The 283,167-nt window shown below is 37.4% G+C and overlaps 19 protein-coding genes, 2 long non-coding RNA genes and 1 pseudogene across 32 annotated transcripts; 9 read left to right on the top strand and 13 right to left on the bottom strand.

The window, feature by feature from the left end:
- Positions 1-7,061: 7,061 nt before the first annotated feature.
- On the bottom strand, positions 7,062-11,690 carry LOC136259481 (uncharacterized). Its single transcript, XR_010703255.1, has 4 exons — positions 11,573-11,690; positions 7,964-8,085; positions 7,222-7,269; positions 7,062-7,167 (listed from the first exon to the last, which is right to left on the bottom strand). It is a non-coding gene; the product is annotated as an uncharacterized lncRNA (long non-coding RNA).
- A 5,813-nt stretch (positions 11,691-17,503) lies between these two features.
- LOC136258689 (leucine-rich repeat-containing protein 34-like) lies at positions 17,504-18,732 on the bottom strand. The gene is made up of 2 exons (XM_066052035.1): positions 17,793-18,732; positions 17,504-17,734 (listed from the first exon to the last, which is right to left on the bottom strand). The coding sequence occupies exons 1-2, from the start codon at positions 18,626-18,628 to the stop codon at positions 17,677-17,679; spliced, it is 894 nt and encodes a 297-aa protein (XP_065908107.1). The 5' UTR covers positions 18,629-18,732; the 3' UTR covers positions 17,504-17,676.
- LOC136258685 (NACHT, LRR and PYD domains-containing protein 14-like) lies at positions 18,732-42,849 on the bottom strand. The gene is made up of 4 exons (XM_066052028.1): positions 42,826-42,849; positions 25,138-25,423; positions 22,063-22,128; positions 18,732-20,441 (listed from the first exon to the last, which is right to left on the bottom strand). The coding sequence occupies exons 1-4, from the start codon at positions 42,832-42,834 to the stop codon at positions 18,733-18,735; spliced, it is 2,070 nt and encodes a 689-aa protein (XP_065908100.1). The 5' UTR covers positions 42,835-42,849; the 3' UTR covers position 18,732.
- A 2,625-nt stretch (positions 42,850-45,474) lies between these two features.
- LOC136257689 (NACHT, LRR and PYD domains-containing protein 12-like) lies at positions 45,475-74,686 on the bottom strand. 3 transcript variants are annotated; one of them, XM_066050979.1, is made up of 11 exons: positions 74,016-74,673; positions 66,180-66,446; positions 57,863-58,186; positions 56,346-57,809; positions 56,153-56,290; positions 48,957-49,124; positions 48,473-48,640; positions 47,984-48,148; positions 45,755-45,882; positions 45,659-45,699; positions 45,475-45,598 (listed from the first exon to the last, which is right to left on the bottom strand). In XM_066050979.1, exons 1-10 carry the CDS (start codon positions 74,302-74,304, stop codon positions 45,679-45,681), a joined length of 3,132 nt encoding a protein of 1,043 aa, XP_065907051.1. In that variant the 5' UTR covers positions 74,305-74,673; the 3' UTR covers positions 45,475-45,598; positions 45,659-45,678. The 3 variants fall into 3 exon arrangements, with proteins under 3 accessions (XP_065907051.1, XP_065907053.1, XP_065907052.1); XM_066050981.1 differs by lacking the exons at positions 45,475-45,598; positions 45,659-45,699; positions 45,755-45,882; ... (1 more) ...; positions 48,473-48,640; positions 48,957-49,124 and adding exons at positions 50,177-50,459; positions 51,011-51,045 and having other exon boundaries at positions 74,016-74,686; XM_066050980.1 differs by lacking the exons at positions 45,475-45,598; positions 45,659-45,699; positions 45,755-45,882; ... (1 more) ...; positions 48,473-48,640; positions 48,957-49,124 and adding an exon at positions 50,177-51,045 and having other exon boundaries at positions 74,016-74,686.
- Positions 74,687-76,241: 1,555 nt separating this feature from the next.
- On the top strand, positions 76,242-83,008 carry LOC136258691 (uncharacterized). Of its 3 annotated transcripts, XR_010702923.1 has the most exons (5): positions 76,263-76,517; positions 79,973-80,122; positions 80,169-80,230; positions 80,293-80,353; positions 82,494-82,733. It is a non-coding gene; the product is annotated as an uncharacterized lncRNA (long non-coding RNA). The 3 variants fall into 3 exon arrangements; XR_010702922.1 differs by having other exon boundaries at positions 76,242-76,517; positions 79,973-80,230; positions 80,293-81,643; positions 82,494-83,008; XR_010702921.1 differs by having other exon boundaries at positions 76,260-76,517; positions 79,973-80,230; positions 82,494-82,734.
- An 8,786-nt stretch (positions 83,009-91,794) lies between these two features.
- Positions 91,795-118,421, bottom strand: LOC136258683 (NLR family CARD domain-containing protein 3-like). Of its 2 annotated transcripts, XM_066052025.1 has the most exons (6): positions 118,393-118,421; positions 117,842-117,887; positions 104,907-105,192; positions 102,349-102,414; positions 92,163-94,767; positions 91,795-92,111 (listed from the first exon to the last, which is right to left on the bottom strand). In XM_066052025.1, exons 3-6 carry the CDS (start codon positions 105,190-105,192, stop codon positions 92,081-92,083), a joined length of 2,988 nt encoding a protein of 995 aa, XP_065908097.1. In that variant the 5' UTR covers positions 117,842-117,887; positions 118,393-118,421; the 3' UTR covers positions 91,795-92,080. The 2 variants fall into 2 exon arrangements, with proteins under 2 accessions (XP_065908097.1, XP_065908096.1); XM_066052024.1 differs by lacking the exon at positions 118,393-118,421 and having other exon boundaries at positions 117,842-118,212.
- LOC136258687 (actin, cytoplasmic-like) lies at positions 118,416-120,617 on the bottom strand (annotated as a pseudogene).
- Positions 120,618-120,630: 13 nt separating this feature from the next.
- On the top strand, positions 120,631-121,237 carry LOC136258690 (actin, cytoskeletal 3-like). Its single transcript, XM_066052036.1, has one exon. It carries the CDS (start codon positions 120,634-120,636, stop codon positions 121,132-121,134), a length of 501 nt encoding a protein of 166 aa, XP_065908108.1. The 5' UTR covers positions 120,631-120,633; the 3' UTR covers positions 121,135-121,237.
- A 2,205-nt stretch (positions 121,238-123,442) lies between these two features.
- LOC136258211 (actin, cytoplasmic 2-like) lies at positions 123,443-124,866 on the bottom strand. The gene is made up of 2 exons (XM_066051538.1): positions 124,483-124,866; positions 123,443-124,433 (listed from the first exon to the last, which is right to left on the bottom strand). Exons 1-2 carry the CDS (start codon positions 124,738-124,740, stop codon positions 123,546-123,548), a joined length of 1,146 nt encoding a protein of 381 aa, XP_065907610.1. The 5' UTR covers positions 124,741-124,866; the 3' UTR covers positions 123,443-123,545.
- Positions 124,867-127,170: 2,304 nt separating this feature from the next.
- Positions 127,171-128,699, bottom strand: LOC136258069 (actin, cytoplasmic-like). Its single transcript, XM_066051375.1, has 2 exons — positions 128,226-128,699; positions 127,171-128,179 (listed from the first exon to the last, which is right to left on the bottom strand). The coding sequence occupies exons 1-2, from the start codon at positions 128,493-128,495 to the stop codon at positions 127,310-127,312; spliced, it is 1,140 nt and encodes a 379-aa protein (XP_065907447.1). The 5' UTR covers positions 128,496-128,699; the 3' UTR covers positions 127,171-127,309.
- Positions 128,700-130,610: 1,911 nt separating this feature from the next.
- LOC136258214 (E3 ubiquitin-protein ligase TRIM71-like) lies at positions 130,611-133,336 on the top strand. Its single transcript, XM_066051541.1, has 2 exons — positions 130,611-130,725; positions 130,840-133,336. Exon 2 carries the CDS (start codon positions 130,916-130,918, stop codon positions 133,118-133,120), a length of 2,205 nt encoding a protein of 734 aa, XP_065907613.1. The 5' UTR covers positions 130,611-130,725; positions 130,840-130,915; the 3' UTR covers positions 133,121-133,336.
- LOC136258213 (cyclic nucleotide-gated channel alpha-3-like) lies at positions 133,220-156,460 on the bottom strand. The gene is made up of 14 exons (XM_066051540.1): positions 155,776-156,460; positions 152,268-152,482; positions 151,933-151,983; positions 151,781-151,873; positions 150,900-150,964; positions 150,061-150,183; positions 147,449-147,605; positions 146,805-146,906; positions 144,792-144,849; positions 144,193-144,290; positions 144,053-144,136; positions 143,889-144,001; positions 134,882-135,028; positions 133,220-133,866 (listed from the first exon to the last, which is right to left on the bottom strand). Exons 1-14 carry the CDS (start codon positions 156,434-156,436, stop codon positions 133,317-133,319), a joined length of 2,517 nt encoding a protein of 838 aa, XP_065907612.1. The 5' UTR covers positions 156,437-156,460; the 3' UTR covers positions 133,220-133,316.
- Positions 156,461-156,591: 131 nt separating this feature from the next.
- Positions 156,592-163,207, bottom strand: LOC136258217 (sorting nexin-12-like). The gene is made up of 5 exons (XM_066051544.1): positions 162,980-163,207; positions 157,345-157,440; positions 157,227-157,290; positions 156,910-156,970; positions 156,592-156,841 (listed from the first exon to the last, which is right to left on the bottom strand). Exons 1-5 carry the CDS (start codon positions 163,157-163,159, stop codon positions 156,736-156,738), a joined length of 507 nt encoding a protein of 168 aa, XP_065907616.1. The 5' UTR covers positions 163,160-163,207; the 3' UTR covers positions 156,592-156,735.
- LOC136258216 (coiled-coil domain-containing protein 83-like) lies at positions 163,186-167,154 on the top strand. Its single transcript, XM_066051543.1, has 11 exons — positions 163,186-163,360; positions 163,414-163,570; positions 163,897-163,981; positions 164,826-164,994; positions 165,434-165,513; positions 165,834-165,921; positions 166,105-166,196; positions 166,252-166,320; positions 166,375-166,496; positions 166,543-166,651; positions 166,870-167,154. Exons 2-11 carry the CDS (start codon positions 163,464-163,466, stop codon positions 167,095-167,097), a joined length of 1,149 nt encoding a protein of 382 aa, XP_065907615.1. The 5' UTR covers positions 163,186-163,360; positions 163,414-163,463; the 3' UTR covers positions 167,098-167,154.
- A 77-nt stretch (positions 167,155-167,231) lies between these two features.
- Positions 167,232-183,634, top strand: LOC136258212 (cation-independent mannose-6-phosphate receptor-like). The gene is made up of 25 exons (XM_066051539.1): positions 167,232-167,434; positions 167,713-168,025; positions 169,853-172,225; positions 172,388-173,266; positions 173,536-174,266; positions 174,431-174,590; positions 174,791-175,420; positions 175,480-175,551; positions 175,726-175,890; positions 176,752-176,898; positions 176,996-177,169; positions 177,328-177,493; positions 177,761-177,840; positions 177,981-178,129; positions 178,605-178,669; positions 178,823-178,927; positions 179,092-179,227; positions 179,932-180,000; positions 180,056-180,169; positions 180,267-180,445; positions 180,620-180,735; positions 181,017-181,096; positions 181,151-181,351; positions 181,410-181,485; positions 183,444-183,634. Exons 1-25 carry the CDS (start codon positions 167,304-167,306, stop codon positions 183,567-183,569), a joined length of 7,437 nt encoding a protein of 2,478 aa, XP_065907611.1. The 5' UTR covers positions 167,232-167,303; the 3' UTR covers positions 183,570-183,634.
- A 2,359-nt stretch (positions 183,635-185,993) lies between these two features.
- Positions 185,994-187,612, top strand: LOC136258215 (arrestin domain-containing protein 3-like). Its single transcript, XM_066051542.1, has 2 exons — positions 185,994-187,218; positions 187,280-187,612. The coding sequence occupies exons 1-2, from the start codon at positions 186,228-186,230 to the stop codon at positions 187,465-187,467; spliced, it is 1,179 nt and encodes a 392-aa protein (XP_065907614.1). The 5' UTR covers positions 185,994-186,227; the 3' UTR covers positions 187,468-187,612.
- A 22,244-nt stretch (positions 187,613-209,856) lies between these two features.
- LOC136258417 (arrestin domain-containing protein 3-like) lies at positions 209,857-211,340 on the top strand. The gene is made up of 2 exons (XM_066051731.1): positions 209,857-210,970; positions 211,032-211,340. Exons 1-2 carry the CDS (start codon positions 209,995-209,997, stop codon positions 211,220-211,222), a joined length of 1,167 nt encoding a protein of 388 aa, XP_065907803.1. The 5' UTR covers positions 209,857-209,994; the 3' UTR covers positions 211,223-211,340.
- A 15,891-nt stretch (positions 211,341-227,231) lies between these two features.
- LOC136258222 (tartrate-resistant acid phosphatase type 5-like) lies at positions 227,232-239,249 on the top strand. Of its 3 annotated transcripts, none has more exons than XM_066051554.1 (9): positions 227,232-227,337; positions 230,403-230,470; positions 231,201-231,310; positions 234,982-235,229; positions 236,017-236,130; positions 236,190-236,379; positions 238,594-238,787; positions 238,845-238,971; positions 239,028-239,249. In XM_066051554.1, the coding sequence occupies exons 2-9, from the start codon at positions 230,409-230,411 to the stop codon at positions 239,090-239,092; spliced, it is 1,110 nt and encodes a 369-aa protein (XP_065907626.1). In that variant the 5' UTR covers positions 227,232-227,337; positions 230,403-230,408; the 3' UTR covers positions 239,093-239,249. The 3 variants fall into 3 exon arrangements, with proteins under 3 accessions (XP_065907626.1, XP_065907624.1, XP_065907625.1); XM_066051552.1 differs by having other exon boundaries at positions 227,233-227,337; positions 235,990-236,130; XM_066051553.1 differs by lacking the exon at positions 227,232-227,337 and adding an exon at positions 227,384-227,701 and having other exon boundaries at positions 235,990-236,130.
- Positions 239,250-241,261: 2,012 nt separating this feature from the next.
- LOC136257429 (large ribosomal subunit protein bL19m-like) lies at positions 241,262-242,134 on the bottom strand. The gene is made up of 2 exons (XM_066050630.1): positions 241,985-242,134; positions 241,262-241,927 (listed from the first exon to the last, which is right to left on the bottom strand). Exons 1-2 carry the CDS (start codon positions 242,103-242,105, stop codon positions 241,323-241,325), a joined length of 726 nt encoding a protein of 241 aa, XP_065906702.1. The 5' UTR covers positions 242,106-242,134; the 3' UTR covers positions 241,262-241,322.
- Positions 242,135-242,150: 16 nt separating this feature from the next.
- LOC136257430 (interaptin-like) lies at positions 242,151-248,057 on the top strand. 5 transcript variants are annotated; one of them, XM_066050631.1, is made up of 2 exons: positions 242,151-242,226; positions 245,777-248,057. In XM_066050631.1, exon 2 carries the CDS (start codon positions 245,840-245,842, stop codon positions 247,973-247,975), a length of 2,136 nt encoding a protein of 711 aa, XP_065906703.1. In that variant the 5' UTR covers positions 242,151-242,226; positions 245,777-245,839; the 3' UTR covers positions 247,976-248,057. The 5 variants fall into 5 exon arrangements, with proteins under 5 accessions (XP_065906703.1, XP_065906704.1, XP_065906705.1 ...); XM_066050632.1 differs by having other exon boundaries at positions 242,168-242,218; XM_066050633.1 differs by having other exon boundaries at positions 242,168-242,218; positions 245,833-248,057.
- A 15,440-nt stretch (positions 248,058-263,497) lies between these two features.
- On the bottom strand, positions 263,498-264,157 carry LOC136259243 (stAR-related lipid transfer protein 3-like). Its single transcript, XM_066052732.1, has one exon. The coding sequence runs from the start codon at positions 264,155-264,157 to the stop codon at positions 263,498-263,500; it is 660 nt and encodes a 219-aa protein (XP_065908804.1).
- Positions 264,158-276,993: 12,836 nt separating this feature from the next.
- On the bottom strand, positions 276,994-278,571 carry LOC136259244 (NACHT, LRR and PYD domains-containing protein 14-like). Its single transcript, XM_066052733.1, has one exon. It carries the CDS (start codon positions 278,569-278,571, stop codon positions 276,994-276,996), a length of 1,578 nt encoding a protein of 525 aa, XP_065908805.1.
- Between the last annotated feature and the right edge of the window lie 4,596 nt (positions 278,572-283,167).

Here is a 283,167-nt window from a genome sequence, read left to right on the forward strand (position 1 = left end):
GCTTGTGACATATAAATATGGCAAAATAAGTAGAGCTGGTAGCTAGCACCGGTGGTAGCTACAGTGGTTGGGCCGGACTTATGCATAAAGGTCTGGTGTCTCTTGTTCAATTCCCAGTTCTGACTGGATTTTGTTTTCATTTTTATACCTTTTTTTTATGTCATACAAAAGTTAAAGACAAAGTGGGCCCAAAAAAAAATTCGCCCGCCTGACGTCTTCAAGAGTCAAGTCTGACAGAGCACTGACAGGTGACTGAATAATGAGCAATATATGAGACTGATCATCGAGTCAAGTTGTGATTCTGATATATGGAGTAAAACTCTGAATTAACATCCGCCCCCTTAATACTGCGGCAGTCTAACAATCTCAAGGGGGTTGAGGGGGGAGGGGGGGGCTGCTGATGCTGAAAAATAATCTTTTCTTATATCTTGGGGGAAAATTGTAAAATAGATTGGCATTGTTATATCCCATAGATATAGTCCATTGTTGGTCAAACATGCGGTCGCATGTTGTCCGAGGACACATTTTCTTGTATTATATCATTTGTTTGTAACCAGTCATGCGTGTTTACTCATCAATTATTAATGATGGTTTCTTCAAACACTGCCAGTTGCATGTAGCAGGCCCTACTTCACAATTGAGCAAGAATGGAAGTACGCTTATAGGGAAGAAGGCTATATTACCTACGAGATAAATACTATGAAGATAGTCTGAAAATAAACCATCCTGAGCACTTTGAAGCAGGAAATGGTAATGTCCAAAGATAATGCATTCAACTGTGCATATATTTCAGGGGACAATGGAGGTATTTAGGGCTGCCCAGGCAGCCCAAGCAAGAACCTGACCAATATTTTACTGTAACAGTAAGCTATCCATGAAAATTTACCATCACCAAGTTATTTTGATGCTTTGCCTGACCAATCTTTTGATGCTTACCCCAGCCCTATGAATCCTCCCTATGACATTGACAGTTCAGCCTCCCTGGAATGTGGTGACTTCTATTTAACAATTCATGATTTTAATCAGAGGTAGCTATATGAGGTTTACAGTCTTCCAGATGAATGCTACAAAGTGAAATTGGTTGAAGATCAAGCATCCTGAGCACTTCAGAATAGATAACAATGACAGCTAGCAAGTTTAAGTACTGTGTGCATTCTTTTTAAGGAGATGGTAGTTATGGTGAATCTGCTAATCAGTCAGGCAGCATGACTTGTGATGAGCAGCCAATTATTAACCAGTGATCCTCCGTGGATTGTCACAGGCCCACCTTCAGCAAGAGCAAATGTATGCTCGCAGATGTGAGGAAAGCTATAATCTACCAGATGAACATTATGAAGTTTGGATTAAGATCAACCATCACAAATTTTCCATATCATGCCGGCAGTACTCCGCAAGACAATAGTGGTGATTGATTACTCCCTCATGAACAGCTAGTCCCATAGGACATCTACATAGTGCTGTGCAAATCAGCTCTTCCCAGGTAACAGCTTTAGGTGTTTCTCCATCCCCTGTTTCTTCAACAGACAATGCATGGAGCGGCTGTTAGAGATCACCTTTATCAGGATTGCTTCATGTGCCTGTAGCTGAAAAACCCATAAGAGTAAACACTGGAAAAGCATGTATGTTAACAAGTACTGAGTGTTTCAAAAGCTCTACAAGAGAAAGAGAATGAGAACAGCTAAAAGACTGCAGAAAAAAAGCAGCGAAAACTAGATATATTATGAAAAAGCAAGAGGAACTTATAATTAAACATAAACAGGAGGAGAAGACATGAAAAGCAGCACAGAGAGAAAAAAGGCGTCTTGAAATCTAAACAAACACGTCAGAGAAAGCAGGGGTATGCAGACTACAGAAAATCTGATCCAGAATGTACATAGAAAGACAGTCATGCATTTTAGGAGACAGCCAAGCAGCTAATATGACATTATAGCATCTACCCAGTAGGCAGAGGTGGGGTAGTTACTTCAGAAAAGCAACTAGTTACTACTAGTTACTTTCATGTGCTTGTTTGTTTGTTAATTTTTATGATATGTTCACTCAAATATGTCCTATACAGCCATTTTAGAATAGATCTATATGTTTGTGTATGTTCTTCCTCAAATAATACCTACTTACAAACAATTTCAGCTCCGCTTCAACTAAAATTCTGCCAGTTGCACAGTCTGAATCATGTAGTATATACTCAGAATGTGTCTACTTATTTGGCTGTAGCATTTATAGTGCAAAAATTGCAGAACATATTGGTATTTTAAAGCATGATTACTAGTAACTATGTAACTATTGTAGCTTAGTTACTTTTCAGACAGCTATTCCTAGTTACAAGTTACTAGTTACAAGGAAAGTAACTAGCTATATTACTAGTTACTTTAAAAGTAATATATTACGTAACTACGTTACAAAGTAACTAGTTACCCCCAACTTTGCCAGTAAGTGATACACAGGAAGACAGTACTAGCAGAGATTCTTTAAAGTGGCTTGATCTCTTTGGAAAGCTTTGTAAAGTAACTAATGATTTTGGTATTATGTATGGTTTTTACTTCAAAATTTTGCTGCCTACTAGGGGAACAATGTTAAAGCAGTGGTAGTCATCGATAAAGTATGAGTGCAGATGAAGAAATTGATCCTGACAGGTGTTATGTATGTTTTCACTCATTTTCAGATGATACCAGCAAGCACAGGGAGGGAGCGGCTGCTCAAGGTGGATACACAAGCACTGTATTGACAATGGAGATGTTGACATTGAGAAGTGTGTATTTTGTCCATTATGCTAAAAAGTTTGTGCATTGCATATGTTGAAGTTATTATTTTATTAAAACTTTTTTTAGTGTAGCAACAACAAAAAAATAAAAATCGCACGTAAGAATTGCATGAAATTTTGATTGAGAATGTCTTAAATACTGTAATAGTGCCGGTGAAACCCCTAAATATTTTTGCATCCACAATCTAATAGACTAGAAGTTGCCGATAATTAATGTGTGTCTGGCATCAGTTGTGATAGCTATGTACATACTTCCTCCTGGGATGCCAACATCCTGCATTAATTTTATTGGTCGCCCATTTGTTTTGCGAGCAGCTTCTGATAGCGACCCTCCTGCAGGATGGTATATTCATTTTGATGTGAAGTGCTCATTCTGTGGTTCAGTAGTGCATGGCTCAATGCGTAGTCTATGGTTGTATGGATGTTTTCCACCACAGCTCGCATGACATGATGTTCTGGGGGTTGGTCCTGTTTCTTGTATCACAAGGCTATTTTACTTACCAGCATGCCGGATCAAAGTTTGTGTTGCTCTGATAGTTTTGATGAGCTGGGAATACCTGGAATGTATCCTATAAAAGTAATGTGTCACCACAAGGTAGCACCTTACCACTTTACACTGATATTCATAATCAATCATTTAATGTGGTGGTTTCTGTTAGAGCAAGCAGACCTGTCCTTTTAACTCAATCCAGCAATTGGAGTCTACAAGAGAACCAAAAGCAAACAAAGGAAAAATATCTGCAAATTTTTAAAGATTAAGAAGTTCCCATTACTATATGACACCACCAAACTAACCACTATGTGTTCTTGTTCTTGCATGGCAAGGAGATAAATGCTACTTAAAGAAAATAATAATCTTACTTTTTTCGACCAACCACTCAACACTGTTTCTTGCAAAAAATAATCTTCTGGAATAGATAACCCAGCAGCTTGATCAAGTAGTTAGCTTCCTGCACCAAGGTTTGGAGATTGCCATCACCAGTTGAATATTACTCTGGAGTGCATTGCATATAGTGAGGACAAACATTAAACATGCCCACCTTATAGTATTCATGTTGTGGTTGAGTGTACCTGAGAACACACCACATTTTCAGTTACTGTAGTCATGATGCAAAATAGCCTGGATCATGCAAAATTAATTGATTTTCTGCTTCTCTGATACCTAACGCACAAATATTGTGCCTATTATGTTTGCATTATGCTCACCCACCTAATATGTCCAAAATTATCCAGCATGAAGACTCCCAGGACAAGTTTACTTAATTTGTTTAGCTATACAATGCATATGTAACTCATTCACAGCGAGAGGGGTGGACTTGCAGGGTGAGTAGAAATGAAAAGACAATTAATACATACAAGTGGTAACTATACAGGGGACTGGGCTAAATTGGAGACACTTTGTGATGCCAAGGGGTATTAGCTATGAATGCAGAAGAGATGCAGAAGAAATAAGATGATTCATCTGTGGTCAAGAAACAAAGGATAACAGGATGCCTTATAGTGTGTGAAGCACACTAGTATGCAAAGTAATGTCTGGGGGCAAAAAAAAATTAATTCTACATTAAATATGAGGGCAGGATTTTTCTATAGTACTTATGATTGATTCCAAACGCAGACCACCATCTGGAAATGGGAGAATTTGTTTGCATTTGTCATAGTATTTAGCTCATGTTTCTGATTCTCCGCTTCACATGCTGAGTGAACCATCCTTGCAGGTACTTAGTAGAGTAATAATTAAATAAACTTAATATTCAATCAGCTCAGCTTGCTTAATCGTCTTCTGAAATATATAGCAAAACATATATATATATATATATATATATAGCATGGTGGAGTCAAAAATTTAAAGCTTATGGTTAGTACACATGATAAGCTTGTTATAGCCAGAATGATAATAAAATTATGTAGCTATCGCTGCATCTTGCTACCAGGCAACTTATTGGACTAGTACATTAGGTTTATGCTTCACTACATTCATCTGTTTCTTAAGCATTTTATGCACTTTCTGAAATTGCAGTGGCGAGTTGCATGGCCAGTACGTAGCTTATATAGCTGGCTATCTTCTAAACATTTTGAAATCTCTCTTAAAACAATCAGCAATCTTTCTATACTACTGCATTCTATGCTATTTTAAAGGTGGTAACTGACGATTCTCTAACAAAAGGTTCATACTACTTCAGTAAAGCTATCCAGAGTGTCATTATTAAGAAGTACTGCAAGAAAAATGAATGATCTATGTAATATATACATATTATATATAATCGCACTCAAACCCTTGCATTGTCCACGAATTTGTAAATACAGTGGGTTCTCTATTATTCAAACACCTGTGCACCAGTTCAATCACAAGTGTTGAAATAGTCTGGATAAGTGAATCTTATTCAGAGCTTCGTTCAACTACTCTAATAGAACATATAGTAGTTGTCAAAATACTCTAACAGAACAGCAATTTGTATTGTTCGGATAATCAAAGTATGGATGATTGAGGACCTACTGTAACTGCAACAAACTTTTCTACTGTTTGGCTTGTCAAATGGCTTAACCAGTGCAGCTCACTATTGGACAGACCTTCACAATATAGTAGCACAGGCGATAATTATTTTTATTGCAGCATATGAAAATGTTCTACACATTAAATGTAACCTATGAAGTATTACAAATGCAGCTCACTTGCAGATAGAATGCAATTGTGGTGGCAGCTACATAAGATGAGCATGCAACCGTTGTAACAAGCAGTGGGAGTCTACATGAAACAAACATAGTAAAAAAAGTGGTATTACAAACAAGGCTTGTGTGATTTTATTATACGTTTTTGTTGTAAAATCACATGCAATTTCTATGGAAAGTTTGTGCACCCTTAATGTTCTATCCGAAAAACACTGAATAAAATCACAAACATCAATGAAATACTTTTCAAATTTAATGTTGTAATTCCTTTTACCACATGCAATAGTGTTGGAAACAAATGTTTCAAATTTTGTTGCATTGGGAACTTGTTTGATGTTGCAAATGAAAAATTGTAAGGTTCAAGTGTACAGTGCTCCCTTGATCATCTAAACTCATTTGGCCCTGGAGCAACACAAATAATCAAAAAGTTCACATAACGATGCCCATTCATTTATATCCAGAACCCTGTTCAATTACTCTAATAGAACGCACTACACAAAATACTCTAATAGAACAATCATTTCTACTGTTCTAATAACCAAAATTTTTGGGCCGAATAATTGAGGGAGCACAGTAATAATATGGTTAACCAATATGCAATACATAAGAAGCCAATGGTTATGGATACTGTGGCATGTACACATGTGCAGATGTTCAAGTACTTGTGAAACTATTCATGTTGCATTGTGTTCCTATCTGGGCTGTGTGTACTTGATTACTTACACAAACGCATCTTGCTAAGCCAATGCACGTACAATCAGAATGTGCATTTGTCTCTATAATTATTTCACATAGCACTTTGCTGATCAGTTGGACACATGAGTATAGCGGCACAACCCAAAAATCGTGCACTTTTTCATAAAACCATGAAACTTTCCACACATACAGTACACCTTGTGACAAGTGTTTTCTGATATAGTGCCATCGCTGATTTGACCTTTGGTGACCTTTTATGAGTGTTTTTGTACAGACAATTGATCATTTTTGTCTTTACCTCCCTGAGACATTAATTAACTTGTTAAAACATGGTACCAAAGTAAAGGTCTTGTCGAAAGAAATGACTTGGTTTTTATTTGAAGTCAATAGGTGATTTCGTTCCAAAGTTATCATCATTTTTATTAGGTACAAAATTGTCTATAATTTGCCTACCCTTGGGGCGCGAATTACCTCTGGGCAGATAATTGTGCATAAATTTATCAAAATATGCAGCTAATAAAAATAATCATAACTTTAAAACCAAATCACGTATTGACTTCAAATAAAAACTAAGTTGTTCTTTCAGCAAGATCTTCATGTTGGTACCATGTTTTAACAGATTAATAAATGCCTCAGGGAGTTAAAGACAGAAACAATCAATTTCTATACAAAAATGGCCATAAAGGTCACCAAAGGTCAAATCAGCAATGGCACTATATCAGAAAATACTTGTCATGAGGACTACTAGTAATGTGGTTTTATGAAAAAGTGCACAATACTGCCAATTTTGGGAGCTACACCGCTGCTATGCCACAACTTCTAGATCACTTGGTACCGTGTGTCATAAGTTATCAGCTTTCATAAATTAAGAAGGGACATTTAACCTATTCACGTACAACATGGATGCTTTCCCTAAAATTGAACTGTCAAAATTCAATTACAGCTCTTTTTTAATCAAATGTTATTAAAGTACATAAGGTATACACATGACAGTAAACAAAAAAGTAACTGCTGAGCATTGTTTCCTGTTCACTTCTTTCAACATCCTGGCAGTACGGTAAATTAGCAAACTGAGTTCATAAACTAAAGTGCAATCTTACCCAAAATAAGGAAGCCCTCAATGAGTTTTGCAAATTGTTCAAGATGACCTGTAGAAAAATACACCACTACTGTAAAAGTTTGAAAAGAAATATAGCACTTGTGCAAGTGCAGGGGATTACAGCTTCCAAATGGCAGATGACTACTGCACTCATGTAATGAGTAGCACAATGCCATGTCATGGGGCAGTATAAGCAACCGAGCTCTGCTGTCCCTCACAAACAAAGTTGTGTATAAGTATTACAAATGTGTCTATCAAGCCAAGGACTGGCTGCAGACGAATGCTGAATATCCAATTTTTTTTTCACTTTGCAACAACTGGTTTTCACACCACTACTACAAACATTGCTTAACAAAGGTGGGGGCCATGCTTCCCTGTTCTCTCGTCCTTCTTAACATTGCTTCCACCACCTACGTATCAGACAATGATGACTGCCTTACTTGTCTGTTTTAGCAAAATGTGTGACTGCTCTAATAGACTAAATCTGGGCCTATATACCTACATACATATTATTATGCTGTGATAGTAAAAATAGATCTCCACACGAAACTCAGCATACCCATTTCTATTACCACTGTTCAATTGCAAGCAGATGTGGTTGTGTGTACATTCTACTCTTACGAAAAGTTTGTCTTTGGTATTTTTGAATACCATGCATAATTTTCAAAGTTTATCTTACAAGATGCCTTGTACTTAAGTATCACACAATATACAGGGGCATAACTGCTTCAACATCAACACACCCTTGTGATAGTGCGCATCTCGCAGTTTCCGTCTGTAGAGCTGTCTGCCTGGCCCTGCATGGTGTACACTTTTTGCTACACTTGGTCCGTTTCCATTCTGCCTGCCTACACACTTGGCGAACCTGCATTGAGTACAAATATAGTAGAGAATATTTAGATAATGACACGGACAGTGCATGCATACATAGGCACACTTGCTTCATTCACGTAAGTCCACCATGTTTGCACGCAGTCCATTAAATACCATTACTCAGTAACAACAACAGGGGGAAAGTAGGGATTATTACTGCTAAAAGTGTGGAAGCAAGCTAGAACGTCTGACTCCAAACGTACAAATTAAAATACAAAGAGTTAGCAATATATAGCTTGGCATAAAATTATACTTACATTTGTTTCCAAACCTATTGAAACACAACAATTTGTGCTTTTTCCTAATGGAAGTTCTTAAGGAGCAGCATGAAATGAACCTCTGCATCAACCCATTTGCTTTACATGTTGGCAAAGTGGTCCAAAATTATGGATGATTCTAAAGCAGCAAGAAACATGCTACCAACAAATCAATACCTTCAGGCTAGAGGAGAACCCATTGTGGTGGGCAAAATTGCATGTCTCTGCCTCAAAGGAATCAGGCCTGTAGCAATGGAAGGTATGCTTGTCTGCAGGAAGCTAATAATCACTTTGTTAGCCAAAAAAATCCAATAAACAACTTCCACAAATAGACACTTGAGTATTAAAAATATTTGGATTGTTCTAAAGAAATTGACGTGCACAAAATTTATGGTGTGTTCTAAACTGGGAGTGTGTGTACGTTGGAAACTTGGTTGGAAATAAAATGAATGGTGACTAAGTGTACCAGTAAGGAGATGGTGATTTGGCAATATGTCAAATAGACCACCATGGTACGGCAAATAATTGTTTCACTAATGTAAACAACAGCAACAAAATTCCATTACGAAAGGCATGTACAGAGCTCCGACTGTCTCATTGCGAAGCCATGATGCAAGTGAATGCCTCAGCTTTAAGTTAAACAGCACAAAAGTTCGAAATTCATTGTGGTATTTCGGTATTCCTCATGCTAGCTTTATATTAATTTTAGTCTTGCATGGCCACCCATGCTTATAATCTCGATAAGCCCGGGTCCCCTGCACTGAAAAAGTGGCCTGGTTACATGAGACTACTTTATATCTGAAGAGAAAAAAATTTTTTGTAGAAGCAGTGCTCTTCAAATAGTTCGAAAATTAAACTCCTTCAAAGATGACCTGTTATACGGTAACTATCTTGTCTTGTGGACTTTACTAGGATGGGCTAAAATCTAGATGGTCGAATCCGGCCATTAGTTCTGGGCGATACAACTAAATTTAATTTTAATAAGGCCATAATAATATTAACCAGGTACCTAAGCATCCGTTATCAAGAGATTCTAGCTGCTATAACTAATTTAACAGAACAGTCGAAATGTCATGACATTACACAAGAATGGACTCCTCATCTCTCAGCTTATCAACTGCGCTCCATGCCACCAAATTGTACATTAAAAACGTATCATGATTACGGTACTGTTTGAGACAGATTAGCAACACGACGGTACAAATATAATGATACATTCATATTAGCACTTAAATTCACACATACATATACATGCCAGACGGAGAACTATTAGGAAACACAGCATGCGATGGCTTCACATTTAAATAAAGCATTTATTTTGTACCACCAACCATATTGTCATTTTAACGAAAACAAAACATAAACGTATCACAACCCGTCGTTGTTGACAGAAAAGAGTGAACTCATCCTCTGCTTGACACCTTCAATTCAAGTTCCAAGTCTATGCCAGAACTACTGTATGTATGAACTACCAGTTTTAGGCCACAAAATTTTCTAGGGGGTATCTAGTTTATCATGGTAGATCAAACAATTGCCAGATCACTCAAAGTAGTAATAAATCCTTTCCTTGGATTATTTTGTCACATAATTTTCATCAGTAACATCCATAAACAGCAAATCCTATAATATATCGCCCACATGTTGGTGTCTTGTGTTTACGCATTGTAAGGTTGTGTGACACTACTTTACTACACTACATTAATAATGTAACAATTGTATATTAAAAAGGAAGAATGATTCCAGACATATCATCTATGATAATTCACACCCACTACAGTCTACCATAGGGCTAGAATGCAAAACTACACAGTATGATTTGCAGACCCCACTCTTTGCCATAAGCCAACTCTCATTTTTGATGAAGTGGCTTCAGGTAGGGAGGCTAGACATATAGTACTACACAATGTAAATACGCAGTCAGTCCAGACAAAAAAAAAACAAAAAAAACCTAGAAATTAATCCAAGACAACAAATGTGCATTATATAAATAAGTGACCTTACCAAATACCAATCCCACCCCCGGGTAACCAAGGGCACAGTGAGAAAAAATTTTAAATCCTGACTGTTGTATTAGAGTTGATAGTGCTCCATGAATCTTTTGTAGCACAAATAATATTGATTGTCCACACACAAATTTAATAAGTTTTTAATGAGGAAGCTGCCTTGGTGGCCTACAGTGTAACCTCTCTATAACAGACACTTTGGGACCAGATTTGCAACATAGAGCTTTTAGAGCTTTTCCTCTCTTAGAGGTAAAAATGTATGGAGTTGGACCTGTTGGGACCACAATCCTTTGTCCTTACTACAGAGGTTTCCTTTATTCGGGGAGTCCTTTAAGAGAGTAGCTAAACCACTGCTAACAACTGCTAACAATCTGCATAATAACTGGGGTTTAGAAATTTGTGGCTTGCCACATTTGCAAAGATGGAGGCAGCCAGGGATAACAGGCACATCCTTCTCTCTGTAGGATTGTGACGCAAAAATGATATTTATTTCACTATGAGGTAGGCGTGGCACGATACCCGATAAGTGAATAAGTGCACAATGCAAACCATCCTGTCTATCTATCTATCTGCCTGCCTACCTACCTATCACACACACACACACCTATCACACACACACACACACACACACCTATCACACACACACACACATCACACACATCACACACACATACAAATTTGTAATTGTGTAAAGTGTATGTCAACTACAACCATCATTCGGAGCGTCACAAGTAGCCATATAGTTGTCTCCGGGAGCTGAAGAATTGATCATATAGCTATTACGATCATCACCACTACCCAACCGGATTGAGAGGAGCATTATAATTAGCATGCAGATGAGTACAATCGGTGGAGTATAAAATACAATTGCAAAAGTTGATGCTAGCTGGTACCACACAAAACTCAGCTCATGTCGATTAATACCCAGTGGTTCAACTAAACCCCAGGGTGTCAGCAATTAATCAGCCCACACTATAATTATAACAAGTCCAATGTTACAATTTAATATACTAGAACCACACTACACTTCCCGCTGTGCTTTTTTTTCCTCCGCATGTCATTCAAGCTAGACCACTGACCTAAGCCCACTGATGAAAACGCCAAGTAAACCCTCGAGTTAACCCAGGAAATCGCCGGTGTGCATTATTTAGAGCACCCTCCGTTACATTCGCAAACATTAAAACTGACACACAATTAACTCACTACTATAACCTCTTACCTAGTGAGCAATGTTTTTTCAGTCTTCGCCATCAGGCCTTAGTATCACCATCCAAAACATTTGAACACTGGGGCTAAGATATTTAGAATTCGCGAATTCCAATTGCTAAAGACCTTATAACCAAAAGTGAAAGGTAATAGGCGCTTCGCGCGCTGCGCGCGCGAAGCGCCTATTACCTTTCACTTTTGGTTATGAGTATTGGAGATGGCGGGAAACTACACGGACCAATAAGGACGCCATTAGCTCAATGACCTTTCATTTAAATATCTGTTCTACCAGAGAAGCTATTAGCATTTTGCACAAATCCGTAGTAAAGTACAAAACAAGGGCGCTGTCATCATTTGCGTCTGGGCTATGGGTTAGCTAAGCAGTGTCATGCAAACTAGAGTTTAATGCGCCTATCAATGTATTGCCCGACTACCACTGATACAGGCTGAGGGTGGGGAAAGGTCGGGAATGGTGGGGGATTGATCACTAAATTTCCCCGACATAGTGGGGATTTGTCTTCGCTAAAGAAATTTACTCAGACAGCGAAGATGTGTGCTTTCAGTTTAGGAAAGAGAGTTGGGTGCTAGCTAGTACGTTTATACTAGAATCCACTCGAACTAACTCATCACTAGACCAACGCCACACGACCGCACAAATCCCCGCCTAGCCCCAGTATTCCTGGGGTCTGCAGGTCGAGACTTGGTCGGGGTTTGTATCACCAGTACTCCCCCAGTAGGTGGGGAATTGTAATTTTCAGAAATGCAAATCCCCACCTTCCCCCACCTCAGCCCGTATTAGTGGTAGTCGGGGATTACATTGATAGGTGCGTAATCTAACACAGAGGTATATGAAGTATCTGTGCACTGCTTAATTAAACATAATGATTAAACTGCTTAATCAGTTTAAAATCTGCTGCAGTTGGTGCATAGCTATGCTACATTAAAATTCAGAACAGGGTAGCTACACTGTATGTACAAAAAAAAGGTGCTAAAAATTGGTTCTGATTAGAGATGTACTGATATACTGATACATAATTATCATATCTGTGGCAGATAAAATCCGTACAATACACTGATATACAACTGAACTATCTTGAGGACACTGTCCAATGATCAAGCCGCATTATAAACAACATTACTTAGCTAACAAGGGTGGGAAACAGTATTTATCTTCCTTGTCTAAAAGCAGTACGCTACTCAAAGCCATCTAAGTGTGCATGTAATTACCGTTTTGTTGTCACAAAGCTTACCAATCATATAACAAATACTGATAGTGGTGAGCCTGGGGAAACAGCAATAAGATGAACCAAGAGCTCAACATAAAACAACTAGCCATCTCTACAAGCCATTAAAATACTGATTACTGCACTTGGCAGGGGCATGTATTAAAATATTTGTGGGTGCCTTATAGTCTGAACAGCCACACCACCATAGGTAACCAAACATGGCCAGTGATCCTAAAACTGTCTTCAGTGGTTAAAATAAAGGTGAACATGGCATATCTGGCCCCTCAAATAGAAATAGCTACACTTACGGTATATAAATCGGTATCACATCGGTTTCCAAATGATTAACCTCACAGAATTGGATTCCTTATATCTAGTTGCAATAATCGAACCTAAGTGTCAGATCATCTCCACCAAACATGCCAAATAATTTGCAGAAGTCAGGTAGCTTGGCAATCATTCAAAACATGAAGAACAAAGTGGTCAAGGTTTAGCCTGACCACTGTGCTCTTGTTTTTTCTTCAAAAGCATTGTGTAAATTTACAAAGCCATATACATGCATGCAGTGGGTAAAAGGTGCAGATTGCTTATAGTAATAATATAGGCATAAAAATAAATAAAAGTAAATACAAAAATGGCTTGGACAAAGCAAAGTGTGAATACTTTTCAACCCAGAGGAAGTTGGACATGATACAAGCCCTTCTGAATTTTATTACTGTTAATTGCATATTTCATTTCTAATATATATGTGACAAGGAGTAAGTGATAGAAGAAATGTTTAGCAATATCCACACCACGTTACCTTGTGCTTCTTAAGATGAACAACAAATTCTTATTGTAAGGCGGGTGTGCGAATTTCTAATTCTCTTTTCGTTCTCTGTGATGCCAAACTAGTGGCGTCCGCTCTTCTTTTTCAATACCCTAAGAGGCTTTGTTAGCATGCACATTGCTTTCTTTGACAATTATTGTACATACATAAGGCGTCCCTATAGTATAACACATGGATTCCACCCAGCAAACGCTCACACACGTGATCCCTGTACATTTCAAGAGCGATTTACGTTCCTGGAGTAGTGGGGTTGACCGGCTGAATAGACTAAGCTTGCACTCTTGAATGGTATTTGTGTTTCGTGAGCGCTTGGTTAAACATTCAATACAAAATGTATGCACTCACGTGTGCGTGTCCAACCTCCTCTGTTTTCAACCCATGGCTGGGCCTTGCTTAACAGCAACTGTACCTTTACTTTGTTAAAGCAATAAAGGTATGGTTACAAAAGGCATTGAAAGAAAGAGGCAGTAACTTGGACTAGTTTTTAACTGAATCTCCATGATGTGTATACAGTAAAAAAAAAGAAAAAAAAAATCAATAAACCAATAAAGAAAATCACTGCACTATTTGACCCCTTATCCCCTGCACAAGTTACAAGATATTGCTCAAGTGGTGGATATATACCTCACCCAGCTAGGCAATAACCTTTCCTGGCTGGGTCAAAAAAAAGAAAAAAAGAAATGGAACTAATCGTTCTTGCCACAGCCAGAGAATAGCTTGTCGATTAACAGAAATCTCAGTCAGTATGCCTGAAGGAGATTGGAGAACAACTCAAAACACTTCATAAGCAGTTGTAACACTTAACAATATTTAAACACTGTACTCTGGGCTTACTGCACAGCCATGTCAGAACAGTAGTACATCCCACCCCCTATTATAACAACTTGGAAAAAAAAATTTGGGTACATAGCTATCCCCCTAAAGTTTCTGAAGTGCCTACTAAACTCCTTAAAGGCACAGAGTGCAATGCTTAATGCAAAAAACACTCCTGTTCTTTCAAGGACGTGAACACATAGTATGGCAATTCAAGCCAATTAAGAACACTGATAGACAAACTATCTACTAAGCTCGGGCCACTTGACCCCATTTGCTGTTCAAATACAAGCTAGAGATGTGTTCCATCAATATATAAGCTGCCAGGTCTCTAACCCGCTAACTACATCAAAATCTTCAGGAAGTGTCACTGTTCCCACAGTAGCTACATATATTCATATGTTCTAAGTGTAAGCATAAACAGCAAGTTTTCTCCTCTCCCAAAGGGACAATTACGCAAACATTTATGCCAAGCTACAAAATTTACTTCCTAAGTTCAAGCCAATGTCTCATGAAACCCTTGTTATGGATAGCTGCAAGGTCAATCAAATGTTTACATTGATATTGAGCAAATAAATGATTAAGATCAAGTTGATGCTCTAAACTATCCATGCTCCAAATAGCTGCATAATCTAGCAGGTGTCAAATGCAAAAGAAATGCTCAAGTGTTCCATGCAATCTAGACTTAGCATGATTAGACAAGTGTGAGATTTAAGCCCAGGCTAATCTTTTACAGAACCTATGCTCTGCAAGTTTAAGCAAGTACTTAATAAACAATTCCTAAGCTCAAGCTAACAGGGTTCTGCCCAGAAATTCCTAAGTGGTGGCCTAATGAATAGATATGCTGTGTGTTATATTAGGGTATATTGCACATGTATCAGTGATATATCTAAGAATTGTACTGGTCGGATTTTAGAGGGTACTGGTCGGTTTTTAGAGGTACTGGTTGCTTTGAACTACTGCCGACCAGTTTGGGCAGAACCCTGAGCTAATGTTCTATGCATCTACGCAACCTACATTCCACAAGTTTAAGTAAGTGCCTAATAAACAATGCCTAAGCTGAAGCTAATGTTCTATGCATCTATGCAACCTACATTTTGCAAGTTTAAGCAAGTGCTTAATAAACAATGCTTAAGCTAACGTTCTACACAACCTAAGCTGTGCAAGATTAAGTGAGCAAGTGTCAGAAACAATGCTTAAGCCCAAGTTAAGGGTCTATGCAACCTACGCTCTGCAAGTTTAAGCAAGTGCTGTAATGTTTAAGCTCAAACTTATGCTCTATGTAACATATACTCTGGAACTTTAAGCAAGTGTCAAGAAACAATGCAACTTGCACTCGGGTAGATTAAGCTGGTGTTTTGCAACCTATGTTCTGATAGATAAAGCAAGCGTTAAAATATTGATTTTAAAAAATTTAAAGGCTTAAGCTCAAGGTAATGCTCTAAGCAACCTATGTTCTGCAAAATTAACCCTTCACTCAACTTAAGGCTCGAATGACCAACCTACAAGCATCTTCACACCGGAGTTAAGCACATACATACGGGCCAATGTCAGACTGACAAATTGATCTCTCCCACTCAAGTATAACTGGAACTAGGTAATAGAATTAAATAGCATTGCAACTGTATGATTTATAAAAAGTTATAATATCAACTGCAGCAAACATTCACTTATAAATACTGCACTCTGCAACAGTATACAACAGACAATGAGCACTAATTAATTATCTTACATTTGCAATGAGGATTTCTTATATTGATATTAAAGGGCTAAAACTTTTGAAAAGTAGCTGATTTTCTCAAATGCTTTAGATAGACATACTGAGTGCACTGCTTAATCTAATGCATGCACTACTTTCGTCCACCATGGACATGATCATCCACCCCTGTGGTGCGGTTTAACAATTGTAATTAAGTATAAAATAGGCATGCGTTTTCTTGACATGTATGTCAATCACTGCCGGACGGAGCATATAGGGTTATTCATCATAAAACACCAAGAAGTCACCTTCTTTATGATAATCACCAGAGAAAGACTAGAGCATACATCTCAACAACCTTTTCAGGCTTGCTTAGTGATCCACAATCAGTAAGCTGGCTTCCACAAGACATCATGCTTCAACAGCTCTCAACTCTACTACAATCTACACCTACAGCTAGAGTATACTACAAAATTACAAATTATAACCCTTTGACTTAGACAGAATCATTTGCATAGACTCTGTACTGTGTTAGATACTATCCTCTATTATTATATTAACACTTGGCTGTAGTCTATTCATTGTGTATGCCAGTATAGAGATAGAACATGTGCACACACGTCATTGCTCAACCAACACAAAAATACAAGTCCTTACTGATCAAGGACTAACAACCTATAGACATGAAACAAATAAGTAGGAAGGAAAGTGAATGCTTACCAATGGTAAGGTTGCATACAAGCAGAACGTAAGTAGGGAATCACAGTGTTGTTGTAGAACATCTAAGAGTGTAAACTGATCATGAAGGCACGAGTAAGTGGATATTTCAAGACACCATGTACTTACTGTCATCTTGCTTTACTACGCATGCAATAATGTTGCTGAGGTTGTCAGGGAATTCTTTCATATTCTAAATCAACCATTAGATTCATGTACACACCAGAATACTCAGTATACTGGACTACAAACACGCAGTTTTGAAGCTACACATTATGTATTAGCTTCAGCCATGAATCCACTACTAATTACTGACACACATTAGGAGTATTGATAGTTAATCGAGTTTTTCTATGCATAGTACTATAATTCCTGTTACTATGTTTAACAGCCTCTTCCATGGCAGTTATCAAAGGATATAGTCCGATACCTATGCAAATTAAACAGGATTAATTATCTCAAGTGACATTAATAATTACCAGAGCACAAATGTGCAAGCATCAAATTAAATAACATTGTTTTCTAAATTTAAATATTGTATTGATATATTAAATCACATGTTAGAAATGTAGTATCGATCCGTGATGAGTATCTCTCACTGCTAACTACATTTCAAGCCAGTAGGTTTATACAACAGACATTCGATAACAGCTCTCAAGGTAGCTACTCTTATATATAGCAGCTCTCAAGGTATCTATCAACAATTTAATTTTTTTTGGCAATTATATAATCTAATTCTTGGGTGGGTAACCTATAAAACAATAAATGCAAAATTTTTAGCTTCTATACAGTGAACAATTCAATTCAACTATATAGTAATGATGGTTTAAGTTTCAATACATGTACATTTCTGACAGATGTGGTTTGTATGGATCATACTTCTTTAAATTCCTACACAAACAGAACGAACCTAATAATGATACAATATGTAAGACACAATCAGACTAACCACAGAACATCCAGCTTCTTTTTGTCTTGTCGAGACTTTTTTACCTGAGAAATAATGCGATTAATTTCTTGATTACTTGAAAATGTAAACTCTAAATCATCTATTGATTCATTCCCTTGTTTTTCTTTTGGCCATTTAACCAACGACAACACTTCCAGTGTAGTGTTAGTATTACAAGTGTCAATTATAGCAACAGCTTCTGGTTTCTCCAGGTGGACTGGATTAAGGAAGAGATGTTGTAATGATGTGTTTAGTGACAACATGACACATACAGCATCACTGGCTGTATTGTCTATCTGGCAACCAGAAATGTCCAGTGTTACCAAAGTGTTGTTGGATTTTAGGCTGGTACAGATGGAGCATACTTGTGGAGATGACCATGTAGCTTCCATATTTCTGATATCAGTAAATGGCTCCCCCCAGAAATTGATGAAGGTCAGTGATTGATTAGTAACAAGACATTTCTCAATGCTTGGCCCTAATGTGATAGAGTCAGAAACACATGATGGATGCACTATAAGCACTGCTACTGTTTTGTTTGATGATAAGCCATCAAAAAGGATAGCCAGATGATCAGCATTTGTCATACCATGTATCCGTAAAATTTCTATGCTCTCATTATGATGGAAGATGGTACTAATCATTTTACTGTCATCATTTGATTGTACTTTAAACTCTAGCTTCTTCACTGACTTCGTATTACACAATGCATCATAAAAAGTGTCTGAAGAATTTAAAGACAATCCTTCAACATATGAACATAAAAGATGTAAGCTTTCAAGAGACTTCAATGTGACAACAAGACATCCAAGACTGTCTAGATTATCTTTACTCATAGTACCATCTGACAACACAAGTTCAGTAATAGTTAGTTTGTATTTACAAATAGTATCACACACGACTTTAACACAACTTGGAGAACAAACCGTATACTTCTTGATCAATAATGAACAACTATACTTTGGTAAGCAAAAATGCTATTTAAACTTATCAACCCTTTATCTGATAACACAGCTTCATCACAGCTTAAGGACACTATTTCGGTTGAACTTTTCCTGCATAAATATTTAGCCATTATCATAACATACTTGTCTGTCACTACTTTCAGAAACATCAACGTAATACTAGACTGGAAGGAATTCTCAATCATACCTACCTTGATTTTCAAATTTTTACACCCACAAACCAAAAGAAAATAAGCAGAATAGTGATCTTCTAAATCTGACCTTAATGATGATAAGTTTACATTGTTCTCATTCCTGAAAACCTGACCAAACTCACAACAAAGCTCCTCATCTTGTGCCTCAAACAAGCAATAAAGTATAGTTGTAAATAATCTATAGTGTCTGCCTGACTTAATGAACTTTTGCCTTAGAGTTTTAGCCAACGGTTTTATTAAGCAATTTTTAGACATTAAACTAAACACAAAAGGGAACACATTTATCAAATAAGAGCCTTCATGAAAGTGTTTGTCAATTGTGTCTTCTACACTATTTGATTCCAATATTAACATGGCTGCTAAAAGTTCTTGTACTGCATGATGAATAAAACTGTAATGAATTTTCTTTTCAGCAAGTTCATTAGTAACATGTTCAACACTTAACAGTCCAAATACATCTGTGCTTGTAAAATGAAGTTGCTTCAGTTCATCTTCCAACTCCTCTCCATCAAACACTAGTGTTTTGTTTATTAACATTCTGAGAGCTATTTTGCATAGTTTACTGAACAATGGGCTCAACTCTTCAGGTATATTATGTAAACTTTTTAGCTTTTTCATCAAACTTTCTGGAATATTGGAACGGACACACAACAGTACAAACGTCTCATAAAGTTTTGATAAAGTTTCTGGTAATTGGTTACCACTTTTATCATATACAAAACACATTATGACCACAGTAATGGGAATATGAAAATGTTGACGAAGATATTCTCGAATATCTAAAATCTCAAGCAAACAAACTGATAGTGAATTATCTTTGAAATATTCTCTAATGTATGTTTCAACAGTTTGTGGAGTAAATCCCAGTATCTGGTAATAGTGATCTTGTACTGCCTCAGCTATGTGATCAGAACAAGAGTGTCGAGAGGTTACTATGATGGTAGAACAAGTAAGTGCACTCTTTTTAAAGATGATGCCATGAAAGAAAGATTGTGATTGTAAGCGGTCAGGGAGCTCATCCCATCCATCTAGTATAAACACTAATCCCTTACCACTGTTCTGTTGGGCATATTCTTTCATTTCAGGACACCCAAGTACAGTAAACAGTTCATTTAGGTTTTTCACCTTCTGGTAGTATTTGTCTCGAAGAGGAATCAAAAACACCAGCTCTTCTGTTAGTGATTTACCCTCAGCCCATTGTTTACAAATATTAAAAGTTATTGTAGTTTTACCAGCTCCAGGATCTCCCTCAATCAATACGATCTTTTGATACCCAGCAGTTAATATATCATCAACAGTGACATAATACATTTTGTCCTTAACTAGACCCATAGCATGTTCTTCACGAAATCTATCTTTCAAATATCTTGACTTTATTATAGCAACATCAAAGAATAGTGCAGGTCCTCCCAGTTTAGACCACCTGGTAGGTTCCATTGGTCGGTTAAGATAACATGATTTCAAGTGATTTTTGTACTGTTCCCAGATACCTATAGAATTTATTAATTTAGCTTGCTAACAGATACAAAGGATTGTCAATTAATACTACTTGAATTGCAGTAAGTTGTTCCTATTGGTATGACATGGTGATAATTGTGTATAAATTATTATGTTACAAATATTTTCTGATTAGTGCTTCTCATGAAATATCAAGCAATTTCAAGACTGTTGTTGCTACTATAGTATGTACAAGTTGAGCTGGCCAGATCCTAGAAACAGCTAAATATTAAAAGTGGATTATTTCTCAGGAGAACTAACATTTCAGCCAATCAAATGATCAAAGGTGACAGTAAAGGTGTTGACAACAGACATGTGTGGTTTGTTTCTATAACAAGTTCAGGATAGTTGCAATAGATATAACACTTTTATGACTTCCCCTTGATAAGTGTATGGTGAAAATTTACAATTGAGCATAAATGCTGCGTCAGGCACTTGAAAAGATTTTGAAATATTATTAGTAGGCCCAGCAGTGTTACAAATGAGCCAAATTCAAGATCATGTGTATGCATTATTAAAGGTTTTTGAGGATCCAGCTCAATACGTACATACTATAGTCAAAGCCTTACTAAATGGAGTAAGCCTCAGCAAGCTCCACTCTATATAGTGGTCTTGAAATGTTTATTAATTATTTGCATGGTCAACAGTAACACAGTAAGCATGTTACAAATGTTCACTATTCTTTTCATACAGTAGGCAGTACATATTATCAAGGTCAGACCTTCCTTTTTTAACCAGATGTACACCTGGTGTACTGAAATTATTTTTGTGAAAACATATGTATGTGCCTTTATCTACCCATCTACTGTATCTACCTGTCTAAGTTTGTTTGTATGCAACCACGTGATCCATTTAATGGTAAAAACAGCCAGCATAATGGTGTGAATTAAACACTAAATGAAGCTGTAACAACTCTCCACAAACTTTGTGAACAACCTTCCCATTGGACTCTTCCGATATTTAATGATCAAAAAACACCATAATAGCCTAATAGGTTACCAGAAAAATTGTATCTGTTTGACTTGAAAGGGGGCATGGCCCTACATATGCAAACAGAAATGAGAGTCAACCTTGAAGGATTGTAGAGAGAATCTGTGCACAACAGACAAACTATAAAATATGTGAGAAGGTACTTTCATGCGTAAAATGTGGTTTGATTAAATGCATTTCCTTAGCAGTGCATTAGCAATGAAATTAGAGAATTACTAAATATTTCACTAATTGCAAAATATGAACTGATTATTTGATAATACTGTATACATTATTACAAATACAAAAAATTATTACTACATTCCAGCTATAGCTACATGGCACCTGTTTTTTTTAGAAGTCGCACAACATCAGCTTGTTTTGTATGGTTGACAGTGCATGGGGTAAACATTTAACCTTTCTTGTTCTTCTGTCTTATTAATGTACACTTAATTTTGTTCACTGTCTTTCAGCAATAGCATAGACTGCCTCACATCACTGGCTGTCTTAGAGAAACTAATAGCACATTTGTAATCAAGCATATAGCTATCATGGGTAGTCAAATCACATACTTATATACACTTTATGAAGTATGTAACATATAAATTATGGCAAGTCCTACATGATAAGACAAGTACAACTTACCACCAACTTTCCTCTTTTTTGCTGAAGGTTCTTGTGGTGAGTTGTCAATATGTGTTGAAAAAATTTCTAAAGGAAAAGATAATTTTTTATATTATGCAGTGATCAGTTCTGAAAAATACAAAACAAGGTATGACTTTAAGCTGCTGCAGACTAAACTGCAATAAGCAGTAACTTTGCATTGAAATATACTATTATGCTAGGATAATGTAGCCAAGATATAAAGCTACTATAATTTGTTTTTTAACCAGGCACACACCCTGCAGTGGGAGTGTACCTGCAGCTGGATACTGTAATTGTAATAGGAATTGGAAATGGCATCACGTACCTAGTATACTACCTGTACATTTGACGTCAATGATTATATACAAGGTGCGTTTCACTTGCTACTGCTTTGAAGAGCATGAGAAGACTAACATTTCATCTTACTGTAGGTTTTGTATAATATGAAAGTTCTGTAAGGTTAAGTTGCTTTGGTGGAAGGCACCGAGTGGCCTTTACCACAAAAGAAACTTGTCATATCATGCTGTTTCAGTATTGCTTCTACAACAAAGGTACGTTTCCTTTCCTGTAGTCTCTGCACACACCTCAATGATACATGGCTTTTTAGAACCCCTTTGGTCATTAGAATGGAACAGAACTGTTTGTAAGTCACATTCCTGGTTTAAACACTGTACGTTTCCTTAGTTACAACTTTGCTTAGTGCTATAATTCCCTTGTGTTTCTGTTCTTGTAATTCTGCATGGTTGTTGCTAGCGAATAGCGAAATTATTTGTCTCTCAAGCTTTAATCTAATTCACAAACAGCTGAACAAAGCTAGTAGTATGGTGGCACACTTCACTATTGGGTTCTAATCCCTCTTGCAAAATCTGTAAAACTCCATCAAATAGCCAATAAATCTAGTATGCAGTACAAATTATGACCTATCAGTTCAAAACATGGCTATGTTTTTTGTGCATGACACCGTTTCCAATCCCTATTAAGAGTCACATATGAAGGCTTTGTAAACATTGTATTACACTAAGCTTTTCGCTGAGGCTGCTATTTCAAAATTTGAGCTAAATGAGTTATACAACACGTTGTGAACAACTTTCCTAATAGACTATATGTGACCGAATTTTGGAAAATCAACTATACGTATGAGAGGATTTGACTTCTAAAATATTTTAATGATCATGATTCACTGTGTAAATCTACTTGTTAATAATTGTAAGCTATTCTCAATGCCTTAAATTACAAGAAAATTCTTGAAATATTTTAAACTGTACCCTCCTCTTAATAGTAACTCACTAAACATAAAAATTCTAATTATTTCACACATGTCCATATGGGTGATTTTCCAAAATTCAGTCACATATGGGCGTATACTACAACTGAAAAACAGCATAGGGCTTTGTAGGATACCAGAAATAATGAATTCCTTTGAAGAGAAAGGGGACATGTCCTGTACTTACATGAACGAAAATGAAGGGCAGCCTTGAGGCTTTTTATAAACAATTCGCGTGAGAAAACACGAGACACACTATAAAACATTCGAGAAGATACTATTGTGCGCCATTTGTAGTGCAAAGTGGTTTGTTAGAGCAAATTACACTTCCTTAGCAGTGCATAGCAAAGTAACTACCATAAAATTAATGAATTACAAAATGTACTAAATTATAAATCTACTTATCTAATAGTAGCAATAGTATGTAAATTATATCCATGGTTGATTAATTACCCATTTAGCTATTTTAAAATGAGATATAGCTGCATGGGCACCTGGTTTTTAGAAGTAGCATTCGTTGCAAAATAATTTTTGTAAGGAAAATTGATTTTTTGCATGAAAAGTTTAGACTACGAAACAATTGAACAATGAAATATGCCATTAATAGTTTTGAGCAACTGCTACTGCCATACAGTATGATGGTACTGTATATTAGAAAGTTTTGACCTTTCTGGCCAGAAATATCACCCTAAAACCAGCTTCACAATACCTTCATGATGCCTTGGCAGTATTGGTTAGGTATAACCAAGCCCAAAAGTCTCTTCAGTACAACTCAAGTGCTTCCATAAAGTTGCTGTGAAACTTTAAATATTTCAAAAATTTATTTCTATTGACCTACTTGCTTGATGACTGCATGACTGATGCCTTCAGACAACTGTAACTTGATAATGGCTAAGGCTACAGGCTTGATTATTTTTCACCGTTCAACATCACTTCAGCCGCACAAGTGAAGTAAGTTACATGTATCTTTGCTGACAGTGCAAGGTGTTGATTTGTAATATAGTGCCACATGATGGCTTCCCTATATTTGATGGGAATCGTCTGAGTTTCCATTGTGACTGGATTGATTGCAGAGGTCCTTCTCCTAGTGTTCCTCACTTTTTAATGCTGTGTAACAGGCTGAGCATAACTGAAAACAAAGCAAAATGGCCACTTTGCTATTTAAATAATTGATACTTGGGGAACATGTATAGACAAAACAATAAGCCTGGCACCAGTTTCCATTCTAATGGGGTATGCGTGGGTTCACCAGTCATAATGATATTACAAAAACAAGCATAAGGAAAAATTAAGAATTTTTAATTACGTATTAGCAAGAGTACATAATATATATATAAATATATATATTATGTACTCTTGGTATTAGGGATCATAAAAATAAAAAGTAGTGAAACAAGGGAGGCCACCTACACCTGAAGATGGACATTTAATCCCTAATTCAGTCATGGGTATATACTGAACTAGGGATTAAATATTAAATGTCCACTAGTATATCTTATGGTATAAGCGACCTCCCTTGTTTCACTACGTTTATTTCTATCATTCTTAATCACACTTGAAATTCTTAAATTTTCCTTATACTTGTAGCTATATACATACTCGCTGATTGTGTGGTCTACTGATTTGGTGACTACTTGTATGTCCATTCTTTGGTACTTTAGACCAAAGGATGGCCTTCCAGATTCCAAAGGATCCCTGGCTAACAGCATGTCATCCACTGTTATAGTATCAGCAAATAACGCATTATGTGTAGCACTCGCCACCATATCAAAGAATAAGAAGTGGTCATATACTATACATATACACAGTACCTGGTTCATGGCCAATTTCGTTTCTTATATCTCTTGCAAAGTCTTTAAGAGGATTACAATCAAATTCCTCCATTACTGTTAGTAAAGTATAAAAATTTTCTTTATTTTTGATCCCGTGATCTAAGAAGTGTTCATTCATTTCAGCTGGTGTTGATTTAGCTTTCACTTCCTCCTTGAGGTTACCATAAAATAGTCCAGCAACATCTAACCTTGTCCTGAACTTTACATCATTCAATGGAAGTGTTGTGATCAATTGTTCACTGTATTTCTTAATGACTTCATTCATCTATACAATTTAAAGTCAAATGAAATTATTATATGAATTTAAAACATCAACATTAAATATATTACTATTTACTTAACTACCATAGCAACACATAGTGTACATGTTACTTGAGTTATAAACCTCTTAAACTGATGTTACTGATAGTTTTCAACTACTTGTAGCTGTATAATGAACATCCAAATGTTTCGTAGAAAGGTATTTTCCACTGAGCTATGCTGTAATACTATCGTTCATCTCTTGTTTCACTGCTTGTTATTGCTTGGATCCCTACTTCATTTTTAAATTAATATACTAGTTTGTTTGGTTTTTGTTATAGCATATACTATACACGTGTGACTGTTCTATTAGGGTGAGTGCTGTATTAGAGTATCTTTTCGCCTGTGTGTCACTATTTCATATTCTCACTGTACTAGCACAACTAGACTAATAATAATGGGTGTGTCATTGTGACCAGGTAAATAGATTGTTAGAGGTGCCTAATTGTTATTAACCAACCAAGATCGCATTAATAGGTATGGTATTGAACCTATCGTGAAGTTACAGCAAGTGTAGGTACTTAAATAATCTATATTATGCTACCTATGGAAAGTGTTGATAGGGAAAATTAATGTCTCAACATGGTTTCATTGCATGAAGAAGGACGAAGACCAGAAAAGGAAAGATAAGGCACAGAGTGTACACACATGTTTGAACCCCAAAAAGCATATGGCACTGGTGCATTTGTCATTGTGGTGTGCTACTTCGTTTGGCTTCCAGCCTTGCCACTGTGGTCAGGCAGGTAAGCTGGCTGGCTGGCAGACAAAAATTTGAATTTCAGTGATTGTTTAAGATTCTATATCCAGCCATTAATACCACAGTTACTTATCTCAAACAACAACACAGGCTGGTGTCAGTACCATCTTCTTTCTGTAAGTGTTTCTTGTTTTTAATGCCGTATTTGATGTTAGATGGACTAATGATATTTTGTATAGGTGACATGTAAATTGTGACACAAGATGTCTCTAGGATGATTTTTAAAGGCAGCAGTTTAGATGACGCACGTCATTTGAAAAAGAAGGTGTGGCTTGTGTATTTTGCATGAAGAAGTTCCATATGGTTGCATCTTGTTAACAGACCACAAGCCAGGGTTGTTAAAGCAACAGTGGGCTATCCCAGCACGGGAATCAGCAAACATTCTTTGACATTGGCCATGTTATGAGTACACCTTGCAGTACATCAAAGTCCTCAGCACACAGTAATGTTAACGCACTTACTGATCTTCAATTGCCAAATGTTCCAGAAGCTGTACTAGATTTTACCAGAGATTGTGTTACTAATGATTTTCCTTTGAGACACACATTTAGATGCTACAAAACTGAAGCACTTGTGCTATTGTAGTAGAGAACAGGAAAAAGCTGATCAGTCAGACAATGCATCAAGCAACAAGCAAGTGGATAGTAATTCTGCAACCACTGTGGAGTGTGTCTTCCCCATTGAACAAGAATGGAAGTATGCTCACAGACAGGAAGAAGAAATTGACTTACTAGATGAACGGTACGAAGCTTGGCTGAACTGAAGGTTAACCATCCTGAGTACTTCAGAACAGGTAACAATAATACTCAGTGTTAACACATTGAAATGCTGTTTGTGCACATTAGAGGACAATGGTGGTGGAAGATCAGCTGATCGGTTGAGAGATGTATCAAGTGACAAGGAGAATGGTAATCCTTCATTGCCTAAGGAATGTCACCCCACCACATTCACAACTGAGTAATAACAGAAGTATGCTCACAGAAAATTTAACCTGCCAGATGAACGCTATGAAGCTTAATTAGTTTATCCTGAGTACATTAGAGCATGGAGTACACAGCAAGATGGTTACTCTCCTTCTATGAATAACTCACCTCATAGGAACTCTAGTGCTGAACAAGTCAACTCTGCTCAGTCAACAGCTTTAACCAGTTGTCTATCCTCTACTTTACCTATGAACAATGTGGTGGTTGTTCAATGATCACCTTTGATGGGACTATTCAATGTGCCTGTAGCTCAAAGACCGAACACTAGAAGAGCACGTGTATTAACAAAAGTGCAGAGAGTCTAAAAGCCTTACAAGAGAAAGAGAACGAGAAAGGCAAAAGGCTGAAGAAAAGGAGCAACGGAAGCAAGAGGAAAGGAAGGAAGAGGAGCTGAAATATAAGCAGGAAGAGAAGGCATGAAAAGCAGTACTGAGAGAAGTGAAAAACAAGTGAAAAAACCACGAAGGAGAAAGCAGAGGGGTTACAGAAAGTAATTATGAAGTAGAAAATCTGATCCAGACAAACTGTTCTGTTCTTGGTTCCAGAGATAACCAAGCACCCAATGATGTTGCAAGTGAAAGCCATTTCCCCAATAGGGCTTCAGTAAGTGTCACACAAGAAAACAAAGCTGGCAGAGGTCCCTCAAAATGGAAATCTAGCAGCCAAATGGAACTGTTGAGAAGAGGTCAAGAAACAATGTTGATGATGAAATCAAAGCTGACAGGTGCTGTATATGTTTTGGCTCATTTGCTGATGATGCAGGCACAGGGAGAGAGTGGTTGAGGTGTCATTGCACATGAAAATTGCATTGACAATGATGATGTTGACATCAAGAACTGTGTGTTTTGTCCATTATGTTAGATTATTAACTTGTCCATTACTGATGTTAAAGTTTAACTATGTAAAAACATTTTAATGTAGAAAATTTTATGCATAAACACAGTAGTGCCCTTGAAATTATAGAATATTTTGCATGCAGAGCAAAATAGAGTGAAATATACAAAGCGGATGATAAGGCCATACCTATTTGAAAAGTTGTTGCTTGGACCTGACCAACCCAATTTTGCACAAAATTTAATTAAGAAAAGAAAATATTAGATCACATGACACCTTAAAAATTGCTGCAAAAGATCAAGATACTCTAATAGAATAGTCAGTTGGTACAATTTTGATCTCAAATATAATGCTAGTTGTCTGTAAACGTAAACCAGCGTGTTCCTCACCCCTAGCAAAGAAAATCTATGATAGCATCAGTGCAGTGCTCATTAAACTACTAGCTATGTTTATCCTAGTTATGTATTAGAAGAGATTTGATAGGTCTGCATACAGCTTTAATGTGACTCACTGATCTATTATATGGCTTTTAACCAGAAATCATCAGCATGTCCATATCTAAAAATAATATTATAGCTAGCTAGCTGTTTTTTTTTGGCCTACTAACCAACCCATTTGTTGTAAAATAAATCCGAGCAACAACTTTTTAAATAGCATGGCCTAATTATATATGGTGATCCTATTATATTGCCGATAATATAAAGACAACCCGCCGATAACTGAGTAACTACACCACCTGCTTTCAATGTCTATAACTTCGGTGGGGTCTATTCTACAGAACGGAACAATGGACTAAACTACGAAACTGAACGCTTTCTCAAATCGAAGCCTGCAGCTAAACTGCCCTTACAAGTTATCGAAGGACCTCCAGCGGGTGACTAAACATACCCTCAAGAAAGATAGAAACAATTAAAGGACTGATTGTGGGTTATTGTTGGTTGTCATTAGTAACGAAGTACTTATTGTGGGATTAGCTGTCTCAGTGATTTTTATCTCCAGATTTATCAAGAAGGGCATTCAATGCATTACTTGTTTTCACTAAGGCTAATAGTGAGTTGTTTATGCTTACTTTGACTTTAGAATACAGTCTGGGGCTGGGGCCAGCATTTCAATCATAAATCTGTACACTGAATGTATACTACAAAGAAAGCAAGCAGGAAGACAATGGTGACAAGAAAGAGTCAGCTGAATTAACCCAGTCAGAAAACGTAAGGAATTTCGTGCAGTGTGTGAGGAGCAAACATTCTGGCAGACTGGGCTGTGTGCCACAAGGAGGTTATATTCTGTGAACATCAATAAAGTGCATGGATTCATTAACACTGCAGTGGACTAATGCCAGAAATGAGTTGAAATTTTTCTGTTGTACAAATTAAAAGGCTTGCCAAGTCTACGACTGCTAGCCTTGAATCAATATTTGAGACCACAAGATCAACCAGATCTCCAAAGCCTCTCATTCATATACCATGCTCATAGCCACCAGACCTTGATTTGGACCAAGATCCCTAGGTACCCTATGATTTCTTTAACGTAACATTTCACATGCTTCTCTTCATACAAAGAAGCTAACATGTACTGTATTCATTTGTCCCGCACTTGAATTATGCTACAACAGTGTGGCCCAGAAAAGAGGGCTCCCATCACTAAGTTATTTTTTACCTCTGTCACAAGCTACCAGTAACTGAGACATAAATGACTATAAATTATGTGTGCTACTATGCGGTATCACCAGAGGTTGCTGGTGAATGTGCACACAACCGTTTGTGAATCCACCAAATGAAAATTATAGACGTACTTCTATATTCAGCCTAAATTATTTACATGATGGAGCATTTTTTGAACCTAAAAAGAAAGTAACCCATTTGAAATGACTGGGCTCGCAGGAGTCACAACTCACAAGTGACAATGGAGACCAGTCAGATGATGCCATGAACCTACTTCCTTCGAGGTGATAAAGTGTTAAATGTAACTTACAAAGTTTATTTTCTCGAGTCGATCACACTGGATCTTCATACGGCAGTGCAGTGGCATTCCTGTCTAATGCTTTTTTTTACTTTGTCAGTCAGGTGGATCCATCACAAGCTTAAAAGCTCTGCTGGCAAGACAGGTTATGACCTCGCATATGAACTGGGATATCGTGCAATACATGGCATTTGATTTCGCTGGCTGAAATTAGTGAACACATCATACTGTCAGTGTGCTAGGACTGCAACACAGGCTGTGGCTAACGTAAGTAACTGTGATACATCAAGACACACGGTAGTGTGTCGTGCGGCCCAAGAAGCCGGCGCGTAACACCCGTGAGTATATTGACAGGAAGAAAGAAAACGCAATTTTCGCACCTCCGTAGCTCTGTGCTTCCTTGATGAAACAAGACGATTTTTGCTGTGGACATGCCCCCCAACTGCAGCACTCTACATTCCAAATTTGAGTGAAATCGCTTAGCGCGTTCCCGAGATATGCGACTTCAAAAATTGGCTGAGTTTCTTCGTTTTTTTCTTCTTATTTTTCTTTTTCTTGTCGCACACTTACAAAAACTGCTATAAAACTCGAACGCGTTATCCGATTGCCTTGAAATTTGGCACACAGAAGGGGGGTATAATGGCGCATCTCGGTACCAACTTTGGCTGGAATACCATAAACAGACAAAGAGTTATGAGCAATTATGCACGAAAAATAACACCAATATGTTGTCACGCCTACAGGGTAAACCGCGTATGGGAAGAAGCTGAAAATCGGTGGGTGAATAGGTTAACTATTGAACCTCAAACCTTTTGTGGTTTGAAAGAAATCGAGCTAAAAACCAGGAAGATACAGCGAAAAAATCAACAGTGTGTAACAATTACGCAATCGAGATTAGCTAATTTTTAATATTTTTATTTTATTATTATTATTATTATTATGCTTGCCACGCCTACCAGGTAAACCGCTTGGGGTAATGCTTTCAAAATCGCTGTACAGATGGAATTATCATCTTAGAAAGGCTCTTCAATGGTGTAGAAGAATCAGACTTAAAGCCACGGAGTTATAACACGAAATCCAACTTGGTGTAGCAAGTGCGAGATCGAGATACTCTAATAGAGCAGTCATCCTAATAGAGCAGTCACCTTGAACAGAATTCAAGAGATCAGTTAGAAATAAGTAACCTGTATAGAGATCAGCTACAAACAAATCACCCTGTAGAGAGTTCAGCTACAAACAATTCAGCCTGTTAAAACATCAGTTAGAAGAAGATTTCTTGTAGAGAGTTCAGATACAAACAAATCACCCTGTTGAAAGATCAGCTAGAAGATGTCACCTTGTAGATACTTCAGTTACAAAGAAACCACCATGTAGAGAATTCAGCTACAAACTAGTGACCCTGTAGATACATCAGCTAGAAGAAGTTACCTTGTAGAGAGTTCAGCTACAAAGAAACCATTCTGTAAAGAGCTCAGCTGCAAACAAATCACCTATACAGAATTCAGCTACAAACAAATCACCCTGTAGAGAGATCAGCTAGAAGAAGTTACCTTGTAGATAGTTCAGCTACAAACAAATCATCCTGTAGAGAGATCAGCTAGAAGAAGTTACCTTGTAGATAGTTCAGCTACAAACAATTCACCCTGTACAGAGCTCAGTTAAAAGAGGTTTCCTTGTAAAAAGTTCAGCTACAAACAAATCACCCTGTAGAGAGATAAGTAAGAAGAAGTTACCTTGTAGATCGTTCTGCTACAAACAATTCACCCTGTAAAGAGATCAGCTAGAAGAAGTTACCTTGTAGAGAGTTCAGCTACAAAGAAACCATCATGTAGAGAATTCAGCCGCAAACAAATCATGTATAGAGAGTTCAGCTACAAACAAATCTCCCTGTAGAGAGATCAGCTAGAAGAAGTTTCCTTGTAGAGAGTTCTGCTACAAACAAATCACCCTGTAGAAAGATCAGCTAGAAGAAATCACCTCGTAGAGAGTTCAGCTTCAAAGAAACAATCATGTGAGAGTTCAGGTACAAACAAATTGTCCTGTAGAGAGATCAGCTAGAAGAAGTTACCTTGTAGAGAGTTCAGCTACAAAGAAACCATCATGTAGATAGTTCAGGTACAAACAAATCACCCTGTAGAAAGATCAGCTATAGAAGAAATCACCTTGTAGAGAGTTCAGCTACAAAGAATCTATCGTGTAGAGAGTTTAACTACAAACAAATCGGCCTGTAGAGAGATCAGCTAGAAGAAGTTACCTTGTAGAGAGTTCAGCTACAAAGAAACCATCATGTAGATAGTTCAGGTACAAACAAATCACCCTGTAGAAAGATCAGCTATAGAAGAAATCACCTTGTAGAGAGTTCAGCTACAAAGAAACCATCATGTAGAGAGTTCAGCTACAAACAAATCGGCCTGTAGAGAGATCAGCTAGAAGAAATTACCTTGTAGAGAGTTCAGCTACAAAGAAACAATCATGTAGAGAGTTCAGCTGCAAACAAATCACCTGTAGAGAGTTCAGCTAGAAACAAGTCACCCTGTAGAGAGATCAGCTAGAAACAAGTCACCTTGTAGAGAGTTCAGCTAGAAGAAGTAACATTGTAGAGCTACAAAGAAGCTACCATGTAGAGTTCAGCTGCAAACAAATCACCCTGTAGAGAACTCAGCTACAAACAAATCGCCCTGTAGAAAGATTAGCTAGAAGAAGTTACCTTATAGGGAGTTCAGCTATGAACAGATCACCCTGTAGAGAGTTCAGCTACAAACAAATCACCCTGTAGAGAGTTAAGTTACAAAGAAACCACCATGTAGAGAGTTCAGCTGCAAAAAAAATCAATCACTCTGTAGAGAGTTCAGCTAGAAGAAGTCACCTTGTAGAGAGTTAAGCTGCAAATAAATCACCCTGTAGAGAATTCAGCTACAAACAAATCACCCTGTAGAAAGATCAGCTAGAAGAAGTTACCTTGTAGAGAGTTCAGCTACAAAGAAACCACCATGTAGAGAGTTCAGCTGCAAACAAATCACCTGTAGAGAGTTCAGCTAGAAACAAGTCACCCTGTAGAGAGATCAGCTAAAAACAAGTCACCCTGTAGAGAGTTCAGCTAGAAGAAGTCACATTGTAGAGAGTTCAGCTACAAAGAAACTACCACGTAGAGAATCCAGCTGCAAACAAATCATCCTGTAGAGAGTTCAGCTAGAAGAAGTCACATTGTAGAGAGTTCAGCTACAAAGAAACTACCACGTAGAGAATCCAGCTGCAAACAAATCATCCTGTAGAGAGTTCAGCTAGAAGAAGTCACCTTTTAGAGAGTTCAGCTACAAAGCAACCACCATGTAAAGAGTTCAGCTGCAAAAAACTCAATTACCTTGTAGAAAGATCGGCTAGAAGAAGTTACCTTGTAGAGAGTTCAGCTACAAAGAAACCACCATGTAGAGAGTTCAGCTGCAAACAAATCACCTGTAGAGAGTTCAGCTAGAAACAAGTCACCCTGTAGAGAGTTCAGCTAGAAGAAGTCACATTGTAGAGAGTTCAGCTACAAACAAATCACCTGTAGAGAGTTCAGCTAGAAACAAGTCACCCTGTAGAGAGATCAGCTAGAAACAAGTCACCTTGTAGAGAGTTCAGCTAGAAGAAGTCACATTGTAGAGAGTTCAGCTACAAAGAAACCACCATTTAGAGAGTTCAGCTGCAAACAAATCACCCAGTAGAAAGTTCAGCTATGAACAGATCACCCTGTTGAGAGTTCAGTTAGAAACAAGGAATCCTGTAGAGAGATCACCTAGAAGTATCGCCTTGTAGAGTTCAGCTACAAACAAATCACCTGTAGAGAGTTCAGCTACAAACAAATCACCCTGTAGAGAGATCAGCTAGAAGAAGTTACCTTGTAGGGATTTCAGCTACAAACAAATCACCCTGTAGAGAGTTCAGCTACAAAGAAACTATTCTGTAAAGAGCTCAGCTGCAAACAAATCACTTGTACAGAATTCAGCTACAAACAAATCGCCCTGTAGAGAGATCAGCTAGAAGAAATTACCTTGTAGATAGTTCAGCTACAAACAAATCACCCTGTAGAAAGATCAGTTAGAAGAAGTTACCTTGGAGAAAGTTCAGCTACAAAGAAACCATTTTGTAAAGAGCTCAGCTTCAAACAAATCACCTGTACAGAATTCAACTACGAACAAATCACCCTGTAGAGATCAGCTATAAGAAGTTACCTTGTAGATAGTTCAGCTACAAACAAACCTCCCTGTAGAGAGATCAGCTAGAAGAAATTACCTTGTAGAGAGTTCAGCTACAAAGAAACCACCATGTAGAGAGTTCAGCTGCAAAGAAATCACCCTGTAGAAAATTCTGCCAGAAACAAATTGCCCTGTAGAAAGATCAGTTAGAAGAAGTTACCTTTTAGAGAGTTCAGCTACAAAGAAACCATTCTGTAAAGAGCTCAGCTGCAAACAAATCACCTATACAAAATTCAGCTACAAACACATCACCCTGTAGAGAGATCAGCTAGAAGAAGTTACCTTGTAGATCGTTCAGCTACAAACAATTCACCCTGTAGAGAGAGCAATTAGAAGAAGTCACCTTGTAGAGTGTTCAGTTACAAAGAAACCACCATGGAGATTTCTGTAATCAATATATGTGACCGGATTTGCGAAAATGGGTCTTCCACACACATCCAATTCCGTAAATGTTGGAGACCATAACTCAGTGTTCAAGTAACATATTAACCTGAACATTTCACCATGTATTCAGCTATAGTGGTGCTCACCACTGCCCAAATATCAAGGCAATAGCTCTTTCCAATCTGAAGTTATCAATTGTCAAAGTTGGCAAATTGGACCCCTTTTCGCAAATCCGGTCACATATGTATTATACAGTATATATAATTTGTACATTTACTGATAAAATATTTAAAGTACATCTACTTCATCTTTTCTTCTTCCTGTAGTAAAGAAAAAAACATAGGTTAAAAAAGTCCCAAAGCTGGCCATAGGCCGGCTTTGGGGTATACAAATACAAAAAGAAATGAAATCTAATCCAAAACAGCCAAGCTGTAAAAAAAGTGTGCGGCCCTCAGAAAGGCTATGGTGAAAAAAGATGTGAAATCCAAGGTGGCGGCCAAGAAATGGCTGTGATGGTAGGTTAGTGGTAAAAATTTTAATAACGACAATTCAGGTGAATTTTTGTGAAGCGGCACAAAAATTCACCTAAATTGTCATTATTAAAATTTTTACCACTAACCTACCATCACAGCCATTTCTTGGCCGCCACCTTGGATTTCACATCTTTTTTCACCATAGCCTTTCTGAGGGCCGCACACTTTTTTTACAGCTTGGCTGTTTTGGATTAGATTACATTTACACTAAAATATTCATAATATAGTTCTACTGGATTGTGAACGAATTTGTTGGAGTACAGTTGCGGCACGTGCGATTATGCTCAACGAATATGCCTCCATTGATAACTGATAGCAATCAGTAACGAAATAATTATGTAGCTAGTTATGTAAGCTGTAATAATACAACACTGTATGTTGGCTAGCCCATCATTGGATCATTGGCCTTTTTTGCAAGCATGAACGATTTTGAGTGCTTCATGGAGGCATGCCTGCCCCTCCATCACTGTCTGGCTAGCTGCGCCTCTGGCGTGGCCTATGTGGGTACCCTGGCAGTCTACCTTGAAATCTCAACTATAGCAGATCCAACAGAGAGCAGCGCACTTTGTAACAAATACATGAACTTGTGATCCCACTGAACCAGGAATCACTCGAAAATAGGTGAACAAATTAAGATATCTATGTTGTACACAACATGATGAAATTGATATCATATTTGATCTGTACACCCACTTTGAAACATATTCAAGAACAACCAATTACCACCCTTTTAATCTCCAACCCCTACCATCATCTAAGACCAGGGCCTCCCACAGGGGGGAGGGGGGGAACTGGGGCATTTTTCCCCAGGCCCCAGCCTGAAAGGGCCCCCAGGAGGCCCCATCAAGGGCCCCTTGAATACCTGTTTAAAAGATTGATATACTCTAATAGAGCAGTCAGATCTAGATACTCTAATAGAGCAGTCACAGTATTCCTCAGAGGAGTAGTGTAGCAAGCTTATAATTAAGGAGATATGGTTGGTGAGGGGTAGCTATTGTCAATTGTCAGCATGTAACGACCTTTTTTTTGGTCTTTGACTTACAGCTTGGGTGAAGTTGTGACTCAAAGTGGAAACTTCCTTGCCCCTGGGGCCCCGCTTAAACTTTTTGCCCTGGGCCCCTTAATTTCTGTGGGCGGCCCTGTCTAAGACCTGGCTCATATACCAGTCTCTTCATTTTTTCCATCTACAATTTTGCTTTCAAACTATATACACTAACCTAGCCAAAGGCTCAAATTCACATCAATTTTTTTTCTTATTGTAATTGTACTAATTTATTAATTTGTCTGTATGTTTTTTTTGTAAAGTTGTACAATATAAGTACTGTAAATAGAAATATAACTTACTCCTATCTAGGATTTCTATTGACTGAGAAGAATTAATTGGTTCTGTACAGGCTCAAAATTGAGAAGATAAAGAGAGTGATTTAATTAAGTAATTATGATATGCACAATCAGTTTACTTTTGGATATTTAATGTCTTGAAACCCAAAACCTAGGCTCACACATTAATAAATCATCTTTGACAATGCTGTCTAAAAGATTCCTGGTTATACTAGGAAAGAGAAGTTTTAGTCAGTCAGAAACACCAACAAGATCATCAAACAAGTGTACTTGTAATTACTAATTAGTACATACTTTATGATAATTAAGTAGCACATATATTAATTAGTACATAATTATAAGTGTAGGTTAGAGACCTAGCACGAAGTTCCAAGGGTGTGGTCTTTTAGAAAATGTATGCATTTTATATGGACATATAGATAGAGATTGGGTTATATGTCGTATTGAAATTGTCACACAATGTTAAAATAATCACGGAAGACTGAACGTACTTTCATCAAAGTGTTGAAAAAATCGAAGCTCGCACCACATCCTTTCACAAGTTAGGCTTTTATCTGGCACAGCTGGGAAATGGCAGTAATCAATAATGTCGAGCCGGGTTAGCGGTAGCCAGTGCCCGGCTATGGCATCACAACAGTGTACAGAACACATGTGTTGAAGAAGCAGCTTGTGTGAATTTATATGATGGTGACAAGTTGTTACAAGTTGTGCCTTCAGTGGCACCACAGTAGCATGCACAGCACCGAACAAGGCTCCAAATATGGACACACCCACAGTACATGTAGCACAATATAATGTTTCTACGAGGAAGTTTACCCATTCAGGTCTTAGTAAAGTCCATCCATAAGACAAAAACAGCCTAAAAACACTCTATAATCAAATGGGCACTAAACAGAATTTTCCGTGATATTTCTGGACTTCTCCATTCATCGTAACAAACATACGTACAATGTTAGATTGTGCCTCCCATAATTGAATTCCTTTAGGCATGCCTATAAATGAAAACAGTGGTTAGCCTGGGTGATTGGTTGCCCACTGCAGGATATCAGCCTGAATGTGCTTGGAGGGAGCGTTGCAAATCAATGATGGAAAGTGAGATTTGTGATGTTTGAGGTCTTTTCTGCTAGCAAGTTTCTAACAATTTTAAGAACATGCTAGCAGGCCTCTTAGTGGATTTCAAAGACCTCATTCTCCTCCAAAGATCAATGTATACCATTTTCTAATTATGTTTATGAGGCTAGAATTTTTGCAGTTAAAGACTCAGTACTTTTTACTGGGAGAAAATTTCAGCTCGCAATTAAATTTGCAGTATATTGCAACTAAAATACGATGAATCCATGCATCTCATCAATCTTCACATTGGTGGTTTGAACATTCTGAAAGTAATACTTCACTCACTCAGTCACATATAGGCCCCAGCCTATTATGCCCATAATTTTGCCTATTATGCTTTTAAGCATTGCTAAAAAATTAAGCCTATTATGCTCAAAATTATGCTTTCAAAATCAAGATTATGCTCTAGAACTAACTGTTTTATTAGAGTATATCAGCCTTTCCTGACTGCTGTATTAGAGCAAGTGACTGCTTTATTAGAGTATCTCGATCTTATTTCTGCTAAGTGTGAATAACTAACAAAGAAATGGTTTAATAAGTTACATTACGTGTTTTTAAATATGAAATGCACTAACAATACTATCGGCAGTGATTATTTGCTTTCTTTCGGGTGCACGTACTGCGCAATTTAATTAAATTTTCAAATATCATCCCTACTATGTTGGCATTATGCTCGATGCTTTCAGTAACCTATTATGCTTTAAATTATGCCGGCATAATCAGCCAGGGCCTAGTCATGTAGCTATTATGCCTGAATAAAGTCATGATCGACTAGCCTTTTCCTGTCACCAGTGTCTTTCTGGTTTCTTGAAGATAACTTCTTTGCGGACATTTTACTGTGATTGTGCTGTGAAACTGATGAAATTGATTGGCCATGGCCTTCTAAATATCTTAATAGCTTGTCAATATCAGCAGAAACAATTAACTGACATTCAATCAGCTACTGTATATTGCAGTAACAAAACTCACCTCGGTCGTGTAATAAATGAATTGAAGGGCACTGCTTGGTATATCAGGGAGGAGAACAATCACTGAGACAACTAATCCCACAATTAATATTTCATTGCTAATGACAACTAACAAGAACCCACAATCAATCCTTTATCTTTCTTGTGGGTATGTTTGATTATCGGCTGGAGGTCTGCCAATAACTTGTAAGGGCAGTTTCAGCAATGGTAAACTGCAGGCTATAATTTGAGAAAGCATTCTGTTCCATAGTTTAGTCCATCATTCCATTCTGTTCCATAGAATAGACCCAAGGGGTAGCTCACAAGCTGGGACTCTCATACACTATCTGAGAAATTCAATTATAAATCCATTAAATATTTAGAAATCCTGAAACATATAATCGCTTTTTTAAATATGGTTATTTTCATTTCCATCCATTCACGCATTAATTTCATAACCAGCAAAGCTTTCAGACGATGCTACAATGACTATTTGGAGTAAGTAGGCACTGAATGTTTCGTGAATCAACCATTACAAAGCACAATTGTGCTCCTGTTGAGGCTTCTTTGTCCCCTCTTGTCTACTGTCCCTGTTTCCTACACAAGTAGCAGTGAGAACGCAAGTGAAACATCTTTAGAAAGTAGATAAAATTTTTAAATTGTATTTATAAATACTTATTGAAATACTTATTATCAATGCATTGTAATAACTGCAAGATTTGTTGCTTCGTGTTGGCAGAAGCAGTCTTTTGAGCAATATTTATCGGCATTTCTCCAAATATTGCTCAAAATACTGCTTCTGCCAACATAAAAAAAACAAATCTTGCAGTTCTTACAATGCATTGATAGTTCTATTTGGGGTGAAGATAAGATATGGATTTTGTGTCTTCTGTTCTACATTTTCATTTGGTTGTTGAGAGGCTTACTGTGTCATCTATTACTTCAACACAGTCATCAATATTGAAATTTGTGCAGAGTTGGTTGTCAAAATTGCACTCCTGGAACTGTTTTTCACCCAGATGTGTTGAATCTCCCCTTTTAACCTCATCTGAAGCAGTCAGCTAAGCTGTAATATGTTCTGGCTGTTGAGCGGTCAGTTGACCCACTGATTGTAGAGCTGTGATATTCTGTTCTAGTCAACAGTCCAGATGTCTCTCCAACTGTCCTTAACTCTCTATCTGCTGCTAAGGCTTCAGTTGCCAATGTTCACTCTGCTACATTCAAGAACCATGCACGTCATGATTTACGCCGTACTCATGTTGATTATTGGGAGTCAAACTTTGAGACATTAACTGTTCAAAATAAGTTTTTAGACATGTCACTCTGGAGCAAGCTTGTCCTTTATATGGAAGAGATTGATGTATGGCCTCCCTGAGAAACAGCTATCCTTCTTGCTATGTGCTGGTTGTGATACTCTGCCAACTCCTATGAACCTGGCTAGGTGGAACATCATTACTAGTCCTAAATGTGCCCTTTGTCAAGCTACCCAGCCCACAACAAACCATATCTTGACTAGATGTCCTGTTGCTCTTGATCAAGGCAGGTATAGCTGGAGATATGATTCAGTTATACAGGTTCTCGTTTGTGCACTCCAACAGCACTTACCTGAATGTCTTAAACTCTATGCTGACCTTCCAGGATATCTTGCTAGTGTCTGCCTTCCCAGCACTATTCCAACCAATCTTTCCTCCACCCTTAGCAGACCTGACTTGGTTTTAGTTTCCAGTAATTCCATATGTTTACCCAGCAATATCTTTTGGCTGCTAGAGCTAGGAAGGAAGACCGGTATAGCTGTCTACAATATGACCTTCAGCCTTCTGGCTTATCTGTTAATCTCATTTCTATCGAGATTAGTTGTTTAGGCCATTTTATGCCAGACACAATTTCCCAAGTAGCCAACGCTTGTGAAGTGGTAAAGAAGACAATAAGATCCCTGTTTGAGCAGGTTGCTCGCATTGCTGTCTCCTGCTCATACAGAATTTTTAATTCTAGAGCCTCCCCAGACTAGGATCTATCGGTTTGCCTAAACCAAACTTTTCTGCATGCTATAATTGTATTGTAATTTAATAGTGTAAGTCTTGCCAGTGCTCCTGTACTGTTCATCCAGTGCTTGGTACCCCTGAATCTAGATCCCTGTACTTAAGGCCACTCCAAGAAAATTCATTGTTTCCCATTTCCCACCTGCATGCAGATTTTCTTCCCGAATGGTCATTCATTGTTGCTGTCAACTGAACATTTTACTCATTATTTATCCTGTGGTTGCATAGCAGTAACTATTTTAGCATTCAGAAAGCCCACTTAGTTCAGTGACATAGTCAAGGGGAGCAAGGGGGGATGCCCGAATCCCCAGGGGTTTCCCCGTATAGACACTATACCTTCACTGAATGAAAATATTAGACACACAATTCTATGTTTAGCCTACACTACTCATGTGACAGTGCATTTTTCGAACCTAAAAAGACAAGTGACCCACTCAAAGTGACTTCGCAAGAGTTGCAACTCAAGTGATATGCGATGACACTACAAACCTACTGCCTACGAGACGATAAAGTGTTAAAGGCCATTCCAAGAAAATTTCCCACCTACATGCAGATTCTTTTCCTGAATGGTCATTCACTATTGCTGTCAACTGAACATTTTATTCATTATTTATCCTGTGATTACATAGCAGTAACTATTTTAGCATTCAGAAAGCCCATTTAGTTCAGTGACATAGCCAAGGGGGAGCAAGGCAGAGCAAGGGGGGTATGCCCAAATCCCCAGGGGTTTCCCCATATAGACACTATGCCTTCACTGAACGAAAGTATTAGACACACAATTCTATGTTTAGCTTACACTACTCATGTAATAGTGAGACAAGTGACCTGCTCAAAGTGACTTCACAAGAGTTGCAACTCAAGTGATATGCAATTACGCTACAAACCTACTGCCTACGAGATGATAAAGCAAGCTTGTGACGGATTGTCTGACTGACTGACAAGTAAAAAACTTAAACTGGTATACCACTGCATGTACGAAGCTCCAGTGTGATTAACTCAGGAAAATAAAGTTGGTCCACAAATTCTGCTAACAGGAGAAGTGTAGAGCTGGGATTTCGTGCCAATACATGACGTTTGAATTTTGCTGGCTGAAGTGAGTGAGCTCCTCATACTATGCCAGTGTGCTAGGACTGCAGCACAGACTGTGGCTGACATAAATAATTGTGACGCATTGTATTTGTATACTAAAATATTCACAATATAGTTCTACTGGATTGTGGATAAGTTTGTTGGTGTGGCATGTGCGATGGATGTTTGACGAAAAATACTTCCATGGATAAGTGATAACTGGTAGCAATCAGTAATGAAGTAGTTATGTAGCTAGTTACATAAGCCAACACCGTATGTTGGCTAGCCCATCAATGGGTCATTAGCCTTTTGTGTAATTATTAACAATGTTGAGTGTTTTTTGGGGGATGCCTGCCCCCCCACCACCACCTTCTGGCTATAGCTACGCCCCTGATTTAGCACTGTTCAAGTTCTTAATTTAAATATTTCTGCTGTATTCTTACCTGTAAGTTAGTTATGAGTTTCGAAAATAAGTGGAAATTATAATGAATAATGGATAATGAACCGCATGCCCGCACGTATTTTTGAAGTCAATGAAATGGGAAACAAGGAATTTCTTGGAGTGGCCTAAGTTGTATTTTGTCTTAACAAAACAAGGTGTCTCTCTCTCATATTTTGAAATACTTAAATGTTGGGACTCCCACACACAATTTTGGATGTTTAAAGCTTGTGAGCTAGCTACCCCTTGAATAGACCCCATTTATTTATTTATTTATTATTACTGGGCAGAGAGCTCTGCTGATGTGCCCAGGAAAAAAAAAGAATTTACTAGATTTACAAGTATTTTTAGCTAGCTACAATGGTTTAGTAAGTTATCAGTAAATAAGTTCAAAACATTATGTTCGATTATTGCGGTGCATGCAGTGGGTACCTATAACTTTTCGTACTGGAAGGTCCTATAAAGACTGATACATTGATATGCTGGACACAAAATTCATAAATGTTTTTAGCGCCGTTTATGAGGTTTCGTATTGGTGCATGGTGTCGTCGGGGGCGCAAACTATGTTCGATAAATGAGCTAGGGTTTACGCTACTAAACCTAAAAGAATACACACTACGATTATTAATAAAAAAATTATCCTTACAGTCAGTCTAGTCCTGCTAGTTTAGTCTTAAACTGATACACAAACACGAACTACTAACTCTACTCACTGTTAAGTATTGAATAACTCACCAACTTCATCCAAGGTACCACCCACTTTTATTATAGACTACGCATGCGCACACAATGCATACTTTTAAAAGTTAATTGTAGGAGCAGATGTCAAAAATCGGGGGTTGGCAAGGGGAGGGGCACAAAAAGGTTAAGTTGTAGGTGGCTGGGGGAGAATAGATTCTCTTATTAATTGCTGAAGCAAATAATCAGTAGCATGATTTTTGCTAAGTATAATTATTTTTAAAGGCGCTTAGTACGGACGAAGATGCTGGTGGGTTGGATACTGGTTAGCAGTTAGGCAGTCTTTGATTTCAGGTGAGTTTGCAATAAATGGTATTGATATATAGTAGGCCTGAGCCTATTATGCTCAAAATTTTACCTACTATTCTTTCCAGAATCAGTTTCCCAAAATTTTCTCCTATTATTCTTTCTTTAATTCTTGTATCTAGCCTATTATTCCATAATAATGCTCAGTTAGTTTCTGTGGCGAGTCCCCCAGAATTAATTAATAGCCATATCTGACTGAATGAAACATTTTTCTAGCCATAAATAGTTACAACAGACTAGAATATCTACAGCAATAATTCAAGTGTTTGCAATAATATTAGTGTATTAAAGCTGTAGCTATATAGTTGCACTGATGCTAGATAATGATATCAATATATATGTTCAAAGACTTGATGAAGATACTCTGGTATATTATTATAGGCCTCTGTACAGAGTGTATAAGTGCACAAACATTACAAGTAAAACAAAATAATAAGACTAGATAACATTGTCTAACTTGATAATTGACTTTGAAAGTCATCTACAGAGTTGGCTTCAATCACGTGAGTTGGGAGAGCATTCCAGAGTCTTACTGCGGATGGATAGAAGGAGTATTTGTAAGCATCAACATTGGTCTGCAATTGTATAAACCTCAATGGGTGACCAGGAGTGTTCCATGAAACTGGAGTTAGATAGCAATCTGGTACTGAGACGTCAACAACCTGATGTAATATTTTGTGCATAAAGACAACCTTAGCTATAAGATACACAAGTTTCAGAATAGGCGCAGTTACACATGATGTTGGCTGATGCAACCTGATGCTGGCTGCAGATTGTTAACATGAAACGATGACTGCTCTATTAGTGTATTTGAGAGTTCTATTAAAGTATATCGATCTTTTAGAGGCTTTTCAGCCAGCACTTGTACAATATTGCCAGCTATATATCATTCTCGGTAACTTACCTCTTTCTTCAAGAATAGACACACCCCTTACTTTCACTGATTATTCCCGTGAACGTCCGATAATTCTAAAATTATGTCTGTAACCATCCTATTATTCCGGAATTATTCCACGAAATTGGTGACCTATTATTCTTAAAATTATGCCAGCAGGCCTAATATATAGGCATATTTTTTGTGAGGTCTTTGCCTGACATAAGATTTATCATTTCAATCAGTAGTAATGCATGCCTAGCTACTCTGAAGGGCCGGGCATTTGCCCCAAATGCCCCATCCTGGATCCGCCATTGAAAATGTAGGCAACAGGTGATGTATACATGGCTATAGAGTAATAGAGTCTTGACAGCTCTGTTTAGTATCCACTTATTCTACATTCAAGCTCTCGTGTCTACCAGTTAGCCTACATTGATGATAGTTCGGGTGGTAGTTACACTATGCGACTGGATGCATCATCCTATCAAATGTCAAAGACTGAACTTTAGTTTAGTTTGAAATCCTAGTTTTCATTTTCATTTTAAATCTAGCAGGTGAAATCTTGAAGACTTTAGTTCCAGTTTGTTAGGTTAGGTAATCCAAAGGCTGCAGGACATGTTGCTGTCAGATTTTCATGATGCAGTGCTGGCCACTGTAAAGCTGTAATAATAATAATAAATACTTAGGTTTAAAGGAAGAAGATCTGTCCCTCAGACTCCTGGAGGAGACTGAGTGTAGTGCTTGATTAGACATTGGGTGGCCTACAGTTTGAATCCTGGGGTGGGGGAATTATTTCCTTTCTTTGGTCCTTTTCTGTTTCACTTTGTTGTTAGCTAGGTCAAGTAATCTTCTTTAAGACTTTAGTTCTAGTTTGTTAGGTTAGGTAATCCAAATGTTGCAGCACATGTTGCTGTCAGACCTTCAGTGCTGGCCACTATAAAGCTTTAATGATAAATTTCTGACTAAATCTCTCAATCATGTTGGCTTACACAATTTGTAAGACTTTATCTCCCTGCATGATCAGAAGTATTTGGTCAGCTAAATACACTCCAATATCATCAATACACTCCAATATCATCGAATCCAAAATGCACATGAAGAGAATCAAAGATAGTATGCCAAACTGAAAGGGGTGGCCATTTATCACGTAGTCTTCTTACCTTTCCATACCACAATCCCACATCTTATAGGGAATTTGACAGTATAATTCTAAAACCCAATGTTTTGTGCAAGGTTCTGTAGATTCCACCGAAGTTTCCACAATGGTTGGCACACAGAAGGCTTATATAGCCTGCAAGCCATGCACACACACAGAGAGTCGGATTGCATTTTGTTTGTTACTGGACCTGCAAGAACCTTCATTTATGACTTGTTTCTTTCTTTTACTGTAGTTACTAAAAGTGCTGTGTATTATATATTGTCTTTTTTTTGTTTGTATTTAGGTTACATTATACAGTACACAACTGTGAAGTGTGAAGCTAACACTCTAATAGAAAGCATGCAAACAATTGAAATATGTACACATAGTAAAGGTGAAAAAATTTTGAATTATAATGCACAGTGAAATTTGTTTACAATGACAGCAGTGTCCTGTAGAAAAAGGAACCAGTAATAATATATACTATGTGCAGCCATGTATTAATAACACACCTTTTCAAGAATGACCATTGTCAAGCACTGCTATCACTATCCTATTGTTTCCATAGCAATAAACCACATATTATGTCACAAAATAACACTTCCTACCATATGCTTCCTCTTCTTTTGTAGAGCACTTAAAATCTCCTTAACTTTATTGTCCTTCATGTGTTCATTGTCAATCAGCACATGCATTACTACATTGTCTACAGCTGCTCTTAGGATCTGATGAGTATCTATGATGATGTACACAATGATATATGTGACTAAAATTGACAAAACAAGGGCTTAGGCTTCCACACACATCCAATTCTCTGACTTTAACCAATTGTAACTTGACTGCTCAGTAAAGTATTGACCTAAACTTTTCATAGTAGTATTGTAATATAACAGGTGAAAATTTGAAACTATTGCATTCTCCTACATTGAGTTATGGTGCTTCAAAGTTGTAAAACTGGGTGTGTGTGGAAGCCTTGCTTTGGTAACAAATGACAATGTGCATTGCATCCACACAAATTCAAAGTTTGTGGGTTGTGGTACCAGATAATCCTATAGTCTGTTGACAAGTTCCCACAAAAGTGAAAAAAAGAAGCAGACATCGGTTCTTTCTCTGGTTGGTTTTGCACTGTACAACTGGGAATTCAGGAAACCCCTTAGGATTTTACACATTACTTGAAACATTATTGAGAAAATGAAATTCCAAGTTTCCAGAATTTGGAGTTTAACATGAACCAGGACACATTTTAACCTTAGTTAAGCAATAGTTTCTCACATGATAGCGTCAGTCAATTTACTATTGTTCTGAACAATAATTTAGGTGAAAAGATCAGCATACTTTAATAAAGCAGCTGGCAATATAAACTACTCTATAATAACAGTCACTTAGCTATAATGGAAACCTGTTTATATAACATGTTCCTGAGCACACAATGCATAAGCATTATGTAAGTTTTTGTGGTTACTGGTGTCTGGTGGTCTGGATGGTGTACATGTATACAAAAGGTTCATCTTTTTCACTTTGATAACCTATAAGCAGTTGATTTACTGTAGAAATTAATGCTGTCATTTATTCATATACATTAGCTACATTATACGTATCTCATATTGAAATGATGCATCCCAACAAAAGTTGCTATTCTGTGTACATCATTTCTGTCAATGCACAGTGAGCTGGCTATGCACTGTATCCACATGCCCTATTGGTAGATCGTCCTGTATCTTCTAAATGAATTTTTTATTTTCGTCTTGACTATAATTTTGCACATCTCCTCACATAGACTTTATTAGCTATATTGTGTACTTTAAAGTTGAAATATATTCTAGGAAACCATAAAACTAGATGTGTTGCTGCTTCTATGTATATTCAATTTGCTGTTGTGACATCAACAGTTTGTTTTGGTTGACATGTGCACCAACTGTGAAAAGATTGCAGTGGAAAGGTTTGCATGCTGATGCACTGCATCCTGGCATACGGAGAAGTTTTGAAAAGGTGTGTTAAATTAAGTTTGAACAAACCAATCAGTCTCAGGGAACCAAACATGCACCCACAGCAGGGTACACCTGGTTAAACTCAGAAGAAAACAAACACACTTTTCAAGGATGCATGCACCAATTTTTCAGGGTACAGTGGAAATAAGTTATAAGTAACAATGGATGCTTATGATTAATCCAGTAAATTGTGGCTGTGTATTGTCTGATACTATCATACGTGGATACTTACATAGTTACAAGATATATGCGGAGCATTAGAGTTAAACTTGAGAAACTACGCTATGTAAAAGCACTTGAAATGTATGGATAATGTAGTAAACAACAAAATCTGCTATGGTGTCTATATTTCACTTGTTTATTTTAGATGTAGCAAGATTTTTTGGACAAGGGAGCTCTGGTCAACACGGATATTCATGTTAATGTCACAAATCACTGATTTGCACCTATAACTGATTTTCAGTGATTTAGATTTTTAGCTGTTACAAAAATTGATCCTTCTATTAGAGTATCTTGATCTTTTACATAAAATCAATAGAGGGCACTAGCCTCTCTTGCCTTGCCCCTACCCTGGGATTGCATTAATGTATAATTAAATGATCATGAATGCATGATTGTTATTAGTATTGCTTGGTTTGTTCAAATTTCCTGAAAAGTGATGTTGCTATCATGCAGACCTTTCCTTTCAGAAGGAGTAGACTAATTCATACAGCTAGCCTATAGCACATAATGTAATCATTTCACTTTATAGCGATCATATACTGTGGTCTGAATTTAATAAGACTATGTTCTATAAAATTGAATAGCAAATTCACAAAATAACTAACTCCTAGCAGTTACATGTCATACCTTCAACCGATAGCCCACATCTGTCTATGCTAATCTTTTCCAGAGTTGTGGTGTACTGTATTCCTTCTGTTATGGCAGCTACTCCTGGTTTGCCAATTTCATTACCACCAATATCCAGCACTTCTAATGTTTTATTCGTCAAAAGTGTTTTAATGCAAAAAGCACCTGCAACAATCACATCATGAATGCCACCATTTCCAACATGAATAAATTGTTCTATATATACCAGCACCATTCAGTGGAAAATATTGGGTATATATCAAAACACACTATTATGCTACTTTTATATTTTATTCTGGCAGGTTTCATCAGTATAATATTTGCAATGCTACAACTTTCAGAGCTTAGGAAACTCTGCATCTCATGCACACCTAAAACACTAGTGCAAGTATATAATACTGTGCTTGTATACTGTTTAAGAAACATCATCAGCCCACAGTGCATCGGTAAGACACTTTAAATGTTGTATCACACAAACTACATACGCACCTCCTTCTGATAAACCACACTTGTGCATTCTCAATTCAGTTAGAGTTGTGTTGAGCTGAAATGCTTCAGATATAGTAGCTATCCCTGCATTGCTTAAATCATTGCAGCTAATTGTCAACATCTTTAATGTCTTATTCTTCATTAGTAGTGTTTTGATACTATTTGCACCTGTAATGATAAAAACAGTGTTTCTGTCAATTTATCTATTATAATGGATAATCCAGCAATCACTGCGACATTTATAGCTAATACTATAGTAGGATGCAACAAGAAACATATAGCTACAAACATAGTTAAGATGTTATGCTATCCATTGTAGTAGAATGTAATGAATTAATGATAATAATGTTGTATATTTTAATAAAATCTTTGCTACAAATTTACTGAAATTGCAATTTGCACTACACAGAGGTACAGTAGTGATTGTAGAGCACCAATAAATAGAAAGCTACATGCAAATATTTTACACTACGCTAGTGTATACCATCTTTTGTTAATCCACATCTCCAGATCCTGAACTCAGTTAAAGTACTGTTCTGCTGAAGTCCTTCAAATATGGTAGCTGCCCCATCATTGCCTACTTGATTGCCACCAACACTAAGAATTTTCAATGCTGTGTTATTCTCTAATAGTGTCTTCACACAACTGCTACCTGTAGTAACCATATTAAAGTAGTGGATAAAATAACACACCACAATTTGTCATTATCAAGACTCACGGTAGTGAGTCGCGCGGCCAGTAAAGCAGAAACGCGCGCCGCAGACAATAAATGACGCGACCACTACGTGAGGATTTTACAAGAACGAACGTTGTCAAATTCGGTCTTCCTGTAATCCACCCGTCATTTACGCTATCCCTCTGAAACTCTGGAGTTGAACTCATCGTGTCACTAGTAACTACCACACAAGCAGTGAAGCAAATCCATGCCGATTGTTTCGTGATCGAGGTTGCCGACATCAAAGGGGAAGTTTCATTTTTTATTTTATTTTTTTTATCGCATGCGGTTAGACGCAACCGCAGGTGTATGCCTTGCGTTCCTTTGTGCATTCCGAACATTGATCGCCCTGTTATCGCTTCAGTATTCACTCAATCACCTCAAGATTCACATCATCGATTTCACCATACATGATTACCCTACAGTCGTGATTTCAGCACCAAATGAAGTTTCAGTCGTCCTCAGTCGACCTACAGGCCAAATACAAATCCCAGATTGTTGTTTTCCGCAATACTCGCTTGGCATGTAGGGCAATGTGTCTTTAAACTGTTCTAAAAGTTTCGTTCAGATTGAAACATTTGTTTTCGAGAATGGCTAGTTTGAAATTTGAATTTAGTCGCCCCCACGTCATTTGCTCTCTAAGAATTTTACTCGGAATTTAAAGAATGACGCAGAGCACAACTGCGGTCACTGGGTATTGATGAACTGGCGCTCTATGTAGTTAATCAGTACATATAGCCACCAAGAAGTGTGCTGCCATAGATTATAGTCCATAGATATAATCTATGGTGCTGCATATACCATCCTTCGTTTTGAAATTAGTCGCCCCCACATAATTTGTCCTCTAAGGGCACGGCTTAAAGAATGACACAAGAGTATAACTGCGGTTACCAGTTGTTGACACAAGCTGTGAGTAATTAGCACATGTAGCTAGCTTAAAAGGAAGTGTGCAAAATCGCCTAATACAATTGTCACCATGCATTATTGCATTTTATAGCACCCCCACACAAAATTACACATGTAATTACAACATACAGAGGAGACACATGAATACCAAACACTTTTCACAACAATAATGTAAGAATTGTACAATAATGACTGTAATATAACTGCTATGCAAATGTTTTCCAGTGGCCCGCCATGGTAGCGAGTCTCACATGACGGCATGTATATTCATCCAAACACAATGGGAGTAATGAGTGAGTATGATGACAACAAGTTGGTATGACTCCATTTGTAGAATCCAGATGAGTGGGTGTGGCTCCAGTATGTCTAAACAGTTAACAAACATTCCTGTTATAAATACGTGCTAGAGTTGCAATATAATAGCATAGTATTTAAATGCAATAATACATAGTCTCCATTGCATCACTATCAAACGACACTAAGTGGAGGATATTCTTGCATCTCTAGTATGTACACTCTATCAGTACAACCTGTCTTAATGGCCACTAGTATAGAAAGACAACCACTCTTGAAAAGCCAATTCCAATTGAGAATTTATACACTGTTACCTGCTGAATGAGTGAAGGTGGCAATAAACAAGTTCCACCGTAATTTATACACGTGATCTGATCCTGTATATTCTGTCAGTGGATGAGATCCACTTGGCCAGGACAAAATGTGACTCAAGTGCCCTGGATGATCCATACTCAACTAACTTATGACCCAGTGGCACAATGGAACTGACTATTTATAGAGAATACAATTATATTTATTTCAAAGATGTGTGGATGTGTGGACACATTACAACACATTACATGTACATACAAGACATGCTACATACTGTTTTAGCATTTCAAGTCACCACATTATACACGTACCAGTCAACAATGCTTCATAGTGCCCATCAGTAAACCTGAAGAAAAGTTACGAAAAATAAAAATTCACATAAGTACAATGAAACCTCATTAATATGGCAGGCTGTGGGACCAAAAAATTTGGCCTGAATAACAAGGTGGCCTTATTAATGAGGTCATAAGTAATGCTTAGCTATATTTGGGACCTACTAGAGGTGGCCAATATAATGAGGTGGTCTTATTAAAGAGGTGGCCACTAAGTAAGGTTTCACTGTACATATACTGTAGTTCACAATATTGTGAACAATATTAATGGTTAACAATATACACTGAAATCTGCAGGTCACTTCTTGTGGAAGATTGCTCTCTACACAAAATGACACATTCAGAGATTGTATTTAGATGGATGATACAGTAACGCATTGTGACTTCAATACTCGTGATGTGTCACTGCTAGGCAGCAACCATATACACGGCACTGCCACATTGCACTTGCTCGCACACACAATTTTGCTAAAGATTTTACAAATAGATAATTAAGGGGTGTGGCAACTAATTGTTTCACTCGCAAGACTGTGTGGCAGCTGTTTCCCTTTTGTACAAGTGGCCACCAAGACAGGTCCACTGTGGATGAAAGCCAGGTATTAGATATTTGGTATTTCATGTGTTGAAGACATTCCAGGGCTTCTGGTAGTCTCAAATCTCACCACAGTTTAACTCAGGCAGTGTTGTGGTCACCACTTAACTACTGGAATGCTGTGTTATGTTCATCTTATACTTGGCTACTATATTGAGAACTGAAATGGATACTCTGAAACATATATCCTATGGATAATGACTTCATCACTTTCTTCATCAGGAGCTTATAAGGACCAATAGTGAAACTTTTTACACTTGGGGTCAACTGCCTATGTCTGAAGCAGTGCTTTTGGTGCTCTAACAGATTGGCTGCCCCCTTGCTGCCAGCACTCACTGTCTCATACGCTGTCATACACTAAATCCATCTCTATAGCCAGTTAGAACAGCATGCTTCTTACCTTTTTTTAAGGCCGCATAATGCAGCCACCTCTTTAAAAGGCAAGGTCAGAAAATTTTGTCCCTACGGCCTGAATAATGACCAGCTTTCACTGTACTATTAGTGATTAGTGATCATGGGGGATTATTTATTAAGATACTAAGATATACAAACGCTACAACCTCTAAATATAGCAGTAAGTTTTTTACCCTGGTCCAATGTCTCGTAATAATACGTGACTTCGTGAGAGACTGTACTGTGACAAATACATGTTTATCATGATATGTGCTAATCGCCTTTTTACAATTAAGTTTTACAACACAAATACATGTATAGTTAAACTCACCAATTGCGACTAAATCCCTTCAACACGAAAAGACAAGTAATGAGACAACCTTGGAGACAACAGCCACACAAGCCTATTCTGGTGCGTTTATTTAGTAGTAATATAAATTTTAAAGGCGTTTATTTACAACAGGACATAATTATGCGCCCCTCTATTGTCTCTGTACATACTTGCCTTTTCTTTACTATTCTCATTTCATTTCACAAGATCTCTTGGCAGGGACGTAACTTCTTCACTTGAATTAGTCAATGCTTGAAGTAGATCGAGATACTCTAATAGAACAGTCACATTTCTACCAGTGCCATATTTTTATATTGTAAAGTCTGTAAGTAGCTAGTAATTTAAACTATACAATCCGATGCTAAGCAGAAGTTGTAACTATGCTAAATATTGATTGTTGTGTTACAGCTGTTTTGTGACTGCTCTAATAGAGTATCTTGATCGTTTCAATGCAGTACAAGATGAAAGGCAAAGTGTTGTTAAGGGTGTACTAGTTAAAATGGGTGTTAGTTGACTGTAGTTGCATGCCACTGACAGGGCCGTCCAGAGAAATTAGAGGGCCCAGGGAAAAGAGTTAAAGAGGGGCCCAGGGGCAAGTAAGGGTCGAGATCCTGACTGCTCTATTAGAGTATATCGATCTTTCTTTAAACAGGTATTCAAGTGGCCCCTTTCGGGCTGTGGTAGGGGGAAAAATACCCCAGTTACCCCCAATGTGGGCGGCCCTGGCCACTAAAATTACAGTTATATTTTAATATTCTGTCACTGTAATCTGGGGTTTCTGTCAAAACCATGGAAACTCACCTACTGTTATCAACAGTGCATTGCTTATTCTAACAAAAAGTATTGAAATCCCATCCAAAAACAGCTTATAGCTGTAAAAAAAGTGCGCGTCCAAGTAAAGCAGAGTTAACTGCGACAAAAAGTAATGATATCATAATGCGGCCATGTGCGAGGTGTGCAAGTTGTAAAATTAATATTAGCTAATCAGATAATACAATGTTATTGTTAAAGTGTTAATGAGAACTATGTGATGCTGCTAGTTTTTAAGTGTGTGAGCATCTTCATAAATGCTACATAAATTTAATTCTCAATAAAGCAATGTGTATAGATTCTCTGATAGTGATAAATAGTTTGAGTTTGGCCGCCTTTCCTGTATACGGCATGCTACAAACAAAGGAAAGGTGGCCAAACTCAAACTATTTATTACTATCAGAGAATCTATACACATTGCTTTATTGAGAATTAAATTTATGTAGCATTTATGAAGATGCTCACACACTTAAAAACTAGCAGCATCACATAGTTCTCATTAACACTTTAACAATAACATTGTATTATCTGATTAGCTAATATTAATTTTACAACTTGCACACCTCGCACATGGCTGCATTATGATATCATTACTTTTTGTCGCAGTTAACTCTGCTTTACTTGGACGCGCACTTTTTTACAGCTATAAGCTGTTTTTGGATGGGTAATTGCTTATGCAGATCTAGATACTACATACATTGCTGCATAAAAGTGTCAATAGTTGTTTACACAAGAGAACTTGTGATTAAACAAAGAATTCTAAAGCTTGCACAGAGTAACATGATTATTCTTTACATTAGTTTACTTGCTTGGATTCAGAAATAGTACAAATCATACAGTACAGTAGTATAGCGTATAGTAGGGATCATGCATGGAGGTTTGGACTTTGTTGTCCAAAAATATCATCTGAAAACCAGCCTTCTTTTCTATTATAACAGCTTGGTATAGTATTAGACGGGCATGACCAAGCCCATAACTTACTTCAGAGTGACCCCAAACCCTTCCAATGAATTTTTATATTTTTAAACACAATTTTGTGTTGACTAACTGACTAATCAGTGCCTGCTATGGTTAAGGCTATGGACTTGAATTCTTCAGAACAAAAAGTAGGACTAAATCCAGGATGCATGTATGCACTGCAGTTTCTGTGGTTTGCAAAAAGGCACATCTTAGGCTGAACCTGAACAGTGACTGCTTCTTGCTCGACTACCACATTGGTGTTGATTGCTTCAATGCTGGCTATCACGAGAATTGTCTATATAACTTCCATAGTCAGTGGATTAATTGCAGAGGTTCTTCTTACACTGTTCTTTGTTCATAACACTATGTACCAGGTGCTACACAGTTGAAAATGAAGCAAAATGGCCACTTTAATTTTCAGTAATTAATTGTTGCGGTATGTGTTCAGTCACTCGATCGATTTTTACAATGTGTCTGACCAGCACCATTTTTTACTTTGATGTGATTCTCACAATTAAGTTATAAATTATGTTACAAAAGTAAAAATCAGAAATTTTACTTTGAGTGAGGATAGACTTGCGCCAATTATGCTGGCATAATTTGATAGACTTGTGCCAATTATGCTGGAATAATTTCGAGCATAATAGGCTAGCAAAAGCATCAAGCATTATGCTAGCATAATAGGATGATTTTCAGGAATTTTAATTAAAACGTGCAATATGTGCACCAAAAATACTGCACAACGTGAACACACTGTGCATTATTACTGCAATTCATATCAAAAACCTTGCAGTGTTATTATTTTTACTATTTCTTGACTGATTCTTCACACTTTATGGAAGATCGAGACACTCTAATAGAGCAGTCACTTACTCTAATGCAGCAATCAAAAAATGCAGATATATACTCTAATAAAACAATCAGCTCTCGAGCATAATCTTGATTTTGAGAGAATAATTTTGACATAATAGGCTGGATTTTTGAGCACTGCTCAAGAGTATAATAGGCAATTTTCAAAGCGTAATTGGCTCAAGCCTAAGTAATGATCATAGTAATTAAAAACAATGAAACAAGGGAGCTCATCTAATACTAGTAGACATTTAATCCCTAATTCAGTCATGGCTACACTACTATATATGACTGAAGTAGGAGTTGACAGGCACCAGTATAGCTGCAGGTGTAGATGGCCTCCCTAGTTTCATTGCTTTGATTGCTGCATTCTAAATTTTCATCATCCTTGGCTCTAGGATAAGCACCGCTAACATAAAAAGTTTTTCCTTTCATACCACAGTCAAATCTGTAAATAGAGGTCCTTGTGTACCCTCATACACTCATGACCCTTTCCTTGACTTTTTTGTAATGGTGGATTAGAAACTGCATTGAAACTGGCCTCTGTTACACTTTCTGTTGTGGCCACTTTTGATCCCTGGTATAGATTTTCTATATTATGCATAGCATTAATTTTAGGCTGGATTATAACAGCTAGCCCTTGCTAACAACACTATACATATCTGAATTTTCCCTAGTTAGCCAAATTTACCTCAAGTATTATTTAAGTTGCTTTGTTAGCAGTTATAGTCACTATATCCTTTATTAGTAAAAGTTGCATATCCAAAATACATTAGATTGGATATTTATGTAAAATGCTGATAACACATAAACACATGCAAACTCATACAAGCACTACATGTAGTCTTATGTTATTAGGAAGCTAAACTGTTATGAACTAAGATACTTGTGATGTGAGAGATATGACACTAATAGCATTGTTACGTGAAGTAGCAGTATTACTTGTGTGTAGTCACTTTCGTGTAGTTAGCAATGGCACTCTGCCTCCACGGTTTTGCTGAAGTGCTTCCCGAGTCACCAACTACCGTATTGTGGTACTACTCAAGGAGGTTAAGCCACATTGTGTTCCAGAAACTGTAGAAATTTCTTAAAAACCACCTTAAAAATAATATCAGCTACTTTTGCGTCACTGTGCTTTAAGTACTCTACTTGCCTCACATGCAGTATGAACTTATGTACAGTGTACCTTTAGCTGACATTCCACACCGAAATGCTCTGAGCGTAGTTACTGTGTTATTGTTCTGCAATTCCTTACAAATCAATCCCATTCCAACATCTCCAATTTCATTGTCACCAATGTAGAGTGTTTTAAATAAGGGACTACCTGTGATTATGGCATGCAGTATTACAAACAATAGATATTTGATAGTGATGCTTACTTCTAATTATTTTAGCTACATCTACCATTCCTGCACTAGTGAGATGATTAGCATTGATGTGCAGCTCTTGTAGTTGAGTACTTTGCTTTATGCACCACTGTACTAATATGGATATTCCTTGGTCTCCAATATCACACCCCACAAGTTTAAGTGTAACAACTGGATACTTGCACAAGAGATGTGATGCACAAACCAAATCATATGGCGTAAGGATGACGTGGTTTAAAATAACTGTCAAAAATGATGACGTTTTTGAAGAAATACTTGATTCACTTTCACAGATGCATTTCACTGTTGCTAACACATGATCATTGTAAGCACCTAGCTCATCAGTACCTGATAATAACTTGAAGAAGATATATTGGGAAAATTTGGCACATTTTAATCCTGTTAGACCATATAACAGGATCATGATATTGGGATGATCATCAAAATGTCTCTGTATTAATTGGTACTGATCTTCTAATGAAAAAGTCATTACAATGTACAGTGCACACAGAAATTCTTGCATACTCAAATGCATGAAGTTGTATGTTTTAGATTGGCTGGTCAAATGCTTTATGTTGCTGCATTTCATTAAGCCAAGCCCATCAGAATCTTTTGGCAGCATAATACCTGACTGGATAAGGTCATTTTCAGTAAATATTACTTTTGGATCTTTATACTGAATGGTTCTAAGATACTTATTTTCTTCCTTTCTTACACTGCACCAATCAAAGAATGCATGATAAGCTAACTTACTTAGCAAAAATACTGTTTCTTTTGCTTCTTCAGGTATATCTGGCAATATCTCATGTAATATTTTTTTTGCATTATAAAGATCTTGTGCAAAGTAGAATGGTTTTGATTCAGTGTTCTTTTTTTCTTGTTCCCTTTGGAGAGTCATTACAATGAAGAGGCGGTACAGTTCTGTCATTGTAGATGGAAGACTGTTGTTGTATTGGAAAATTTGGATTATCATCTTGAGGGAAAGGGGAATGTAACACATGCTGCGAATATGAGAATTTGCTTCCAGCTGCTGTATAAAGGAATCAACTGCCTGAGTATCATTGAGAAGTTCACTTTTAACGTATTCTTCTATTTTTCCTTTACTAAACCCTACCACTTCTATTGTTCTATTGGCATTAAGGCCTTGACATGCATGAGGTCTGGATGTTATTAATAATGTTAACTCTAACATACTTTCGTTTTTAACTAGGGATGACAGAACTGGATCGGTCTTTCGACGTTCAGCTGCCATCTCATCTAGACCCTCTAATATCAGTAAACACCTTCTACCTAACTGTTTCTTTAGCTGCTGGTAAGCAGTTTCTCCGATGTATGCTATGATGGCTTCTTCAAGGGATTGTTGTTGAACTGTCCTCAATGGTATCAAGATTACTGCATCAAATTTCTTGGTTAAAAATTCTGCATTATTGGACCACCTCACACAGATCTCATTGGCAAGAGTGGTTTTGCCTATACCTATAACATGCATTACATAACTATTACTATACATAACATTACCATATACACACCTGGACCTCCCTTTATTAGTATCAGTCTAGGACAAGGTTTGTCTTGGTAGCAGAAGATATTCTTTAGATCACCAAGTGGCTCTTTTCTTTGCAGTATCTCATCAACTTGACCTTGTATTGTTAATTTTGTGAACTCTTCCAAGTTCTTGTCTACTCTGGTCACCTTCTCATCTTTTACTAGTGCTAGCTCTATATACTTTACTGGAGCTTCTCCTTCATCAGAGGTGAAATCTCTGATATATCTCACCTGTAGTATTTTGATGATAGCATCTAGTGGAGTATGTCCCTGTGATTCTTGAATGCCATTTGGCTTACTGAAAAATGCTATATTGTGCCACAATAATAGTAAAATAAGATATGTACAATCATAACTTAATGGCTATTATGTACATTAGATTGATACTCATACACATATATTAATCACACATTCTATAATTCTATAATCATATGTCAAAATATGTGCTTACAGGAAAGCAGCAATGCACACAAATACAAGTGAATGAACACTCCAATACAACATGCATATGCATGTAGAAGAAGTCTGGCAAAGCATAATAATAATAATAGTTAGACTCTATTTAGGCTGTTTTGGGTGGATAATAAATCTCATATACTCCACCTTGTTTCCTAATATACTTCACGCCTTCAGGCTCAATAGAACATATGCTCAAAATCTAGGTTTATCCAATCAGAATACAATGTTCACGTGCAGTCATGTAACAAGGGTACTTATTTTGTCACGTGAGGATGCATAGTTGCATGGCTCTAGTATTATCACAAGAAAACCAGCCGCTTTTGCCAAGCCTACAGCAGAAACAGTCATGGATGAGGTAAGTAATCTAAGTGTAATGTGAAATAGAGTCTAAGCAGTTATACAGGCACAATGTGGAGTCTATGAAATTTATAAACCCGAAGAGTAGCACCCTCGCTTCGCTTGTGCGCTACAGCCCGGGCCTTTGGGTTTATAAAAATTTCATAGACTCCACATTATGCCCAAAAACTATTATTTTTTATTCTTTAGCATTTCTGTGAACGCTTTTGATATAGTATGTACATGTTGAGATGATCCCTCAAAAACATTAATTTTAATAACTCATGGATGGAATTACACCAGTTCTTGAAATTAGGCTCATTGTAGAAAAGTTCATTCAAATGTCTCATACAATGTTTATGAGAAATCATACATTTCCTATGGGAGTAGCCATAAAAGTGCATAGTCTGTTATGACCCTTTTCCCAAACTGGTAATTGGACCAAACCACACATGTGTTCTCTTGACACATTTACTGTCGCTATGTAACTCTGGGTTGGCTTTTCTCTTGACAAAGAATTTACTTTTCTTTTTAGTTGTTGTCTCAGGGCTCAGCTCACTATAGTTTTGTAGAAGCGGTTCAGGATCAAACACTATTATACGAATACCAACTATGTGCACAATTAAGTCTAATAGTGCAGTCACCCTATTAGAGTGTCCAGCTGTGTTTTAATATTCAGCTATAAACAAGTGAGAGTTCAGTTACAAACAAGTTACCATGTTGAGAGTTCAGCTATATTACAAGTCATCCTGCATAGAGTTCAGCAATGATAAAAAATCATCCTGTAGGCATGCAATATTCACCCTGTTGAGAGTTTAGCTATGTTACAGCTATGTCTATAGCAAGTAGAGAAATTAATTTGTCTTCCTGTAGAGAGTTCAACTGCAAATAATTCACCCTGTTGAGAGTTCAACTGCAAATAATTCACCCTGTTGAGAGTTCAACTGCAAATAATTCACCCTGTTGAGAGTTCAGCTATGTTACAAGTAGTCTCCATGTAGCTACATTATACAAGACACCCAGTAGAGAGTTCAGCTACATAACACGTCACCCTGTAAAGAGTTCAGCTACATTACAAGTCATCTAGCAGAGACACGTCAAGTAACCCTGTAGAGAATTCAGCTATAATGTTGGGAGTTCAACAAACAATTCAGTTGAGAGTTCAACGAATAATCCAACCTATTGGGAACACAGCTACAAGTCATCCTGTAGAGTACTCAGCTACACAGCAAGTCACCATGTTCAGCTACATTATCAATCTCCCTATAGAAAGTTCAGTCATATATAACATAGACCCTCGAATATCAGCTTGTCTTAATTGTTGGCTAATTTTTTATTTTTAAAATGTGTAATGAATTCAATGTTTTCCAGATTTCTGTAGCACACAAGGTATATAGCACGCTAGAGCATTCATCAGTTTGCATCGCTCCATTACTGATATTTTGCTATATCAATAGGTCTGTTACTTTGGTATTATCATTACAGAGCATATACTTTTGTTGTCGTATGTAATTTAAGCTGCTGTTTTGGTTTGTTTTAGAGTTGTTTGATGACAAAGAAAAACAAAGAGTTTCAAAGACATTGCCAGCAAAATAACAGCTAGTGTTAGAAATCGTCCTAAGAAATATAAACAATGGACTGAGAAACAGATGCTAGATGCAATGGATTCCTCGATATTGGACGTATGTCAGTAAAAAAAAGCTGCTGCTAAGCACAGTGTTCCCCCATCCACTCTAAAGGATTGTTTGAGCAGTCGTGTAAAGTATGGGACCTGTCCCATATTTTAACCACAAGGAGGAGAAAGAATTTACAGATCATCTCTGAACAGCTGCACAATCTGGCTATGGTAAGACATGTAAAGATGTAAAAGAACATAGTTGAGAGATATGTGAACAGCAAGAATCCTTCATGTGTTGTATCAATATCTAATGGTGGTGCAATTTCAAGAAGAGGAATCTGTTCCTGAGTCTCAGAAGTGGGGATTTAACAGCTGGTATACAGATGAGTTCCGTGAATAAAGAAAATCCTTCAGTGCTGGTCACTGTAAAGCACTAATAACAATAACAAAATGTCAATCACTACATTGATTTATTGAAAGAGGTCTTTGGTGAACATAACTTTTCAGCTCATCCCAAGGCCATATATAACATGGATGAAACTGGCATGCTTCTTGAGCCATGTTGCTCCAAAGTCATTGCAGCAAAAGGCCAAAAAAAAGTGAGGTACCAGACTTCTGGACAAAGACAGCACACAGTGATCGAATGTGGGAGTGCTACCAGCCACGCTATACCTCCATTTATTATCTTTGCAGCAAAGCAAATTAACTACCTATGGACAAAGAACAAAGTTAATGGATCGTGTTTTGCAGTCAGCGAAAATGGTTGGATTGACCAAGAACTTTTCTTACAAAGCATGTCACTAATGCTGTATCTTATCGCCCACTTCTGCTTTTGATAGTTGGACATAGCACTCATTTTGAGCCCAAAACACTTGATGTAGCCACCAAAGATCATGGTATAATAATTTTCTGCCTGCCCCCACACACCACACATGTGTGTCAGCCACTTGACTGCAGTTTATTCAAGCTACTTAAATTACAGTGGAAAACAGAGTGCCACAGGTTTTACCAGAAAAATCCTGGTCTGGTAATTTCCTAGTTCAACTTCTGCTTAATGGTCAGAGATGCTTGACTGAAGGCAATCACTCCATCTAATATTGTGGATGGGTTTAGAAAAGTTGGAGTCTTTCCTATGAATAGAGAAAAGATTTCGTCTTCAATAGAAACACAGAGTAAGTATTTTCAGATCGCATACACTTGTTGTTTAGGTGCATTGCACATTTTCCTAGGTATCAATTGCAATAACGGTAATGATAGTGTGGACCCTGGCAGCCACAATGAGAGTAGTTGCAGGCTAACCTGCAGTGGCGGTGATGGAGAAACCAATGGCAATGTCAATGATGAACTAGCTGGTGACACAGGGAGTGCTAGTAATGATGTTAGCTTTGAAGCTGAATCTGATTCAACTCCATATCCTAAATTTACAGTTACAGAAGAACTGGAGCACAGTCACAGGTACGAAGAAGGCTATGATTTACCCAATCCTCACTATGAAGAGTGGTAATAAGACTAAATCATCGTAAGGATGCTGGCAGATCAACACGCCCTGATTACAATTTGACTACTCCTAACTTGACAAGTGTTCTATTGGTATTTGAAGCAGAGAGGATTTCTCCAGTTCTAGTTTCCACTTCCCCAGTACAAGTTTCTGTAACCGATGATCCATGTACTCGGCAAGACTGTGTGCTTATCACACCAACCCTAAGTCCTAACTTTACAATTACAGAAATATCTAAATATGTTCACAGGTACCGAACAAAAGTGTAATATTGACATGAGCATGCAGATAGTTTCGATTGTGGGTACGCAATTAAACACAGGAAGCCCAAATGCAAGCTGAACAGCTCATAATGAAGCTTAAGTGCACTATAATGTACTTACTACAAGTGCACAGAAAAATTTGGGAATTTTCAACTAGACTAGGGACATAGCACAGAGATAAAAATGTACTGAAACAAGATGGAGTAGTGCACGATATTAAATCACAATAATACAATAAGAAGTATTATATCCCTACTGTGCATTTCCATTATGGTATCTTGAGCACAGTAGGTGGCACCATTTCTTTCTTTTGATATGCATGGATTGTAGAGGTGCTTTTCAAACTGTTCTTGATCTGAAATGCTGTGTAACGGGTTGAACATAGCTGACAACGAAGCATAATGGATGCTTCACTAGTTCACTTTTCAGATGATAATTGATATAGCTGGGGCGAGTGGCACCATTTCAAATGTGGTATGCATGGGTCCACCAGTCATAATGATTATTTACAAAAAAGTTAACAAACAAGTAAACAGAAAAATCTGGAATTTTCAACTAGAGTAGACACCATAGCACATCGATAAAAAGTACTGAAACAAGCTGGAGTGGTGCACGATATTATATCACGGTAAAACAATAAGTTATAGTTATATCCCGGTACGAGGGTGATATCATTGTTATTACACGAGTCCAAGGCGGAGCCGAGGACGAGTGTAATAACAATGATATCATCCGAGTATACGGGATATAACTGTTTTATATCCCAGTGCGCGGGAGTGCGCAGAAGTTTACGGATAGTAAATTAAGTTCCGGTTTGAGCTCCTGTCACTGTGCTCAAGATTTCGTCCGAATTGTGTGGAGATTCTACTTCGTAGCCACAAGAGAGACCTTACATACTGCCTACAAACTGTAGCGAAGGGCGGTGTTATGAAGCAGCGGTTCCAGGTACGATTCGCCTTCGTCAGAAATTGGTATAGTGGTGTCGCGTGGTGTGCAAGAGAAAAATAAAGACCAACAAGTGGCTACCATAGTCCAAGATAGAACGATGAAGCTAGAGGAAGTTAGTTCTTCACCATAGTGACCGTTGGGAGTGATTGCTGGAGCGAAAATCGTCACGTACTATTCTTGACGTTTGTTAAACTATCGTATTGGTAACTTGTAGTGTTATTGTGTAAAGGATTAACAGTTTTCTTGTAAGGTTTAGTTAGTTTTAAGTGCTGTATTGGTGTGTTTTGTATCAATATTTCCTTATTTGGCTCTTTGTTCCATTGATAAACAATGCCATTCGCAGTTATTATGATGTCACGAAAGAGACTGAGTGGCTCCGCAACAGGGTGATAAGTTAGTTATCACTGGGTGATAACTAATATATCGTACAGTAGCAGCGCCGCTCTGTCTAGCTGTATGGTAGTTATAACCCAGCGCGGCGCTTTGATACTCCCACGCACTGGGGTTTAAGAAGTGTTATATCTGCTGTCCAGTTATATCAATTATTGTCTGATAAGTGAAGTATCCATTCTGCTTCGTTTTCAGCTATGTTCAACCCATTACACAACAGTACAAATCAAGAACTGTTCAAAAAGTACCTCTGCGATAAAAATAGCCACTATGAAAAATACTGATGATTTCTGTTACGAGGGAAGCCATCATATGCTACCAGGGGCGGATCCAGAGTTTGGAAAGAGGGGGGGCACCTTTCTGAAAAACAGTTGAAGACCAAAAAAACTTGCTGAAAACCAGTTGAAGACCAAAAAAAAAAAAAAAAAAAAAAAAAGGTCACAACAATAATAGCTAGTTATCCTTACCAACTATATCACGTCTGTTATGTAAAATAAAATCCTGTTTATAGCTTCATAGGTAAGCTACACTGCCTCATGAACATTGTGACTGCTTTATTAGAGTAATTGACTGCTCTATTAGAGTATCTCAATCTTGTATGCAATTTCTTGAAGGGGGGGGGGCATTTGCCCCAAATGCCCCATCCTGGATCCGCCACTGGCTACCACAAAATTGATACTTTTTGCTGTCGGCAAAGATGAATGGGACATAAAGGAGGACACTGGTAAGCTTATGAAGAATGCATTGTACATACTGCAGTATGCCAAAAGGCACCTCTTGGGCTGAAGCGACGTCAAAAAGGGAAAAATCAATCTAGTAGCCTTAGCTGTAATCAAATTATGTTTGTCTGAAGACATCAGTCAGCCAGTCACTAGAAAATTTCATTTAATAATTTTAAAAAAATCAAAAAATCCGTAGTAACTTGTTGAAAGCATTTCGGGTTGATCTGAAAGGTTGTTTGGGCTTAGTTTTACCTAACCAATACTGCCTCATCATCATCAGGGAAAATTGAGGCTGATTTTTGGGTAATGTTATTTTGCGGTCCCTACTGTTACTATCGTACTGTATGATACTAGCCATGAATAACCTAAAGCAGTCAATATGTTTACAGCACTATAATGGCCTAGTCAATTATGCACCACGCCCAGTCACTGATGCATATGTGTGTGACATTGTGCCAGGTGTCAAAATAGCAATATAAAGACGATTCAAGTGCACTAAAGTACTTACTTCACTAGCCATGAATTAACTAATTTAGAAGTATATAGTGAATATGTTAACACAAATGGCCAAATCAATTAGGTGCTACGCCCAGTGTCTGGACATCGTCATGTGACTAGAATGCAATCAAAACAGCAATATAAACTAACCTGTGACCTTCATTCAGTAAACAACGAACTATTTTCTCCTCCAAGTCCACAACTTATCTATGCTTTGACTCACTTCACAAAACTAAACCCACTATCGATCCTGTGAAGTGTCACTATATTAAAGCAGAGGAGATCACATGGTTTCATCAAAGAAATCGAATAATTTCTGAGAATGCTTGGAATGCATTAATGAGAAATGAAGGTAGTATATACAAGTTATATCCCTCCTGGGAGGGATATAACTTGTATAAGCGTGACTGTAATGATTTTATTCGTGGTTATAACATTATTCATATAGTGAATGTCTGGCAGTAAAACAGTGTTAAACCATCATTATCAAGTCATGTTTCAATGTCTTATGGCTCCTTGTTCACTGTATAAACCCACAATCGAACTTTTCGTATGCTCGTGTCGTTGCGCATACATTTGAACTCTTAGCACAGCAACACCTTGTCATTATTCTTACATTATTTCCAGTGCCCACTATCAAAATTCACATATCCCCATATAAATACACGCCAGCAGTTTCCCACACGTGTAGGTGAAGTAACCCACATGGCACATATTGGTTATACCACGGGAACTCATGCTTTGCCTGATATATACACACTCACACTCAGGCCTGCGGCCATCGTGCTTGTATGTATATATCAGGCAAAGCACTCAAGCCTGTGGTATAACTATTACATGTATGTATGTATATATGTATGTGTGTGTATGTATGTATGTATGTATGTGTATGTATGTATGTATGTATGTATGTATGTATGTATGTATGTATGTATGTATGTATGTATGTATGTAGTATGTATGTATGTACTACGTATGTATGTATGTATGTATGTATGTATGTATGTATGTATGTATGTGTGTATGTATGTATGTATATATATTACAAGTTGCCCAGTAGAGAGTTCAGCTACATTACATGTAGTCACCATGCAAGTAGAGAATTCAGCTACATTACAAGTCTCACTGCAGCGAGTTCAGCTACATTATACAAGTCACCCAATAGAGAGTTCAGCTACATTACATGTAGTCACCCAATAGAGAGTTCAGCCATGTTCCAACTCTCCCCGTAAAGAGTTCAGTTACATTATAAGTCTCCCTATAGAGAGTTCAGCTATATTAGCTATGCTCAGCAGGTCACCCTGTAGAGAGCTCAGCTACAACTATAATTAGCAACCAAATAGTTCAAACATACAAAAAAAAATTTCTCTTCTTCCTCATCATATGAACACACACATACATTCTTCAATATGAGAACACAAGCTATTTTAAAATTAATTGTAAATGAAACCTGTTTCCATAAAATATTCCCTCGTGTAACACAATACATGCCCTAAGAGATATAAAAATAATAGCATGATCTGTGAATTTCTGCCACTAGGTTGTGATGAGATTAGTTTTACAACTTACTTTTACAGCTGTCATGTAGTGAATCTGACAAATGTTCAAGTGCTTCCTGTAATCTGGCCCAAGTAGGCCTAGGGGACATTCTGATCCATTTTTGTAACATCACTTTACAGCATTCTGTACTCCATGATGGATGATTCACATGATCCACTGCTATTGCATTTAAGGTGTACATAGGTATTTCTAATTCCAAGCCAAGATCTTTCCACACTGATGCATAGACTGGTACAATGTGTCTGTTCAATTCACATAGCTGTGGTACATCACCACCTAATAATTATTCACAACATTATTATTAAGGTGGCAATAAGAACGTTTACTGGTACAGCACATAATTATGTATGAACATGTGTAATCTCTCTACAATAGATATTGATTGCTGGATGACTGTTGCATTTTACTGCTATGAAGAGCTTTCTGAAAACCTTTGTCCGCTTTATAGATAGATAGATAGATAGATAGATAGATAGATAGATAGATAGATATAATTATTATTAATATTAAACCTTGTTTTCATAGATCCTTTGGTATTGGATCAGTAAAGGTATTATGATTGGCAGAGTACTACTTTGTCTTACATATCCATAAATAAGAAGAGATTTGTGTTTAAAAAGTGTCAAAGCCGGTTTGTGGTTGGCTTTTGAAACAAAATTAACAAATAAACAAACAAACAAAGTCATCATAAAATTTATTATCATTACAGCCCGCCATCTTTAATTTCACAACTTTTTCACCCAAGCTTAGGGACCAGCCTATTATACTCAATATTGCACTCACTTTATTTCATTGTGCTGATGTACGTTATACAGTAACTAGGATGTCTATTATGCTATGCTGTACTGCTTGATATTAAATAATAGATTTTAACCAATATAATAACTAATTTTTTTTTTATTTTGTCGGGAACCATAAATTAATACACATACATTTTGAAAATATATACATTATAGATTATTGAAGTTCCACACTGTTGGAACAGGCCAAGTCAATAGCCGGACTTGCAATTGTATTTTACATCTATGCTGTACTGCTCATAAATTTAGCCTTTTACAGTATGCTCATAATTATGCTCAATACATATCAATCATGTAATACATACTGTTTGAATGCAAATCAGACTATTTCTATAAAGCAGTATATGCTAGGAAATTCATTAGTCACATACATGTACACAGACTAAGTTTCCTGAAAAACTGAGATCATTCTACCATTCTGCTATATAACATTATGCTTGATTTCTCCTAGAACTTATTATGTTCAAAATTACACCAGCATAATAGGCTGGTCCCTACCCAGACTTTTGAAGACCACACCCTTTTATACAGCTTGGTTGTTTTTGCATGGATACTATATTGTACATTATGGGGAGGATCAGAATGCCTAAGTTACTGTATTTCTATATAAAGTACTGTATGTGCAGATACAGTACAGTAATATATGTGGATAATTGGAAGGTACAATACATTTAGTAGAAAATGCAATCAGAGGCGTAGCCAGCCTTTCATCATTACAAGGACTTTGGACTATCATTACCAGGACTAACAGCACTTTAAACTGACGAGTTGAGTTCAAATTACCAGGGTTTTGGCAGGGCTCTAGGCCTGGTGTGGCTACACAACTGAATACAGTGCAATTGTGAAAGGAATGTAACAAAAGCAACCCCAATTAGACAGATATATGTACAACATTGTAAGTCACAAAAACTAGTTTTTTTCTACAACTAAAAATAAATTATATGAACATTTACTGACAGTCTGATGGGAAAAAATTGAAGCAGTATAGCATGAAGTGAAGCCGAGCGAGTGTTGTATTAGTCTTGAGACTGCTGTATTTATGATTTTCTTGACTGTTCTATGAGACTGCTGTATTTATGATTTTCTTGACTGTTCTATAAGAGTAAAGAAACATCTGTATCAGGTAAGTAATTTCAGCACACAGCATTGTTGTGTTTATAAAGAGTAATAAACCAGCTTAATTGTTTACCACAGTTATAAACACCTGCATGTGTATACGTAAATAACTGTATTGTCAAAATTTTGAATGTAACTGGCAATGATTCATCCAGACAACTGATAATTTGACTGAATAACACCATCAGCAGTATTTGTGGTAGGTACATTTACAGTACATAGGCTGTATGTTTTGTTTAATGCCTACACATTATAGTAATTAATTTGGTCATGAACTAGTAAGGTAAATTAATGAATTAATAAGTGACACATAAGAACAGATAGAACATATTGTCCCATGCAATTAGCAGTAAGATACGATAGATTAATAGTGCATGTTCAAACACATAATGAAAGATTGAGATAATCTAATAGAGCAGTCACCTACCTTCAACTTACATTAAACTATGGTCACACACAATACTAGGATATTGTTATCCATATAGGCATAGCACAATTAAGGGGAAACATGGGAAACTAAGTGGGTTAAAAACCCTCTACATTAATTTTAGAGATTAAGATACTTTACGTAATTTATACTCTAAATAAAACAGCCAAGAGTAACATAATTATAAAACTGTTTATCGGTTCAAGCAACTAGGTTACTGACTCCATCCACACCCTAGTTAATGTGACTAAACTCTCCGGAGTGCACCTGCACACCACATGCCAGTAATGTCTATCTTTATACTACTGGTTCTGTTTTCAGGCTCAGTAGTGTTGTAGTATTTACACTTTCAAGTTTTAATAAAATTAAACTTTCAAAATTGCCACTAAATTCAATTCAGAAATTAATTTCTAAGTTTTTCCTTTCAATAAGCTTTTTAAGGTTGATATACTCTAATGAAATGTTCAGATACTCTAATGGAGTTTTCATACCATTTCAATGTTAATAATTTGCTGCCATCATCTGGGATTGTCATCATCTGGAAATAATATATTGACTGAATACACTAAAAGTATGAATGGTATATAAAAGTACACTGAGCTAGAAAACAGAATTAGTAGTACAGTGAAACCTCTATAATCCGAGGATAAGAAAATTGTGTTGGATTAGCAAGGATGCCAGATTATTGAGGTAGTATTACATAGAAAAAGTCTTTTTGGTCTACAAAACAATTTCAGATTATAGAAGTATTCCGGATTAGAGGGGTGTCAGATTAGAAAGGTTTCAGTAGCTACTATGCATAGGCGAAGGCCATACTTCCTTAAGAAGGTTTGAAAAATCAACTTTCTGAGATAGAATTTGGTTGCATTTTTGACTGAAGGTTGAAATTTGAATGCTCAAATACTATATACTGGACTAGAAAATAGAATTAGCAGTGAAAGGTCTAGGTTATAAGCATAGCAATGCAAGCACACTGTAGCAGTATGAATATCTGTTATGAATATAGATACTGTAGTGCAGTGGCAGATCCAGGGGGGGGGGGGGGGGGGGGGGGAGGGGGCACAGGGGCACATTCCCCTCTTCCCCCCCAAAAAAAAAATTAAATTCAAGTAAACTTTAAACAAGATAGAGATACTCTAATAGAGCAATCAGTCAAATACTCGAATAGAACAGTCATTGCATGTAACACTATTAAAGAATCACAACACATATAATATTATAATGTACAATGCTTTGAGTGCTCTATTGCAGTTTGCAGTATCCACATGTGTACAGTTGCTGAGTATACAAGGGTGGCTCTAGGATTTTTGGTGACTGGTTTCTGATCAAGAGGATGAAGACACAAAATAATAGTAACTGCATGCTGAGAATAACTGCCCTCCATTAACTATATTATTAATATCACTAATAAATGACATAAAAATCCTTATTTATAGCTACATAGCTGGCTACACTGCTACTCAGAACACTGTGACTACCTTATTAGAGCAATTGCTGCTTTATTAGAGTGATTGACTGCTGTATTAGGGTATCTCAATCTGAACGTGACTGGTTTCCAGAAACCTCAGAAACCCCTAGAGCCACCCCTGGTACATATAGAAACTGGTATCTGTAGCACCATCTCATGGGCACATGTAGCCTGCTAGGAATTTGATAAAATGCATAATATGCTCTTTTGTATGCCATTTTGTATGACAATTGGCTCATAACTGAACTACTTGTGACTCACTGACCCCTACAATTCATGATCAATGCAAACCATTTAGTAAGTATAATGCATTATTTAGATAATTGTACATAAAACTGCTCTACATCAAAAATTTCAGTCCTAAACATAAAATTAATACCAATAGCTTCTGGGGGGCTGTGCCCCCAAGACCCACTACCCATATAGTCTATCTACTTCCCTGGTGCACCCCCCTTGCCAAATTCTGGATCCGCCCCTGTAGTGTGTGGTATGCATGTGCAGGTGTATGATCTTTCATCTTAAGAGAATTTTTAGTCATGCTAACTAGGGTGTGATGGACTCAGTAACTAAGTAGTTGTTTAAACTGATATATAAACAGATTATACCACTTTTGGCTGTTTTATTACAGCAAATGACTGTACTATTGGAGTATCTCAATCTCTAAATATAGATGGGCTCTAATTTATCTATATGTTCCCCTTGTGCAATGCCTATAAGACCACTCCAACTTGATTTCCTGTTTCCCATCCTGGCCAAACAAACTTTGCCATGTGGGTAGGCGGTAAATTCCATTATTGCATTATGTCAACTATTACACACGAACACAGCTCCACATGTTTTGTACATGTCTATTACACAGCTACAAGGTAGACAATCCACTACTACAGCTGCACCTGCAGCAACATACTTCTGTCATGATAAACTGTAGCCATTCGGTTCAACATGAGGATCGCTCGACAAGGGTGAGAAATAATCCTTGACTGTATCTTTCATTGTCATTAACTTGTAACTAAGAACAGTTCTTTTGCAGCATTTATCATAAACAGTCAGCACATTTGCTTGTGTGATGTGTTCCCTCATGTCTAATTAGTAATCTGGACTAAAAAAATCACACGATACTTAGGATACATCAGTTTATGGAGTAATGGAATTTTCTGACTTGGCGAAAAACCATGTGGGCAGTGGACGGGATACAGGAAATCTGGCCTAATGGATAGCAATTTGTTAGGGACAGATATGGATGTGTATTATGCACCTATCATTATCAAGCCCCACCCCCTACCCTGAGGTCCCCATACATCTACTGGGGATTTGACATCTACACTCCTAGGGCTTTTGACAGTGGCAGTTTGCTGAACCAAAAAAATCTTTAATAGGTAAATCACATCCCCATAGAAACCCCACTTTCAAGAGGAAACATAGTGGAGTTTTGACAAGCTTCTTAGCCCCAATACTAGGAAAATTGACACCCGACCTGTCAAATCCTTGGTATTGTCCCATGGGTGGGGCATGTTATTGGTAGGTGTATTGTAGACAGACATAAACTGCACCTTGAGTTATGTCTAAAGTGCCTAGCTCCATATGTACAAGGAGTTACAATATGAAAAATTTCTGAAGGGGGTTGGGAGAGGGCACTTGCCTCACTGCCACCCCCTAAATCTGCCCCTGACTCTGTATGAGATTATGAATCTTGAAAGGCTGTAAGATTGTTAATATAAATTAATGGTATACTCAATAACATTTTAAAAATCAATCTAACCAATAATGCCAATAGCTACCCAATCTTACAGCATTTTGGCTATGTACATATATCACAACATATACTGGCACACCAGCTCTTTTACATATTATTTAAAAAGGAAGGTGGGCAGCATTATACAAACTATGTATAGTGTACAAATATTTACAGACATTATATGTACACAGATATATTATATGGAATGATTAGATACAGAGCTGTACAACATTGTGAGTTGTGGACCCCTTGTGTCATATCCCCCACCATCTCCATACTGGGTGAGATAGGGCATAACACTGATATAGATGCATAATGTTTATGCACCTATCAATGTCGTGCCCCACCCCCTACCCCGGTAGGGTGGGGCAATACATGGGGATTTGACTAAGTCTAGTGTCATATTCCCCAGTACTGGGGCTAAGAAGCTTGTCAAGACCCCACCTCGATAGAGGGGTTTTTATAGGGGATTTGATTTACCTATTAAAATAAATTTTGGTTCAACAAATTTCTGCCATCAAATGCCACAGGTGTGTGGCAAGATATAGATATCAAATCCCCAGTAGGTGTATGGGGACCCAGGATGGGGGTGGGGCTTGACATTGATAGGTAGATTAGTAAAAGCAGCAGCGTGCAGTCATAGGTCTCATATGTAGCCAGTGGCAACAGCCCTAGTCTGCTACATGTTACTGAATCTCAGAGTTATAGCTATATTAGAGTTGATTCCTAGGCCACTGAGTGGGTAAAATTATTTAAACCCATATCACTTGTCTAGCATGCTCTAGATGTTAGCTACTCTGTGAGGGTACTCAATGGCTGGAACTCACTCCTGAGAGATATTGTTTCTGCTGCGTCACTATATCCCAGCGTAAGCAAGACTTAACGACTCAGGTGCACTACTGCATTTCACAGTATGAAATGGATTTCAACTGACTCATGTATACTAGTTTCAGTTTACTGTGCTCAATTGTGACCGGATTTCATATAACAAGGCTTCCACACACACAAAATCAAACTTACGTTTTTACCAGAAATGGATTGCTGGTCTAACACACTATCATATTCCACACTGTACTTCCTTCAGGACTGGAAAGTCTGGTTTCTGTAGCAGCTTTCTTCCGACCCTGTCAAAGCCATGAGTGGGAGATTGGCGCCATTAAATGGCCATGGCTTTGTGATAATGGTGTGTGGTGGGCTGGGACTTCACAGAGAGCTCGCCAATAGTGTTCTCAATCAATTTGGAGTGATTTGAGGGCAATGGAGGGCCCAAACTTGGCCTCTGGATTCCATTCGCACCCTATTACTACCACCTGTGATATTATTACCCGCTCAAAAAAAACTGCCCAAAACAGGGCAAATGTTGGGTATCAGAAATGTATACACCCACAGTGATAGCTAGTAAATAGATGAATAATTGGTGCAAATTTTGTTTGCACAAGCTGTAGGCACTGGGAAGTTATTACACAATGATTACTTAAAATCGCCATATCTCCTAATGAAGTTTTGTGCGTCGAAGCCTTGTATTGTCAAATTCAGTCACAATTGGTGATGACAGAATCTAGCTACTACAGACAAACTTAGCGAGCAATTATTAGCTAAGGCCACTAGTACTCCAAATAAATTCTCTGCTTCCCGTACACCACCCACATCTGGTCAGCTCTAAATATTCCATTATTCTGTATTTCTTCCATAATTTTCTGGTTATTCGATCTTGCATTCTGTACAGGCTCAACAGTGTCAGCTCACGTGCCAGCATTGCTATCAAGCCGGCAAAATTTCATGTTTGTATTACTTTTGCAAAAAGCTTAAACATATATGCTTTTCATGGTTGTGCCAGGAAAATAATGGTTTGAAAAGCTGCCAATTTTATAATAGAATAATGGTAATGGACTGCATGCCTGCATGCAAACATAATACTATCCCTGAGTCCAGGATGGGAAACAGAATTTATTTGGAGTAGTGGCCTAGTAAAGCATGACCTGGGCACTAATTTAATTTGATTATAACTTTACAGAACTGCATACAGGTATAGAATAACAGATGTACAATCAGTGAAATCTTTAGGGTACAGTGCTGATGCAGTGATGGTCTGCTAGCTCAGGGCTAACAGCCATTAAGGAGCAAAAATTTACTTACCGTAGCTATACGTACTACATTACTTATAAAAATTAAATTACTTTCTTCTTAAAGAGTTACATTAAATGAGGGCGGGGTGTGTTGGACCGGTGGGAAAGCAACTTGATTTGGCTTTTAATATACTGAGCTAACTAACAACAGTCAACAAATTCTATTGGCTTACGTCTCTCCTGCACTGATTCTTCTGCTGTGAAGACCGATCTCTTTTTACTCCCGGTAAGAGACTCGCAAACCGGCTTCTCCAAGGTACCTGTTCCTCCAGTGCTTAGCTGATCAACAATCCTTCTGATCACTGGAAGTTGTATTTGCTGTCTGGAAGTTTTGCCAAACATGTTGTTCTGGATCAGTGCATCGTCAAGATCCAAATGTTTGATTAGAAGGCCTCGATTTTTGGTCGAGTTTTTGGTAACCACCTCTTTTTCTTTCTTCCAGTTGTCGTCTTCCGTCAACATGCCGACTTCCCGGAGATTACCGGCCAAGGAATGTGTCTAGGAGTTAGCTATGACGGAGATGCGCAAGCAACTCGGTATAGCTATAACACAACTAATTGACCGGCAGAATAAACGTCGCGCTATATATATTAAAGGCCTATATATATTAAAGGCCTATATCTATTAACAGCTAGATCTGTTGACTAAAGCTCTATAGCTGTATAAGATGCCGTATAAACCTCGACTTAGTCTACATAGCTATCCTGTACTGGCTATAGCTAGTTACGTAGAAAGACTACACATGCACCATCACGCGTCAGATTTAATACTGATAGCTAGCTACTGAAATAGCAATATGAACATGACTGAAATCATGCGACTATTTTAAATTTTAATACGGCTGAAGTGCATAAATCACTGTATGCAGCCATTATCTATGATGCAGCTGCGCACAGCATGACCTATGCAGGGTTTATAGTCGTTCGACACTTATAATCACGTATATTTACGTCATATGGCCAGCTCATCAGCATGCAATTACGTAATTGGGCTAGTCTCAGTAGGGACTTATGTTGGGACTCAAATTTTTACGGAATGTGTTGTTGGGGATTTTAGAGACTTCTATTCATTGGACTTAGCTATAGGCATGTTTTCTTTCCTTCTTTCCGTCTTTCTTTCTGGCGGCTTTCTTTCTGTCTGTCTGTCTGCCTGTCTTTCTTTCTTTCTTGCTCCTCAATGGAATGCCCTTATAATTAACCACCATGCACCCACAGTCAAGTGCTGAACATTGGATAGCATCATGCATTGACTGTAAAACAATTAAGCAACACAAAGGCATCAGCTTTATTGCAGAGTATACAAGCATAACTGTTTGTTTTTTTATTAGCTACTAGACTATTAGTAATCACCCAACTGGGCTTTTATGCTAATCTATACATTTACAATAAAAGTGCTAAGTTACAATTAACTGTGTAGTCAAAATCATTGTTGGATAGGTTATATATGCATATAGGAATTCATATTATGTTGTGGGAACAGTTCTTGGTAGGAAGAGGCAAGTCACTGTATAAAGATTAAATATCTGTCATGATGTGCTTGGGTAACCAGCAGTTTTGGCAGATAGTGAACTGCCACAATCCATCAACACCAGACAATACCACCCACTACTGCCAACAGCTAATACCTCCAATCACCAAAAGAACTATTTTTACAGAACTGTTAAAGAATGGAACGAACTACCCTCCTTATCTATGACAAAGACCTTGTGATTATTGCACACACTTTAACCACTTATATGTAATTACTTCCCCTACAGATTACATGCTCCACCAGTTTTTCTTTACTGAAGTCAGCTGTAACCTGCTTTCATGGAGTCAGGTCTCATCATGGCAGCCCAGTGCGGACTATTGGAGCATTTAATTGACCTTGCAATATCTGAGGGTCAGAAGCCTCCATCACATTGATTGCATGTTGTTTATTATTCTCACCGAGGTTCTCACTCTTGTTTATTGTTTAGAATTAAAAAAGAGTGGACAAGTTATGTAACAAAAGTATCACTCCAGAGCAACATCAGTGTGCCGATTCTTGAAAGTTCAAAATAATAAAGTCATTACTTGTTACGCAGAGTAACGCCAGTGGTACAGAGGATTGCGGTATGTTTGCAATACAGGAAGTCACCAGAAATGTGACCTATCAAAGTTGTCACAGTGGTGACGCATTTCAAAGTTTATGGATCACGTTTTTCGGTTGGTGCTTTGCGGTTTTGTTGCAAACATTCCGCAAACCTCTGTACAGTAAACCACAACGGTTTAGTAATTTTTATTTTTTTTATTCTGGCTCTAATGGCACTCCCATCCTCCCCAATCTCTAGCTAGAAGTTAAATCTAATTTAATTTATAAAAGACAAAAAGCAGAAAAAAGGCAGCCAAACCTACAGAGCCTACAGTAATCACGTGATAAACCAGTACAGAGGTTTGTGGAACGTTTGCAACAAAACAGTAAAGCGCCAACCGAAAAATGTGATCCATCAACTTTGAAATGCGTCACCACAACTTTGATAGGTCACGTTTCTGGTGACTTCCTGTATTGCAAAGATACCGCAATCCTCTGTAGTGTTGCATTGTTCGTCTGTCACGCCCTCTTGATGTATGTATGCCAGTGTCTGGCCAACCGATTCCTCTCGCGAGATCACTACAGAACCATCCGCCGACAAAGTTCAATCATCAACTGTACATGTGAGTTTGTTATACAATGTTTAGCTATACCCTCGTTGGTGACATGAATTCGGGGGTTCACATTAGTCTCGTCCTCGCAGACCCATTCTCCGGGGTGGCGCTTATCGATTAGAGATTATAAGCGCCCCTTTCGGATGGGGCGCTTATAATCTCTAATCTATAAGCACCACCCCGGAGAATGGGTCTGCGAGGACGAGACTAGGTTCACATGCAGTAGCTAGAAGTCTGAGGAATCACCGGGTTAAGACTTGATTCGTCTTCATCAGAGAGTAATCAAAATTGTGGTGGTGTAAATCTCAGTCTAGTTTTGTTGCTTTATTGGGCCAGCTTGGCAAACTAAGTCTGTAAGTTCTCATCCCCGCCCCAAGTTGTCCCGCCCGCATCACTTTTTACCCCACCGCCTCAAATTTCTTTGTTGCTATTATCAATCGAGTGTACATGCTAAGAAGGCTGCATGGGTATCATTTTACAGCACAACAACCGTTTCTTGCAGCACTTCGAGTCAGAAAAGGTAAGCATTAGCCTTTACATAACCTGTATAATAATTGTCAGCCTGATTTGGGGCATTTTCTTCAAATTATGAAAAATGACCTCCTGTCTGCATGGAAATCCAAAATTTTTGTGGATGATAAACAAGTAATCAAGTTTGCCTGGCCTTATTTGGTACTGCGAGTAGAACTGAAACAACGATTACTAAATGATGCTATTATAGATACTCAAGGGTGGAATCAAGGAATAAGTCATGTTGCGAACAGCAAATCACATTGAGTATTATAATTTGTAGCTGAACCACACCTGACCTCTGGAAAAAACGTTTAGGCGTTGCTGAAAGATGACACAATATATTAGTACCAAGTGTTTATAACTTTTGACAGCACCTAAAACAATTGACTTTCTATAATAAAAAAAATAATTGCTACACACATGCATATACCACCTATCTGTGGCTCCAAAATTCAAGCACATTTTATCTTCACAATACAGGGTGTATACATTACAAGGGCAAAAGAAAGGCACACATGTACAGCTATTCTCTGACACTGCATGTTATGCATTTGTACTAGCAAACACATAGCTACTACACAAAATGAAGAGCAGAGTTATATGAGTAAATCAATCCATGGTTTAGTTTAATACACATCAGGAATATGGAAGTGTTAATATTGTTCCTCAGATGTTACGAGTCACAGTTATCTGATAAGCCATCTTGCATCTTAGCACTCAGCGTACCTCCAGCCCGTGCAAACAGTGCAATCAATTTGACCTTTTTGTTGTAATCTCTTTTTACATTTGAGCAAAGGTCTTTGTGCATTATTATAATCATTTTTTCAGCAATTTCTTTACTAAATTGTGGGTTTTGTCCAAAATAGTATTTGAGTTTTGACAAAATAATGTTTGGTGTTGCTGTTGTAGCACTAATCCTAATGGTGGGTTGCTCATTAAAGAATTGGGCTTGATCAAATTCTCCAGCACCATAATCTTCGAAGACAATGTCCATGACTTCTTCTCCTATTAGCAATTGTTTAGGGTAAGGATCTCTTCCGGTAGTGATCCTAAAAATGGCTCGTGCAGCATTTTTCAATTCTTTACAGTTATAAATTTGAGTCACTTTTGTGTTTCCAATCCGAACTAAGTTTATCATTGTCAACGAGGAACTAGCATGACCTGCAACTGCTCCTTCTTCAGACAAACCGGCCCATATACCATCTGCCCCTGAAATAAGGCATTCTAACTGACAGGCTGTCTGTAGATCAAATTTCTGGTGAATGTGCACAATCAGTTTCCCATCTTCCCAACCATTTTCAGTCATAATTTGTCGTGTGTTTCTAATCCACCTTCCCAATTCATCATGCATAGCATCACCTGTTGGGTCTTCAATTGCCAAGGACCATGGACGATATTTTGATGGCAGTCTTGAGAGAAACTTGACAAGATTATATAAACGTTCAGGAGCTTTCTTCATTACTATGGGAAAATCTCGAAAGTTGACCACCACTCTGGCAGTTCTACTAATATTTTTATATGTAAATTTTATTAGTTCATAGAGACGATGACACATAGCCTCAGTAGTAAACTTGTCTTCCCACTGTATTTTTGAATTGGCTAAATCAACTTCAAAAAAAGGGTTTGGAATTCCGTATTGTTGATTCTTTTCTAATTGAATGGGTATTGAGTGAGTATTATATGCACCATTAGAAATGTCATTTGCTATTTCAGAAAAAGCAAAAAACCTGCCAAAATCTTCTTCTGTTTCTTTTAAATACTTTATAAATTCATCATCAACTTGATATCGATGTGAAAAAGAAGCCACCATCATATCTCTTATGCCAACTTTCTTTACCTGATTAAAAATGTCTATTTTGTCCTGTAAAGTATGAGAACACGGCTGACCAACTGTGCTTTCACGCAGGGAATTATCCAGTATGTATAGATCTAGGTTCTTCAGCCTTTCATGCCTATCTATCACATCTCTTTCAGCTTCCAATGGTATTTTGTTAATAAGGAAGTAATGTAATACAAAAAAGTGCCACAAAAATAAGAGGAGCTCCATAGCCTGTAATACTTTGCCTGTAATACTTTGCCTGCATCACTTTTCTCAGTCAAAAGTGTTACTAGAGAGACCCACAATCATTTATAGGTTGGTAGAATCAGATGACATAACTGTTATTTTTGTAATTGCTATGGTCATTCAAATATTAGGGTTTTCCAGGGGGAATATTTCATGCCTCTAAACCTTGTACTGCATGGAATGATTGTGCATTAGGTTGTAACCAAATCTTTGAATGTCATTGATATATTTACCCATAATGATCTTAAAGTTTGTGTAGTCTCATATTACGAATACATGATGTACACTGTACATAATATGCCAGCAATGTTCACTAATGAAATTCATATACAGCTATACAGGAATAAAAGTATAATTTTACTGAAATATTTATTTTGTGGCAGGCCTACTTTATTTATACAGACCAGCATTGTAGCTACATATTATGCATACTATTAGCAGATATCACAGGTGATTTGTACAATGCCACTACATACCAGAAACCAAGAGGTGCAACACAATAACAAAGTGCTTTTTGCAAAAAAGAAATAGAAACTAGAAATCATAATAATGAAGCATTTCCACTTTACATATGACTGACAGTCACATAATCATTACAATACTAGTAACTCCCAAATCATTTCTAGTAGTCTTTAGTGTAAAGGAAACTGTGTCGATTCTTTGATCACAAGCTGAATCATCAGTAAGTGTAAATTTGTTAGCAAACATGGGAACCATGACATAAATATTGAGCATAATTATTAGCAAGCACAGGCTACATAAGATTTCATAAAATGCATTTCAATAAGTGCACAAAGTTAGCAGTAATATCGGCATCTGAGGCCATTCAACTGTAGATTCTATTCAACCCGTGTATTATTATGTTGTTTGATATGTATCTCAACAGTGCATTCATATATCATGGGGCTGAGCAGAACTGAGAAGTGGAGACACTCCAAAGCAGAAGTGAACTTTAGTTGTTGGCTACCTGTACAACATCTGAAAGAAGTACAAAAAATACAGTCACTATCTGGTCACAGCAAATACTGTATGCCAGGTTGGTTTGGATTTTGTATTCCACAAAGTTTGATATTAATTGTAAGGAAATAACCTAGCAACTTGAATGAAATCTGAATCAGTGGGCACCTATTGGACTTGCAGTAAGGTAAGCAAACACACGCATATAAAATGTCTGTGAGCACACTTCTATTATATAAAAAACTACAGACACTTGACCCAAAGAAAGCGCCCATTTTGCACTTGAGAGTGACTTACTTTGTTGTTGAGAGTGAGTTTGTGTGTGTGTTGTGTTGTGGTTCTATATTCCATTCAATTTGTACATGTACATATACACAAGGTTCACAGTGAATTCTTGATATACATGATTAGTAATGGCATACTACGAACACAGATCAACGTTGAAACCGGGTCACTACTGCTGACCCGGATGACCCACTGACCCAGATTTGACCGGGATGTGACCCGGATTGACCCGGATTAATTAAAGCCGAGACGTGTTTCAGCTAGTCTCGAGCGAGTGAACGAGTCTACATTTTGAGCGTTCGATTCGTGTTGAGTAAATATTGCAACTTCAGCCTAGCTGTAGGTTGAATACCAAAAAAAAAAAAAAAAAAAAAAAAAAAAGGTCTTCACCTACTGACAATAGCTACCCCTCACCATAGATACCCTTAATTTCGTGCTACATACTACACTTACTAACAAATGAGCGTGGCTGAGCGTATGTTGGTAATGCGATAAGTGGGCGTGGCTCACGAAAGAGCTACGCAATAGCATTTATAAGTTTCTACGTCGTCAAACGAACAATTTCGTTTCTCACGTGATCCAATCCGGGTCAGACCCGGATAAATTGTAAACCGGGTCAGACCCGGATGACCCGGAGAAAATGTGACCCGGATGACCCGGATGACCCGACCCGGTTTCAACGCTGACACAGATATATGCTGTTTTACTGAAAGGGGACTTTTACTGGGAATAAGATTTTGTAATTTCACCAAATTTTCTACTAGAATATTCATTGTAACTATTCACCTTGCTGTGTTAAAAAGGTATAAATTGTTAAAAGCAACAATGCGTAGCATATAAGCATGTGTCAGTACTACCTATATGTGCAGCTGTTATAGGTAGAGATCTAAGTTTCTTGTTTTTATTGATAGAGATCTAAGTTTCCTATTTTGTTGCCATGATCATTGTTTGTACAAGTTCATGTGTGTCCACTCCCCTCTGAATGACTTTGCTACCATACAAAGTCCCAAGGAATGTCCCTTTCATGACATAATTGTGATATTATGTAATATTATGTAACCTAAATACTACAGAAGACAACTAAATAAGAACCTACTATATACATGTGGCCTAGGGACCAAGAAGGGAGACAATTGCCCTTCAGCTACAGTGTACGCACCTGACTAAGTAATCAACCAGAGGAGCCCTAAACAATGCCAGCCACCACCATTTCCAAGGAATATGCTTGCATTTATGTCAGCAAGTTTGCTAAGTGCTTATAGATGATAGTGGCAGCTGTATAACCATACCACCAGCAGTGGAGAAATCAATTGAGGTAAAATTGCAAATGCTCATCTTTTCATCTGCACAGCACTTCTCAGACTGTTATGTTATCGATGAGTAGGAGCAAGGGTGGTTGCACTAAGTCATTGCACATGTGTAGTATGGTTAACAACCAACTGGCACTCACAGTAACATTCCCTATAACTTATTGGTCTCACTAGAAGAGTCCCTGTCCTTCTCATTACATGATGGGCAAGTGTATAATGTGATGACTTCATCATGACTTTGCATGTCCTCAGGATTTCAGTAATGTCATGATAAACAAGCTATATGTATCACAATTTTGCATAAATACAGTAATTATATAGAAAAATCTCTAAAATTATGTTGGACATTACAATCAATTTAAGAGCCTGCATGTATGTAAGGGCATTTTTGAAGTTTATCATGGCATGCTGTTCTTGCTATGACACCACATGTACACAGAAAGAAAAAATGCTGAGATGGACAGACTTGAGTTCTCCAAAATGACACATGCATATCTTGTATAACACGTAAACACACACAGTGGCTAATCAAGAATTAATAAGTCAGCAAGTGTGATAAGCACTAAGTAGCTAATAACATTATGTGCTTGACTCGTGTGAGTGATGATAGCTCATTATGGTATAACTGTATTCCAGATAGATGTTCTTTGAAATACAAGCTAGCACTGATGTACTTAAGAGGCACACTACAAATTTCTATGGTTTCTTGTACGAATTGATTTTGATCACTGATCTGTGCTTGCTTTCCATATCAGATGTGTATTAGGTGATATGCATGCACATGGTATGCCTCATGTGTATTATAAGTGCTTATTTTGAAAACAATGTAGATTACATGTACGAATATTTCTATAGGTGAACTGACCATGGTAAAATGGGATGTCAGTATCTGATGTGTGTTTGGGTGATTTTAATGATCATTGAAATTGCTATCCGGTTATCAAAATTGCTAACTGTATTATTTATAACCATATTAGGCAGGGATGAGCTAATCATAGGTATGTAAGCTTGTATGCTCTCTAGATATTGCACAGTATGATATACAGTCTGACTACTAAACTAATTCACTGTATAGGTGGTGCTTAAACTATGATCAATGTTAGATCATTCAGTTTGTGATAGTTACATGCATGTGAATAGTAGATTCAATAACCTCTTCTTCCAGAGGACTTAATTGTTGATAAAACCCATCACCAGGTCATCACAGCTTCCACAGATACTTAATTATGACCCTGCATGCCTTACTACACTTATCACAATTATGCTAGGCCTGATAAAAATCTTTTCTAGTTTTACCCATACATACATGAAGCAAGTGTGTGTGGAGTGTCATAATATGATGCATGCAGTAATTCTAGTGAGTACATACAGCATTGAGGTAAGCAGATGCTTTAAGCTATTAAAATAAAGTTACATGCATCCCATGATTCAAAGGTAGTGCTGGAAAATACATATTACACTTTCATAGCTAACAACTGACAACATGCATGTTGACAAGCACAAGTAGGTAGCTGGTAGTCAAACCTCAAAGTTTGTTTGAGGTATAGCTTGTGATCACTAAAACATAAACAGATGATTAATTAAATACCACTGCCATTTTAATTTAAGGCTACTCTCCAGCACTAGTGTGGTGTTTGGGGTTATTCAGTCACAGAACTGGGGATTTCCAATCTGAACACATCTGGAAAGCACAAAGCAAAAAACGTGATCCACTATATGTCACTTCTTGTTTTCTGACTGGTGAACTGGACCGGCAACAAAGTTGTTGTTGATAGTTTTGAACTCATTTAACAGCTTTTCACTCAGCTATGTATATCTCACCACATGTTACTGGTATTCAAAATTTCATAGTGATTGATGTGCATTTGAACACATTGCACGTAGGCATTGCAGAGATTTGGAAATCCCCAGTACCGTCACGTATCGGATTGCACAACACACTTTGCCACATTACATCATCCACAACATCTTTACATCATGTACTTCCATTGCAGGACAAAAACATCTATAAAATTAAATAAGTACGAGGAAAAATTAGGAACTTCAAAAATTAGTGAAATAAGGAGGTCACCTACACCTGCGGATATACTAGTGGACATTTAATTCAGTCATGCATGAAGTAGGGATTAAATATCCACTAGTATGCTCCCTTGTAATCTTAACTTATAATTCTGGGTGCTGATAGCTCTTATCAGTACACTAAATGCTGTATCTGATAGTAAAGTTTAGTTTTATATCAACTTCTAAGTTTGTACAAATGTTTTTTTCAGCAGTAAAAAATCACAGTAATAACAATATCTGCAGGTGTAGGTACATGACTTGCCTTGCTTCTCTGCTTTTTATTTCAATGATCCCTAATTGCCTTTGCATTACTGTGATGACCCCAAGAATACCATGTCAAAAGAAACAATGGTTCCATTTCATCTTAATGCACTCCCCAACTATCAGTTATACTGAAAAGTGACTTAAATGACCATTGCACTTTGTTTTCTGCTATGATCAGTCTGTTACACATCGTTGTAAGCAAAGGAGAACAAAGGTAAGTCCATGATGCATATACTAGTGTATGTACTGCAGTATGCTAAAATGCACCTGTTGAGCTGAAGCAACTGAAAAAATCAAGTCCTTAGCCGTTATTGAATTACACTTGTCTGAAGGAATCAAGCAGGCAGGCAGTTTGTCAGTTAGTAGAAAACTCTGTTAAATAAAAAGAACAATAATTTTGTAGCTAGCAACTTATTGCAAGTGTTTATGACTGTGCTGAAAACACTTTCGGGATTGATTCTAATACTGCCAAGGCACCATGAAGATATTGTGAAGCTGGTTTCTGGTCAATATTTTTTTGTGAATAAGTGCAAACTATCATGATCCCTAATGTACAGTACTACCATACTGTGTGATACAGAAAGTTCATATTATTCAAATTTGCACTAAACAAAAACCATTATAGTCTCTTATACATATATGTCCCATGTAATGGAAAACTGCCGTTCTGGGTTTTAGTGAATTTTAGTTGTATGATCTGTACCACCAGAATGCAGTGTATAGTTAAAAAAATATATACCAGAATGAAACAAACAGGCAATGTAATCAAGACACGGTAATGTATACATTTGTGCAGCCCAAGAAGCTGGTGTGCCACATCATTGTGTTATTAACTTAGTATAATTTTTACATGTATATAAGTAGCTCTGTTCATGTTACTACTTTGAATGGCATCAAATTTTACATATACACACTTACAAAGAAACTAACATTTTGCCTTATTTGAACACTGACTACTTACAAAGGATATACAATGACTGGTAAATCTCGCTGCCAAGGTAAATGTAATAAACAGTTGCAGAAAGTGATACTCTAATAGGACAAAGAACATTCAGTAATGGACAGAAAAGATGTTCACAATGTAGCTACATGCAATAAACCTTTTCATATATCAGTTTGTCCTGTAGAAAAAAATGACAAGCAAGACCACAAAAAACAATTATTAGTCTCATCCTTGCAAAATTTCTGTATACTACACCAATGACCATATTTGGTAGCTATTAAACAAACTGTAAAGCTAGTAACTAGCTAGAACATATTCAGAAAGTATTTAGTTACCTACCCATACTGATGTATTTGGAGTGTTGGTACATGAGAACTAACAAAGTTTACATTGCCTAAATACCTTGCAAATGCAATAAGAAGTGATATCTAAACAAAATTAGCCAAGCTGGATGGATGCAGCCTTAAAGAAATCAAGATGAAAAAAGTTGAAGATGACAGCCAATGTGGCTGCAATAAACTTAGTAATAATGACACTAGGTGTTGTCTATAACAAGACTTGTGTAAGGAATAAAGGGGTCATTACAATAAGCAAAGGGGATCATCACTTGGAGTATTTGTTCATATAAAACCAGTAGTATGGCTAACGGAAAATCTAGGATTCCACAACTGCTAACATGACTTTATAGTGGGAGTTAAGAATACAGGTACTGGTAAATTTAAAAATGATAGTGATTGCATGTATTGATGTTAATGTAATTGCAATCATTTTTTTCATCATTGATCACCACCGAGACCTCGATTTTACAACTTGCAATTGCCTTCACTTTGCTGAAGTCTTAATCTCTGCTCATTGTATTTAATATTCAGTACATTAGTGTAGCTGCAAGGTCCCTAAAGGCCCTTAACTAGGAAGACTCAGTAAACTTTTATAATGTGCAAAAACTGAAAACATGTCAGTCCAGTATATAGTCCATTTCCACTAGTCCATGGTGTTGGCCATTGAGTAGCCAGAAAATTGTGCCTATAGCTTGTGACTATTAGTATTATATAGCATAATAGCAAGAGTCCATTCAGGTATTGATCCATCAAAAATGTACCAGTTAGTACACAGTGGTAAATTGTCCTGTGTGACCATATTGTTTTTAGCCATATTCATTTTAAAGAAACTTTATAGTGAGGTTTGATAGAAGCCCTTTAAGCACTTCATAGCAAGGCTTCTTTGAAATAAATACTGGTATGGCAATTACATCATTACAAAGGGTTTTCCAAGGGACTTATAGCCAATGTTTATATACTATTGTGTGTCCACTCTGCTGTCCAGTTGGTGGAATCCATATAAAAATCCCATCACTCCAATGGAATGTCCCTTTCAATTGTGTAATTGTTATTATGTAACCTAAATACTACAGAAAGCAACTGATAAGGCCTAATAGCTAGTGATCAAGAAGGGAGACAATTAACCCTCAACTACAGCAAGAGGGAACTTACCAATTGCAAGAATCTTGTAAGTACCTGCATGACTGAGTTATGGACTCCAAAAAATGCCAGCCTATCACCAATTGCAAAGAGTATGGATATATATCATGATAGTAGAAGTTGTAACCATACCACCAGAAGTGGAGAAATTACACTTCTAAGACTTGTCATGTCATCGACAAGTAGTAGCAAGGGTGGCAGCACTACGTCAGTCATCCATTGCATTATAGTCAGCTAAATGTGTACAATGTTAATGGAGAAGATATATCATACTGTAAAACTACCAATTGATACTCACAGTAACACATTCCCTAGAAACTTCTTGGTCTTACTGGAAGGGTCTTTCTCATTACATAATGAGAACATGTGTAATGTGATTAGTATGCATGTCCCATGTTACAGGAGATGCTAAACAAGTATACATAAGATATAGCATATAGAAAAGTTTCAAATAAAATTATGAGTATGTTGGACATCAGTAATAGTGCCTGCATGCATGCAAGGGAATTTATGAAATTTGTCATGGCAAACTGTCCTAACTATGACAGCACACAGAAAGAAAAAAATGCTGAGATGGGCAGACTTAAGTTCTCCAAAATGATGCGTGCATATCTTGAAAATATAACATGTAAACACACAGAGTAGCTAATCAAGAATTAACAAGTCGGTGAGTGCAGTATTATAAGTAGCTAATATGTGCTTGACACATGTGAGTGATGATAGCTTATATTATTCTGCATATAGCTGGTATAACTGTATTCCAGATAGATGCTCTTTGATTAGCAAGTATGTGATTAAGGTTACATACTAATTACTGTGGCTTTACATCATTGATCTCCACTTGTTTTCCACTGTGTTTTATGTCACGTTTATAGTAACTAGGTGATATGCACCTTGCATGTATGTATACATAGACTTATTGTGAAATCAATGTAGATTGCATACAGGGGCAGATTTCAGGGGCAGATTTCAGGGAATGCTTTGGGGGGCCAAAGCACCCCCCTTCGAAATTTTACCATGTGCTAGTTAGAAAGATAGTAGAAGCTACAGTACAGGTGCAGTTGCATTTAAAGCATGAAAACATGGAAAGAGTGAGAAGAGAAGAGCTAATCTCTTCTAAGAATCAACAAGAGGGGAACAAAGGGGTAAAACTGCTAAAAAGCTGCTAAAGATCGAAATACTCTAATACAACAGTCAACTACTCTAATAGAATATCAATCATTAAAATTCTTTAAACTACAAAGAACAAAGACCAACTCCTACTTTGAACTTATACTTGCTGTGCCCTTTATATGAAAGCTAGTTACCACTGCTAGAAAATAATGATTTTATTTAGTCAAAGTGGCATATTTGATAAGGTTCAGTCAATATATTTTTTCAAATTCAATCTCAGAAAGCTACTATTTGCAAAAAATTTTCGTGTGAGGGCATACTCCAAGATGTCTTAGATAATGCATGCTCCTCATGCTGAATGTTCTTCTCACACTGCACTACTAGTTGTATCAACCAGATGCCACATTTTTTCGTCCCCGCTATAAATGCCCCTAGTATAGCACCCCCTTGGGAAATCCTAGATCTGATGCAATTTATTCTACAGGTTAATTTCTGGTTGACCATGGTGAAAATGGGATGTCAGTATCTACATGTACAAGATCATGGTGAGTTGTCACAGAAGGACACTCTTCTTTGCAGTGTGCGAAATAACTTTTCAGACGTGTCCTGTCGTACTGTCAGGACATTGCAAAATTTGAGTGGACATCAAGCAATTTGACCGGACATTTTAACTTCTATTGTTTCTCCTTTCCTGTGTTTCTACCACTTGTATGTTTGTTTCAAACATTGGGGCCTGCACCAATGTACTGTAGAGCTGATTAGCTACTGGCCACATGAAAGGGCTTCTATGGAATCAATTGGGCCTTTGTAGGAAAAGAGTTATGAGGACTTCAGTCAAAGCCTTCTGCTTGTCTTGGAATGATATAGCTACCCTGTATATGGTCAAACTTAGCTTAGGCTTAGAATATATAGTGGCTCTATCACAGATGCATTGTTCATTCTAGCCTTAAAATCCGGTTGTGCTGATATCATAAATACCACAAGTGAAAGTACTAATGGCAATCAGATTATAAATACATTTTACTACTGAAGTGCATGTGACTGATACAGTAGGCTGGCACAACATAGTTCAGAGGTAAACTTGGGCATGCCTTTGTGGTCAGTACAAGCCAACAACACATAACTTAATTACATGTCAATACCATCATGTCTGGCCTCCCTCCTAGCCCAATCCTAACACTATAAACTTTGAAAGGACAGTATTTCCGGACAAATTCAATTATAGGCTGACACCTGGTGTAATTGACCGGAAATTGTCCGGTGACTGACCGTTATTTCGCACACTGCTTTGATACTGGAGTCAACAACGCATCACACCAGTCCTGTGGAATAACTTTACTCTCCCAGACATCACCAAATGACAGTACATCTAATTAGCCTCTTGGAGGGAGGGTATAAGTCATCCAATCACACAGACAGATACACATACACAAACACACACATTGACTTATAGTTGTAAGCTGTCTGCATGATATCTTCACTGGATATAAGATTTCACCTGTTGCTTATTATAACAAGTTCACATTATGTATACAACAAATAAAAAATATATAGTTATCACTGATGAACTGCAACAAATTCTGTGATGTAATCTAATAGGAGCATACTACCTAAATAGTAACACAGGTTTCATGCATGACATTAGACGGATTTTCCAAAATCGAGTCATAGCACAGTGACCATACTTTTAAATAATCAAATATGGTGACCTCACCCCTTAGTGATTTAGCTGCAGCTAGCTGCTGTAGAAAACAAGACATGGAAACTACCCCTTAATTTATCACACCTCTTGCTTTATTGCTCACTGAAGACTCCATTAAAGTAGTCACAGCTACTCATTCTATTAGAACAGTTACACATGTACATCTAAACCATAGCTATATTCTATAACAATTGAATTAACAAATTAGAGCAATTAAAAATTACGATGATTGGCTTATTTTATATTATTGCTACTGATTAGGAAGACATCACATGGCTGTGTGTATGTATGCAGTTATCTAGTCTGAGAAGCAGAAAGGAATCTTTTTATTAACACACACGAATGGTTGAAATGTTATTCACACTACCTTACTTTTTCCTAGCTTATTCCTTGTACCACACAAACATACCACAGCATTTTTATCCATTCTGTTGACAAAAATTAATGGTCTTGGACATGCGTATGGATACAGCAATTATGCTGGCATAATTCTGGGAATGATAGTATATATGGGATTATGCTGGCATCTTGAAGCAATTGTAAACCTTTAACAATGTAAAGAAAATTCACAATTTAGAGGGGAAAGATTAAGATACTTTTGATAGAACAGTCAGAAATTCTAACAGAAGAGTCACACAAGTTATACTACTCTAATAAAGCAGTCAGGTATGGTACTTCATCAATACCTGATCGCATTGTGGTAAACTTTGTTACTGTTTCGCTTGATGACAAACCATCAAAAATGACAGCTAAAATTCATCAATTTTTTTACATCACACATGTGTACAGTTTTTATGTTCTTGTTGCAACTCATTTTGTTGCATATAATGAATTTAAAAGGTTTTTGAAGACCATTTGTCAACATATAAACATCAAAGGTGTAAGGTTTCAAGATACTTTAGGAGAGTAACAAAATGCCCATGACTATCTAGATCATCTTTAACATCTATTAACCAAAGTTTAGTAATAAATAAAATTAATCATGTTTTTAAGTATCACACATGATTTTAACATGACTTGAAGAGAGTACTGTATAAGTACTGATCCACTATAAACAATCAGGTTGACAGGCAAGGATTTTAATTAAATTTACATTTTGTTTTTCTGATAGTGAGCATTAAAAAGCTAAAGAATACTATTTTCAGCACAAGTGTTGCATAAATACTGAGCCAATATTGCAGCAAACCAGTGAAAAGTCAAATGACATGATGACCTTTACCAGGCATTGGTTATTTCCATCCCTGTCTATGCCTGAGTTGAATATGTACAAAATTTTGTCCAAATGATAGCATTCACAAAATAAAAGCATTTAAATTGATGTTTAAGTACAGGTTGAATGCAGAGAAGATCTCAGATCACGTGGTTGTTGTGACTCCTCTGCCACGTGCCTAGACTGCATGTTGTGGGGATCAAGTCACCACTGGGTCTGAGAATTTTTTTCTCCATTCTTCATGTTTCAGTTACATGTTTCTGACTCCCTGTATTCACACATGATAAAGCTTTCAGTGTTTAATTAATTTAGAGAAGACAAGCATATCACTACTTGCCTTCTCACTAGAGCTGTGAACCTGATAACAAATTCAAAACCAGTTAACTGGTAACCAATAACTGACAGTTAACCGGTTAACTGGTTTCTGTGAAATACAGTGATATTGGCAGACATCATGGCATTCAACATGCCTGCTGGAAGCTTTAGGGTGGTACCAAAGTGACCATCAACATCCTGTTTTACTATCACATATTTGCACATGCTTTGAGGTTATGTTATGATGTTGTCAGTAGGGGTAATTTATGGTTTACCAAGTGGGTGGGAAAAACTGGTTTAAAGGCATTCTTAACTAGTAATTGGCTGACCTAGATAATACCAGTTTTTTGCATACTGGTTCACAGCACTACTTCTCACAGGTCCCTATAGTGGGATAGCATTCACAGAATTTCCTGAAATTTTCACCTTTTATGCTCTTCAGTGTAACAGTTCCCATTATGCTTGAATTATGTTCCTAGGTTAGCAACATTTCTTACAACTATCGTGGAATATTCTAAACAGTGAATGCTAAATTTCACTACAAAATGATTGTTCTGTTAGAGAGTATATCAATCAAAGGACCTATGTACAATACAGCATTCCAGTGCTCCGTTGCAGTTTCCACTATATATTGTTCTATTAGGGAGAATAAATCTATTTTCATGGCATGGAATTAAACTCCATAGTTTGAAATATCCACTTAATATATGTTAGCATTATGTTGGCAAAGAACTCCAACCTATTACAGTGGAACCTCTGCTATCTGGACCTCTATTATCCAGGCATGTTCACTAGTCTATTGACAATAATGAAATTTGGGTTAGATGAAAGCACAAGGATGGAGCCTAAAGGTTACTGTTTATCTGTTAATAGCATGTTAGTGTACATTTCTGAGATTTGGACAGTAGTAAGTACCAGACTGGATAAGAGAGGTGCCACTGTATGCTTTTTATTATGCTGGCATATTTGATACTGGCCTATTCCTGTACATGTCCTGTTCCTCTAGAATTCTACTTACCCACCTGGAGTTTTCAAATAATTAGAACATTTCATAAAACTGTTTCCTTTTATTATGGTTTACACATGCTACCCATCTAAGTGATATACACCACTAAACATCACAAAACACTATAAGTATTTTTAATAACTGCATAATCTTATAAAAAAAATGAATAGAAAAAAATGTAAGCTATTATTTACTTGGTGACCAAGTCATACAATTTGTGAAACATTAAACAATTGTATTTGTTCCACATAACATAGTGTGTATGCATACAAAAAAATATATTTAAATATTTGTGTAATTATAAATCACAATTATAGTACATACACATGCATGCATATATCACATTAGGATCATTTCTGGTGTGAATACTCTCCATATTCCCTACACAAACAAAAACCATAACAACACAACATGCATGGTACTGACACTAACCAGATAACCTTCAGGATTGGCTTTTTTTTGTCTTGTCGAGATTTTTGTACTTGATCCAAGATGTGATCAATTTCTTGATCAGTAGAAAATGTAAACTTCCACGTCTTATCCCTTATCTTCTCTATATCATCATCATTATCTGGCCACTTAACTAATGACAACACTTCCAGTGTAGTGTTAGTATTACAAGTGTCAATTATAACAACAGCTTCTGGTTTCTCCATGTGGACTGGATTAAGGAAGAGATGTTGTAATGATGTGTTTAGTGACAACATGACACACACAGCATCACTGGCTGTCTTGTCTATGTAGCAACCAGAAATGTTCAGTCTTACTAAAGTGTTGTTGAATTGTAGACCAGTACAGATGGAGCATATTTGTGAAGATGACCACATATTACGTTTCATAGAGCTAGCATTTAACAAGTCAATAAAGTCAATACAGGTCAATGATTGATTACTTGCTATACATTTCTCAATACTCTGCTCTAATGTGATAGAGTCACCAACACACGATGGAGATGCAATAAACCTTGTTACTGTTTTGTTTGATGACAAGCCATCAAATATGTTAGTCAAATGATCACCATTTTTCACATCATGTATATATAATTCTGATAAGCTACTATTTTGACTCAAGATGTTACTAATCATTTTACTGTCATCATATGAATAAATACCAAACTCAAACTTCTTCAGTGATTTTGTATTACACAGTGCATTAGAGAAAGAATCTGAAGATTTCATAGACACTCCTTCAACATATGAACATGTAATGTATAAACACTCAAGAGACTTCAATGTGATAACAAGACATCCAAGACTGTCTAGATCATCTTTACTCATAGTACCATCTGATAACACAAGGTTAGTAATGGATAGATTGTATTTACAAATAGTATCACACATGATTTTAACACAACTTGGGGAGGAAACTGTAAATGTATTGATCTTCAGTGAATTGAAGTTTTGTTGACAGGTAAGAATTTTGTCCATTACTTTTATCCCTCTTTCTGATAGTTTAACATAATCACAATTGAAGGATATTATTTCAGTTAAAGTGTTACATAAATATTGACCCATCACCTCAATGTTAGTGTCAATTAGCCATAGACCAGTTACATTTAATTGTTTACATCCACATACAGAGAGGAAATAAGCAGCATAACGATACTCTAAATTTGATCTTAATGATAACTTGACATCATTCTTCTCATTGAACACCTGACCAAACTCACAACAAAGTATTTCATCTTGTGCCTCAAACAAGCAGTACAATATGGTGGTGAGTAATTCATCACTTCTATCTGATTGGATAAACTTTTGTCTTAGAATATTACCTAAAGGTCTCAACATCACTTTGGACATTAAACCAAACACAAAAGGGAACACATTTATCAAATAAGAACCCTCATGAAAGTGTTTGTCAGTTGTGTTTTCTACACTATTTGATTCCAATATTGACATGGCTGCTAAAAGTTCTTGTACTGCACGATGAATAAAACAGTAATAAATTTCTTTTTCAGCAAGTTCATTAGTAACATGTTCAACACTTAACAGTCCAAATACATCTGTGCTTGCAAACTGAAGTTGCTTCAGTTCATCTTCCACCTCCTCTCCATCAAACACTAGTGTTTTGTTGATTAACATTCTGAGAGCTATTGTACATAGTTTACTGAATAATGGGCTCAATTCTTCAGGTATATTATGTAAACTTTTAAATGTTTTATTCAAATTGTCAGGAACATTAGAACGAACACACAACAGTACAAACTTCTCATAAAGTTTTGATAAAGTTTCTGGTAATTGGTTACCACTTTTATCATATACAAAACACATTATGACCACAGTAATGGGAATATGAAAATGTTGACAAAGACACTCCCGAACTTTTAGAATCTCAAGTAAAGTCTGAAATGATGGTGGGTTGCCTTTAAAATATTCTCTGATGTACATTTCAACAGTTTGTGGAGTAAATCCCAGTATCTGGTAATAGTGATCTTGTACTGCCTCAGCTATATGATCAGAACAAGAGGGTCGAGAGGTTACTATGATGGTAGAACAAGTAAGTGCACTCTTTTCAAAGATGATGTCATGAAAGAAAGATTGTGATTGTAAGTGGTCAGGGAGCTCATCCCATCCATCTAGTATAAACACCAATCCCTTACCATTATTCTGCTGGGAATATTCCTTCATTTCAGGGCAATTTAGTTTGTCAAAGAGCTCACTTAACTTTGTAACTTTCTGGAAGCGACTATGACGAAGTGGTACCAAAAACAACAACTCATTTGTCAGTAATTTACCATCAGCCCATCGTTTGCAAATGTTAACAGTTATTGTAGTTTTACCAGCTCCAGGATCTCCCTCAATCAATATGATCTTTTGATGTCCAGCAGTTAATATATCATCAACAGTGACATAATCCATTTTGTCCTTAAATAGACCCATAACATGTTCTTCACGAAATCTATCTTCCAAATGTCTTGACTTTATTATAGCAACATCAAAGTATAGTACAGGTCCTCCCAGTTTAGACCACCTGGTAGGTTCCATTGGTCGGTTAAGATAACATGACTTCAAGTGATCTTTATACTGCTCCCAAATACCTATAGAATTTATGAATAGAAAATAAATTAGCAGGCTATAACACATGTCAATTAATACTGAATTAAGATGTTCCCGACACAATAGCGCAAGCCTAAATAAAGCATTGAATACAATAGGTGAAATATTTGCATATTATTGAAAAATTCCATAAAGTTTTTAAATGCCTGTTTCATAATGAAGGAAGGGATTAACAATAAAACCCGGACATCAGCTTATTCGCCTACTCAAGAGGAGTTGGACAATCTTTGTTTCGTTGCAGTAGACCCAGAGATACGGAGCTAATGGGTATTTGTTTTCGTCACATTGGAGCATTTGTACACAATCAATTTTCTTCACAAAGTTTGCCTTTGTATGTGATGAAGAAAGATGATAAAAAGACAAACTTACCAAGCAATCAATTACCCTATTCAGCAAACACGATGGTGAAAATTTCAGCTCCGTACATCAATCCGTTCTCAAGTTACAACTATTTTAGTAAGCACCTGTAATCAATTACCCTATTCATGGTAAACACGATGGTGAAAATTTCAGCTCCGTATGTCAATCCGTTCTTAATTTACAAACATTTTAGAAAGCGCCTATAATTTATTTTCCTATACTTGCTGTACAAATCAATTTTTCTGTTGTTGCTACTTTGTAGGCCTGTAACTCTGAAAGTTATTGGTATATGAGGCTGCCAGAGGGTACACGTGGCTAAGTACATTATAAATATGTAATAAAAAGGAATTTGAAAATGCACTACTGTGTCAGGTTTTCGCAGATCCAGTCACAAATTATCTAGCTAGCCACAACAGATATAAGGTACTGTCAACTAATACTACTTTTTTTACTTGAAATTGTTTCTACTGGCATGACATGGTGACATATTATTATGTGATAATAAATGTTTTTCATGAAAATCATTATCAAAACTTTTGGGATAAGCAGAATTCTAGTATAACACGGTAACAGGATTGGAAATGGAAAGTGGGAACAGGAATGAGGAACAGAAAGTATCTGATAAAGGTCATTGTGTGAGTATTTTACATCAAAATGCTTCTTCACAGCTTTGTTGAATCCTTCCGCTAAACAATCAAAACACTCTAATAGAGCAGTCACTTGTGGTAAAATACTCTAATAAAGCAGTTAAGAATGTTTTTATTAACTATCTCACCAGGGACTCACATTGAAAGTCAGTGAACTGATGGAGTATAGAGACTAGCTAAGTCATAAACACTGAAAGTTAGCCACTCCCTTAAAGCCATAAACAATTTGAAAGATTCAACCATTGTGGACATGAAGTTAAGAGCAATCTAATAAACTGACAGTGCTTGCTTAAGCCATCATTATTTTATCCTTGGTGCCTGTCACCGCCCACATCAATTATTAAGTACTCGCATCAATTTTTAATCATTTGATTATAGATCACAGATCACATAAATGCACTATTTCATGACAGAGGGAGGCATAGGATGACCGAGTATTAAGTAAATTTATTAGCTGTGCATATAAAGAGTAACTAAAGGATTGGAGACCTTCCACTCTTGCTCAACAGGGTGTATGGGTACACAGTATTTGCACTTTTCAAGATTGAAATACTCTAATAGAGCAGTCACATACTCAAATAACAAGAGTCAACTGTATAGTTAACTAGTATATTAAAAATTATAAATTTAAAAATGAAGTAGGGTTTCAAGCTATAAAAAGTAGTGAAACGAGATGAACAATGGTAGTTATTACAGCATAGCTCAGTGTTAAATCCCTACTTTGGCATGGTATAACAATTATTTTGTGTTCAATGCCAAAGTAGGGATTTCCCACTGAGCTATGCTGTAATAGTTACCATTGTTCATCTCTTGTTTCACTACTTTTTATAGCTTGAAACCCTACTTCATTTTTAAATTTATAATTTTTAATATACTAGTTTGTTTAGTTTTTTTGTTAAAGCATACAGCTAGCTATAAACATGTGACTGTTTTATTAGGGTGACTGCTGTATTTGAGTATCTCTAGTCAGCCTGCGAAGATGTGCTTGCTCCAAAAAGGGGTGTGGTCATCGTGGTTTTGATCAATTATTAGACTAGAGTATCTCAAATCAGCCTACAACTTGAGGGCGTGTGGTCACAAATACAGCTGGCGTAAAAGGGCGTGGTCATCGTGGTCTCGATTGATAGATCGATAATAAAGAATGGACGTGACCTTGTTACCTGTCGTGGAGTACTGGTACCTCCGTACAGCCGGGGGCCGTACAGTAGCATAGTCTAAGCGCCTTAAATAATTTTGTGGCGTCTATTATGCTGCTTAAAGAAAGTGTTGATATGGAAAATTAGCGCCTCAGTATGGTTTCGTTGGATGAAGAAGAAGACAAGTAGCCTGATTGAAGATAAAAGAAAAGACAAGGCGCACAGGGCGTACACTCGTCGGAACCCCAAAAGGCACATCCCAACAGTGAGTTTGTTGTTGTGGCATAAAATGGTGACTGTACGCTGCTTTGTTTGGGCTCTAGGCTTGCGACTGTGGTCAGTGAGTGAGTGAGTGAGTGAGACAAAATTTCGAGCTTTGACAATTTTTAAAAAATTCTATATCCGGCTGCCAGTAAGTGTTTTCTTGTTTTTAACACTACATTTGATGTTAGATGGACTAATATTATTCCGTAAAGGTGATTTTCGTCGTGTAAGAAGTTTCTAAGATGGTTTTTAAGGGCAGTATTTTTGGCGGCGCGCGTCACTTTTGATGCAAACCCTACTTAAACAGTACTACCATGTTGTTTGATAATCAATAATCACCTCCCACCGGCATCAGTTTTTGCTATACTAGGTGATGGGAAACAAGCAATATAATAATGAGAAGTTGCATCAACAACTTCAGAATACAAGTCACACATGATGAGGACATCTTGGAGTATGTAACACTGTCAAGCTGAGGTGGTTTCAATAGAGAGACTAAGGACAATATAAACAGTCGTGCATGGGAGGAGCTGCTTCAGCCTGTTAAGCAACTGCTAAATGGCCTACTTTATTCCACAGACTGGACTGGACTGGACTGGTGGACTGAGCTGGAAACAGCTTTTAAACAATAATCCAGGAATTATCATCTCTTGCAACACTGGAGACACCACTATCGAGCTACAACTGTGCTGCTGCTGGCTCTTTCTTACAAGTCATGACACTAGCGCATGCACTAATTAATTAGAATACACTTATGATACATGTGTACTAGCAGTGATACAGCGTGATAGAGGCTATTCTTGTAGTGTAGATGTTTTCCTTTGTTGCTTTAGCACTAGTGTTAGAGCTGTAGAGATGAGCCAGTAATTATTCTTGGCAGGTAGCTACTAAGGTGGCACCACCATGCAGGCAAGGTATGGGGCTATGCAAATAATCCAGGGGCAGATCCAGGAGGGGTTCCAAAGGTTCCATGGAACCCCCCTTTTGAAAAGCCTCTCTCACTCGAGATACTCTAATAGAGCAGTCAAATCGAGATACTCTAATAGAACAGTCACAGTAGTCTTTTGAGGAGCAGTGTAGCAAGCTATATATCTAGTTATAAATAAGGAAGGAAATATAGTTGGTGAGGTGGCAGCTATTGTCAGCAGGTGATGACCTTTTTTTTTTTTTTTTGGTCTTCAACTTATACAGCTAGGCTAGGGTCCGCAATCCGAAAAATCAACTTCTACAAATCAATCCCCCTACCATTGTGGGATGTTCATTGCAGTATCCCATTGCTTGATCAACCATGAAACCGGAGGCACGATTGTTGTCTTTCACAGAAATATTGTTTTCAGTATCTCGCAAGATGCAAAATTTATTTTTAAAATTTCGTGCTCCACACGAAGGACCGGATGAAACTTGCTACTTAGCCAAATTGTATCCAGAGTTGTTGTAGTTGAAAAGTATGCACAGAAATAAGTAAATGATTTGCTGGGTGCCCGGCACAGGGTTGCTTTCTTTGAAAAAAACAGACAAAGAGATACAAAGTTTCGAATTCAAACTGCCCTACCACCCAGGGCAAAAGAAGCCAACTCTTCCTCATAGTGTTTCGATATGGTTGGGTGCATAGTCTGTCTATGCTGTTAGTTTGGAAAAGATCTGAGACTTCTCACCATCTGGGTGACGAGTGTCAAAATTTTCTGCAACATCAAAGAATTGTGTCGCACTTTCTAGCCATTTCCAGCATTTCTGCAGCCACAACAATCATCAATCATAAACTAAACTATGGCAAAAGATGTCCCTGAACGTTTGGTAGCAGCGGTTGTCAATTATTATTTCATCCACAGCTTCCACGCCTCGCTCTAAGCTATGCATCAAAGGAGGCAGCAAAATCGTCCAAATTTGACTTCACCTCTCACGCTCCACAGCAGCTTCAAATCTTCACTAGATCACCCTACATCACCATTATGCTGCAAAACATCCAAAAACAAACCGAAAAAAGCACAAAATCTTTCATTTTTGATTCGAGCTGGGTGGAGCTGCTGGTATACTGCATCATATGAAATCACAGAAACACCAACTACTACTACTACTAAACGTTTTGATCCATCATTTATCATCATTCCAAGCAAAATTAAGTGACCACTGTGGCATCAGAAGTACTGGAAAGCACTTTGGTACCATTGAGAGAATCCTTGAAATGACGCACGAAAATTTTGACGTTCTTCACCCAGATGGTGAGAAGTCTCAGATCCTTTCCAGACTAACAGCATAGACAGACTATGCATCCAACCTTATCACATCACTATGAGGAAGAGTTGGCTTTTCTTGTCTTGGCTGGTAGGGCAGTTTGAATTCGAAAATTTGTGTTTCGTTTTCTGCTTTTTGAGAGAAAGCAACCCTGTGCCGGGAACCCAGTGAATCATTTGCTTATTACTGTGCGTACTTTTAAACTACATTAACTCTAGATAATATCTAGCTAAGCAGTAAGTTCTATCCTGTTCTTTGTGTGGAGCACGAAATTTAAAAAATAATTTTTGCATCTCACGAAATACTAAAATCGATATTTCTGTGAAGACAACAATCGTGCCTCCGGTTTCATGGTGGATCTAGCAATGGGATACCACAATGAACATCCCACAATGGCAGGGGGATCGATTTGTAAAAGTTGATTTTTCGGATTGTGTACCCTAGCTAGGCTGAAGTTGCAATTTCAAAGTGGAACCCCCCTTTTTAAAAGTCTGGATCCGCCCCTGTAATCTGGCTAATCACTACAACCCTAACGCTAGTGTTAAGTACTGAAGCAACAAAGGAAAACATATACGCTACAACAATGGCCTCTATCACGCTTTATCACTGTGTATCGTAAGTGTATTCTAATTGATTAGTGCATGCGCTAGTGTAATCTGACTTGTAAGGAAGAGCAGTACCAACATTTATAGCTCGATAGTGGTGTCTCCAGTGTTGTAAGAGATGGATAATTCCTGGATTATTGTTTAAAGCTGTTTCCAGCTCAGTCCACGTGTCCAGTCCGTGTATGCGTTAGTGTCATGGTCATGACTTGTAAGGAAGGGCCAGCAACAGCAGAGTTGTAGCTCAATAGTGGTGTCTCCAGTGTTGCAAGAGATGGATAATTCCTGGATTATTGTTTAAAGCTGTTTCCAGCTCAGTCCGCGAGTCCAGTCCACGAGTCCAGTCCAGTCCGCGAGTCCAGTCCAGTCCAGTCCGTGGAATAAAGTAGGCCCTGCTAAATATCCCATCATATAACTTCTTATCTAGAAACAGCAGAAGCAGTTTACAAAGATTGTAATAGGCACTGTCAGTTAACTACTAGAATACTTTGAGAATCTCTTCATGTTTTATGGTGGAATCTTTAAAATGTTTTTGGTTTAAGGAGTAGCTAACTTTCAATGTTGATAGCTAGTCTATAATATCTAATCTATGCCAGCTATATAGTCCATCTATTCACAAGCTTAGGTCCCTAGTGAGATAGTTAACCAAACATTCTTGACTGTTCTATTAGAGCATTTTTAATGCAAATGATTGCTCTACTAGAGTATTTTAAAGAGGGATCCAGCAATGCTACAAAGAAGCACATTGTGTTTCAAAATTCAACTTGTATATTGACATGACCTTTATCACCCATTTTCTGTTGGTCGTTCCCATTCCTGCATTCTATTCCTGTACCATTCCCGTTTTCCTAGAATTCTACTTATCCAAACTTTTGTTGTACCACTTAAGGTCATCTAAAAATCTCAATGTTTTATACTATTGGACGCTCTAGTGGTCTTGAAATTATTTTGTTTGCATGGTCAATAGTACCAAATGTTTGCTAATTTTCCCTTTCTTTTCATATGACAGGCAGTACCTATCAAGGTCAGCAGGTTACAAGTATATTTACAGAACTTTCTTATTTTTAAACCGGGTGCATACCCACAGCTGACCAGAGGCCAGCTGTGGGCGTGTACCTGATATTGTTTTCATAAAAACGTGTGTGTGTGTGTGTGTATGTGTGAGTGAGTGAGTGAGTGAGTGTGTGTGTGTGTGTGTGTGTGTGTGTATGTGTGAGTGAGTGAGTGAGTGAGTGTGTGTGTGTGTGTGTGTGTGTGTGTGTGTGTGTGTGTGTGTGTGTGTGTGTGTGTGTATGTGTGAGTGAGTGAGTGAGTGAGTGAGTGTGTGTGTGTGTGTGTGTGTGTGTGTGTGTGTGTGTATGTGTGTGTGTGTGTGTGTGTGAGTGAGTGAGTGTGTGTGTGTGTGTGTGTGTATGTGTGAGTGAGTGAGTGAGTGAGTGAGTGAGTGAGTGAGTGAGTGAGTGAGTGAGTGAGTGAGTGAGTGAGTGAGTGTGTGTGTGTGTGTGTGTGTGTGTGTGTGTGTGTGTGTGTGTGTGTGTGTGTGTGTGTGTGTGAGTGTGTGTACCTTTCTATCTATCTATGTTTCCTCCCACGTAAGCAAATCCAATTAACTATAAGCAAATCCAATTAACCATAAGCCAGCATATGAGAATTAATTACACACTTTGCACTTGGGTGGTTTCTTTTCACCAGTTTCAAATACAAGTATAACAACTCTCCACAAACTTTGTGAACAACCTTCCCATTGGTGTCTTCAGGTATTTAACCAGTGAAAAACACCGTAGCAGGCCTCTAGGCTACCAGGAAAAGCATATCTGTTCAACTTGAAAGTACATAAGCAAACAAAAATGAGGAGCAGCTTTGAAGAGAGAAGTTATGGAAAAACATTGTAGACAAATTATAATATAGGTGAAAAGGTACTTCCATGTTGTTTAAAGTGGCTTGTTCGAATAGCAGAACATAGCAACATAATTAGAGAATTACTTCATACATTCCAGCTTTAGGTATAAGAAGTAGCACAACATCACCTGTTGATAGTGTTATGGTAAGCATAGACTAAACATTTAACCTTTCTTGTTCATCTGTCTTTGATGTTCACAGTCTTTCAGCAGTAGCATAGACTGCCTTACATCATTGGATCTCTTAGAGAAACTATAGCACATTTGTGATAGGGCAAGCATATCATGGGCAGACTAATCACATACAAATGTGTAATTGTTTCTCTTTGCCTTATATGCAGTTTAACAAATATGTAACATTATAAGTTGTACACCATAAGGCAGGTACCACTTTTCTGTTAAACTTGTGTGGACACAACTTACCACCAACTTTCCTCTTTTTTACTGAAGGTTCTTGTGGTGAGCTGTCAATACATGTTGAAGAATTTCCTACAGGAAAAGATTTGATATCATACAGTACGGTAGTACTGTATATTATAGGGATCATGGAGATTTGGGTTTTCCTAGCCAAAAAAAAATCACCCAAAAACCAGTTTCACAACTCCATCCTGGCACCTTGGCAGAATTGGTTAGGTATAACCAAGCCCAAAAGTGCCTTCAGTACAATCCTAAAGGTTTCCAATAAATTGCTATGAAATTTAAAAAATATATTCAATGGAATTTTCTACTGACTAAATGCCTGCCTCCCTAAAGCCTTCTGGCAAGCGTAACTCAATTATGGCTAAGGCTATGGGCTTGATTTTTTCACTGTTCAACGTTGCTTTGTCCCAAGATGTGCCTTTTGGCACACCGCAGTATGTACAATGCACGCACCATGGACTTACCTTTGTCCTCCTTTGTGTCCCATTTCTTTTTGCTGACAGCCCAAGGTGTCAATTCGCGGTAGCACAATGCATGGCTTTCCTACAGTACATTTGTAAACGGGAATCGTCCATATTTTCCATAGTGACTGGATTGAATGCAGAGACAATTCTAATACTGTTCTTCATTTGTAATGCTGTGTGTAACAGGCTGAAAATAGCTGAAAATAGCATGCGTTCAGATGAAAGTATTGGCACCATCCTTTCTTTTGATACGGTATGCGTGGGTTCACCAGTCATAATAATGTTACAAAAAAAGTAAATGAACAAGTTTAATGAAAAATTAGGAATTTTAAGTTTGATGGGTCATAGAAAAAAATTTGGGAAAAAATAAGGGAGTCACCTACACCTGCAGATATACTAGTGAATATTTAATCCCTAAGTCAGTCTTGTAATCCCTACTTTTTTTTTCTATGATCCCTAATACTTAAAATTCCTAATTTTTCCTTAAACTTGTTATGTAGTGATTAGTTCACAAAAATACAGAACAAGGTGACTATACACTGCTGTTACATTAAGTACTTAAGTAATTGATAGTTGGGGCACACATTTAGATGAAAACAATAACCCTGGTGCTATATAAAACAAAATGTAAGGAAAAATTATTTCAATTATGGATCATAGAAATAAAGCAAGGGAGGTCACCTAAACATGCAGATATACTAGTGGACATTTAATCCCTAATTCAATCATGGATATAGACTGAAGTAGGGATAAAATGTCCACTAGTATATCTTCAGGTGTAGGCAACCTCTCTTGTTTCAATACTTTTACTTCTACTATCTCCAATCAAACTTTAAATTTTTCCTTATACTTGTAGCTATATACACTGTACCGTATAGCGGGTTATTTTCGAAGCAAATTTTGCACAAGAAGCAAAATCTGGATTTTGAAGGATTTTAATTTCAAAGAGTACACAATTTCAAAGTCTGGGTGGACTTCAAATAAATGGAAATTGTGTCTCAAATTAAGAGGATATACATGAATGTTTGCCAAAAAACTGACCCACTGATGGAATAATACCCATCGAGAGAAGTCACGAATGGAGTAAACTACCATAGATTCTAGAGCAGATGGCATCAATTCCCATTCTAGATCACCTGTTTTCTGGTTATTGGCACAGCATTGATACAGTTTATCCATTATCATCAGTAATACTGAGCTAAAACTCAAGGAATACACAATCGAATCACTAAAAGTTGGATCATTGCTTTCACTGTGACTTCTGGGGAATTTATTGTAGAAGAATAACTGGATATGGGAATTTATTTTTGAAGAGAAGGGCCTTTTTGAAACATTCGAAAATAAAAACCCTTCGAAAATTATGGTAAATTTTTGCTGATTGTACAGTCTACTAATTTGATGACTACCGGTATGTTCATTCTTTGGTGCTATAAACCAAAGGATGATCTTTCAGATCCCAAAGGATCCCAGCATGCCATCCACTGTTATAGTGTCAACAAACAATGAATTACGTGTAGTACTCGCTACCATATGAAAGAACAAAAAGAGTCGTGGATCTATACGAAGTAAGCCAACATCTAACACAATATACTAAACACACAATGTATCTGCTTTGTTTTCAGTACAGTCTCAAAATCCATGCAAAAATTGGCAAATACACTTATCACCATGACACTTTTGCTGCTAGTACATTCTTTATGAAAAACAAAGTCAGTTGATGGTGAACTGATTGATCCAGGTTCTATCTTAAGTCTGTAGATTGATTCAGTAGTGATTTATGTAAGCACTTGTAAATTATTTGCCATATTGTTGCAGTATACAAATTGATTTCTTTCTATTCCAAATGTCTAGTGCTACAACTCCAAAACTTTTCATCTAAAATTTGACAGCCACTCCTTTGTTACTATAGATAACAGAGAACAAGTAATGTACAAAAACAATTGGTTATTGTTCAGTTGGTCACATATAGCTAGTTTTACATCCATCTGGACATCTAAATATACCTAGCTACATACACATATGTGTACAGGTAGATGAACATGTAGTACATACAGGCTAGGCTGTTCAGTGGTCATATACTGTACATATACACAGTACCTGGTTCATGGCCAATTTCATTTCTTATATCTCTTGCAAGGTCTTTAAGAGGATCATAATCAAATTCCTCCATTACTGTTAGTAAAGTATAAAAATTTTCTTTATTTTTGATCCCATGATCTAAGAAGTGTTCATTCATTTCAGCTGGTGTTGATTTTGCCTTCACTTCCTCCTTGAGGTTACCATAAAATAGTCCAGCAACATCTAACCTTGTCCTGAACTTTACATCATTCAATGGCAGTGTTGTGATCAATTGTTCACTGTATTTCTTAATGAATTTATTCATCTACACAATTCAAAGTCAAATGAAATTATTAGACGGATTTGAAACCTCAACATTAAATATATTACCATTTACTCAACTACTGTACCATAGCAACACATACTGCACATACTACTAGTGATGCACCGATACCGATACTAGTATCGATATCGGCCCTATTTTGGCAGTATCGGACTTGTATTGGTAAATGCCCAATACCAACCGATACTTTAAATGACGTAATTTAATTACTTATCAAGATGGCAGCATACATAGCGCATTGAACAGAGTTGAGCAAAAGCTGATATAAGCCATGAATTCCTTAAAAGAAGCCAGCTACTAGCATTATTAGTACAGTGGAAACTGAAGTAAGCCATGAAATAAGATTCATTGAAGCCATAAATTTATCTTCACGCGTAATTGATACTGATGAGCCACAAATCCAGCAAACTGCAGTTGATGGGATTAGCAAATGAGTTTAGTAAGCTAAATCACTAGCTGTTTCTTGTGAGAAATGCCTGTGGGGCAAAGTATCGGTATCGGCCATTTCTGGCCTCAAATGTATCGGTATCGGATCGGTAGTGAAAAAGTGGTATTGGTGCATCACTACATACTACTTGAGTTATAAACCTCTTAAACTGATGTCACTGATAGTTTTCAACTACTTACAGTTGTATAATGAGCATCCAAATGTTTCATAGAAAGGTATCTTATATATTGAAGTAGTTATCCAAGTGATAAGAAGTAGTAAAACAAGAGATGAATGATGGTATTACAGCATAAGTCAATGGGAAAATCCCTACATTGCCATGTTACATTCAATGCCTAAGTAGGGATTTCTTACCAAGCTATGCTGTAATACCATCATCCATCTCCTGTTTCACTACTTTGCTTGGATTCATGCTTCATTAATACACTAGTTTGTTTGGTTTTATATAGCTATAAACGTGTGACTGTTCTATTAGGATAAATGACTGCTGTATTAGAGTATCTTGAGTCAGCCTTTGGGGTTGTGTCATTATTTCATATTTTCACTGTGCTAGCACAGCTAGACCAATTTTAATTACCCATGTTTTATTCCATAATAATTAGCTAAGCTTGTGTGACTATATTTGGGGTTTTGCAGATCCAGTCATGTACACTTACTGTCTCCTCTATCTTCTGCTATAAGCCTGGCCACTAAACAAACATTTGTCCAAAAGATTTCATACATGACATTCCTATGTGGCTGTCATGCAACTGCTACAAGACCTTTTATTGCATGGATGGTGAAATGATTACTCAATTTCCCAACATCCTTGCTGAACAGATATCTCCAACTTCCCAGTCTAGTAGGGTTTGAGTTCCTCAGAATCACAAGAATCACACAAGCCCTGCTGCAATACAAACTGTCTATTGCTGGAACCCTACTTCATTTTTAATATTAAACTAGTTAACATATGGTTATAGCATATTTAGCTATGATGTGCTGTACATGTGCACTGCAGTATATCATTATGATGCACTGCAGCATCATTCTATTGTGTCCCCTGTAAATGTAGAGCTTAGGAAGTCTCGTTATATCATGACTTGCTGAGATTACTGTAGGTGACGCAACATAGGTAACTGGAGTGGATGTATCACTTCGAGGGGTTGCTCAACATTTGTGAGAGGGATGCGTTCAACACTTGTGGGGTCTGCAGTGGGAGGTTTGACTAATGTCTGTGTATAGTACTGGTATCATATTGAGTACTGGTGTCAGATTGAGTATTTATTGGATTGGGTTCAAGTAGCAGTGTCAATGATATATGTGACATGAGTGATGCTGGTTAAGATGGATTCTTTAATGTCTTCTGCCTCGCAAACTTCCATTACTAGCTCTTCTTCCTGATTCAATATTTCAGAGTCCAAAGCGGAGATGAGTTCATCTTTCCTTTGATCACAAAGGTCACGTAATTCAGTAACGGAGGGCAAATCAGATTCTAATAATTTGTCACAACGATGCTCAATCACATCAGCAGCCTTCGAAAGGAGTTTCTTCAGATGTATCCGAAAGCCCTTGCGTGAGTTTGCGAGTTTCTTGAATTCTTCTATCTCTTACAGGTCATAAGAAACAAACAACGATTCTAACACAGGATATTGCTTGCCTTTTGTGGTACCGTTTAAGACAATGCCACAGTACCACAACTTCTAAGGGATTGATTTAATATTGTGCACTACTCCAGCTTGTTTCAGTACTTTTTATCGATGTGCTATGGTCTCTACTCTAGTTGAAAACTCCACATTTTTCTGTGTACTTGTTTGTTAACTTTTTTGTAAATTATTATTATGACTGGTGAACCCACGCATACTGCATCTGAAATGGTGCAGCGCGCCCCAATTATCGTCTGAAAAGTGAAGTATCCATTATGCTTTGTTGTCAGCTGTGTTCAACCTGTTACACAGCAGTACAAATCGAGAGCTGTTCAAAAAGCACCCCTGCAATCAAAACAGCCACTATGAAAAATATGGACGATTTCTGTTACGAAGGAAAGCCATCACGTGCTATCGCCAAATCAACACTTTTCGCTGTCAGCAAAGATGAATGGGACACAAAGGAGGACACTGGTAAGTCCATGAAGAATGCATTGTATGTACTGCAGTATGCAAAAGGCACCTCTCAGGCCGAAGCAACGTCAAACAGTGAAAAAACCAAGCCTGTAGCCTTAGCCATTATTAAGTTATGCTTATCTGGAGGCATCAGTCAGTCAGTCAGGCAGTCATTCAGTAGAAAATTGCATTAAATAAATTATTATTAAAATTCCATAGTAAGTGTTTCGTAGTAAGTGTTAAGTGTTCGTAGTAAGTGTTAACACTTACAATTCCATAGTAAGTGTTAAGTAAGTGAAAGCTAGTTTGGGCTTAGTTTTACCTAACCAATACTGCCTCATCATCATCAGGGAAAATTGAGGCTGGTTTTTGGGTGATGTTATTTCGTGGACCATGCCTACTCCTTTGTGGTTCCTACTATACAGTACCATCGTACTGTATGATTATGTACTCTTGCTGATAGTTTTAGGTTAATGTCTTCTTCCAGGATTGAATAGTCAATCAATTCTTATTAAGCCTCATTAGAACTAACGCTCAGATATGTTAGAGTCCCCCAACTAGCCACGGCCATTTTATTTTGTGACGTCATTCGGCATAAGGCTTATAGAGGTTATCCATTTGATGTCACACTAAATTTTTTACAGGTTACAATAGGGGTTATCCGTCTGACGTCACACTAAATATTTCCGCATAATTACAGGTTATCTTCGTGAATGCGTGAAGCAAGAGTGAATTACAAGCTGAAGAATGCTAGTGAAAATAAGAAAGCTGTAGAGCATTTGTTAGGTTATTCGTTGCTTAGTAATATTGCTTCGCAGCTGGAAGAAACAGGGCCATTAAACTTCAGCTGCTTGCTGGCTTGTACCGTTGAATTAACCCAGTCCCCTTTATTTCCACCCTTCAATTACCTTTAATATAAGTACTGTAACTCACTAGGTGTAGCAATTTCCCCGAAGTTTTTCTTCAATATTATTGTGAAAAATCGCAAAAAGTTTCATTTTCTCGCATGGGTCCCATTGACTTTTGTCTAAAAAACATGGTGTCTAGTAGTGATGTACACGTACAAAATTTTTGTCAGCGGTTAATTGCCTACCAATAATTGGCAATAATGGGTTAATTGGTTTGTTTGTATATTGGCAGACAAAATGCGAGTCAACAAGCCTGCTGGAAGGTTTAGGGTGGTACCAAAGTGACCATCAACATCTTGTCTAGCAGTAACAGTTATTACAATCACATTCTTTGAGGTTATGTTATGATGTTAACACTTATCAGCAGGGGTAATTTATGGTTTACCAAGTGGGTGAGCAAAAAACCGGTTTAAAGGTTTCTTCACCGGTTATTGGCTGACCTATGACCTAGACAACACCGGTTAATTGGACACCGGTGTACAGCACTAGTGTCTAGTAACCGTTACTAACTTTAAATGACGTAAATAGATAATCTCTATTACCTGCGTGAATGTGTGAGGCAAGAGTGAGTTACAAGCCGAAGAATGCTAGTAAAAATAAGAAAGCTGTGGTACATTTGTTACATATTTTGTTGATTAGCTATATGGCTTCGCAGCTGGAAGAAACACGGCCATTAAACTCCAGCTGCTCGTTGGCTTGTACTGCTAAGTAAACCCAGTCCTCTTTATTTTTGCTCTTCAATTGGCTAATATAAGTAACTCAATCAGTGTGACAATTTCCTCCAAGTTTTTCTTAAATTGCAGACTGAGGCTCCAAATCTCACGCCCTAGGTGCATGTAGGGCGTGATTCTCACGATTTGGCCTTCAATCTCCCACCCAACATTTGCATTCTCATGCCTACAATTAATCCTCATTCCCAAAATTTTCCGAGAAATTTCTAATACTGACTGCTTCACTCAACTGAAGCTTATTTTGAATTGTTCATGCCTTTTACATCAGTATAACGATGGTTTCTCCCCTCCCGAGGCTAAAAAGGTTGCGCCACATGCCAGGATATCCTGATACTTCAGCAGTCACGTGATCTCTCATTCAAAATTTCGTTTGCAGTAGGAGTTTTCAATGGCGATTGACTGATTCCTTTTAGACTGTACAAGTACACAAAAAATTTGGAATTTTCAACTAGAGTACGGACCATAGCACATCGATAAAAAGTAAGTTAGAGTAGTGCATGATATTAAATCACAGTAAGAAGTGTTATATCCCTACTGTGCATTTCCGTTATGGTATATCTTGAGCACAGTAGGGATATAACATTTCTTATTGTTTTATTGTGATTTAACATCATGCACTACTCCAACTTGTTTCAGTACTTTTTATCAATGTGCTATGGTCCATTCTCTAGTTAAAAATTCCAAATTTTTTCGTGTACTTGTTTGTTAACTTTTCTTTGTAAATAATTAATTTTTATTATGACTGGCAGTGTTGGGAGTAACGCGTTACATAAGTAATGCATTACGTAATACATGTATTATTACTTTAGTGGTAACTAAGTAATATAACGAAATACACTATAAAAACAGGTAATATAACTCAAGTTACTTTACTTACAAATGTAACGCGTTACCTAAGTAATATAGTTACTGTAACGAATCTAAAATTACATAATATTATTACTACAAGTAACAAAGTTACTAATCTCGTTAGTAATCCACTGAGTAATGCCTAGCCACAACGAAGTAATGAAGCCTACTGAATGAAGCTTATTCACCAGCTTCTTACTTATAACCAAGATTTGCACATTGTCCAACAACGCAATCGTGTCACGTGATAAGGTGGTAGTTTCACACGTGACAGCTTAAGGCTGTGGACACAAAGTAATATAATATGTAATATTATTACAGTTACTTTATTTTATGAGTAATATGTAACTGTAACTAAATAGTTCAGCTGCAAGTAATATGTAATTAGTTACTTGTAAAAGTAACTTGCCCAATACTGATGACTGGTGAACCCATGCATACCATATCTGAAATGGCGCTGCGCACCCCAGCTATACAAATTATCATCTGAAAAGTGAAGTATCCATTACGTTTGGTTGTCAGCTATGTTCAACCCGTTACACAGCATTTCGAATCAAGAACTTTACCGGAAGCACCTCTACAACCTACGCATACGAAAAGAAATTGTGCAACGCCCCAATTTTATTAATTATCGTCTGAAAAGTGAAGTATCCATTACGCTTTGCTGTCAGCTATGTTCAACCCATTATACAGCAATAAGAATCAAGGACTGTTTGAAAAGCACCTCTGCAATCAAAATAGCCACTATGAAAAATACAGACGATTTCCGTTTCGATGGGAAGCCATCACGTGCTCAAACCAAATCGACACCTTTCCCTGTCAGCAAAGATGAATGGGACACAAAGGAGGACACTGGTAAGTCCATGAAGAATGCATTGTACATACTGCGGTATGTCAAAGGCACCTGTCGGGCCGAAGCAACGTCGAACAGTGAAAAAATCAATCCCGTAGCCTTAGTTGTTATCGAGTTATGCCTGTCTGAAGGCATCAGTCGGTTACTTACTTAGTTAGTCAGTAGAAAATTCTGTCGAATAAAAATATTTTAAAATTCCGTAGCAACTTGTTGAAAGTGTTTCGGGTCAATCTGAAAGCTTGTTTGGGCTTAGTTTTACCTAACCAATACTGAATCATCGTCATCAGGGAAAATTGAGGCTGCTTTTTGGGTGATGTTATTTTGTGGGCCACACCTACTCCTTTGTCGTCCCTACTATACAGTTACTATCGTACTGTATGATATGGACAGCAAGCAGTGTACTGGAATTTGGAAAGTTCACTGAGAATCCAGGTGGGATATAAATTATGAAGTTCAGTGATTCTGTATATTTTTATTCCCGGGGTTTTGTTGCTGCAAAATAGTTACAACCTGTGTGGACATAATTAGAAGTTAGGTAGCTAGTTGAGCTGGCAAGACATCTCATAGATATGCAAGATTATTAGTGAAGCGTGTACTCCAGCGGATCACATGAGCCAGTCACGGTTGTCATGGAAATCGTAATGTAATGTACAGTAGCTAGCACACACACTTTGCAGTCATTAATATTTTACACTTGTAGCTAGTAGTACACAACTTCTCAATGGTGTGACTGTATGTGCAAACACTTTCAAATATAATTAGCACAAAAAGGCCATGCTATTATAATGTCATGATATCCTGAAGTGCTGGTATAACTGAATTGCATGCTTGCAGCTGAAGGACTACATCTCTATTGCTCACCTTTGTAAAAAGTCTCACTCCCAAGAGAGATCCAAGGTTGGAGCCTCTACAGTTGGCAAAATCGTGAAAAGTTACATTTTCTCGCATGGGTGCCATTGATTTTTGCCACAAAAACATGGTGTATAGTAATGTAACCATTACTAATTTAAAAAGACGTAAACGGATAACCTCTATAGCCTAAGCATGTGACATGTACACATATGTATGTATTCAGCGTTCTACTTCATGACATGATTAAGTTGATTTGTGAGTGTTAGTCTCGCATGCCAGATGGTTTGTGTGGGGGGCGGCAAATAAACCATCTGGTCGCTGTTGCACACTTTCCATGAACTCAGTGGAATGCAATTAGATTACATCACAGTATTGTTTTGCACCAAGGATGATGTAATAATTGTTCCAATCACCTTTTTGAGCAGACTAAGACGATAATTGTACTTGTAATGTCCTGGTGACATATTCAAAACATTGCTGAACATCTTCCTCTACAATTCCGCCGTTTCACAAATCCGTAGTGAACCATAATCGTTCTTATACCAACACTTACACTAAGAATTATTAATGTTTGTTTTGTCACAGAGTCCGCGAAGCAATCTGATTGGCTCTGCCAACATTCAGACAGTGGTTCTGGAAAGTGACCAGACGGTTTATTTGCCGCCCCCACACAAAACATAGATAATACACATAATAAAGGATTGGCAATGCGCATAGCAACTATTAAACAATCCTCGCTATGGTCACGTGACTTATTATGTAACTTAGGTGCGTCTATTGTCATAGATACGGCTACCCAACAGAATAAATGTTCCGCCTTATCGTTCACAGTGCTGTTATTTCACTATCCAGTAGTAGAGAGGAACTACTCATGTAACCAGTATCGATCGTAGTGAGCTATCAACCAGTGGATTTTGGGTGCAGCAGCAACTTGGTGAGTCGTGGAGTCTTACCGTTTCACATGAGAATCCTATCAAGGATTCAATGCGCTCCTGGTAGCCAACTACAGTACAGTAGGTCATAATAAGGATGGACTATGTAAACCAGGATTTACAGGGTAAGCCGATTGTATGCTCATTTAGGGCTTCAGCAGCAAATACCTTATGTATCCAGTGGCAATGTTTTTTTGTTTTTTTAATGGAGAGCTCAAGATGGATATTGTATGTATATTGGGAATTTGCTTCCCCGGTACCCATTGATGTTGCTGTGACAGCTCACCAGGTCCCCAACTGTATACAGCTAGAGCAATGTGTACAAAGTTTCTTGCTCAAGGAAACACTAAATTTGCGTGACCAGGAACCAAACCCGGAACCTTTCAATTACCAGGCTAGTGCTCTAACCACTTGGCAATGCTGCCTCACTGTCCTTGTCTCAACTTAGTGGAACTTTGGGTTCTGCAACCTCTCCTTGTGAGATCTAGTCCAAGGAAGATTCTGCACAAAACTCTATATTAATAGCTAGTGCCTGAGTGGTGCACAGGCATCGCAGTGCTGATGGCAATAGGTACAGCTGCCAGCTTAGGCTGTGTGTATGTGTATGTGGTGGAGGACAAGAGTTCAACACTCCACTAAGTTTTTGTCGTGTTGTTCACATGTGTGTCATATAGGGTCACCAATGTCAGGGATCAGTCACTCAGAAAATCCTCAAAATTCAGCTATCTTAATAATGCATGTGCTGTTGACAACTATTACTGTGTGTTATACCATGTAAAATGAACAACTAAATAGTGCAGTAAGTAAATTTCAATGGTGAGATTTCCTTTTATATCTGGGGCTAATTGTTTGTAGGAAACCATACCAAGGGGGCCATATTTACATGAAAGATCTCATGATAGCTGTTGTTTTAGGTATGTGGAAAGTATCTGAAAAAAGTAATTATTTGACAAATTTCTAAAGGTAGTGCTAAAAGCCGGAACGGAATGGATCGGGGCGCGCGCCAAGTTAATAAATCGTTTTTGCAGATTGTACGCCGTTTCTTACAATTACGTAGTGACTAGAATTGTGCTGAAGTTAGTTTTCTTCTACTTGTAGGCATGCTAGAAATCGCTCACTCGAAGTTTCTATTTAATGCCCACTGCACGAAAGCATTTTGCAATTACCTACACTGAAAAACTATCATTTAACCCACTACACTATTATTTTGTAAGCACTGTAAGCACATGATTCACAGCCACTAACATACACTGTGGTTAACTCTCGTAAATTATTGCCCATGCTGGCAGACTTCTGAAAACCATCCTCACTGTTACTAAAGAGTTGGATACGACTATAACATGAAAATACTACAGTAGTTTACCTTTAAGAATGATAAGGAAGCAATATTCTACATCAGGATTAAGCAGAATTTGATGGAATGGTAAGAGCCTCCCAAAAGTTGGCTCCGAGCGTGGCGCTTGGCCGGAATCTGGGTGGCCTGCGGATCAAGTCACGATGGGGTTGGTTTTTTTTTTCACCCCTTCTAGGTATTTGTCCCGTTTCACTTTAGCTCAAAGATTTTCGCTTAGGCTCCTAGGCTATGGGTAAACACCTCGAACAGGCTCTGCCTTCTGTGTACACCCTCCAGTGCCTAACTGGTAAAGTAGATAATAACAACAATAACAATAACAACAACAGCACAACATGCTACGTGGTGGGCATTAAATAGAAACTCCGAGAACGCGATTTCTAGCTTGCATATAAGTAGAAGGAAATGAACTCTAGCACAATTCTAGTCACTGTGTGGCAGTTGGAAACGATTCAAAATCCGTCTCAAACGATTTTTCTACTTGGCGCCCCCCCCCCCAATTGGTTCCGTTCCGGCTTTTAGCACTACCCATTTCTGAACTTTGATCAATAAAATTTCTCTGAGTGACAGACCTCTCGACCAACATCTCTATATTGTGTAATGTTCACGGATTTCAAGTGTTTGGTTAGAATTTCAATAATATAAATTTTTATCTAGGTTTTACTAGGATTTCACTTCTATTATTGCACAAAATGGAGTAGCCGACAGCCTCAATGGAGATGCAGGTGTGCTTTGCACAGATCAATCGATGGAACATCCATCAGTCAATTATCTAGCTAACTCCAAGCCATCCTGGAAGCCTACTAATTTTGTATGATTCCAGAGTTCAGAATTTAAGATTTCTTTATGAGATTGTGTGTGAGAGTCCCATGTCATTTGTGACTCTGAGGGTTGTGATGTTGCTGCTGTTATATCTGATATGAATACTACCACTAGTGCTTGAATTCAATGAATGTAACAGTCATAAGTACCTTGACTGCTATACACTGGGATGTGGGACCTACTGGCAAATGTTCTATAGGTGTATACAGTGGAATCTCAGTTAACCAAACCTGTATGCCAAAATTGAATGCTCCATAAGAGTAGCGAGTGTTTTATTAGAGAAGTTATTTTTCATACTTTGTATATAAATGTTATACATTGACTAACATTGTGTAAAGAGATTTTGTACAAACTTGAGTTATCAGGTATCTGAGCTGCAGGTGGTGCCTAGGAGTTCAGATAACTAGTATAATATGTGTCCATTGTATTATTATTATTATTATAAATAAATAACAAAATGAACTACCAGAATCTAACTAGACTTAGTCCACATTAGTTTCCAGCACTTGAAGGGACTGTCTAATTTTGTGACAAAACACAAGGACGTCATTTGATATCCAGTGGATGGTATTTGTTGTGAGTTGCTACATTTACAGATATGCTCATTATTCCCTGTCCAAGCTTGAAGTCATGGTACACTAATCTTTACCCCTTCATGTTGATAATATGCTCTGTTCCACTACACCTTTTATATCCCATTTTCACATACTTTGACGGCTAATACTACATCTGAATTTGAGCTCATGCATATTTGCATAACACCACCATAACATTGAGCTCTCATGTGCTGAATAGTAACTTGATGCTTCTCCCCATGGTACCACGACAAAACTCCAAAACCCAGCACAATGAAACAGCTTCAAACCATAGTTTGGGTAAGTGGTACGCCTACACAAAACAAAGCACAAGGGGTAGTCACTTCAATATTGTCTGTTGAAACACTTACGACCAGGATCAAGATTCAATCAAGCGATCAAGACGTCCGCAAAAGTGACGATCAAGCACCTTCGAAAGCTAACCTTTAGCGACACGAGGATTTACTAAGCTTTTACGGTAGACGATTAAGAATCAAGGCTATTTTATAGGTGAAATCAAGCGATCAAGGCAAAATTTGACAATCAAAATTCTTGATCCCGGTGGAAGTGTATCAACTGGCGGTATGGAAGTGACTACCCCTTGAAGCATGACACTCTAATAATGGTTACGATTAATTCTTTATACATTGTTCGGAAAAAAAGCACTTTAGTGTCCTTGTTAAAACTCCACAACTGTGAAAAGCCATGAAGCAGTGGGCCTTATCTTGCGCTGGGTTAAAACTGACAGTGCGTTTCACTATTTTATTACATCAGATACTCACCTTAGTAGTTGTACGTTCCTTTGGAGCAAGCTTTACGTCTTTACTCAGTTGTACTTTGCTACGGTACAAGGAATGAAGCAGCCGTGTTTAGCAACGGGTGAGAGGGCGCGTCAAGGGGTAGTCACTTCCATCATAGATATTAGAGTACAGGGATAGGCAACCGAGCGCGAGCCGTGTATATCTACCATTGATTGTGATTGAAGCACTCCTCGGTATTGATTAAATCCATGCGGACAGGATGGCAGTTTGTGGTTTAGTCGTCTTACAGTTGATTTCAACCACCTTGTGGTATTGTAGTTGATATACAAGACTTTTAATGCTTCTGGCTTCTGTTGTTTAATCGTCTTGGGTGGTTTTCATCGTCATTTACGATTTTGATCATCAATGGGTACCTCCGTTTTTTGTCTACCTGTTACGAAGAACAGAAGTCTAGTTCCACTAGGGAAATAGTGCTGAAGTCTTCGCAGTACTTTGAAGTTTTGCACAGTACCACTGAAAGATGTTTCTCGCATAACAGTGCTTGTGTTGAAGTTGATAAATCATGGAGTAGTATTTTAAAGAACCGAGATGAGACTGCCAAAGGGCATTAATCAAGCGGAATAATAAAATGAAGTACACCATGCAAAACTATGTTACTTTAGGGTTACTATGGCATTGTTTGCCAGTCGAAAGTGAACTTACCATGAACACAACAGGTACACAAATAAATCGTGTCAACTGAAATTAAAATGATTGATGGCGGCAAAAACTCACAACAAGACTTACAATAGGAGTTTGCCTAGTACTTGTAAAACATAAAGAGATTGTCATGAAATACTCCACGCCCGTAGAAAGTAGCTCAGAGCAGAAGACACCATTTTGGCCTCATGAATTCACCAACATCGGAGTGTTTCAGGGCGCACGCTAGTTTCTAATCCCTGTACTCTAATATCTATGCTTCCATACTGCCAATTGATGCACTCGCGACCGGAATCAAAAAGTTTGATCGCCAAAATATTGCCTTGATCACTTGATTTCATCTTTCCAAGAGCTTTGATTCTTGATCGTCAACCGTATAAGCTTAGTAAATTCTCGTGTTGCCCAAAGTTAGCTTTCCAAAGGTGCTTGATCGCCACTTTTACGCCTTGATCGCTTGATTCACTGCAAAAATACCCCTTGATCACTTGATTAAATCTTGATCCCGGTCGAGAGTGCACCAATTGGTGGTATGGAGGTGACTACCCCTTGCGCGTTAACTGGATGACGAACCGTAACGAGGATGGCGCGTTGCCAATCCTTTATTACGTGTATTATCTATGCTGGTACGCGAGACTACCCCCGTGTACCCCTCGAGTATAGAACGCAGAGCCACCAAATTTGGGACTGATTAGTCAATTTGGCTGTTTTTCTTTTCGTGTACCAACAGACAAATTTCAGTACTACACAAACATGAACTACTAACTCTACTCACTGTTGTTCAAGTTGTTGTTTAGTATTGAATGACCCCACCAACTTCAACTTGCAAGGGGGTGTCACTCGGGCTCGTGCTGTAGGTAGATCTGTAGGTAGATCTGCGACCGCGGTCAAACTTTAAGTCAACGGTCAAGGCCACTAAATAGCTCTTACAGTGGGTCAATGGTCAAGACGATACGGAAGGTTCAAAACCCACAATCGAAAACTATACGTAGCTATTATCAAGTTTACGGGATTATACGTAACTCACAAGAAAGTAAGGAGATGTTTTAAAGCTCCAACAGGCATTTCGCCGTAATTATAATGATTTTTTTCTCCCAGCTGCTGGTAGCACGCACTAAGAAAATATTATACTAGGTTACAAGCACAGGTGCGTATAGGAAAATAGAGAAATAAGTGTAGGTCAAAAGTTCGACAAGAAACGCTCAAGTCACAGGTCAAAGACGATAAACACTGCAAGTCAAGGGTCAAGGTGAAATTTACCCAGGTCAAGACTTTGACCGCGGTCGCAGATCTACCTACAGCGTGAGCCGACGTGACACCCCCTTGACTCGCTTCAACTTCATCCACGGTACCACCCACTTTTATTATACGCATGCGCACAAAATGCATTATAATATAATTACATTATTGCTACAGATGCCAAAAATGTAGACCTTGACAGACCGCTGGTACCAATGAAACCATTTCTTTCTGCATTCTTTCAGCAATTCTTGGGAACATTGTTACCTCCAGACAATACTATGTTTCCATACAAGTCCTTGTGTAGTGTTCCATCACATTTTGAGATTGAAAGGTTACAGACTTCATGGATACCAAGTGACTCCTTTGCAAAAATACATGGCTGGAATAGTGCTTCTGGACAATGAAAACGTTCACTACCAAGGGTGACCTCATCATCTCTAGGAAGCTGGTAGGTTTTCTCTATACTGGAACTTTTTGGCATTAGTCTGAATCTCTTGTTCAAAATCTAGTGCAACATAGCACAAGGCCTCTTTGATATGACGGACTAACATTTCATGGTGTATTCCACTGTGAAAACCACAACCTTTCTCATTTAACAACTTTATCAGATAACCAGTCAGATCACGTCCTGTAATTTCTGAATTGAGAGTAGCATGAGGAAGGGAATAGCCTTCATAAACAGGAACAAAGTGAGATACTCCATCTCCAGACTTAAATACCATTCCAGTTACATGACCTGAAGCATACAAGGAGAGGACTGCCTGGTTACAAATGTATATTGCTGGTGTGTCATAGGTCTCAAACATTATCTCACTCATCTTTTCTTGGTTTGCCTTGGGGTTTCGAGGAGGCTCTGTTAACATCACAGGCCATTCAAATGGTGAAGCATCAAGTTCCCTGTAGAATATATGATTCCAAACCTAAAAAAGAAAATCAGCGAGGGGTCCGCCACGACCTTAAAATCCTGTACGAGATTCCGAATCCCACGAAATTTCAGGCAAGATTCCGGATTCCAAGAAATATTTAAATTACTGAAATCCAATTAACAAAATAAAAATCCTGTACTCAAACAAAATTAATGACACGCTAGCCCTACAGCAATGCGTGGAAAGGTAACAGCTACCTCGAGCTACTCTCTTGGATAGACGATCAGTGCCTCGGACACTCTCCTCGAATTCCGGCGAGCTCAGACAATGCTGCTCAACTACGTGTTCAACTCGCACCTAAACTTCATTAGCTACTCATTGTAGACTTCGCTGTACCTGGGATAGGCTCTGGATTCGCCTTGTGGTTCGCTGTTAATCGGAGACACAACTACAACTCGGAAAAACTCGAGACTCGACTATTCAGCAGTTCGACTCTACACTCGTGCTCTGTTGAACCCATAAAAGCTCTTAAACACCTATATAGACACACTAAGTTTAAAGCGAAGTGAAGTTAACAGCTCAAGGCAAGTTATAACAGGCCAACAAGCTTATAGCAGCATCTCGAGCTGCATACCGCGAGTTGCACGCTATTAGAATATCCGGAATTATTCGGAAATTCACGGACTTTAATCAACCCAAAAGATTCCAGATTCGAAGGCAAGATTCCAGATTTTGTGCGAGATTCCGAGGGATTCCAAATGACTTGTACGGGATTCCAGCCCATGACGGATCCCTCGAAAATCAGTCAACTACGGCAAACATTTCATTGAATGGTCAGTCCTACCTTCTCCATATCATCCCAGTTTGTGATTATCCCATGTTCAACTGGGTACTTTACATCAAGAAAACCACGCCTTGAGTCAGCTTCGTCTCCTACATAAACTGGATCCTTGAAAGCGGCCCCCACTTGAGGGCACTGTCTACTGTGGCCAACTATGGATGGAATGCAAGCTGTAGGAGCATCCTGTCCAGCAATACCACCTTTACATGTCATAGAACCATTGTCAATAACAATAGCAAGAGTATGACTCTGCCATTTAGGGTTTCCTCGAGTCTAAACCATTAACAAATTCAACTACCGCACTTCTCGCTCTGTTGTAGAAGATCACTCACTATCATACTACACATACTTCACTGTCTTTGCTAGGATGTGATGCGAGATGAGATATATACTACGTATTATCTATGATGAGATAGACCATAGATAATATACCCCCTGGATTGGAAACTGCGCCGCGTGCCCATAGACTTTGTACAAGAACCAATGTCCTTAGGCTGGTTTCGCGCCTCAGCAAATTTAATCCTATTACAGCAGAACGGTGGCATGAACGACTTTATTTTGTAACGAGAATGACTTGTGATGTTGTTATGATAATTGTTCTGGTTAGTCGCTTGTGATATGAAGAAGTTGTGTTATGTTGCATTGGACTATGAGCAAGAGTCACAGGCCTGTGCTAGTGGCTCCAGCATGGAGAAGAGTTATAAATTGCCTGATGGTCGCAAAGTCACCATTGGACGTGAATGTTTCAAATGTCCTGAGTCTCTCTTTCAACCATCCATTGCAGGATTGGATCCAAAAACACATGGCATCCATGAAGCATGCAACCTTTCCATTTCAAAATGCGATGTAGACATTTCCACTAAACTACTATATTGTAATATAGTCTTATCTGGAGGAAGCACCTTGTTCCCAGGCATTACTGACAGGATTCAGAAGGAAATTACCAGTTTAACACCATCAACAACACGAGTCAAAGTCAGTGCTGTCCCAGAAAGAAAGTTTTATCCATGGATTGGAGGATCTGTTCTTTCCTCTTTGTCTACCTTTCAACAAATGTGGATCACCAAGCAAGAATATGATGAGAATGGTCCGGCCATTGTTCATCGGAAGTGCTTCTAAAATAAAAACTCATGCACCATTGTGATATGCATACGTATATGTGTGTATGTATGTGTGTGTGTGCCCTCACAAATCATTATTCCAACATTCTGAACACACACAATGTGCCAGTCTAAAGGGATCTGTGCAGGAAATTTACATAACAGAACAATTATCAGATAATTGTTCTGATAACTGTTCTGTTATGATAATTGTTCTGGTTATGATAATTGTTCTGGTGATGTTGTGATGTTCTTTTTCTATCTACAGCACTTCACGTCACTTGGTCGGAAGGCTTACGATGGCGGATTTCATGCTTTTTTGGAAGCACATTCTTGGCTAAACTAAGTGCTGTAGATAGAAAAAGAAAGTATCACAAGGTTAACTATGCTATAAAGAATTGCTTCGGCTAAACAATATGCCTTCCCATAACTTCTTTGGTAGGTTTTTGAGATGGTATTTTTGGCAAAATTGGAAGCACATTCTCTCTGTGATTCTAAACAGTATCGCTACACAATTTATACTACGAAGTCATCAAATAATGCTCCATGGTATGGTCTGAGTGCGAAAGGCGTACCGTACAGGGTTTCGGTGTTTTCCTTGAATGTGTCCAAACCAGCTAGCTGATCTTGCGTTCAGTTTCGCTTCTACCGTTCGCACAATAAAGAGCCAATTTGTCTCGAAACTCGCTGTTGGCTTCCAAAACATCTTGAGAAAGAACCTTTTTATGCCAGTAGTGAGTCTTGTTTCGCCCAGAGAAACTTGTCTTGTTATTGAAGGGGGCGCGAAACAGCCTGTAGCCAGGGGCGCTTACTAGTTTCCAATCCAGGGGGATAGATAGTCTGGCGCCGCCCGCCCCTTCGCAAAAAGTAAGGGTCTGGTGAAATACAAATACCTGATCATTTCAAAAGGAATTCAATTAGACAGCGTACGTATTGCTTGTTACGTCAGATGATTTTGCGAAGGGGCGGGCGGCGCCAGACTACTTCTCCACTGCACTGGTGTATCTTGGCAGAGGCTATCATCCTGTGAATATATAGCAAATTTCTGCTTAAGTCCCACCCTTTAGTCTCCAGTAATTCATGTGCTGAAGGCATTGACTTGTTTCTCATCCACAAAATTTTGGATTTCCATGCAGGGGCAAGTCACATTATTTATTATAGAAAATGCTCCATATCAGGCTGTCTGTTGCTATAAAGATCAGCAAAGGGCTTTTAAAAGCTAATACTTCCTTTTCTGAGGTGCAAGACTGAAGAGACGTTTGATCTATGGTTTGTTGTATTGTAACTTTTCCCGGGCTAGATGGACTGCCACACCCAACAAGTACTGGACAGCTGGAGGGCACCAGTCATTGAAATGATTCACTTGAGGGTGCCAGACTCAAGGTAACCCTTGGAATAGGCCAGGTCGACCATAGATTTTTTCCCCTGCTGGCTAGATGGAACACCCTTGCCTACCACCCCCAGCACAAAAGGCATGTGTGCTGGACACAACTGATACAACAATAATGGGAACAATTAGAAGTCCCTAGGTCCACTTATAAGGCCCAGTTCCAGGAAAGCATCAGATGATCTGTAAGGGGATTGACCATAGATTGAATTGTTTCAGTAGCTGGTAACCTCCAGCTGTCCAGCACTTGACAGCCAGTACTGGGGGTGGTAGGCAAGGGCAGTCCATCTAGCCCGGGGGAAAAAACTGTAATTTACATTTCACTTCTCAGCCAACATAGAGGCAAGTTTCTGAAAGACAGTAGTTGTATTAGGTCCCATGCCTCCAGTGGCTGCAAAAACTAATGGGAAAAACAAGCCCTCTCCACTTCCCGAATCCGTTCAACGTTTCTCCTGTTCATGAACTTGGTAGAATCTTGGCTTAAAATGATAGCTTAACATAAAAAGTGATTGATAACAGTAATAATGAAATTTGAGGTGGTGAGGTAAAAAGCGATGTGAGGGGGGGGGATGACTCCAGAAACAATGAATCAAGTTTGCCTGGCCTAACTGAGATGTAATGTCATGGCTCGAATGAATGGGGAAGCAAATAGCTGGTTATTGTAGATAAATTATACATCTTAAAGGATTTCCTTAATTTGTAGCTAACTAGCTATGTGCTTGTCGCGGCTATATGAAAGTCAACCATAAAACTGATTTATATTTGCTCCTGCATGATGGGAATGCTTCTGAGAAGCAAAATAAATAGCTAGCCAAATTAGTGTACACAGCCAAACGAAATGCATGCATCCAATGCATAGCATTAAAATCACTCTCAGATTCAATTTCAGAGGGCCTGCCTAATTGTAAATTTCCTGCACAGATCCCTTTAGACTGGCACATTGTGTGTGTTCAGAATGTTGGAATAATGATTTGTGAGGGCACACACACACATACATACACACATATACGTATGCATATCACAATGGTGCATGAGTTTTTATTTTAGAAGCACTTCCGATGAACAATGGCCGGACCATTCTCATCATATTCTTGCTTGGTGATCCACATTTGTTGAAAGGTAGACAAAGAGGAAAGAACAGATCCTCCAATCCATGGATAAAACTTTCTTTCTGGGACAGCACTGACTTTGACTCGTGTTGTTGATGGTGTTAAACTGGTAATTTCCTTCTGAATCCTGTCAGTAATGCCTGGGAACAAGGTGCTTCCTCCAGATAAGACTATATTACAATATAGTAGTTTAGTGGAAATGTCTACATCGCATTTTGAAATGGAAAGGTTGCATGCTTCATGGATGCCATGTGTTTTTGGATCCAATCCTGCAATGGATGGTTGAAAGAGAGACTCAGGACATTTGAAACATTCACGTCCAATGGTGACTTTGCGACCATCAGGCAATTTATAACTCTTCTCCATGCTGGAGCCACTAGCACAGGCCTGTGACTCTTGCTCATAGTCCAATGCAACATAACACAACTTCTTCATATCACAAGCAATTTCTTGCTCAACTTTGCTAGTAAAAGAACACCCCTTTTCATGCAACACTTTTGCTAAGTAATCAGTCAGATCAGATCCTGCAATGTTTACAAAGAGTGCAGCATGGGGCAAGGCATAACCTTCATACACTGGAGCAGCATGAGTCACGCCGTGTCCTGATCTGCATGAAACTCCAGTTACACGACCTGATGCATATAAAGACAGAACAGCCCGATTGGCAACATACATAGCTGGTGTCTTGAAAGTCTCAAACATTATCTGCGTTGGTTTCTCTCTGTTCAACTTGGGAATAAACACATTGCGGAGAGACTCTGTCATTAACACTGGCTGTTCTTCTGGAGTCACATGAAGAGCATTAAAGATAGTATGCCAAAGCTGTAAAAAGTATAATTACAGCTATTGACATTTACTCACTTAGTCTTACTTTTTCCATACCATCCCAGTCTGTGACAATCCCATGTCTTATGGGGCATGTTAAATTCACGTGATGCGGTGCCTCATTATTATAGACGGTACAGTTATTTGAAACTCTATGTTCTGTGCGAGATTCTGCAGGTTTCACCGAAGTTTCCACAATGGTTGGTATACATTCTTTGGGTGCATCATCTCCACTAAAACCGCCACTGCACATGTAAGAACCATTGTCTAAAACAACAGCAGGGTTTCCAGCATCAACATCCATAGGGTGTATGTAGACTATCAATCAATCAATGGGCGGGCGTGTCCTGGGGCCTGTCACTCCGCGGTCAAGCCCTTGGCTATCACTCTAATTAACATAGTTCCATTTTTTGCGACTTGTGGCACCACCCCTTCGTATACGGCTATTTGAAGGGGCGGGCGCTATCACACAAGTGCCATAACCTTGAAAATCTTAATGTTGCCATTGTTGGTCAGACTGTTCAAGGCTTCAAGCTAGCCGTACCGTCCATACGCTATAGCTAGTTACGTTGTGTAGGTACATATGCACTGCTGTATTCAGTAGCATTGTCTGAATGCACAAGATTTGTGCCCCTGTGGTGATGAAAAACTTGACCTGATGTTGTATCTTCTGAAAAGGATCTTGGAGTGACAGTATAGGTAAATTACATCTAGCTACACCCCTGCATGCTTACTTTACAATCTGCTAAATCTCATGTACGTGCAGTCTTAACCTAGCTATAATCAAATTAATATATCAAGAGTTCATATCATGAACTCTTGCTTACGTCAGTCCACATACAGTTTTGTATGTCAACATAGATGGGGTTTATAAATCTATGATGTCAATTTGGAATCTGTAATTATACTGTAGCTACCTAAAACATATTGTCAAACCTGAGAGAATGCAACAAAGAGCCAGAAAACTAGTCCCTGAGTTAAAGCACTTACCTTATGAAGTAGGATTCCACAATCTTGACTTACATTCTCTAATGTTTATAAGATAGCAGTTAAATCATCTATATTTTCTCCCAAACCATTCTTTTATTTAAGAGGTGAACAAAGGATTTTCAAGTAGCCTGCCGAATCTTGAAATTTCTCATCAGCAGTAGTCCCCAGTATACACATGTTGTTAACTTTCAACAAATCAGTATAAGTGTTTATTTAGATCAGTTCTGGGAACAGATGGGAAATGGAAAGAATCAAAGGCCCTTGGCCTATTAACTCCTTAACTTAAGATTGTACCATTGAATTATAGCTAACAGATGTCTTTTGAGTGGTAAATAGTAAACTGTACCCATGTTCATTCTACTTGTGCCAAGCAAGAGGTGTTGTATTAATTTGTGGCTGAACTGATGTATCCAACCACTCACATTACAACTGCTCCTATATTATGAATAATCTTGATCATCAATACAAATATTATTATTTTATATTAAGGGTTAACAACACAAGTGCCAAAGGTTTATAGGACACTTATACAGCCTGGTTATAAGTTATATTAAATACCGGTACAGGAGTTTGCCAGGTAGTCAAAATATTTCCTCATTAATGTTTCAACCCAGGATTATACCACGTATCACAAACCCACATGGCAGACCATCATACATCTAGGGCTAGTTAATATCATAAAATTACCATTTCTACAATGGTTGCTATTCAGATATTGCATTGTGAGGAATTACAGCTTCACTTAAACATCTTCTGCTAATAACTATGAGTAGGAAATATTACACTTCAAACGTTAGTGGTAAGTGGATCATAAGATGGTACACCTACATCAAGAGTACATAATAATAGAAGAGTGTACTCTTGCCTACATGTAACCATAGGAGATAGGACATATGTTGTGTGCCGCTTGATTTCATTGATTATTACTATCACGTGAGTCTTAATAATTGCAGTACAAAACCAGCCAACAATGGATATTTAAATAATACTTTATATAAACTTCAAGGTTATGTGTTTTGTTATGTAAGAGCCCACGGATTTCTTGGCAAACAGCAAAAATCACTTTTGTACACCTAACAGGAGGCTCTTTCAAAACACAGTACATTAATTTTCTTGAAGTTTACGTGATGCTTCTAAAGATCTAGTGAACTTCATTCACTGTCATTGCTGGTTTTGTTTTACAACTATGGAGACTCACGTGAACTTCCAAATACTGTTATGATACAATTATAGTAAGCGGCACACATGCATGCCCTACCTCCTCTGACATATAACACTATTGAACAAGAAAGAAATTTTATTAATGCTCAGTCAGAAATATTAACAGTGAAGCTCCACTTGCTGCAACTACAACACACTATGCTGTTCAAAGGATTGTCAAGCTCTCAGTGCTAAAGAAAAGCTACGCACACACTGATGAAAGATAACCCATTCATAAAACCACAAGGGGATATAGAGAAAGCACAAATTATTCTGAAAGCTAGACCAATGAATACTTCTCAATATCAGCAACACCACAGTAGGAGTATAATGACCAGGCATCCATAAACTACCTTGTTTACACTAATGTAAATCATACTTGTAACAAGAGATCGAGGTGTTTCTGATAGAATTGTCAGTTGTTCTAATAGAACAGTCACATCTGTTAACCATATTTATTGCATGTTTCAAACTGCATTCTGCAATTTTCATTGCTAAAGTCCCCCCAGCTCTTTCACCTGCTTTACCATCCCTGATCCATAGGTAATTGTTACATGAGTTTGTTGACTTCATTTCACAATGCAGAAATACAAAATGTACAAGAAGCAATCATATATAAAAAAAAAACAAGACTCTCCACAGAACTACAAACAAAGTCTTACTAGTTTAATACATGAAGAATACTAAAAGCACTTGCGATGGACAATGGATGGACCAAACTCATCATACTCTTGTTTAGTGATCCACATTTTTGGAAAGGAAGAAAGAGATGCTAAAATAGAACCTCCAACCCATGTACAGTATTTTGAAGATGTGAACACATTGACTTTCATTGCCATTGGTGCATGGGCAACAATCTCTTTGTGCATCCTGTCTGAAACTCCTGGGAGCATGCTAGTTCCTCCTGATAATACTATGTTACTGTAAAGCTCCCAACGAATATCTATATCACACTTTGAAATGGCATGATAGCATGTTTGGTGAATGCCAAAAGATTCTATTCCAGTGATGGAAGGTTGGAACAGAGCCTCAGGACATTGAAAACGTTCAGTGTTAACAGTAATTATTTGACCATCAGGAAGTTTGTAAGTTTTGTCTATAGTGGACTTGTTAAGACATGTTTGTAATTCCTTCTCAAAATCTAATGCAACATAGCACAACTTCTCCTTTATGTCACGGACAATTTCACGCTCACATGCAGTATTAAAAGAGAACCCTCTTTCATTCAGTAACTTCATCAGGTAATCAGTTAGATCACGTCCTGCCACTTCAGTGTGGAGGGTGGCGTAAGGTAGATAACAGCCACTGAAAATAGGAACTGCATAAGAAACACCATCTCCTGAATCAAACACAAGTCCAGTTGTACTACCAGTTGAATACAAGGACAGAACAGCCTGGTTGGCTACATACAATGCAGGTACATAAAAAGTCTCAAACATGACCATAGTTGTCTTCTCACGGTTTACCTTGGGATTGAGAGGAGGCTCAGTCAGCAATACTGCATGTTCCTCTGGTGCTACATGAAGTGAATCATAGAATGTGTAGTGCCACAGCTAAAGAAATACATTTAAAGTTGGCAATAAGAACCTTATAACTTACCTTCTCCATAGAATCCCAATTTGTTACAACTCCATGTTCTACTGGGTGCTTCATTGCAAGAAAAGATCGCCTATTCAGAGCTTCGTCTCCTACATAAGCTTCCTTTTGCCCCATACCAACCAATTGTCCCTGAAAATATGGTCTCCCAACAATGGACGGGAAGCTAACTTTGGGAGCATCGTCTCCACCAAAACCAGCCCTGCACATGCTAGAGCCACAGTCCACAACAACGGTAATAACATCAGCGCTTGTATCAGCAGCAGCATCCATTGGTGTCGCGAAGTGCTTACACCCCAAGTCTCGTCGGAAGTCTCACCCTCACTCTCTGGTACTCAATGCGTTTATCTGTCCAAATTGCTACTTAGAAGCAAAAACATTGAAGTCTACGAACTCAGAAACATCCGGAAACATCTCTACTTCTCTCCCTCCTGGATACAGGTTTTCCGCGCAGGGCGCTTAATTTGATGAAGAGTTTAGCGAGAGTTGTAGCAAGTACCGTAGTGCCACAATAGTACTGCTCATATAGGTAGAGTTAATGAAGAACGTTGGGGTAATTTATGCAGTGGAGGAGTAACTTACAGTCACCTGTTGAACACAAAATTAGAGGTGTAGAAGCGCCTCTAGTAAAACTGACAATGGTGTTGTGGCGACACCTAGCCAGGGCTTATAATCTATGAATTTTGTGTGTGTGTTGTGTAGGGTGTGTGTGTGTGTGTTGTGTAGAGATGTGTTGTGTAGAGATGTGTTGTGTAGGGTGTGCGTGCGTGCGTGTGTGTGTGTGTTGATGCATGTACCCAAGGAAGCATATGTCAACTGTCCAGGTCTCGCATAGAGTCAGTGAAGGTCCCTCAGATGATTGCCCACATCTACACCGCACCCTCACTTGTGAACCATAGTATAGTCCTTAGGATTTTTTTTGTGTGCTGGCTCGCAGCACCAGAGTTTCATGAGGTAGTTGTGACCAGTGGCGTAGCCAGACTTTTTGCCATGCCTGGGCAAGCTATCCACTACGTGCAACACACATACACATGCCCATCTTCATATGGACATCAATAGACATTTTAAAATGTGTTATGCATCACTACCTACGTATACACTCTACCTACACTAATTGTGACTGCTACTAGCTAGCTATTGTATTCTTATCACATGTATACAATAACAGACTAGCAGAGTATTTGAATGAAAGCACAGAGCACTTATAGGCTACCCGCATTACGTGATGACTTTGAACTGGAGATAATCAGTCTACAAACAGGAAAAAGAAATAAATGCTGACTATAAGCATGTACTCCATACCAACTAGCTATGCTAGCCAAAGGTTTTGTGTGTACATCAAGGGGGGATTGTGTGCTTAAAGCTTGGACATCTTGCAAATGCCTCATGGTGGCATCTTGTAGTGGTATTCTTCAATTCAGGGTGTGATCATGAGTCCTGCCATTGCTAGTACTTGAGTAGTGCACAGCTACTTAATAGTGTGCATACATGTGCATGTGTTTTCCTAGCATGCACGTGCACAGTTGGGTAATAGAAGACTTCAATCAGATTGCATCATTATGTAAGGGAATATGTGTGATCCTTTTATGACAAAGGTATTTATTCAGATGACATACAACTGCTCTTTTGTAAAGTTGTGGGAATGTTTGAAGGGATTTTTGCTGTTCTAAATATGGGAACTGCATGCTGTGTGGAACTATAATACAGTATATTTATATGAACAAGAGATAGAAATAGTCCCAAGGTATTTAGACTGAAAAAAATAGAAGGATTGACAGCTCACAGCATGACAGTGCAGTTGTAAAAACAATGACTCAGCCGAGGATTGGTTACATGCCTTTAACCACAAGCAATTGAATAATTAATTGCCACTTAATAGCATTACAGATGTTGCCCATGGGCAAATGTAGTCAAATAAATGATCACTCAAATTAACTGTAGCTAGTATATATGCTTGGAGATCTCCCTAATGCACTCAGTGTCCCATTAGTAGATTATATTCCTGTACACAACTTCTTACCAAGAGTTCATAATATAAAAAGAGAGGCTCTCTTTTTATATTATGAACTCTTGTTCTTACTATACATGCATAATCTAGCTATATGAGGTTGTGTACATATACATACTGACATTATACAAAAGACCCAGCATGTAACCTGTAATGGCTGTATAGTAATAAAGCATGCAGACTTTGCTAGACTCTGATACGGCTCTAATAAAACAGTCAGAGAAGCTATACGTGACAATCACTAGTCTACGTAATCAAACCCGGCCAAAAATAACTACAGCCAAAACTCCCTATGCCATATATGACGATGCCTTAAAGAGCGCTCCTCAGTAGTCATTACACCTTGGTATTTTCCCTTTCCTATTATTCTATAAATAAGAGCTCGAATAAGAGTACCGAGAAGTACTGACGACATCGTTTTAACCCGGCCCAGTGCGGACTATTTATATATACTCCTGACAGCGCGGTCTACACTTGATTTAGTCAACCAGAAAGGTAACAGCTAGTTGTTCAGTGTTCTCCAGACAGTGTATCGCGGGCACGCCCATGTGTTAGCTACTTGATTTGCTTTGTACTGTCTTATAATTGTGTTTCTATGTACTTTGACAGAGAGAAGATCGAGAACAAGTACAACAACGTGAAAACTTTATCATTAAGTCCCGACCTTTGAATCCAGTTCGTCATCATGAGCTTGGCAACCAGCGCTATTACTGCTGACCTTCAAAGCACCATTGACATTAAGAAGACTACTGAAGTCCTCAGTTGCCCCGTCTGTCGCCGATTATTCAAGAACCCTAAGTATCTACCATGCTTCCATTCTTACTGTGAAGAATGTCTGGAGAAGATGGTGATCAAGGCCAAGATTGCATGTCCTGAGTGTAGGAAGGAGGTGAAAGTCCCTGAGGGAGGAGTAAAGAATTTAGTGAACAATTTCTTTATCAATCATCTGATAGATGAGCTGGTACTGAAATGTAAAGTGGACGGAGACGACCAAGTCATATGCGACAAGTGTGATGAGGAAGATCCTGTAGTGTCGTACTGTCCTGACTGTAGCTTTTACCTCTGCAGTGTCTGCAATGACTACCACAAGCGTGACAAGGAATCACGTGGTCATGGAATAATCCCATTGGCTGAACTCGGATCGGTGCCCATCCAGACACCAACTAAACCTTTACGGTGCAAACAACATGACAATGAAATGCAGTACTATTGTGAGACATGTGAAGAAATGATCTGCTTCCACTGTACAGTGAAGAACCACACTGGTCACAGTCATGATACCATTAAGAAGATAGCAAATAAATATAAACTGACTAGCGAGACTGACATAGATACAATGATTAGTTCCTTTTCCGAAGCATACAATGATGCCAAGACAACGAAAGAAAATATTAAGAAGCAAGGCAGTGAAGTGAACAGAAAGATTGATTCGTATTATGATACTGTAGTCGAGAAACTAATGGAACAAAGACAACAGATGATGCAGGAAGTCCAGTGTACAGTAACCAGGGCTGAGAAAATGCTGGCAACATATTTGGATGAGCTTCAATTTGCTTTAACACAACTCACTCAGCTGAAGGAAGTGAATGACTCTGTCAAGAAAGCTACCGACCACCAAGCCATATTGTCAATAAGGAGACAAACAAATGATCAAATGAAGCAGCTAACTATCAAGTGCAAAAAGTTGAAGACTCAACCCAAAGTGACAAATGCCGTACAGTTCTTTCCAAATAAACTGTCCCTTCCACAGTTTGGTGAAGTGTTGTTACACATTGACCCCCTTCTTTCAGAGGTTACAAATCTGCCATCGTGCGTCTTACAGGGGGTTGAAACTGGGTTCTCTGTTGTTACAAAGTACAACAATGGCTTTCATTTCCCTAGTGGTGGCAGTCAAGTAACTGTTGCATTACAGTCAGGGAATGGTGAAATAACTACTGCACAAGTAACTGACAGCAAAAATGGTAGCTATGCGATTTCCTTCATTCCTCAACAAACAGGGGACTTAAAGGTATATGTGTCGATTGATGGACAGCAGATTAAGGAAAGCCCCTACACAATTGAAGTTCTCAAAAACTATGCTACAGTAAAAGTCCCCAACAGTGTAGTGGTTTTATCCAGTGGCATCAAAAAGGGAAGACCATGGGGTGTAGCATTTGCCAAAAATGGTATGTGGGCAGTGGTTGATCAATTGAACAATTGTGTACATGTGTTTCAAGAAGATGGCCAGTTTCTATGGAAGTTTGGTAGTCAAGGCAGTGGCAAGGGACAACTAGATGGCCCTTGTGATATTGCATTCGATGCTGAAAATTGCCTTTATGTCACAGACAGTAATAATCACAGAGTAGAGAAGTTTGACATTAGCGGCAACTATATCCTCCAGTTTGGCCAAAATGATGACATCAAGCTGCGCTCACCTGTAGGCATCACAACGCACGGCAGTAAAATTTATGTTGTGGACTCACTTCTCAACCGGATTGTAAAATATGAAAGCAATGGCTGTCTTTGTCAAGTCATCGGTGAAGGAGTATTGGACAATCCTCACGGAGTCATTATCAGTAAAGACAACCAGGTACTTGTCACTGACTGTGGTAACAACTGCATACAGAAGTTTACACTCTTTGGCCAATATGAAGGAAAGTTTGGCAAGGAGCGAATTAATAATCCACGCAGCCTTACCACTGACAAAGAAGGCTTTGTTTTGGTTACAGACACAGGCAATCATAGGGTGTTGGTCTATAACCAAGATGGCACCTGCGTTCATCAATTCGGTTCAAAAGGCACAGGAAATGCCCAATTTCTTAATCCTCGCGGAGTCGCTGTAGGACCTGACGGCAGTGTTTATGTTTGTGACACCCTCAACGTTTGTGTAAAAATATTTCCTTGTAAATGAACTCTTATACAAATAGCACTGTAGAATGACACATAATTATAATGGAACACAACAACTTTTTTATTTCTGTACATATATAACTCGGATTTCGGATATGTATTTATTTTTGACATTTTTATAATTATTGACAGATTGTATATCATAAGAGAGTACGGTTAATGTATACATTCATGATTTTTAAAGGCATTAAATATTGTTATTTGTTTGATTTTGAAATTGTGCTACTTTCATCGCTCATAACTCCACTGTCCATTTCTGATTGTATGCTAGAAGCATCATCACCATACTGTGAGTTTGATGAGAGAATTTCTCTGGCTGACGGCCACCTTGACCGAAACTGTGATGCAATGCTTGAGGGAGCACTAATGTCACTACTCAGTTCCCCAAAAGAAGTTGCTCCCGAAATGCCTGTAGCTAAACTATGCAAAGTTACTTGGGATGTTACAACACTGTTTTGGGTTTCATTTGAAACTGAGCGGTTAAGTGATGGTTTGCTACCAGCATCTGCTTTAAGGTCATTTGAAGGATACACCCTATTCCGTTTCCATCGTGATACTTTTGATGTTGATGGTGCAGTTGCTTGTGGTGCCTCACTGTTGGAATTCTTTAATGAGGCGAGGGCAGCAACAGCTGCCATTGCTGCACGACTGTTCTGTAAATGTTTTCCAAGTTGTGCCTCTGATGCCGTCAAGTTGATTAGACTTTTCCTCTTTTCACGGCGATTTTTATCTTTGTGTAGTAACCGCCTACAGATATAACAATCAGTGTACACATATGTGCACACAAACATACAAACATAGTACACACATACATTTGTATGAATACATACACCCACAGCCCTATACACAAAGGAGAGTAATATGATTACAGTAACAAATGGGGATTAAGCCACAATAGAAACATTGGATTATTTAAAAACAGGTACTTATTCCCAAAGTAAGGTATGTTGTTGGGAAAGTACTTAGCATATACTAGCTTAGCAAGCAGCCTTATGTATAATCCATGCAGACCACTTCTGGCTAACTCAATTTAACTACAAATACCATAGTCATTTGCTGGCTTTGCAGTGCTTGTCACTACCATCCCTTCATAGTACTAATGGACTCTTAGAGATAGGTAAAAATTATAAGGGTTAGTGTGGGCAGTGGCAGTAGCAAATGTTTTATTACTGACAAGGAAAGTATGAGGAAGTATATCAAATGTGCACAATGGGTATTCTTGTAAAGGAAACATCTGCTTTGTGTACAATGCCATTGTCACTTTTGGTTAGCTATCCATATTGACATGGGCTATTGTTCTACTACTTGTGGGTAACAACATAATGTTGCCAAAGGCCCCCATCAGAACATAAATCTAGATGGGCAATCTGTAACTCTATGAGAAAATGCAAACCTTGGTAGTACCATACTAGGCTGGAATTAATAGACACTTTTACAAGCATCACATTATGGACAATAAAACATGGTTCTTTTAGGTGGTTAAGCAAAGCAATAAGAAGCTACAAGGTGATTTTTTGATAGCCACATAACTTATTTCAAAAATTCCCTGTGAAACATACTAATTTCTCGCAAACAGGAAATACAACCCTACACATATACCATAAACCGACAAGTTTTAATTGTGTTATTTAAATTCCTACATAAAGTTTATACTGTAACACTGCCATCAGTTATGCAATGACTGGAAAACCCAGGGAAATAGCCTCGATAATGACATTGACCCTACAATAATAATGACCCACGCATTGTGCTACATTCTTACTTTGCTTTCTTCTTCATAGTTTCTTCTGCATCGGGGTAATCCACCAATGTTGAGTGTAGGTCCTTTTTACTGAGTACAAAGAGACTAGAAAAACCTTTACTGATTACTGTGGCTGTACGCCTGTTTCCTCCACCAACAGCCAGTAAGCTGTGAAAAAACATAATTATAGTGACCTTTATCATAAACCTGAATACATAAGTTGTCTGTGATTCTGTATAACATAGTGTAAGCTGTTGGTAATAAAACTGTATATCAGAGGAGTTAGAGTAAAAGTGAAAGAGATAAGGCTCAGACTGAATGCAGCTAAAGGTTGCTAGTCTAGGGAATCTGGGGAAATGCTTCCCCAGTTGAATTTCTTTGAGATGCCATCTGGAGGCCTAAGTTTAAGCTGTAAAAAAAAACACTTCTAAAGTAGAAACAAAGCCAAAGCTGTATATAACCGTAGTTAAGCCCTTAATACAGAAAAGGTGGACAGGAAGCTGTTTTTGAGGTTAAATGTGTTGCTTATATCAATTACTGCTACTAACAAGAGTTCCATTATTTACTCTTGCTACTAATGCTAAGTACTATTGTTAAGTACTGCACGCTCAGCTGCTTTAAATTTTGAGTTTGAAAGTTTAAGTCAACCAAATATGGCAAGACTCTGGCTTCACTTGTCGCACCTACCCTCGCCATATTTACTGTGTTTGTATTATATAGGTATAGCATTCCCCATGTAGTACAAATTGTATGACATCAATCTGCACTGGATCTCCCTTGGAAAATTGTTTTTGACGTTTGTGACGTTTAACTCGATTACACTTCTGCAACCAAAAGAAGATACCAAAAATGTTTTGGCCCTATGAAGGTCTATACCACAGTTAATTTCCACAAGCTGGCACTATCTTTACAACAGCAGAACTTCAATATGTGAATTTTGACATCTACATTCCACATTGCTGTTTGCAGGTTCCTGTCCATGCACCCTTAAAAATACAAGTATGGCATGGATCCTTCTAAGATGGTCACCATTGAGGAATTTATTTCTTTTGTCTTTTGTGAGGAGGTTATCCTCAATTCAAGGGTTTATAACTGTATAACTAATTTGTAGTCTTGGATTTATAATCAAACTGATTGGTATATTTTTTGATCCCATGCATGTTAATGAAAGGATTCCATCAGGTGTACACTACAGTGATTCAGAAACACCCCTTTAAGACATACACCATTAGGAACCAACATATTAAGGAGATTCTTTAATTCAGGAATAACAGTATCTCAGTACAGTATACCCTTTGTTAGTGAATTTCCACACATTCTACTGTAGTCTAAATTCTGTATATTCACTTTAATACATGTTTATGAAAACCAGCTAAATTCTATGAAACATCACTAGTACAAGTGTTTCCTTTTATAACAGTATGGCCAATAAAATGGCAAGTATGGCATAAAAATAATACTATAATGCCGGTACCTGTCCTATTGTGTAGGCCATTACATGTAATCAGTTTCCACACAATAAAAACTGACATGCAGGGGAACATATTTGTGGAGGAATAGCACCAGAAGAATGCGCCAATATAATCTTTTTCATCATGTAACATAAATAAGATTTAAACATTTAAACAACAGAACAGCAAAACTTCAACTTCAAGTGCTTTAACTTTAGCAGAACTTAAGTGCTGTTTCTATCAATTACTGCTACTAATGCTATGTACTGCATGGTCACTGCTTTGGTTTTGGTTTCATCAAGTTTGAAAGTTTAAGTCAGCCAAAAGTGGTGTCACTGGTCACACCTACCCTCGCCATATTTACTGCACTTGCATTATACTACATCATGTTGTATGGAATCAATCTGGGACCTCCCTTGGAAAATGTGACACACTTCTGCAGCCAAAAGAAGACCCCAAAAATTTTTTGGTCTACTATCTTTACAACAGCAGAACTTCAATAAGTGAATTTTGACATCTACATTCCACATTGTTGTTTGCAAGTTCCTGTCCATGCATCCATTAAATACAAGTATAGCATGGATCATCCTTCTAAGATAGATACCATTAAGGAATATATTCTTTGTTACTGAATGGAATACTACAATAAAACACACCTTTAAGACACACGCCACATTAGGGAACCAAGAGGTATCCTTAATAAAATAATAGCAGTATTGATTTGGAACCACAGTAGTGAATGTCCACACAGGGTGTCGGCTTCTACTGTGTAGTCTAGATTCACTTTAAAAGCCGTCTAAATTCCATTACTAGCACATGTACATGTGTTTCCCCTTATAACAGTATGGCCAATAAAATGGTAAGCATGACATAAAAATAACACTAATGCTGGTACCTGTCCTATTGTGTGTGCCGTTACATGTAATCAGTTTCTACACAATAAAAACTTGCCAGGCGTTATCTTAAAAATAATTAGCTTAGCATGTAGGGGAACACTTTTGTGGCCAGAGGAAGAGCACCAGGAGATTGTGCCAATATAATCCTTTTCATAACATAAATAAGCAGCAACAAAGTTTAAACATCAGAACAGCAGAACTTCAACTTTAAGTGCTTTAACTTTAGCAGAACTTAAGTGCTGTTTCTATCAATTGCTGCTACTAATGCTACATACTACATGGTCACTGGTTTAGTTTTGGTTTCATCAAGTTTGAAACTTTAAGTCAGCCAAAAAGTGGCAAGGCTCTGGCTTCACTGGTGACACCTACCCTCACCATATTTACTGTGCTTGTATTATAATATTCCCCATGTAGTACCGATTGTATGAAATCGATTTGGGATCTCCCTTGGAATTTATAGAAAACTGTCTTTGACATTTGTGATGTTTAACTTGATTACACTTTTGCAGCCGAAAGAAGCCAACATTAACAACCCAAAAACATTTTGGCCTATAAAGGCATTAATTTTCTCTGCAAGCTGCACTATCTTTACAACAGCAGAACTTCAATATGTGAATTTTGACATCTACATTCCACATTGCTGTTTGCAGGTTCCTGTCCATGTACCCATCAAAATACAAGTATAGCATGCATGGACCCTCCTAAGATGGTCATCATTGAGGAATTTAATTCTTTTGTCTTTTGTGAGGAGGTATCCTCAATTCAAGGATTTATAACTGTATATTATAATAGCTTACTATCATTAATTTCTAACTGATTGGTAATTGATGTACATTCCACAATGATTCCATGTTACTGAATGGAACAATTTACAGGTGTACACTATAGTGAAACACTCCTTTAAAACATACACCATTAGGGAACCAATATAATATATTAAAGAGTCGTCCTTAATCCAGGATTTACAAAATAATAGCAGTATTGATTTGGGACCTCAGTAGGTATACCCTTTGTTAGTGAATGTCCACACAGGGTGTCGGTTCTACTATAGTCTAAATTCTGTAGATTCACTTACATGTTTATGAAAATCCGCTAAATTCCATGAAATATCAAGTGTTTCCCCTCATAGCAGCACAACCAATAAAATGGTAAGCATGACATAAAAATAATATCAACGCTGGTACCAGTCCTATTGTCTCGGCCATTATATGTAATCAGTTTCTACACAATAAATAACTGGCCAGACGTTATCTTAAAATTAGCTTAGCATGTAGGGGGACACTTTTGTGGAGGAAGAACATTAGGAGAATGTGCCAATAATTTTATAAAATAAGCAGCAACAAAGTTTAAACATCGACAACAATTAAAGTTTGTATGATGCAAAATGTATAATACATACATTGAAGTTTTAAAACAGACTTTTTTTGAAATGCAGGGCAAACGCACATACAAGCAGACATGGACTTAACTGACCTTCCTATACTTGCTACCTGTAAATATGCTATATACACCACTGGATATTTTGTATAAAACCCATTTGCACAACATGTGAAATGTCAAGCTTTCGTCGGTCAGTCTCAATGACTTGAAATTCTATAAAAATAAAAATTCTACTCAATGAAAACTTAACATTTTATAGGTTTACACTACTAGACAGTTTACCATAATTATGAAAATACTGTGAATTTTTTGAAATACCCATGAAATCTTCAAAATTCATGGGTTGCCTACTTTTGGCAATGGGATGATGCTGGCATGAATAAATAAAGCCATGCTATAAAAAACCATGCTATAAAAAACCATGAAAAGGTTTTCATAGTTTTTTCATGGTATTCTCACAATTTTATTTCATGCACAATTAATTGGAGTTTCATGGAAGATGTTTAATTTCATGGGTACCTTTGGTCCCCAATAAAATTAAAGTCTTTGTTACATTCTCAATTAAGCTAGTAATGTAGGTAAGGTGGTTTTGGACAAAATGTCCAGCAGTGATATTTATTAACTCTTGCCAAGAGTCCCTGTATTAAGCAACTTCATACCAGAATGTGATAAACTGTAAAGATTATCACATGTGTGCATTGTGTATATGTGTGACTTGCAAATATGAGATCATCAGTTCACATCCTGCTGCCAACATAATATTTTTTTCTTTCTGGCCGACTTTTTTGTATTACTTGGACTGATTGTCCTATGGTTTGGAGAACTTTAAAAGTCATTATGAAGGGAATGGCATATAGGTGTTTGTTTATGTGCGGTTTCCATGCAGCTGCATAAAGAATTCCAGCAAGGTTTGCTCTACATCCTTACATTCAGCGTGCTGTAATTGATGAATAACAGCTGTTAGTGGCTTATAATATAGGCAACTTTATTCTTAGATGATGAGCAGTTTCTTTTGCACAAAACCGCTTTAATACATGTAACTGGCAAGAATATCATTGAATGACAACTGATGAAGGCAATCAGAAAGACAGCTTTTTCACCTTTATATAACAATGACAGATTTAGTTGGGGATGGGGGGATAGGATATGATGTCACAATAGCTGCATTACATGTGCGTACTGTACATTTTACCATAGAGTGTAGTTCTAGTAAACTGTGAAGTTTAGCACTGGATTTATTGTCATGCATGCAGACAGGATAATTCATTAGCATAGAAATCATTTTGTGCATTGAGCTTCATTGAGCTCTAGCAATTTTACAGTGAAATCTTCAATAGCAAACAAATAATACGCTATTTAGAATAAATTATGATATTATTTTCAGATACCTGCATTATTGTTCACTCTATTCTTAGTCGCTAGCAGTAAATGCAATTGAATTCGGCATTTTTACAATGAAGCAAGTGGTTGGTACATTAGTTTAATTATCATTTACATAAACATATATGATTTGACATCATGTCCTACCCTCCCCCCCACACACACACACACTCTAGTATCAATGATTAAGTACTAACTATTTGTGGGCATACCTATATGTATGTGGCATGTCTTAAAATAGCTGTTTTAGTATTACGATACTCACACTGTATTTAAGGACCCTTCTAAATGTTCCGAACAGTTATGATGTTGTTTTTGATATATCATGAGAGCCAGCAAAAGGGATGATACATTTGTAACTAGTACTCAAGCACCAATTAATTTATAGTATTAGCAGTATTTGTTTCAGCTCCTATTCTTAAACTTCAGCCCTATACCTAATATGTATTAGTTCAAGCAAGAGTTAAGTCTTGGTTCAAGCATAGGTTGATCACATCACCACCATAGTTTTCAAGAGACCCAACAGTGTATCCATAGCAAAACTACATGTTACCTAAGCAACACCATGTTAAAGCAATAATAATCATTTCCTGCTATAAACTAATAATATAGTATTACAACCTTAGAAATAAGGGGAAATATTTAACCAGCTGGTTTCCCTACCATTTCCTCACGGTCTTCTCTCCTAAGCATGACATACATTAAGAGGTTTAAATGTAATAAAACTATTAACGTACATATCTGAGAGGTCTGAACTGCATACCTCTAATTCACAGTATCCATACATACGGTGCTGTGTGTTGTATTAAAGTGTTTTAGCCTGCACAAAAGTACTAAATTATATTTTTCTATTGCTAAATTATTTTCTTCTCCTAATTTCCCACAAATTATTTCAAGTGACCATAAATGGTAGTTAGTAACACTCAAAAACTACACAATAGTATTGCAAGGTGAAAATGTACAAAACAGTAGCAGTTGTACCACATTAATAGCACTGATTTGCTAGACTGTGTATTAAACTATGAAAGTTATTCCTTCTGTGTAATGATTCAATAGTTTCTCACAATGTAAAAGCATTTATATTAGGAGAACAACTGTTATATTGATAGTAGAGCTGAAACAAATACCGTATATGTACAAATTTTCAAGCTACATAATTTTCTTATATCGACAAATTTCAGGATTTTGCAGTTTTTCACTGAGAATATCTACTAGAAAGCATAGAGCTAACCGCGATAATCGCTACTTTTCGAGGATGAAAATTTCACGAAAAGCAAAGCAGACACGAAATCCGCAAAAATTAGGTCCCTCTAAAATTTGGTACTGCAAATAATTGGAAAGGATTTTGTATAATTGGTACTTGAGTACTCGTTAATATCACATGACCCATTTCACATGATGTATATTTTCCACCATGACATGAAGGCTGTAGAATTCAACTGGTACAGGAATGCCAACATCAGTTACTTTAATACAGTGTGTGTGTATCATTGAAAAAGTTGTAAACTGCTTAAGGTCCAATATAAAACATGTCACATAGGGTATTCGTGAGTATACTTGATCGTTAACACTAGAGAGTGCTTGAATACTAACTAAAGGTCTATGCATTTCAGCCCTGATTCTTTCCTACCTAACTTTACATATTGATACACCACAAAATTGTTCAGTCTCTAGAGTAAAAATTACCTCTACGCCCTATACTAATTGATAGGTAGGTGCATGACATTTTAAGGGTATTTGGTTACAGTGAGACCATTGAAACGACATGATACAATAATAAAATGGTAACACAACTATTGACTTGGTGTCTTGGCTTTCTATTGACTGTTTTGGCAACAATTAATTACTTTTTAAATTTGCAGCTAATTGTCTCAGATACACAAATAGAGTTGTTATTGATGCAGAGACCAAGAGTCAATTAAATATGCTGGTAACAGATTGGATTCCACACCTTATGGGGACAGAAAGCTATTGATACACTTGACTCGACAATACCATGGCTTTAATGCTGATGGTATACTTCAATACTTCACAAGTATAAGCATATAATAATATTGTAGTATAGACCTTAGCAGTGAAGCTATAGTCATAAAATAATAAAGATGATATACACACATTGGTCTTATGACTGTCTGCAATGAAACATGCTTGTAATTATCAAAAGGAGTTAAGCATACACTAAAGACGTAGACACTTCAGAGTATTTCAAAAAAATTATGCTTTTAAACATTGGTACTTGTACAGTTTTCCCAATGTCTAATGTCTAACAAACAACCACTGTCACGTTTTATTTGTAACAAACAATGGGATATAAAATTAGTATAAAATTTCACAAGGTGAAGTCTGTCACAATGGCGTACTCTTCTATGTAATGTTATACTATTGCAGTGTCAGCTATGTTAAAACCATTACTAAACATGTACACATAAGTCTATCGGAGCTTGTGAAATCGCATAACATCCACAAAGTGTATAACCAAACAACTGCATACATGTCATGGCTTTGTATACTGTTCTTTTGTATGTACAAATGTCATCTTTAAAATCACAAAATGTGAAAGCCATTCCGATGATAGAGCTCAGATTCAAATACCAACTATACACCAACAGTACCAACAAGTACCAACAGTACTTTTTCCCTCATAAGTAGTTCCCACAGTGTAACAGATGACACATACACTCCTTATTGTACACAAGTAAATGTTTACTGTGTCTGCTGGATGGGTTCATTATGATATTTGATAATGATTCTACAGACACATTCATAACCATACTACATAGTTTTCATAATATACTGCACACCTTTGTGGTATGAATGGCCATATGGCTTGATGCTTTCAGACTGCTGAGTTAGCTAAATTATTGTGGTTATGGCATATTAGCCACATTATAGTGATCGTATGAAATGAATATCTCTATCGAGAATGCTATTAAATGATTAGGTAATGTGTATAATGGTAAATTCTAAGGGAAATACTGTTGTTATTATTAATAACAGCATGCCATGGTAAAGTCCAAGGTAATTCCCCAATGCCATGTAGTAGTAGCATAGTATTTCAGAGCATTTGAGGGATTCATGCATTTGTAAGTAGAAATTGCTGACAATGCCAACATGACGGTCACATGCTAAACAACCTCAAAGCCACATTGAGTTTTATTAAAGAAACATTTCGGACGCCTATTTAAATATTAAAACCAGCACTGTGGCCACACGCCCATCTTTAGAGGATTTAGTTTCAATGTAAACACCCTGATAAACTCCCACCAAATTCCTGGAATGTCATCCACCACTTTCCTAGAATAGATCGGGTGCATGGTGAGGGCTCATATGATAGGACAGTCTGAAATATACCCCATGTAGTTGTAGCAAATACAGAATTCGATTAGCTACACCTGTACATTGTGTTAGCCCATATGGAGACAGCAGTTGCTAACTAAGTAACATTGTTTATTTCATAGAGCCATCAATCCTGACACCAGCTATACTCAACCTTTTGTAGTATATAAATAGCCAATGCTGGTTGACTTCTGTTATTCTCTCAATGAATGATCTTATACATGCTAAAGCATCTATATCATTTCATACCAAAAGAGTCAATAACATGCAGTTGAATGTCTATAGCCATTTTAACATAACGTATAATCAACACATTCTAAGGGTGTTTTCCATGTACAGGTGGCATACATCTGGTGCTAAGATGGAATCTGGTTAAGCATAATACTGATGTGAAAAAAAAAACAAAAAAAAAACATTCTTACAAGTAAATAATAGACCAGACACAAGACAACATGATGTAATCATATTTACACACTGTAAACAATGTCTTACTATAACAAGTGATGAAGTAACTCATACAAGTAATATTGGTGAATACAACATGTGTGTGTCCTGTGTATTCAACAAACAACAGATCAGTCTCACCTTATTTCACCAAAAACACTACCAGCATTCAGGTGTGCGAGAGTTTCTCCCTCATCTCCTATCACGATGACCTCACCCTGGTTGACTATAAACATGTCCTTGCCTATTTCACCCTGTGATGTAATCTAGTAAATGTATGTATGTTCAAACAACAGTCACTTTACCTTTCTACAAATGCAGTCTCCGGGAACAAATAAAACAGGTTTTAGTTTCAGCACCAGTTCTCTTAATAGAGTCTTCTCACAATCCTGTATGAACACGCTTCATTAAAGCTTTAGACTATAGTGTGCCAGTAGCTATTTACCTGAAACAATGCCACTTTACATATTGTGTCCAGGTGTACATGTATTGCAAGGTCTCCTTTCATTTTTATTGGAAGAGAATCCAATATTTTGTTCTCGTCTGTATAAACAGGTAGAGAACCGTAAACATATCCATTTGTGATTTTAAAGAACATTAGATATTAATTGTATATTGTGTTGTAAATGTACAAACAGCTCCAAATATTAGGTACACATACCCTAAAGTGTGTATGTTTGTACTGCATAAACAGCCACTGTCATTATAGGACTTTAATACATATAGTCAGTGTGTTTGCAGCCATAAGACAACCAATGAGGGAAGCAATGAAGTTGTACAGTAGACAGACAGACTGTCATCACTTGAAGGCTAACACCCAAGCAGGGTGGATTAATGTATAGTAATTCATGCTCACTTATAGAAGGTAAGTTATATTAGTGCATGAACCCTGCCCTGAACTGGTCACAAGTCTGCTAAATATTTGGCCTTAAGCTAAACAAGTGGCTTTGGTTTGAAGACATTTTATACTTTAGTTAGTTGACACACTGCACAACCTGCCAGTGACCACTTCGACAGGTTTCATGTAAGAGCTAAATTATTTACCTAAAGCAAGTTGTTCAGTCAAAGCATAGTCGTAGAACATGTAAACACGTTTCTGAATCTGTGATATAAAAAAGATAATACACAATGACCATATGGTACTAAACACCATTAATAAAATGTTATGTTGGAATGTCCATCATAAACAACATGTAATGTATATAAAGTTACAAGTACTTTATGGACCATTGGTTGACCAGTACACACACACATTAGACAAGTATATGTCATATTTGTTAGATCATCATACATGTGGCTTCTAGATTACATAGCAGATTATATTAAATTAAACTTTCTCATGACTATATATACCTCCCATAAGTCTAGCTTATATTAAATTTCAATACTTGTCAATTTTCCAATTCCTTCCATAAATTTGCATTCAGTTACAAAATATCTTATACAAGTATATCTACCTGTTATATTAATACAGCATCCGTGCTCAAAATAATAAAAAATTACAATTGTATTTGTAGTTCATTCACTGGCAATGCTAACAGCACTACGGGGATTATATAATAAAATAAAATTACTTAACTACAAAAATAAGATGTTTAAAAGTTCTGGTCATAACTCCAAATTCCAGGTGGAGGAGGAGGTGAACTAGTAGAGAAGTTGCCCCATTCCTTGGTTCCTAGTGGATCGAACAAGTTGAATGACTTCTCCCAGGATACAGGTGGTGATGGATTACGAGGTGGTTGCCGTGCTTGAAACATGTCGTAGACTGTAGAGTCAGCTGGTGTTTGTACTGATCGAGGTGAAGTGATCTGCTCCTTTGTAGTAGTTGTGGAGTTGCCGCAAAACCATGAGTCCAGAATTTGGTGATCACTACAGTCCAGTCGTGGTCCGATAATGTGAACTATCATGTCTTGAATGGCAGGGTCATTTATTTTCTGATTCAGCTGTTGAATAATGCTGTGGGCAACTTGTTTCTTGCACACTGGTTCATTCTGGTCTAAGTGTGTCTTCAAATTGTGCTGACGCTGTCGAAATGTGGTATACTCATTCAAGTTCTTTTGCATGTCCTCAAGGGCGGCCAAATGACTGGCAAGGGATACACGGATTTCTGCAATCTGTTTCACTTCTGGTCCAGCCGTCATCAGTGACAAAAAATGAATAGCCTTTTTAATTGCATTCCTTGAAGCTACCAGCTCAGCATCTTGTCTATTTATAGTGTTCATAGTCAAAAACGGAGCATGATCCAAGGGATTACGGAGAGCAACAAAGAGGTTACAATATTCATTGAGTACAAAGTCGCTAATTCCAAGAAAGCTGGAATAAAATTTCAAGTTCAGTCCACAGCTCATGTGTTTCGCCAGATGATAAATATCATATCCTTCACTCCTGCTGTTAGGATCTGTAGCGTGCCAAGTAGCGTCCTTTCCATCTACCTTCTTGCACATAAACACGATCCGCGGCCATCGCTTGGAGAAATGCACGTAGTTGATCACGACACGAAGGGCTTCTGTCACCACATTTAAACATTTTGTCTTGTAATCAACTGGGCTAACGCCGAAAGGGTCTTCAGACGGAACCTTAATCCTTCCAAGGACAGGCGGTTTCGCCATACTCTCGAAGTTTGGACGCACAGTGGGTAGCGCCTTGTCCAAGTCTTCCATCGAATAAAGCGGGTTAGACTGCATCGTGGCTTAGAAAACAATAGATCGAGTTATGGCTTGAAGCAACCTCAGCTCGTCTTTTATATAACACCACACCAAAATATCAGGCCACATCAGCAAACCCTACTTCCGTTTATTGCAATAACAACACATATAGGGGAAAACCACCAAATAGTACCGAAGGTTGTACACATTACGTAATTTAGCTGACGCATCATGTGACTTCGCAGACGACCTCAAATCTAAATATAGAACTGACATAATCCGCTTAACAATTACGCTTGCATTTCTTTGTGCTAGCCTAGCAGCTTACTACACTATATTGCAATATACACTATAGTATTACTACTGAAATAGCTACATGAAACACATTCTTTTTTGCCATATAACATAGCACCTCTTTTGGTATCTTATTCTCCTTCAAATATCGTTTGATGTGGTCCCATTTTCTACGGAACCGTTCCTTCTGACTGGTAGCTGATTCCACTATGCCACGTATCTGACAATAAACACAAACAAGCAATGATACAACAATACACAGACATATAAACAACATGAACAAGGAACAGTACTGGCAAAAATTTTCACATGATAAAATTCAAACCACTAATCCTTCTAAGCTACAATAGCCATACATCAAATGCACTGTTGGTGAAATATAATCCTTTAGCTTATATCATCTGCCACATATGCACAAGTTAAAGAATGTTTGCAAGAAACATAAACCAGGAAGTCTCTAGAAAATCTCTGCACAGAATTTTGACGCAACCAATCATGTTGTTTATCACATATCCTTACACATAAACTACAACATTTTGAATTACTAAACCAATAACTACATGTGTTCATATTGCTACATTATGTGTAGAGCAACAAACAACCACATGTGTGTACTTCAAAACTGTAAGGCTAGCTAAGTGTCATGTGGTTAAACTCTTATAAATATAGACTGGTACAGCTATGAATGTTAATATATGTATGCTATTCGGGTGTGTGGTTTCTAATATTATTGTTATGCATGTTCAGCACTTTTAAACTCACTTCACCAATGATAGTAGCCACTACAAACACACCAAAGAGATAGTTAACAGCTGTGAAGGCATATTCAAACCTATTCAGTGGTTCAGCAAGGTTATCATTGATAACACTTAATGTCAGAGTAGCCCAGTAGAAGCAGTGAATGTATTGAGACATCACACTATAACAAAACAAGATGGGTCACTAAGGAGTATCATATACATGTAATAGAGCATGATATAGAATTCCAAACAGCATTAAAGTGTAACATAGTACGGTTGAACGCCATTACACTCAGTATATTTACATATGATACAAATGTATTAAAGAATGTAAGCCGTATTACCGTACTTTGCTGGGTCTTACTTAACATTTCACAATCTTATCAAAGGAAAACATCTCTGTACTGATGTATGCAAATGGTTAGGCTTCTTTCTGCACACATCTGGATTCCTGGACTTATTGCTGTATGCATTAGTTAGAAATCTGAATGGAACAAATAATCATATTTTTGTTGTGCATAACTTCAAAACAGCACGGCAACTTTTTCTACTCTAGCTACCTGCTGACTATTGTTTTTTATTTATTTATTAATGCTTTACAGCACAAGTGCTGAAGGTCTGTAGGACACCTGGTCCTACAGCCTGCTCAAAGACTTTAGCTACTTAGACTTTAACTACTTAAGGTGTGTTTGAAAAGTTGGAGAAAGGAGAAAAAATCCATGACTGGACCTAGGTAGTTGTTCATGTGATTATTGCCACACATATGAGAATACTGTGCAATGCGTGAATAATATAACATACAAAGAGCACAGGTGCTAAGTTGGCAGAGACAAATAGCCTACAAATATTATTCATTATATATTGCTTCCTGTATTAGGTCAACAATAACATGAATATGCCCATTTAGGAAATGGCAGTTTACTAGCTGCTTGAGCTAACAAAGATTGTGTACGCCAACTGATCACAATAGAAGCCATTGCATGCACAGCAACAAGGCCATATCATTGTTACAGAGACAGTAACCAGATATCAAGGCCCCCCCATGAACAGACAGCTGAGACGACAAGGAGTGAACTTTCTATATACATTGAGTTAACATTGGTGATGTAAAAGGCCACACAAACAATGTGTTGGAGTAGCAGTTATTAAACACACATGTGAACATGACAACATTTCTATGAAAATATTAAGTTTCAGGAGCTTAGGAAGCTCATGTGTAAACTTTGTATCAGTAGCCTTAAATGGAATGGTGAGATGTAGTTCGGTGTTCTCAAATGTTTATCACTGAATACACCCAGTTAACTCTATTCATACAATAAGTATATACTACAATACGTCAGTTCACATATTCATGCAGTCTGGCAACAGATCCAAGCTACTTTTTTATTGTGTTAAGTGTGCCATACAGCTTTCAAGCCAATATATCAGTGTATATACAATTGCCTATAACAGCTCTCACATTCTATGTGCTCCGATATGTATCGATGAGCTAAAAAGAAAGTGTAAATAGCCTCAAGTCTACATAAAATTTGTTCCAAATGTTCCTAACATACACGTTTGCTGCAAATATCATCACAAGGTTCTCTTAAAACTTCCTCTGGTGTGCTGGATAAACTGTTCTATGTATTTTATTTTATCATGCAATAAAATAAACCTCAAAACTGTTTTTGGTAGCACTTGCGTGGTCCATTTAGTAGCAGGATAAGGAGAGGCTGTGACCTCAGTGAGTATAACTTGTGCTTTATGAAACATTATGATGAAATATATCCCCACTGGTCTTATGAAACAGGTCTTGTGATGGAGATGATATCATAGCTATTGATAGCAATACTGGGTAATATCATGTTGGTAAATACTACTGTTAATTATACAAAGGAAAGCTGTCTGCATTCCTACCATAGCTACTAACTTTGATGTAGAAATGTACACTAAAGGAAATTCTTTAAACTAGGAAATCTGTATTAACAATACTATGGCTGCCTAACTACATATTGAAACATTTAAAATATGCTAGCTGTAAAATTCATTAGTTTTGTGTGTGGTGTTGTATAGGTCGTTGTGCACACATGCATGTAAAATATTTGTTATGTACAGACAGACACACGTACTGTATAAGTGAATGAGTCCATGTTAAAGTGTTGTGATTACATGTAATGTCTGAAATGTCTTTGCGTATACATATGCATGTGTGCAAGTATATGTAAACGTTTGTGTACGTATTCAAGCACCAAAATCACACGCACGCACGCACACACACACACACACACACACACACACACACACACACACACACACACACACACACACACACACACACACACACACACACACACACACATGCATGCATGCATGCACGCACACAACTTTACACTCATTGCCTCACATACACGTATGATGAATCTGCACAACACACACACAACATGTTTAAATGCACATAACACACATATTTTGCTAAATATGTTAAGGGAGAACACTTATATGGTACTTCCACTTAATCCATGGAAACTGCCTTGGATGGCTTTTTCTAACAAAATAAAAAGGTTCCTGTCTTAAAGAATAATATCATAACCCGATGGCTTAAGCGTTGGTTTATTAACATTAAATAATTAACATTACTTGTAGCAGGTCACATACTTGTTTCCTTGTCCATCATACACCCATCGGTTAGAATTAAGTCCCTCCCATTTTGATATAGCATAATACAGACAAGTGTTGAGGTGAATGAGGTAGAGAAAATATGTTGATATCCTCACCAACCTGAATAACAATGAGTGTAACAGTTATGTACATATGGTCCAATTACTACTGTACTGAAAAAAGGTTGGGAAATGATTTTACTAAAGTCAAGTGGAAGCCTAAACTGAAGCTGCGATACCTTTGACATCAGTAGCAACCTACAAACCTCAGCTCTGCCCTAATTTATCCCACAATGCCAACAGAAGTTTACAAAGAGTTCAAATTTCTGGTTCTAATTTGCCATAATATAAAATTTTGACTATAGTTGACAAGCTGGATGTAGTTCAATGGAGGTATGAACTTCCAGTAATACAACAGTCTGGCGAATAAGGAAATCGCTGTAGTTAGAGAATTGTGTAGATACTTCCAGATATCTAAAGACAGCTATGCTATTTCTCTGTATATGATTTAATGTATATGCTGGCTTGTATCACTACTCATAGGTGTATATCATGGCATGACCAATGCAATCTGCACAGAAATCTATTATACACTGAAACATTATTACCAGATGTAAACTCTACAACCCATATTTAGTAAAACAATAGATATTACCTACAGTACAACATACACAGCTGCTTCCTATTGAGATAATATACGATAGGTATAACATGTTTAAAGATTAGTTCTGTTTATCATCAAGGACAGTAAGTTAGTAAACATTATACACACACCCTGGTTGAAATACATGTATTACTGATATACACACAATAAATAATATAACAATAGGAACTTACCTAAACCCATGAGGACGCTTGGTACGACTTTCATATCTTTCTAAAAACTTCATATAACTGTGTACCTACAATATAAGCAATGAATTATCTTAATTTTAAAAACAGAAAATATTTATTAATGTACTGTATAGAGGAAAACTTTGGCAGGGGAAAACTTTGGCGAATTTGGCGATTCGTTACAAATTTGCCAAATTTTAACCCACCAATTACTCATAGCGCCTGAAATTAGCTATAGATTGAGCTTGAATTTGCCAAAGTTTATTTCGCCAAATGCAATTTAGCTTGCTATTCGCCACAGTTTCCCTCTATACGGTATTTCGTAACTGCACTTGCAAAATGGATGAGCACCATCTTTTTTACAGTATCAACACAAATCAAAAGTTTTATTTCACATTGGCAGTTACAGTTTGAAATACTGCAGGATACATGTAACTGCTTGTTCATATCACCATCATTGACTAACTGTTAGTTTTAATACTCAGGATACTACTGCTTATGCTGCACCTGGTCACATATCTAAAATGACATTTACACTTTTACTACTATGAGTTAGCCCATATTGACATCACAATCTCTTCCGTTGCTATCTGATATTTGTACAAAACATGAATCCTGACTTAAAATACACTATCAATTGTCCAATTTTGATTCTGAGAAAAAAGTTATCTAGTTACGCAGTAATGAATGGATTGATAGCTAACCCATCTATACACCATAATATAGTTGTATTTATATAAAAGATAATTAAAATATACGTAGTGACCTATAGATTTAGTGAATTCCAGGATTTAATCAGAAGCCCATAATGTGGTCTAATCTTGTCAATGTGAAAGCACATTCTGTCTGACAGAAGTTGTAAGAAAAGCATTGTTAGTTGGCACCTTTAATAGTCGTGGTAACCGTAGCAATGGGTTGAACCTTAGCACAGGAACAAAGTAGAGTAGATCTAATGGCACCAGGGCCAACACATCAGCCTATGAAGAAATACCAATTATAAATACAAACATATTTTACATGATATTAGTTGACTTACAAAAAATCTTTTGCTAAATAAGTACTTTCTTGATAACAGCCTTGAGTCCTTCTATACAATGAACACAGAACAAATGAGTCAGACAGAATGTCAAACTTATTATTGAGTTCGTATATATGCAAATTGTGTAGCGCGCGTGCGTGTGTGTATGTGCATGTGTGTATGCAGCATACCTGTGCATGTTGAGAATGTATGTTCGGCTAGACTACTTCAAACAGGGAATGTAAACTATTTAGTTAGGAGCAGTTAAAGCCACTGAATATCATTACAATATACCAGCTATAGTATTACTAGTAGCATAGCTAGTGATGGATAATAAACAGGTCAGTCCATACCACTAATAATCCTCTGTTAGAATAGCTCAAGTGAAACTGTACAGCAATGATATCCATCAGGTATATGATATCACACACATAATCCAATACTAGCCACAGTGGTATCAAATTCTTCTGCTTAACGTGAAGGTCAAATGCTGATCGGAAGAAAATTCCCAATGCATTGTAGACAAATGCAATAGCCACTAGAGCAATCCAGTAGAAAAATACACTCCCTGGATTAATACAGGAAACAGGAAGAGCATATAACACAGGTACCATATATATGTCCTAGAGGAAAACCTGTTAGTATATATTCTTTATAGAAAAGCCTGTTGGTATATATTCTTTATAGAAAAACCTGTTGGTTCTTTCCACACATATCTATTATATAGAACTACAGCTGAGCTTGACTATACAGGAAAACAAGTTAAACAAGACTTTCATTATTCACTACAAAGTTCCCTATTACATATACTGCACCCTATAAGCAGACACTATTACCACTGTATCCTATAGGGAATTGTTTTGGTACAAAAAGAAAATGGTGATAATGTCTACTGATACTGTGTCAAGATGGCATTCTTAACTAAAACTTCCTGGTACCACCTTTTAAAATTTTACATCCAATAGTTTCCAGTAGTATTCAATAGCTTTGCTCTGCAGAAAGCAATACCAGCTGTCTGTCCTGAACAAAAGAAAGTCTCATAAAAAGATCAGATTGCCATGCAGCACTAATAATTATGTTCCATACTTGTCTATGATGATTTTAACAAGTCGTTCTTAATGAACAGCAATTAGCCACATTAGCCAAAGACAAATAAATCAGTCATATATAGCTACTATCATTACCTCCACTCACAAAGCATTACAAAAACACACTGTATTATATGCATTGCCAAATATGGAAATCTAAAACTAAGACTTGCTCATGCTATGTATAACTGAAAGGTCTCTTTGCTACACTTCAGTATCTTGCAGATAGATGGGTGGATATCAACATTATTACACTGGCATCCTATGAGAAAGCCTTGCAAGTTAATCCCTTCCTTGTATGGGCTGGTATAGTAGGGTTGATATTAGATCAGGAAGTTGATCTGTTACAGCCTTATTAAGTAGAAATGGTAGCTAATAGGAAATGCTAAATATAGTTATGACATAAACAAAGAGACCTTACATGATTTACATCCTCATTAAGCTATACCTCTACAAGCCACTGGTCTTGTAAGAAAGGGAAGAATGACTGAAAATAAGACATGACCTATTGGCTATGAATAAATTTGGCCTCAACGCTGATACTGCAGTTGCAGTGTGATGTCAGTATAATCATCAGCAAGACATGTTCTTCAGAATATTTACCTTTGTGTGGCTATATGGCCATAGCCTACCAATATAGTTTACGTGTTTATTAGTCTATTAAAACACTGCACACTTGACAATATATAGCAAGGTTTACAAAACGTTAAAAATAAATTAAATAAATTCATCAAAATACCACAACAAAGTGTGAACTAGTTGTAATGTTACATGTTTGTTTATACAAGCTGATTAATGGGTTGATCACTTAACATTAGTCCTGCATGGGGTATGGAGCTACCCATAGTCATCAAAGTAAACAAGATCCTCTCATGTGATGATATCTTAATGCCATATATATGGTATAGTGTGCGTGTGAGTGTGAACCATTTTGTAAAAAGAAATTATCTATATTTGCATATGTGGCAATAAAAGTTGGCACCATGCCATGATTAATGGCAGCACTATACCAATTTAATACATTAGATGATGACATTTATACAAAAGCAAAAAGCACATTGGCCATATTTAATGCTCGCAGGTAACAATATCTACAACGTTCACCAAACCCCATGTCTGCCATATCAAAATTATAGCCTTGCTACACAATAGGTGAGGCCAAATACAGTGACCTCCCTTCTCCTCCCTCTGAACAAAAACATCCTTGTATGCCTTTGAGTTACAATAGTCAATATCATGCTTGAACGATACTGTGTGCATATACACTGTAAAATGATAATTTTAAATTGAAAAGGATTTTACATGCAACAGCAGTGTTACACTGCACATGTAGCTTGTAATTCTATTCAAAGACTTCAAAATTCTATTAGGTGGGTACAGTAACAGATATGTGGACACACTCAGACAATCACTCATTCACTCAATCTTGTGACATAATGTCGCCGATACAACTTTCAGGATTACTTATGATAACAGACCATGCATTCATTCATACTACACCAGCAAGATGATGCTCAACTGAATTCAATGCAGCACACCTTAGAGTGGAAACTGTGGGTATAATGGCCTATTCAACGTTACATGACTGTTATACTGCACACAACAAGTTGCTGTCTGACCATCCAGTGCTGGTGACTGTAAAGCTTTAAAAATAATAATAATAGTCACTTTGCTATTGGCTGCACCATATAAGACATTCATTGTGTAACATGGTACACCACATTGATAATCAAACAATCGCACCCATCAGTGTTGGGGTATGCACAGGTTTCACTGTACAACATTATGACTTGTCAGCTACATACACATGTAGATGTGTTAGTATTTTAGAAAGTAAGGCTACATGGTGTAGTGAACAGTACAGCAGTTATTCAATATCCTATATATTGCAAATATGATTAATGAATCAATACCTGACATCATATCAGTACAATAACTGGTATGGCTCTTTACTATATACCGAGATGTACAAGTGAGGAAATATACAGGCAAGTAATAGGACAGTAAAATACGTATATGTAGTCACACTAGGAAATTACTTTCAAAGTGAAGTTTCTAACTTGTACAGTCACTATTTCAAAGATTTTTGTATGGGATCACCTTTTACCTCAAAGAACTACAACAATGCCTTGAGTGTTACAGATAGCATATATTCCTTAAACCAGTACCACATGTATGCACACACTCACATGCACCGGCACCCTGTAAAGGCTCAATAGCACCACACAGAAACCAGTGTTATGTATGTAGAATAGAAATGCATTGCATAAGTATCAATCATATTGAGGTACCACGTGAAAAGAAATTCTTTTAAACATATAATGGCCTACTATATAGAAAATATAAAACACAAACCAGTGGGGGTCAGCCATGCGTTGCAACTGTAACATTGGCATGTGCACCAAACACAGTGGTTCCAATATTTGAAATCCTTTCGTCACATTTTTGAGTGGTATGGATAACATAGTGTTAGTTTTTATGTGTTTGGCTGGCTGAAGAAAATATTTTTGAGGGCTCTTGGAGGCATGATGCATGAACGTTGGAATATTTGGGTACTGATATTGAGGTGTTGGGATTAGATCTCTGAGATAATGAGATGTTCAATAATGCATGACAAATTTCCTAATAACCCATGGCAAATTTTCTCTAAGCACAGACTAGTTAATGTTTTATTAGTGACTGTGCATCTCTTCTTATTTACTTGCACTTAAAACTAAAAATACATACATAATAAGCATCAGCATCAAAACTTTATGGGAGTGCAGTTACTTACCATATGGATCAACATAATAGTGACATGTGAAACGAATCTTCTTCAAGCTACTCTTGACCTTTTGTAGACGTGATGTAAAACACGTACAGCTCGTACACAACCTAGAAGACTTCTGTCCCTTCTCCTCCTCAACTTCACTATCTGTGTCTGACTCCGGAGGACGTGCAAATGAGTCCAGTCTCCTCTTCAACAATCCAGTGTTGATGCTCATTCTAAGATCAGACACTGACGTTGTGGGTGTGAGTGGATCGTTTGATGAGACTGTTTTACCCCTGGCCCTATTAGCAAGATTTCTGATCAGGTTTCCAATGTTGTCGGGAATGGCTAGCAAACTGCTGTTGGTTCGTGTATGTGATGCTACTGAAAGGGGACGGCTTCTGCTGGGGTGGATGTGTTTAGCAGTGGTAATGTCCAAGTGTAACTCTGTCTCCTCTTCCACGCAGGATTCATCATCTCCACTGTTGGTGGGCGTGGCTCTTTGGACATTGATCTCGAAAGGGGGCGGGGCGCCACCCTCATCGCAGTCAACAGTCACGCGGGGAATACTTTCGTTACTTCCATCGCTTGAAGGGGACTCGACCACCACACTTGGAGCCGGAACTGCTCCCGGAAGCACAGAAGATGACAATGAGATTAATTCCTGTTCGAAATCATCCTCCATTTTATAAATCACAGCAAGGTTGCCTTGTTCCGCTAAGTAATGACCCTTCTCAGCATGCAATTCAATCCCGATCGCTTACTCAACGTTCCAACAGTTTGTTTACTATATTCTAATTAAATCGCACTTCACACTTCGGTGAGCGGTATCCATGGCAGTTAAGAACACAATATTAATTCTCAACATCAGAAATAACAACAAAAAACAATTCATTTTGGTCAGCCAAAATGATCAATAGCATCTAGTAATTCTTTTAGCTTATTCCTATAACTTATAGTTCATTTAACTCTACAAAGGGAGTTTCAGGTGGTGCGAACTTTTCCAGGTACGTAATTCTTATCAATCAGTGGCTCAACTAGAAACATATGTAGACACTTCTCATTCTGTGCCAGTGGGTGACCTGCGATTCTGTAACATGACAAAATGTATGTAATTTTGAAATGTATATATATATTTTTAATAATACTGTGGCTTACTTATTCAGAAACTGTTCTAAAGACTCCCTACGTTGTTCAATGAACTCATCATCAAAAATACCTGCAGAAAAAAATTGTGCATAAGCAAAGACTCACTCTGTGTGTGCATATGAGTGTGTGTGTGTGTGTGTGTGTGTGTGTGTGTGTGTGTGTGTGTGTGTGTGTGTGTGTGTGTGTGTGTGTGTGTGTGTGTGTGTGTGTGTGTGTGTGTGTGTGTGTGAGTGCATTGTGTGTGCGTGCGTGTGTGTGTTGTGTGTGCAGGTGTACATGGGTATGCACATCATGAGCTACAAAAATCATAACTGTAGGCACATTACCATCATCTTTTCTAAATGGAAGCTGTCGTGACAGAGCCTTTCCTGGTAACGTTGGTACTAAGATCTATGGACACAGAAAGTATTAAATCATGAAGGCATATACTGTAACACAACCAACCTTGCTATCCCGTTCTAGCTCCTTTTTCAACCACTCAAAGTCACTATACCTTCTTCTGACCGAAGAATCCTTTATCTTGAATATTGGGATATTTGTCTGCAAGAAAAAAAGCCTAAACTTAACAACGCAATTTTTGTACTGATACTGCTCAACCTGTCAACCACAATTTCCCCTATCATTACCTTCTATGTACAAAGTTATGTTACCAAAATTTTAATGACTGTGGAAGTTGCTTGATGAAAATCAGATGTTCAGTTTTAAGTTAATTACATGATAAGTATAATTCAGTCAGTGATTCTCCAGAAACCGGAACACACAGTTACAAGAGATGATGTAGTAGTCAGTTACAAGAAATGATGTTACTCGTAGTCAGTCCAACATACACCTACATCTTCCTATAGGTTGTTGGCTTACTTCCCTATTGCTGTCCTAACAGAAACTGTTAGCACAAAGATGGGACCAATACTATCACACAGGCTGTACATCCAAATTTCACTTCACAAAGCAGCTTCTTGTTTATTACTAAAATACTACAGCACTACTATAAACTGTCACAATATGTGTCACAAACTACATTTTGTCACATACCAGGCCTAGGTCATATCTCGATCAGAATACATATCTGTATTATGTAATTTATAGTTAAGGCATCCATGTGTGCGTACGGAAAATACAGGATGAGGGTGTGCGTGCGTGCGTGCGTGTGTGTGTTGTGTGAAAAGGCTAATACAGCATGAGGCAAAGCCTAGTCTTGTGACCCCCCCAAATGCTGTATATTATGTACACACAAGCATAGGCAGTGCTACACTGCACTTCTTGGTAGCTTTGTTTGGAGTGTGTATCTCGAGTACCTACACCACTTCAATTTTAATTAACTTGTCAAACTATCAGTAAGTGCATGCTCACATAAGTCATAGATAGGAGAATTAGTTTTAGTGATTTAAGTGATAATTATGCATGCGATCGGTCATGCTATCTGTTTTCTTCGTAACATTCATAACTATTGTATCTGCCCAATTGTATAGTAGGGATGGTAGGCGTGGCCCATGAAAAACATCACCCAAAATCAGCCTAACGTTTCCCAGACGATGATGAGGCAGTATTGGTTAGGTAAAGCTAAGCCCAAACAAGCCATCAGCTTGACCCGAATTGTTTTCAACAAGTTGCTATGGAAGTTTTTTTAAATGGAATTTTCTAATGAGTGACTGACTGAGTGACGGACTAATGCTTTCAGACAAGTGTAACTCAATAACGACTAAGGCTACGGCCTTGATTTTTCACTGTTCAATGTCGCTTTGGCCCGAGAGGTGCCTTTTGGCATATCACAGTACTCTTTATGGACTTACCAGTGTCCTCCTTTATGTCCCATTCATCTTTGCTGACAGCGAAAAGTGTCAATTGGTGGTAGCACGTGATGGCTTCCCTTCATAATGGAAATTGTCCGTATATTTCATAGTGGCTACTTTGATTGCAAAGGTGCTTTTTGAACAGTTCTTGATTCGTACTGCTGTGTAACAGGTTGAGCATAGCCAACAACAAAGCGTAATGGATACTTCACTTTAAGATGATAATTGGGCGTGCAGCGCCATTTCTTTATTTTGTTGCAGTATGCTTGGGTTCACCAGTCAAAAAAGTTAATAAACTAGTATGCAAAAAATTGGAATTTTTTAACTAGAGTAGGGACCATAGCACATCGCTAAAAGTACTGAAACAAGCTGGAGTAGTGCACGATATGAAATTACAATTAAACAATATGAAGTGATATATCCATGCATACATTTCAGTGCTTTTTATCGATGTGCAATGGTCCCTACTCTAGCAAATTTTTGTACACATATACTTTACGGAAAATACCTTACACTTCGTTACTTTGATCCTCCATCCTCTCACACAAAGTACAATATCTTGTATTACAGAGCCAACCAAAAGATGAAAATTGTGCAAGGCATAAAAAGTTATTAGTCACGGAAGTTAGAAAAAAAATAGCGGTTATGACTGTGCCTAGAGCCATGTTTTCACATGCTTAGTAGCGTACACATACATAAGTTCACAACAAATTACAAGATCTGATGCTATGTATACATACAGCTAAGGCTGGCAAATCAATACTACATTATGATATGGAATATACCCCAACCTAAAAAGGACACCTGAAATAAAATGATCCCTAGGGGACCAATGAACACTAATAAACACTAATCAAATCTATAAAATTGGATTGAGTTAAAATTCAGCAATAACTTTCCTCCATTACTACAAGACTCTCAAATACAACATTCACTCATGTGCCTCCTAAAATAGTCATAATTATCTACCAGGATAAAGCCACTAAACTACAGACTATACACAGGATACATGTATATGTGTATTACTAATTAAATTTCTAACATAATCCTACATTTTTCACAAGAAAAGGCTTCTAACCAATTTATTACAGTTGAATCTATAAAACCAACTTGTCTTAGTAAAAAGGAGAAACGTTATGGATTCTCTGAGCTACAGTAGAAAAAAGGGAATTTACTGTAGTGATGCAACTATGAATTGCATTTGACTAATATTCTGTGTCTTATCATTCACTCTTACTAATAGCTATTTTTAATAGCTAAATGTAAGAGGTCATAATGTGTACTGTGTACATATGCATAACTGATCATAAAAGTGTACTAGAAAATTGACCTAATTACATGCAGTAACCCTTAGCACATAAACCAACAGAATACCATGATAATCATGACAATGTTGCCAAGTTGTCTGTACTATTACATGTTCCAATGTATTGCTGAATTAACAAACCCCAGTGTGCTAGGATCAAATCACATGATCTTGTGGTTGGAACAATAGTTAGTTAGTTCCCATACACCTAGCAGTACTTTACTCAGGATACAGTGAAACCTGTGTATTAAGGACACCTTGGGACCAACTAAAAATGCCTTGATTATTAACATGTCCTGACTTTCCAGGTCAGTTTCCATGCTAAGGGATACTTTGGGGGCCATTACCAAGTGTCCAAATTATACAGGTGTCCTTACTTTCAAATTCATACAAATTCAGTTTTATGTTTTATTGAGTGGATTCTCCTACATAAATGTTACAATTACAATGTAGTTACATATGAAAATTTGTAATGCATATGACCTTTTGGACAGACACTCAGCTGAGGTTAGCTGCAACAGCAAGAAGTGATTTATAGAGTATAGCAACTTCACTACCAAAATCACCATTGTATTAAGCCATAAGTGATGAATCAGAAATGTACAAAGCAAAAGAGCTGACTAGTACCCACCACCCAATGTAAACAAGCACTGCCAGAAGAAGCTAGAAATTTGGATGAATTTTTAAAAAGCTCAACAAACCTATCCAAGGGAACCATATAATACATTAATTTTTACTTTTTCAAGCCACTCAAATATACACCCCTCCTCTTCCCTTTTCACAGTGCCATTTTATCACTATTTTAATGAACAATATAACTACAGTGCACCGACTACTGAGTAAGGATCATCATTTAAACCAACATACTAACAAAGACATGTTGTACTATAACAGTACTACTGTTACTGAAGATTTAGTGGAATAGCTACATGCTAATAAATAGCACAAACAGAGCAACAAGCTAAACATTAATTTTTATTGGAACATTATTGATCTATATTGCTTACATAGGAGCATTACAAGTCATGTTACGGTGGCCCTAAAGGTCGCATCATGCGCCAATATCTAAGCACAACATCTATGCAATGATCAATAATATCCATGTGACGGTAGACGATAACTATGCAACTGTAGACAATAATTACGTGATGATAGACGATTACCTATGCGACAACAGTGATGCAATGATTAACAGTAATGACACGACAATAATGATGAGACGATCGCGTGATTGATGATAATTTTGTACGATGATCACTGGCTGCATGTTGTTACTTGGTCTGAAGTTGAAATTTGTTGTTGCTGCTGTTGCTGCTGTTAATTATTGTTGTTCCTCCTCGTAGTTTGCTTGTTGCATCTTGCTGTTCAAGTGTTGCAGCTTTATAGCACTACCAGCAAGCTACAAACAACAATAGCAAGTGCAGCAGCAGCAGCAACAACAACAACAGGAATGACAACAACAACAGCAGCAGCAATAACAAATTTCAACTTCAGACCAAGTAACAACATGCAGCCAGTGATCGTCGTACAAAATTATCATCGATCACGTGATCGTCTCATCATTATTGTCGTATGATTACTGTCAATCATCGCATCGCTTTTGTCGCATAGGTAATCGTCTATCATCGCGTAATTATCGTCTATCGTTGCATAGTTATCGTCTACCGTCACATGGATATTGTCAATCGTGGCATAGATGTTGTGTCGCTTAGATATTGGCACATGGCGCAACCTTTAGGGCTACCGTATCATGTTTCCCACAACATGCTGTACACATGCTGGATAAACCTTTCCAAACACCTATATTTAGGGAATATGACCAAACATAGTGGGTGTAAGGTTTGTCCGTAAAATTATTTATTATCCACTGTTTGAATTGAATTGTTTCCTAATTACTGCCATGCCTAGCTTGAGGAGCCAGATTTCTAGACCAAGACGTAGCAAAATTTCTACAGTAAATAGTATAGCTGTTTTTTTTTTCAGTTCCAAGTTTGTGACCGGGGAATAGAGCAGATTGGTTATCTACAGTACCACTTATACACAAACGCAGAGGAGGTCCAACATGTTTATGTGAGCCATAGCGGGGGTTTGTACAGAAAATCTATTTCAGGAAGGTAATGCTAAAATATACGTGCCAACCAAAAGAATTTCTTATGCTAAATCCGTTGGTGAAATCAAGCCATCATTCAATATACACAATTCATTGGAGACTTACTCACGTGACTAAGAGCTCACTATATGAAATAGAAGACAAACATCCACCAGGGAAGATAAAAATGAATTTTAGGGGGAAAACAGTATAGAGTTAGCAGTGCTCAGCTATGCAAAGTTGAGTCTAGTGAAAAGTAACATTATTATAGTCCTAAACAGAATCATGTCATCATCGTAAATCGTATAATTATGAGGATTCTATACCAAAGCATAAAGAGGATTTATAGATTAGCACCACACTGGTCAGCAAACAGAGGCACAGTGCTTGGAATATCAGTTGGAACGAACCAACTGATAAACTAACTAGTTGTAAAACGAACCTTCTTTTTACAATATAAGCCCAATACTAACGTCTAAACGTTAGCACTACACTATTTGCCAACTACGTACACAGCCATGCTTGTGTTACACAATACAAAGTGGTCTATAATAATGAAAGCAAATGCTGCAAAGAATACCACCATGTTACCAATGTGCAGTACTTTTCTGAGGTGTACCGTGTCCAGCTAAACAAGCACGACAATTTACAAAGGGTGGGTACTTCAAGATCTATGATGAGCTTACAAAACTTCTACAAATCTTTTGCCACGTACTGCATGTGACATGGTGCTCGCTACATTGAGCGCACTACACCACATAAACATACAATTGTCTATGGTTCAACAGAAGGGATAAACAATAGGGAGCAACCAAATGATAAATAAAGGATCCGTGCAATGTATCGTACAGTATATTGACACTAAATTAGGGCATACATATACGCTTTTTCTACCTTCATCCGGACTTCATAATCCGTGTATCTGTTTCTACCGAATCCGTGCGTCTCAGGGTTGGATACATCAATTTCTAAGAAATTCGCTGGTGCCGCGTAAGCATCATCAAGCGTTTGCCTCTTGGGCGCCAATCTTTTGGTATCCGCCTTAGGGACTTGATCTTCCTCGCCAGAAGCCATTTCTAATCACGAAAGTTTAAAAGAAAGCCGGCTAAAATTCATAAAAAGTCACGGTTGTCGTTCAAAAATGTGTGATTAACACGAAGGCGTAAAATGCTTCATTTAGCACTACAAAGGGAGACTTCTTTGTGATCGCAGTTAAAATGCATTAGATGTGACCGGGAAAATCGCGCCTACAACCCAACACTGATATTTTAAAAGGTTTGATAAAAATCTCGATACTGTATCGTATTGTACCAGTGGTCTGTCTACAGTTAACACCTTGTTTTGATTTTGGGGTAGAGTTTATGTTCACCGAGTAAGAATGGGGAAGAAGAAAAAGGGTGATGGAAAGAAAGGCGATTCGTCTGCAGATGCCCCACCCCCACCGCAGGGCGTGTCCGAAATAGCAGAAGCTGTGTTAAGTTTCAAGTAGGTAAACCTTTTAATATACATATTGCACATTCAACTAAACCCTTATATACAAAATGTAGTTGCTAGTATAATATAGTTGGTGTAGCATGCTTTTACCACGTGCATGCTTACAGCCACGCCCATTGTATAGCTGCACCTAAAATCTGTACTTACAGTGATTGATATTCAACACAGCTAGAATGTAAGTATGCACCAGACAACTCTTATATATACAATCTACAGATACTTATATAACAAGACTGTTGAGATACAAGAATTTGTGTGCCATCAAGGGTCTGCTGGCTCAGGGTATGCATTATTAGGTGTTGTTCTATGCATTGTAGGATTCGTACACGGGAGCAGCTGATCGTTGAACATGAAGATGAGGCTGAAGTTATCCGAGACAGAAACTATCAACAAACAGAAAGAGTGAGTTATATTATGCACTCTCATATGCTTTAAGGGCTGCATGGTCACCTATAGTAAAACGACGATCAAAACAATAACATCGTAGGATCTAGGGGGTTTACCAATAGCTCTCTTCTTCATCTATGCTACTACTCCTCCATAGTCAGTGTTGGGACAGTTACCTTTTATTAAGAGTAACTAGTTACATATTACATTATACTTGCAACTGAACTATTTAGTTACAGTTACATATTACCCATAAAATAAAGTAACTATAATAATATATTACTTTGTGTCCACAGCCTTAAGCTGTCACATGTGAAACTACCACCTTATCAAGTGACATGATTGCGTTGTTGGACAATGTGTAAATCTTGGTTATAAGTAAGAAACTGGTGAATATAAGCTACATTTAGTAGGCTTCATTACTTTGTTGTGGCTAGGCATTACTTAGTGGATTACTAATGAGATTAGTAACTTCATTACTTGTAGTAATAATATTACATAATATTAGATTTGTTACAGTAACTATATTACTTAGGTAATGCTTTACATTTGTAAGTAAAGTAACTTGAGTTATATTACCTGTTTTTATAGCGTATTTTGTTATATTACTTAGTTATCACAAAAATAATAATATTATGTAATGCGTTACCCCCAACACTGTCCATAGTATATATTCAATTAGATACACTGTATACAATGGTAAAAGCACCACAGGAATGAGGTACATGAACTATACTTCCTGATAGAACATGGTAGCCAACTACTTATAAGCTTTACACAATAATCAATAGCTTTTTGATAGCCCTGCAGGGAACGATAGCTTAGATGCTGTCTATTCTTTTTTCATATATATACACAGAACAAGAAGCTACTTGCAGAAAAAGAGCAATACATGAAGACATTATTTGATCAAGTTAAAGAAGAGGAGGCTAAACTTTGTGAGGCTAAGAAAGTGGCACGCAGTGATGTTGAAAATTCCTTACTTGAAAAGTTGAATTATGTCCATACGTCTCATCAAGAAATCAAAGGTCTGTATAGCCACTGTTGGCTTACAAAAAAATCATTACACTGCAAGTCTGTACATCACCATGTGTGTAAAGATTGCACTGGATTTACGTACTAGCTATACCATGCATTGTTTCCTTGAATACAATGACATAGCATCTATATATCTCAGTACAGCCATATACAACATCACTCATATGTCACTGTGAATTTTTCAGCATGTTCACACAGTAGACGACAGTATAATATTAGTGAAATTCACCTATTGTATGCTTATTACCGTAAGGAGGGATATAGTTAGTATTGACTAAGAGAAATAAACACCCCCCTCTTGTTTTTGAATAGTGTTTTGTGTTAGTGATGTTCATTACTGTTCCATAGTAATTTTTCAAAACCAATAACAATACTACTTTGATATTCTGAATACTGTCCTCCAGTCTTAACATGTTGTTCATACTGTAGAGATGGGAGAAGCAATTGAACAACTGGACAGTAAGTTAGCGGTCAGTGGAGAAGAATTACAGAGGATTAAACATTACAAGGTGAGCAATAAGATCTCTGTATAATATTATTTTCATGTGTACAATGTTTCATGGTTTGCAATACACAATGAAAATGTCCATCTCAATATTGTCTGCAGTATAGTACAGATGTTGATAGTGCCACACAGTACAAAGTGTTGATCAAATCAATAAGTGGCATGCAATTAATGTGTTAATATTAAGCTCGATCATTAGCACTACACTTCAGAATCTGGCTGAGTGTGAATGCAACTATTAAATATAGGGCCTGTTTATAATGTGTCATGGTCAATAAACAGTTGTTTGATTGTACACTATATAAATATTTACACTGTATATAGGATGTATTATTGATAAAGAATAATAACAGAATTGATGCCATCAAAGCAGAAATGGAGAGAATAAAAAAGGAAGGAGCTGAGCAAGAAGGTATAATGTGCATGCATGTCATGCAAGGTGTGCCTATGCACTTCAAGGCTAGGACATATACCTTGTTTGTATGTGCTAACATGTAATATTCATACGGTTTATGCATGCACACAAGAATACATGCTCACCATGCATACACATTTGTTGCTACACAGCATAATGGTTGTGATATTACTGCTATAGTTGATGTTAATGAGAAGTTAAAAGTGATTAGAGAAGACGTACTAAAGTTGACGGAAGTGTTGATAGACTTACAGCAAAAACAAATCTCAGAAGTAACCGACCCTTCCCTTGTATGTGTAAGTATTTAACATATGTGATGCTTTACAGAGGCTCATGGACTCACTACATCCTGAAGTTAAACAAGAGCTTAAAGATAACGTTTGGCTTAAACGAGAGGTGATTGTACTATTAGAATACTTTATGCTGTTCAAATACTTTTATGTGTCACAGATTGGATTACAAAAGAAAGCTTTTGATAAACTTAGTCGTGAGAACACCTTTTTAGAGCAGCGTAATCTCAAGCTGATGGGTGGCATACACAAACTTAAAATGGCAGACCTGAGAGCCATGAGGTGACCATATTACAACTTTATTGTATTGTCAGTCGTATACTTGTAGGAAAGTGTGTCAACCAGAACTTGGTTCACCTCCCCCGGACACCTCCATGCCCATGTTGCTATCTACTAACAACTTATCCTGGCAACAATTTGCAGAGAAAGCAGCACAGGTCACCAAATTGCTCACAGAGAGAGCATGCGTACATATGCTTATATATATCGTGCATATACTCACACATGCACGCACACACGGACACACACACAAGTTCCTATTCATCTACAATGCTTGTGTGAGAAATATCGTACAATTGAGTGAAAGCAATTCGAATCACATTCATAGATATCTTCCACTACTATAGCTAAGTTGATGTGGTCATGTCTTTTACAGGGTGAAACACCAATGTACACAAGCCTGGAATTGCGTATGATGGGAGTGGATGGCACACGTGCATATTTATCTACACCACCAGATTGTGTGAAGCTACCACCAATTTCAGGCAAGCCTCGGACTGCTGCAGCCAGCTCAAGGCCATATTGGCCAGTCACAAGTAACATGTTGAAAACCCTACTAACTTCAACTGATGCATCAAACTCATCTCAAACCACTTCACCTTAATATATAACAGATGTTTACGTATATTTTTGTAAAACGAAAAAAATACGTATCCTAAAATTTGCAAGTTTTAAACTTTGATATAGACTAATTAATTTACGGAGTTCTGTATAATAATTTTTTCCGGGGCACGCTCACGCGCATGCCTTGTGATCATTTTGTAGTCGTGGCATCTCGTGTGACAATAGAGGCGAGAATAGAAGGCAGCGATGAAGCGACTGGTCGCTACCGTTACAATACTCGTGTGTTTATTGGCAGTGGCGCAGACTGAGCACACATGTCGGGATGGCTGCGACTACGGCAATACATTGGGAGGCGTTGACTTGAGTCATTTAAAAGGGTAAATTGTAGTTTTGGGCTGTGTTAAATGGTTTATTGTTAACATTGTTGACTAAACTCACATTTATATATGTACGTTAGCAACTCATGACACAGTTATATAATCGGGAAGTTTTTCATACAGTACAGAAGGTCACAACTAGTGACACGTGTTTACACTGCCCCTCTTTAAATCTAGTGCTCTCCTAAAAGTAATGTATAGGTCTCCAGTGTTTAGCATAGATATAAGTTGTATTTATCTATGCCTGTGCATAATTAACATGCTGAACTATCATGTAGGGTTTGGGAGACGGTGTATTACTCAAGGTCAGAAGGAGCTATAGAAGACAATGAAGCAACGTTCTTTAATATCAGTCTCTGTGGTGGTATCACTGGCCGATGGCAGCCAACACAATGCACAAACTCGCCAACGTCAGTGTGTATGCGTAGCTCAGACAATGCCGTGTTCTCACTAGCAGACACACCTAGCTGTGATGTAACATATGATTCAACCAAACGACATGTACAGTTCATATATAATTACAGTAGTTCAGCAGAAACAACATTTCACAAAGGCAACGTAACTATCACCTTAATATGTGGCCAACATCTGGTACGTATGTGTGTGCTGTGTAGTACAAAAATAGTCCATGCAGAATATTGTTGACATAACTACAGTACATTTACTGGAATAATGGGTGCATGTTATAGTGTTCTTGATGTAGTGTAATGTGTATTTCAATTAAACTCTCAATTCCTAAATCATGTACAGTTGGTGTAACCATTACTAAACTTTGAGGACTCACAAGTAGAAATTGTAAAGCTGTAATTCTATTATAGACTTATATGCATCATGTGCAGTCAGTTTCATAATGCATTGCCAACATTGTATGTATAATATGTGTTATAATTGCTGCTATTGGATATCGATATAATGGTATTGAATTATATGATCTTACTACTGGTAATGGTTTAATGGCCTTTGCATGTCACCAAATTGATTGTCTTTCTTGGTATTGCTGTACAAAATTATACATGCACTACAAACAATCAATAACCATTAACACTTCACGTGTTTCATAAGAAATTTTTAAGTAGAAGAGATGTCCACACATTAATGGAATTTTTTTATTGCAATCAATTGCAATAACTAGGACCTGTACCAAAATTGCTACTGTTTGGTGAGCTCTGTAGCTTGTACATGTATTGATTTAATTTTCATACCTTCAATTTGTTACACTTGTATGTGAGCAAATAAATCAAGTCGCCAACATAGTAAAGGATTTTGTATGGTAGCAAATGTTATATCTCCAATTTCTTTCCAAGAACTGGAGTTCCTAGTAGAGTACTATCATTATACTTACACTAACTGTATACTTTCCAGTTCAAAGGGTTTATGTATTACGTTTGATCAATTGATTGAAAGGTATTAGGAAGTTAGCCATAGGTAGTTAACCATTCTTGTATTGCAGACATAGTATGAATATGTGTTGCTACGCATATGCCTACATGATTGTCATGTTTTTTTTCACAAATAGTCACAAAAATTGGGTCACCTAAATTATTATTCTGTTCTGGGTTATGACCATCAAAAAGTTTGTCATGGTAACGGATGATGGTACGCATCATAAGGCACTTTCCTAGCCCTGCTCGAATGTAAATTGCTACTAGATAGTTTTGTAACAAGTGTAGCTTGTAGGTAAAAAACCAAAGCAGGTGGTGTGGATTTTGTCATTTATTACCTGTTGCATCAATACTACTTATAAACACATGAATGAGTGAATCCATTAATATTTTGTGCAGCCTGTCTATGGTTTGGATCATCCAAATATGGCACAAGATACCACCTATGCACTTTAATTTTGCATGTTAATTTGGCCCGGCATATTTGTGCATATCTCTCTCTAGTGAATCCTTACTTATTTTAAGACCACCTTTACCCCCAAACATACCGTATATCTGTAGTTTGATTTGTGAGAAATTTAATTTGGTATATTTTAGTTGTGTTGACCAAAATGATATCTTGTTGATATGCTTTGCCTATGGTCTCATGTGACCAAGACACAGCCATTCACCATATCAACAATCTTCCAATATAGTATACTATTTTATTTCCCAATTTGCCTAGTATAGTACCTGCCAATCTGACATGGTAGTTAAAGGTATATGCTTGTCATTAAAATGGCCTCCTCTCTTCCCATCAGTGGACCTATTAATGAGATTTTACTGTACGTATTTGATTGAATTAGAATTTGTAATTTATATATTACCAGTTTGTGTGTGGTACTTGTGATTATGGTACCTGGCTCTGTATGTGTACATTACATATCTGTCTACACTTCTATATCCTGTTGACTAATTTTATTGATCTGCACCTGTACATTTTTAAGGATCAGAAACCTGATGTTGTTCACTCACTTGTTGAATTCTTTCCCTACAGGGTGTTCCTGAAGTTGTGTACGGAGATCCCCATAGTGGAAATATTCAAATAATTTGGGTCACCAGTGCCGTGTGCACACAAGAACGTCAGCCTATTCATGAGAGCAAGTGCTATACTATTGGTAGTAACTCTGCTGCTGGTATTGATGCCGAGACTTACGATCTCTCATATCTTATTAAATCTGGAGGATATAAGCTTAAAACAGATGGTCTACCCCATGGTGAGTTCACTCTCAGTCTGTGCCGTCCGTTGGACATCCCTGGTAACTGCAATGGTTCAATGTTTTGTTTAAGCAATGGAAGCTTCTTATCTAACAATGCTCCTTTCCCAATGGCCTACATCAGTGATTCATCATCACTCCAACTCAGAAATAACCTATTATACATAGAATATTTTTCAAAAGACACTCCAGATGTGTGTAATGAAGATGCCAAGGATAGTGCACCCAAACTTCATCGGAAGATTGAAATCCGCTTCATGTGCCCTAAAGACAATGAAATAATTGGTCCAAAAATTACTTACATTGACGGCAAGGGGTGTCTGTGTACAATACAATGGTATACATCATATGCTTGTGGCATGTCTGCTATTGAATCAACATCATGTATATTAAAGGATCACTCGACAAAACAGACAAAATTTGACCTTACAGAGTTGGGGAAAAATCTCACCACGGCCCTAGTGACTGGTGGAGATGCTGACAGATACTCGTATCATTTTAGTATTTGTTCTGGCAGAGGGGTAGACATTGGTCACTGTCCTAGAGACACTGGTGGCTCTATTGTAAGAGTATCTCAGGAGTACGATACTACATGCCATTCTCTTGGGTCTGACCCTGGCAGATTAAAATATGCTGATGGAGCTCTAACAATGACTTATTCCTATGGCGATCACTGTCATACAAACTTTGCTCGCACTTCAATCATCAACTTCTTCTGTCCTAAAGATGTTAAGGATCTACCAGCAAATACAACTTCTCACTTACGATATGTTGAAGAAGACAATTGCTTGTACACATTTGAATGGGTAACTCCATTGGCCTGTCCTAAAGAAGAAGTAGAGGATGCATCTGATTGTGGTTTTCAGTTAGGAAAAACATCGTACAGTCTAGCACAACTGATTCCTGAGTCAGACACAAATTGGTTGGTTGTCGGTGGTAGCAAATCCTTCAACACATCATGTTATATGATCAGTGCTTGTGGTGGTTTAGTTATAAGTGGAGAAGACTATAAAACAGGATCAGAATTCTGTCTAGCACAGAAAGCCCCTACAACCTGCAATGGATTTAGTGTCTGCCAAGTGTTCTACAATGGTACAGGCCGTCCATTAGGCTATTTTGATGTCACAGATACTTCTAGCATCAATACTATTTCTGATGGAGTTTTTCTTTTGAATTCGACAAAGCTTGGTGGTGTTTGTCCTGGTAGAAAAGATAAGGCGTATTCTACAATGACTTATGTGTGTAAACCTGGAGCCCTTGTGGATCCACCTGTTCTGATAGCCAACTATTATGACTGTGTAATCGAGTTCCAATGGCAAACTGCTGTGGCCTGTCCTCTAGCACACTACCATGGTGAATCAAACAACTGCAAGATTAAAGACATGCGTCTTAACTATGAATACGACCTCTCGTCTTTGAATATTAGTTCATCACTGTACAGCCATTATGTCAAGCCTTTTAACTATACGCTGAATGTTTGTGGTGAGGTTGATTGTGGTGATCAGAAACAAGTAGGGATGTGCCAACATGATGGTGACAAGTTACACAATGCTGGTGCTGTTAGCTCAACACTTGAGTATGAAAATGGCGTCCTAAGAGCTGTGTACACAGGAGGGGAGAAGTGTCATAGTGGCAAACCTAGGAATACGACTATTATATTTCAATGTGATCACTCACATGTCAGTGGTTTGGTTATAGATGATGTAACCGAAGTTCACTGTGAGTACGAAGTCACTGCTCTCACAAACCTTGCCTGTCCACCAAACTACAGAGCAGTCGAGTGTGCCTTCCAGGACAAGCTTGGCCGTCAGTACGATCTCTCACAGCTGGCAAAGGAAGATTTTAACTGGGAAGCATCTGGCACAGAATCCAATAATGTTACTTACCTCATAAATGTATGCCGACCTTTGAACAAAGCTCCTGGATGTAGCCCCACCTCTGCTGTCTGTGAATATGTCCTGCCATTAAATGGTAGCGGCTCTGAGCACAAAAAGTTTCTGCAAAACTTGGGTGATGCCTCTACTGGACACTTTACAGTCAGTGACAGTGGAGCTGTGACACTGACCTATCATTTTGACCCTCCAAGTGGTAGCGGAGGATGCCAACGTTTAGTAAGCATTGCTTTTGAGTGTGACAAAGATGCTGAGATAGACGTGAGTTTGTGTGTGTGTGTGTGTGTGTGTGTGTGTGTGTGTGTGTGTGTGTGTGTGTGTGTGTGTGTGTGTGTGTGTGTGTGTGTGTGTGTGTGTGTGTGTGTGTGTGTGTGTGTGTGTGTGTGTGTGTGTATTGGAAGTTGATCATGGTTGCTATTATAGGCACCACCCAGATACCTGTCTGGTGGAGACTCTCAGTCCTCATGTCAATACTACTTTTCATGGCGTACCAGAGCGGCTTGTCCCATTGCCTCAGAAACAGTAGAAAACAGTTGCAAAGTGACAGATGAGGCCTCAAGCTATACATATGACCTGTCCCCTCTACATTCCACTGCCCAAGATTATAACCTGACCGGCTCAGATGGAAATGCATACTGGATTAATCTTTGTGGTGCTTTAATTGATAGCAAGTCATGCACTAAAGATTCTGCTGGCTGCCAGAAACCTAAGGGATCTTCTAGCTTCTTCTCTTTAGGCAAGAGTAATACTGAAAAACTAAAATATGTTGATGGGTCAATAGTAATGACATATGAGGGTGGAAATATTTGCCACCATAACAATAGATCAAGAATTATGGAGGTAACCTTTCAGTGTGATAGTGAAAATGGGAGTATTGGACAACCTCATTTCCGAGAGGAAAATGACTGTCTATATCGCTTCTTGTGGCCAACTGTTTTAGCTTGTAAACCAAAGACAATTGATTGTATTGCTGAAGGAGGGAAATACGACCTTAGGCAGCTATTTGTTGCCACACGTAACTGGCACATTCAGAATTCTGATGTTTACAAGGATCGTCAGCTATACATTAGTGTATGCCAGACACTCAATGTTAGTAAATTTAATGGAAGTTGTCCTGAAGGCTCTGCAGCATGTGAGGTGTACCGTAACGGAACTGGTAAAGGTCTAGGAGGAGTGTACAGTGATTTGAAGGTTGTTAGTGAAGGATTGCTTTCTCTGACATACAGTAATGGAAAGAGATGTCTTAATGGAGACATAGGAATAGTTGTTACACTTTTCAGATGCAATCACAAAGTGGGCATAGTAAGTACACCTGTATATTGTAGTGTACTTATATACCCTACCTCCATCCGTATTATGTACTCATGAATTTAAAAAGTGTTTCCCATATGTAGCGAACAAGTACTTTGATATACCACATTTTGTACAGCTATAAGAGTATTTTTCCAAAAGTTTAATGCTAATAGTATCACCACAACTACCTTCAGATGTTATTTTTATTGTTTATACAGACACTTTAAGTATTTGATTATGGTTTTAAATTTTATATTATGTTGCATTGTTTTTACTAGGGTGCACCACGAATTGTGTCCGTTACAGATAATTGTGAATATGAGATGGAATGGGAGACCTCTTATGCCTGTCCTATAACCGCCACGGTAGCCCATGGCAACTGTACCATTCTTGATCCAGTCACTGATACCCTGGTAAACCTGCATGACCAGTTGAAGAACACGCTTTTCTCTGTAAATGTTGACCATTTTGTGTATAATGTCAGTGTGTGTGGTCAGTCTATAAAATGTGATGGTAACAATAGCCTGCCTCATGGCGGTTGTCAAGTTGAGCTGGAAGGTGAAAAAAGACAATTCTCTGTTGGACTATTAAATGAATCGAGTCTGGAAATGGTTGATGGGAAGTTACGCCTCACTTATGATCACGGCAAAAAGTGCAACCACATTGATGTTCATAGAAAGATGGTAATAAATTTTGAGTGTAATCGTACGGACATTCACGGAACTTTGAAATTTAGAGAAGAAAATAATTGCGAGTATGCTTTCACATTTTCAACAAACTTAGACATTGTCTGTCATCAAGCTACACCCAAGATTGATTGTAGTGTACCTGGCTTTGATCTCACTCCAATTGCCAATGTTCGATTTCTACACCAACCGGTTAAACTGCATTCAAACGGCTTACTGGCACAGTATGCAGTGGCCATGGTCTCCATCTGTCATCCTCTCAATCATTCTAACTTGATGGTGCAGAACTGTACTCCAGGGCAGGCAGCTTGTTTATCAGGACAGTGAGTTTTTAATTTGTGGTTTAACTATTTGACACTTATAAATTTGTGGTTTTAATTCTCTAACTTGTGTAGTACAAGTAGAAAGCATATATATATACATACAGTAGTAATACAAAATCCTTAAAGTGAAGTATCATTTCATGTTTGTTGTGCATTTTCCATAGTGGAGTTGCACTAGACCTTGGACAACCAACAGATCCTCCAGTTGCCATGACTACCGGTGAAGGTGTGGTCTTAACATACAAAAATGGTGCCTCTTGTGAAGGTAGTCAGTCCAAGTCAACCGTGCTAAGGATTGTGTGTGATACTGATGTTGGATTACTGGTAAGTACTAAGTATCTACACACCGGCCTGTAACTAGCACTGTTGGCTTTATCTTAGCAGGCTGTAGGCCTAACTATTGCATACATGTAGCTGTATGTCTCTACTGCAGTAGCAAACTTAACAGTATTTTGTCTAACTGTTTCCTTTTTTTGTTGTTTTAATCCTACTGTAAGTAAGTGTATTATGTATTTCATACGCAGAGTACTCTTAGTTTCATTGGTGATCCACCTTCAGAGAATACTTGTGAGTACGTGTTTGAGGTTAAGAGTAGAGCAGCTTGTTGGCTAAACCACACCACCACTGAATCCTCACCATCTCCTACTACTAGTGCAACTGATAGTGGTACTAAGCCAGCAACTAATGGTGGTACTGAGCCACCAACTAACTCTGTTGTAGTGAAGAACAATACTAATTCATTGTCTCCAACCTTGTGTAGTATTACTGATCCAGTATTTACAAAGACCATCACATTTGAGAGTATTGACAAGGCTACTGGCTACACTACTTCTAATGAAGGACATGATTATGCTATAAGACTATGTGGTCCCTTGCCTGAGAAGACATGTGGAGAAAATGCTGCGATTTGTGTTGGTGGTTCTCGTTTGGTGTCCGCTGAGCATCGTATAGTAGCCATGTCTAGTACAAGTGTTGGATTTTATTATCCCTGGGGGTCCAAGTGTAAATCTCAGAACAGGAATGACACAGCCTTAGTATTAGTGACCTGTGGTAGCCAAACATCATTGAGTCATGCTGGATATTATAGTGAGCTGTGTGAGCACCGATTCTCTCTAACGTCACCTTCAATGTGCTTCAATGATGCTACAACTTTTGTAAGTTTTAAAGCCATATGGCATAGATTCACATGGATTTATCTTCTTGTTTTATTTAGGTGGAATGCATGGCTCAACCCAATGTATCTGTTGAGTATGACCTGTCATCATTAATGGGACAAACTTATAAGGTACAGTAAACTTTGCATGTACACACACGCACGCGCGCACGCACACACACACACACACACACACACACACACACACACACATACACACACACACATACACACACACACACACACATACACACACAAACAGGCTATTCAAACTACAGGTTTAGCTTATTTGTATGTACACTGTAGGGTACTGTAGTACCCAAGCATGGAGACACCAGCCCATATGACATTAATGCTATTGGCACTTTCAACCTCACCGTCTGCCGTAGCCTCAACCCGTTGACCGAGGAAGGGGACAAGTGTGGTCCTGGGAATGCCTTGTGTGTAAAAACTATCAAGGGTGGATATATTGTGAGTATCTATGTGTCTTATACAGTAGGTTTATACTGTATGATTGAGTGTGTTTTCTGTAAAGTGCTATAGTCAACTGCAGATTTTCTATGCAAATGCTTTCGTAGCAATGAATAATTCAATCCCCATTCAAAAATACATTCTTAAGCTTGGTAATTTTTAGCCCGTTATGTACAGTGTATGACATAAAATTTATTGCCTACTTCATGCTAAGTACAGTACAACTCACATTAAAGGTATGATACATCTAGTAGTGTAACTTGTCAAGTATTCTGTAAATTTTAATACCAACTGCATGGACACACCAGCAAGGTCATTAAATGATCTTAAGACCTTCTCCAAAAATTACCCAATAAGGGTGGTCAATTACTACTTCCTATTTGACAAAAGCTCCTTTCGTTTTTATAAACTCACATGGTAGAATTGATTGTGGGTTTTGGATTATCAGTCAGTTTGAGTTTTGCAGTAAATTATTTTCAAATGATATATATTGTTGCTGTATATTAATTGCTGTCCTGCTATATACAAGGAGCTACAATCTTAGCATAGCTCTAAATATCAATACCATATTCCTGAACTTCACATGCAGTACACACAGATGTAGTGCAACATTTGAAGGATAAAACAATGCAGTATACAATTTGTATTAGTTGTACATTTCTTCATTGGTTTTGGCGAACTAAAAGTTGACAAACAATGAGACAGTGATGTACGTCATGGCAGTACACAAGGAGCATCTTCGAATAACTTCAGAGTTCCTTGAGGAGTTACTGTATATGTGGGAAATAATTGATGAATACATTACATTAATTCTATGTGCATACTACATGTATTGTATGTTTGTGTTATTACATTTCATAGGGTCTTGGCCATATGAAGACAGCACCAACAGTTTCACCAGAAGGTCATGTGATATTGATGTATACAGATGGCAGTCCTTGTGGGGATAAGGGTGACTCTAAATATTCTGCGAAAGTTCACCTCATCTGTAACCGTGCAATATTAATGGTATGTGTGTGCATGCGTGCATGCGTGCATGCGTTTGTGCGTGTGGTACATACACGTTGTGTATTTTTGCGTGTGATATTCACTGGTTTGTCCACAGGGTTCTCCAGTGATCATGAAGAGACCAGAAGAATGTATGTATGAGCTGGAATGGGACAATGCCTTAGCCTGCAAGTCTCATTATGACAAGTCAGAGGCAGTACACTGCTTGTTCAACAACACAGTGACTGGAATGGAGATGGACCTACAACCACTAGTAAACCTGACCGCCACTGTGAGTATGGGATAAGTTTAACTAGTGATACTACTTTTGATATATACTCTAATAGAACATACACTAAAATGATCACAGACTTACATGTTGTAGAACCACTTGATGTAGTATTTCTATGCAGTGCAGTAGTTTATTTTTGTTACTAACTCTCCTTTTAGACTACAGTGGATGGTGTACGTTATGATGTCACAGCTTGTGGCAAGGTAGTCAAGATGGTCGGGTCTAAGAAGACCACCCTGGGTATCTACAGGGGCTCCTTCAACTTGTTCAGTGCTCAAGGAGTGAAACTGGATTATAGTGGTGGTAATAAAGACAAGTGTAATGGTGAGTGTGTCCAGTGTACTAATAGTATTGTATGTGTAGTTTCCACTGAGCAAAAACCCTCTGGAAATTTAATCCCTGGTCTGTATTGACTTGTTTACACACCTGTAGGATCACACATACAGAGTAATTTCCCTTTTGAATTCAGTGAGAAAACTTGTGTAGAGTTTGCACATGATTACTGTATTCTCATCAAAAATATATTGATAGTAAATCAGTTGCCTATCTATCCATGTTGTGGTACTGATCCTGTTCTGTTTCCTTCTACAGCTGCTTACCCCTACAGTTCCACAGTGATCATGGAGTGTAGTAGAGGAACTGACGGGGTGGGTAAACTGGTTTACAACAAGGTGAGCCTGATATGTAACAGTTTGCAGTGCTGTACATGCATGCACATAGATTGTGTATCAAGGTGTGTACATACAATTGTGATCTGAGGTACTGTAGTTGCAAGAATTTTGTTTGTTATGTGTTGTAACAATTCCTGTAGGAGATCTCTAATAAATGCCACTCATACTTCACGTGGTGGACAATGTATGCTTGTGGGTCTACAGAACTCAGTTGTAGTACTGAGTTGGGTGGGAAGTTCTACGACTTTTCTGAATTGCACCATTCTCGTTACTGGAGTGTCACTGATAAGTGAGTGTGTATGTACGTACATACGTGTGCGTGTGTACGTGTGTAGAGTAGAACTGAATGATAGTACAATTACGATTGATAGCAACTTTTACAGTTGTATATTACGATACGATAGTATCACGACATTACTACTAGTTATCAGATACTCAAAACCTCACCATGAATAATCCAATTATACACCACGTAACTGCTTTTTTGACACTATATTGGTAAAAATTGTTGTGTATTACATTTGTAATCTTTGTTGTGCATGCTCTACTGGACTTTCACAGTTACCTCAACTACTCATGTTTGCACTAAGCACAGATATGCATAATTTATCACAATAGCGTACAAATCACAATCACGATTGTTACTCACTATCATGATAATTGGTAGATCACAACAATCACTCAGCTCTAGTATAAAGTATACATGCTTGCATGTGTGTACCACTACTACAGATTAAAATATCTATCCTTTCCATTACATGTAGGAAAGATCGCAAGTTTAAGATAAACATTTGTGGTCCTATCACAAACCTACCAACTCACTCTACTGGTAAGTACCTTATACAGGCTGTACAGAAATCACAGATGATTGTAATACACAGGTACAATTAAGTTATAGTACAGTACCACTTGTACAATACTAATAATGTTGTTCTTTTGTACTGAAAACCCATTTGATTGTACATGGTCTCCATCCTAACAGGTTGTAGTTCAGGTGCTGCAGTGTGTCTCAAACTAAACAATTACCAAGAATCGTTCTTGGAGCTTGCTCAGTCTGATACTCAAATGATTTCTGCAGTAGGTCAAGGTAAGTAGTAACACAAGGTGTTTGTACTCTATATAAACCCACCATTGCCTGACAGTGATCTATCACTGCCTTGTCATTGATGTGGTAACATGATTAGATAGTAGCCACATTTTAGACTCTTAACACAGTTGTTTGTTACTGCATTTTTCTCTTACATGTTGCAGGCGATAGTCAAAAGATTATGCTGCACTATTCTGGGGTAGCTCCAAGTTCTCAGAGAAACAAGACATCATGTACATCTTATCATGTCAAGATTGTCATGGACTGTGGCGCTGTGTTATCCAAACCAATGGAACTCCTGTAAGCTTGTACACTGTACAATCATATATGTGACTGGATCTGTGAAAACTGGCCTTATCACCAAAGACAGGAAGTTTGATTTTTTTTTTTCACACAAACAAATTTTAAACACCATCTTGCCCGCCTTCCAGGCCCCCTCTCCCCCCCTCCCACCTCCTTTGGAGTTCACCTGATACAGTCAACCTCGGTTCAAAAACTATCTGAAATGGTGGGAAACTTAGCTATTGACTAATTCTTCAGTGGATGATCTGGAAGTGTTGTAAAATGTGTGAAAATCTGGTATGCGTAGCCTCCACCATTGGCCAGCTACAACACTCTGAATATTTAAAACTGGCATTTCTTGATACTTTTAAATGGGCGATAAGACCAGTTTTCCCAGAGACAGTCACATATTATGTAGCGAGCCCTACCTGTTGTATGAAGTTGGTCACAGAAGTGTTCAAATATCCACAAAAATGAAACCTAAATATTGTGAAAACTACTCTTAATATAACATACATGCTTGTTGATAAAATATTGTGTTTGGATAACTGAAAGTTTGGTGTATTTTCATGAGGGGTCGATCAGTCATGTGCCATAGCTTGTGTTGCCATACTGTATCTGTGCCATTATTATAAGTGACTGGTATGAACTAAATGTGCACACACTTTACTAGTCCATTTTTTGATCATTAGTTTGTGATGTACTTTTTATTTTCCGTACAGTGACTCAATGGATTGTGTATACACTTTCCAATGGAGCACTTCACTGGCTTGTCCTGAACGAGTTATCAGGTAACATTTGATGACTTGTAGTTGTTTGTGTTTACTGAATCATGTGATCTCATAGTGGTGACAACACCGTGTCAGAGTGCAAGGATCAGATTCCCAAGGATAAAAAAGAGAACAGTTACGTCTTTTACCCTAATAAGTTAAAGAGGACTGAAGAAAGTGATATGAAGAAGTGAGGAATCAAGTATAGATGTGATGGCATATACTGTATTTCAATTGTAACCATGTGTGCCATGGATGTTGAATTGATTCATGAATTCTGTTTCTAGTAACTACTATGCAGTGTCGGAAGATGCACATCGTTTCTTCATCAACATTTGTGGCCCAGTAAGGCCTCAACACCTCTATGACCTCTCAGGATGTGGCAGCAAATCTGCTGTGTGCATGCTAGTAGGAGGCCATGCCACTTCTCTAGCCTCAACTGACAAGATAGTTTTCTCTTATGAAGGTAAAGTGTTTAAGAATCAATATGGCTTAGCATACAGTGTACTTAATTAAGCCTCATCCCTGGATACAATTTTACAATTTTTGATTGCAAACACTTTTTGTACTAATTATTTTGTTGGGATTTGAAGTTTTACTACTGCAAGTATGGAGTATGGATGTCATTTCCTTGTTACAGATCGATGGTTGGAGATCTTGATGAGTGAAGGCTCCAACAGAATTATTGTGAGAGTGGAGTGTATCCATGATGAATTGTTTGAGCTTACTGGCTACCATCCAGCTGGTACTGAACATGTAAGTGTCTACTGTCTACACACTACAGTGTGTAGTGCTAGAGTGATGCAGTGTGTCTGTGTACATGTATGTTACATGACTACAGGTGTAGGTTATAATATATAATAGTATCTTTCTCTGATGTATTGTGCTGTTTGCGTACTGCATACTGCATGTGCAATGTGTAAAGAAGATCTGTGACTGCTAAATCCATGTTGAAGTACAGTACCTCCAAAAATACTCTAATAGAACAGTACAATTTGACAGCCACTGTGTATTAACAATGTTTTCTTGTGTTCCAGTTGGAGTTTGAGTACAACAGTACCACTAAGGGTATAACCACTTACTATTTCAGTATGAAGACCGTATTAGGATGTAAATCGTAAGCAACACATTTTTCATAATAATACATATGATTTAAATGGTGTGATGTTAGTACTGGATTTGAAGGTACCACAGCACCTACTACTGCAGCCTCTACCACTACCAGTACATCATCTACTAACGCTAATGGAGGAGGAGATAAGAAGAAAAAGAAGGGCAGTGCTGGAGCAGCGGTGGCCATTGTTATTATAGTGATATTGTTATCACTAGCTGTAATGTCATTGTTTCTGCTGTTGAAAAATGAACGGAGAAGGTTTGTGAGTAATGTCTTAGTTGTGCAAAATGTATTACATAGTGTCTTCATATTATAGGAATATGGTGTTTGAAAAGGCTCAGCAGATGTTTGGACAGCCAAGTAAACCTCCAATTAGTATTGATGCAGAAATGGTAACTGAAATATCTTGTGTGTTACAATGTGTTTTTTCATGTTAGCTAAACCTGTTTTGCAGTGATCTCATTGCTGTGGTCATGGAGTAATGTGTTATGTGTACTAGAGATACAACAATATATCGGTTAATACCATACCTGTTTCACTGCCCATACAAAAGTCTCAATAGTAGCAGTGAAATTTATCCCGTATTTCACTGGTAGCAGTGAAAAAGTTGTAATTGCAATTTCATTGGCTAGAATTTATGTTAACTATGTAGCGCCAATTAGTGTTGACGCATGTTTAGTACATAGTGACAAATTGCGTACATGGCAACGCTAATGCACAGCATGCGTATATGCAGCGAGTATGGTATTAACTGGGAATAGCATGGGTATAGCAGTGAAATTTGGGATAAATACCACGAGTGTTGTATTGGAAATGGAGATAAATTTCACGAGGCGAAAGTACATATTGCGTATCGTGATATATCGACTTATCGTGGCTTGTTGACATGGCTGACAATCAAATTATTGTACATTGTGGTTAAACTGAATAGTATGTAATGCTTCTCAAAGAAAAAAATAGCGTACTTATTTCCCTTAAAAAAAAACATGACCAGAGATGGGGTAACGCGTTACGTAATATAACACGTTACTTTTGGAAATGCAGTAATATAACTTTAAGTTACTTTAGGAAACTATAAGTCGTTACTAGTAACGGGGAAAGTAATATTATTACGTAATGAGGAGTTAGAAGTAACGAGTGATTTTACCGAGAGTAATGAGTAACTTTACCGAGAGTAATGAGTAACTTTACCGAGATGTAACGAGTGATTGTATGAGTAATGATGAGCAAGTAACACATTATAGATGGATTTTACTGCCAATTATCCTTTCTACTATCAATTAATCACCTTAATCCATTAGCCTTTCATCTATAATGGTGCTCAAGTGTTGCATGTACGCGTCACTGATGTGCATTATGTGACTGCATGTGGTTTATATGTTAACTTTAACTTAGCTGTCTTAATAAAAAAGTAACTTAGCATGAATATAAAATAGTAACCTAATATTTGTAGCTAATGTTATTAAGTTAGTAACTTAATATGTAATATTATTAAGTTACTCTTAATTCTAAGTAATATGTAACTGTAATATATTATACTGATATAAAAATAATATGTAATATGTAATATATTACTTTCATGAAGTAACTTCCCCAACTCTGGACATGACCATTGTTTAGACTTCACTTTATATCGTGTAATATATCGCTGTATCGTGATACACCAGAGGCAATATATTGGTATATCTACACACTGTATCGTTGCAACTCTAATGTGTACCAGTTAGATCCTTGGTTATGCTAACAGCTAGTGATGAGATATATCGTATATCTCGATAATTGTGATAGAAACATTTCATCATAATCGTGATACAGAAAAAAAAGCTACATATATCATGATATTAAATAACACAGATTATAGAAAAATGATTTGATATTTGCTAAATATGAGGATATTTCTCTGGCAACATGTGGTGATGCATAAAAAGAAGTGTCAACTTTGTCGAATCATTGTTATAAGCTGACTGAATAAAACTGGTCCTATAATATTATTAACATATTCAATTCATTTATAGTATCATCCCCCATGATACTGTATCGTGATTGTTGTGATATTAAAATTTTCATATCGTGGCATCATTATACTAACAGCATTTTGAAAGATTAGATTGATAAGCAATTTTAAATATGTTTACAGAGCCCTGTTCAGTCATTCTAATAGAAAATACATTAACTCTAATAATGCAAACAGCAATAAAATACTCTAATTGAACAATTGTTTTTAAATTCAGCATATGTTCAGATTACAGAAGATCCAGTGTGTAACTTAAGTCACTTGTTACTTGGGTAGAAATATAAAGCAGCATGTAATACATGTTCAGTTTCTTACAAGATTATTTGCTTCTTGTAGCAACGTTTGATACCATCAGAGACAGATGATGAGAGTGGTAAAGAGAAAGATGACAGTTCATCGTCAGAAGAGGAACATGCTGCAATTAGTACTAGTGGAGAGGATGAGGAACTAATGGATTTATGATAGTTTTTATTACAAATTTATTGTCATTCATGTATGCAAATGAGAATCAAAGTCATGTATAACAATATTGTTAATATTGGAAGCTTTAGCTGGTCCTTCTGTTAGCAACTTGTATAAGAAGGTAAGACTGTAAACCATGTACTAGTTAAGCACAGTTTTGAAACCATTTTGTATAGAGGTGTATGCTCTATTAAAGCAAATGAAATTAAGTATATGTATGGTATACATTGTAAAAAGTACATGCATTGTATGATGACAATCTTGAAAGCATTTGTTATTTCCGTTTTGGGTTTGAACACGTTCTTGCAGAAACTCAAAACAATTCACATAATGTTGTACAGTTCTGATATAAAACACTTTGTGGAGCATTGTACAGAACATGCAAGTCATAATGGTTTTGTTTTGTGAACAGAATTATAGCGTGCAATGTTAGTGGGCACACTAAGTGTGTCAGGATTCTCTGTACTTTCAAGGATCTCCATTATTGAAACTTTGTTACTCATGTTTACATATTAGCCTAATTCATAATCTTATCCTGCCGCTGTATAGAATTATAGAATTACTTTGCAGTTGGCACGAAAAAGATTTCATTTCACTATCCAGTAATCCATTCCACTGATTTTATTCATCTTGAGCTCAGATCTTAGTCTTAACATCAGTAGTAAACATCTTTTGAAGGTGTTGATGAACAGCTGCATCATAGCAACAATGGTTAAAAGTATATATAGTATGTATAATTATCTCTTGAGAGCACTATAATTTTACTAAACACCTGATAGGTACATGGTGTCTGTTTCAAGGTCTGCAGACTGCTGAAACAATAATGACTTATTAACAATCTTAAGGCTACTATCTCACAATTAGTGTTATAAAATTAAGAGAAATCTGTTGACAGGCTAAGGGTCTGTAGATGCACACCACCCTTTTGGAGAAGTAACTTGCTATCGGAGATTTTTCTGGGTGGAGCTAGGATTCAGTCCACTTGGCTAGTATAGGATGAGTTCTTTGAACAACACTCTGACAGTTTATGTAGCTTAAAACTTATGAGGAAATTAGCTAGACTTTCTTGATTTATAGTTAGTTCTAGAATAGATCGTTTTAGTTTCAGGATCATGACTGCCTTGGTTGTTAATTGTTCATCTAATGTACTTCAACTGAATCGGAACTATCAAAAATTCAAGTTGTTGAGCTAGGTATGTGTAAAAATTGCTTTGGGATTTAGGCGTACAGCTATATTTCTCTATCACATTGTCCTCTACCATGCAGGTATCAGTGCTACATCATCAGTAAAATCTATTAAGACAGGGGGAGCCTAACGATAGTAAGATTGTTCTGAGGTTATTTTTTAAGCCATTTCTTATGGTTTCTATTACTAACCACAACATCCAGTAGTTGTGCAACAGCAATAACAGACCAATTAAAATATTTCCGCTTATCTATTAAATCAAGTATTAAATAAATGACCGCGAATGACGTTCAATGAGTTCAGTTATGACATTGATCATGACTGACTTCCTGCTGGATGACTTCCATTAGAATGATGACACATTGCAAAGAAGGTACGTACTGCAGTATGTCCAGCAGGAAGTCAATCAATGCCATAACTGAACTCACTGAAGGTCATTCATGGTCTCTTTATCATTTATTAAAATTTTATATGCTATATACTTCTTGTTTTAAGTAGCATATCATACCACACACATATAAAATTAATCAAAACAGTCCAACTGGAGAAGTGGAAATTATGTACATACACGTACATGTTGTTATATCAGTAACACGAAAAATGCAGACATAATAGTTAGTACATGTCACATATGAGATGTACCGAGTCAGCACTTGCATTGTCTGCTAACTGAGTCAATGGCACTGAGCAAGTATACAGAAATTTTGTGAGGACAAAAGTCTAGCTAGCTGTGGTCCTGCCCTACACAACTAGCACTTGTTCTTTGTGTTGTAAAACTAGACCATCAGGAGGGACGTGGCAAAGGTTTGGAGCGGCTATTGCCCAATAATGAATGTATCTTCTTTTTGCACCCTTGAAAGTGTGAAATTAACATTACTAATCTCTAGCTATATACTGCATAATGGAATCACGTACAAGTTCAAAATTTTATGTTACCTAATTAACATCTTAATTAGAACAAATGCAACAACATGTTACCGTATGTAACAAATCAATATCCTTACATTCTGATTGTGATTATCTTTCTTCACTTGTAAGTCAACACAGGTATAGTTTTCAGTCCAGTAGTTCACAGTTCAGTACATAGTCTTTACATCATCATCCCCACTCAATGCATAGGGACACCCAAAGGTGGTGGGTTGAATAACCCACATCATAACAATGATAAGATAATTATGTTGAATGAAATTATTACTCAAGTCACCAGGTTGATATTAATGCTGAGAATTATTCGTAATCCTATGAACCATTGCTGCACCTGTCAGTAGAGGTCAGATTTCTAATACCAATGACATGGCAGCTGGTGCTTTTTTATTATTATTGATCTCATTTGTCGGATGCTGTGGATCAGTGGTGCAGTATCCGGAGGGTATACTAGCTGTATATAAAGGACATGCACTCGATCTGGACGTTTTTTTAAATACTTGCTCGAATAGTTGAGTGTGTGGACGTAGCTGGCGATATATTCAAGAATGGATTGCACTATGGCACCTCCAAAGTGTTTCAAAATCGAGTTACTAAGCGGTCGCGCTCCCGTGTACTACCCTGGATCAGTGATTGAAGGCAATGTTGAGATTGAGCTAACGGAACCAATGAGACCTATCCAAGCAATAAAGATTATACTGATCGGAGGAGGCTTCACCAGTTGGGAAGAGCTGAGAGCGATCGGACGACGCAGCTACATGATAACCTTCACAGAAGAAGAGATCATACTAGGTAATATTATCACAGAACTTTGGATCAGGGGCAACTACACTACTGTTGTTGGAGCACCTCAGCAATTAGTTGGTTTACCAGCTGGAAAGCATAACTTCCCCTTCAAGATATGCCTTGCCCCTAATTTGGCTTTGCCGTCATCACTAGAGAAGCCGTATGGTCACATTCGTTATATGCTGAAAGCTGGGATTTGCACATCACAGTTACGACAATTTAAGTTCACAACAGAAAAACATATATCTGTCAACAGCCTGATTGATGTGAATCTGCCAAGCTTTGTATTGCCATTGACAAAGTCAAATGAAAAGACAGTATGCTGCTGTTGTTGTGCTTCTGGGCCAATTGCAATGACTGTTACAACAGACAGGAGTGCTTATTGTTCTGGGGAATCAATTGCCATCACTGTCATCACAGAGAACTTTAGTAAAAGACGAATCGAGTATGTGCAAGCTGACCTGAAGCAAACCATACGTTTCCATGGTGAACCTACACTTCGTGGTCGGGCTGTGCTCAATGTGAAGGATTCAAACAAGGAAATTATAAACACAATCCAATCAATTAAAGGCAGTGCTGATTGGCATAACAAGTTGATGTCTATTCCTGTCACTGTCCCTACTGTTTCCAGCAGCCAGATAATACAAGTGTTTTACACTTTAGATGTGTTCCTTTACATTCGTAATGCTCTCAATCTTCATACAAAGTTTCCAATTGTGATTGGAAGTGTTCCATACAAAGGACCCTCAGCAGGTAAGTAAATCTATAGAATATTTCCGTGCATAATGATTGAGTGATTTATATTTCTGTATAGCAAGTACTGTGAATCTCCATTATTCCACCATTGCTCAGCGGTCATTGTCCGCCACTGTTCAGCATTCAGTTTATACTAATGCAAATGTTATGGGAGACTTATACTATTCCCCCATGTATGGTTATGTAAAGGATTATCAGTTTGCTCCTGAAGGAGCAGACTCTGATCTACAGCAGGAACCCTCATAGTCACCAGATGTTGATAATGAAGATGATGATTAAGTAACTGCATTATACAGTCATGCAAATCCACCATATACCCACAAATCTTTTTCAGCATTGTTATAAATGTATACATGCCAGTTAATAATTAAATGTGATTTGGTGCAATTGACCTTTATGTTCAGTGATAACTAACTTACCAACCTGTGGGGAGCCACTCACACTGGTTCATGACATCATACCAACCACATGCATATAGTATTACTTACCAATGGAGCAATTGCAAATATGGAAATGATATACAGTGTGGTAGTGTCCAAAGTTGTTTTTCTGCATGGGGTTTTGTGGAAAGAATTTGTCCAAATTGCTTTAACAGTCAGCAGAAACTTAAAAAGAGCACTCTTTTAAAACTTCAAAAAGAGATGCTGATGAATTGTATTCTTGTTACCGAAATATTTTGAAAGTTAATTGATTTCTCTTTAAGCGCTACAAAGATGGCTGCAATTAAGCGCATGATATGCCATCTGCCCTTGCCTACTGCAACTCATTCATTCTCTATTTGTGGTGAGTATAAGATCTGGATTTACAGAAACCATAAATTCAGTTTCATCCGTTTGCTGATATTCGGCGTCTCTAGCTGGTCCACACATTTCAAAGTTGCCACTTGTTTTCTCAAATAATTGCTAAAATTTCCCTGGTTTGTATCATAATTGTACAACCCTGGGGGTTTGCTGCCCAAGAATTACCCATTCAAATCTTTGTTCAGTGCTTCCTCTTACTTATGGCTTCAGGAACTCAGCCTCCAGTTGCCAAAAGCAACTAGTTATCTGCTCTTCAATCAGCTTGGCCTCCATAATAAAATTAAGTATCAGTTTAGAAAATATACCAGATCTTGCTTACAGACGCTGACTGTTTTCAGCTGAATTAGAAGATTCCCTTGAATTAGGTATATTTTCACCCTGCTGAACCATCTGTCCTTCTGCATGCAGCTTCTGATACTTTATACCCACAGATATTAATACACCAATGGTCAATTCAGTATGTACACTTTTGTGCTTTGATGTGTCCCATAACAGCACATGTTCTAAGCAGCTATAGCTGTTCTGATGACATGCTTTATACACACATAATCAAGTCCTTTCCATTTTGGCTGCTAAATCAAAGCCTTTCATACATTTAATTGGGTGTATAATATTATGTTGATTTACCAAAATTTCCATGCTGATATTGCTAGCCCCCAAACCACAAATCTATCAATCACCTCTTACCATGAAGAGATGATCCCAACATTGTCATAATTATGGTAAACAATTTCTATCGCTCTGTTGGAATTAACTTTCCTCCTCAACACAACTGAACCAGAAATAAGGAAAGCAGCTGAATATCTTGTTGGCATAATTTCATTAATTTGACCACCTTAATAACATTGCTAACTATACATATTCAAAATGTAAATGCTGGATCACTACTATTTACTAAATATTATTGAGTAAATTTTGTGAAGACACTGAGATGATACTATATCAATTTTAACAATGACACTGCCTCTGCCAGTATTTCTGCTTCTCAAGCAGCTCATTGTGGAGAGAGACTATAAATCATTAGACAGTGTGTAGCATAGTTATTCTTTACTTGTCATGCCTTTATTGTTTCCGTACATGACTCTCTGCATGTCTCCTCAAGGACGCACATGCTAATATTGTTTCTTTCTCATGATCAGGTACTAAATGTAGCTATGTATAAATACTACGTATATCTACTAGCTACTGTACAGGATCTCTACTGGTACAGGTAAGTTACCTGTACCAGTAGAGATCCTGTACAGTAGTTAGTAGATATACTGAGGTAACAACTTGAGCTATGATATTACACAAGCTATAATTATATAATTTCTGCAAGTGAAATTACTGTTTGAAGAATGTGTAGAAGTGGAACTATACTATGCAGTCAATTATATATATATATATGGTCATTGATGTGATCTCAAAGGAAGGAATTAAAATGTAAACTATCCTATAATTGACAGCTGTTCTCAGCTTTGCCTCAAGTTCGACAGTTTGTTTCATGTTTGCATATTATGGAATATAAATTTGTTGCTAAGAGTAGCTACAGCCTACTTTTAGAATAGTGTCAACTCAAAAGTGAAACCCTCCCCACCTAAACTGCCCAAGCATGCATGACCAGCCAGTTTGTGATGGTTTATCCTATTCAGTAAAGGATGATTAAGATTTACTGTACTGCTTGGTGAAGCAATGTTGCTTCAAAGTGCTGATCAACAGGGGCTGATCTGGAAATAAATCAAAGGGGGTGGCTGGTTTAGTTTCATGCTTTTGCTAGTTTCTTATACAATGAACACTACCATATAATGAAGTGGGGATTTATCAAAGTGTTTGTGTTAATAGGTTCAGTGTGTGAAGCACACTCAGCATGCTCTTACTAGGGGCATCTGGGGCATGGCCCCCCAGGAAAATTTTGAAAATTGCCCTCCTGAGATTGAATCTGGAAGTAATTTTGACTGAAGATCATAAATGTAAATTTTGTGCTGGCCACTTGTATATACTGAACCTAAAGAAACACATGATAGTGAGCTTGCTAGATGGAAAACTCACTGCAGTAAATTCTGCACAACTTTAATGGATGGGTCTCTGAATGTTGAACAAATACACAGTCAAAGAGTTTGTGACTAAACATAACAGGAAAATGTGTACTACAAGTGTTTTATATGATTAGTATGAGTACTTTAGCTATTAATGCTTTGATTTGCATGTGTCAGTAAAGTAGTTCAATTCATGATGGGTGGTTAGCCACCTCATCCACTCCCCCTGTATCAGCCCCTGATCAATTTGCTCTTTAATCATCCAGGTGATATGGCTAGCCTCTCCAGCTCCCATCCACTTCACATGTGCATAGAACTATACATGCACAGCCAGTTCCTTTCAGTACTATTGAATCTCTCTGGTACATCATAGACCCATTGGAACTATTACTGATAATTTAACTTTCCTTCAACTTTCTCCATACAATATTACAAAATACAGGCATCATTTTAATTTTGCCTATTAGCTATATCCTATATATGCACATGTTGCAGTGCTCAAAACTTACGCCTATTATACCGTAGTCTCTATATATCTTACTTGTGAAGTGCATTTTCTGAATGGGCATAATACCTTTTTAGCTTGGATATATAGTTGCCAACAGAAATTTGTTCATTGACAGCTTATAAATTTAAAAAAAAAATCTAAAGCTATGGCTAAATTTCTGACAGTCCTCTGTTCTTTTATAGCATGTTCTTTTTATTGTTCTTTTTAGTGGGTTCTGTTTAAAAAAAATTAAACAGAACCCACTCAGCTTGCACCAATTTTCATTGTGGGGCCCTGTAAAAAGCATACAAAAAAATCCACACATGCGTGCATACAACCTCAATTAGCCAGCATGAATAGATACAACAAGTAACTATTATATTCAGATTTAATATGCAAGCATAATAATATTGATTGATTATTGATTTAACCTCACAGTAATCGATACAGCCGCTCTTCCTTACCGGAGTGAACACACACATACATACACATTACAAAAACCAACAAAGATATAAGATTATAACTGCATGTACTGTGTGTAATAAATGTAACATGGGTAAAAGTGATTTTTCCTGACATGATATATATATACAAGCAGATAAAAACAACAACAGGGGGGTTGTATGGAGCAACTATCTTTTATAAGCATATGGCTTCTCTTTTGGCCACTAAGTGGCCGCTGGGCTTCTCACTGTTTCAATCTGTTATCCATGATCTGTGTAGTTGCAGGGCATTTTCCTATTTAAATGTAGGCTCTACTTAATGGATTTAGTGACAGTGGAGTTCCACTTATCTCAGCAATATCTGGGTCTTGTCTATTTTATGGCCCTTAATTTGTTTAGTTGTCCATCTTTTGCTGGAGGTGGTTGGTAATGAAGCAGAACCCATCAAGCCCAGGGAAAAATTTAATTAATTTACAACTAAGATGTTCCACTCATGCAGACGTGGAAAACTGCAGGCATATCCTTCACAGGTGTACATATTTATATTGGGCCATGTGAACTTTGATCATGAAAAGTCTACTTGGCCTCATGTCAGCACCTTTAATTGTCATTCTTAATGACTAGGTGTTACTGAGGCCAAATGCAAGTGCATTGACAGGAGAATGCAGAAAGCTTCTATTGTAGGCATGCACTATTGCACTTAAGCACATAAAGCTAAAACACAAGCTCATAATGATGTTTTAAGTGCACCAAAGCTTACTTTACTAACTAAACTAAAGTTGTGAATATATGTTTGTCTCAACTATATATTCTTCGCAAAACCAACTGTGTAGTGTCACTATTATAGCAGAAGAATTCTACTATGTGCTTTGCCAGATAAATACCACTTTCACACCTTGGTTTTCCTGCCATGATTAGTGTGCATGGGTAAGTCATCATGACCCACCATATATACAGCCTGAAGAAACTACCGTATATGACCGTATTAAAGCCGGGCTCAAATACACGCAGGGGCTCAACTATACGCCGGGTACAGCTAGGGGACTGTCATAATAAACGCCGGGGCTCATTTAAACGCCGGGGTGCTAATGATATGCACTGAAAGGGGTTCTAAACTCGTTTCAGCTGCTAACTATACAGTGATGTCTTGTCACCAGTCTTGTGATGTCTTGTCTTGTTCGACTATGCCTTCTCTTCTGGTGATGGCCATAGCGTATTTATCGTGGTCATTGTCATCTTTCCGCCCGACTTCCAATGTTTCACCCAGCAGAAGAGTCCAAATGGGTTTATGTACGTGATGGGCTATGGATTTCGTATTTCGTAGGTACTTGTACTGTTGCCAATTTCACACAGCAGAATGTCTAGACCGTATAGAAGCCCGGGCGTTTATTTCCTATAAATCATTTTTGACCCGGCGTTTAAACGAGACCGGCGTTAATTTGGACCCGGGCGTTTATTTCTTACTAGCCCATTCTCAACGAGTGGCTAGTAAGAAATAAACGCCCGGGTCCAAATTAACGCCGGTCTCGTTTAAACGCCGGGTCAAAAATGATTTATAGGAAATAAACGCCCGGGCTTCTATACGGTCATATACGGTATACTAGACATTCTGCTGTGTGAAATTGGCAACAAATAACAGTAAAACAGCTGACTCTGTTTCAATAACAGCCTCAAAAAGTTTTATGTTGAGCCTGTACCTATTATATTGAATTTTGTGTTTAGAAATATTTTTGTGGTGTCACATTGTCTGTAGGGAGCCATTCAATAGTTCACACCTTCATGTATGCAGCATAGCGCTGCAGCATGTGATGCACACACCATTATCTGGCCATCAATTACTGTTGACAGAATGACTGTTCTATTAGAGTATTTTGTTTAGGTGTGCATTTTATTAGAGTAATTGAACAAGGCTCTATTTAAATGAATAAGTTTTAAACTTTTGAACACACTCAAGGCCCAATGAGCTCAGATAAAAGAGAGACCACTGTAAATTCCATTACTATGACTGGTAAATTTTTGCACTGTACAAACTTTTACAACACTAGCTACATGATATAGCCAGCAGAACTGGTGATTCTTCTTATGTGTGCAGTTTGGCTACAATTACCAGAGTGCATTGGCTAGAAACCTATCTTTTACAATGAGCTCTTCTCTCAAAGAATGGGATGGGAGACAGAAGAAACTGATGGGTATGTGTTTATATAGTCTACATGATTCCAACATGTAATATATAGTGAACTGAACGAAAGTTCATAACGTAAGTAGCTATATATAGTTCCAAGGTTGCAATATTGGTTGAAATTTTTGAAAAACACAACTACAATATTGTTATTGAATGTAAAAGAATGACTAGATTGGATGTGCAAGACAATTTAAACAAATAGTGGACAGCAAAAGTTTTTTTTTAAGTAGCTGCCAAAAAATTAGATTTTGAGGCACTTTCCAGTTTCTAAATATACACAAATACATAAATTATGTACTAGTTACTAGCTAATTTACCTCACTCACCTTTGTACACACTAACCATCCACTCTTATTTCTTTAGCACCATACAGTGCCTCATTTCCCACCACTATAGACTGGTTGTGGTTGAGTTTGGTAAGTGTACAAGGGCTCTATCTGCCTGGGAGTAACCTAATAGGAAACTTTTCTGTTGATCATTAACCATACCAGCATGAAGCTTGATAGTTAACCTGCATACTTATGCAGGATAGCCCAAATGGTATCAGAGAAACTGCACAAAGATGCTTGGGTGCTATATCACTGAAACATCAGCCATACATATACCCTTAGAACCATTCAATAGACATCATGATCAGATCAGGTAGGGAGTCAAGTAAGGACCTATATTTTTTAAATTGTAGACAGACACCTATGTGGAGATGTGGAGCCCTCATACTGTCACATCCCACTCAAAAACAGGATGGAGATGCTAACTGAGCAATCAGTTGACGGCACTGGAGGCTCCCACCAGTATAACACACACACTTGACTCTTTTGTTTTAAACCAGGAGGAATTGAAAACACCTCATTGATTGAACTGTAAGCACACCAATGAATTACCCGGTTCATGGTGATGGCTCCATTACCACTGTATCACTTACAATATTAGATAACACACTACACTGTCATATATACATTAGATTATCACTGCAAAAAATACTGCTCGCCCTGAATGGAGAATTGTATTCATTAGTTGTACATGCCATAGCTGCAATATGACACAAGACATTAATGGTAATATTAATATTCCCTGTAAGCTTCATTACTACTGAACAGATGAACATTATTTTAGCCATTGATTGACTGCAACACAACAGATATACCCATATAGTGCTTATTAGTACAATGAATACTACCAATGCCACAAGCTGAGATACTACCATTCTCACATGCTAGGAGTACCTTTAGTGGGTTGGGTGGGAGGGGGAAAGGAATCAGCTGAAGGTTGAGTAGTGCCAACATCACGCATCTTAACCACAGCTGTTTTTATTTTATTAACTCACCTGTTTTGTAAATTAAATTTACAAAGTTGCTAAACTGCCTACAGAATTTTACTATAAAGTGTATTATGTAGTAGAGTTCCACAGGTTCTAGGGTTCTAGAGGTTCCATGGTTCCAGGGTTCCAGAGGTTCCAGAGGTTCCAGGGTTCCAGAGGTTCCAGGGTTCCAGAGGTTCCGGGGTTCCACAGGTTCCAGGGTTCCACAGGTTCCAGGGTTCCAGAGGTTCCAGGGTTCCACAGGTTCCAGAGGTTCCAGGGTTCCAGAGGTTCCAGGGTTCCAGAGGTTCCAGAGGTTCCAGATTGAATTACTTTAATAGAGCAGTCATTCACGTAAATCATATGAAAATAACAAAAATTTTTATCATAAAAATTTTTGCACGAAAATAAAGCAAATTACAGTACACTTTGTATCATCTCAAAATATATTAAATTGTCAATCCAAGCAGACTGTGTTTATTAAGTAGGTAACCACAATACAGTTTGGTTGCTTGTGAGCAATCTAGATGAGTTCGTACATAGGCTTGACTCAAGCCTATGTATGCACTCATGTAGATTGCTCAGCTGTAGTGACTTAGATTTTTGAATAACTAAGAAACTTTAAATTACTGGCATATCACATATCGCTAAATCAATAAGCATAGTATAATGCTTACCAAAGATGTTCACTTATGGATAGCATAAGCATACAGTGAATTAAGGAATCCAAGCGACAAAAACTTGTAAAACAAGTAGCTTTAAAAATACTTTTAAAAATTATTTATTGGAATTTTTGCTGAACAATTCAATAACTGTGTGGCTGATGCATTCAGACCAACGTAACTCAATAATGTATATATATATATATAAGATCATGGGATCGATTTTTTTCACTGCTAGACGGCCGGTATACAAAAAAAATGCCCAATTTGCTATTTATTAATTGATATTTGGGACATACATGTTAGACAAAATATTTTGTCTAACAGTCCACTTTCTTTTGATGCTGTATGCTTAGATTCATCAGTTATAACAATGTTACTAAGCAAACAATTACAACAACAACAAAAAAAACATTAGGAATCATATGTATGTACAAATATAAAGTAAGGAAGTGCCTACACCTGCAGATGTACTTGCAGAAATTCAGTCCTTAAGGTTATGGGATACTGAGCAACTGTCAAACAAAAATTTTATTACGTAATTAAGGTGGGCTTGGTGTTGTGTTGTGTATCAGTTGGTAACAGGCTTAAATTGTTGGGAGAATCATAGCTTGCTGACTGGTAGGTACAAGGTACAAGAAAACACATGTAACAGTACAAGATAACAAAAGTACAACACACTTAGCAACTGGCACACTTGTAAGTGCATGCATAGTTTTGCTGACTAATGGCGATATTTTCCTGAACCAAAAATCAGGACTGTCAAACTAGTTGTTAACATTTTGTATAAACAGACTGCTAGTTTGGCTAGGTCCTGACGGAGCCATTTGTTAGAAATAATGCTTCTAGTGCTTAACCACTGCATGTATTGAATGTACTTAATGAAGTGCTCGTCATTTAACTTCACCAAGCTTGTTAAACTGCTTCTAACTGCTGTTGTTTGTCATTTACAGCACGTTGAATGCAAGAGTGCTGCTAGAATTTTTGTGTAAACCACATGGTGAAAACCTATTAAAACAGTCATCTTATGCATGACTTTATAATTATGTTTACTCACCATCTAAACACAAGAGTTGTATAGCTCAGTTTTTACAATTATGGTAAGGTGATGAGTTTGAGCCCTGCCTGGATTGCATTACTTTACTTCGAGAATCTTTGGTTATAACATATTTTTTGCATTCCTTGTTTCTCTTATTCTAAACCTTTTTGGTACAACATTATCATGTCACTACATATGTAACCTTTAATCTCACATTGTATATAGCTATGTTAACATTTTCACTAAGTGCATGTTTACATTTCCACTCAAAAGATACACTAATTTACAGTAGAACAAATGGATAGTGCTATAGAAAGTTGTATGGTAGCACTTGGATTTAGTGCTACAGCCTGACATCGTTTCAATACTGTTGCTATAGATATGCTTTAATAAAAGCGTTAAAGCTTACAAGTATACTGAAATAATCTAACTATAGGAAATGCAGGGCATGCACAGGTACCAATGACTTTCTATCACCTAGCTAACTTCAATGCGTGGTGCGCAAAACGAAAAAATATTGCAGGTACAAAAACAATAAAATGTGGTTGTGTTTGGTGATGGCCCTACATTTCAGAACTGAGCAAGTTACTGGTTGTTTTTCTGCTTTGTGTTCTTTCACTGAGTGTGTCATCTTTTCCTCTCATTTTACATGCACCTTTTTCAACATCACATTTTATATTTGTGCTTTCACTACACCTAAATGTCACCGGCAACACCAATGTCCACCATGTAGCATGTGCATGCATGCAATATCTTACCAAACTTTTCAGTATGTGCATGCTTAACTTTAAGTGTATCATACTGAAAGGGTGTGGCTAACTAGGGTTAAAGCCAATTGGACAATGTTAAGCTTCTTTAATGTCAAAGTTCTCTCCACTGGGTAAATAATAGCTGTACCATATTCAAACACTATGTAATAATTACAGTGCACACTTGCAATGAGTATGCAATTGTGGCATAGAATAATGTAGCTTATACCCATACCAATTTAAGTAATTACTAAATCTTTATACCATGATTTATTATAAAATACAACTAAATGCTTAGTGTTTTCTGTTATGTTACTAACTAAAATTGTTGGTTGGTAACAGGTAGTACTCAATGGTATGTAAAATACTATGTGCACATGCAATTCCCTTAGCTTTATACATGGATTTATGTGTTCACATACATGATTTTCAACAGGTATGAACAGCATTGTATTAAAATTTCCATTACATTAGTTGGTTTTTAATTTTTGCAGATATGATAAGTTAGCTAGGTACCTGTATCAATGCTAGTATAAATAATTTCAATAAAGTAGATCTAATCTTATGTACAATAATAACAATTTTATGTAAGAGAGTTTTAGCATCTATAAAGGTGTATAGTTATTATAGAGAACACCTACATTGGGAAGTCAGCATAGTGGCTGGTTATAAGATGGTATAAATTGCTAGAGTACACCTGAACCACATACACTCTCACAACCAGTCTTGTTCCTATATTATAGTAATTTGTCTGAAATGGTAACTTTACTACCCTACTCCAGCCATATGCTGACAAGGTTGCAGCACATGCAACAAGACAGAATATAAAGGTTTTGATTGGTAGCAAAAGGACACCAACATGCCAAGTAACATTTCTTTTGTAATTGGGATAGTGCTCATCAAACCTGAAGAAATTATAATAGAAACCAGTGGGCTAAAGAATAATAATTATAATATGAGTCTCATCAGGGGAATATAAATTTTAAATAGGTGAGGCAGATCTAGACCTTGCAGTGCTTATGTTTGACCATGAAATGATGCACATACTCTAGTGTGTGAAACACACTCAGCATGAATAGCATGCTCCAGCAAGGGGATCTTGGGGAATGAAACTTGTGAAAATTAGGTGTTACAAGTTTGAATCTTAAGGAAATTTTAAGTCATACTTTTTAGCAATTGCAAAGAATGCACATAGTATCATAATTATGCTGTATTTCAGGCCTATATATTTCAGGCCTATATATTCCAGGTTACGCTATTCAAGTTATCATTAAGGATTTATTACAGTGAAACCTCAGTTATGTAGACTTCACTTATCCAGACTAATCTAGATTATTGCTCTATTAGAGTGGTGACTATTTTATTAGGGTAAATGATAGTAATGGTATTTTTAGGTTATTAATTTTATACACAGTTTCAGATATACAGACTTTTCGTACTTATGGACTATCCCTGGCTTCAAGGTGTTCAGTTCCACTGTAATATACTCTCCTATCAATATAGAATAGTCATTTGGAATTTCCTTCTTGGATGTAGTGACTCAACATCAAATATAGAATAGTCATTTGGAATTTCCTTCTTGGATGTAGTGACTCAACATCAACAATGTCATCATAGCTAACACATGTATACATACACAAAATAGTATCTCAATACCGGTTCAAAAACTTTACAATGTGCCAACTGCAACAGTATTTACTGTTGTTGTTACAAAATAGTGACCTTTCATGGATGACTACAGAAATTTTATAATTGGTAGGGTTTTTTTTTGTGATGGTAGGCCCTAACTTAAATTATGCATAGAAAGACATATCAGTGTAATCACACTTATATTATTAATTTATTATTGCTATATTATAGTACATAAAACATGTAAATCTAGAGTGTATGGGGTATGCATCCTGGGTAAAAGTTTTGTAAGTTGAGGTTAAATTCTCAAGTGATCTCAGCAGTTTACAAAAAAACTACATATTTTATTTATAAAGAACCTCTATAAAGAACTCTGTAACCTCTACACTATTACAAATGAAGAGTAACCACCACTCTAAAGACTTCCCAGGGTAGAAAGGATTTAATAACTCTGGAGAGTAAATAAACTCTGAAGAGAATAACCATTACTCTGAAGAATAAGTCACACCACCTTCTGAGCATGTGTTACTCCTTTAGAGTAATGGTTACTTTACCTGGAGCCTCTGGAACTCTGGAACCTCTGGAACCCTGGAACCTCTGGAACCTCTGGAACCCTGGAACCTCTGGAACCTGTGGAACCCTGGAACCTGTGGAACCCTGGAACCTCTGGAACCCTGGAACCTCTGGAACCTCTGGGACCCTGGAACCTCTGGAACCTCTGGAACCTCTGGAACCTTGGAACCTCTGGAACCCTGGAACCCTGGAACCTCTGGAACCCTGGAACCTCTGGAACCCTGGAACCTCTGGAACCTCTGGAACCCTGGAACCTCTGGAACCCTGGAACATCTGGAACCCTGGAACCTCTGGAACCCTGGAACCTCTGGAACCCTGGAACCTCTGGAACCCTGGAACCTCTGGAACCTCTGGAACCTCTGGAACCCTGGAACCATGGAACCTCTGGAACCCTGGAACCATGGAACCTCTAGAACCCTAGAACCTGTGGAACTCAACTACATAATACACTTTATAGTAAAATTCTGTAGGCAGTTTAGCAACTTTGTTAAATTTAATGTACTTATACATACAAATCATCCACTCTTCTGTCTTCAGCACCATACAATGCCTCATTTCCCACCACTGTCATTGAGGTTGGTAGGTGTGCAAGCACTCCGGAGTAACCTAATAGACAACTTTTCTGTTGATCATTAACCATACCAGCATGAAATTTTATAGTTAACCTGTTTATACAAATGGTATGACAGCGACTGCACAAAGATGCTTGGGTGCTATACTGCCATAGAAAGGCATCTTTTTCCAGAAGATGGCTTTCCACCCAGAAGATGGCTGTCTTTCATTGTATGTATTATTGTTATGTAAAGTGAATAACTTCGTTTTATTCTGGAATGTAAAAAGTTGGATGTATGTTGTCCATTGCACTCATCCCAATTTGTAGTAGTTGCTTCAAAGTTACTACTTACTAGCATAAAGAGGTACATATACATTGTTGACAAGGCAATACAACTTCCCAATGTCATGATATGTGAGTCTGAGAAGCTTAACTGTATTGTGGCTGCTTGCATCAGTTCAGCAACTGTAAGTGTTAAGGACATCATCTGGAGCTGCCAAAGATCTCCAGTTCTGAACTGAATGACTATCTAGTAAAGCTATATGAATCAAACAAACCACTATTGGTTAGCTGGATCTATTTGTCACATGTTCAAGTCTAACGTCATTCCCTTCACCAGACAGATATCGTGTCCTATTTTCCCAATGAAAAATTGCAATTAAAATTATTTTTTGTCAAGTTTCACAAATAGATTAGATTGCACTGTGAAGTAGAAACAACAAAGAAAAAACCAACAGATAAGTGAAATTTTTATTAGCCAATCGAAAAAATTTAATTTAAAAAATTGCAATTAAAATAGTTGCAGTTAATAGATATTAAAGTGTGAAGACAATCAACTGCAAAAAAACAAATCTTTGAGCCATACAATGAAGCCAGACCAGTGTTATGACTAAGAATACTCAACCAAAAACCAAGATGGGAAAACCATAGAAGTGTTTTGAAAATGATGATTATTCCAATTACATTTAATGGTGGCACTTTAATTTATACATGTACAGCTCGCATAGCATAGAAATATAGCAATTTTCCTCTACTAATAATGTGGGTGTGATTGTTCAGTGGTCATGGCATTGGGCTGCTTATCCAGGGGTCCAAGGCCAGGGATTCACATACTGACATACTTTTCATATAATTTTTTTCTTTTTCACTGTTAAAATTTAAGTTGTGAAGCATTTAAATAGCACAAAATATACTATTCCATCAGTACCTAGCTGATGGATCAGAGTGGCTGAAGGAGACTGCTTGGTAAACTCTGCAGATGGTGCTGGTATCAGGGGTTCGATCCCCAGGCTAGGAACAGCCAGCTTTCTTTTGGTAGGTTAGCTAGGCCAAGTCACTAGTAAGCCTATGACCAAGCCGTGTGTAGGCCATGTGGTGCACCACCAGCTGCCCTCTGCACCTATGACCAAGTCCGTGTGCAGTTGGGGGGCAATTGGGATTGGGCAAACCTCCCAAGGTGAAATGGTACCCATTAGTGACATTTTTTTTACATTGCCTTCACATGTTCATAACACCTTTTTTTCTCAAAAGTGAATCATTCTTTGGTAGTTTGTTGTAAAGCACTGGACATTTTATTATACATTTTAAAGGACTATTTTTAGTCACTCTGCAATAAAGAGCTTATAAACTTAATATTTTAATATTATAACATCTGGTATGCTACTGCTTACCCCTTCCTTATTGGAGACAAAATTATTTCATTAAGATTATAAGCCATTGCCAGCAACTAAACAACATCCCATTGGTCACCACCATTCACTAGTTGAATATACAGGGACCCATTGGACACACAAAAAGACGGGCGCGATAGCACAGCTTCCCACCTCTGGTGGTGCAATACACGCTACCAGAAGCGTAATGATAACCTGGGTGGTTGGATTATACTCTTCTACAAGGGGCCAACTGTACGTGAATACAATGTACATAAAGCATAGGGGCTCTATTAAAAAATGCTCAGTATTAACTTCACAGAACATATAACCCACGGTACCCACCTTCATAAGGCTATCCTAGGTGTTGTTATGACATAGGTGTATTCTCTGTCAAGGACTAGCTTGTGTCTGTCAACCGTAGGTGTTGTTATGACATAGACACATAGGCTATCATAGGTGTATTCTCTGTCAAGGACTTTTATCTCAACACTCAAAGCAATTAATAGTGATTACAGTTAGTTTCTTGTGTTTGTATATGTTTTTGTTTTTGTTTTTGTACTCTGTTGTATGTATGTGTGCTCCAGTAGGGAAGAACGGCTCTGCCAACTACTGTGAGGATAAACAATAAATCAATCAAATCAAATCAATCAATCAATCAATGAATCAACATTTTGTTTAGTCACCATTCACCTTGCCCAGGGCTGTTAAAGGCCAGGACCGCTCATCTGAGCTATAGAGACACACACGAGCTTCTTTTAAATTCACGATCTGGCTGAACAATCGTTAATAATCACGTGCACGCTATATCACTGATAAAGTTCTAGCATAGCAAAGAAAGCTCAATCCAACTAATTATAGGCACTGCTTGAAATGTCTTTGTTTACTAGAGTGGTATATCCCCAGTATATGGAACAGTTAATTGTTTGTTATTATAGTAGTTTTTCAGTAAACCTGCATTCACTGATGTTTTACTGAGAGTTTAAAACTTAGTAAAATAATGATGTTCCATATACTGACATTTTACTATCAGTATAACTGGGTACAGCTACAGTAAAGCAACTTAACAAATTAGTAAACTAAGAACCTTTAAGCAGTGAGGTGTTCTGTTATCCCCCACAAGTAAACTACGAAAGTAGTAGCTAGCCACTGAAACTGGCACCAAATTTTTTGAGAATTTACCCATCTGAGGTTAAATCTGGGGTAAATTTGGACCAAAAATTGCTTGACTAGTTATACACAAGCAATAATAAAAAAGCAAAAGGACTGAAGTATGATGTGATAGAACAGCTCCCTCCAGGAAAAGTCCCTCCAGTACAAGACACTTTACATGGCATACGTGTTGCAATACAGCATATTATTAATGACTACTACATTATAGTTCAATCAACTCAAATAATTTTTAAAATGCAATACCATGCTGCACAATAACATGCACACATGCATGCAAATTAGTCTCTCCATCAGTTTGGTCGGTGGCTTGTGGCTCCCTGCAGACAACTGGTTTTGTATAGACGATCTGCAGGCTATTATGGAACATGTACTTGTAAACGACAACAGAAATTGAAACAAACAAACAGTTTATATGTTTCTTAACTAAGGAAGTTAAACCACATCAACAGTTATTTCAAGTATCCCTTTGATGTGGTTAACACTCTAATTGATGAGGAATAAATGTACCATGATTAAAAGTTACACGCACACCAGTGCTGTTGCTCACATATGCGATATTAAAAGGCTACTTGCACTCAATACACATGGAGGTGCGTGCACACACACACACACACACACACACACACACACACATACACACACACGCGCACACACACACACACACACACACCTACACACAGAGTACAGTTTAATAGTGTACTAAGTGGAAGGAAATTTTGAGGTTAGTGTAAGATACTGTAATATTGTGGTTTGGGACTAACTACACACATACAACACTAATTAAATTAAAGCTATCCACCGGTATGGATGGACTGCACAGAAACTCTATATGATAGTACTTTTGGTAAGGAAAAAAGTTAAAAAAAAACAACAGAAAATAATATTTTTAGGCCACGCATACATGTACAGAGAACCACTCTTAGCCAGCCCTTACATTTCACACATGTACACATACAACGCTAATTAAATTAAAGCTCTCCTCCAGCCACACACACACACACACACACACACACACACACACACACACACACACACACACACACACACACACACACACACACACACACACACACACACACACACACACACACACACACACACACACACACACACACACACACACAACCATATGAGTGGTAATCAGATATGGAAGGTGGTTAATTACATAGCAACATTGTGGTTGGAAGGGTTATGGGTATCTGTGGTAAGGAATTTAATGGCAATACATAAATTCAATTACTGAGTCAAAGAGGTGAACAATAGAGCAGTTTATAATGAATATAGCACTTTATTAGAATAGTTTAAAGACATGTTTACATGTCTGAAATATATACACGATTGTTGCTTATGCAAATTAGGCCATTCTCCAAGCATGTCAGACAATCATAACATAACACTTGTCAATGAGAGCTATAACCACAGAGTCTTATGTTAATGTACTATTCTATGCAACTATTGCACAGTTCTAATCCGCTCTTTTATTTCACTGAATATAGAAATACTCCTATAATAAGAAATAAAATCTGTAGTAAACTTTTCTGTTTGTGGTTACACTGTGAAGCAGACAACAAACAAACAAACACAATAGTTAATGTCATGCTTAGCCAATCTAAATATTTCAGCCCTGTGTTAATTGGTGGTTTCGAGTGTTTTGGGAAATAATTCTTGGTATGTTGGTATAACTCTTGGTAACTCTTGGTAACTCTTATAACTCTTGCTAAATAACTCTTGGTAACTCTTGCTAATTGGTATGTAAATATGTGGATCATATCAAATTGAGAGAGACAATGTCTGAACAACCACAACGTCCAGTGGACTCAACCCACAAGAAAAAACTAATACTGAAGGAGCAACAAGTATTGAGTTACTAAGGGACTACAGGCCACCCTAGGCCTCCAGACTGATAGATGAACTAGATAACTAAGACGAGATGAGATGTATTATTGAAGTGCACTATATATAGTATATAGTTATTGTAATAATTATTATCCATAGTAACTGAACACTTCATAAATAATTGTTATCATGTGCATGTGTATGTCTTGTGATTACGATAAAATGATATTGTTGTGTAAACACGTGGCGGTTCTACAAAACATTACAGCCACACAAGTCCTCTACTGTTTGGACATTCATAACAACATAGAACACAAAAATAGCTACATCTTTTAAACACAAAACAAATTATTTAGTTATACACTGTCTCTCCTTCCTTGAATTGTCATTGTTTGCAGTAGGCATCATGATTCGATTTTTCAGAATAGTTGCCAGAAGTGGATACCAATATTTTAAAAGAAATAACTTATCTCTGTTGTTGAAGATATTCAGAGGACATTAGACCAAGGTTCTCAACTTGTATAGATATTAAAAAGGCTTTTGATCCCCTGCCACACCAAAGACTACTTTACAAACTTCGAAATTCAAGGGAAAGCACTTCAGTGGATAAATGTTTGGTTGGCACAGCGAACCCAATGTGTAGTTATCGATGGTCATGAATTAGGGACCCGCCGATTATGCTGGCATAATTATGAGCATAATAGGTGCCTGAAAGCATTGAGCATAATGCTAGCATAATAGGTAGAATATTTGTGTAATAGTATGAATTCTTGCTTATTAAAATAGCTATCACAGAAAGATCGATATGTGACCAGATTTTACAGAACCGATCCAAATCGCACATCAGGCAAAATCAAACTAACACCACCAGTGGATAGCTACACTATCGTATTACAAGTTTTGACCCTCAGCACTACTCAAACTACACGAGGCTGGTTTTTACACACGTATTTTCTGGGTGGTGTGGAGTGCTCAAATGGCGGTTTCAGGCCTTGTGAAGGACCTGGCTTGGCAAGAGTCAGTGGTTTACTGGTGGACAGCCTTATAATGTTGGCCAGACGTGTTCTCTGTTGATTTTGCTACATATCAGCCACTAAGGAGCCAGCACAGCCCTGTAATCTCGTGTCTGGACTCCAATCGTGGTCTGCCTCCATTTTGTGGTCTAACTTTTGCCCTCCCCGCCACCCCCCAGCCTCCACCCCTTTGTGAGCACTCGTGATACTACTTCACTCGTCCAACTGCTCAGATTTTCTATCTTATTTGGCGGGAAACTGTACAAGCAGCTACAAGTACTGGAAGTGGCTTGAAAGGTAACAGATTGATGCATCTTTTGTGTAAATTTCATACGCGTGCTTGCTATCCTTGAAGAGTTATGCTGGCTTCAATTCTTTAAAACCGTTTATCTCGGAACTTCTAATGTGCGATTTGGATCGTTTTTCCAAAATCCAGTCACATATACTCTAATAGAACAGTGAGTAACTCTAATAGAACAATCACATAGCTGACTGTTCTATTAGAGTAGATCTATATCGATCTTTTCTGTGATATGCATTTTGACAAGTAAGTTTGTGCTGCAGCCACTTATTATTTATCCATAAATTGGAAAGTATTAGCAGAGCATGAGAACTAAGGCATAAATAATTGGGCATAATTTGAGCATAATGGGTAAGTATTGAGCATAAATTTAAGCATAATAGGTAAATTTTTGAGCAGTGCAGCATAGCATAATAGGTAAAATTATGAGCATAATCGGCGGGTCCCTATCATGAATCCAACTTTGTTAAAGTTCTATCTGGTGTCCCCCAAAGCACAGTACTTGGACCTTACGTAGGTGTTTTTAGCATACCTAAATTACATTACTGCAAGGGTTTCTTCTAAGATACGATTGTTTGCTGATGACTGCATTCAATTACTTGTGAACAAGACCATTTACAGCTTCAGTCAAATATTAATCTTATAGTTAAATGGTGGCAGATGGGTTTGAATGTCAGTAAATGTGTGATTCTTACAGTTAGTAGACTGTTATCACTATCCTCCTTTGTTTACACCATTGGAAATCTCCTTGATCTAAAAAGCACAAGAATGCCAAACTTTATCAGATGGAATCTTTACAATTGCAGGGGCATAGCCAGGATTTTTTGAAGGGGGATTCTAACAGCAGTATCCAGGGCCGCCCAGAGAATTAAGGGGCCCAGGGCAAAGAGTTAAAGTGGGGCCCTTGACCCAAGTTGTAAGGTGAAGACCAAAAAAAAAAAAAAAAAAAAAGTCACAACCTGCTGGCAATAACAATAACTACCCATCACCAACCATATCTCCTTATCTATAAGCTTGCTACACTGCTCCTCTGAAGAATACTGTGACTGCTCTATTAGAGTATTTAGATCTGACTGCTCTATTAGAGTATATCGATCTTTTAAACAGGTATTCAGGGGGCCCTTCATGGGGTCTCCTGGGGCCCCTTTCAGGCTGGGGCCCGGGGCAAAATGCCCCAGTTGCCCCCCCCCCCTGTGGGCGGCCCTGGCAGTATCCCAGTATATGTTGATGATAACTTACCAGATGTAGGGTCTGGGGTGCAGCCCCATCCACTGAGAGACTTTTAATATTTAAATGAATAAAAACTCAGCAAATTGCTATATTTTATGCAAAAAGTACATTAATTATAATGCATAGGTCTATATAAGTGCCCCTGGGATGAAGTTAGTACTAGATAAAGCAACAGACAGCATAACATATAGAGACAATCTGTAAGTGATAGTTATCTCATTGGTATAGGAATCATGAATCCACTGATACAAATAGAATGACTTAGTAGTATGCATAGCATGGATTCATTTTACATAACACAAGTGAGGAGTTCTATACACCAAAGCTATAGTAGTATAAAGTCATGCTCAGTTTTGCATTTAATATTAGAATGTCTAAGAAACTTCACTAATGAAGTTCCTAACATATGGATATTTACATGCATGCATGTTATATTAGAGTATACGTGACTGCTCTATTAGAGTATGTAACTGACTGCTCTATTAGAGTATATACCTGACTGCTCTATTAGAGTATATCGATCTTTTTAACAATTTAAGTTTTGAAGAGGGCTCATGTTACCTCTGTAAATCCTTCCCTGAGAGATGACTGCAAGCTTTATCAATTTTTCAATTGTCTGTGCCATACACTATATTACTCACTCACTTTGTCCTGCCACTAAACGGTGTGTTAGGGTCCTGCTGTAAACTCAGAAGTCTAAATTTTACAGGGGGTTCCTGACCCCTTGGAACCTCCCTCCCTACTCCCCTGAATTGTACAACGAATATCAAACATATGCATGGCTTTTATCACCATGGTCTACCCTACCCTAGAATATGTGGCATCATCAGTATGGGATCCACATGTTCAGAACACTATTCATTCTATAGAAATGGTACAAAGACGAGGTGCTCGATGGGTAACATTCAATTACGAGTGGAATAGCAGTGTTAAATCTATGCTTGAAGACCTTCAGTGGCCCACCTTATCACATTGATGCATGATTCCAAGATTAAAAATGTTCTATAACTCTATTAATGATCACTTGGCCTTGAAGATTCCTCCATATTTTTCCACCACCTCCTATCCTACACACCACCAACATCCACTTCATCACTCCTTCAATTAGAAACAATTCATAATTCAGCTTTTTTTCCCAGGACAATAAATGATTGGAATAACTTACCTGTTGAAACAATCGAATCTCCCACTGTTGAACAGTTTTTAGTTCAATTACATGGTTTATTGCTGTAACTATTGATTTTCTCCAGGCTAGTTCCCTGGACATATCAGTTATTCTCTCTGTCTGTCTGTCCAGCAATAATAAAAAAAGTAAATATTCAATGGAATTTTTTACTGACTAATTCCCTGCCTGCCTAATGCCTGCAGACAAGCGTAACTCGATAATGGCTAAGGCTATGGGATTGATTTTTTCACTGTTCGATGTCGCTTCATTGCAGTATGCCAAAAGGCATGCACCTGTCAGGCTGATTCAGCCTGACAGGTGCATGTCTTTTGGCACATGCATACCACAATATGTACGACTATGCATGCATCATGTCTTTGTCCCTCTCTAGTTATTCTTTTTGCTGACAGCCCAAGGTGACGTGTCGATTCATGGTAGCTTGATGTTTATAAATGGCTATCGTCCATATTTTCTGTAGTGACTGGATTAATTGCAGAGGCGTTTCTCTTACTGTTCTTTGTTTGTAATACTGTGAAAGAGGCTGAACATAGCTGAAAGTGAAGTGTAATGCGAGGGGATGACATACAGGCATGGTATATCTGCAACCGCAATCAAAGTCTAGTGAATGCTACCAAATTCGTGCCAAGTCAGCGGTCAAGGGTAAAAATTTCCAACCCACAATCGAACAGTACTGAAATATCGTCACTAGTCAAAGATTGAAAAAGGCCCTTAGTCAAAGGTCAACGTGAAATTTTAGCTCAACAAGGCTTTGACTGTGGTCGCAGATCTGCCTACAGTGCATACCTACGTGACACCACCTTGCAGAGATGCCAATCTCTCAACAATTTTAGGAGTGAGACCTCAAACACTACCAGCAGTGTGGACTAGACTCAAGTGTGGCTCCAGGATTTTTGGTGACTGGTTTCTGATCAACAGCACCATGAAGACCCAAAGGAAAAGGTCTCTGAATGCTGAAAATAACTGCCACCGTGACAACATTGTATGATGATTTAGGCCATACCTATTTGAAAAGTTGTTGCTCAGATTTATTTTGCAACAAACTTGGTCTGTCGGTAGGCAAAAAAAACCCAAAAAAAAACAAACAAAAAAAAGAGCTAGGTAGCTAATCTCAGACATGTTAATCTTTTTAAAATATAAGGAGTCATGCACACACTTTCTAGTTACAAGCTACGTACCTAACTATTGTAAAGGAAATTGTAGCTAGTAGCTCAATTAGTCATGGATGGCACTGAAATAAATTTCTTAGCCAAGAAGTATAGCTAGCTACGCTGGTTTTTTAGCAATTAAGCTTTAAGGGAGCTACACCTATAAAGATAATGTTACCGTTTGAGACCAAAATTTTACGCACTGACTGTTCTATTAGAGTATCTCGATCATTTTGCACCAATTACAAATTAAATTCTGTGTCACGTGATCTTAATTTTTTTTTCTTTTCTTAATTAAAATCTGTGTAAAATTGTGAAGAAAACGAAGCGGCACGTACACCTTCTTCCAACAATCTTATTTTAAGCGCAGGGCTTGTCCAGTTTTAAGCACAGGGCTAATTATGAGACGTAAGAACTAAGCTGAAAGAGTGAGAAACAGAGGGTATTAGGGTAAGGCGTGAGATTACTAGCCAAAGTCAAAAAGTGACACAATCCGCTCCGTAAACTGATTCAGGGCGCGCGCCTTGTTTCAGAAGGGTTTATGTCAAGGGGTAGCTAACGTCTTGGGACTCTACCCCTCGGTTTATGCATAGATAATATATACCTCCGGACACCGGAGGTATATATTATCTATGGTTTATGTACTAAGTACATATAGATCTACATGCAACCTCTCCTGTATCCGCCACTAAGTCTGCTGTAGTTTAGTGTCCGGAGGGTATACTACCTATGATTGTATATAGTTTAATGATAAAAGCATGCCCTGGGCGCTTTTGTAATAGTTGAGGCCGGGAATATAGTTAGCTATAGAATGGATTGCGCACCTCCAAACTGTTTCAAAATCGTGCTACAAGGCGGTAGAAATGGTCGGGCTCCTGTGTACTACCCTGGATCAGCGATCGAAGGCAACGTTGAGATTGAGCTAACAGAACCACTGAGACCTATCCAAGCAATAAAGATTATACTGATCGGAAGAGGTTTCACCAGTTGGGAAGAGCTGAGAGCAGTCGCCTACAGAATAACCTTTACAGAAGGAGAGATCATACTAGGTGATATTATCATAGAACTATGGATCAGGGGCAACTACACCACTGTTGTTGGAGCACCTCAGCAATTAGTTGGCTTACCAGCTGGAAAGCATAAGTTCCCCTTCAAGATATGCCTTGCCCCTAATTTGGCTTTGCCGTCATCACTAGAGAAGCCATTTGGTCACATTCGTTATATGCTGAAAGCTGGGATTTGCACGTCAGAGTTACGACAATTTAAGTTCACAACAGAAAAACAAATATCCGTCAACAGCCTGATTGATGTGAATCTGCCAAGCTTTGTATTGCCATTGACAAAGTCAAATGAAAAGACAGTATGCTGCTGTTGTTGTGCTTCTGGGCCAATTACAATGGCTGTCACAACAGACAGGGGGGCTTATTGTTCTGGGGAATCAATTGCCATCACCGTTATCACAGAGAACTTTAGTAAAAGACGAATTGAGTATGTGCAAGCCGACCTGAAGCAGATCATATGTTTCCATGGTGAACCTACATTTCATGGTCGGGCTGTGAAGGATTCAAACAAGGAAATTATAAACACAATCCAATCAATTAAAGGCACTGCTGATTGGCATAACAAGTTGATGTCTATTCCTGTCACTGTCCCTACTGTTTCCAGCAGCCAGATAATTCAAGTGTTTTACACTTTAGATGTGTTCCTTTACATTCGTAATGCTCTCAATCTTCATACTGAGTTTCCAATTGTGATTGGAAGTGTTCCATACAAAGGACCCTCAGCAGGTACGTTAGTCTATAGAATGTTTCCGTGCATAATGATTGAGTGATTTATATTTCTGTATAGCAAGTACTGTGAATCTCCACTATTCCACCATTGTTCAGCGGTCATTGTCTGTTACTGCTCAGCATTCAGATTATACTAATGCAAATGCTACAGGAGACTTATACTATTCCCCCATGTATGGTTATGTAAAGAATTATCAGTTTACTCCTGAAGGAGCAGGCTCTGATCTACAGCAGGAACCATCACAGTAACCAGATGTTAAAGTAGCTAACTATATGCTATGTTTCACTGTTGTGCATATCCATAAAACAGCAAATCTTATTTAGCATTGTACGTATTATTATTATGACTCAGTGCATTTTACCTTTATTTTCATTTCACACCTCACATTTGGGTATTATATATGGATCGGATATGTAACTATCACCATCACAACCTTGCTGGTCATGTGTGGGCCGTTTTAGGGGTTTCTGCATGGAAACTCCATTGTACTACTCTAAAGATGGGTAGCTACATATACTCTTATATTCATGCATGCGATTATGCAAACAAGCCTTAGGCCACTTCAACTAAATCTTCTGTTTCTTGAGCCTGATCACCCTATATTTTTTAGTGCAAAATATTTATGTTCACCTTGCAAGTAGAGATAAACACCACGAAGGGATAGCAAAATTACCTTTTAAACTCATCAAAAAGTAAAGAACAGTCAATATTTTGCCATAGCTGTCTATACTGGCATGTAGTACAGCAACCACAATGTAGCTTAGCTACAATTTGACTCACAAAATCACTCATTAGCTAGCAAAAATTAATAGTTTTATTTTTATTTTACTGACCTGCCAACCTTGTACTTGACTGTAGCTGAATTTGGCCCGAGAAGCAAAAGATTTAGTTGAAGTGGCCTTACCATTATAGAACAAGTTAGTGAATTGTACTAATCGGCAGTGGTTATGGGACAAAAAAGTTCATAGGGCTTTGTACACAAGGATTGAAGAAAAAAGTGTACAAATGTATGTTACAAGATCCATTACTCAATGATTACTGTTAGAGACACTCAGTATGCTGAAGGGATGATTATGAGAAATGCATGCCATAAAATAAATCATTCAGTGAGTTTACAACTAGCTACAGTAATCAATAAAGTTGTGTGGATTCCTCTATACAGTGACAACCTTCTCTCCTAGAGTGTGTTTTATCTGATTTTGTATCATAAAATTGTGACCGGATTTTGGAAACCAGTCTTAGTGTCTGCATAGAAATCCACATTTATACGTGTCACCACTAAAGCACTTATGCACCTGATAAATATTTCTAGTTCAAGGTGCTGACTAGTGATTCTAATCACTGTAAAGCTGATTGAAGGTTTGGATTCCAATTTTCTTCAATCCTTCATGATTGAGGCTGATTTGGGCCAAATCCAGTCACAATTAATATAATGACTGAATTTGTGAAATTTCAGTCTTCGCAAGTTATATAAGGACTATATATACACATGTCATCCATGCAGGTATCTGAGATCTATCACTAAACAGCAGGATACCCTCTTCAACTAATGTTTAATTGTATAAAGCATTACCCTTTAGTCACAGTTATTGTCATTGTGGGATTCTAAAAATGAAATTAGTTACTGAATAGTTAACATTAAGCCAAATCATAACGTTGTGGTTATTGTTGTGTACTACGTACTGTTATTTGTTGCTACTATTGTTTTGTATATATGCAAGGTCTATAGCCTGCATGGAGTTCAAATAAGTTTTCGTTTTAAGTCTGCTCTGGCTTCAGTTGCATGCTTTCTGATACATTAATGTATAAAGAGACATCTGGGGCTGAATGGGTGTGAGGTTTGTGTATACATTAGATTGAGATCCTGCATGGAATTTTTGTGTAAGATTTTCGAAATTCAGAACATTTCAAGTTTTATATCAAGCTACATATACTGGTATTTTAACATTGTTTAACACATTGCATGGTTTGAACACATAAGAAGCTTACAGTTGTATTTTGATAGGCATAAGATTAAAAATCATGCTTTAATGCATGTGTGCATGTCTCACGTATAATAGCTGTCTGTACTATGAGTTGATATGAATGTAGCATAAGGTTTTTGAAGACCTGTAGGGTATAGAACACTTTTGCCTATTCTTTCAAATATACATGCTTTACATTTCTTCATGTCCCAAATCTTCAAATTCGTTGTTGAATTAATGTTTGTGTACTTCCAATATTCATTGTTTCTCCTAGCTGGTAGACTTCCTTTCCCAACCCCTTCACCATAATGATATCGATCATCAATAATTTGAAATTGTTATACAGAATCCGGCACCTGGCATACTGAAACTGTGATGTAACTCAGTAGATAATTTTTTGCTAGCCCACGTAGTCTACAATCCTACACTCTTGTGTGTTAACTGTAGTCATGTGTCTGTCTGTGAGAGGATAGATAAGATTCCCCATTTCAAGGTTTCTAACTGAATCAGAACCATATATGGATTTTGTTTTCAGTCACACTAATACAAAATATAGTTACCATACAATCAGACGCAGTATTTAGATGAAAGAAAATTTGATGAATCAGTAGCAATGACTTAGTTATGATTAATTTCGTGATGATTGCCTTTATTAACAGTACTATATACTCCATATGGATGTTTCTGTACAGTAAACAAATAATAATAATAATAAGTGCATTTTTTGGAATGCATTATTATATAGACCAAGTGCATGTGTTAATACTGGAAATTTTGAACTATTTCATCCATGTATCAAAAGTCATCATTGATCAACCGTTGTAGATGGTCAGTCCAATCTGGTCCTGGTCCTCCAATCTAAAAGCCCTGTTTGATTACTTTATTGTCCCAAACTTACATTCATTAACAATATAGTGGCCCACTTCTTGGCACCTGCCAGTCTAAAGTACCATGGAATCACCACTCACTTGTTAGTATACATAATAGCCACCATGACAAAATGCTGAGTGTTTGTGGTAATTACATTTATCAGAATTTTTCCTCCAGCACTTGAGTAGTGCCACAGAAATGTCAACATGTTTGCTGTGGTGGTCCCAGTTTGGTTGTGTATATAATTATGTGCTAAAGGGATTATGATGTGCCATGAGTTAGGTAGGCAAGTCCTCTTGGGACAGGGCTAGTAACCTCTAGCTGGCTCTGCACAGGTGAAAGTGTGCATGGGCACCCAAACTCCCAATAGTCAACCTCATCTGGTACCTAGCTATGTATGTATAGCTAGTTCTCGAATTGAAATCACAAACAAGCAGATGTAATGCTTGTACGTACTTTACTGCTGCTCACTATCACTGGTAAATCAAACTTAACATTACTACCAAAATTTATACTCACTGAAAACACTAAAACGCTAATGTAAGCCATGTATGAACTGCAAGCTTCAATTAGTGTTTACTAATTCCATTAGCCTAAAACCATACAGCAGCAGGATGTTATTCTGATCAGTCAGCTGCTTGGGGAAGCACGAGCTCACATAAGGATTGAAACACTGAAGAGTAATAGTTCAAGCAATGTAACTAGCAAAAGTGCCACATTCAAAAGCTAAAGATTGTTTATGTTGCTGTTTAACACTGCTGGTTTCCATATGTCTGCAAAACGATGCCTGCACCATTGCCTGCTTAATTTATTTAAGACTTATGCAGTTATGCATGCTCACATGTACGTATAGTTACATATAGACATTATTTTAAGTATGTGTGTGTGTTGTTTTGTTGTTAAACAAGTTGTTAGGATGTTACATATTGGTAGTATACTGATCATGCACTTGTCATTGTCAACATCATGTCAGGACAATTCTGTCAGGCTAATTTGAGGCTGTTCCAAAATTCATTTGGCCTATATAGTGTCAGCACTATCAATGCTTTACAGCTGTTCTTGATCAAGGGAATCAAGGTGGATTACATGTACAATGAGCCACTGAGAAGTCTATAGTCTCAGAGCAGTATAGAACAGTCATATACTCTAATAAAACAGTCAAGAATATAACATTATAATTATAAACATGGCCTGTCCACTTTAAATTGAGTTACTGACTCTATCCATAACATAGCTAGTTCATGTGATTAGCAATTCTCTTTTAGATGAAAAATCAGTTTAAATCATGTACCTGCACACTGTACATATATGGTTTAAATATTTTGCAATGCTTGTGCTTTTAGTATAGCCTAGACCTTATAAGTAATTCTGTCTCAGCATTCTTTCAACTTAATTTCAGCCAAAATTGCCACCAAATTTCATTTCAACAAGTTATCTTCAAAATTTCCTTTGGAGATTTACATATACATAAGTCTTGTACTACCAATAGTTTCAGCTCAGTAACATCCACGTTAAGTTTCCAGCATTTAATTTTTAAATTGGGCGCGCGCCTGGAGTTTCGTAAAAGTGTTTGTGTGTGTGTGTGTGTGTGTGTGTATGTGTGTGTGTGTGTGTGTGTGTGTGTGTGTGTGTGTGTGTGTGTGTGTGTGTGTGTGTGTGTGTGTGTGTGTGTACCTACCTACCTATGTTTGTCCATACGCACCCACTGGAGCAAAATTGTTAAATGGAAAAGCAGCTTTTACGTAAGAAGTAAAAGTTCTGTATTAAGTTTCCGTACAGGTAAACTTTGCTCTGAAGTGGTTTCTTTTCGGCGGTCTGAAATACGGGTGTGGCGACTGTAGGCAGATCTAGGAGACACTGTCAGGGGGGGCCAAGAGGAGGCAAGAAGTTTTAGTGCACAACAGTGTTTATTCCACTAAGAGGATAAGAACTGATACAATTGAAATTGCAGATACTGATCTATTTACAGCTAGACTCCAATCATATTATTGTACCTAATGTATTTGTTTATGTGATTCCTGAGCACACCAGCAGGGCTGACTGCTCAGTAAACAATAATAATAATAATAATAATAATAAGAATGGAATTCTAGTACACAAGTTATATTCATTTGCATAACTTTATTCAGCATATAGCTGGATGAATGATGGAGATACAGTTTTTAGACTGTAGTTGGAGAAAACTTTTAAAATTAGACCTCCTATAGCTAGGTTTGAATTTGAGAGAATTTCTGATAGCACTTAGCTAACAAAGTGTATGCTTTGCAATGCATACAAAGATTGGTTAGCCTATCTGAGACAAACCTGTTTGATGGTAGAGTGTATACTAAATCAAAATAAGGAGTAGCTAGTTTTGATATGATTTGTAAAAAATGTAAATTGATGTATTAGAATTATGACTGTTCTATTAGAGTAGTACTGTTCTATTAGAGTATCTCGATCTTTGCACAAAAACTCAAATTTTATTTGCCTCACTTTCTTTACAGTGTACAGTTTAGCTATAGCGTACATTTATAACTGTTGTCTTCTATTTGTCCATTGGCTTTCTATGCTTCTGAATACAGCATGAATGCATGATTCTAGTTTCTGGTATCCGCAATATAGTACTGTAGGTCCAAGGGGGGCAAGAGAAGGGCCAGGGGGGGCGCAGCACCCCTTGGCCCTCTCTCAGATCCGCCTATGGCGGCGACTCTCCTCCGACTTCATGAATTACCTTCCCTTCGGGTTTTACAGGTGTTTACCAACTGAAAAACAACTGTGCAGACTACCAGGAATAGCCTATCCCTTCGAGTTGGAAAGGGGGCATATCCCCTACATACGCAAACGAAAATGAAGAGCAGCTTTGAGGCTTTGTCAAGAGAATTTGTGGAAAAAAACACGATAGTCAAACTATAAAACAGTTTAGAAGATACTTCTGTGCGTAGAGTGGCTGTGGTAATTAAGAGTCACTTAAGTTAAAAGCACCACTATCAACTAATACAATGACCAGAATATTTCACACTACTTGTAGGGAAAGGTGTAATTAACCATATGCTACTAGGCATTCCAGACTGATTTTTAAATTTTGGAAAAACGGGCTTTTTATATGCTTAATAGATAGAGTATTGATTGACGATCTCAGAAATATATAGTTTGTTGGGTTGGAACTAGCTACTTTGGCATGCACAGTGCTTAAAAACTGAAAAAAGGCACATTTTTTCTCCAGGGCTCCCCATACATTTTACAAGGAAAAATGGCACAATTGAATCAGGAAGCCATCTAGCAATCTGGACTATCTTGAAACTGCAGTTGCTTCTAGCTGCAAGTTTGTACATGTAATGAGAGTAACTTCAGGTCTTATTGGACCTTAGCAATCTTGGTATGCTTTGTGATGAGCAAATATGTTTTACCTATTGCACACTTCTCAATACAATGGTGTATACCCATAGGCAAGTGGCTATCTCAAGTTGGTAAAAACATCAAGTTAGCAACTTATAAAGGTAAACAACTAAAGTGGAGGTGCCACAACGATGCAACAATACCTAAGGTGGAGTTGTGGTTTCAATTATGACATTGTTATGCCAACTTTGAAGTGGTTTATACTTTTGAGCTGATGACACAGCCATCAGAAAATTGCTTTGTAGCTGAAAATCGCTAACCCAAGTGAAGTAACTACACACTTTAAAGTAAGCACAAGTGACTACCTTCCACCCAACAGTACGTTTTTAAAAGTTTTAAAGTATTCTACATACATTACAAGGCTTGAAAAGATTACAAAACAACACAAAACTTACTTATATGTAACGCACACGATAAAACTAAGATTTTCATGATGATCAGCGTGTGGACAAACCCCACAGCGATTTTCATCCTCATTGGAGCTCGGATGACGGAACAATCCCAAGTTAAACACAAGTTGTCATTTTGTGCCAGGGTTCTATTGGGGAATATACGGAGAACTTTTTATTAAAAAAATCTCAGAATGCTACATTATCCTAGAATTTCAAAACATTTACTTGCCATGTATTGGGTGTTTGATCTTTTTACTGAAGCCTTGTAAGTGTTGGTATTATGAGTCATACCGTAGGCGGGGAAAGTTACGCGTGGGAAAAGTTTCGCGAATTGCGCTCTACTTTGCATACCGACGTAAAAGTTTCGCGATGCTGATTTTGCATACTAATTTATTACTGTACAAATCGTAGAAGCTAACCGGCGTAAAAGTTTCACGATAGCTACTGCAATCGCGAAACTTTTCCCACGCGTAACTTTCCCCGCCTACGGTATGGGGGGGGCGAGGGGTCCGACACATGCTGAAATCACGTACACCCACGGCTGAAATCAACTGAAATCACTGCATGAAATCAGAAATCACTGAACGAAATCAGAAATCACCGAACGAAATCAGAAATCACTGAAATCACACAATTGTCTTGAAATCACGGTGAAATCTCGACATGTCACCGAAATCTAACGTGAAATCTTCATGAAAATAAAGTTCAGAGTTACTCAAGCCTGGTTTTGCTACAGTAGCTGTCGCAATAGGCATCCAAACTACTTACTCTCGTTTTATCTGACGTAGCTACTCATGCAGTTCGATACTATACTGATAGCTTGCTATTTTGTTTTGTTGTGACGCTATGAGGTGATCTCCAGCTCATGAACGAGTGTTTCCGAGATTCAGCTCGCAATTCAGTCTTTGTGTGCAGGGCTAACTACTGCACCTGCTGCATGCATCCTGACTACATTAATTACTACTATCTTATAGCTATACTATACCATGCAGGTGTGGCTGTCACCTTTACCCTTATAATATAATATATAATTATCATACCCGGTTGTTACTATCTAATTCAGCCCATGCATACATGGGTGGGTGTTATTATTATTAACACTTTACAGTGACTAGCACTGAGGTTCTGACAGCAACTTGTTAGCTACTATTATCGAATCCTGGGGTTGGAGGGATTTTTTTCCTTACTTTGGCCCCTTTTCTGTTACACCTTATTCAGTCAGTAACTCCAAGTCACTAAGTCTAAGTCCTTCTAGGTTAGGTAATCCTAAGGCTGCAGCACATGTTGCTGTCAGACCTTCAGTGCTGGTCACTGTAAAGCGCTAATAATAAATAAATAAATAATAATAGAATGCTGGAAGTATACTGAGCTACAATATTTTTCCCTTAGCTTTCATACAACCTCGACTCATGTGATTTAGTTACTTTGAGAAATTCATAGCTAGCTCTGTATATGTAGCTACTGAACTGGCTACTCCATTTAATCTCACCTCATTGTTCATGTATACATACTATGTGTGTGCATGTTGCTTCATTCTACCCAGCTGTTAAATGGGGACCTGGTGTCAACTGGAGAAGCAGCTCACCCAGCTGTATAACATCAAAGAGACTGATAGCTACTTATTACCAGATTACTTGTGACATACTCATATAATAAGTACTGAATTCAGATAATTTACACATGCATGCTAAATATATATTTACACATGTTAATATGGTATATATGAACTCTTGATACAGGTGCATGTGAATGACACAATTTCAAAAAAACAAAAAATAATCAGCATTTTCTAGTTTTTGTTTCACAATCATTACAATACCACTTATCACCAACTAAAGAAACACTAATGTTTAAACATGTAGAATGGAACCAAGTTATCACAACAGATCATATCCTCGCCACCATGCACTATCTGGTAATCTACATATACAATAAACATTACATTTCTCAACACAAGCAATTCTTGTGGCATGCTTTCGGGTTTTTCTTGTTGGAAACAAAGTTATCTTTTTTTCTTCTAGGACTTTCTTAAATGTAGGCGTAGCTCTCCTTGATTACATACTATCGTCGTTGGATCTAGCCCTACAGCAAACTGGCAAGCATAGCTGTAGCATAAAGACCACAATCCACAGAATTTGTCTGCCTTTGTACATTCATAACTGTGATGTTAAAATATTTGTCTTTTGACTTCACTAGTTGTGCAATAATTCTTTGAGTATCCTACTAGGTGATGTAAACATTGAGTCATATAGGTAAACATCACATTTCACCACTTGTAACACTGCCCAGTGTGATCTATCAGGAATGAACAGCATTTGCAAAGATTGCTCATAATCTTCCAAGTTCAATAATGTTTTATTGAGTAACGAACTATTGTGAAGCCCTCCAATGAGAGGAAATTGCACCTTTGCTATGTTGTGAAATGCATTAATGTGGTTATCCTTTAGTTTACTTCCATTGAGTATCATGCAACTGCTTGTCTTTGCTAGTCAATATAATTCTACCACATTTTGTCCACTGGAGTTGTGTTTCAGCCTCCAATCTGTTGTCATCATTAACAAGTATTGGATTGTTTCTACTGTCAGTACATGTATCCTTTACTTCATCCCGGAAAATATTTTGGATGGTTAAAAGGGTGCTTGAATTAAAAGAGAACTCTTCTGATGTTATTAGTTTGATATTATCTGTATTTATTTCACTTATGGTATCCATTGTTGATCTAGGAGGATACTGGATAAAGGACTGCTACTTGTCGCTTTTGTTTGTGTATAGAATTAGCTTTAGTGATAGCCTTTGGTGGAAAAAAGTTATGTACTGTAATTTACTATCTCTGGACATCAATTTGTTTTTTCAGTACATTTTGGAACATGTCGACTGTAATTGAATAAAATTACACTTCCATCCAAACGTATGATTTTTTTTTACATAGCTTGCAGTAAATATACACACAGAATTGATGACCAGAACTAGTACTACCTTCCAAAGCCTCAGATTTGACCTCAAAATCTTTATTTTCTTTTAAATCCTTTTTTATTGAATGATGAGGATTTTTATCATTTTTTGCCACTTGCAAATCTGCTGCTGTACCACTGCCACCGCTTTGGCCTCAGTTAGGAGATTATCAGGTTTTGTACTACTATCCATCAAATTCATACTGAGTTTAGTCTTCCTCTGTTTAAAGAAGATTCATTACTCACCGACCGTTTGAGACTTAACCGCTTAGCCTTTTCCTCTTGATCTAGGCTCTTTCTAACTTTGTCCACAAAATCAATAATCCTTTGTCGGTGACATGGCAAAAACTTGAAGTGCCACGGTGTGTAACACCGTGTCGAAAGCGAGGATCTTCAATGAAATGTATTGTTCAACTTCCTCCAAGGCATTTCCAGGGTTTCTACTAGTATCCATTCTGGAAATTACTTGCAATGTGTCATATCCAGTAGTCATAAAACTATCAGCAACATAATCGGGCAACTCCTTCAATGCAAGATGAGCTTCTTCTTCTTTTGATACCACTACTAGCTCTTCAGTTTTAAGTTCGGTGTTACGTTCACTTGAATTATCATCCATAGCTCTTTACTTCAAAGAACTGTATTAATAAATGGAAATTAAAAATGTAGTTAGTCATTAAGGCATTACTTAAGAAGAAACTGCATGTCAACATGTCATCAAACAATTTTGCATTGAGTGGATTTATGGCTCACAATAAGGTACCGTATCACACAACTTTCAGAGAACTTATAAAGCTATAGAATGATAATTAGATAATAAGTTAATCACTGTATACCTTCTGCATGTATACTTTGTCACTACAAGTAGTTGTTGTAATAGTATATGGTCTATATACCACTGGTAATTTATTTTGCCATGAATTTACAGTGATTGTACCTGTGAAGCATTTATATAGGTTTGTTTCATAGGGATCATTATGAATTGACAATGAAATGAAGGAAAAATGCCTCCATAAATTACCAATGGTACTTCCATGGTATATCAGTGAAAATAAAATTAATAAACTTCATAGATCACATGAATACACAATTGATTCATATTAGTAGAGAAACCATGGGTACTTTATAGGGTACTTTCATGGGTAAATTAGCTACTAGTGTAGTGGCATGGTCTGTAAAATAGAGCCTTGTCGTTTGATTGATCGAACCTAGCTCCCCTTCATGTTTCAACAGACAGTACAAAAATGACTATCCCTTTGCTCATGGAGATTTTGCATTCTACAGAGTTAAGGTCAAGTTTCTGATATTTCTCTGTTTCATAGGCTTTTAGTAACCTTCTTTTCGAGTCCCCAGTGGGATGGTAGCTACATAATAGCCAGCCACGAGAAGTCAGAATGTTTAAGTACTGCTTCAATCCAGGGTCCCAAGCTGTGTGGGTCCATAGGCATTTGCCTAGACTGCAAGCTGCCCATGGATCCTGGTCTAGTCTGCTTTCAATCAAGTTGGTGTCACGTTTCTGACTCCCTGCTACACATAATTTCACTAGCTTTCTTTGTATGCAGGCTTCAATAGGGCACTTCTTTGTAAGCAGGTTTTAATAGGGTAGTGACTAATCAAGAAATTCAACACATTTACTGGTGCTAAAAACTATTGTAAAGGTCAACCCTTTCTCATTTGTCTCTTGTTGAATTTCGAGACATTTATTTTCCCAATGTATTCCTCTCCGTTCTCTTAATTACAGAAAGTAATTGCTATTACAGTAGCTATAATGCATGCACAACGCGAGGCACAACATCTTCACACTTACCATTGGCACGAGGGCTGACCACTCCAAGAACCCCAACGCTATCAGTGCCCTTACTGATACTAAAATCTCCTTTCTGGCAACTTCCCCAGCTTCTTTACACTCCAAGCTAGCGCGGATATCAACACTCACGTAACTGATTCAACAGAAAACGGTCGCGAAATCACGGAAATCAACTGTGAAATCAAGTTCATACGTGAAATCACGAAGAAATCAGAAATCAACTTAGAAATCAGAAATCAACTTAGAAATCAGAAATCAACTTAGAAGAAATCAGAAATCACTTGAAATCGCCCTTCGAAATCAGAAATCATATCGATCGTACGAAATCTCGAACTGTGGTAAATGTTACGGAAACATTTGCAGCAACTCTAATGATTGCCAAAACACCTTAGTTAACTTAGCAGGGGCGGATTTAGGGGGAGGGCTAATCCGCTAAGGAGGATGTAGCCCCCGGGCATTCCTTTCTAAGTTAGTACTTGGCCAATAAAACCCTAAATCTTCTATGTGTATCAAAAGTGGACTTATTTCAGGAACTATGCATCACTACCAACACAAATAATGTCTATGTAACTATACCTATTGTTCACCTCTGTTCCTAGTCTGGCGCCGCCCGCCCCTTCGCATAAAGTAAGGGTCTGGTGAAATACAGATACTAAATCATTTCTAGCGCCCAGATTCGGCGCTAGCCAATTAGTGCATGCCAATGACGTTCACACAGAAATCGCCTTGGCAACACAAGGCTTTTGTTCGAATTGAAGTGCAATCATCTGACGTAACAAGCAATACGTACGCTGTCTAATTGAATTCCTTTTGAAATGATTAGGTATTTGTATTTCACCAGACCCTTACTTTTTGCGAAGGAGCGGGCGGCGCCAGACTACTCTGTTCCAAGAGAATATAGCTTCCTAGTTCTTCAAGAAAAAGTTTTGATTGTGGGTTACATCTTTATTTACAAAAGTTTTACTTGTGGGTTTTGTTTTATTCATATAATTAGCAGTGTTTTCCACTATGGCTATAAGGTGATTAGTGTGGTTTTTACATTTTAAAATGATATAAAAAAAAGTTTTAGTTGATTTAATTGGTTAGAGTTAGCTATCAGCTTCAATATAGCTACCAACCCAGCCATTTAGCAAACTGTAAAGTCTTTTGGTATTTTACAAGTTTATAAGACAGCTATAGCACTTTTGTCTATGAATGTAAAATCTGTATCAGTTACCCTCTGATATGACCCCATGCTGTGGGTTATGGTGCTGATCTGTAGCTATAGTTATAGCTAGATCAGTCTTCATAACTCGGCAGATCTAAAAATAAGTTGACTATCACAACAGCAAATTCAGAAACCCCATAAACACAAATATAGTTGTACTTTGCTAAGGATTTCCAGTGGACTAGCTAATAGCTACTAATACCCTTCACTGCATTCTGCTTTTCAGTACACTTTATTGGTGCATACTAATAATTGTGATGTTCAACCCCCGGCACTACTACTACTTAGCTATACATGTTTCTGCCTCTGTTTAGCTATACATGTTTTTTCCACACATTATCTCACAAAGGAATTCCCCTATTGTCTGGCTTTCAGTTTTTGATCATGGGAGTATTTAGAAACAGCATCCTTCATGCAGACTGCAAAATCATCACAGTCAAACTTGTGTAATTTGTAGTAATAGTCAACCACAAATCCAATTAAGAGGTTACACAGGACTTTAAACTATGTCACTATAGAAATACCTTTCCAGAGTAACTACCTGTACCCCTTACCACGTAGTAAGCAGGAAAAAGACATGAAGTGTACGTACTAAGCAGGGGCGGATCTAGGATTTTTTGAAAGGGGGGGATAAGCTGGACAGGGACATAGCCGGGTAACCAGCCAGACATTAGAAGATGCCAAACCTTCTCACAAGGCCCTAATGGCTATATATTTGGAATAACTACATTAGGGTGCTGCATGCCAGTCTAGGGGGGTCTAGGGGCATGTCCCCTCCAGGAAATGTTTGAAAATTAGGCCCTCTAAAGGTGAATCTGAGTGTTTTTAGCAGTTTTTCAGTGGAAAATAATGGAATTTCAGTTTATCAAAACACTTTTACTTTTCCATTAAATCAAGACTAATTGTAATATGCATGAGTATAGCTATCATGCATGCATGATAATCTTTTAATTTGTAGCTACCAAGCATTTAGATATAGCTAGCTATAGCTATATACCATAATGCATCAGCTCCTCTTCAACAGCCTCGACTGTCTATCTTACTGATAAAAATAATGTTGCTGGATCCCACTGGAAGGTTGGAGTAGATTAGCTATTTCACATATCATGAAGTTGGAAGAATTGTGGAAAATGCAATTACCCCAGCCTCAACATCAACAGATTCAAGGCAGACTCTCTTTATGGAACACTGGACTATCATCTTCTAAAGACCATCTGGGATTCATCAACATTGGGTAACTTTTGATCACTTTTTATGTTTATCTAAAGTTGTAGCATCCCTTTCATCTTAAATCTTACCTATTAAATTTATTTTAAGCTATGTGACCCACAATACCTCCTGACCCATAATACCAGCACCTACTCTAATGTGTTGATAAAAGTGGTTTGTTTTACAAGCGCTTCCTTAGCAGCGCATAGCAACGTAATTGAAGAATTATGAAAATTTCATGAATTACGAAATACGAGAATTACAATAAATTAATTATGTATTATTGCACAACTAAAAACCTATCTAATACATATAGTTGGTTAATAACTTCATTTCAGATGAGTTAGCTAGCTGCATGGCGCCTGGTTTTTAGAAGTAGCTAGCACAACATCAACTTGTTTATTATTATTATTATTAAAAGTCGCAAATTTCAGTCAAAATTGCTACCAAATTCAATCTCAGAATTTTAATTTTTCAAACTGAATTTCTGGTTTATCTGCATGCCTCCAGACTCTCCCTTGAAAACTCATGCTTTGTTTTCATTTCAGATAGTGAGCTTGCACTGTGCATGCAGTCACAGTACCAGTGTAACCCTAGCAAAGTCACCACTGGGTCTGGGATTTTTTTCTGCATTCTTCGCAGTTTTAGATACATGTTTCTGCATGACTCCCTGTAATTTACAGGCCTAGCTTTCTCACAGGTCCCTAGTGGGATAGTACTTAATATAATATCAAGAGTTAATAATAGTAGGGAGGGAGAGTGTCTAACGCTCAATAGGCCTGTATAAAATGAGCGCGTAGAGCACCCCGTTTATTATCGTATATCTTTGTAATTTCCTATAGTGTTGATGACCGCAATAAACACGTTATGTCACATTTTGTATGGCCTTGCAAAATCGATAGTTGGTGAGAAAGCAGTGATGCGAAGATGGCTACTCCAGTGAGTGATGAAAGAACCAGAGAGAAATCGTTCATAACTTTCATCTGGCGCTTTTTCTTAGGTTGGGATTCTTCAGGCTGTGTTTCATCGGCGCCGCTTCTTTTCCTTGCCATTGCTTTCGTCTGACACTAAGTTCTTCTTGGTTACTTCCAGCTCATCACTCCTCGACCGACGCTTCTTCTTGGGCCTTACCTCGGGACGTGGCTGAACGGTAGATTCGTGATGCAATTCTACCCGGAGTGTGCTTCCGAGTGTGCTTCATCTCAGCTTTCCTCATTGATCTTCTCTGACGCTTCTTCTTGCTATGCTGAACTGTTTCTGCTTCAATTTTGGCCAGTACCGAGGGCTGTTCATCGTAAATCGACATGTTTGATTGCACACGCTGCCTCGCACGTTGCTCATGAGACTGATTCGTGAACAGCTAGTAGTATCGATAATGTCCTTCTGCGGCTTGCCTCATTTCACATCTCCCTTCATGCAATCAACACGTCTGGCCAAGAAGCCAGATTGTCTTACGCGCTCATTTTATACAGGCCTATTGAGCGTTAGACACTCTCCCTCCCTACTATTATTAACTCTTGATAATATCATAAAATCCTTTTGTTAATCTGTAATCACCCTCCAGTGGCTCGTCTCCATGCAGTTCAAGAAAGACAGTTATAATTATTTGGAAATGTTTCATCACTATTGATAATAATTATAGTCCAATCTCTCTGGCCGGTACATCACAGACTCCTATAACCTGCGTGCATGTGCTCCATGCATAAACTTTTATGCACCATACTCTGCATTTTACTTAGGCCACTCCAAATAAATTTCCTGTTTTCCGTCCACCACCCGTATCTGGTTACTGTCTAATATTCCATTATTCCGTATTTTTCCATTATTTTCCAGTTATTCTTACATACTGACATTAGTAAAAGCCATCTTAAAACAGTTACGGTGTTAGCTGACTTGTTAGCAGTGCTATCAAGTCGGCACAAACTTCACGTTTGTGTTATTTTTGCAACAAGGAAGGAACATGCTTTTGTGCAGTTTTTTATAGCTGTGCCAGGTAAATAATGGCGCCAATCTCATAATGAAATAATGAAAATGGACCGCCCGCCCAGGACGGGAAACAGGAAATTTATTTGGAGTGGCCTTAGCTATTTAATCATGTAGCTAGCTATAGTTTAGGATAATATGGAAGTGTTTGCCTTAAAACATCGCTTAACTTCAAATTATCCCTCTGGCCTCGGGTACTACCACTGTACTAGGCTAAATTAAGTACTTTCTACAAAATAATTAACGGATATTTGATTGTGCCTACAGATGATCTTACCCCTAAACTTTCAAGTTTAAGGAGTGGCTACTATCACCAACCAATGACTCTAATTGATGCATACAAATTTTCCTTTTTCCCATCAACCATCAAATTATGGAACCAACTCCCTGCTGATGTAATTAATTCCTCTACCCCTAATGAGTTTTGTAATAACTTAAGTAACTTTTATGATCACACCTGTGCGTTATAATCTTTTGATTGCTGCACAGTAATAAATATATATAATAATTAAGCGCATGCAAAAAAATTATATGAGCGCTTCAATTAATTTTCACAGAAGGGACCAGTGCCGAGCGATTATCCTACTGCTTATATTAATCATCAGGTACCTGTGTTATGTGTTAATGTTATGGATAGCTACCTGAAAAGAAAAGACTGCTTGGCGTACGTGGGCGTGGTCAACTGATTGATCCGCGAGTCCTCCTCGAGCTGTTAAACGATGACTTTGTGTGTCTGTCTGTGGTATTTTGTTGGTGAACTCACTCAATCAGCACTTATATCATAAGCATGAATTTACCAGAAAGACCTGTGGCTGTCATTCTTTATGGCCCATACTGGAGATGGACTGCACTCTCTTTCACCCGTTTACTCTTCAGTGTTAATATATAATCATCACTCATGTTGGTGAGGTCATGTTTCAGAAAATTGATATTGAGAATCTGTAAGGACCCACTCACTCCCAACTTAGAGTGAGTTAACACTTTAGGAGGTGGTGACTTTGAGTAGCCTCTTGAAAAGTTGCTACAAAGCATATTAACACCCGGCCCTTTCTGTAAATTCAAAGGAAACCTGTGGACTTGTGGTAGTCATTTTTGAAGGCCAGTTAGACACTCTGTTATTATTTACTCTTGTCATTAGTTATAGTGTTAGATTTATAAACCCCAGGGAGCTACCTGGCATTTGTATATCTATGGTTACATCATCTCAGGAATTTGTTGATGTCTCCTCCAAGAAACATGCATTTCATGCAGTTCATCATAAGGCCATTCCAAATAAATTCTCTGTTTCCCATCCACTGCCCACATCTGGTTACTGTCAGCTCTAAATATTCTGTTATTACATTAATTCTTGCATACTGTACAGGCTCAGTAAAAGCCATCTTGAAACAGTGTCTGCTCATGTATCAGCAGTGTTGTCAAGTTGGCACAAATTCATGTTTGTGTTATTTTTGCAACTTAAAATGGAAGGTACAAGCTTAAGCATGGTTTTATGCAGCTTTTTGTGATTGTGCTAGGCAATAATGGCTTGAAAAGCTGCCAATCTTATAATGGAAATGGACCGCCAGCTTGCATGCAAATTTTCCTGAGTCCAGGACAGGAAACAGAGTGGAGTACCTATAGCCTAACCGATGAGATACATGTTCCCAGCACTTACAAGCAGAGGGAGAGAAAATCTGTCCTTAACTCCTTCGCAATGCCACTACTTAATCAGGTGGTAAATGTTATAATGTAACCGAGGCAGTTAATGTTTCTAGTGAAATATTGTGTATGTCGTCAGAGAGTGAATCAAAGGGTGAATCCCTATATGCAGACATGCAAGTAGAATAAACTATCCATAATAGTTTTAATGGCTGCCTTGTCTGGAGAAACCTTCTTGGTAACACCAACAGAAGTCTGTGTAAGGACTGTCCCTTCAATATTGGCTTGTAGTTAAATATTTGGTGATAGTATTGCATTTACGATACCTAAAAATATTCAATATCATCTTCTTTGTCCATTGATCTTCTATCCCTATTGGCTGGTTATAGAGTACAAGGATATGTATGCAAGTACGATTCCATTTCTTTATTCAATGGGTTGCCGTCTCCAGTGTACAGCAGTTACGTAGTACAATCAAGTAGTGGATCATAGAAGAAACAAAGCTACACTTGAAGATATACTAGTGGACATTTAATCGCTAATTTAATTTTTTACAGTTAAATTAGTTCACTAGTATATTTTCAGGTGTAGGCGAGTTCCCAGCTTGTTTTACTTTCTTCTGTGATTCCTAATTAAACTTATATTTCCTTGCACTTGTTTGTTTACTGTTTTGTAACATAACAATGAATGGTGAACATGTGCATACCACATCCAAAGAAAGAATGCATGACACCAGACTTGATGTTTTCATCTGAACGTGTACCCCAACAATCAATTACTGAAAAGTGCCAAGTGACTATTACATTTCATGTCCAGTCCATTACACAACATTACAAATGAAGAACAGAGAAAAAACATTTCTGTAATCAATCCGGTTACTATGGAAAATACGGACTATTCCTATTACAAATGTAGGAAAGCCATCATGTACTACTGCAAATCAACACCTTGAGCTGTCAGTGAAGAGAAGTGGGGGACAAAGGTAAGTTCATTATATGTGCATTGTGAGTACTGTGGTATGCTGAAAGGCACCTGTTAGGCTGAGCAACATCAAACAGTGAATAAATCATGCCCAGCTGTTATTGAGGTTTACACTTGTCAAAGATATTAGTAAGTCAGTTAGGCAGTGGAAAAATCCTCTAAATATAATTTTTGTAGCAACCTATTGGAAGCACTTTGGGTCATACTTATAAGGTACTTTTGGGCTTGGTTGTACCTAAGCAATACTGCCAAGGCAACGTGAAGGCTAGTTTCTGTCCAATATTTTTTGTCAGTGTATGATATCAAATCACACAAGATAAACGGTTTTAAAGAATTCAAGTCAGCATAACTTTCCAAGGATAGTAAGCACACATATGAAATTTACACAAGAGATGCATGATACTTGTAGAGTTTCCTGCCAAAAATCTGAGCAGTTGGACAAGCAAAGTAGTATCACGAGTGCTCACAAAGGGGAAGAGGGTGGCGGGGTGGGCAAGAGATAGACTTTAAAATGGAGGCAGACCACGATTGAAGTACAGACATGAGATTACAGAGCTTTGCTGGCTTTTTAGTGGCTGATAAGCAGCAAAATAAATAGAAGAAACATTTGGCCAACATTATCAGACCTCCACCAGTAAACCACTGCTTCTTGCCAAGCCTGGCCCTTCACAAGGCCAGAAACCGCCATTCAAGCTCTCCACACCATGCATGGACGTCTGTTAAAACCAGCCTTGAGTAGTTTGAGTAGCACTGATGGTCAAAACTAGTAGTATGATGGTGTAGCTATCCACTGGTGCATGGTGTTAGTTTGATTTTGCCTGATGTGTGATTTGGATCGGTTTTTGTCACAATTGCAGGATTGATTTCTAAATAAAACCAATAGTATGTCCTCCTAAACCCAACCACCTTGTAGTGGTTTGGGATTAACGTTGTCACTTTCAACACATACACTTATACTGCATCGTTGAAGCCTTAATACAGTGTAGGTGAAGATGATTATGGTGCATGCTGTTACTGGCATCTTCATGTATTTTGTTTTGTCATTATGCAGAACAAGATGAGGATGCAAAATTTTGATAATGATGATGATGACGATGATGATAATGATACACTAAATCAGTATGCAACTGCAGAATGTGTATAGATATACTATGTTTTAAAATTGTTATTGTGATCCAAGCATAGGAGTGTTTTGCAATCTGTATCTAAAATCCAATAGATTTAATAACACGTATACACACTATAACAGTGATGTAGCTGTCACAGCCTGTCACTGAGCCAGTGAAAAAAAGCTGAGTTGGAACGAAGAGAATTTCTTTCAAGTATTCTAGTCATAGCAAATGCATTAAATAATGCTTTAAAATAAAACTAACTGCAAATGTTGTACTGTAGCTTTGATTGCTCTATTAGAGCATTTACATGTTTACCAAAATTTCTACCATTTTTAATGAAATGGGTGATGAAGTGTTTCTGCATGAGCTGTAATGGATGTTATTACTGCTGAAACATAATAATGTGAGGTTGCTTGCTATGATACTTATGTACAGTAAATAATAGTCAAGACTACAAATAAACATATATAGCTACTGAGGTAACTAGATTGTTGCAGGAGTAACCTTAAAAAGAGGCTTTTAACTGATTGAAGAGGCCACAAAACCCATTTTCTATAAGTAGCCAGTGCCTTGAAGTTTATGTTTTGCTGTCCACTATATGTCTAAAATGATAATAATCAATTTATGAATACCTTCAAAATGTGATTCCAGTGGTGACGGGAAGCAAGCAATATTCTAAAAATTCAAATGTAACTATGTATCACTATACTTTAGTAACTAAATTTCTGTCATTGTAGAGAAGATGAACAGCTTTTGGATGAGCCACATAAATGGAGATTCAAGAGAAGATACTTCCTCCCCTGGATTGTCATCATTATCTTATTTTCTATATTACTCATCTCCATAAGTGAGTTTTCATCTACAAGTGATTAGGCATTTTGCAACAATAAAAGAAGGGGTATCATCAACCAAATTTAATTCCATCTTTAGTACCAACAAACTAAGGTAGGGATTGAATTTGGAATGATATATGAATGCAACCCATTTGGTGTTGGAGGCATAGTTCAAATGATTTTCAACATGAGGCACCTATGACAAATTGAGCCTGTGGTTTTATAAGATTTTGCTTGAAAGTGTCTAGGCATGCGTTTATTATGGCGGCATAATTTTGGGAATAATAGGTGGTTGAAGGAATTGGGGAATATTCCGGAATAATTGGACGAGTTCCAGGAATAATGGGTACAAAATTATAAGTTTTCCTTGTAGCCTGATGTAAAAATCTTTTGAAAACACCACTGAAACAGTGCAAGTATAAAAACGGTTTAAAAGATTGAGATGTTCTAATAAAGCAGTCACTCACTTTAATAGAGCAATCAACTTTGAGCCCATAATTCTATTATAACAGTCAGTTATATAAATTCGTAATTAATATGCTTATATCTGGCACTAATTTCAGGAATAATTTGGGAATAATAGGTAGATGGAGAATAATTTTTGAGAATAATAGGTGAATAAAAAAAACTTCCAGAAAGGAAGATTTTGGAGCATAATAGACTTAAGCCTAATTTAAGTGTCCTACTTAAACACTCTTGCTCACTACTTTTTATATAAGTGTGTGAAGCACAGTTAGCACACTCCAAAATGCAAAGCAAGCGGTTTTTAGGGGTGTCTGGGGTCATGTCCCCACAGGAAATTTTGAAAAATTAGATACACGATTTTGGTGAAATTTTGCTGTGATGTTTCTGTATCAAACAGTATGGTAGTACTGTTTAAGTAGGGATTGCAGTGAAAATTTCACGCACCACTCAAAATTCTGTTTTCAAAAATCATCCTAGAGACATTTTACGTGACGAAAATTACCTTTACGGAATAGTACTAGTCCATAAAATACATAATACAGCATTAAATATAACAAAACACATACAGGTGGCCTGATATAGAATTTTTTTTTAAATCGCCAAAACTCAAATTTTAGTCTCACTGCCTGCCTCACTACCTCACTGACCACAATCGCAAGGCTAGAGGCCTAACGAAGCAGCACACAGTCACAATTATACGCCACAAGAACAAACTCACCAGTGGCATGTGCCTTTTGGGTTCCGACAAGCATAGGCCCTCTGCTCCTTGGCTTTTCTTTTCTGTTCAATCAGGTTGCTTGTCTTCTTCATCCAACAAAACCATATCGAGGCATTAATTTTCCGTATCAACACCTTCTTTCAGCAGCATATTTAGATGCCTTCTTTCAGCAGCATATTTAGACACCACAGAATTATTTCAGAGCTGGATTTCAGAAGTACTTCAGTCCCGATGCTACTATAAGAGGTACACTTACTAGATATCTGCTACTTCACAATTGGGATCCCGTTCGCGATTGGTTTATCTAGGTGGACTAATAGTGATAGAGTACGGAGACCCCACCTCTTAACAATCTATTTTATTGATTTATTCTACTGGGCAGATGGCATACCGATGCTCCTGCAGGGAGCAAATAATTCCCCAGGAAAATTACACACATACACATGATTACACTACAGCTATACTAGTTATATGTCTAGTAATTGGTTAGCAAATATATTAATGTTTTCTGACTCAATCACTGAGGTTGGCAAGTTATTCCAGATTGTTCTTGAATCTAGCTCAGCATTTACTTAACTGGCAGTAAACAAGATTACTTTACTCCTTATTGGTCTAGCTAGCTGTACACCCCTTGGCTGACTCGAGATATAATCTAATACAACAGTCACTGTAATACAACAGTCATGTATGATAGAACCGTTACAAGTTACATTGTTCTGGTAGACATAACTATTTTCATAAGAAAAAAGAAGCAAACGCAATATAAAATCAGTATATAGCTATTACATTGTTGTTCTAAAGGAGACAGGCGCCCCTCAGCAACAGCAAAGTTAACGGCTGGAGGCACACAGGGATGCTTGGATCTAGAACACAATCCCCTGATACACATTATTGAAGAACGCAGCAAGGAGAACCCCAAACTACAGCGAAACCAGCCCATAACCACAGAATATGGGAAACTCCTCTTCTCACTGAGCAAATAGGCAAGCTGTTGATAAGCGATGATATCTGCCTTCCCCATACCTACAGATGTGGAAAATACAAGTGGACTAATACAAGTTACATTGTAGCTAACTGTGCCACAACAACAAAAAACTAAACAAACTTAGTCTAGTATTTTGTTAATTTAAAAATGAAGTAGGGATCCATACAATAAAAAGTAGTGAAACAAGATATGAATGGTGGTGTTACACCGTAGCTCAGTGGGAAAGTCCCTACTTTGGTGCATTAGTTATTATATTTTGTTCAATGCCAAAGTAGAGACTTCCCACTGAGCTATGCTGTAACACCGTCATTCATCTCTTGTTCCACTACTTTTTATTGCATGAATGCCTACTTCATATTTAAATTAACAATTTTTAAAATACTTATTGACTATTTGATTATGTAACTTTGGGAAAGATTGTCAATTAATCTTTTTTCTAACTATGTATCAAGGCTTTTGAGGGGGGGGGGGGGACAATATGTAACCCAGTCCCTAGATTAGCCTCTGCACACACAAACACACACACATGCACGCGCGCGCACACAGACACACACTTCTGTTTCTGTTGGATACTGCCCATGTTCCCCCGAAGGGAAGGAGTAAAAACATCCATGCATGTAAATTACATGATCTTTTATGGACTGCAAGGCCCCTAGCACTCTTATGCCAGCGTTCACATTGGACTGCCCTGTGCATTGATGCACAGGTTTTCCCTTCCTGGAAGACACTTGTGTCTCTTGAGGTCGCAAAAGTCACTTGTAACGGAGCTGCTGGTTCCCTCTTCTCTAAACTATGGTCTGCATCACACTTGTGGACAGACAGCCCCTCCCCCCTCCTCCTCTGCTTCTAAACAATTTCTGACATGAGAAACACTGTACAGTGCCACATTGCTCCTGCACTGGTAACTGTCTCTCTTCAATACAATTTATCATATTTTCCTTATAAATGTTCTCATACAGACTCTGCACGTCAATCAACCTCCCTGGCCTGTTGATGTTCCTGCTGATCACAGGTATACTGACTCCACATTTCCTGCCATCTAACCTATCACTAGTTTTATCATGCCACTCACCATCACAAACTCCCAGTGATAACAAATCGTTTTAAGAACATCTCTCCATCTCTTCCTTGGTCCATTCCCTTGGTCCATGGAATGGACAAGTGTGTGGTAGCCTTCCAAGCAAACAAACGATGGACAGGCATCTGCATCAAGCCACTCTAAATACCTTTACCTTAGTTTTGTACCGCATAATTATACATTTGCTTTTCACCACACACACGCACACACTTCATCAGTTACAGATCATAGTAGCACTAGCAACCAACAATTTTCATATTATTGTATATGAATTTTCAATTACATGAAGAAATCAAACATGCAGTCACAAAATAGATATATATTGCAAATATATATTGAAAATGTATATAGCTGGTTGAATTGTGTATGTTGCTTACTTGCTGTACGAGGCTGGTGTGATTGTGTGCAATCTGACAATTAAATCCTACATTCTATATAGTATTAATAGCTACTCTGACTAACACTAATGATGGTGATGGAGAAAAGAAGTTGAGTTTTCTTGTGGTTGGAGATTGGGGAGGACTGCCTGATCCGCCATATTACACAATAGCACAGAAACGTGTTGCTGAGCAAATGGGTAGGAAGGCAGAAGAGATCGGTTCAAGATTTACTGTTGGACTTGGGGATAATTTTTATGAAGATGGTGTAACAAATGTAGATGACCCAAGATTTAAAACTACATTTGAAGTAAGTAATCTGTGTGGATTAATTTTCTGTCCTACTCGGTGGAAAGCATTATAATAACAGTGTGTGAATCTGCTTTCTGTGATTACTGCAGATTGAGTCAGGCCATAGTGTCATATTGTATATAATTATTAAAACCCTAGATTAAGTATCACAAAAAAAAGCAAAATTTCTACATTAATCGTAAATTTTTAGTCTGAAATGGTAAGAGGAAGGAAGGAGTAGAGGTGTTCTTGAATAAGGCCTACTGAACTGAATGGAATGACTGGCTCTAGTAATTCCACTAAAAGCATAGTATATGATGAAAAGTTGATTAACCCCTTTTAATACCCAAGGAACTATTGTGAAGACACAATTGTGACCGGATTTGCAAAAAGGTACCTTTTTTACACATAAAATTTAACCCATTTTTTCAACTTTCAAACTTTGTAACTTTTGTATCATTGCAAGCACGTGTCTGTAATTTTCGATGAGTATGCCTACATTATGTGGCTATATTTTGATACGAAACGAAAGTCAATCAGTGCAAGGAGTCAACAGTTATGATATTTTGTTTGCTGGTATGTCAAATGTGTGAAAAAGGTACCTTTTCTCAAATCCGGTCACAATTACAATTTAATGATTATTTTAGATTTTCTATTTCGACCTCATGCACTTTGGATTAAGTATGGCATGTTTATTTAAACATTACTATTTGTCATATGCTCAGTAAGTACCTGTATAATACACATATGGTCACATTGTTCTCTTATGACACATATAGGATGTGTTCTCTGCTAAATCACTACAGTCAAGATGGTACATGATAGCTGGAAATCATGATCATAACAGAAATGTTACTGCACAAATGGCATATACCAATAAGTCACATCGGTGGTACATGCCGGATTACAATTACACTGAGGTAACATGTGACTTCTGTACACCCACAATTATGTATTAAATAAATATGGTGTGTTTCAGAACATTGCAATTCCTGGTTCTAAGTCTAAAGTTCAGTTTGTGTTTGTAGACACAGTACTTCTTACTAATCGCAACCAGACATGTTCACCACCAAATGATGCATACTTGATGAATGCTCAATGGACTTGGATTGAAAACACACTAGCTGCTTCAACAGCACAGTGGTTGTTTGTAGTTGGACATTATCCTGGTAAGAAATTTTTATAGGATGAGGCAAAACTGATTTGTATGATATTGAAGACTTCATTAATATTGTTAGTTGTATTTTACTATGTTTCAATTTTATAAATTCTGTATTGGAACAGTAGAAGGGACTGTTATATTAGAGTACTTTGTTAAGTTGTGTATGTTCTATTAGAGTAGGGATATGTTCTGTATAGAGTTCTGTATAATATAACTGAATGGCTACAAAGTGGTTCACTCATCTGAAGACTGTTGTGATTGAATGGGCACACAGGTGTTTGGCAAAAGGAGGCATGTAACATAATACTAGTGTATAGCTGTTTTGAATGAAGAATCTTAATAGCTATGTAATTAGTGTAAATTGTTGTAATCACCAAATGATGTACTATAGATATTTTTTAGTTGGTATCTTTGTAAGGGTAATCAGGTTTGTATGATTTCTCATGATGTATGTAACATTTTTTTAATAATTGAGTGAGTTGACAATTGCTTTGTAGCAAATGATATTATAATTTTTAGCACATTGAAAGATTGCAAGCAAATGATATTATAATTTTTAGCACATTGAAAGATTTTAATAGGTGCCAACTACCATATTTAAATCTTGTTTTTCCTGAAATACACGCAGCAGACAGCAAATTTTTTTCATGGTATACAGTATGATGATATGCAATGCATATTAGATGGCCAACACTTTGCCTCACTTTGTGCTGGTTAGCTATATTGGATTATAGTATAGCTGCAATTATGTATGTACAATGTCAGAGAAGGTTTATTTATCACACATCATGTGCATAACCAATTGCATGACATGGGTGATTGTGCAACCAACAATGGTACCTGTGTGGTGTTGACATTTGTTTTGAATTTTGAAGGTAGTTTAATACTACTTACACAGTGGTCATGTAGTATTGACTGATGAAACTGTAATATTTCTTCATAGGGTATCAATGATAAATATCCTTATTTTATTGACTTTAATCATTGTCATGTACTTAGCAGCTTGTGCAATGGAACAGCTACCAGGGACGTTTAGTGGGTTTCTTTGGGTTCTGGGAACTCCCCTCTGAAATTTTAACTTGCAGGAACACCAGATGTTTTAGTTTGGCAGCACAAATGTACAGAATAAATAGTTGGAACATTAAAGTGGAACAAGGGTATTTGAGATATTCTAATAGAGCAGTTAGATCTATTCTAATAGAACTTTCACAACGGAATACAACGTAATAATGAACAATATAATTGTAAGAAATTAAGAACTATTGAGATTTTCATTTTAATTGGAGAATTTGGCTACAATACCTGACCAGCCATATAACATAATTGACATTAGGACTTTTAAAGGTACAATTAATTCATGAAATGTGACTGGATTTTGGAAAAACGATCCAAATCGCACATTAGAAGTTTCGAGATAAACGGTTTTAAAGAATTGAAGCCAGCATAACTCTCCAAGGATAGCAAGCACGCGTATGAAATTTACACAAAAGATGCATCAATCTGTTACCTTTCAGGCCACTTCCAGTACTTGTAGCTGCTTGTACAGTTTCCCGCCAAATAAGATAGAAAATCTGAGCAGTTGGACAAGCGAAGTAGTATCACGAGTGCTCACAAAGGGGTGGAGGCTGGGGGGTGGCGTAGAGGGCAAGAGATAGACCTCAAAATGGAGGCAGACCACGATTGGAGTCCAGACACGAGATTACAGGGCTGTGCTGGCTCCTTAGTGGCTGATATGTAGCAAAATCAACAGAGAACACATCTGGTCAACATTATAAGGCTGTCCACCAGTATACCACTGATTCTTGCCAAGCCAGGTCCTTCACAAGGCCTGAAACCGCCATTTGAGCACTCCACACCACCCAGAAAAGATGTCTGTTAAAACCAGCCTCGTGTAGTTTGAGTAGTGCTGAGGGTCAAAACTTGTAGTACGATAGTGCAGCTATCCACTGGTGGTGTTAGTTTGATTTTGCCTGATGTGCGATTTGGATCGGTTCTGTAAAATCTGGTCACAAATCATGATATGCCTCTGGCTACCATGAGACAACTGAGACAACTTCATTTTTAATAGAGCAGTCTTGCTATACTTTGACTGCAAAACAGTCATTTGCATACCTCACTGTAATCAAACAGCACAATCGTCATGCAATAATTATACAGTATAAATTTTTGAATAAATATGCTTTAGGCAGTATCTCGATAATCTTTACATGTGTTTATATAGTGTGGTCAATTGCTAATCATGGACCCACTTCAGCGCTGGTGGACTGCTTGAGGCCATTACTGATGAAGTACAATGTCACAGCTTATATCTGTGGACATGATCACACCTTGCAACACATCCGTGAACAGAACAGCTCAGTTGAGTATTTTGTGAGTGGAGCTGGCCATGACTCCAATCCATCACTGAATCATACTGTAAGTTATTTTACACAATGTGCCATGTGTTGGTCACATTATCTGCTCTCTTTATAGGATGAAATACCTCCACATTCCCTTCTGTTTCACTATGGTCCCATGGACACTAACAAAACTCATGGTGGCTTTAGTTATGTCTCCATTCACCCTACAGTGATGCATATAACTCATGTAGATCATGATGGTTAGTTGAGGCTATTGCAGTGATTTATGTTGGTTTTGTGTCCTTTTTGTACACAGGAAAAGAGTTATATACTTACAGCACTAGAAACAACAGACCACCAATTGCAGGAAATATTACATAACAGACACTGCTATACATCCTTGAGTAACTTTGTTTGTGCTAAAGCAGCACACTATGCTCATCTCTCAGATTTTTATTAACAGCAATATTGCATAATTATATATATATATATGAGTGGCACTATTGTCTGCAATTTTTAATTTGATGTCAATCTTTAAGCACTTAATTTTGACCTCTCAGTCAGCTTACTGATTGCAAACTGTTACAAAATCTTCATCACGAGTCAACAATCTTAGAAATTACTACAGGTTGATAAATTATGTATACAGAAAATTATGATCTTAGGTGAGGGTCCTGGCTAGAGTGGTGGTGTATCTGGCAGAGATCATCAGGTGGACTATTTAAGAGACATGGTTGTCGTACCCATGCACCAACATCTTGGGACATCAATGGTGCTCCCCACACAAACATGCATGGATACAAGTATGTACACTGTACGCTGACAAGTTCATAGCTATAATAATAAAAACAGGGCACATGCAAATTACATGAAATTAAAAGAGTAGTATGGTTTACACCTGGGGATCATTAGACTCTGTGCAGTATATGTAATTACTCTCTAATACAACAGTCAGCTATTATGTTATGAAGTATAAAGTCTTGTGATGTATAGAGCATGTATCCATTTATTCTGCCGCATATACATGGCTTGCAATTAAAATTAGTTTTCATTTTCAAAACTTCAGGTCAGTATATGCAAGCATGCAAAGTGAGTATGCAGCCTTAACTTTTGGTGCTATTTTTATTCATCCTATCAGGGTTCTGGCCAGAGCAACTGCCACCGCCTTTTCAGCTTGTAGATAAAAGTATCAGCTTCTTGTTTGGTTTGTTAATTAACTTCAGACTGCATGCTGCTGTACTACCTCACAACAGCCTTAGAATTAAAGCCCTGCTACAATTTATGTCATTCATGTCACTATCAGATGATTATATGAAACATGCAAACGTGATTTACAGCATCAAGGCAGATCTAGACATCTAGAACAAGATAGATGGAGTTGCACAAGGTGGATTGAAGATGAATAAGAATAGAATATCTCCATGGATAAGATTTCAAATTAGCCACTGGTCTTCCTCAATTTAGTTAGGAATTGAGGATGGTTGTACCAGATAGATCTGAGTGATTGTGCATACAGCAGCAGAAAACCAAACCATTACAGTTGTGTATGTAGCTTAAAGTCAATAGCTACAATGAAGAAATGTATACATGCGATATTAACTGCTCTAATAGCAGTCATAGAGATCCACAACATCAAAGTATATAGTACGAAGAGCATGCATACATAAATTAATGCAGTACTAAGGAAAATGATGCATGGGAATCATTATCAATTAAATTTAGTAGCTAGCTATGATCTTGAGGTTTTCATTTTCAATTGGATAACTTTGAATGCATTTGGATCTATAGATTTACACTAACACCGATACCTTTATAGATGCACACCTCTCCTGACTATACATGCCCTGGAAACGTCAAATCTGAAAATAGCTGATGCCACAGTTTGCAGTGCATTTTGCTATTTCATGATTTTTTTAAAAGGGAGGGCACCACCCACACTGCAAACCATGTTTTTGAAAGTGGAATAACTGAATGGAATAGTTTTATCTTCCAACCACCATGACTACAAATACACACAGAGTAGTACTACCTCATCAACAGGCTACATGCAGTGTAAGTCAAGTTTCTTCACTGCTTGATTAGACTTTGTTATTTTGCCACCAATGCTGTAGTTTTGTACATGTACAGGTGGCTGCTTTGAAGGACTTTGTTTACCAATGTATCTACAGATCTGAAAAGCGATACATTACAGAGAGCACCTCACAATTAATCGATCAGAAGTCCAGCTTATCTGTATATCCTCACAAGCTCAACAGAATATGATCATTTATTTCAACTTATTTGTGAATCTAGTGTTAAAACAGCAACTTCAGTATAGGCTTGTATTCAGGGGGGGTTGAAGGAACTTCCCCCTTTAAAAGATGTTTACTGCACCAGGAAAAAATCAAGATACTCAGTCAAACAATCTTCAGTATTTTGGCAAAACTTCCCTGGAGAGGCTAAAGTGTGTTTCAGACACCATCAACCCAAAAAGTTTATCTTTGAAAGCCCCTCCCCTCCCATTAAAAATCCTGGTTATGGGTTTGTTCAGGCAACATATCGATACTTACATACATTTGGCATATAGCATAATTGCACTGGCCATTGGACACAAATGACACCAACATACAAACTAAAAATAATCAGTTATACGATGACGTCTGGGACGTGGACGTTTCTTTAGTTTTCTCTCATACTCCTTATCAACAGCGTTATTATAAATTATTTCTTTATTGTTCAATGGCTGCATATTTTCACTGACTGTACTAGCTTCAGGTGGTCTATCACGCAGGAAATACAATTCGTCGTATTTTCTCTTCTCCAACTTCAGTACCTGAATTCTCTGTATCATAGGTGAGAACATCTGGAATTGCATTTCTACCCCCATACGATTTATGTAGTTGCGAAGGACAAACGTACTACCTAGGCCTTTGTCCCTCTTGGCAATACATATCCCCACAAATCTAGTCCTGCCTCTGTGAGAGCTGGGGTCTGCTCGAGTCACTGATACGTAACTGCCAACAGTGAAATATGGGATATCGTAATTGAGTTTCCGTTTATGCCAATCGGACGTGGTTAGAAAAGTCAGTAAACTTGTCTTCGCCTCCTTTGGTGTCTTGCACACTTTTCCTTTCACGATCACCCGGGAGCCTTCTTTCTGCGCACAGGCTTCAGTCTTCAGTTTTTCTGGTACATCGACCCCAGACCAGTCGTGTCCAACGTTAAGGGAACAGAAGCCTGGGGGAAAAAAAAACCGGATTAAAGCATGACACATATTTCAACAAATTTTTTTACCTTTGCTGAAATGATATGTAGCAGGCGAAGTTATTCTAACTTTATACAAATCCCTACTACAAAATGTACTGAAGGAAGTTAATCGAGCCAGAGATAATAGACAACCTGATCGAGCAAACATTTTGTAGTCACGCGACTCACAACGTAACTCTAAATAATTGGTTCACAAAGGTTTGATTCCGGTCTGAGACGTATGATGTGAGAGTACATAGTGGTGCTACATCGAGACAAGAGGTGAGAAAGTGAGTGAACAGCTCTATATGGTGTAGTACGGATTTTCAAATTGTGACAAATGCACACTAGTCTGCTGGCGCAGCCTCCCCTTCTATTAGAAAGAAGGGTCTGGTCTGTCAATGGGGTGTCACACAGAGTCTTGCTGATTTAATTTGATTTTTTTGTTTAAACTCATAACGTTCGGCATTCCAAGTCAGAGTACACAGAAGCACATACAGATGTACAAGTACAAAACTGAAGAACATACAAGACAGCTAGACAAATACAAAGCAACACAATTAAATAATACACAAATTGACTATTATTAGTCATATATAATGAAGTAAAAAATTCTCCATGCTTGCTCTAGGTAGATCTGCGACCACGGTCAAAGTCGGTGTTTTACAGCAGTCAAGGGTGAAGAGCGTGAAACCCACAATCGAAACTATACATGTTTAAAATTGCGTATCGGTGAAAACTCATAATGCACCTATAAGTGTAATCCCCGACTACCACAGATACGGGCTAAGGTTGGGATTTGCATCACTGAAAATTACAATTCCCCACCCACTGGGAAAGTACTGGCGATGTAAACGCCGACTGAGTCTCAACTTACAAACCCTGGGAATACTGGGGCTAGGAAGGGATTTGTATGGTCGTGTGGCATTGATCTAGCAATGAGTTGGTTCAAGTGGATTCTAGTATGAAAGTAGTAGCTAGCACCCGAGACACTTCTTCCTAAACTGAAAGCACACACTTGCTGCCTGAGTGAATTTCTTTAGTGAAGACAAATCCTTACTATGTCAGGGGAAATTTAGTGATCAATTTTCCCACCATCTCCGACCTTTTCCCACCCTCAGCCCGTATCTGTGGTAGTCAGGCATTACATTGATAGGCGCACGAGTCACAAGAATCTCCATCAGGATGTTTCAAAGCTCTAGTAGACATGTTGTGATTATAGTGATTCTCTCAGTTGTTGGTAACACGACCAATGCCTGCCTGCCTGCCTGCCTGCCTGCCTGCCTGCCTGCCTGCCTGCCTGCCTGCCTGCCTGCCTGCCTGCCTGCCTGCCTGCCTGCCTGCCTGCCTGCCTGCCTGCCTGCCTGCCTGCCTGCCTGCCTGCCTGCCTGCCTGCCTGCCTGCCTGCCTGCCTGCCTGCCTGCCTGCCTGCCTGCCTGCCTGCCTGCCTGCCTGCCTGCCTGCCTGCCTGCCTGCCTGCCTGCCTGCCTGCCTGCCTGCCTGCCTTCAGACAAGCATAACTGTAATGGCTAAGGCTACAGGCTTGATTTTTCACTGTTTAACATTGCTTCGTCCATAGATGTGTCACATGCATCATCATAGGACTTACCTTTGTCCTCCTTTGTGTCCCATTTCTTTTGCTGACAGTCCAAGGTGTCGATTCGCAGTAGTGCGATGCATGGCTTCCCATTTCAAACCAGGAATCGTACATATTTTCCATGGTGACTGGATTGATTCTTCGTTTGTAAATGTAATGCTGTGTATTGGGCTGAAAGCGAAGCATAATGGCCACTTCACTTTCAAGTCATTAATTGATAGTTAGGGCGCAAATCATTTTTGTGGTGGCTGGATTGATTGCAGAGGCACTCTCTTGCTTTTCTTAGTTTGTAGTGCTGTGTAGCGGGCTGAACATAGCTGAAAGCAAAGTGTAATAGCCACTTCACTTTCAAGTCAATAATTGGCGCACATTCAGACGAAAACATTAACTCTGGCACCATCCTTTCTTTTGATGGGGTATGTGCAGGTTTACCAGTCATAATTTTGTTACAAAAAGTAAATAAACAAGTAGAAGGAAAAACTTGGAATTTTAAGTTCGAATAGGGATCATAGAAAATAAAAGGGGTGAGTGGAATTATAGGAAAGCAGGAACGGAAATGACCAGCGGAAAATGAGTACAGTAGTGGAGGTAATCGGTCATATAATGCTTGCGCACATGTATAACCGCCCTGTACTTCACACACATTCAGCTGTAAGCAACATTACAAACATTTAGTCGCAACAAGCAACACCCAACATTACAACACTCGAGGCAACTCTGCATATGCTGCATTGCAAACGCTTGCACACATGTATAACTAAGTAACTGCCCTGTGCTTCACACACATTCAGCTGTAAGCAACATCACAAACATTTAGTCACAACAAACATTATAACATTCAAGACCAAGGTCTCAACAACCTGAGGCGAGTAAACACGAGCTGCAATGGCATGCGTACATTTTCGTCCCCGCGGAAGCTGAGTGATTATGTAACTACTGTGACTACCGCTCTGTAGCACAAAAATTGATCTGTAGGTGCTCAAGTTGTTATTTCGGCAAAGGTGCACTGATTTTACCTGAGGCGATTTTACCCGTGGTGTAAGTCGCCAAGTACAGATCCCATTTCTCTGAACTTAAGCCAGGAGTAGAGAAGGTACATTACTTCTTCAATTGCTATATGACTTGTACGTGTAACCTGCTCCACTAGTCATTTTCCGCTGGTTGTTTCCGTTCCCGTTTCCGTTTTCCTATAATTCCACTTACCCAAATAAAAGTTGGGAAACAAGGGAGGTTGCCTACACCTGCAGATATACTTGTGAACATTTAATCCCTACTATTATTTGAAATTCCTTATGCTTGTAATATTTATGTGCCAGTCGATTTCCTTATAATCGTGTTGCATTTTTCCACCCACACACATTATCTTGGCTATGCATTGTGCATACATGCTGTATTGGTAGGTTATCCCCCACATAGGTGATTGTACTTAGTTGTATGTGCCCTGGACTTAGTAGTAATAATAATTTAAAACCATGCAAGGCACAGCTGAAAAACAGCTTTAGCTGATGCTGATTCCCTGTTAAATTGTTTTAATTTGCATGACCTATTGATAATAATAATAGTTGGAAAAGGTGGATACGATCACACGGACACGGACATTTTCAAAAAGTACTTTATCATTTATATAACAGTTATTTTTCATACCTAACATTGTTTTTACAGCAGTATTCGCTTCCAGACCCAGGCGTCGATCTTGTCATAGCGCTTTTCCATTATAAGTGCACGTGCGAAGGACTAGACCAGCACTCCACAGAATTCCAAAGACCATATAGTGTTGTATACATGCTCTAAACTCTAATACAGAGTTATATAATTGTAGAGATTAGCTTGTATGCTCCATACAACTTAGCTTAGCAGGTCAAATCCACAATCTTACGCCTTTTAGTATAAGGTGTTGATGCTTATACCAAGCATTGGGGGTTTCAAGGACCTGACCTACGAGGTTAGGTTGGGACATGCCAGCTTAATCTCTATGACACTGAATTAGATTTCTAGAGCATATGTACAACACTATATGGTCTTTAGAGTGCTAGTCTATCCTTCGCCATGTGCTTATAAAAGGATAAGCTCTATGACAAGATTGACGCCTGGGTCTGAAAGCAAATGCTGCTGTAAAAACAACGCTAGGTATGAAAAATAACTGTTTTGTAAATGTAAAAGTGTATTTTTTTAAATATCCCTGTCCGTGTCCGACTGTATCCACCTTTTCCAACTACCCATAAATTTGCTAACTTTTTGTATAGACATAATTGCTGTTCAAGAAATATATTTCTCATGCTATTTTGACTGTACAAGGAAGACAAAGAATGAACAGATCACATGTAGTAACAAATAATGATGATTCAGACACAGATAATAAATTGCAGTTTCAAGAATTAAGAGGATTTGTTAATAGATTGGAAGCAAGCCAGCAACAAAAAAGTCAACAATTACAAGCTTTAAGAACATCAAACTATGATTTGACAGTGCAAAATCAACAAAAACATCAACAATTGGAAGCTTTACGAGAACAGAATAGTGAATTGGAAGTACAAGTTCAACAAAAAGCTCAGCGATTGCAACAGTTGGTGTCCCATATTAATTCATTACAATCGGATAATAAACGTAAAAAAAACCAATTGCAAGAGTTAAGAGAAGAGATCAATGATGTAAAAACAGAAAATCAGCAAAAACATCAACAATTGGAAGCTTTAAGACAACAGAATAGCAAATTGAAAGTACAAGTTCAACAAAAAGCTCAGCGAGTGCAACAGTTGGTGCCCCATATTAATTCATTACAATCGGATAATGAACGTAAAAACAACCAATTGCAAGAGTTAAGAGAAGAGATCAATGATGTAAAAACAGAAAATCAACAAAAACATCAACAATTGGAAGGTTTAAGAGAACAGAATAGCGAATTAGAAGCACAAGTTCAACAGAAAGCTCAGCGATTACAGCAGTTGGTACCCTATATTAATACATTACGATCGGATAACATAATTAAAAATGATCAATTGCAAGAATTAAGGGAAGAGGTTGATAATGTAAAAACAGAAAATCAACAAAAAGATCAACAATTGGAAGATTTAAGAAAACAGAATAGTGACCAACTGCAAGAGTTAAGGGAAGAGATTGATGATGTAAAAACAGAAAATCAACAAAAAAATCAACAATTGGAAGCTTTAAGAAAGCACAATAGCGAATTAGAAGCACAAGTTCAACGAAAAGCTCAGCGATTACAGCAGTTGGTACCCTATATTAATACATTACAATCAGATAATAAACATAAAAATGACCAATTGCAAGAATTAAGGGAAGAGATTGAAGATTTAAAAACAGAAAGTCAGCAAAAAGATCAACAATTGGAAGATTTAAGAGAGCAGAATAGTGACCAACTGCAAGAGTTAAGGGAAGAGATTGATGATGTAAAAACAGAAAATCAACAAAAAGATCAACAATTGGAAGATTTAAGAGAACAGAATAGCGAATTGGAAGCACGAAACCACCAAAAGGATAGTCAGATACAGGAGTTAAGGCAACAAAATGCAAGAGCAAGTAGAACACGTGTGCTTCACGAAGCATTATTTCAACAACAAAATGCAGCAAAAGATGAAGAAATACAACAGTTAACAGAAATGTTAAACCAACAACAGAGTGGACAAGATGATCAGTCAAACTGGACTATAGAACGTGATGAGATAACAATATCAGATAATGAACTAGGAAGAGGTGCTTATGGTTGGGTGAAGGAGGCAATTTTTCGTGGTTGTAGGGTTGCTGTCAAGTGTCTCCACAATGAAGTTGTTTCAGAGTACAACTTACACATATTTAGCAGAGAAATGAGCATGGCTGCAAGATGCCGTCACCCCAATTTGCTCCAATTTATTGGAGCTACAAGAGATACAGACAGACCTCCTTATATTATCACTGAGTTGATGCACACCAGTCTCCGACGAGCATTGGAGCGAAATCGATTAACAAGTGACCAGATTGTTCCCATCTTGTTAGGAGTTGCCTGTGGCTTGAACTACCTTCACAAGAACTCCCCACCCATACTACATCGTGATATCAGTAGTGCTAATGTGTTACTCAACCCAATACCAAATAACCAATGGCTACCCAAGTTGTCTGATTTTGGATCATTCAATTTCATGCGAGAGAGCAACACCATTAATGCTGGTAATCCAGTGTATGCTGCACCCGAAGCCCTCGACTCTAGCAGAGGACCACAAACTCCAGCCATGGATGTTTTCAGTTTTGGAGTCCTGACACATGAAATGTGTACCAGGAGGCAGCCCAGTGGACGGTTAGCTGTGACAACAGTAAACCAGCAAGGTGCCAGATGGAGACCACCTGAAAGACATTTAGTTCCCATCATAACTCATTGTGTTGTTGTGGATATTCCTCAAAGACGTAGTATGGACTATGTCATTGCACAATTAAACAGGCACATGTATTAACTGAGTATTGTAGAATATATACTATTTTTTACATTTGTATATATTGTAATTTGAATTATGCATTTGTTTTCTTTCAAGTAAACTCGCCTCCTCTATGTATGTTTCATTAGTCAACTCCATCAGTTAGCACATCTTCTCCATCTATGACTAGTATACAGCATAACAGTAAACTAGTGTCCATTTGGTTCTACTTGGGGTACTTAGAGATGAGTTACTCTCTAGAATTCGTATGGAAATAATTACATGAAAATAACAAGGAGAAAACATCCAGACCACCTGGTAGACTCCTATAAGGGTTCGAGTGTAAATCAGATGGCTGCAGGTTCGAGGCTACCTAGGTCCAGTCATGGATTTTTTCTCCAACTTTTTAAACACACCTTATGTAGCTAAAGTCTTTGAGCAGTAGGACCAGGTGTCCTACAGACCTTCAGCATTTGTGCTGTAAAGCATTAATAAATAAATAAATAACCATGACAGGATGTGAGACATGCTTGTTGCTGTGTCTCCTGTGATTGGTATGTTACACATTAGCTCATTGGTTGATATATTGGTACAGGGGCAATTGAAGGTATTCTAACATTAAACAAAATCCATTGTACTGAAGGAGATTAATCGAGCAAACATTTTGCAGTCATGCAACTCGTAACTCTAAATAAATGGTGCTAAAAGGCTTAATTCAGGCAAGCCTAAATCATGTGATATGGTAGTAGTGTGATGCCAAAATGGGCTAATGAATTCCAAGTAGCTAGTTTCATTAATGTTTGTATAGTGGTTAATTTCACCTGTGCCAAATAATGCAATAAGTCGTATGTAAATTATTACTGTAGTGGACATCTTAGTGCATGAGACTTCACTAATGATCTTATAAGCTTGATATCAATTCAGAGTAGTATGACTATTATTAAAAATGTACAGAAGACTGGAGTTGATGAACTCTCTGTTAACACTAAACTTATAAGAGGTACGTGATAAGTTTAGTGTAGCTAGGCAAAAGTGAAAATGTAAAATAGCAACATTCATCTTGAATTTTAAAACTAATCATCAAGTACACTGTAAGGGAGATCGATGCATCTGCATGTATGTATATGCCACTGTTAGTATGAGGGGTGTACTGTGACAACAATAAAAGAATATTGTAAATTAGTGTTTTACATCTAGCTATGTGGTGCCATTTTGTTGTGCATGGTACTATTGACAGGTGCTATTTGGCAGCTTAACAGTGATTAGTACCAGTAGCACCAAAGCCACTTATTTGTGTGTATTCCATTCTGTTGATTAAAACATTAAGTGACGTTGAAACAACTATATGGCTTCAAGAGTATATTAATAGCCAAAAGTAGAATGATAATAATTATTTCATTAAACAACTAAACAACTAATTCATTAAACAACTATATGATTGTGTAGAATAATATTTCAGTAATTGTCCGTTCATGTTGATGTTATTGGGTGCTACATGTAAATTCAGCCACCAAACCAAGTGAAAACATGATGGTGTTAAAGCAAGCTGGCTAATATTAGAGTTCTGGCATTGCAAAGCAATCCTTGAAGGTGTGGCAACACACTCATTTGTGTCACTGCTTTGAAGAGCGAGCTGGAGTTGTCTTTACTACACTTACCTTGTATGACAACTGTTGAATACTTGGTGAATAGTACAAAAATCTGGTTAACCACCGTTACTACATACACATTTCAAATAGACCGTATTCCAAATGACGTCACGAAATAAAATGGCTGCGGCTATTTGGGGTATTCTAACAATTTCAAGTGAGAGTTCCAATGGGGCTTAATAAGATCAGAGATAATAAAGGGCGTAAACCTTATCTCTGATAAGATTCAAATCACTATTCGATCCTGGAAGAAGATATTGACCTAAAACTAACAGGTACAGTTATAAGGGTATAAAATCTATTCTCTAATGCCGGGTTAGAATTTTTCAGCTGGTTTTCAAAGTTTAGAAGAAATACTGTGGTTTCTTTGCTGTAATAACCAAACCTGGTAGTTTCACCTCAATATCTTGTTTGATATAGCCTCTATATCAATCTTCAAAATATCTATCGCCATTGGTGATAATACTCAAAAATATAAGAGTCCCCCAAATAGAAAATTTGTGTGACATCATTTGGAGTACAGTCTATTACCATTTCACATAAACACACAACTACTGAAATATCCATGTTATTCTATAATCACGGTAATATATACACTGTTTGATACTGTTATATGGCATGCAATAGTCACTGTTTGACTGCCCATCGGTATAATTTTCATCATTTATTAGATCAGAAAGGACTTAATAGCTTGTTATGACATACTCCCACTTACCCATGACATCCCTCAACAGAAGTCTCATATATATTAGATGAACAATTATTGTGATTATTTTATTTGCAATAATCAACATCGTGTACTTTTCATTGACTAGTGATAATCAAAATTGGCCTCGTGCAATAATCATGATAACCAGAGGAAAATTTGCAAATTTTCAATGCAATTTTTAATAGACAAATTTCATAATAAGGCTTTATAGCGCATAATAATAGCCATTGCCCCTAGCAACCTGAATTTCCCATATCAGGCACAGTTCCAAACATCGATGAAACCACTTGGAATTCATTAGCCCATTTTGACATCATACGTTACAACAGTACAATAACTTGTGAAGTAACACCCACAGATCGAAGAGAGGTATATACTAAGAACACTATCATAGAAGATGAAACAAGGGAATTAAAATCATTGAATAATATTTTTGGTGGTGTTTTTGGACAGAAAGATCCAAACCTCCTATATACCATACTGTATGATAGAGAGTAGTTGACTTACTAATGGCAGTTATGTTGCTGGTTTCCATTACACATATATACTGGGATGCATGTGAATGTATTGTATGTAAAAACCATGAATAACAGGTCACTGAACACAGTGGCCAAATCTGGGAAGTTAATGTGGGGGAGCATCTATTTGTACTGTATTCACTGTACAACCTCAGTGTTATTGATCTATTGTACCTCTACCACTACAAGTACACTACAGAGGCTCCAACTCTCATGGCTTACATGCGATCTCTTGATTTAGCCTTCAACAATGTCTTTCTTCAACTGACCATGCTTTACTCCAGGCTTCCAGAGGCTTTACCCGATGTCTTGCAAATTAAGACTTTGTGCATGTAAAGTATCAAAGAAAAAATGAGCAATCTTACAGGAAGACCTGTACTGGCTAAAATGTAAACTGAGTTTTTCCTTACTCTGAGCAGCCATCACTTGTTTGAGAGGCTCTAGATCTTTCTACCACTGCTTTGGCCTCAAAGAGTCTGCAGCTATTGATTGACCTTGTGTGCGCAGAGAGTAGGATCATTGAATCTTAAGTATTAGTCTCTTTGTGTATTGTTATTTGTAATTTTACTTGTTTGTTTTTATGCTCAATGGATTTGCATTGCGTGCATCAAAGTGCACCGGGTGATACAGCAGTTTTAAAATGTTTATAGTATATAAATTTGTATAGTTAAACCATTATGCACATCCTGTGGTTTGCAACTATAATTTAAACAATAATATTATGTTGATAACTAGTGGTTGCTCTTATGACTATAAAAACATTCATGTCAAGTGCTATGCTCATCTGAAAAATAATTTTATTGGACTTGAAGACTTCTATTTACTTGATTGGCGACTTCTTGCTTCTAGCTGTGGTGTGGCTTAGCCACCTAAGCTTGGTAGCGTATATACAGGTATCTGTGCAAAGAATATAGATGGAAGAAAAGTGCCAAAGATTTGTTCCAGTTGTAGAATCTGATCACCTCTTTGACATTTTAGATTCTTGTTTACATGAGCTGCTTAAGTGCTGACTGGAAAATTGAAAAGAAGGACGTCTACAAAAAATTCAAGATATTTGCACAAAGAATTGCTTCGGACAGATAGAATATACATGACCACTTATTCAACTGAGAGTGCAACGTGGCTCATAAGTCAGCAACTGATCATGAATTGTGAGATTTGTGACATTGTCATGACCTCATATTCAAGTATACATAACAACACTTGCACATGAAAACACTATAGTTGAATATCTTTTCTTGTTGTAATATCATAACATTAATACCTTAAGGTATACGCAATATATCACAGTGTGAAATGTATTGTTAAGTTGTTGTATAATCTGATGCTTTGAAGTAGGAGCAAGTGCAGCCAAGGTGCCCCTGTCTTAGACATTCTGTGCATACTGTAATGTTGAAATTTATACAGGAGCAGTTGTGAGCTCAATCATGAATAATATTGTACATAATCTGTAATGCTCCAAATGCTGATATATGCATGAGACAAGCTGGGCTATAGTAATGAGGTGACTGCTATAATAGTTGCATTACCTTGGTAGCTAATGCATTGCATGAGGTATGCATAATATGTTGATGAGCTCACAATCTTGTAAAGTTCCAGCCTTTTGCACGTGCACTACTCCACAATGGCGTAGCCAGCCAGGACATTGCCCGGGCATCAAGTCACTGCCCTACCATCAGAGTAATTAAGGAGGCGGGCTGAATCACTGATGAACAATCACTTAATTATAATATACAAGAATACTATTATGTAATTTGGAGACCCCATTATGTATTGGATCAACGGTGTGCAACAGCGTGCTACAAAACTAGTATGACTGTAGCTAGCTGTGCTACAACAAAAAAACTAAACAAACTATAGTATTTTACAGTAATTTACACTATGCATAACTCTTGGTGATTTTATCACCCACATGAATCGTAAATAAATTTGGGACGCGCGCTATTTTCAGAGGGGGTTTCACCTGCAACCCCCCTGTATCCACCACTGGACAGAACACTTTAACATGGTCATTATGCATTATTGAATGAGAATCATGTACTAATGCAGCCAAGTAACAACAAAGTTGTAATATTAATTGTTCACGTATACAGTGAAAATCCATCTATTCTGCATGGTTGCCATAGGGCAAACTTTTAAGCAGGTGGCTACATTAGGCAGGTCACCTTGTACTCATTTGGGGACTACTACAGTGGCCATATAGTTTAGACTATAATATAGTGACCTGATTAGACAGGTTTCACTGTACTTATGTTTATCACAATTAAACAAACCATTACAAGCATGTGAACATCCATCATTAAACTGTCCATAAGTGTGATAATATTATTTTCCCACATGCACATTACACTATACACATCATCAGTAACAAGAAATACTTGTGGTTTACAAGTGACTACACAAAACTCTCATTGAGGTCATCAGACAAAGGTGTGGTTAACCACTATCCAAACAATAACAGCTACTTGGAAATTAAGTAATAATTTGTGCGTCAATATATGTACACTATAATATTTGTGGCTGCTATTGAGAGTATATAAAAGATCTTTCATCGCATGTGCTATGCACAATTGAAAAAGAAGAAGGCTTGGATTGAAGATGAAATGCTTCAGCTTGTCTCAACTGGCAACCATGCTTATTAATGGTTTGGTGTATGTGTCACAGGAGTTCAGGAAAACTTTACCAATGGCATACCAGTAACTGCTGCAGCACCAACATGAATTGTGATTGATACTGCAATAATCATGAAATTGAAATGTTAACTTTGTTAAAGTCAGTCAATAAATCTTGGTGAATGCCTATGTATAAACAAGTGTCTGCACAAATGATTATTTTTATGTAACTTGTTGTGTGTGCATATATCAACAATTCAATTTTTTTTCTGCATGCATGACATTGTGTAATTGAATTACATGTACAGTGTATATACAGACAAATAGAAAATATGTTCCAGTGGTTCTGCTGGGTTATTATTTCCATCATCTCTAGGAATAAACTTTATTCCTATACCAAACAGCATTCATCAGGTTTTGACTACAAGGGCCTCAGGACAGTGAAAATAATAGAAATTCTGGGGCCTTGTAGCTACACATGCATATTATGTATATGTGTACACCACTCAGGGAAAGGTTCTGAACATATACTGTAAATCTTGTGACCTGAGCTAACGCACAATAAAATCTTGTTTTGTTCTGGTTATTGGTTATTTCACATGTATGCTATAAGTAGAGAAGAGAACAAAGTATCCAACTAGCTATCATGTAGCTATACATTAAAACCTTGAGCCTGTTAGCAGTTTGTACACAGAATTGTGTTCACACTGAATTAGCCCAAGGGTGATGATTACTATAGTTATCAACACTTTATATTACTGATTAAAATTTTACTGGGATATGTATATCTTGTAACAGAGATGCAAAGCTATGCAGACAATATCAGCCCATTATAAGGATTATTATAACTATATTATAGTCTACATTATTATACTTAGAACAAATCCGTGCACAGTTGATATGGCAGATTCAATCAGGTTGTTGCCATCATGCAGCTACAATTTTTGTTGTGCTTAGATACCACTAGCTATACTTGTTAGTACAATTGTATAGCACTAGTCTTCTGCCATGCACAAGTGAATATGTAGCAGTAAGCTTATAGTATTCATATATGAAGTTAAAAATACTTGTTTATCTTCATGGCCATGGGCATCAACACAATCATTCATTTATTAACATCTGCATGTGTAGATTGGTACAGAAACCTTGTTTTTAGTTATGTATTCATTCACACTTCTCAAAACAAGTATAAATTAGACAGTACAGCTGCAGTGATTTTTCTTGCTATAATTCATTGTGTTGTTCTGAATTGTTGAAGTATATGAAGAAGCTGAGTGAAATCCTACAGTAACAACAAACAAGACAGTTAAGGAGATGAAGCGTTTCTTATCTCAACTGGTAAAACTACTCCTTGAAAGTATGGCACATTTGTCACAAGAATACTGGAAAGTCATACCAGTTATTGTTCAAAATGTTCCATGGAATTGATGGATGACCATCTACTATAGATTGTATAAGGATGGACTATCAGCCATGTACACAGCAAATTAAGCATTTACCTTCTATCAACCTGTCCAGGACTGTTAACATTTACCCACTTGTAAAATTGCACATATAAACACTGGTTAACATTCATAGTTGATATTTATTTATTTATTAAGGCTTTACAGCACAAATGCTGAAGGTCTGTAGGACACCTGGTCCTACATCCTGTTTAAAGTTGTTACAGAAAGTACGTTTAAAAAGGTGGAGAAAGGAGAAAAAATCCATGACTGCATGGACCTGGGCAGCCTCAAACCTGCAGCCATCCGATTAACGCTCGAATGCATACAGGAGTTTGCCAGGTGGTCAGGATGTTTTCTCCTTGTCAATTTCATGTATATGTATCCATAGGAACTCTAGAGAGTGACTTATCTCAAAAGTACCCATGTGGAACCAAATGGACATTAGTTTATTTATTATAAAGCTTTGAATATATACAATGTATTATACTGTATAATGTGGCATGGTCTCCCATAATAATAACCATCTTAAAAACTATACCATTCATGTGCTGTAGTGGTAACATTTTTAGAAATTGACAAAATTCACTATACAAGACTTAAAACATATGTATACTATTCACAAAATCTCGTGCAGCAGCGTAGTTCTAATACAAGGACTGTGCAACATTAAACATATTTGCCTATCCTTTCTGGCTTTCTTTCTTGTATAATAGCACACAGTTCAGTCAGCTTTGCACTGTGTGAAACTATTATGTGAAATACGAAAAAATAGCTATATTATTAATGAAATCAATTTGGTGTTAACTGAACACACACCACAGCCTTACTCACTTACTGTTGTGCTATGTTGTATATGATTGCCGTTTAGTTCAACAGAATCATTACTTGCTTAGCAGAACAATTTTAGACATTAGATAGATCATTCTATAGCTTATAGTATGATACATTACATATGTATTAACTATGCTATATATACTATGAAAGTTAGTCAGTGTTTATTGTGCATATTTTGCAAGTGGATAAATGTTAACACAACAGTCTGGGACAGGTTGATAGAAGGTAAATGCTTGACTGTGTACATGGCTGATAGTACAGTATTATAATATCACAACATTATATAGTAGATGGTCATCCGTCAATTCCATGGGACATTTTGAACAATAACTGGTATAACTTTCCAGTATTCTTGTGACAAATATGCCATACTTTCAAGGAGCAGCTTTACCAGTTGAGATAGGAAATGCTTCATCTCCTTAAATGTCTTTTTTGTTGCTACTGTAAGGTATCACTCAGCTTCTTAGTATACTTCAACAATTCAGAACAACACAGTGAATTATAGCAAGAAAAATCACTGCAACTGTCGTGTTATACATGTCTATATAATCTATACTTAATTGTTTTGAGAAGTGTGAATTCATGCATAACTGCAAAAATGATTTTTAACAAACTGTACCAATCTACACATCCAGGTGTTAACAAATGACTGATTGTGCTAATGTCCATGGCAATAGGGATAAACAAGTTATTAAAAAATATTCATGAATTATATAGCAAGTTTACCACTGCATATTCAGTTGGAAGAAGACTATAGTACAATAATAATATTGAAACTATCAAGTAGTTGTATCTAAGCCGAACAAAAATTGTAGCTGCATGATGACAACAATCAGATAGAATTAATTATATAGACTGTGAATTTGTTCCAAGTATATATAATAATATAGACTAGAAATATCTAGTTACAAAATTCCTTATATATAAGTGCATGATATTGTCTGCATGATTATATTTAGGTTTTAAATGTCTGTTACATAAATCATTTGCTTTTCCATCCCAGTAAATTTTAATAAAGTGTTGATAACTATAATTATAGTAATTATCACTTTTAAAGATCTGTGCACAAATTATGTTAGTTGTTACCACAGATGGAAGTAGCTGCACTCTTAACAGGCTCAAGGATTTTAACTAGTTGGATACTTTAATTCTTTTCTCCATTTATAACATATACATATGTGACATGTGAAGTAACCAGCAAAACAAAACATTTTATTGTGCGTTAGCTCAGGTTACAAGATTTGCAGTACATTCCCTAAGTGCATATAATGTGGCGTACATGTATACATATTGAATCACACTTGTATGCATGTGTAGCTGCAAAGTTCCGGGTGCATGCTTTGCCTTTAACACCCTTGTAGGGTTAGGGCGTAGTCAAATTTAAAATTTCAATTTTCAAAATTTTGCCTTGCAAAGTCCAAGTGTTGCAATTGTTTGGTATAGTAATACAGTTTATTCCTAGAGATGATGGAAATCATATACAGCTATAACCCAACTGAATTTACATACACCATTGTTTTCTACATAGCTCAGCCTGCTGTTACCTGATACATTATACATGCAATTCAATATGTGACAAATACACATGCATGCAGCCAAATTAAATTGTTGATATAAATAAGTTACATAGTCATTTTGTATAGGTACTTCACCATGACTTATTGACTGTGACTTCAACAAGTTAATTATCAATTCAGTTAACTTTTTGATTCATGATTTATTGCAGGAGAATATCAACCAAAAGTTGTGTTTTTTTACTGCAGTAGCCATTGGTAAAGTCTTCCAAAGCTTTTGTGAAATATTTACCAAACCCGATACCAAACTGTCAATAAGCAAAGTTGCCAGTCGAGAAGGGCTAAAATATTTCATCTTCAATCTTCTTCTTTTCCAGTTGTATATAGGACATGAGATGAAAGATCTAGCTTTTATACTCTCAATAATAGCCACAAATATTATAGTACCTAAATTCCAAGTAGCTGTTATTGTTTGAATAGTGGTTATCACTATGCTGGAAAATAAATCCATGCTATTACCATGAAATTACAATGATCCTGTGAACGTACTCATGAAAGTTGTAATTGGTGTTTTTCATGGATAATGAAATACCTATGATATCCATGGAAGAGTAAAGTAATGTACCTATGAAGGAGTTAAGTTTTGATGAGTTCAGTTGTATGCATTATACCTGTGAAGCCAGACCCATGAAAAACACTTGGTAAACCCATGAATATATTATTATTATTTCATAGGTTTTCCTCAAGTTTTTGATAGGAGGGTTGTAAATGCATACAAACAAACCCATGAAAACATACTCAGTCATTCATGGATACAATATTTACTCCATGCATATCATTGGTACTTCATTACCCATGAAAATCACCAAAGTTAATTTCATGGGTAATTGGTAATTCATGGAGAGATCATTGCAATTTCATGGTAATAGCATGGATTTATTTTCCAGTAGTGATACCTGTGCCTGATGACCTCAATGAGAGTTTTGTGTAGTCACTTGTAAACCACAAGTATTTCTTGCTACTGATAATGTGTATAGTGTAATGTGCATGTAGGACAAAATTAATATAGTTTACAAGTATGGAATAATGATGTTCACATGCTTGTAATAGTTTGTTTGTGACATGCTGGTACAGTAAAACTTGTCTAATCGGCCACTGTAGTAATCCCCAAATGTGTCATTTGTGTACAAGCTAGGTGACCTGCTTAATGTAGCTACCTGCTTATTAAGGTCAGGAAGCTTTGCCCCAATGGCAACCAATGTTAACAATATCATAACTTCATGTTTATTTGAATGGCTGTGTTAGTAGTTACATGTGTGATTCTCATTCATGACCATGCATGTTAGTTTAAAAGTATTTTTCTAAATAGCTAGTATATATACACTGACTGCACATTAGACAGTCATGTTGAAGTGTTTTTCTAAGTACTACATGTACACTGTCTGCACATAACCATATGGTTAAATTGTTTTTCTTACACCCGCTAGATCAGTGAGGTCAAGGCATGAACAGTTCAGTATATGCTAGATCAGTGACTCATTTAAACAATCTATATTCCTACTTTATTAATTGTTGTAGTTTGTGAGGATTAATTATGTGTTTGGTCTGGATTATAGTCATGGATAGGTGCTTGTATATGCAAATGGTTGGAACTTGCAACTGTATAGATTGTCAGCTCGTCACAATATTATGCATACCACATGTAATGCATGAACTACCAACTATTATAGCAGTCACCACGTTACTGTAGCCCAGCTTGTCTCATTATCATGCATATAATTATCAGTATTTCAGTGCATGAAACATCACAGTTATGCAGTATTATACACGATTAAGTTCACAATGTTTTTGTACATGTATATATTACAGTATGCACAGAACATCAAAGACAGTGGCACCTTAAGTTGGCTGCAACTGCGCAATCTAAATCTAATTCGAAGCATAAGATTATGCAACAACTTAATAATACACTTCACGTATACATGCCCTGTAATATAACCTTAACAGGGGCGGATTCAGGAGCTGACAAGGGGAGGGGCACAAACAGGCTAAGTTGTAGGAGCCAGATTCTCTTGTTAGTTGCTGCATTTTGAAGCAGCAAATAATCACCTCTTTATACAGTGTTTCACTGTTGAATTTTGCCACTTTAGCCTTTGCAGATGGTTGTAAAGTCTTAAAAGCTGTTCAAAAGGCTTCGAATTCCTAATAAACAACAGCAACACGATAATTATTTTAGAGGCGCTTAGTACGCACGAAGATGGTGGGTAAGAATTTCATAACTAGTTTGGCTGGTTTACTTTGATTTCAGCCAAATGCTACTAAAATGTGCATATTTTTCATGAGTTTTATAGCAAAACTGCTGACAAAGTTTAGTACAGTAATCAGGAGTAGCTAGCTATGGCCAGTTCCTCCACAAGGTGAGGGGGGGGGGGGGGGGGGGGAGGGCATTTGCCCCAAATGCCCCATCCTGGATCCGCCATTGCTTAAGGTGTTTATGTTATGATACTTCAACAAGAAAAAATGTACAATACAGTATTTTCATGTGCATGTGTTGTTATGTATACTTGTTAATATTCTAGTAAAGTTAATAAAAGACCGTGACAATGTCACAATTCATGATCAGTTGCTCACTCCACTCTATCTCAGTTGAGTATCTATCAGTAAATAAGTGATCATATCTGAAATAATTCTTCGTGCAAATAGCTATCTTGAAATTTTTATACGAAGGCTTCTTTTTTATATTCCAGTCAAACCATATAACCAAGAATCCAAAATGTGAAAGCCGTGATCATGCAGATTCTACAACTAGAACAAATCTTTGGCACTTTTCTTCTGTCTATATTCTTTTCACAGATATCTGTATATATGCTTCTGTACCAATATTCCTGGAAAAGCTTGGGTGGCTATGCCACACCACAGCTGTCAAGAAGCAAGAAGTTGCCAATCAAGTATATAGAAGTCTTCAAGTCCAATATTTTTCAGATGTGCATAGCAGTTGACATGAACGTTTTTATATATAGTCATAAGAGCAACCACTAGTTATCATAGTGTAATGACGCACATATACACCACAGTGTACCTACGTGATATTATTGTTTACATATAGTGGTAAACCACAGGATGTGCATAATGGTTTAACTGCATAGTTTGTTAACCAAATGACATAGCTGGATGATGAGATATCTATGAGCTCTTGATTATTTTCAGTTCTGAAACAATATCATCGCTATAGTTACCAACAATATGAATATTTTGCTATGTACGGTATCTAGGTAATTATGTTGTGCTCTTATTAGTTACGTCAAACTATAACTAGCCGCCATCTCCCACTGCACTGGACTAGACAGATAAAATAATTTCTGTGACTATAGGTCAAGCTAAACAATAGTAAAAGTGTTGTGCATTGAAAAGCTAGGGGAATGGGGATTACTTAAAGCCACAAAACAAGCAAGGCTGATAAATGTAATTTACCAAATCAAAATTGGGGTAAGTGATTTACATTACCATGTCACCTTCAGTCCCTATTCATGCAGTAGTATCTTAGTCTAATAAGCTGCACAAACAGCAGTGTATAGTAGCTAGGTAGGTATTATATGCACTTTTTAAACAGTTTTCGAAAACAAATGTGTAACAAAGAGTCCACAGAGATGGGCTTGTGTTTCTTGCTAAATAGTTTGCATGGGGACAGCCAGACCTTGTGCCTGAGCAATCCAGAAAGCTAGCTACGCCCCTGCACCTTCTTCAGTGCTAGTGTTTATGGATTCTAGTGAGGTTTTAAGTTCCAATCTTTTAACAAAACCAATGAAAAGCAAATTCTTGGGATAGGTTTGTCCTATAAAATTCCATGAAAAAAATCATTGGGACTACCCAATGAAATGTACCATATCAAACTTTGCACAATTTCTTCAATGGGTTTTCATGGACAAAACTTCCAGTTGAATTGTGTATATAGCTAGATACAATCTCTTTGCATTTGAACTATTTATTGCCATGGCCTATTCTGAAATGGCTGTCTCAGCATTATGATAAGATATAGATACATTGTAAATTATTTATAAATAGGAAGTAGTAAACAATGGCGGATCTAGCATGGGGCATTTGAGGCAAATACACATTTTACTACAATTTATTACAAATTCACGTGAAACCAAAGCAAACCAGTCAAACTAACTGACGGTAAAATTGCCACTCCTGCACTTCGTGCGTATTAAGCGCCTCTAAAATTAATTATCGTGTTGCTGTTTTGAAGATATTCAGAGCCTTTTAAATAGCTTTTAAGACTTCACAACCATCCGAAAAGGCCAAAATGGCAAAAATCAACTGAGACACTACTAAGAGGTGATTATTTGTTACTTCAAAAATGCAGCACTAAAAAGAGAATCTGGCTCTCTCCAACCACCTACAACTTAGCCTGTTCGTGCCCCTCCCCTTGCCAGCTTCTGGATCCGCCCCTGGAAAATGTTACAGAACATGCAATTGGGAATTAATTATTGTGTTATGCAGGTATTAGCTATATGAGTTCCATACTATTAACTATGTGCTTGCTGAAAGTCTTAGAATCATTTAAGTGACTAAGTATGACTGGCCATATTTCAATAGCAGTCAGTCGGTTCATGTAGGGGTTGCTGAAAGTCTTAAGTGACTAAATATGACTGGCCATATATATTTCAATACAAGTCAGTCGGTTCATGTAGGGGTTGCTGAAAGTCTTAGAAACATCTAAGTGACTAAATATGACTGGCCATATTTCAATACTGTCAGTTGGTTGATGTAACACAGTATGTTACAATTACCAACAGCTCACTGGAGCCCCACTAAGATCTAGATGCTGGAAAAGTCAAGCACAAAATTTAAAATGTCATCATTGTTACTATACATGTTCACCTCTACAGTATTTCATAGTTGCATGAACTGTTTGTATTGGCACCATAAAACAAAATATTTAAATTCATGTAGATTGGCAGCTATCCCCTCAAAATTTTGGATGGTGGCAATCCATGAAATATTTATTTTCTCTCAGAAATTTGATGATCTGGTCACATATATGGTTTACCAGTCAATTATAGGCTACAGTTAAAATTAAGATTATTATAACAATACTTGCTAGTGTAGTGTCTGAAGGGAAAGGAATACTTGATTCATAGGCTTGGATGAACTGCCTTCCTTTTTAAAAGGTCTACAGATCACTACTACTGCATCACACTTGATTAAGATACTCTATTAAAAATAGCTATTGTAAACACGGCATCCAGAAATTTTTGTTCCTAATAGGCTAATCTATGGAAAGTGACTCAGTGGAAAATGTCCTAGTAATCAAAGCATGGAGTATTTCCTCCGCTTACAAATCACTTACTGACTATAGCTTATTGATATAGTTTTTATAAAATGATCATGCACACATGTCCAATAATTATTCCAAGTCTTAACTGCATGGTTGCTTCTTCATAAGCCTCACAAAATATGAAGTGTGCATGTATTTAAATTTAGTATTTCCTGCACAGTGCAACCTATGCAACTTACCACAACTAGTAGAATGTATTACTAAGTGCAACACATAATAATGTACTACAGTGGCGGATCTAGAAATTTATAAAGGGGGTTTCCAGTTTAGAAGGTGGACATATACACTGGCATGGGTGAGTGTGCTTCACCATGCATACAAAACATGCATGTGCCAGGGAGCACCCCCAGGAAATTTTTGAAATTCAGCATTTGGTATCAATTTTAGTGTGAAATTAAAATGTTTTTGGAGTCTATTTATGGAGTGCTGAGCATACACATCACTTATTGTAGGTGCACATCACAATAATCAATTAAAATACTCGACTGTTGCATAATCATTTTTCAAAAGGGGGTTTCCGTGGAAACCTTGAAACCCGTGATGTTACCTGCAGTTTTTTTTATGGTGATCTACAGGGATATACAATTCGTATTTCATGAGGCTTACATGACAACCCTTTAGCTTATTTTCAATGACATGCTAGATTGTCACAAGTTGCCTATATATTTTAAAAGCTTGTACATATACACATAAACTTGCATTGAGTTAGCTGTCCTATTCATGTATTAAAATGACATGTAACTTACTGCATGTGACAAATTTAAAAAAATTAATGCGATTATATTATTGATAAAAAAATTAAGCTGCTACAAAAACTATAATTACTTTGATTTAGTTATTGATAGCTATCACAACATATTAATGTAATAAATGTTTAGAGAGTTACCTTATAATAAATGGTAGTTTACAATTAAATACTGGCAATAGTTGTATATAATTCTAGTTTATCTCATGAAATTTCTTAGCGATAGCTTGTTTCATTTCAGCCGTACCTTTAAATAGCATCTTTGACTGTACAGGCTGTATTAGTGCCACTGGCAGCATTCCACCCAAGTCAACAACCGATACTCCATGGAATGCACACTTATTTGGGTCTCCATCTACACGCAAGAACATTTGGCCTGATACATGCATGGTTGCTCGTACAGGCTCCCACTGAGGCGGGTAATCTGGATGTTCAATGCTTGTACAGATCAGGTAGGCACCGATATCACTGTCATCTTCAAAGCCATACACATTTACGAAATCTCTTTCTGCCACAATCCCACCCATTAGGCCATTTAGTACTTCATAGACAATAACGTATTTGTCTGTTTCTTGTATAACCTTGATTTCTTTAATTGGATTCTTCTTTACATATTTCTCACGCAATCCATTTGAAATTGGTCCTGGGGTAACATATCGCCTGGCGGTAGCTGGCGGAATGTCCAGTTCAGCTTCTACTTGGACCATTCTCCCCTTATCCGTTTCTCTGTATGAAATCCTGATACCGTCCTTGTTTGTTTCTTCAATCCAGTCCGTTTCCTTTATAAGGGCTAGTACTCTATCGCGATGATCGCAGACCAACTGCCAGTAGTCCGGGGACGATCCCTCCGCCATTGTGCATTAAATGACTAATTATGGGCGAGGTTCGATCACGTGACTTTCAATTGCAATGCAATTGGCTCTCCATTTACAGCCGTTGTTTCAAGCTCCTCATGATCAGCCTGTTTCACAGGCCTATACTGTAGCCTCCTTGCAGGTCCCTAACTAAATTCATTCTGCCGGATACAATTAACTTTCACCAACAGCTAGGCTACATGATCAAACTGCAGAAACTGTAGCAAGTGCAGCTGACGTTATGTAATGCAAGTACTTTTGTTTGTTCACCCTTTTGCATGACTCAGTGGTGACTCAGTAACCAATGCATACCACATCAAAGGAAAGAACACATGATGCTAAGGGAATAAAACATGTGCCTCAACTATCAATTATATGAGGCCCGGCATTCCACTTTGTTTTCAACTATCTGTTATACAGCATTATAAACTATGAAGAGCAGTACAGTGAAGCCTCTCTGTAAATCCAACACCTCTAGGCTCTAGTTATAAACCCAGAATATCTCACATTGTTTGCTGCACCAATATAAGACTACTTTTATAATTACCTCATCAGTCACTAACCTGACACAATTTTTGAACACCAACAGGACGAGTGTCAGATTTATAACATATAGCTAAATCAATACCACATAATTATGTAATAGCCTTATATCATCTTCGCCCTTGGCATTGCCTCATTGACCTACATTGTTAATGTGCAGGTTTAAACTGTTTTGTTTATAGAGATCAAAACATGATGTTAAGCTTTGTAGCCATGATCTTTGATAAGGTGATGTGACAATAATAAATAGTCCCATTGAGTGTTGGGAATAATAATACAGAATAATGCATTACTTATCCAATGTGTGAATAATACATTGCGTTAATGCATTACAGTACAACACAAGATGACATAGAAGCACAGATATGTTCATATGGAAGATCTACTTTGATTGATCAGTTGGAATTCTACATTCAGCAGCAACTACGTGGTTATTATATGTGACCAGATTTTGGAAAATCATTCTTAATGTCACATATGAAATAAATAGAAATCTACACTTATATGTGTCACTACTACGTAAAGCACTGCACCTGATCATGATAAGTTACTTTGCAGAATTTCTTGTAATTTAGGATACTGACATCTAATGGTCTAATTCTTATTTTAATTTTTAATCATAAATACTCCAGTTGCAAAATGTGACCACCATTAAGGCTGTTTTTCGAAAATCCTGTCAGATATACATTTTGCAGCACTTGTATAACATGCTGGCCACATTTGCACAACATAAATTATAATTATTGTACCTTACCAAATTTGTTCCTGCAAGCATGTACCATATCTGTACAGTTATAAGTTATAGCTAAAGAAATTGAATACACTATAATAATTATGTAATATAGTTGAACAGAGAATCAAGAGTTGGTAGGAAAATTAGACACTTATTGTGTGTGATATATTAGTACGCCGCCACTGCACAAGTCCCAACGGCTTGTGGTGAGGCAAGTTTGTCATCATAGTTATGTACACACTATGGTCTGCAGCTGATATCATGAACATACAGCTATAATATGCTTGGTGAAAATCTTATAATGTGATTTATAATGGTTGGCAATGATTCCAATGAATACAGGTGTGTTCTAATAATACTACAGACAATTTCCACACTAGCTAGCTTTCATTGTTGACAATTGAGTTTATATATACTTAGATTCCTGTCAGCTATATAGTCCAACATATTACCAGGCTTTCAATTAAATTGAATTAATGCAAGGCCTTGGTACTAACAAACATTCTTGACTGCTCTATTAGAGTATTTAATTAACAATGCTGCAAAGCATATTTGTATTGCACTATAAAATCCAACCTGTATGCATATTGACAAAATGATCTTTAGGAGTCTTCAGTCCTGTTGCCATTTTCCTAGAATTCTACCTACCTAGCAGAAAGAATAGCAAAATTATCATCCCTTTTATTTTTTTCTGCATTCAGCATGGTTCATGTTTCTGGCTTCCTGCTTCACAAGCTTACTGTTAGCCTCCTTGCAGGTCCCTAGAGGGATAGTTGTCTAATAAATTTATAGCTAATACGTAGTTCAGTTTCTAGCTGTGTGCAACTTTCCTATTAATGTTAACAATTTTACATTTTCAATTATTTCACCAGGTATGTTCATACACAGTGTAAATATAGAACCAAGACATAACAATATAATAGAGCTGAAACTGATATTCGTATTATCTGTATACCTGGACAGTAATTCAAATAAGTGATGATGTCACCATATATCTGTAGTATAGAGTTCAGGATATCCTTCAATGTTTACACCTGTATGTGGTGGTTATGTTATGTGTGCTAATAGTGTAGTAAGATAAAGTCATACAATGTAGTGGACAGGTGTTTGTGTAATCGTGTGGTACCTGTAAAGCTGTAATAAACATACTTAGCAGATTGCTACAATGGCAGACTGTTATTGATGCAGTAATCGACATTTGAGATAGGCAACTACGTAACTAAAGAGTAAACTAGCAGATTATTGACACAGTACATGAAACTATATTGTTGTTAGTCACATGTACATTTCTCTTGTCCCAATCAGATTAATCATGTGTGTAGCTATACTTATGCTCTAATTTCACCTCACAAAACATCTACTTAGCTATGTAGCTGAGCTCTACAGCTCTACACACATACCCAGTATATCACCTTATTAAAACTTCATAATGATATTGCAACAAGAAAATGAAATAATCACTATAACATTACATGTGCATTTGTTATGTACACATTTACTATATCCTTAGTCTAGTAGCTAGGTCATGGATGTCAATGTCAAATTCAATTGTTGATTAATAAGCCACTCTATGTATATGGATCACACTCTATATCAATTCTTTTGGCAGATATCTTGACACTAATACAAACTTTCTTTTATATATTCTTGTCACAACTTGATCAGCGTATTTTATAATTAAAATGTCAAATTGTGTTTCACAACTTGAGTGCTAGCAAATCACTGGCACTGTCCTTTGAGCAGATATCTTGATATTTATGCACACCTTCTTTCCAATATTTTTGTCACAATTTGAGCAGCTTACGGATGTAGTTAAAGAGGTTTTCACAACTGGAGCAAATCGTTAGCACCTTAGAGCACAGATATCTGTACACCAATATTCCTGGCAAAGCTTGAGTGGCTAAGCCACACCACAGCTGTCAAGAAGAAAAGTTTCCAGTCACTAGATGAAAGTCTTCAATTGATTGAGTCCACTATTTTCTCAGTTGTGCATGGCATATGACATGAAGGTTATTTTATAGTCTTATGAACAACCACAAGTTATTATAGTTCAGTGATGCATAAAACCATATAATGTACTTATGTCATAATTATTGTTTAGATAGTGGTCAGTTTGTGAACCATGTGTTATGATGATGACTAAATGTGACATTGAGTCCACTAACTTGGTAAACATGTCATGAACTCTTCATTTCAGTTCTGATATAAAAGGTCCATGCATGATGTTTACTATAGTAACCAACGGCATGAATGCATTATTATGTCATGCAGTATCTATAATACATTAAATTAGTTTGTGATCTACAACTTGTTCAGAGCTACAGTATAACTACATAAGTTACCATACTACATCAGACTATAGGCAAATGTAAAGATCAAGCCATGCATATAATGTTATACTGCATTTAAAAACTGCTCAAGCATTAATTTAAAGAAGTAAAATTAATAAAGATTGCTAAATTAATTAAAATAGGGATTTGTACACTGGTCATGTATGCACCAATCAATCTATGGCGTTTATATGGACTTCATGACTACATGAAAAGTTAAATGCAATATAAAGTGGACAGTGTATGGAACGCGGCTGCATACTCAGTATACTTTAGTCATCAATATGTTATTTTTTATTGGATGTAATCAACATTGTGCCATCTTTCATAATCTCATAACTGATCTGTGAAGTTTAAATGCACAAAAATTTTTCAACTGAAAAAATGTATAAAGCTTCTGGAATCCATTAACTAAGTGTAACTTGTTCATGATCATTGAAAATACAGTATCTCTATTAAATATTTTATCAACAGTTAACATAATATTGTACTAAACTTTAGTACTTTTGAGTTGTATTGTACTTAATACTTATTGATTTCATCAACTACTGCACTTGTACTCCATTGACCCAAACAAAACGTGGACAAAGTATGTTGTACTATATGGCTCCATTTGATCCTGGTGAAGAGTACACAAACTCTTTATATCACAACTGAATCAAGAGTTTATACCACAAAGTTTGTGAACTCTCTGTTGTGACACATTAATTTTAGTCATCACTAATGATAATAACATGTGGTTAACAAACTGCTATTAAAGTTTATCATATCATTTGGTAGAGATGTAGACATCACTACGTTATGATAAGATCATAAAAGATCACTGAGTTATGCATGACTGAACAATGTGAACTTGGAAGACATTTTCAATACAAATTTTCTCCAATACTTGAAAACTAGTGGACTTGATATATCTTCTGTTCAAAATTTCTCAATTAACAAATTAACAGATTTGCTTCTTACAGGAATATTGTGAAGTAGCTATATGTATTAGTGATCTATTGTCTAACTCTATTAAAATTTACTGGTACACATAATTCTCAACAAATTTTAACAATTGATCGCCACTTTTAGATACTCAAAAGTAGTACTTGTCATCACAACTAAGCTGATCACAGTTAACGTATAACACATGCAAATACTTCATGATTAATAATATATTTCAACATTAATATTGTATATATGTGACTGAATTTGGAAAATCACCCTTATGGGCACATTCGACACATTTAGTTCTGAAACACAGCATTATAAGTTTATTTCCTACCATTTAAGCCGGGGTAGAATAAACCATAGATACCTTGAATAACAAGAAAATTTTAGAAAAGGTTTTTCTGCTTTGAACAGCACCATGCTAGTTTCATAAATTCTAGGTGCGACAATAAGGGTGATTTTCCAAAATTCTGTTACATATACATTTTAAATTCCTTATACTTGTTTGTAACATTATTATAAGCCCACACATACCGCATCAAAGGAAAGGATGGTGCCAGAGTTAACACTTTTGTCTGAGAGGCCCAACTATCAATTACTGATTGTGAAGTGGCCATTATGCTTTGCTTTCAGCTATGTTCAGCCTATTACACAACACTATAAATGAAGAACAGTAGAAGAAGTGCCTCTGCAATAAATTGGAAAATACGGATGATGCCTGTTTACAAATGTATAGGGCTGTCAGCAAAAAGAAATGGGACACTGACGAAGGAGGACAATAGTAAGTCGATGACGCATGCATTACTGCATTTGGTGCCTTTTGGCATACTGTGGTATGCCAAAAAGCACCTATTGGCCTGAAGTGACGTCAAACATTGAAAAAATCAAGCCTGTAGCCTTAATTGATCATCAGGCAAGCAGGCAGTTAGTCAGTAGAGAAAATTCCTTTAAAAAATTCATAGCAATATATTGGAAGCATTTAGAGTTATACTGAAGGTACTTTTCGGCTACCCAAAACTGTCAATTAAGGCACCAGGATGGTATTGTCAAACTGGTAGAAAAATCCAAATCTCCATGATCCCTAATATACAATACTAGCATACTGTATGATAATGCACAAAGCCATTAACATCATTGTGAAAAATATCTGCCATCTTTGATTTCACAACTTTTTCACCCAGGAAGCTATTGAAGGCAGTGCCCTTTTTTTACAGCTTGGCTGTTTTTAAATCGACTTCACTTCTTGTAGCCCAAAGCCAATGGCTTTGAGGCTTGTTTCTATTGTTCTTCTTATCTACAGATACAATGACAATGATATAAGAGATACTAGCACTTTCTACTGATCTGATACCAAAGCCAATTACCAAGGAAAAGCTTGAAATATACCACAGCTGTCAATGCAAGCATCAAACAGTTGTCAACCAAATTGAATTAAGGTCCACTATTATTTAGTTTACATGTGACTATGGTATTTGACATAAAGAGATTAGTCTTCAACATCAACCATACTAGCACCACTCTCTGCACATCAGCCACAGACAGTTTAAGCAAAAAAAAAATACAAGGTGTACCAATGACTACATTAAAGCTGAAGGGTATACATCAATGCAATACATAGTAGAACTACAAGTATGGCCACTATAGCTGCAACCTTTATCATGCATATACTCAGCACCAGAACTGCTCAGCACACATTGTACACTCTCTGATGCCTATAGGATTTGGTTCGTAAGACTTGTGAAAGAATTACAAGCATCTAAAACTTGCTTTATGCTCATTCTTATACAACAAACACATGCACAGACAGTGCACCCTGAGCCCATGTTTGACCTACATAACTCTTCACAGTTCCTAATTGCAACAGTCTATAAAAGCGAAATATTAACATGACGAGTGAAACATATAATGTGAAAAGTGAGGTGAGCGTGGCCAATTAAGTCTGTCATTTGTAAGTTGTAAACCACAAACACCATGATGACTAACTATTGAAATGTGTTTTTGTGAATCTTTAAACAATTTATACACCTCAGTGACAAATTAATCACTCTGATATGTGAGGTACATGTGTTTGATCCTGTTAACACTACCAGATTGACAATAAATTCACCATCAGTATAGTGTGTTTTGTAAAGTCTGGGGCTAGTTATTAACAACCTTAGAAATAACATCCAAATAGTTAAGGATAGATACTTGTGTAATCGGTTGGTAGACTGTATACGTAAAACTGTACCGCATGCGATAAAAAATAAAAAAATAAAAATTAAATGAAACTTCCCCTTTGATGTCGGCAATCTCGATCACGAAACAATCGCAGAGATGCCAACCTCTGAACAATTTTAGGAGTGAGAATTCAAACACTACTGGCAATGTGGAACAGATTCAAGTGCAGCTCCAGGATTTTTGGTAGTGAAGACCAAAAAAAAAAATCGTCGCATGTTCTAAGTACAAAAATAAGCACAGGTCTGCCCAATTTTAAGCACAGGGCTAATTACGAAGTAGATCAGGCGTGAGAACTAAGCTGAAAGAGTGAGAAACAGAGGGTTAGGCGTGAGAGCGTGAGATTACTAGCCAAAGAGTGAGACTCACGCCTAATGCGTGAGAGTTAGCATGTCTGCAATCAGCATGGATTTGCTTCACTGCTTGTGTGGTAGTTACTAGTGACACGATGAGTTCAACTCTAGAGTTTCAGAGAGATAGCGTAAGTGGCGGGTGAGTTACAGGACGGCCGAATTTGACAACGTCTCGGACAACGTTCGTTCCTGTAAAATCCTCACGTAGTGGTCGCGTCATTTATTGTCTGCGGTGCGCGTTTCTGCTTTACTGGTGCCGTGCGACTCACTACCGTGAGTCTTGATATATTAGGTATAGCTATAGTGCATTGATGACTTGGATGTTATTATTGATAATCATGTGTACATTTCTCAGTAATCATGTATATGCTCTAATATTACCTAACACTGAAATAGTAGTTATGTACGTAGCTAAGATCTACATGCATACCGGCTCTTTTATTATAACTTCATACTGACATTGCAACAAGAAAATGATATAGTATTACATGTGCATTTGCCTTATTCAGTTATTCTAGTATTAGTAGGTTATGTGTGTCAATGTCAAATTCACTTGTCGACTGGTATACTACTCTTGTGTGTCAGTATGTGTAAGCGATCACATTCTATATTAATTCATTGTCCAGATATCTTGATACTGTTATAACACAGCTTTTCTTGAATGTTCCTGCCACACCAGATCTTGATCAGCTTATATTATTGTCAAAATGTCAAATTGGGTTTCACAACTGGAGCAAATCACCGGCACTGTCCTTTGAGCAGATATCTTGATATTTATATACACCTTTATTCTAATTCTTTCCACTATTTCTGAGCAGCCTACGAGTGTAGTCAAAAGAGGTTTCACGACTGGAGCAAATTGTCAGCACCTTAGTGCACAGATATCTGTACACCAATATTCCTGGCAAAGCTTGAGTGGCTATGCCACACCACAGCTGTCAAGAAGAAAAGTTTCCAGTCACTAGATGAAAGTCTTCAATTCAAGTCCACTATTTCTCAATTGTACATGGCATATGACATGAAGGTTATTTATAGTCTTAAGAACAACCACAAGTTATTATAGTTCAGTGACACACATAAACCATATAATGTACTTATGTCATAATTATTGTTTAGATAGTGGTCAGTTTGTGAACCATGTGTTATGATGATGACTAAATGTGTCATTGAGCTCACTAACTTGGTAAACATGTCATGAGCTATTGATTTCAGTTCTGATATAAAAGGTCCATGTTTACTATAGTTACTAACAACATGAACATAAATTGCTATTATTATGCTATGCAGTCAGACTAGGCAGTAAAGATCAAGCCATGCATACTGCATCAAAAACTGCACATTTAATGAAGTGATTAAAGATTGCTAAAGAAGCCACAAAACAGGAAGTGCCGGATTACTAGGCTGTCCAGTTCGTTGGTACTGCACCTAGCTTAAAATAGGGATTTGTAAACTGGTGAATGAACCAAGCAATGTATGGTGTTTATATGAATTTCACCTCAATGCTACATACATGAAAAATTAAAGTGAGATATAAAGTGGACAGTATGTGGAATGTTGTAGATCAGTATACTTTATTAATGTTTTTTATTGGATGTAATCAACATTGTGCTGTCTTTTATAATCTCATACTCTGTGAAGTTTAAATGCACAAAACTTTTTCTAAAGATACTTCTGTAATTTGTTACATGATCAGTGAAAATGCAATATCTCTAGGTCTATTAAATGTTTTATCAACAGTAAACATTAGTACTTTACTGTACTTAATACTTGTTGATTTCAACTACTCCATTGACCCATGCAGACAAAACATGGCCACAGTACATTATACTTTATAGTACTTTCAACTATATATGGCTCCATTCCTGGTAAGAGTACATGAACCCTTTACATCAGAACTGAATTAAGAGTTTATACCACAAAGTTTGTGAACTCTCTGTTGTGACAAATTAATGTTAGTCATCATCAATGACAATAACATGTGGTTAACAAACTGCTAATTTAAAAACTTTGCTACATCCTTTGGAGTTAATATCTATTATGGAAACATCACTACATTATGATAAGAATATTCATGTTAAGTGTCCACGTCTGTGAACTTGAAGACTTTTTCAATACAACTTTTCTCCAGACTCAAGATACTTGGAAAACCAGACTTTTCTGGATTAGCAAATTTGCTACTCACACATGCAGAATTGTCACAGGAATATTTGGGAAGCATAATATTAGTGGTCAGGTATCCAACTCTATTAAGATTTAGTGGAACACAGACTATTATAAGAATCTGATAACCAGCCTACAAATTAATGCTTTTAGATACTCAAGAGTAGTACTTGTCAGCACAACTAAGCAAGTTACAATGCAATTGGCATTGACCTTGTTAATATGACATGCACATGTAAACACTTCATATTAATGTTGTTTGTTTGATATTATTGTATGTACAGTAGCTAGCTATAGCCAGTGATTAAGCAATTATTTGTGTACATATAATTGAAATGGAAATCATGAGTGGAATGAAATATTGAAAAACTAATTTTGGTGAGATACATTTTTGGTGAGGTTTTAGTATGTACCTTGGTTGGAGTTTTACATTCAGAAGCAAATGATACATAGTCATATAGCCAGTTTGTGGAACACTTGCAAAGTATGTCACATCTTCATAACACATAATGTATCTGTATACCACTACAATATAGCAGTAGAAATTTGAATACAGGTATAATGAAGCACTATTGTGCACTGAAAACCCTCAGGGAAATTAAATAAATATATGCATGTACTATCTCCAGATCCATAGTGTCAAGAAGGTGAACATGTGGATTGGCTTTGCTGCTTTGTCCTGTTTTCTATAGCAGGGCCACGACTATAACCTTGATTAGCACACAACTAAACAACAAACCAGGTATAAAATACAATTTGTACCTAATGAACAACTTACAGTAGCTTTGGCTCCAATTTGCACAAAACAAGCAGCAGCAAATAGTGTAGTAACTTAGTCAACACCTCGCACAACATGTTAACCTTATTCCTATTAGGCATTCACACTCTATTCACCATAGAGTTACTGATCATGTGATCTGTAAAGGCTCATGAAAGAAGCCAGGCCTGTAGATCGATGGTAACATCTGAACTAGATAATTAGATCTTATGGAAATATTGAAATATCACTTTCAAAATCCCGTCCCTGGTTTTTGTCGAGTTTGCCAATCCCTTGTCTGAATTAGTGGAGTATCGCTAGATGTAATACACTACTATGGTTGAAAAGAATTTTATTGCTGTCACTTTTGTACATCGAGAGTTCATCAAGAAGCAAGGAAGGCCAAAACAAACAGCAAATAACACCATAACCTTTGAATAAAGCGCTTGCGGAACAATCCACACATTTCATTTGTCAAACTCATCAAGAGTAGCCTAATAGTACCCTATGAATGAAATATGCAGCAGTTAAAGTGTTATTAACAACAAATTCGCACATGTACAGCCGCACAAGACGACTACAGTACCTCAGCACCCTGAGAGCTAATTAGAATTAACACAATACAATCAAAAGTGCTTTAAACAAGAGGGATCATTAAGTTTAATTCCTACATTAGCCTATATTACACTTCAGGTGATGATCTTTCTTGTTTAAACACTTTTAATTATCCCTACTAACTTGCCTCATGCTTGCAATTGTTTGTTAACTTTTTTGTAACAATATTCATTATAGTGAACTTCTACAGTCTGATAACACCACATTACCAGACATATGAGGTCTATCAACAGTAAAGAGGGGTGTATGTAACTAATGTAAGTGCAATACACCAAAGTGATCCAGCAAGAGTAAATATTAATTACTCTTGATATAGGGCCATGTGTCTAAATTAACCCACTCTACACAACATACTAACAACTCATATGTACGCAAATAAACTTACTAAAACAACTTGCATTACTTCGCCATAGTTAGGCAGAGTATATACATGTACGTTGGTAGTCTGCCTCTCATGAGTTAGCCTTCTCGAAATGGCAGTGGCATTCGATTATGGGACTTAGTAGTCTCCGTATATCCCCAGGAATTTTCCATTCATATCAACAAATATAGGAGCAACATTACCTGCTACTACCCATCATTGAAATCTAGAGGTATGTCTATAAAATGATTAAACTCTTACTGGCTGGAGTGAATGATCAGCCAGCACAGCAAGGCTATTATAAGCCTGAACTGGCTTTGCACTGTAGGCTATTAGCCTGCTAATAAGCATGAAATGCATTAGTGTTGCGTGCCTCAAACTACAGGTAAGTATACTTACTTACGTACCTAACACACAGTTGAGTACATACGTATATCTTCACCTGTTCCCAGGTACTCACCTGTTCCCAGGTACTCACCTGAGGACTATATTTGGATATGTACTCTAACAATCACATTATATGAAAGAAACTTTGTACTTGGCTTTTATTACTGCACTACAAAGAGATTTGCTAGGCCATTTGCCACATACAGTTCTAGAGAATTATTTGTTACACACTATGTATAGTATTTGTATAGTACCAACATTGTGCACAAATACTGTAGCAAAATATGCTTTGGTAGCAATTCATGTACATTCTATGTTAGTGGTAAATTTATCCCTATTTTGTCAGTCTTTATATAACCTATACTTGGTTTCCATATACTCCTCATTTTCCCTACACAAACAAAAACTATAACAACAAAACACGTATGGTACTGACACTAACCAGATAACCTTCAGGATTGGCTTCTTTTTGTCTTGTCGAGATTTTATTACTTGATCAAAGATGAGACCAATCTCTAGGTCAGTAGAAAATGTGAACTTGAATGTCCCCTCCAACATCTTCCTTTGATCATCATCATTATCTGGCCACTTAACTAATGACACCACTTCTAGTGTAGTGTTAGTGTTACAAGTGTCAATTATAGCAACAGCTCCTGGTCTCTCCATGTGGTAGGAAGAGATATTGTAATGATGTGTTTAGTGACAACATGACACACACAGCATCACTGGCTGTCTTGTCTATGTAGCAACCAGCAATGTCCAGCATTATTAAAGTGTTATTGTATTGTAGGCCAGTACAGATGGAGCATACTTGTGAAGATGACCACATATTACCATTCATAGATCTGAACATCACATGAGGATACATGCCAGTAAAGTCAATACAGGTCAATGATTGATTACTTGCTATACATTTCTCAATACTCTTCCCTAATGTGATAGAGTCACCAACACATGATGCGGGATATGCAGTAAACATTGTTATTGTTTTTTTTGATGACAAACCATCAAATATGATAGCTAGCTAGTCAAATGATCAACATTTTTCACATCATGTATATGTAATGTTGTTAAGCTACTATATTTTGACATAAGATGTTTAGCACTATTTTACCTTCATCTGAATAAATGCTAAACCCAAATTCCTTCAGTGATTTTGTATTACATAATGCATTAGAGAAAGAATCTGAAGATTTCAAAGACACTCCTTCAACATATGAACATCTAATGTATAAACACTCAAGAGACTTCAATGTAATAATAAGACACCCAAGACTGTCTAGATCATTTTTATTCATAGTACCACCATCTGACAGTGCAAGCTCAGTAATGGACAGATTATACCTACAAATGGTATCACATATGACTTTAATGCAACTTAGGGAGGGAATTATATATCTTCTGATCCTTAGTGCACAGAAGCGATGACAAGTAAGAATTTTATCCATTATTCTAATCCCTTTCTCTGATGGTCCAACATGATCACAACTGAAGGATACAATTGTAGTTGAAGAGTTACATCCATTACCTCAACTTGAGTGTCATATAGCCATAGACCAGTTACATTTAATTGTTTACATCCACATACAGAGAGGAAATAAGCAGCATAACGATACTCTAAATCTGATCTAAATACCCTTAAGTTGACATCATCCATCTCACCGAACACCTTACCAAACTCACAACAAAGCATTTCATTTTGTGCCTCAAACAAGCAGCACAATATGGTGGTAAGCAATGTAACCTTTCTGGATACCAAAGCATGGAGAGGGATATGCAGTGATTGAAGAAACTTTTGTTTGAGTAATTCAGCTATATGTTTCACATTCACTTTGGACATTAGACCAAAGACAAAAGGAAACACATTTATCAAATAAGAGCCCTTATGAAAGTGTTTGTCAATTGTGTCTTCTATATTATTTGATTCCAATATTGACATGGCTGCTAAAAGTTCTTGTACTGCACGATGAATAAAACTGTAATGAATTTCCTTTTCAGCAAGTTCATTAGTAACATGTTCAACACTTAACAGTCCAAACACATCTGTGCTTGTAAAATGAAGTTGCTTCAGTTCATCTTCCAACTCCTCTCCATCAAACACTAGTGTTTTGTTGATTAACATTCTGAGAGCTATTTTGCACAGTTTACTGAACAATGGATTTAACTCTTCAGGTATATTATGTAAACTTCTAATTTTTTTCTTTAAATTGTCAGGAATATTAGAACGAACACACAACAGTACAAACTTCTCATAAAGTTTTGATAAAGTTTCTGGTAATTGGTTACCACTTTTATGATATACAAAACACATTATGACCACAGTAATGGGAATATGAAAATGTTGACATAAATTTTCCCGAACATCTAAAATATCATGTAATGATTGAACACGTTGTGGGCTACCTTTGAAATATTCTCTAATATATGTTTCAACAATTTGTGGAGTAAATCCCAGTATCTGGTAATAGTGATCTTGTACTGCCTTAGTTATGTGATCAGAACAAGAGGGTCGAGAGGTTACTATGATGGTAGAACAAGTAAGTGCACTCTTTTCAAAGATGATGTCATGAAAGAAAGATTGTGATTGTAAGTGATCAGGGAGCTCATCCCATCCATCTAGTATAAACACCAATCCCTTACCATTATTCTGCTGGGAATATTCCTTCATTTCAGGACAGTTTAGTTTGTCAAATAGCTCACTTAAATTTGTAACTTTCTGGAAGCGACTATGACGAAGTGGAACCAAATATACCAACTCATTTGTCAATAATTTACCCTCAGCCCATCGTTTACAAATGTTAACAGTTATTGTAGTTTTACCAGCTCCAGGATTTTCCTCAATCAATATGATCTTTTCATGTCCAACAGTTAATATATCATCAACAGTGACAAAATCTATTTTGTCCTTAACTAGACCCATAGCATGTTCCTCATGAAATTTATCTTCCAAACATCTTGACTTTATTATAGCAACATCAAAGTATAGTACAGGTCCTCCCAGTTTAGACCACCTGGTAGGTTCCATTGGTCGGTTAAGATAACATGACTTCAAGTGATCTTTGCATTGTACTAAACCTGAACCTGTGGATACAGAGAGAACACACTAAATCTATAAAGTTGTTTGCACACGTTTGTTCTATACTGTTACGTATTTGAAGATTATTGCAATGTATACTTCAAGTTAAAATATTGTGAAAAGTCAACTCCATGAGACTGAAACTTGTGCTGTTATTTAGAAGTAACACCTGAGGGATTTGCAACAAAGTAAGATCACTGCTGAGATTTTAATATTCATGTCTAATATGTACACAAACTTGGAGATATATCAGCAAAGATAGATTTCAGAATGAGCAGCTTAAAATTAATCTTGAATATTTCATGACTGTTACTGACCCCTCAAAACAGGCTAGGCATATTCATTGGCTGTCTTTTAGCCATTGTAAAGAGGTATTCGTTGTGCAGAGGTTACGAGGTTACCAGCTACATATACTAATGCACATTTAGTCCAACTTCATATATCATATACAGTATTATAGTGTGTAATTTTGGAAGGGTTTGCCTTTTTTGTCTCCAAAAACAAATTCTACAAGCCTGTTGTTCTTCTGAAATAAATTCCCACAAAAAAAATAATTTAATGGTTGGAAATCTGACATTTCTAACAAAAAAAGTAGTATTCATCTGAGCATGTTTCATTTTGGTTGGGCACAAGCAATCAGTATTGATAAAAATTCACCCAGACAAAATGCATCAGACTTGACAGTGTTTTAAGGTTAACAAAATTAAACGCCTAAAAATTTCTAATCAAATATAGTTTTGTTTAGACACTAGCTATGTCCTAGCATAGCACCTTTATGCATATTTCAAACACTGGTGGCCATTTTGCTTTCTCTTCCCTTTACAGACTGTTTTCAGTCTTAATTGCAGCCATGCAATGGGATTTGAATAAAGCCCCTATGGCTTTACCAACTGAAAAGTAGATGAATATTTTTGAAGCAGAAAATTTTGCAAAAGAGGCAAAAATTGGAATTTTGAAGGATTTAAATTTCAAGATTTTGAAATCTGGAAAATAGAAATTCGTGTGACAAAATATGAAAGATATGCATGCATGGTTGCCAACAACTCACTTACTGATGGAATAATCCCTATGTGTTGGAAAGAAGCTGGAGGAGTCTTGAGCAGAGCAAATTTTAATCAGCGACTGGCTTGATCATAACTATGCTGTAATTGCAGCAGATGATGTAAAAATCCAACAATGGCAGATCTGAATCAGCTTTTTACAGGCTATTGACACAGTAATCATTCGAAGAACAGAAGGTTTTGGGAATTCATTTTGAAGTTAAAAGAGAAGAACTTCTTCAAAACATCCAAAAAATAAAAACCCTTCAAAAATTACTTGCTATAATTTGCAAAAAGGGAGGAGCTATAGGGATAACTATTTATTTGGCTAACTTGCATGGGCTAATCTTTATCCTATTTTATATGCATAGGATCCTGGTGGATGTGACTAAAGCTGGTAAAATGATTGGTATGCTTTAATAGAGCAGTCAAGCAAATACTCTAATAGAACAGTCAAACAAGTTTATTATGGTCAAAAAAGGCATTAGCTGAGATTGAACCTCTCCAACTCAGATTATCTAAACTGTGATAGCACCACTTTTTAAAGTCATGATACAAGCTATTTTGTCATCAGCTGAATGATATTTGTAACTGCATGAGACGTGTAATACGTACACCTCTCTACCTATAATGTGTTGAGTGCAAATATCTACTGATTTAGTTAAAAGCCTTTTTAAGAAACATTACTATAGCTAAATTGCAACCACAATTTTGGATATCAATTCAGCTATTATATAATCATAGCTGGAAGCCACATGTGACCTAACAGCTAGAATACACATGCTTGATAGCAGTCCTTTTGCAAAGTTTGAATTTAATGCAATAGTGTGCTTTCAAAAATTTACAATGAATATAGATGTAGGTACTAAGTGCTGCTGGTAACTTCAAGCTACGGATGGGAATTGCCTTGGTTCCTATAAAATACACACTTGCAATTATCTGTCATGCATCCACACTAGCTGTACTTAGCCACACAGCATATTATTGTGTGTCTTGATGACTGGTGAACCAATGCATATCTCATCAAAAGAAAAATGGTGCCAGACATGTTGATGTTATAAAAGTTAACTGCACAAGTGAGCTTGTTCCCTGACTAACGATTACTAAAAAGTGAAGCCTTCCACTTCATTTTCAGCTAAGTCCCAACAGACAAAGAACAGTGTAAGAAAATTAATCCACTGACTATGGAAATTATACAGACGATTTTTATGATAGCCAGTACTGAAGCCATCACATGCTACCTATCTTAAATCAACATCTACATGGTGATGGAGAATACAAAGGAGAACAAAGGTAAGTCCATGGTGCATGCATTGTAGTTGTTAGGGTTGGCAAAAAGGCATTTCTTGAGCCTAAGCAACATTGAACACGGTTAAAATTTCAAGCCCATAGACTTACCCATAGCACCATAGCTGAGCTAAGCTTGACTGAAGGCATGAGTTAGTTAGTCAGTAGAAAATTCAATTACTTCATAGAAATTTGTTGGAACTGTTTGGGATTGCTCTAAAGTAATGCTTAGGTTTGGTTATGCCTAACCAAAACTGCCAAACTATCACATTGCTTGGTCATCTACAGTTCTTCAGTACAACAGGCTTTTCTACTTTGGACAATCCTCGTTTCACCTCCTGTGACAACAAACAATACAAGCGGAGTCCACATAAAATATGGGAACACTCAGCTCATTTTAAAAGTTTTCAATATGAATATCCTACGATCAGCATATCTATTCACTTTCATATAAATCACTATAGTGGAAATAAATACATATAGACCTAATGCAACTTTATATTCAAGTACAGCCATCATGCATGCATGAACTAGCAAATAATGTTTGTGGTAGCATGTGTCCAAAGAAACCCTTGTCTAAATTGTTTTTTTTTTTCATCAATAATACTGATGGTTTTCTCTCTTTGTTGGTAGCTGTCCGGGATGAGTGGGTAATTTTCTGTATCACTTGTATGATCATAATTGTTCCTGTAGCAGTTAGCTATGGTCTGTAGACAAGAAGAAATAGTAAGCCTCAAAATTAACCTTGGTTTTGAAAATACAAAAAGTGAAATCCACTCAAAAACAGCCAAGCTGTAAAAACAGAGTACAGCCTTCAAAAGCCTGGGTGAAAAAAGTTGTGATACATTCTTTACTTTGTACTAACTGTACTAACTAACTCTGCAGGTGACAGTGTTAGTATTGCATCACTATATAAAGAACTTACAGATTAGAAATTTTAAGTACCTACTTTTAAAGGAGTTTGCACTTGTTATTTAGCATAGCCCATTTGTGACTGAATTTGGCTTTGACGCATGAACCTTTGTTAGAAGATATAACGATTTTAAGTAATCATTGTGTAATAGTGTCACATTGTCTATAAAGATGTGTAAATAAAATTTGCACCATTATTCATCTACCTATTAGCTATCACTGTGTGGGTGTATAAGATACTGTTTTGGGCAGCTTTTTCATGTGAGTAATAATATTGTAGGTGTTAGTAATAGGGGTGATGGACAGGTAGAGGTGGGTGGGAGTATAAAATGGAGAAAGATGAAAGACGAGAAAAATCTCAAGGTCCAATTTTGTGCTCTCAATGGATCTTCCCTCCATTTAAATACTCCCTAATGGGGGATAACACAACTGGAAAGCTCTTTGAGGCTTTTCAGCATACTATACACCATTTTAACATAGCCATGGTCATTTAATGACACCAAACCTTCACTCAAGGCTTTCACAGGTTCTAATAAAAGCTGCTGCAGAAACCAGGCTTGCCTGTTCTGAAGAAAACATATATAGAGTTGAATATGTAGTACTTTAGGCCAGTAATTCATTTCTGGTAAAAACATGGATTGTGCATGTGTGTGTGTGTGTGTGTGTGTGTGCGTGTGCGTGTGCGTGTGCGTGTGCGTGTGTGTGTGTGTGTGTGGGAACCATGTCAGCACCTCCTCGTGGTGGTTCTTGGGCAGCAACATACGTTGCTGGCGAACGCTGACAGCTGCTTTTTTGAACGTGTGGAGTAGTTCAGTAGTGGTTTACTTGCTTCAAGCTTGTAAATTGAGGTCAAGTGTGTTGTGTTTTTTGCACGAGTATGACTTGTGAATTGAACATGTTTTCGGGGTGCAGTCCTTCCATCTTTTGTGCCACATGGAACATTCGCACTCTCGTGGAGAGTGCTGGAGAAGACCGCAGAATCTATAGGGTCAGACCTGATCTGAAAGCTTGCCATCTGCCGTCCACAGGCCCCCATTATGTTGATAGGAAGTTAGACTTTTTGGTGAAAGAATTGAGGAAGTTGAGAGTGGCAGTTGCTGGAATACAGGAAACTAAGTGGTTTGGACAGGATGTTTGGAATGCAGATGGATATACTTTGTTACATTCAGGACGCACTTTGCCTGGTGATGGTGAATCACTAACAAGAATTGAAGGTAACAGATAATCAGTAAACACTTCCTGCCCAGTAATAATAATAAATAATTTAATTAAATAAACAGATACCAAGAGTTAATAATAGTGGGGA

The sequence above is a fragment of the Dysidea avara genome, chromosome 6 (assembly GCF_963678975.1).
Source record: "Dysidea avara chromosome 6, odDysAvar1.4, whole genome shotgun sequence".
NCBI classification, from domain to species: Eukaryota; Metazoa; Porifera; class Demospongiae; order Dictyoceratida; family Dysideidae; genus Dysidea; species Dysidea avara.

What these genes read in the sequence shown, in the direction of transcription:
- LOC136258217 (XM_066051544.1), bottom strand. Translation starts at nt 163,159, where the DNA reads ATGGCTTCTGGCGAGGAAGATCAAGTCCCTAAGGCGGATACCAAAAGA. An exon ending in ATTATGAAGTCCGGATGAAG is followed by an intron (nt 157,441 to 162,979) that starts GTAGAAAAAGCG and finishes TTTTTCTTGCAG; the next exon opens with ACAAATATCCCAATATTCAA. An exon ending in AGCTAGAACGGGATAGCAAG is followed by an intron (nt 157,291 to 157,344) that starts GTTGGTTGTGTT and finishes CTGTGTCCATAG; the next exon opens with ATCTTAGTACCAACGTTACC.
- LOC136258215 (XM_066051542.1), top strand. Translation starts at nt 186,228, where the DNA reads ATGGATTGCACTATGGCACCTCCAAAGTGTTTCAAAATCGAGTTACTA. An exon ending in ATACAAAGGACCCTCAGCAG is followed by an intron (nt 187,219 to 187,279) that starts GTAAGTAAATCT and finishes ATTTCTGTATAG; the next exon opens with CAAGTACTGTGAATCTCCAT.
- LOC136258213 (XM_066051540.1), bottom strand. Translation starts at nt 156,436, where the DNA reads ATGGAGGATGATTTCGAACAGGAATTAATCTCATTGTCATCTTCTGTG. An exon ending in TATTTAGCAAAAGATTTTTT is followed by an intron (nt 151,874 to 151,932) that starts GTAAGTCAACTA and finishes ATTTCTTCATAG; the next exon opens with GCTGATGTGTTGGCCCTGGT. An exon ending in GTAAAGTGGCATTGTTTCAG is followed by an intron (nt 144,137 to 144,192) that starts GTAAATAGCTAC and finishes GTGTTCATACAG; the next exon opens with GATTGTGAGAAGACTCTATT.
- LOC136258222 (XM_066051552.1), top strand. Translation starts at nt 230,409, where the DNA reads ATGAGGATGCAAAATTTTGATAATGATGATGATGACGATGATGATAAT. An exon ending in TGTAGTTGGACATTATCCTG is followed by an intron (nt 236,380 to 238,593) that starts GTAAGAAATTTT and finishes GTGTTTATATAG; the next exon opens with TGTGGTCAATTGCTAATCAT. An exon ending in AACTCATGTAGATCATGATG is followed by an intron (nt 238,972 to 239,027) that starts GTTAGTTGAGGC and finishes TTTTGTACACAG; the next exon opens with GAAAAGAGTTATATACTTAC.
- LOC136258689 (XM_066052035.1), bottom strand. Translation starts at nt 18,628, where the DNA reads ATGAGTAAAGATAATCTAGACAGTCTTGGATGTCTTGTTGTCACATTG. An exon ending in AAGAAGCTGGATGTTCTGTG is followed by an intron (nt 17,735 to 17,792) that starts GTTAGTCTGATT and finishes CTGTTTGTGTAG; the next exon opens with GAATTTAAAGAAGTATGATC.
- LOC136258214 (XM_066051541.1), top strand. Translation starts at nt 130,916, where the DNA reads ATGAGCTTGGCAACCAGCGCTATTACTGCTGACCTTCAAAGCACCATT.
- LOC136257429 (XM_066050630.1), bottom strand. Translation starts at nt 242,105, where the DNA reads ATGTTTGCTCGATCAGGTTGTCTATTATCTCTGGCTCGATTAACTTCC. An exon ending in TACATATCATTTCAGCAAAG is followed by an intron (nt 241,928 to 241,984) that starts GTAAAAAAATTT and finishes TTTTTCCCCCAG; the next exon opens with GCTTCTGTTCCCTTAACGTT.
- LOC136258069 (XM_066051375.1), bottom strand. Translation starts at nt 128,495, where the DNA reads ATGGATGCTGCTGCTGATACAAGCGCTGATGTTATTACCGTTGTTGTG. An exon ending in ATTGGGATTCTATGGAGAAG is followed by an intron (nt 128,180 to 128,225) that starts GTAAGTTATAAG and finishes GTATTTCTTTAG; the next exon opens with CTGTGGCACTACACATTCTA.
- LOC136258690 (XM_066052036.1), top strand. Translation starts at nt 120,634, where the DNA reads ATGAAGAAGTTGTGTTATGTTGCATTGGACTATGAGCAAGAGTCACAG.
- LOC136258417 (XM_066051731.1), top strand. Translation starts at nt 209,995, where the DNA reads ATGGATTGCGCACCTCCAAACTGTTTCAAAATCGTGCTACAAGGCGGT. An exon ending in ATACAAAGGACCCTCAGCAG is followed by an intron (nt 210,971 to 211,031) that starts GTACGTTAGTCT and finishes ATTTCTGTATAG; the next exon opens with CAAGTACTGTGAATCTCCAC.
- LOC136258685 (XM_066052028.1), bottom strand. An exon ending in CGAAATTGGCCATGAACCAG is followed by an intron (nt 22,129 to 25,137) that starts GTACTGTGTATA and finishes CTTTTCCTTTAG; the next exon opens with AAATTTTTTCAACACATATT. An exon ending in AAAAAAGAGGAAAGTTGGTG is followed by an intron (nt 20,442 to 22,062) that starts GTAAGTTGTACT and finishes TAAATTCTATAG; the next exon opens with GTATCTGGGAACAGTACAAA.
- LOC136259243 (XM_066052732.1), bottom strand. Translation starts at nt 264,157, where the DNA reads ATGGCGGAGGGATCGTCCCCGGACTACTGGCAGTTGGTCTGCGATCAT.
- LOC136258683 (XM_066052025.1), bottom strand. Translation starts at nt 105,192, where the DNA reads ATGAATAAATTCATTAAGAAATACAGTGAACAATTGATCACAACACTG. An exon ending in TGAAATTGGCCATGAACCAG is followed by an intron (nt 102,415 to 104,906) that starts GTACTGTGTATA and finishes CTTTTCCTGTAG; the next exon opens with GAAATTCTTCAACATGTATT. An exon ending in CCAATCCTGAAGGTTATCTG is followed by an intron (nt 92,112 to 92,162) that starts GTTAGTGTCAGT and finishes TTGTTTGTGTAG; the next exon opens with GGAATATGGAGAGTATTCAC.
- LOC136258216 (XM_066051543.1), top strand. Translation starts at nt 163,464, where the DNA reads ATGGGGAAGAAGAAAAAGGGTGATGGAAAGAAAGGCGATTCGTCTGCA. An exon ending in GGAAGGAGCTGAGCAAGAAG is followed by an intron (nt 165,922 to 166,104) that starts GTATAATGTGCA and finishes TTACTGCTATAG; the next exon opens with TTGATGTTAATGAGAAGTTA. An exon ending in TTGCAGAGAAAGCAGCACAG is followed by an intron (nt 166,652 to 166,869) that starts GTCACCAAATTG and finishes TGTCTTTTACAG; the next exon opens with GGTGAAACACCAATGTACAC.
- LOC136259244 (XM_066052733.1), bottom strand. Translation starts at nt 278,571, where the DNA reads ATGGAACCTACCAGGTGGTCTAAACTGGGAGGACCTGTACTATACTTT.
- LOC136257689 (XM_066050979.1), bottom strand. Translation starts at nt 74,304, where the DNA reads ATGTTGACGGAAGACGACAACTGGAAGAAAGAAAAAGAGGTGGTTACC. An exon ending in GTGTGGAATGTCAGCTAAAG is followed by an intron (nt 49,125 to 56,152) that starts GTACACTGTACA and finishes TGGTTACTACAG; the next exon opens with GTAGCAGTTGTGTGAAGACA. An exon ending in ATGTGGATTAACAAAAGATG is followed by an intron (nt 48,641 to 48,956) that starts GTATACACTAGC and finishes TTATCATTACAG; the next exon opens with GTGCAAATAGTATCAAAACA.
- LOC136257430 (XM_066050631.1), top strand. Translation starts at nt 245,840, where the DNA reads ATGAACAGATCACATGTAGTAACAAATAATGATGATTCAGACACAGAT.
- LOC136258211 (XM_066051538.1), bottom strand. Translation starts at nt 124,740, where the DNA reads ATGGATGTTGATGCTGGAAACCCTGCTGTTGTTTTAGACAATGGTTCT. An exon ending in ACTGGGATGGTATGGAAAAA is followed by an intron (nt 124,434 to 124,482) that starts GTAAGACTAAGT and finishes TACTTTTTACAG; the next exon opens with CTTTGGCATACTATCTTTAA.
- LOC136258212 (XM_066051539.1), top strand. Translation starts at nt 167,304, where the DNA reads ATGAAGCGACTGGTCGCTACCGTTACAATACTCGTGTGTTTATTGGCA. An exon ending in TCAATGATGCTACAACTTTT is followed by an intron (nt 175,421 to 175,479) that starts GTAAGTTTTAAA and finishes TGTTTTATTTAG; the next exon opens with GTGGAATGCATGGCTCAACC. An exon ending in TCCAAACCAATGGAACTCCT is followed by an intron (nt 179,228 to 179,931) that starts GTAAGCTTGTAC and finishes TTTTCCGTACAG; the next exon opens with TGACTCAATGGATTGTGTAT.